Source organism: Scyliorhinus torazame, chromosome 9 (genome assembly GCF_047496885.1).
Source record: "Scyliorhinus torazame isolate Kashiwa2021f chromosome 9, sScyTor2.1, whole genome shotgun sequence".
NCBI lineage: Eukaryota > Metazoa > Chordata > Chondrichthyes > Carcharhiniformes > Scyliorhinidae > Scyliorhinus > Scyliorhinus torazame.
Window position 1 is genome coordinate 214674559 of NC_092715.1, and position 229452 is coordinate 214904010.

Here is a 229452-nt window from a genome sequence, read left to right on the forward strand (position 1 = left end):
AAGGAACGTCCGTAAGTTAATTTTTGACATTCTTCAATTCACAGAAACAGAACGAAACCATTTCACCACTCAAGCTTGTTCCATGTTTTATTTGATCATGGTTCAGCTGTAGCCCAACTCCATTTACCCACCGTAGCTCCATATCCCTTGATAACATTTCTTAACAATTTATCAAACCCAGCCTGAAAATGTTAATTGAACAAGCATCCATAGCTTTTTGTGGGAGAGAGTACAACATTGCGGATAAGCATTGGATGGAAACGTACTTATTGATTTCATTCCCAAATGTCCTAGACCTAATTTTAAGAATGCAACTCCTTTTTCTGGGCTGCCAAGTTTGAAGTGGGCATAGACCTAAAGTGTAATTTGCCATTAATTAGCAATGTTATCCACATAGACCCGTGGGCAACCAGTATGGGAAAATAAAAGAACATGAGAGATGTGTAGGGGGAGTGAACATTGAAGAATTGTATGATGATGCCAGAATGTAGAGAAAGCTTTTCTCTGTCCAGTAGGCCTACTCTCGGAGTGATGGTGGTTACTGCACTAAGGACATCACGTTAGGAAAACAAACGAAATCCCTCAGATTGATGAGCACAGAAATCATCTTAAATACTTTATGATGGTTTAAGTAGAGCACAGCTTGGCTGATAAAAGCTGGGAGACCTGGCTCGCAACGCCTCCCGAGATCTAACCCGATCTCGCGAAATGTTGCAAATTAAATCCTGGCCTTTGTCGGCGGGGTCACCTTTTGGCAAATTTGCACATTAAAGCAAGACAGCTACTCTCACACTAATGTGTAGATTTCCGAGGTATCTGAGGCTTTGGGACTTATCGCCTTCGCCTCGGGGGTGAGCACCATTTGGTACTGGTCTCCACAAATGGGGACCAGACAGAATGGCACTCGTGGGGGTCTCCCAGGGAATCGGAGGCCACCAGCTGCATGCCCTTTGGGCAGGGTGGTGTCCTGATACTGCTGGTGCCACCTGGGTAACCAGGCAGTGCTAGCGTGGCATTCTGGCAGTACCACCTGGGTGCCAGCCTGGCACTCCCATGGTGCCCAGGTGGCACTGCCAGTAGGCAGGGGCATTGCCAGGTTGGTGGTGCCAAGCTCCATTTGTTGCACGCGTGCGATCGGGCCGGGGCTGCCTTGTGTGCATTCCCTGCTGAGGTCCCTTATACAACGTGAGTTGTGCTGTATAGCCATGTGTTTCTTGGCGCTGCGAGCGCTGGGAAACACACAGCTAAACGCGCTCACTATGGGACTTTTTTCCCAATTCGTTGAATCGCGCCCATAGTTTCTGCAATCCCTCTGAGATTTCCACGAAATAGACAATCTTGTTCAACAAGACCCTAAAGGTAACGGGAATGATAACGGGTCTTGGAAGGATAAATGATGAGGATAGACGTGGCTTGCATTCCCGTGAATATCGAAGGTTCAGGGAGTGATCTAATTGAGTTGCTGGAGACATTAAGAGGATTTGATATGAATTAATTAATTGCTCAGGTGAACTAAACAGATATGGCTGATCTTTTCTCATTAATCAGTTCCTGTGATCCTAGTTCATCAATCACAAGATGCAGTGCTAAGAGGCCTTGGTATTCTAAACTGGGATCAGCGCACAATGAGGCAGTAGTCTTCCAGGTTGGTCAAGCCAATCAAAGGGCGGCATGTGTCACAGTGGATAGCACTGGGACTGCAGTGCTGAGGACCCGGGTTCAAATCCCGGCCCTGAGTCACTGTCCGTGTGAAGTTTGCACGTTCTCCCCATGTCTGCGTGGGTTTCACCCTCACAACCCAAAGATGTGAAGGTTAGGTGGATTGGCCTCGCTAAACTGTCCCCTTAATTGGAAAAAAAATAATTGGCTACGCTAAATTTATTTTTTAAAAGGGGAAAAAAAGCCAGTGAATCAGAAATTTACGTGCAGCACGGTAGCATTGTGGATAGCACAATTGCTTCACAGCTCCAGGGTCCCAGGTTCGATTCCGGCTTGCGTCACTGTCTGTGCGGAGTCTGCACATCCTCCCCGTGTGTGCGTGGGTTTCCTCCGGGTGCTCCGGTTTCCTCCCACAGTCCAAAGATGTGCAGGTTAGGTGGATTGGCCATGCTAAATTGCCCTTAGTGTCCAAAAATTGCTCTTAGTGTTGGGTGGGGTTACTGGGGGATAGGGTGGAGGTGTTGACCTTGGGTAGGGTGCTCTTTCCAAGAGCCGGTGCAGACTCGATGGGCCGAATGGCCTCCTTCTGCACTGTAAATTCTATGATAATCTATGAAATGTTTGGCTCTGGGATGAAGATTGCTGGGAATCATAGGCCACATGTGCCGTCACTTCTGATAAACTGATATGGTGCCACTTTGTCCGCTGCTGGAAATACACTCCTCCGAAGGCGCCAAAATTAAACTTTCTTTCATGCATTCACTCCCATTTGTGCGAAAAGCTAAATCCAAATCCTGACATTACGATTCAACCTTCACCGCTGTTGTTTTTTTTTTCTCTATCTCTCCTATTTTCTTTTTTCTCTATTTCATTTTTCTCTCTCTTTGCTTTGATGATCATTTTGCTTTGCATCTCTTCTCCCTCCTGTCTTTCATGTCCCTCTGATGTTTCCGTCCGTCTCTTTTTTGTACCTCTCCTCTCGCATGTCGCCTTTGTTCCTGGAAGCCAGTTGAGCAACAAAGAATTCATGACGCAGCTTTCAGTCTCGCAGGCCATGTTGGTATTGATTCATTTGGCCCTGGAATTTGAAATGTCACAATAGGGAACAAAAATGCCCCAGAAATATTTTGTGTATGTGCAGAATTTCCTTCCCATTGAGTAAACAGTACTACCAGAAACACAAGCTATTTTGGAACATAACAGGTCTAAGAAACATCTTATAACTTGTGTGTATTTCCTTCTTATTCACATTACAGGGTGATTCAGGAGGTCCACTAGTTTGTCACAGACCTAATAAGACGTGGTTTCTGGCTGGGATTGTGAGCTTTGGTGTTAAATGTGCCACACCTAATATCCCCGGTGTCTACACTCATATTACAGCTCTGAGAGACTGGGTGCAGAAGGAAATTGGACTGTAAACAGAAATATTTTACAAGATGAGACGTCCTCCTCAGATATTTCATTCCGACTGAGTGAACAAATACTCTTTAAAAAAAAGCAGAGCTATTCTTGGTGTTACACGGAAGCTACAACGCAGTTTATCATCTCCATTCAGCTCACACGTTTCAACCTTTTCTTTCAGGGAGGGTGGATGAGGATGAGGAGAGAATGATCTTGGAACAATAACAATCAAATTCCATTATTGGTTTGTAAATATGAATGATCTAGGAGCAGAAACTCATAAGAATAACAGGAATAATGCACAGGGATAATGGAACCCTGAAATACAGAGACCCCAGATGCATATGTGGCCTCTGGTAAAACCCATCGTAAAACTGAAAGGCTCCATACAACTGTTGAATCAGTTTAATTTAAGAGTAATATATTGTGAAATGGTTTACTGGATTTTTAAGACAATATGTAAAGACCCACTTCCTGATGTGTTTGTGTTCTAATCTATTTGCGGGGTGGGGATATAAAGCAAAGATCTGGAGAGGTCCTGAATGTTCTTGATGCCATGAATCAAAGAATTCTGAATTTTAAAATGCTGGAAATAACAACTCAGGCAGCATCTCTGGAGAGGGAAACACAGTTAACACTTCAGACCAATGACAAATCTTCAGAACTGTGTCTGGAACCCAGCGGTTATATTTTCAATTCGATGGAAGGATTGCATGGGATCTTTTTGGCCCAGGGCAAAATTGAAATATCTGCTAGTTATATGAAGTGAAAAAGGATCTGTGAAGAATGGGAATCAGGAGAGGCGATTGCTCATGTGGCTAATCTCATCTCACCAATTTCCACCATCAATAAAAGTCAACAATGTTATCCTTATACGCTGCAAATGAATAAATAATAGTAAACTTCTGAAGAGATTTTTCATTGTGAAAGAACATATCATGGATAACAATCATCACGCCACACAATACTTAATTTGCTTCCTGTTGATTTGAAGTTAGAATGTATAGTGAGCAGAAATGTATATTTTTATTTAATGCCTGAACATGTCAGCAACTCAAAATACTGTCATTGCCCATTGCACAGTAAGATGTCTTACAACACCAGGTTAAAGTGAAGGAACAGTGCTCATTCACCTGAGGGAGGAGCGCTGCTCCAAAAGCTAGTGATTTGAAACAAACCTGTTGGACTTTAACCTGGTGTTGTAAGACTTCTTACTGTGCTGGAAGTCCAACGCTGGCATCTCCACATCATTGCCCATTGCATCAGAGGGGTACTGCGCAGCAGTGAGTTAAATCAATGCCTTAAGCTGTGCATCAGCAGAATAAATTTTAGCCTTTTTGAATTCGGTCATCGTGTTTACAGTGCAGGAGGAAGTCATTTGGCCCATTGAGTCTGCATCGGCCCTTGGAAAGAGAGCACCCTGCCCAAGCCCACACCTCGAGACTATCCCCTTAATCCAGTAACCCCACCTAACCTTTTGGACACGAAGGGGCAATTTAGCGAGGCCAATCCACCTAACCTGCACATCTTTGGACTGTGGGTGGAAACCGGAGCACCCGGAGGAAACCCACGCAGACACGGGGAGAAAGTGCAAACCCCACACAGACAGTCACCCGAGGCTGGAATTGAACTGGGGCCCCTGGGGCGTGAGGGAGCAGTGCCAACCACTGTGCCACCATGCCGCAGACTGCTTGCATCAAAATCCTGTCTGTCTGTTGGGAGTAAGGAACGTCCGTAAGTTAATTTTTGACATTCTTCAATTCACAGAAACAGAACGAAACCATTTCACCACTCAAGCTTGTTCCATGTTTAATTTGATCATGGTTCAGCTGTAGCCCAACTCCATTTACCCACCGTAGCTCCATATCCCTTGATAACATTTCTTAACAATTTATCAAACCCAGCCTGAAAATGTTAATTGAACAAGCATCCATAGCTTTTTGTGGGAGAGAGTACAACATTGCGGATAAGCATTGGGTGGAAACGTACTTATTGATTTCATTCCCAAATGTCCTAGACCTAATTTTAAGAATGCAACTCCTTTTTCTGGGCTGCCAAGTTTGAAGTGGGCATAGACCTAAAGTGTAATTTGCCATTAATTAGCAATGTTATCCACATAGACCCGTGGGCAACCAGTATGGGAAAATAAAAGAACATGAGAGATGTGTAGGGGGAGTGAACATTGAAGAATTGTATGATGATGCCAGAATGTAGAGAAAGCTTTTCTCTGTCCAGTAGGCCTACTCTCGGAGTGATGGTGGTTACTGCACTAAGGACATCACGTTAGGAAAACAAACGAAATCCCTCAGATTGATGAGCACAGAAATCATCTTAAATACTTTATGATGGTTTACGTAGAGCACAGCTTGGCTGATAAAAGCTGGGAGACCTGGCTCGCAACGCCTCCCGAGATCTAACCCGATCTCGCGAAATGTTGCAAATTAAATCCTGGCCTTTGTCGGCGGGGTCACTTTTTGGCAAATTTGCACATTAAAGCAAGACAGCTACTCTCACACTAATGTGTAGATTTTCGAGGTATCTGAGGCTTTGGGACTTATCGCCTTCGCCTCGGGGGTGAGCACCATTTGGTACTGGTCTCCACAAATGGGGACCAGACAGAATGGTACTCGTGGGGGTCTCCCAGGGAATCGGAGGCCCCCAGCTGCATGCCCTTTGGGCAGGGTGGTGTCCTGATACTGCTGGTGCCACCTGGGTAACCAGGCAGTGCTAGCATGGCATTCTGGCAGTACCACCTGGGTGCCAGCCTGGCACTCCCATGGTGCCCAGGTGGCACTGCCAGTAGGCAGGGGCATTGCCAGGTTGGTGGTGCCAAGCTCCATTTGTTGCACGCGTGCGATCGGGCCGGGGCTGCCTTGTGTGCATTCCCTGCTGAGGTCCCTTATACAACGTGAGTTGTGCTGTATAGCCATGTGTTTCTTGGCGCTGCGAGCGCTGGGAAACACACAGCTAAACGCGCTCACTATGGGACTTTTTTCCCAATTCGTTGAATCGCGCCCATAGTTTCTGCAATCCCTCTGAGATTTCCACGAAATAGACAATCTTGTTCAACAAGACCCTAAAGGTAACGGGAATGATAACGGGTCTTGGAAGGATAAATGATGAGGATAGACGTGGCTTGCATTCCCGTGAATATCGAAGGTTCAGGGAGTGATCTAATTGAGTTGCTGGAGACATTAAGAGGATTTGATATGAATTAATTAATTGCTCAGGTGAACTAAACAGATATGGCTGATCTTTTCTCATTAATCAGTTCCTGTGATCCTAGTTCATCAATCACAAGATGCAGTGCTAAGAGGCCTTGGTATTCTAAACTGGGATCAGCGCACAATGAGGCAGTAGTCTTCCAGGTTGGTCAAGCCAATCAAAGGGCGGCATGTGTCACAGTGGATAGCACTGGGACTGCAGTGCTGAGGACCCGGGTTCAAATCCCGGCCCTGAGTCACTGTCCGTGTGAAGTTTGCACGTTCTCCCCATGTCTGCGTGGGTTTCACCCTCACAACCCAAAGATGTGAAGGTTAGGTGGATTGGCCTCGCTAAATTGTCCCCTTAATTGGAAAAAAAATAATTGGGTACGCTAAATTTATTTTTTAAAAGGGGAAAAAAAGCCAGTGAATCAGAAATTTACGTGCAGCACGGTAGCATTGTGGATAGCACAATTGCTTCACAGCTCCAGGGTCCCAGGTTCGATTCCGGCTTGCGTCACTGTCTGTGCGGAGTCTGCACATCCTCCCCGTGTGTGCGTGGGTTTCCTCCGGGTGCTCCGGTTTCCTCCCACAGTCCAAAGATGTGCAAGTTAGGTGGATTGGCCATGATAAATTGCCCTTAGTGTCCAAAAATTGCTCTTAGTGTTGGGTGGGGTTACTGGGGGATAGGGTGGAGGTGTTGACCTTGGGTAGGGTGCTCTTTCCAAGAGCCGGTGCAGACTCGATGGGCCGAATGGCCTCCTTCTGCACTGTAAATTCTATGATAATCTATGAAATGTTTGGCTCTGGGATGAAGATTGCTGGGAATCATAGGCCACATGTGCCGTCACTTCTGATAAACTGATATGGTGCCACTTTGTCCGCTGCTTGAAATGCACTCCTCCGAAGGCGCCAAAATTAAACTTTCTTTCATGCATTCACTCCCATTTGTGCGAAAAGCTAAATCCAAATCCTGACATTACGATTCAACCTTCACCGCTGTCGTTTTTTTTCTCTCTATCTCTCCTATTTTCTTTTTTCTCTATTTCATTTTTCTCTCTCTTTGCTTTGATGATCATTTTGCTTTGCATCTCTTCTCCCTCCTGTCTTTCATGTCCCTCTGATGTTTCCGTCCGTCTCTTTTTTGTACCTCTCCTCTCGCATGTCGCCTTTGTTCCTGGAAGCCAGTTGAGCAACAAAGAATTCATGACGCAGCTTTCAGTCTTGCAGGCCATGTTGGTATTGATTCATTTGGCCCTGGAATTTGAAATGTCACAATAGGGAACAAAAATGCCCCAGAAATATTTTGTGTATGTGCAGAATTTCCTTCCCATTGAGTAAACAGTACTACCAGAAACACAAGCTATTTTGGAACATAACAGGTCTGAGAAACATCTTATAACTTGTGTGTATTTCCTTCTTATTCACATTACAGGGTGATTCAGGAGGTCCACTAGTTTGTCACAGACCTAATAAGACGTGGTTTCTGGCTGGGATTGTGAGCTTTGGTGTTAAATGTAGCCCAACTCCATTTACCCACCGTAGCTCCATATCCCTTGATAACATTTCTTAACAATTTATCAAACCCAGCCTGAAAATGTTAATTGAACAAGCATCCATAGCTTTTTGTGGGAGAGAGTACAACATTGCGGATAAGCATTGGGTAGAAACGTACTTATTGATTTCATTCCCAAATGTCCTAGACCTAATTTTAAGAATGCAACTCCTTTTTCTGGGCTGCCAAGTTTGAAGTGGGCATAGACCTAAAGTGTAATTTGCCATTAATTAGCAATGTTATCCACATAGACCCGTGGGCAACCAGTATGGGAAAATAAAAGAACATGAGAGATGTGTAGGGGGAGTGAACATTGAAGAATTGTATGATGATGCCAGAATGTAGAGAAAGCTTTTCTCTGTCCAGTAGGCCTACTCTCGGAGTGATGGTGGTTACTGCACTAAGGACATCACGTTAGGAAAACAAACGAAATCCCTCAGATTGATGAGCACAGAAATCATCTTAAATACTTTATGATGGTTTAAGTAGAGCACAGCTTGGCTGATAAAAGCTGGGAGACCTGGCTCGCAACGCCTCCCGAGATCTAACCCGATCTCGCGAAATGTTGCAAATTAAATCCTGGCCTTTGTCGGCGGGGTCACTGTTTGGCAAATTTGCTCATTAAAGCAAGACAGCTATTCTCACACTAATGTGTAGATTTCCGAGGTATCTGAGGCTTTGGGACTTATCGCCTTCGCCTCGGGGGTGAGCACCATTTGGTACTGGTCTCCACAAATGGGGACCAGACAGAATGGCACTCGTGGGGGTCTCCCAGGGAATCGGAGGCCCCCAGCTGCATGCCCTTTGGGCAGGGTGGTGTCCTGATACTGCTGGTGCCACCTGGGTAACCAGGCAGTGCTAGCGTGGCATTCTGGCAGTACCACCTGGGTGCCAGCCTGGCACTCCCATGGTGCCCAGGTGGCACTGCCAGTAGGCAGGGGCATTGCCAGGTTGGTGGTGCCAAGCTCCATTTGTTGCATGCGTGCGATCGGGCCGGGGCTGCCTTGTGTGCATTCCCTGCTGAGGTCCCTTATACAACGTGAGTTGTGCTGTATAGCCATGTGTTTCTTGGCGCTGCGAGCGCTGGGAAACACACAGCTAAACGCGCTCACTATGGGACTTTTTTCCCAATTCGTTGAATCGCGCCCATAGTTTCTGCAATCCCTCTGAGATTTCCACGAAATAGACAATCTTGTTCAACAAGACCCTAAAGGTAACGGGAATGATAACGGGTCTTGGAAGGATAAATGATGAAGATAGACGTGGCTTGCATTCCCGTGAATATCGAAGGTTCAGGGAGTGATCTAATTGAGTTGCTGGAGACATTAAGAGGATTTGATATGAATTAATTATTTCCACTGATGGGGGAATTAAGAATAAGGAGACATAATCTTAAAATTGGACCTAGACCATCAGCTCCCACTTTGTCACAAGTGTGGTCAAAATAAGGACTTCTCTCGCCCTAAAAGGCTGCGGATACTAGGTCAATGGTTTTTAAAACAGATCGGTAGATTTTTGTTTGCTTAATGTTTAAAGGACTATGGAGTAAGGCTGGCCATTGGGGTAAAGGTACAGATCAATTGTGATCTAATTGATCGAGCAGGCTTCTCACATCAAATGGCTTTTTCTTCCTAATGATCCAATGTTTTTACATTTTAAAAATCTTCTTGGTGCCTTCTGAACTACTCTTTATGAGGTTAAGATTAAGCAGAGTGTGAGAACAGAATTAACAAAGTTAACTCACATCTTGATGTTTCCAGGCTTGGTTTAGTCTGGCAGGTTACTACCAAGTACCTCTGGGAAAAGTGATTTGAATACTGACTACCCTTTCCATCAATGAAAACAGAAATTCAATGAGTTTATCATTTAAATATAGCAGTAAAAGTCCTCAGTGAAGCTGACAGTAAATTTTCCAAGCTGAAAACTTATTCTGGCTCTGTTATGTACATCATTTTTGGGATTGATTAAAAAGTTTACATGTCTAAAGCAAATAAATGTCCAATTTGCAATAAATATTTGTGATTCTGAACACTGTGAGTGTACGAATTTTATACACAAGCTTTCTTCTACAACCCTATATTTTCTTGCACTTTACCCAAATTGAACGCTGTCAAAAATGATGTTGTACATTAAATATAAAAACACATGACCTTGATTTTGGTTTTGGTTTTGTTGCATTCTTCAAAGGGACTGGGGCAGTAACAGAGACCAAGAGACAAAGATAAGCCTGGCCCTCTCTTGTTGCCCAACAGATTTTCTTGCTCCACTACTTCCTCATTCATGCTCTGTGTTTCACTTGGTATCTCCCCCACCTTTCACACATTTGTAATTCCCCTGGAATAGATGTACCATGTGATACCAAGTGGAGTGAATGATAATGTCTGCTGCATGCTGAGCATTGTCAGAAGTGCCATTTTCTGGAGGAGAAGGTTGACTGAGGCTCCTTTAGTCCTCTCAGGTCAATGTAGAAAATCACCAGTCACCAACCGAAGAAGAGCAAGGGAGTTCTTCTCGGCCATTTGAGAGTCAACCACATTGCTGTGTGCAGTCATATATAGGCTATATTTCCTTCCCCCATTAGTGAACCAGACTTTTTACAATAATCGTTTCATGGTCATCATTAGGGTTTTAATTTCAGATCCAGCTTTAAAACTGAGGAAAGAGAGCTTGAAGTTTGTGTCGAAGATCATAAGACGTAGGAGCAGAAATAGGCCATTCGGCCCATCGATTTTTGGGGGGGATTTTATTTTGTTGGTTATTGTCACGTGTCCCGAGGTACAGTGAAAAGTATTTTTCTGCGAGCAGCTCAACAGATCATTAAGTACATGAAAAGAAACAAAAATAAAAGAAAATACATAATAGGGCAACACAAGGTACACAATGTAACTACATAACACCAGCATTGGGTGAAGCATACAGGGGTGTAGTGTTAATGAGGTCAGTCCATAAGAGGTCGTTTAGGAGTCTGGTAACAGCAAGGAAGAAGCTGTTTTTGAGTCTGTTCGTGCATGTTCTCAGACTTCTGTATCTCCTGCCCGATGGAAGAAGTTGGAAGAGTGAATCGGCCAGGTGGGAGGGATCTTTGATTATGCTGCCCGCTTTCCCCAGGCAGCGGGAGGTGTAGATGGAGTCAATGGGTGGGCTGTGTTCACGACTCTCTGAAGTTTCTTGCGGTCTTGATATTTGCACCGCCATTCAGTGAGGTCATGATTGATCTGATATGAAAATCTTCAACTCCACTTTTCGACCTTATCCCCAGAACCCTTGATTCTTTTACTGATTAAAAATCAATTTCAGCCTTGAACATCCTTAGCGACCCAGCCTCTACAGCCTTCTGCAGTAAAAGAGCTCCACAGATTTACTATCCTCTGAGAGGAGACATTCCTCCTCATTTCCAGTAACAATGAGATTATGCGCGCTGCTCCTGGACTCTCCCACGGAGGAAACAACCTCTCAGCATCTACCCTGTCTCGCCCCCTGAGAATCCTAAATGTCTCAATAAGGTCCCTTCTCAGCCTTCTAAACTCCAATGAGTACAGGCCCAATCTACTCAATCCCTCCTCATAAGAAAATTCCTCCTCAAACCTAGTGAACCTTCTCTGGACTGCCTCCAATGCCAGTATATCTTTCCTTAAATAAGGCGAACAAAACTGTTCACAGTATTCCAGGTGTGGTCTAACTAGTGCCTTGTATAGTTTTAGCAAGACTTCCCTATTTTTATACTCCATTCCCTTTGAAATAAAGACCAACATTCCATTTGCCTTCCCGATTACCTGCTGAACTTGCATGCCAGCTTTTTGTGATTTATGCACCAGGATCCCCCAATCCCTCTGTGCTGCGTCTTTCTGCAGCCTTTCTCCATTTAAATAATAGTCTGCTCTTTATTCTTCCTACCAAAATGCAAAACCTCACATTTTCCTACGTTATATTCCATCTGCCAAATCTTTGCCCACTCAACCTGTCTATGTCACTTTATAAAAGCAAGAGGAGAACCGATAGTTTCAGTGTTGAAACAGTGACAAGAGAGCCGCATCTTTCAGTGTTTAAAACGGCAAGGGGAGAGTCAGGAGTTTCAGCTTAAACTGCAAGAAGAAAGCTGGGAGTTGAAGTTTGGTGACTGAGGGAGTTCAGTGAAGAGGGAAGGAGGCGATCTTTTCATTTAAAGCCTTTCCTCAGAAAGAAGAGCAGTTGCCTTGGTAAGTAGGACTTGGTGGATATTTCTACTGTCCTTAATAGAGGAAGCAAAAGTAAAGGAAGTAATTTAACTGTAAGTCACAGCAGGACAGCTGCCCAAAATGGAATGCTCCTCCTGCACAATGTGGTAAGTCAAGGACATTCACAGTGCCCAGGGAAACCACATGTGCATGAAGTAGCTCCAGCTGCAGCTACTGAAAATCTGTGTTTAGGAGCAGCACGGTAGCACAGTGGATAGCACTATTGCTTCACAGCTCCAGGGTCCCGTTCGATTCCCAACTTGGGCCTGTGTGGAGTCTGCACGTTCTCCGCGTGTTTGCATGGGTTTCCTCCGGGTGCTCTGGTTTCTTCCCACAAGTCTCGAAAGACTTAGGTAATTTGGACACTCTGAATTCTCCCTCTGTGTACCTGAACAGGTGCCGGAATGTGATGACTTTTCACAGTAACTTCATTGCAGTGTTAATGTAAGCATACTTGTGACAATAAAGATTATAAAAATAAAAAGAGATGCGGCTGGAGTCACTGTGGAGCACGTACAGTGATGTGATGCAACGCAAAGAAAGAGTGCACCGGCAGAAAGGGAATGGGTGACCACCAGACAGAGCAAAAGCACCAGGCAGGCAGTGCAGGAGTCCACTGAGTCCGCCTCCCTCTATAACAGGTTTTCTGTTTTGAATACTGCTGGGGCAGATGGTGTTGAAGGGGAGTGCAGCAATAGCCAAGTCCATGGCACCATGGGTGGCTCAGCTACATAGGGGTGGGAGAAAAAAGAGTGGGAGAGCAATAGTGATAAAGAATTCTCTCATAAGATGAACAGCTAGATGTTTCAGCGGCCACAGGCGTGACATCAGGATGGCATTGCCTTCCTAGTGCCAAGGTCAAGGATGTCACTGAGTGGGTGCAAGACAGGATATTCTGAAGGTGTGGTGGTGATGGGGGTGGGGGGGGGGGGGGGGGGGCGCTGGAGTTGGGGGGGTTAAATAGCCAGAGGTCATAATCCAACATTGGTACCAACAGCATGGGTAAAACGAGGAATGAGGTCCTGAAAGCAGAATATAGGGAGATACAAAATAAAGCAGGACCTCAAAGGCAGTAATTTCAGGATTACTCCCAGTGCCACCTGCTCAAGAGATCAGGAATGGGAGAGTGGACCAGACGAATGTGTGGCTGGAGAGATGGTGGAGGAGGGAGGGATTTAGGTTGCTAAGGCATGGGGACCGGTTTCTGGGAAGATGGAGCATGTACAAACTGCATGGTGTTTTACCCCAATTGGACTGGGACCGGTATTCACTAATGTTAGGATCCCGGACCAGACCCCAACAGTTGTTACGATACCGGGCGAGAATCTCAAACACTTATTTAACTTGTAAAACTATGCGGAAAGGATACTTCACCCCATGAGTGATCACTCTGACCAGTAAATATCTTTTATGTTAAAACAAACTTTAATTTAAGCACAGCATTAACTGTATTTTCATAAAAGAAAATAGCTTTGCAAATATCAGTTAAACAGTTCTTCAACAAAAGATGATTTAGAGGCATTAAGTTATATCGAATGATTGTATTGACCCAGTTGTACTACTCTTCCCCTATCCCCCTCTGTATCTATATATGCTGTGATGTTTTTTGCTTGCTGTGCTGTTTCATTCTTGTGGTTTTGTTGTGTTGTTTGTCAAAATGTAAAACCTCAATAAACATACTTTTAAAAAACATTTCAGCAAAGAAGGACCAAGAGATTGATTAAGAGGGTAATATAGAATAAACTTGCAAGGAACATAAAAGCGGACTGTAAAAGCTTCTATAATAATGTAAAAAGATAAAGATTTGTGAGGACAAATGTGGGTCCCTTACTGTCCAAAATGGGAGATGTTATAATAGAGAGCAAGGAAGTGACAGAGCAATTAAACAGCTGCTTTAGATCTGTCTTCATGGACTTTACAAATTAAATCTGACCAGGTACTTCCTGATCCTTTGGGAGTGTCATAATTCACCAACGGGTGCCCCAGCGGTAGAAGTAACTTCGGGTTGGCTCTCAATGGATCGACTTTCAACTTTTGAAGGTGCGTCAGTGCAAATAGAATACCTCTCCCTGCATATGCCTGAATAAACGATCATAAACCTGCTCTGAGACTCCTATGAATCGTTCATTCGTAGAGGTTAGCGATAACAGATTGACCAGCGATATCAACTACGCTCGCTCCCCCCTCACAGTCATACCTCTGTCTTCCATCTTCCCTCCCATTTTCCACTCATTCCCCACCCTGGGTCATGCCTCCATCTTCCCCCTTCGCTCCCATGTTCTTCTAGATCACCCCTAGACATGTCTCCATCTTTCCCCTCCCTGCTGGTATTGTAGTCTGTGCACCAGCCTTGGTTTCTGCCAAGCACTGAAACCTCGTAGCAGAAACAGACAGACAAACAGGCCGTTCTAATTATCCGCTGGCGGGGAGTTTAAATTTGGAGGGAGAATGTGATTCCGGCGGGTTGTATTTTTAATGAGCAAAGACCGGATGAAAATGGATGCAAATGTGATTCCCAACAACGATCAGTGAGAACATTGACCTGCCTTTAACCTATGTGAAAATCAGGAGAACAAAACTACAAACTAATTTCCCGCTGGCGGTAAACTGACTTATGCCATGACTCTGTATTCTGTACCCCAGCTCACCATGATTCGAACTGCTGGCGGGAATGGCAAATGCAGCCCCATTGTGGCGGCATTATTACAATTGTAATTTCTAGTGAATACTTGGAAGCAGCAATTGTCAATATGTTAACTATTTTACATTCATGCTCAATTTTGGCCCACTGTTTTTCGCCAGTCCATCATTATGTAATAGTGAAATTCATAAACTAAGAATAGATAAAGTGTAATGAGAGGAAAGGATCTACCAATACCTACTCTCCACCTATAAGAAATTTACAGGCTGTGATGAATGTGGGAATTTCTGATATATTGTATTCTGTGTGTTTCGTGCAGTAAGGGTTAAAGGCCCGGGTTAGTGTGTGTATGACTGCTGCAGTAGTGTTTTTTTTAAAAATCCTGGTTTGCAAGACAGCAAAGCTTTTTGGGAGCCAGAGATGTAATTAAAGCATCATAAAAGCTTGGGCTAATAGATTTTTGTTTATATATAAGAAGGGGTTCCCTGTGGCGTGGTGATTAGAGATGTATTTAGTTTAGAGCGATGATGTAGTTAATGGGAAGAGCCAGGGGTTCAAGCAGTCAGTTGGAGGTTTTTAGACGTTTAGTTTGCGGCTGGAAGGAAAGCTGAGAATTTTCTGAAGGAATGCGCCCAGAGATTCTACATTGGTCTGACAGGGTCCAGGGCCATCTTTTCAAATAGTCTCAAAAGACCTCTCTGGATGGCAAGTGCTCCTGTGTGCTAACTACACAAAGAGCAAAGAACAGTACGGCACAAGAATAGGCCCGTCGGCCCTCCACTGACCATGCTGCCTGTCTAACCTAAAGCCTTCTCCACTTCCGGAGCCCATATCTCTCTATTCCCATCCTATTCATGTATTTTCATATTTTCATTTCCATATTTGTCAAGACGCCTCTTAAACGTCACTATCGTACCTGTTTCCACCACCTCTCCGGCAGCGTGTTCCAGGCACCCACTACCCTCTGTGTAAACACACTGCCCTCACACATCTCCCCTAAATCTTGCCCCTCGCAACTTAAACCTATGCCTCCTAGTAATTGACTCTTCCACCCTGGGCAAAAAGCTTCTGACTATCCACTCTGTCCATGCCCCTCATAATTTTGTAGACTTCTATCAGGTCGCTCCTCAACCTCCGTCATTCCAGTGAGAACAAACCGAGGTTATCCAACCTCTCCTCATAGCTAAAGCCCTCCATACTAGGCAACGCACTGGTAAACCTCTTCTGTACCCTCTCCAAAGCCTCCACATCCTTCTGGTAGTGTGGCGACCAGAATTGAACACTATACTCCAAGTGTGGCGTAACTAAGGTTCTATACAGCTGCAGCATGACTTGCCAATTTTTATACTCAATGCCCCGGCCGATAAACGCGAGCATGCCGTATGCCTTCTTGACTTCCTTCTCCACCTGCATTGCCCCTTTCAGTGACCTGTGGACCTGTGCACCCAGATCCCTCTGCCTGTCAATACTCTTGAGTGTTCTGCAATTTACTGGAAATATCCCACCTGTATTAGACCTTCCAAAATGCATTACCTCACATTTGGTCGGATTAAACTCCATCTGCCATCTCTCCCCCCAAGTCTCCAACCGATCTATATCCTGCTGTATCCTCTGACAGTCCTCATCGCTATCCGCAATTCCACCAATCTTTATGCCGTACGCAAACGTACTAATCAGACCAGTTACATTTTCCTCCAAATAATACACAGAGGGTAGTGGGTGCCTGGAACTCGCTGCCGGAGGAGGTGGTGGAAGCATGGACGATAGTGACGTTTAAGGGGCATCTTGACAAATACATGAATAGGATGGGAATAGAGGGATACGGACCCCGGAAGTCTAGAAGATTTTAGTTTAGATGGGCAGCATGGTCGGCGCAGGCTTGGATGGCCGAAGGGTCTGTTCCTGTGCTGTACTTTTCTTTGATCTTTGTTCTTTGATACCTGTGGAATGCCGCTAGTCACAGCCCTCCATTCAGAAAAGCACCCTTCCAGTGCAACCGTCTGTCTTCGATGACCAAGCCAGTTCTGTATCCATCTTGCCAGCTCACCTCTGATCCCATGTGACTTTGCCTTCTGTACCAGTCTGCCATAGAACATAGAACAGTACAGCATAGAACAGGCCTTTCGGCCCTCGATGTTGTGCCGAGCATTGTCCGAAACCAAGATCAAGCTGTCCCACTCCCTGTCATTCTGATGTGCTCCATGTGCCTATCCAATAACCGCTTGAAAGTTCCTAAAGTGTCCGACTCCACTATCACAGCAGGCAGTCCAGTCCACAGCCTAACCACTCTCTGAGTAAAGAACCTACCTCGGACATCCCTCCTATATCTCCTACTCTGAACCTTATAGTTATGCCCCCTTGTAACAGCTACATCCACCTGAGGAAATAGTCTCTGAACGTCCACTCTATCTATCCCCCTCATCACCTTATAAACCTCTATTAAGTCGCCTCTCATCCTCCTCCGCTCCAAAGAGAAAAGCCCTAGCTCCCTCAACCTTTCCTTATAAGACCTATCCTGCAAACCAGGCAGCATCCTGGTAAATCTCCTTTGCGCCCTTTCCAATGCTTCCACATCCTTCCTAGAGTGAGGTGACCAGAACTGCACACAATACTCCAAATGTGGTCTCACCAGGGTCATGTACATTTGCAGCATAATCTCACGGCTCTTAAATTCAATCCCCCTGTTAATAAACGCTAACACAATATAGGCCTTCTTCACGGCTCTATCCACTTGAGTGGCAACCTTCAGAGATCTGTGGACATGAACCCCACGATCTCTCTGTTCCTCCACATTCCTCAGAACCCTGCCGTTGGCCCTGTAATCCGCATTCAACATTTTTCTACCAAAATGAATCACCTCGCACTTATCAGGGTTAAACTCCATCTGCCATTTTTCGGCCCAGCTCTGCATCCTATCAGTGTCTCTTTGCAGCCTACAACAGCCCTCCACCTCATCCACTACTTCACCAACCTTGGTGCCATCAGTAAATTTACTGACCCACCCTTCAGCCCCCTCCTCCAAGTCATTGATAAAAATCACAAATAGCAGAGGACCCAGCACTGATCCCTGTGGTACACCGCTGGTAACTGGTCTCCAATCTGAAAATTTTCCATCCACCACCACCCTCTGTCTTCTATGTGATAGCCAGTTACTTATCCAATTGGCCAAATTTCCCTCTATCCCACACCTCCTTACTTTCTTCATAAGCCGACCATGAGGAACCTTCTCAAATGACTTACTAAAATCCATGTATACGACATCAACTGCTCTACCTTCATCTACACACTTAGTTACCTCCTCAAAGAATTCAATCAAATTTGTGAGGCAAGACTTACCCTTCACGAATCCATGTTGACTATCCCGGATTAAGCTGCATCTTTCCAAATGGTCATAAATCCTATCCTTCAGGACCTTTTCCATTAACTTACCAACCACCGAAGTAAGACTAACCGGCCTATAGTTACCAGGGTCATTCCTATTCCCTTTCTTGAACAGAGGAACAACATTCGCCACTCTCTAGTCCTCTGGCACTATCCCCGTGGACAGTGAGGACCCAAAGATCAAAGCCAAAGGCTCTGCAATCTCATCCCTTGCCTCCCAAAGAATCCTTGGGTATATCCCATCTGGCCCAGGGGACTTGTCGACCCTAAGGTTTTTCAAAATTGCAAATACATCCTTCCTCAGAACATCTACCTCCTCCAGCCTACCCGCCTGTATCACACTCTCTTCCTCAAAAACATGGCCCCTCTCGTTGGTGAACACTGAAGAAAAGTATTCATTCAACGCCTCTCCTATTTCTTCTGACTCCATGCTCAAGTTCCCACGACTGTCCTTGACCGGCCCTACCCTCACCCTGGTCATTCTTTTATTTCTCACATAAGAGGAAAAAGCCTTGGGGTTTTCCTTGATCCCACCCACCAAGGACTTCTCATGCCCCTTCCTAGCTCTCCTAACCCCTTTTTTTAGCTCATTCCTTGCTGCCTTGTAACCCTCAAGCGACCCAACTGAACCTTGTTTTCTCATCCCTACATATGCTTCCTTTTTCCTCTTGACAAGAAATCAACCTCTTTTGTGAACCATGGTTCCCTCACACGGAGATTTCCTCCCTGCCTGACAGGGGCATACCTATCAAGGACACGCAATATTTGTCCCTTGAACAAGCTCCACTTTTCATTTGTGCCTTTCCCAGACAGTTTCTGTTCCCATCTTATGCTCCCTAATTCTTGCCTAATCGCATCATAATTCCCCCTCCCCCAATTTTAAACCTTGCCCTGCCGTATGGTCCTATCCCTCTCCATTGCAATAGTGAAAGACACCGAATTGTGGTCACTATCTCCAAAGTGCTCTCCCACAAACAAATCTAACATTTGGCCCAGTTCATTACCCAGTACCAAATCCAATATGCCCCCCCCCCCCCCCCCTCTTGTCGGCCTATCCATACATTGTGTCAGGAAACCCTCCTGCACACAGTGTACAAAACTGCCCCATCCGAACTGTTCGACCTGAAGAGGTTCCAATCAATATTTGGAAAGTTAAAGTCACCCATGCCAACTACCCTGAGACCTCCACACCTATCCATAATCTGTTTTGCAATTTCTTCCTCTACATGTCTATTACTATTTGGGGGCCTATAGAAAACCCCTAACAACGTGACCTCTCCTTTCCTATTTAAACTCCGGCCCATATTACCTCAGTAGGCAGATCCCCTTCGAACTGCCTTTCTGCAACCGTTAAACTATCCTTGATTAACAATGCTACTCCTCCACCTCTTTGACCACCTTCCCTACTCTTATTTAAACATCTATACCCCGGAACTTCCAACAACTATTCCTGTCCCTGTTCTAACCATGTCTCCGTAATGAAATGAAAATCGCTTATTGTCATGAGTAGGCTTCAATGAAGTTACTGTGAAAAGCCCCTAGTCGCCACATTCCGGCGCCTGTTCAGGGAGGCTGGTACGGGAATTGAACCGTGCTGCTGGCCTGCCTTGGTCTGCTTTAAAAGCCAGCGATTAGCCCAGTGAGCTAAACCAGCCCCACAACATCGTAGTCCCAAGTATCAATCCACGCTCCAAGTTCACCTACCTTATTCTGGATGCTCCTTGCACTGAAGTAGACACACTTCAACCCATCTTTCTGTCTGCCGGTACACTCCTGCGACCTTGATACCCTCTTCAGTACCTCACTAATCTCAACACTGGCTTCTGGACTACAGCTCGTTTTCCCAGCCCCCTGACAAATTAGTTTAAACCCCCCCGAAGAGCCGGAGCAAATTTCCCTCCCAGGATATTGGTGCCCCTCTGGTTCAGGTGCAAACCGTCCTGTCTGTACATGTCCCACCTTCCCCAGAATGTGCTCCAATTATCCACATAACTGAAACCCTCCCTCCTACACCATCCCTGCAGCCACATGTTTATCTGCACTCTCTCCCTGTTCCTCACCTCGCCATCACGTGGCACCGGCAACAAACCAGAGAAGACAACATGGTTTGGCCTGGCTCTCAGCTTCCACCCTAACGCCCTAAATTCCTGTTTTAAATCCCCATTCCTTCTCTTACCTATGTCGTTGGTACCGATGTGTACCACGACTTGTGACTGTTCCCCCTCCCCCTTAAGGATTCTGAAAACACGGTCCGAGACGTCACGAACCCCGGCACCCGGGAGGCAACATACCATCCGTGAGTCTCTTTTGTTGCCACAGAACCGTCTGTCTGTCCCTCTAACTATCGAGTCCCCAATAACTATTGCTCTCCTGCTCTCCCTCCTTCCCTTCTGAGCCATAGGGACGGACTCAGTGCTGGAGATCCGTTCACCGTGGCTTACCCCTGGTAGGTCGCCCCCTCAACAGTATCCAAAGTGGTAAACTTGTTACTGAGGGGAACGACCACAGAGGTTCCCTGCACTGACTGCTTCCTCCCAGCCCCTCTCACCGTCACCCATCTATCTTTATTCTTCGGAGTAACTACATCCCTGAAGTTACTATCTATGACCACCTCTGCCTCCCGAATGATCCGAAGTTCATCCAGTTCCAGCTCCAGTTCCCTAACGCGGTTTCTGAGGAGCTGGAGATGGGTGCACTTCCCACAGGTGAAATCAGCAGGGACACTGACGGCGTCCCTCACCTCAAACATCCTGCAGGAGGAACATTGCACTGCCTTCCCTGCCATCCCCTCTAGATAAAACAAGAAAAAGAAAGAAAGAGCTTACCTGTTATTCACTCTACCCCTTAGGTTAAAGGAGGTGGAAGGGTGGGGGGCACGACAAGTGTAGTGTCTCGGGTTTAGAAACTGCCCAACTTAAATACAGGTAAAAATAAAACACTTAACCAGCAACCACTGCGCCCCGCACGAGAACAGCAATCAGCTGTTATGGGCCCGCGCAAACAATTTCAATCTTTACTACTTTCCCAGCAGTTACTCTGTCCTCACTCCGACCGGATTAAGCTGGAAACTCCCAACAGTAAGTTTTTTAAAAATTTACTCCCCTTCTCAGCAAGCACTCACTCAGCAACCACTGCGCCCCGCACGAGAACAGCAATCAGCAATCATGATGGACCTTGTCAAAGACCTCACTGAAGTCAATGTAGACAACATCCACTGCCCTATCTTCATCAATCATTTTCGGCACTTCCTCAAGAAACTCTATCAAGTTAGTGAGACACGACCTCCTCTTCACAAAACCATGCTGCCTCTCACTAATACGTCCACTAGTTTCCAAATGGGAGTAAATCCTGCCTTGAATAAGCCTCTGCAATACTTTCCCTACCACTGACGTAAAGTTCACTACCCTGTAATTTCCTGGATTATCCTTTCTAACCTTCTGAAACAAAGGAATAACATTAACTATTCTCCAGTTCTTCTGGTGACGGGGATGTGCTGAGAAGTCGCACATCAGGTGGCTCTCCTCCCACAAACCCGACAAATGCCCGCTAACACCAAAAGACATCCCCACACCACTACCACAATGCGACGAGGAGGGAAAAGTGCCAAACAGCAGCCACTCCAGAGGACAGGTGGAAAGCAGGTGCTCGAGTGTCGCTGTATGCGGATGACCTGCTCCTCTACATCTCAGACCCACGAAGCAGCATGGAGGGAATCATGGAGCTCTTGAAAGAGTTTGGAGCCTTCTCAGGCTACAAACTTAACCTGAGCAAAAGCAGGATCTTCCCGGTGAACCTGCAAAGGGGAAGGGCAGAGCTGGAGGGGTTGCCTTTTATACAGGCCCAACACAAATTCTGCTACCTGGGGATCTAAATCGCTCATAACTGGACAGGGATCCACAAGTGCATCCTGACCAGCCTGGCGGAGGAAGTAAAAAAGGACCTCAGAAATGGAATACACTCCCACTCTCCCTGGCAGGGAGAGTGCAGATGATCAAAATGAACGTACTGTCCATCCAGGTTCCTCTTCCTGTTTACTTCCATCCCGATCTACATCATTCCACTAGACAAACTGATAATGGCGTTTGCGTAGGGAAGGAACAACGCAAGGATCCCAAAGAGAGTACTGCAGAGAATTGCCCTCCTAAACCTGCAATATTACCACTGGGCAGCAACCGTGGAGAGGGTAAAGGGGTGGATAAAAGAGCCAGAAGCCGAGTGGGTGTTTATGAAGGGGGCTCCTGCAGAGGGACCTCTCTCCGGGCACTTCCATCCCCATCTAATAAATATTCAATGATCCCAGTGGCAATAGCAACACTCCAGTCATGGAACCAACTGTAATAGCATTTTGGGATAACCAAAATGTCCGACAAGGCCCCCATCTGCAACAACCACAGGTTCACGCCGGCGACTATGGACACTACCTTCAAAATGTGGAGACAGGACGAGGGGACGCTGACAGTTGGGCACTTTTACACCAACAACAGGTTAACAACGCTCAAGGAACTGACAGAAAGATTCCAGCTGATGAGAGAGAACAAAGTAAGGCACCTACAGATCAAAAATGTCCTACTCAGGGAAACAAGGACGTATCCACAACCACCATGACAATCACTGCTCGAGGACCTGCTGGACGCGGACATCCTAGGGAAAGGGAACTGTGGTGATATGTATGGGTGACTACTAAGGGGGCCAACACCCAACTGGACGAGATGAGGGAGACGTGGGAGGAGGATGTGGGGTTTGAAATAGGGTGGGGGCTCTGGAGCGAAGCACTGCACAGGGTCAATTCCACCTCCACATGCGCAAGGCTAAGCCTAAAGCAGCTAAAAGCGGTACGCAGAGCCCATTTAACCAGAACCCGAATGAGCAGGTTTCTCCTGGGAGTGGAGGACAGATGTGAATGGTGCCAAGGAGGCCCGGCCAATTGCACCCACATGTTCTGGTCTTGTCCCAGACTTGCTGGGTTTTGGACAGCCTTCATCAAGGCAATGTCCAAGGTGGTGGGGGTGAGGGTGGAGTCTTGCCGAAGAGCAGCAATCTTCGGGGCATCAGAACAGCCAGATCTCTTCATGCGGAGGAGGGCTGATGCCCTTACTTTTGCCTCCCTGATCACCAGCTGGAGAATCCTGCTCGGCTGGCGATCAGCAGCGCCAGTCAAAGCTGCAAACTGGCTGTCCAACCTATCGAACTTTCTCCAAATGGAGAAAATTAAATTCGCCACCCGAGGATCGGAAGATGATTCCACAAAATGTGAGAGCCACTCACTCAGTTGTTGCAAGACCTGTTTGTAGCCAACAACTAAGAAGTCAAAGAACAGGAGAGGGTAGTCATGACACAGCAAGGAAGGGGCGGGGCGGGGAGGGTAAGTGGGAGGGGGACAGGGGGACATGGAACCCAACCATGCCCAGCAAAAGCAGTATGAAAAGTGTTATCACACCAACATAACAGGAGTACAAGTACAGATGAGGGAAGGAGGCAAGATAAATAACCAAGGGTGGTGGCGGAGGGGGGGGGGGGGGGGGGGGGGAGGGGAGGATAAGAGGAGGTGGAGCAGGAGAAACAGCCAGAGCCAAAAACCAAGATGGAACAAAAAACAGGAAATCACAACCACCGCTGTAAATAAAGCAAGAAAAAGAACGATGATGTATGCATGTAAATAACTGAAACCAACTGACGTACATGTAAATATTTTTATTTATTCTCTATCTCCTACTGTTTGCCCACACCTATCCTTGTTTTGTGTACCACAAAAAACTCAATAAAAACATTTAAAAAAAATATTCTCCAGTCCTCTGGGACCTCATCTGCAGGCAGTGAGGATGCAAAGATTTCTGTCAAGCCCCAGCAATTTCCTCCCTTGCCTCCGGCAGTATTTTGGGGTAGATCCCATCAGGCCCTGGGGACTTATCTACCTTAATATTTTTCAAGATGCTCAACACCTCCTCCCATTTGATTTATGTATTTAAAAGTGGATTGGGATCTGAGATGGTTTTGTTGTTTGATTGGAAATAAAGATAGCAGTTAAGGGTTAGTGTGTCACTGTATTGATTAGCATTGTTTAAGGGGTAATTTTAAGTATTTTCTTGTGTGATGTTAAATATATATATATTTTTTTAAAATTTGTTTTTATTCAAAATGTTTCAATCATTTTTACAAACCACTACAAAAAGAAAACAACAAAAAGCACAGTAATAATTAAGAAAACAACTTAACAAATTAGCAAAACAAGGTGGGTATCTGCCCTTTACAAATAAAATCTATCCACCACCAGCACCCCCCCCCCCCCCCGTCCTCTGGATTGTTGCTGCTGCTGACCTCCACTTAACGTTCCGTGAGAAAGTCAAGAAACAGTTGCCACCGCCTGGAGAACCCCTGCAAGGAGCCTCGCAAGGCAAACTGTATCCTCTCCAACCTGAGAAATCCAGCCATGCCACTGACCCAAGCCTCTACACTTGGGGGTTTCGCGTTCCTCCACATTAACAAGAGCCGCCTCCAGGCTACCAAGGAGGCAAAGGCCAGTACTCCGGCCTCTTTCGACTCCTGCACTCCCGGATCGTCTAACACCCCAAATATCGGTATCCCCAGCTCGGTTTTACCCGAGTGTCCAAGACCTTGGACATAGCCTTTGCAAAGCCTTTCCAAAATCCTGTAAGAGCCGGGCATGCCCAAAACATATGGACATGGTTTGCTGGGCCCGCTGAACACCTCACACACCTGTCCTCCACCCCAAAGAACTTACTCATTCTCACCACTGTCATGTGTGCCCGGTGCACCACCTTAAACTGAATCAGGCTCAGCCTGGCGCAAGATGAGGATGAATTGACCCTGCCCAGGGCGTCAGCCCACAGGCCCTCATCTAGCTCCTGACCCAGCTCCTCCTACCACTTGCCCTTCAGCTCTACTACCGAGGCCTGCTCCGCCTCCTGCAGCTCCTGGTATATGTCCGATACCTTGCCATCCCCTACCCACACGCCCGAGACCACCCTGTCCTGTATCCTCCGGGCAGGTAACAATGGAAATTTCCCCACCTGCATTTCACGAACGCCCGAACCTGCATGCACCAAAATGTATTCCCTGGGGGCAACGCAAATTTCTCCTTCAGCGCCCTCAGACTAGCAAAAGTCCCATCAATAAACAATAAATTAGGGCAGCACGGTAGCATTGTGGAGAGCACAATTGATCCAGGGTCCCAGGTTTGATTCTGGCTGGGGTCACTGTCTGTGCGGAGTCTGCACATCCTCCCCGTGTGTGCGTGGGTTTCCTCCGGGTGCTCCGGTTTCCTCCCACAGTCCAAAGATGTGCAGGTTAGGTGGATTGACCATGATAAATTGCCCTTAGTGTCCAAAATTGCCCTTCATGTTGGGTGGGGTTACTGGGTTATGGGGATAGGGTGGAGGTGTTCACCTTGGGTAGGGTGCGCTTTCCAAGAGCCGGTGCAGACTCGATGGGCCAAATGGCCTCCTTCTGCACTGTAAATTCTATGAATAGTAAATTCTATGAATAAAAAGTCCCCCATCCTTTTGATACCTGCTCTGTGCCAGCTTAGGAACCCACCATCTATTCTACCTGAAACAAACCTGTGATTGTTCCATATCGGGGTCCAGACTGAAACCCTTGCCTCCCCCCTGTGCCGTCTCCACTGACCCCAGATCCTCAATGTCGCTGCCACCACCGGTGTACCATGGTGCACCGTGTCAGCGGGAGCGGCAGCGGAGCCGTTATCAATGCCCCCAGGCTAGTATCCCTGCAAGACGCCACCTCCAACCGCTTCTACGCCGGCCCCCCCCCCCCATCCTCTACTACCCACTTCCGAATCATGGATATCTTCGCTGCCCAATAATAACTGCAAATGTTCAGCAGCGCCAGCCCACCCCCACCCCGACTGTGCTCTAAGAACAGTCTCTAAACACGCGGGGTCTTGTTTGCCCACACAAATCCCATAATAATCCTGTTTACCCGCTTTAAAAAGGACTTGGGGATGAGAATGGGAAGGCACTGGAAGACGAACAAGAACTTGGGGAGGACCGTCATCTTTACAGACTGCACCCTGCCCGCCAGGGAAAGCGGCAGCATGTCCCACCTCTTAAAGTCCTCCTCCATCTGATCCACCAGCCGCGCTAAATTGAGCTTGTGCAGGGCATCCCAACTCTTAGCCACCTGAAGGCCCAAGTAGCGAAAGCTCCTCTCCACCATCTTAAGCGGTAGCTCTCCCTGTCTCTTTTCCTGGCCCCTCGCATGCACCACAAAAAGCTCGCTTTTCCCAACATTCAGCTTATACCCTGAAAAGTCCCCAAAATCTCTAAGGATCTGCATGACCTCCCCCATCCCCTCCACCGGATCTGCAATGTACAGGAGCAGGTCATCCACATACAGTGAAATCCGATGCTCCTCCCCCTCCCCCTCCCCCCGAACCAGCCCCCTCCAGTTTCTGGACTCCCTCAACGCCATGGCCAGTGACTCGATTGCCAGGGCAAACAGCAGGGTGGACAGGGGGCACCCCTGACTCGTTCCTCGATGTAACCTAAAGTACTCCGACCGCAGCCGGTTCGTCGACACACTCGCTACTGTAGCCACCTAAAATGGCTGGTTCCCGATTAATTTGGCCAAAACCCGATGTAAAATGGCTAACCGAAAAGGCTGATGGGAAAAGCAGCCAATAGGGCACAAACGGACAGCTGCAGACAGAATAGCGTATTCGGCTCTGGGGAAGTCGGCCCAGATCGATACCTGCGACCATTAGCAGCACATCAACACAGACATCTGCAGTTTAATCGGCTATCCCCGGGAACAATTGCAACATATTAGCAATTGAATGCCGATCCAGACCTCTCGGCGCCAGCAGTGGCCGAGACAAAGACAGGTGAACGACCACCCCCCGATCCAGGAATCGCCCCATTATTGGAGCATATCGAACCCAGTGATTGGGAACAAGTCCAATCACTTGGGACTCAGAGTCAAGGTCCGCCCCGAGAGGCGGGAAGCCCCTGGGCCCTATAAAGTGAGGAGCCAAGTTCAGATCGACCCTTCTCTCCCTTCTTCTCCTGCTCGCAACCTTCGCAAGAACCATCGACCAGCAACCGTAGGTTTGACTCCAGCGATCGCTACCCGATAGAGACTCCTAGCCATCGACCCGTATCAGCCTTTTGAATTCCGCAGGCCAGACTCAATTCGATAAGTCATTCGTTTCCCTGACCTGGCGGGCCATTCCCAAAAGTTAAGTATTGGCCAGTAGTGGTAGGTAGTGATATAGAAAGTAGGATTATTGTGTAAGTATTTATTGCTGTACATAATAAATGACCGTTGATTTCAATCTTACTAAGCGGTGTGCTGGCTTATTAATCATAACTAGAGCTTGAACCACGTGGCGGTATCAGAAAGATACCTGGCGACTCGTGAGCAAAGGTGACATAATTAGAGCTAATAAAACTAAGGCTAATAAAAGCAACACTACCGGGGCCTGATACAATAATTTAACCCACCCTATAAATTCCTCTCCAAACCCAAATCTGCCTAGCACTTCCCACAGGTACTCCCACTCCACCCTTCCTAGGGCATCATGATCACATTCAGGAGCCTCCGCACATTCGTGTTCAACTGCCTGCCCTTCACAAACCCCATCTGATCCTCATTGATCACTCCCGGGACACAGTCCTCAATCCTAGTGGCCAAGATCTTGACCAACAGTTTGGCATCTACATTAAGGAGCGAAATCGGTCTATAGGAACCACATTGCAACGGGTCCTTATCTCGCTTAAGGATAAGCGTGATCAGAGCCTGCGACATCGTCGGGGGAAGGATTCCCTTTTCCTTAGCCTCGTTAAAAGTTCTCAACAATAGCGGACCCAACAGCTCTGAAAATTTCCTGTAAAATTCTACGGGATACCCATCCGGTCCTGCGGCCTTGCCCGACTGCATACCCTCCAACCCCTTAACCAATTCCTCCATCTGAATCAGGGCCCCCAATCCCTCTACCCGCCCCTCCTCCACCTTAGGGAACCTCAGTTGGTCCAGGAATTGCTTCATCCCTTCCCCCCCCCTCCAGGGGTCCTGACCCATACAATTTGCCATAAAAGTCCTTGAAGACCTCGGTTATCCTTGCCGAGCTCAGCACCGTGTTACCACCCCATCTCTAATTCCCCCAATCTCCCTGGCCACCTCTCTCTTCCACAGCTGATGCACCAGCATCCTACTTGCCTTCTCCCCATACTCATACACCACTCCTTGTACCTTCCTCAACTGAGCCTCAGCCTTCCCCGTGGTAAACAGGTCAAACTCCGCCTGCAGACTCCGGCGCTCCTTTAACAACCCCTCCTCGGGGGATTCCGCATAACTCCTGTCCACCCTAAGTATCTCCCCCACCAACCTCTCCCTCTCCATCCTGTCCCTCTTCTCCCTGTGGGCCCTGACTGAAATTAGCTCCCCCCCTGATAACTGCCTTCAGCGCCTCCCAGACCACACTCACTGAAACCTCCCCGGTATCATTGGTCTCCACATAGCTTTGGATACACCGCCGAATCCGCCCACAGACCTCCTCATCCGCCAATAGTCCCACGTCCAGTCTCCACAGAGGGCGTTGGCCTCTTTCCTCCCCCAGCCCCAACTCCACCCAGTGCAGTGCATGGTCCGAGATCGCAATGGCCGACTACTCCACCCACTCCATTCTCGGGATTAGCGCCCTGCTTACCACAAAAAAATCAATCCGGGAGTACGCCTTGTGCACATGGAAGAAAAAAGAAAACTCCTTCGCCCTTGGCCTGGCAAATCTCCATGGGTCCACTCCCCCCATCTGGTCCATGAACCCCCTCAGGACCTTGGCAGCTGCCGGCCTCTTACCTGATCTCGACCTAGACCGGTCCAGCACCGGGTCCAGGACTGTATTGAAGTCCCCCCCCGTTACCAAACTGCTTGACTCCAAATCCGGAATCCTACTTTTTATAAGGGCCACGAAGAATCCAGCACGAGTTTTAAGGATACAAAGTAAAAACATTTATTTACTATAACATATATACATAACAGTAGCAGTAACTTCCCTTGCTACATACTCCTTCCTGCTGGTTCCTGAACTGGCCAGCTTTATTTATACTTGGAGTTTACTAGTGGTTTCTCCGCCCCCCTCATTGGGGAATCTCATACTCCCACAGGATTGTGGGATAGTCCCCAGCCAATGGTAAGTAGGCAGGTTATAACATCCCTCCCCCCCAAAGTCCAAGGAATCCACCGAAGACCCTGGCGAAGGAGGGCGTCGGACTCGTTTGGCCGCAGGCCGGACACCATTTGCGCGCGGCGTTGGATCAGGCGGCGTGTAACGAGACGGAGACCGGCGCTTCCGTGATGAACGGCGCAACGGTTGTACATCCACGGCCCGTGGACCCGAGGATTCCCCCTCTGATGCATCCTGTGTCTCCATCTCGGAGTCAGAGTCTGCTGCCTCCGTCATGTCAGCGTCTCTATCTCCATTCGGTCCCGTAACGACCTGCGCAGGCTTCGAGTGAGGCACCAGTGGAAGATTGTGAGGACTACCTTCCCTTGTCTCTGGTCTCTGCGGCTGTTGAAATGAGCTCCGGGGGCGGGGAATCTTTTGAGGGGATAGTCTTCTGGACCGAACGTGGTCTACATGTTTTCGCTGGAGACGACCCTGGGCTTGCACTTGGTAAGATATAGGGCCCGTTTGGCGAAAGATTACACCAGGAACCCATTGGGCACCACCAGCAAAATTCCGAACGAACACTGGGTCACCGGGCGCAAACTGCCGAATCGGCCGATGCCGAGAAAATTCCTGTCCCTACCGTTCTTGTGTGCGGCGTACTTTTGCGCCAATGTCCGGGAAAACCATACTAAGGCGGGTGCGAAGTCTCCGGCCCATTAGGAGTTCTGCGGGAGCTACCCCAGTCACTGCATGCGGGGTGGTCCTGTACGTAAACAAAAAGCGAGCCAGTCTCGTGTCCATTGATCCGGAAGACTGCTTCTTTAGGCCTCTTTTGAATGTCTGCACTGCGCGCTCTGCCAACCCATTTGAAGCCGGGTGGTAAGGGGCAGTGCGGATATGGCGGATGCCGTTCATCTTCGTGAACCTCGCAAACTCCTCACTCGTGAATGGAGTGCCGTTATCCGTGACCAGCACCTCGGGGAGGCCATACGTACTAAACGATAAACGCATCTTTTCAATTGTTGCGCAGGACGTTGTCCCCTGCATCTTATGCACCTCTAGCCACTTGGACTGGGCGTCAATTAGTAGAAGGAACATGGATCCTTGTAAAGGGCCTGCAAAATCTGCATGCAAGCGTGCCCAAGGCCGCCCTGGCCATTCCCAGTGATGTAGGGGCGCGGCCGGCGGAAGCTTCTGATGCTCCTGGCAAATGGAGCAGTTTTGGGCCACTTTCTCAATGTCGGTGTCGAGGCCTGGCCACCAGACATAACTCCGGGCCAACATTTTCATCTTGGTCTGGAGTTATGTTTGGTGGCCAGGCCTCGACACCGACAATGAGAAGGTGGCCCAAAACTGCTCCATTTGCCAGGAGCATCAGAAGCTTCCGGCGGCCGCACCCCTACATCACTGGGAATGGCCAGGGCGGCCTTGGGCACGCTTGCATGCAGATTTTGCAGGCCCTTTTCAAGGATCCATGTTCCTTCTACTAATTGACGCCCAGTCCAAATGGATAGAGGTGCATAAGATTCAGGGGACAACGTCCTGCGCAACAATTGAAAAGATGCGTTTAACTTTTAGTAATCATGGCCTCCCCGAGGTGCTGGTCACGGATAACGGCACTCCATTCACGAGTGAGGAGTTTGCGAGGTTCACGAAAATGAACGGCATCCGCCATATCCGCACTGCCCCTTACCACCCGGCTTCAAATGGGTTGGCGGAGCGCGCAGTGCAGACATTCAAAAGAGGCCTAAAGAAGCAGTCTTCCGGATCAATGGACACGAGACTGGCTCGTTTTATTTATACTAGGAGTTTACTAGTGGTTTCTCCGCCCCCCTCATTGGGGAAGCTCATACTCCCACAGGATTGTGGGATAGTCATTAGTCCCCAGCCAATGGTAAGTAGGCAGGTTATAACACTACTCATCATCCCCTTCATGAACCCTGCATCGTCCCAGTTCAGAGCATACACATTCACTAGCACAACCCGGGCCCCCTGCAGCCTGCCACTCATCATAATATATCTACCCCCTTTATCCGCCACAATACCTGCCGCCTCAAATGCCACCCGCTTGCTCACCAAAATTGCGACCCCCCCTGGTCTTCGCATCCAGCCCTGAGTGGAAAACTTGCCCCACCATCCCTTCCTCAGCCTGGTTTGATCCGCAATCTTCAGATGCGTTTCTTGTAACATGGCTACGCCTGCCTTCAGCCCCCTTAAGTGCGAAAACACACGGGCCCTCTTGACCGGCCCATTCGGGCCTCTCATGTTCCACGTGATCAGCCTGGTCGGGGGGCTAATTACCCCCCGTTTGCCGACTAGCCATCTCCTTTGTTAGGCCAGCCACATGCCCGCGCCTCCCGCACACTCCAGCCCCCCAGCTGGAGGCTCCCCATCCCGACTCTCCCCTTTAAAATAAATTCTCCTTCAGTCAGCAAAGCAGCATCCCAGCCCCCCCCCCCTCAAACCGCCCCACCCCAGTCAAGCATCCGCTTAACCCCCCTAACCCCCCCCCCCCCATTGCACTCCCGCAAGTCAGCTGACTCATGCTCACCCCGGATGCTCCCGCCTCCACCTCCAATCCCACTGTCGGCTCCCCTTACGAGTCTCCAAACCCCCCCCCCCACCTAAGTGAGGTAAAGTCCCCCCCCTCCACGCTGCACCCCGTGTGTACAGGGAAAGAAGAAAAAAAACAAGGCACAATACTCTCAAACCCCCTAGCTTCGGGTACTACCCCCACCATTGAGCGGATAAACCGCTCTCCCTGTCTGGGCCAACCCCACCACCTGTGACGCAACTCTTCCCAACTGCTTCCTCGCCCAAAGCCTCGAGGGCCCAGGGCAAAGGGGGCAACAAAAACACAAGAGAACACGGAGACAACCCCAGCATAACACCAGAATCTTCGGATTCTGGGTCTCCCTGAAGGGGTGGAGGGGGCCGATGCCGGGGCATATGTGAGCACGATGCTCCATTCGCTGATGGGTGCGGAGGCCTCTCCGAGTCCCCTGGAACTAGATGGGGCTCATCGGGTCCTGGCGAGGAGACCAAAGGCCAACGAGCCGCCAAGGGCGGTAGTGGTGAGGTTTCATTGTTTCGTGGACAGAGAGTGTGTCCTGAGATGGGCCAAGAAGGAACGGAGCAGCAGGTGGGAGAATGCGGTGATCTGAATCTATCAGGACTGGAGTGCAGAGGTGGCTAAAAAGAGAGCTGGTTTTAATCGGGCCAAGGTGGTGCTGGATAGGAAGGGGGTGAGATTCGGAATGCTGCAGCCAGCGCGATTGTGGGTCACATTTCAGGATCGACACCACTACTTTGAAACGTCTGAAGAGGCTTGGACCTTTATACAAACTGAAAAGTTGGACTCAAACTGAGGGTCAATGATTGTGGGGGGGGATGTCAGTTGTATACAGGGTTTTAAATATGCGTACGGAATGTTCCACGGGTGGGACGATGGATGGGGATGGGAGAAGAGATTTGATGGGGAGACTGTGGGGAATGTGGGCGCCGGTGCTGTAGGGAGGGGAGGCCCGGAGATGGGGGAATTGGGATAAGGCCGCAACAGGAGCTGCGCCAGAGGGGGCGGGGCCGGCTCAGGAAAGCGCGTGCTTTTTCCCGCGTTAGGGAAGGACGGAGGGAGGGGATGGAGGAGCGCACACCGATTGCTGGGGAGGAGGAGGGGGGATTTCCACACGGGTAGGGTCAACGGGAAGGCGGGGGAAGCCAGGGTCAGCAGGTGTCAGCTGAATTACGGGCTTGTTATGGGGGGAGCAAAAGAGCTAGATACGGATCTAGCGGGGGGAGGAGGAAGGGGGGAGAGGGGTGGGAATAAAGTTGCTGCTGCATTGGCCGAGGGGGAACTGAAAACAGAAGAGGTGGTCGGGGTGGGGGTCCCCCGTCTGGGGGACTGGAGGGTGCGGGAGGTGCGGGCACGGGACTGGCCTAAAACAGGAGATGGCTAGTCGGCAGGGGGGTTGGGGGGGTGGGAAGCCCCCCAATCCGGCTGATAACGTGGAATGTGAGGGGCCTGAATGGGCCGGTTAAGAGGGCCAGAGTGTTCGCGCACTTAAAGGGACTGAAGCAGACGTGGTCATGCTTCAGGAGACACATTTGAAGGTGGCAGACCAGGTCAGGTTAAGAAAGGGATGGGTAGGACTGGTATTCCATTCGGGGCTGGATGCAAAGAACAGAGGGGTGGCAATACTGGTGGGGAAGCGGGTGTCGTTTGAGGCCAAGAAGATTGTAGTGGACAATGGAGGTCGATACGTGATGGTGAGCGGTAGGCTGCAGGGGGCGTGGGTGGTATTGGTAAACGTATACGCCCCGAACTGGGATGATGCTGGATTTATGAAGCGTATGTCGGGGTGCATTCCGGACCTGGAGGTAGGAAGCTTGATAATGGGGGGGGGGGGTTTAACACGGTGTTGGACCCACCAGCATTAGATCGTTCTAGATCTAGGACGGGGAAGAGGCCGGCTGCGGCCAAGGTGGCAGACCAGGGGGGTTTATGGACCAGATGGGGGGAGTGGATCCGTGGAGATTTGCCAGGCCCCTGGCCAGGGAATTTTCTTTTTTCTCCCACGTACACAAAGCCTACTCCCGGATAGATTTTTTTGTTCTGAGCAGGGCGCTGATCCCGAAGGTGGAGGGAACGGAGTATTTGACCATAGCCATCTCAGACCACGCCCCGCACTGGGTGGAACTGGAGTTGGGAGAGGAGAGGGACCAACGCCCGCTGTGGCGTTTGGATGTGGGATTACTGGCAAATGAGGAGGTGTGCGGGAGGGTACGGAGGTGCATTGAAAGGTATTTGGAGGCCAACGACAACGGGGAGGTGCAGGTGGGGGTAGTATGGAGGTGCTGAAGGCAGTGGTCAGGGGAGAGTTAATCTCCATCAGGGCTCACAGGGAGAGGGCAGGGAACGGGAGAGGTTAGTGGGGGAGATTTTACGGGTGGACAGGAGATATGCAGAGGCCCCTGAAGAGGGACTACTCAGGGAGAGGCGAAGTCTCCAGACGGAATTCGACCTGTTGCCCACAGGGAAGGCAGAGGCACAGTGGAGGAAAGCACAGGGGGCGACGTATGAGTATGGGGAGAAGGCGAGCCGGATGCTGGCACATTAGCTCCGTAAGAGGATGGCAGCGAGGGAGATAGGTGGAATCAAGGATGGCAGGGGAACTACGGTGTGGAGTGCGGTGAAAGTAAATGAGGCATTCAAGGCCTTCTATGAGGAGCTGTACAGATCTCAGCCCCCAGCGGTAGAAGAGGGGATGCGACGATTTCTGGACCAACTGAGGTTCCCGAGGGTGGAGGAGCAGGAGGTGGCTGGTTTGGGGGCGCCAATTGGGTTGGAGGAGCTGAATTAAAGGACTGGGGAGCATGCAAGCGGGGAAGGCCCCAGGACCAGATGGGTTCCCGGTTGAGTTTTACAGGAAGTACACGGACCTGTTAGCCCCGTTGCTGGTGAGGACTTTCAATGAGGCAAGGGAGGGGGGGACCCTGCCTCCGACAATGTCCGGGGCGATGATCTCTTTGATTCTGAAGCGGGATAAGGACCCACTGCAATGTGGGTCGTATAGGCCGATTTCGCTCCTTAATGTGGATGCTAAGTTGCTGGCAAAAGTGCTGGCTACGAGGATTGAGGACTGTGTCCCCAGGGTGATTCACGGGGACCAGACGGGATTTGTAAAGGGCAGGCAGCTAAACACCAATGTGCGGAGGCTCCTAAACGTGATTATGATGCCATCGGTGGAGGGAGAGGCGGAGATAGTGGCAGCTATGGACGCGGAGAAGGCCTTTGACCGAGTAGAGTGGGAGTATCTCTGGGAAGTGTTGCGGAGGTTTGGGTTTGGGGAGGGGTTTATCAGTTGGGTTAAGCTCCTATATAGAGCCCCGATGGCGAGTGTGGTTACGAATCGGCAGAGGTCGGAGTATTTTCGGCTGTATCGAGGGACGAGGCAGGGGTGCCCCCTGTCCCCCCTGTTGTTTGCATTAGCAATTGAACCTTTGGCCATACATTAAGGGAGTCTACGAAATGGAGGGGGGTGGTCCGAGGGGGAGAGGAGCATCGAGTGTCGCTGTATGCAGACGACCTCTTGCTGCATGTGGTGGATCCAGTGGAGGGGATGGTGGAGGTCATGCAGATCCTCAGGGAGTTTGGGGACTTCTCGGGCTATAAGCTCAATGTAGGGAAAAGTGAGGTCTTTATGGTGCATCCAGAGGACCAGGGAAGAGGGATAGACGACCTACCGTTGAGGAGGGCGGAAAGGAGCTTTCGGTACTTGGGGATCCAAGTAGCTAGGAGTTGGGGGGCCCTGCATAAACTTAATTTGACGCGGCTGGTGGAGCAGATGGAGGAGGACTTCAAACGATGGGATATGTTGCCACTCTCGCTAGCGGGCAGGGTACAGTCAATTAAAATGATGGTCCTCCCGAGGTTTCTTTTTGTGTTCCAGTGCCTTCCTATTATGATCACCAAGGCCTTTTTTAAGAGGGTAGGCAGGAGCATCTTGGATTTTGTGTGGGCAAACAAGACCCCGAGGTTAAGGAGGGGGTTTCTGGAGCGCAGTAGGGACAGAGGAGGGCTGGCGTTGCCGAATCTGGGTGGCTACTATTGGGCAGCCAACGTGGCGATGATCCGTAAGTGGGTGATGGAGGGAGAGGGGGCGGCATGGAAGAGGTTGGAGATGGCGTCCTGCAAAGGAACGAGACTGGGGGTGCTGGTGACGGCACCGCTGCCGCTCTCGCCGACAAGGTACACCACGAGTCCGGTGGTGGCGGCAACGCTAAAGATCTGGGGGCAGTGGGGTGCGATGGGAGCCTCGGTGTGGTCCCCGATCAGAGGTAACCATCGGTTTGTCCCAGGAAGGATGGACAGGGGGTTTCAGAGCTGGTATCGGGCAGGGATTAGAAGAATGGGGGATCTGTTTATCGATGGGACGTTTGCAAGCCTAGGGGCGCTGGAGGAGAAGTTTGGGCTACCCCCAGGAAACGCTTTCAGGTACATGCAAGTGAGGGCGTTTGTGAGGTGACAGGTGAGGGAATTCCCGTTGCTCCCGGCACAGGGGATTCAGGACAGGGTGATTTCGGGAGTATGGGTCGGAGAGGGCAAGGTGTCGGCGATATATCAGGAGATGAAAGAAGAGGAGAAGGCTTTGGTAGAGGAGCTAAAGGGCAAATGGGAGGAGGAGTTGGGGGAGGAGATTGAAGTGGGGCTGTGGGCTGATGCCCTAAGTAGGGTTAATTCCTCTTCTTCGTGTGTCAGGCTTAACCTGATACAGTTTAAGGTTATTCACAGAGCGCATATGACAGGGGCGAGGCTGAGTAGGTTCTTTGGGGTGGAGGACAGATGTGGGAGGTGCTCAGGAATCACGCCCATATGTTCTGGTCGTGCCCGGCACTCAATGGGTTCTGGAGGGGAGTTGCGAGAACGGTATCCAAGGTGGTGAAAGTCCAGGTCAAGCCAAGTTGGGGGCTAGCACTATTTGGAGTGATGGACGAGCCAGGAGTGCAGGAGGCGAAAGAGGCGGCATCCTGGCCTTTGCGTCCCTGGTAGCCCGGCGGAGGATTTTGCTGTTGTGGAAAGACGCGAAGCCCCCCAGCGTGGAGGCCTGGATAAATGACATGGCAGGGTTCATCAAGCTGGAGAGGATAAAGTTTGCCTTGAGAGGTTCTGCGCAGGGGTTCTTCAGGCGGTGGCAACCGTTCCTAGACTATCTCGCGGAGCGTTAGATGGAGGTCGGTCAGCAGCAGCAGCAACCCAGGAAGGGGAGGGGGGGAGGGGGGGGGGTATCTCTTTCGGGAAGGGGGTATATGGGTGGGCGGGGAAGGGGGTTTTCCTAGGGGCACTTGAAAAAGGAAAAACATAAACATATGGGAAAGTCAATATGTGCGGGAGGAACCCATTGTACAAGTTCTGTATTATGTTGGATTGATATGTTTATGTCCTGTTCGGTTACTTTTCTTTTCTTTTTTTTTTTACGGGGCGGGGGGGGGGGGGTTTGAATGGTTGAAAATGTTTGTTGAAAAATTCTGAATAAACATATTTTTTAAAAAACTCCTGCAGCTCCCGGGAGCACTGGGCCCACGCTACCTGATCCCCGCCAGCCGCCATCTTGTTTTTTCACGCCCGTTCTCTCTTCTCTAAAGCCACTTTTTTGACCGCTCCACTCCTGGTCCACTCCACACAGTGCTGGGGGACCCTCACTGTTTCCTTCCCACACCGGGAATCATTGTCAAAGTGCCGCTGGAGCTCCCTAAAAGGGCCTAAAAGTCCGTTATCGGCGGGAGCTGCCGACCGTGTGACCTATGCTGTGTTAGTAATAAAGTTAGTTTTAATATACCATATCTCTATTTTGAGTGAAATCACTCCTGGAGTGAGGTATCCTTTCTTCACAGTTTTACTAAATTAAAACAATATATTGGGGTTTCTGTCCAGTATCCTATCCACTGTTGGGTCTGGTCTGGGATCGTTATAACACAAAATAGAACAATGCTACCTGTGCTATGGAACTTGGCTGTTTGGTTTCTTTTGCTGATCACAATGTGGACAGAGCTAAAAATAGAGCTCAACAGTCAGGTGATTATCTTTCGGAATTTATATCATTTTGTTTTTATCTTGGAGCTTGCAACTTGATTGTTTGGATGGCGGATGTTATTCTGATTCACCCTGAAGCTTTCTAATGCGCTGGATTCTATGCTCGCTATGGGCAGCGGAACCAAATTGTCGAAAATTGTCTATAAACAAGAAGAATCGCAGCTTTTAACTTAAAATGTCAACAATAACTTAAACGGCTCCAGATAGAAAAGACTTCCTTATATTTGCATATTTCCTCGCTATGACTTGTCAGTCAGAATCATTCAGATTTTGCAGAACAGGTGTAACTTGTTCTTTATCGTAGGATCATTTGCTCACTCTTAAATTCCTTGCAGCACCGAAAAGGAAGCACTGATTAATTGGCTTCATGCTTCACACACCATCTCTATCCAAAGCTCAACGTGGTCAAAGGTAAGAGTATCTTATTATGCTTTCTAATAGTTCCTCAACATCTTTTCAAAAGTCTTCATTGCATTAGCAATATTAATGCTTATAAAGAAAATATACTGAACAAATAATGCTGAAGGGGTGAGAATGAGTATATAGAAATAAGCTATTTGAAGAGTCTCGAACAAGAGCATCAATGTAAGGTTCAACGTAACAATTTAAGATCCAGAGTAAACATTTTATTTTTGCCAACACAAGATGGTTCAGGTTGTGAATGAATCGTTTCTGAGCAATTAAAACAGATTGTTTAAATAATCTTGCTAAGTTCATCATATCTTACTGCCTGTATTATTACTCAGTCACATGAGGTTTCTCTGCGGACAGAGTTTCAATTCACCCTTGAGTTTCTGTTATTGATTTTCCTATTGCTGTTTGATACACCTCATGTGTCTCTCTTTTATCTTTACTCCCCACTTGGATTTCAACCATTCAGGTGTCAGTGGGGATCATTTTAAACTGAGCAATTGGCATTGTGACAACAGATTAGAGGTCTCGGTCGGGTGGTTGAAAGATTGTGATGAATGGAGAAAATGTTTCTACATACATATCTTGTAATATGTGTCTGTTGCAGTCATGTTATTAAAAGAATTTAGGTAGAGGTATCCAGATTATGGGCGCAATTCAACCTCCCAATTGCGCCCGGTGTAGATCCAGGCGCAGCGGGTGAATGGTACGTGAGCCCCAAATTGGGCTCAGTACCGGGAGCCAGCAGCAAGGGCTCCTTGCAGATCAGATCATTTAAATACACGGAAGCTGGCGCCCGTGACTCAGCCGCCTTGTCTTGGAGACTTCGCCAGGGCGCCGTTTAGTACTGGTCCACACAAACATGGACCAGGCACAAGGGCACCAAGTGGGGGGGGAGATCTCCCAGGCTATTGGAGACCCCCGGATGGCCGGGTAGAGGGCAGGGTGGCACCATAGCACTCCCCAAGCACCCAGGAATGCTGGCATGCCAGTCTGGCCAGGGTGGTACTGCCAGGGTGCCAGGAGCACTGCCAAGGTTCCCAGCTGGCACTGCTAGGGTGCCCTGATGCTAGGTTTGGTGATGAAGGATGGGGGCCGGTGGACAAAGCCTGAAAGATGGGGGAAAGGGAAAGACTGGAGCTGGTGGACAAAATGGAGCCCCGATCTGTGAGGCGCCTTTCCAGCTGGTGAACTGAAGTTTGGCCTCACTAAGAAGGGCCTCGGTAGGGAAAAACTCCCTGAGGCCAAATAAACTAAGTGCTGTTGGATAACGGGATGTTTCTCGGCACTGCAGCCAAGAGAACACCTCAGAGGAGAGCTCCGAGGAGACCACCATCGAGGCGTCACAGCTATCACCCCCACCTTCCACCAGCGCAGAGACACACACCTCAGTGGGCAACGTTAGTGGACAGGCTTCTGGGGCACAATCTGGTGAGCACCCACAGTTGTTGATGCACTTCAGGTGGAGGCAGGAACATTCAAGGGAGGCAGCAGTCAGAGGTCTCCTGGATCCCTGGACTCAACTGGGTCCCAGTCGGATGCCGAGCCTCTGGCAAGGTTCTCCCAGAGCTGATGCAGATGATATGCCAGAGCTGTGACATTCAGTAGGTGTTTGAAAGAGTCCCAAAGAATTGGTGTGAGCGAGCTGTTAGCAGAGAGACAGACATACGGGGCACCTATGACTTCCTAGATGCTCCTGTGGGCTGTATATTGGGATGTGCCGCACAGGTCCCCACTCAAGCCTTGGAATGAACTGATAGCATGAATGTTGAGGGCTATAGTAACTTTCATGAACTCCGGGATGGGATATCCTCCTCCTCCACGGGGTGCCACGTCCGCGAGGACGTGGCACAGGTGCCGCAGTGCCTCTCTCTCCTAAGATGGAGTCTTCTGTGGCACACGCTGTCTGCTATCTCATTGAAAGACCAGCTATGTCTGTACACCTTGGGCCATCGTTGTCGTCCTCCTCTGGGTTCCTCCTGAGACTGATGGGTGGCTGGGTCTACAGGGTGTGCAGCCGCCTGCTGCACATGGGGTGGCACCTCCAGCCTGTATCATCACTGCAGCCTCCTCTGGTGACTGGCCACCTGAGCCGCCACCAGCAACGCAAGGGCAGCCGCTGCGTGACTGACACCAACAATCATTTTGGTATCTGGAAGGAAATGGAGGATGAGATAGACCAACAATCAGTTAGGCCTTCCACCCTGGGACCCTCAAATCTCGCAAGCCTCACCCACCCTTACATGGCCCATCTTCTCTCAGAGTGCCATCCAGTGAGCCAGTTGTGCTGCAAACCTTGGTCAGCACACTCACCCTCAGCCACACCACGAGCCCCTAGACCCCACACTTGTGTCAGGAACATTAGGGAGACCGTGCTCAGGTGCCCTCCCTTAACCCACCCACTTACCCTTTGGTCACTTCTCAAGTAAATAAAATTGCTTTAAAAATGCTTCAAAAGTTTGCCAGTACTTGTTTTTGGTACTTTGTTCAAGTAGCTCCTTTAATTGGTCTAAATGCCCAGTAATGAGCGGTACTTACACACAGACCAAAGCTGCAAATACTCATCCAAAATTCTTTGGTAAGTTCTGCAGGAAACATGCTTCAAAAGATGAAATGTGTGGTATATAAAGTAGTGAATAGCTGTAAAACAAAACATTTAAAATTGTCCTGCCACTCCTAACCAATCTGAAATGCTGTTTCCAGCATAAAACGGTCTTAACAAAGATGCTTACAGCGCACAAACCCTGTATCTACAACTACTTTCACTGGCAAATATTCAGCATGAGGACATGTTTTATATTTGTAATAAATCTGGATTTAAATAGGCGATATAAAAATGTATTGGAATACACAGCATGATCTCTCTTCAGATTGCCTTTTCTTGACCCCCTCCTATTCATTAACACTCTACAATTCTACAATATGTTGCTCTTTTTAACCTTAGTCTATTTGCTCTGATTACGTCACCTTTGCTCATGAGTCGCCAGGTATCTTTATGATACCGCCACGTGGTTCAACTTCAGGTTATGATTAATAACACAGCACACCGCTTAGTACGGATTAAAACAACGGTCATTTATTATATACAACAAGCAATATTAATACCCTAATACTACTTTCTATATAATAAACCTATCACTACTGGCCAATACTTAACTTAGGAAGAGCCCACCAGGTCAGGGAAACGAATGGCTTGTCCAATCAGATCTGGCCCGCGGGATTCAAAAGGCTGCTACAGGTCGGTGGCTAGGTGTCTCTACCGGATAGCGATCGCTGGATTCAAACTTACTGTTGCCGGTTGCTGTTCTTGCAAAGGTCTCGAGCAGGTGAAGAGGAGAGCGAGAGAGATCTGAACTTGGCCCCTCACTTTTATAGGGCCCAGGGGCTTCCCGCCTCCCGGGGCGGCCCTTGACCCTGAGTCCCAAGTGATTGGATTTGTCCCCAATCCCTGGGGTCAATATGTCCAATGGTGAGGCGATTCCTCGATCGGGGGGTGGTCGTTCACCTGTCTTTGTTTCGGCCACTGCAGGCGCCAACAGGTCGGGCCCGGTATTCAATTGCTAATATGTTGCAATTGTTCCCGGGGATAGCCGATTTAACTGCAGATGTCTGGATAGATGGGCTGCAAACAGTCCTGAATGTAACTGCAAATACCTGGGTTGATGGGCTGTTGATAGCCCTGAGTATCGATCTGGGCTAACTTCCCCAGAGCCGAATATGCAAAACTGTCTGCAGCTGCCTGCTTGTGTCTTGTTAGCTGCTTTTCCCAGCAGTCTTTCGGGTTAGCCATTTCAAACTGGGTTTTGGCCAGATTAATCGGAACGCAGCCATTTTACATGGCTACAAATATGAAATGAAATGAAAATCGCTTATTGTCACAAGTAGGCTTCAAATGAAGTTACTGTGAAAAGTCTCTAGTCGCCACATTCTGGCGCATGTTCGGGGAGGCTGTGACGGGAATTGAACCGGGCTGCTGGCCTGCCTTGGTCTGCTTTCAAAGCCAGCGATTTACCCCTGTGCTAAACAGCCCCTACAAGAGAAAGTCTCAAAAACAACTTCAACAGAGATGGATCTCTATTGAAATGTAACTACTAATGGATGTTACTGTACATTCTTCAATTGCTGCCATTTATTCTAATAGGCTGCCATGATTATTTTCTGTAATGTCATTCGATCCTTTAATTTTGAGACAAAGTTGTGTGGCACACTTCAAACCTGTTACCTAGGAAAAAGTGTTTTCAAGAACAGCTTCAAATAAAGGTGCCAGCCTGATATGTCCACTATCTCGTTTTGACATTGTATTCACATTACTTTTGGTCAGTGAAAACTGAAAAAGGTAATTGTTTCAAAAGAAGTTATCTAAAGTCCAGAGCTGGAAAAGCATTAAAGTTTAACATTATGGTTGGTCCTTTATTTTATCTAGATAACCCTTAATAACCTTCCAAACACCATCCATGAGTTAAACCCTTTAAAAAAAAAAATTTAGAGTATCCAATTATTTTTTTTCCAATTAAGGGGCAATTTAGCGTGGCCAATCCACCTAACCTGCACATCTTTGGGTTGTGGGGTTGAAACCCATGCAAACACGCGGAGAATGTGCAAACTCCACGTGGACAGTGACCCAGGGCCGGGATACGAAATTAAACCTTTTTATTTAACAAAGACAGCAGGTTTAAATTCTCTACAGAAACAGGTATAACTTTGAAATCATCAAGTGATCTGGAGACATTCTTTAGCGAGAGAGAGATATACAGCTTCTTGTTTGAATGCAGCTCTCCAACTCTGAAAATGAAACCAAAAACAAAGCCACAAAGCTGCTTTGCAGCTCAAACCGAAAGTAAAAAGACAGACAGACAGCCCAGCTCCACCCACACACTGACATCACTGCAGCTATTTGATAAACACCCATTTCCTAAAGGTACATCCACCTGACAGAAGACAGATTGAACAATAAAGGCCGATACTCTCTCGAGTTTAGAAGAATGGGATCTCACTGGAACCAAATCCTGGCATCCACATATTCCACTGGCACTCAAGGTGCAGTTGAACATCCTTGACTTCCAGTGTGTTTAACCCATGGTGATGTGTCAATTACATGCAGCACTCACACCAGCAACAAAAGCATCAGCAATCTGCAAAAGCATTCCTTCAACGGCATCATCAGGTGGCCCATTGGGATCAATGTTGAGCACCAGGTCCTGCAGCGTCTTCTAGCTTCAAAACTGAGTGGCTTCTGGACTCATACGTCTCCATGTTCCAGGTACCTTAGCAAAAATTGTCCTTCTTTACGGCTAAAGAAAAAGAAGGAAACGGCAACAGCAGCCTCCAGGCATTTGCAACCACCAGCAGGAGCAAGCAGCAAACACAAGCTGCATCTGTGAAGTGCCCTTTAAACTAGCAAGGGTAATTTATAATTTGAAATAGCCTTTAGCTGTGAAGCTAGAGGCTGCTCATGGTCAAAGGGGGTGAAATTGAATTTCAGGAGAGAAGCTGCAGCAGGGCTCTGTACTGGAGGTGTTTGGTGGGACAGACAGGATGTGAATAACAGAAAAGACCAAAATCGAGATTCGCGGCAGGCGCAAACAAGTTTGCGATTCATCCGGCCCGCCCAAAACTGGCGAGAATATCGTTAACGCAAGCATCATTTAGTGCTCCTATTAAAAAAGTGACGCTGCTGCAATCGCTGCTGACGAGAACTGAGGAGGTGAGTAGCCATTTTTATTTTCTGTCAAGCAGCTCAAAGGCACCAGAGCTGTTGGCCCAGTGTTTGGGAGGAGGAGGGGGGGTGGGGGGGTTCCTGCTATGGGTCTCCACAATATTTAAAGATGGCATGAAAGTCTCACGGACGCAAAGCACCTCAACCCACGGCCCAGGGGTGGCCCGCAAGCCCATAACCTGGAACGCTTCAGACCCCTGACCAAAAAGGAGTACCAAATGATGCCTGCGTTAACGATATTCTCACCATTTTGGGGCGAGATCCGGAACTTGCCCTTCGGAGCAGGCCGGGCAAATCGCAAACTTGTTCGCGCCCACAGCAAATCCCAATTTTGGTCTTTCCTGTTATTCACCTGGTGCAAATCTCAATTTTGGCCTTTCCCCTAATTACCCGGCGAGCCCAGAGCCACGGCCGGCACAATGCAGTGGTTAAATCGTGCACTCTGGGCGGAATTCGCTGCCGGCGGGGAGACGTGGGGCTGCCCCACAACGGCCAGCGTAACGGAGAATCCCGCCGGTGGGTCGGGGCAGAAATGTGGCGTGGCGGGACGGAGAATCCCGCCCTATATATCTGCTAAAGCTGTGATTAAGAGGTTAACAGGTAGGCAGGCTGTAATGTGACTCGTTGGAAGGGCTGGGTCTATTTTTCGTCCTGTTTTCAGTCCTGCCCTGTAGCTGTTATTTTTAGTTTCATTTTAAGGGCTCTGCTCTGCATTCTCAGACTGTCTTCTGAAGGCTTTTCACCCAGGTACTTTGCAAAGAAATCTATAACTGAGTGTTAACTGTATTACTAAATGGCATTTGACATGTTTGCATTGGTTTTGCCTCATTGAAAGTTTAGAAGAAGATTGGAAAGTAGCTCAAAGACCTTTCCTTATTTATGAAAGATCCTTAGTTGTCGGTGGATTCACTCCTGGAGCAAAGTACCCTTTCCTCACTGTTTACAAATTGAAAAATTGTTGGGGTCTCGTTCAGTTTTCTAAAACAAATTGGGGTCTGGTCCGGGTCCGTAACAAGATTGATAAGGGAGGTGGAAGTTTCAATTCATGGTACACTGGCATCTTATCTTGCTTGATCGAATAACTAAGATGGTAGATTAGGCATTAAATTAAAGAAGTGAAGGAGGGTTCAGAAATGGGTAAATCTTTAACCCTTAAGAGAAATGTCAAGACTGTAGTACAGCAAAGTGATTTTTGTCAAACCAAACACATTGCGTCAGGAAGAGACAGGCAGATTAGCGATGATGATATCACAGAATTGTTAAGGTGCTGAAGGAGGTCATTCAGCCCATCGTGTCTGCACCAGCTCTCCAGACGAGAATCATGCCAATCCCTGCCTTTTCCCCAAGCCTTTGCGCATTGGTTCTATTCAAGTAATCATCTATCTAATGTACTCTTGAATGTCTTGAAATGATGTTATGAACTAAAATATCCAGGAAAAATAGTAAAAAGTTACAGTTCGGAATGTTATATATGAATGCTTAAGGCATTTGTTACAATATAGATGAATTAATGGCACAAGTTGAGGGCATAAGTGGGTTCGATGTAATAGTTATTACTGAAATGTGGTTGCAGGATGATCAAAGTTGGGAACTAAATTTTGTGGGATGCCTAACTTTTAGAAACGATAGACAAAATGGAAAAGTAGGCAGGGAAGCTCCAATAATAAAGGATGACAGAAAGACAATCGCAAGAAAGGACCTCAGCTCAGAAAGCCAGGTAGTAGAATTGGTATGGGTGGAGCTAAGAAGTAATAAAGGATGGAAAAGTCTGCTAGGAGTAGTTTACTGGGCCCTTTACAGTTGTGTTGGACTAAGTATAAATTAGCAAATAGTGGAGAATGTAAGATGGGTAATGCAATAATTGTTGGGGATTTTAATCTTCATATAGACTGGGCAAATCAAATGTAGCTTGGAAGAATAAGTTAATGGAATGCATTTGAGCCGTGATTCTATAACAATATGTTTAGTAATCAAGTAAGGGAACAGATTATTTTAGATCTATTATTGTGTAGTAAGAAAGGTTTCATATGTTGCATTGTCAGTTTTCACAATAGATGACACAAAGAACATACGAGAAATTGTGGGGAACCTAGGATCTAATGGGAGTGAGGAACTTAAGATAATTCATATTAGTAAAAAAAAAGTACAGGGGATCTTGCGATACAATGTGACCTGGATCCCGCCCATTGTGGGCAGGATCAGTATTTGGCAAATCTGCATATTGGAATGAACAGCTAGTTTCACTCCAATATGCAGCTCGCCTGATCTACCCAAGGCTTTAGGATCTAACTCCTTTTCCTCAGAGGCCTCAGGTGAGCACCATTCAGTACTGGCCCCTACCAATAGGGACCGGGCAGGATGACACTTAGTGGGGTCTCCCAGGGGGTTGGAGGCCCTTGGGTGGTTGGCTTCTGGGCAGTATAGCACCATGGCACTGCTGGTGCCACCTTGGCACTGGCACCCATGTCATGGGGTTAAGAAATTGGGGTGCCATTTATAAAGGATGTCCCGATCTCCTGCACTGAGGAGTTCCGGCGAGCAGAACTCCTCAGCACACGAAATACAACTGAGTGTGGCGTTTGGGGTGGGTGGAGTATTCCCTACTGGGCCATTCCCCACTGGGCCATGGGGGAGCGTTCCCCACTGGGTCACTAAAAATAAAACAGAGCGCCGTTAGATAGTGTGGTCATTCCCGCTGCTTATAGCCCCAGGAACGACCCCTCGATTCTGGTCTAGAATGCACTTGTTTATTTTTGGTTAGATCACACCCAAGATGTTTAATTGTGACCCCATCTATCCCTTCAGGTAGAATAAAAGATTTCATGGCACTCGTTCAAAGAAGAGAAATAGAATTTTCCCATGTACAAAAGGAAAGGTAGGTATGCATTTCTAGAGCATCTTCCATGGCCCGCCAGATCGTTACAGCCATGGAGGTATTTTTTGACATGTATTTTGTGACATGACTGTTGTCATGTGGGAAATATGGCAGCCAATTTGCACACAGTAAGCTTGACAAACAGTAACATGATAATGACCAGCCAATCTGTGATGTCAATTGAAGAATAAGTACAAGTGAAGACACCTGGCATAATTCCCCTACTCTTTGACGTAGTACCATAGGGTATACCACACCCACCTGAGAAGGAAAATAACTTTAATATCTCCAAAGCAACTGCACCTCTTACAACACAGAACACACTGAAGTATCAACCTTGATTGGTGAATCTACAATCTTGAGGCTCACAGACGAGAGTGCTTCCAACTGAACTATGGCTGACACCAACATTTTGTGCTGACCACCATTTATTTATCCCTTGACCACATCACCAAATCAGGTTATCTTCCCATTACAGGCCATTTTCCCATTACAGTTTTGTGCAAATTGGCTGCTATGTTTCCTATATCCATCACAGTGATTGCACTTTAAATGCAGTTAACTGGTTGTAAAGCACTTTGGAACATCATCAGGTTGTGAAAGGTGCTATATGCATGTAACTTTCTTTATCCCAGCCCTTAAAGCAACTTTAAAATACCTTGACTTGTTTTCTCTTGTTTTATTTTCTAGTTCCCAATAAAATCTTCCTAAAGTTTACTTTTCTATGGTTATAGAACATAGAACATAGAACAGTACAGCACAGTACAGGCCCTTCAACCCACAATGTTGTGCCGACCATTTATCCTAATCTAAGATCAACCTAACCTACACCCCTTCAATTTACTGCTGTCCATGTTCCTGTCCAAGAGTCGCTTAAATGTTCCTAATGACTCTGACTCCACCACCTCTGTTGGTAGTGAATTCAACACACCCACCACTCTCTGTGCAAAGAACCTACCTCTGACATCTCCCCTATACCTTCCTCCAATCACCTTAAAATTATGTCCCCTCGTGACAGCCATTTCCACCCTGGGGAAAAGTCTCTGGCTATCCACTCTATCCATGCCTCTCATCACCTTGTACACCTCTATAAAGTCACCTCTCTGCCTTCTTCGCTCCAGTGAGATAAGCCCTAGCTTCCTCAACCTTTCTTCATAAGACATGCCCTCCAGTCGAGGCAGCATCCTGGTAAATCTCCTCTGTACCCTCTCCAAAGCATCCACATCCTTCCTATAATGAGGCGACCAGAACTGACACAATATTCCTCGTGTGGTCTAACTAGAGTTTTATAAAGCTGCAGCAAAACCTCGTGGCTCTTAAACTCAATCCCCCTGTTAATGAAATCCAACACACCATACGCCTTCTTAACAACCCTATCAACCTGGGTGGCAACCTTGAGGGATCTATGTACATGGACCCTAAGATCCCTCTGATCCTCCACACTTCCAAGAATCCTGCCTTTAACCCTGTATTAAACATTCAAATTCGACCTTCCAAAATGAATCACTTCACATTTATCAAGGTTGAACTCCATCTACCACTTCTCAGCCCAGCTCTGCATCCTGTCAATGTCCTGCTGTAACCTGCAACAACCCTCAGCACTATCTACTCCCCCAACCTTCGTGTCATCGGCAAACTTACTAACCCACCCTTCCACTTCCTCATCCAAGTCATTTATGAAAACCACAAAGAGCAGAGGTCCCAGAACAGATCCTTGCGAGACACCACTGGTCACCGACCTCCAGGCGGAATATTTTCCATCCACTACCACTCGCTGACTTCTTTCGGCCAGCCAATTCTGTATCCAGGCAGCCAAATATCCCTGTATCCCATGTCCCCTAACTTTCTGAATGAGCCTACCATAGGGAACCTTATCAAATGCTTACTGAAATCCACATATACCACATCCACTGCCCGACCTTCATCAAGGTGTCACGTCTCATCCTCAAATAATTCAATGAAGCTTATGAGGTTTGACATGCCCCTCACAAAGCCTTGCTATCTTTAATCAAACTATGTTTTCCTAAGTAATCATAAATCCTATCTCTCAGAATCCTTTCCAACATTTTGCTCACCACAGACGTAAGACTGATGGATCTGTAATTCCCAGGGATTTCCCTATTCCCTTCCTTGAACAGTGGAACAACATTCACCGCTCTCCAATCATCTGGTACTACTCCGGTGGAGAGTGAGGACTCAAAGATCATCGCCAACGGCGCAGCAATCCCCCTCCCTCGCTTCCTGTAGTAACCTTGGGTATATCCCGTCAGGCCCAGGGGACTTCTCTATCCTGATGCTTTTCAAAATTTCCAACACATTCTCCTTCTTTATATCAACCTGTTTGAGTCTATTAACCTGGTTCACACTGTTCTCATGATCAACAGGGTCCCTCTCTCCAGTGAATACTGAAGCAAAGTATTCATTTAGGGCCTCCCCCATCTCCTCAGACTCTAGGCACAAGTTCTCTCCACTGTCCCTGATCGGCCCTACTCTCACTCTGATCATCCTCTTATTTAGAACATAAGAACATAAAAACTAGGAGCAGGAGTAGGCCATCTAGCCCCTCGAGCCTGCTACACCATTCAATGATCATGGCTGATCTTTTGTGGACTCAGCTCCACTTTCCGGCCCGAACACCATAACCCCTAATCCCTTTATTCTTCAAAAAACTATCTATCTTTATCTTAAAAACATTTAATGAAGGAGCCTCTACTGCTTCACTGGGCAAGGAATTCCATAGATTCACAACCCTTTGGGTGAGGAAGTTCCTCCTAAACTCAGTCTTAAATCTACTTCCCCTTATTTTGAGGCTATGCGGCCTAGTTCTGCTTTCACCCGCCAGTGGAAACAACCTGCCCGCATCTATCCTATCTATTCCCTTTTTAATTTTATATGTTTCTATAAGATCCCCCCTCATCCTTCTAAATTCCAACAAGTACAGTCCCAGTCTACTCAACCTCTCCTCGTAATCCAACCCCATCAGCTCTGGGATTAACCTAGTGAATCTCCTCTGCACACCCTCCAGTGCCAGTACGTCCTTTTCAAGTAAGGAGACCAAAACTGAACACAATACTCCAGGTGTGGCCTCACTAACACCTTATACAATTGCAGCAGAACCTCCTAGTCTTAAGCTCCATCCCTCTAGCAATGAAGGACAAAATTCCATTTGCCTTCTTAATCACCTGTTGCACCTGAAAACCAACTTTCTGCGACTCATGCACTAGCACACCCAGGTCTCTCTGCACATCAGCATGTTTTAATATTTTATCATTTAAATAATAATCCCTTTTGCTGTTATTCCTACCAAAATGGATAACCTCACATTTGTCAACATTGTATTCCATCTGCCAGACCCTAGCCCATTCACTTAGCCTATCCAAATCCCTCTGCAGACTTCCAGTATCCTCTGCACTTTTTGCTTTACCACTTATCTTAGTGTCGTCTGCAAACTTGGACACATTGCCCTTGGTCCCCAACTCCAAATCATCTATGTAAATTGTGAACAGTTGTGGGCCCAACACTGATCCCTGAGGGACACCACTAGCTACTGATTGCCAACCAGAGAAACACCCATTAATCCCCACTCTTTGCTTTCTATTAATTAACCAATCCTCTTTCCATGCTACTACTGTCCCTTAATGCCATTCATCTTTATCTTATGCAACAACCTTTTGTGTGGCACCTTGTCAAAGGCTTTCTGGAAATCCAGATATACCACATCCATTGGCTCCCCGTTATCTACCGCACTGTTAATGTCCTCAAAACATTCCACTAAATTAGTTAGGCACGACCTGCCCTTTATGAACCCATGCTGCGTCTGCCCAATGGGACAATTTCCATCCAGATGCCTCGTTATTTCTTCCTTGATGATAGATTCCAGCATTTTCCCTACTACCGAAGTTAAGCTCACTGGCCTATAATTACCCGCTTTCTGCCTACCTCCTTTTTTAAACAGTGGTGTCACGTTTGCTAATTTCCAATCCGCCAGGACCACCCCAGAGTCTAGTGAATTTTGGTAAATTATCACTAGTGCATTTGCAATTTCCCTAGCCATCTCTTTTAGCACTCTGGGATGCATTCCATCAGGGCCAGGAGACTTGTCTACCTTTAGCCCCATTAGCCTGCCCATCACTACCTCCTTGGTGATAACAATCCTCTCAAGGTCCTCACCTGTCATAGCCTCATTTCCATCAGTCACTGGCATGTTATTTGTGTCTTCCACTGTGAAGACCGACCCAAAAAACCTGTTCAGTTCCTCAGCCATTTCCTCATCTCCCATTATTAAATCTCCCTTCTCACCCACTGGGCATAACAGGAGAAGAACCCCAGGCATCGTTTCTGGGCCTTGGGACAGTGGGGGAGGGGGAGTTCTATGAGGGGGCGTATGCGGTTGGGGACGGGCCCTAGAACTCCATTTTCCACAACATAACCAAGGATGGCTAAGCAGTTGGTGTGGAACACACACTTCTCCTTATTGTACGTGAGATTAAGGAGTTTGGCGGTGTGGAGAAATTTGAGAAGGTTAGCATCGTGGTCCTGCTGGTCGTGGCCACAGATGGCGACGTCATCTAGGTATGGGAAGGTGGCTCGCAGCCCACGCCGCTCAACCATTCGGTCCATCTCACGTTGGAAGACCGAGACCCCGTTAATGACGCCGAAAGGAACCCTAAGGAAATGGTAAAGGCGGCCGTCTGCTTCGAACGGGGTGTATTGGCGGTCCACCTTGCGGATGGGGAGCTGGTGGTAGGCAGATTTCAGGTCCACTGTGGAAAAGACCCGGAACTGTACAATCTGATTGATCATATCAGATATGCGTGGGAGGGGGTATGCGTCGAGCTGCGTGTACCGACTGATGGTCTGACTGTAGTCAATGACCATCCTGTGTTTCTCCCCAGTCTGTACTACTACCACTTGGCCTCTCCAGGGGCTGTTGCTGGCCTCGATGATGCCTTCACGCAGCAGCCGCTGGACCTCCGACCTGATGAAGGTCCTGTCCTGGGCACTGTACCATCCTCCTGCTGGCGACGGGTTTTCAATCCGGGGTGAGGTTTGCAAACAGGGAAGGTGGGTCAACCTTAAGGGCCACGAGGCCGCATACGGTGAGGGGTGGTAGGGGTCCGCCGAATTTTTGAGTTAGGCTTTGCAGGGTGCACTGGAAGTCCAGGCCGAGTAACAGGGCAGCGCAGAGGCTGGGGAGGATGTAGAGTCGGAAGTTGCTGAACTCTACGCCCTGGACGGTGAGGGTGGCGATGCAGTACCCCTGGATTTCCACGGAATGGGTTCCGGAGGCCAGGGAGATTTTCTGGGTAACGGGGTGTACCGCAAGGGAGCAGCGCCTTACCGTAGAGGGGTGGATGAAGCTTTTCGTGCTCCCGGAGTCAAGAAGGCAGGAGGTCTTGTGCCCATCGACTTTCATCGTCGTCGTCACGGTTGCGAGGTTGTGAGGCCGGGACTGGTCGAGCGTGATGGAGGCGAGCTGCGGCTGGTGTTGGTAGGTCCCGGTCTGGTCGGCGGTGGTGGCAGGCGATGAGCGGCCAGATGAAGTCCCCAACGGGCAGGGGTCCTGAGGCGCCGTCCAAAATGGCGCCGAAGATGGCGGCGCCCACGGGCCGCACGTGGTCTGCGGGGACGGAAATGGCGGCGCCCATGGGTTGCACATGGGGGGTGTAGGAACGCTGGGCCTAGAAACTGCAGCGATCGACCGGGCCTGGCACACAGCAGCAAAATGTCCCTTCTTTCCGCAGGTCTTGCAGATTGCGCTCCGCACCAGGCAACGCTGCCGGGGGTGTTTGGTCTGCCCGCAGAAATAGCATTTGGGCCCCCCGGGGTTGGCTGGCTGCCGCGCGGCGCAGGCTTGGGGTGGGCTGGGGGCGGCAGCTGGTGGGGCCACTATGTCCATGAGGGCGCCGTGCAGTCGGGGGCGTACGACTATACGTTACGGGAGGCTACCGTTAGCGAGTTTGCGAGCTGTCTGGTCACCGCGAGGTCGAGTGTACCCCCTTCTAATAGGCGCTGGCGGATGTACGCCGACCCCATGCCCGTAACAAAAGCGTCCATGATTAAGAGTTCCGTATGTTCGACAGCTGAAACTCTCTGGCAATCACAGTTCCTCGCCAGGATGTGCAGGTCACGCCAGAAATCGTCTAATGACTCACCGGGGAGTTGCTACCTTGTGGACAGGAGGTGCCTGGCGTAGAGTTTGTTGATCGGCCGTATATAATGTCCTTTCAGGAGCTCCATTGCTTCAGTGTAAGTGGGTGCATCCCGGATAAGGGGAAAAATCTCGGAGCTCACCTGTGAGTATAGGATCTGGAGTTTCTGTGCGTCCGAGGGTTGTTCAGTCGATGATCCGAGGTAGCTTTTGAACCAAGCTAGCCAGTGGTCGAAGGCCGATGTGGCGTTGGCTGATTGCGGGTGCATCTGTAAGCGATCAGGCTTGATACGAAGTTCCATCGCTGTAATATCTTTGCTTAATAAATTGATGCACTATCAATTACGACGAGACGAGAGTAGAGAGTAATCGAGGCTTTAATAAGCAGAAAGGTATGGCTTCCTGCAGCTGCTACCAGAATGGAAGCAGCTCGGGTGTGCGCACACATTTATTCTCCACCTACTGGGCCAAGCCAACAGGCAGGGATTTATCCTTGTACCTATAGTACAGGAGCCTTACTGTATTACCTCTAATAATCATCATTACAACTATTATACAATCAGTGGTGACTACCACACATATTGAGTCAGGAATCCTTCCTGTACACACCTGACAAAATCTGCTCCATCCAAACCATTTGCACTAATGAGGTTCCAGTCAATATTAGGGAAGTTTAAGTCACCCATGACAACAACTCTTACTTCTGCACTTTTCGAAGATCTGCCGCCCAATCTGTTCCTCTATCTCTCTGCTGCTATTGGTGGGTCTATAGAAAACTCCCAATAAAGTGACTGCTCCTTTCTTGTTTCTGACTTCCACTCATACTGACTCAGTAGACAAACCCTTCTCAACTACCTCCTTTTCTGCAGCTGTGGTGCACTCCCTAATTAACAGTGCCACTCCCCCTCCTCTTTTACCTCCATCCCTATTCTTCTGAAAACATCAAAACCCCGGAACATCTAACAACCATTCCTGCCCCTGTGAAATCCATGTCTCCGTAATGGCCACAACATCGTTGTTCCAAGTACTGATCCATGCTCTAAGTTCATTTCCCTTATTCCTGACACTCCTTGCATTGAAACAGACACACTTTAACCCATTCCACTGAGTGCAACTTTGCCCTATCAACTGTCTATCCCTCCTCACAGACTTGCTGCGTACTATTTCTGCCTGTTCAACAGCTACCCTATCCTCTGATCCATAGCTCTGGTTCCCATCCCCCTGCCAAACTAGTTTAAACTGTCCCGAAGAGCTCTAGCAAACCTCCCACCCAGGATATTGGTGCCCCTCCAGTTTAGGTGCAATCCGTCCTTCATGTACAGGTCCCACCTTCCCCAGAAGATATCCCAATGAACCACATATCTGAAGCCTTGCCTCCTGCACCAACCCTGTAGCCACGTGTTCAGCTGCACTCGCTCTCTGTTCCTTGCCTCCCTTGCATGTGGCACTGGTAGCAATCCTGAGATCACTACTCTGCTTGTCCTTTAGCCTCCAAGCTAACTCCCTAAAATCACTTTTTAGACTCTCATCCCTTTTCTTAGCTATGTCGTTGGTGCCTATGTGCACCACAACTTCTGGCTGCTCCCCCACCCCCTTAAGAATCCTGTAGACTCGATCCAAGGCATCGCTGGCCCTGGCACCCAGGAGGCAACATACCTTCCGGGAGTCTCGCTCACGACCACAGAATCTCCTATCCATTCCCCTAACCATTGAGGCTCCTATCACTATTGCTTTTCGATTCTCCCCTCTTCCCTTCTGAGCCACAGAGCCAGACTCAGTGCCAGAGACCTGGTTTTCAGTATTATCAGCTTTAATAACATGTTTCACAAGCTACAAAGCAATCCCGTAAGTCCAAATATTTAACAAATATTTACCCTTTTCCAGGTACTAATGAGCTCTGGTGGACAACTGAATATTAAGTTTAATTTTGCTTGCACTGTGCTGCCACTTACTGGAGTGTGGAATATCCCATTCCTCTCATCTTTCTGCTTTAAACATTCCTCACTGTCACCTTTAAACTGTCCTCAATATGTCCCAACAGACCAAAGGTTTAAGGCCTTAATCGGGGCTGACATGGGAGCCCCGTAAATATGGCAGGCAGAACCCGGTTCAGGGATTCTGGCCTCCATTCCTGTTTCTGGCTATTTTCTCCCGCAAATGCCAAGGGTGCAGGCAGCCAACCTGCATGCAACACTCCTACCCTTGCCAACTCTATTGCAGGGGTAGGAAGTCTAACCAACCCAGCACCCGCCTCCCTCCTCCACCACAACCCCCCCCCCACCCCCACCCCCCCCCCCCCCCCCCCACAACCCTGCAATGCTCGTGGAGTTGGGCCCCTTCAGTAAGAATAAGTGGTGAATCATGGCGGGGACTTAATCCCAAGTAGGGAACCGAAAGAAAATAATTACTTCCTCTTGGAATTTTTCCACTGTCAGGCTTTGAAATATAAACAATAAAGATTTGTTCTCTCTGTTTCAATAGTTAGATGTCATATTACAAGATAGAAATGTTTTCACTTCTTATGATTGATTAAAGGGCTGTGACCTGCAATGCTAAATTGACCATTATATTTGATTAACGTTTTACAAGTGTTAACATGTATTTTTTCCATTGGGAAAAGTTCTCTTAAGCATTCGAAACTGAAACAAAATACTGATTGGAAATTGAAGTGTAATGATTTGAAGTGATTTACATGCACAGAGCCCTTTCAAAGTGACAACGAAAAACCCTTCAGGAGCTGTCAGAGGAAAAACATACAGTGCTGTTGGAGTGCAGTGATTGATAGATCATCTGGTGTAGCCTAAAACAACTTAACCATCTGTTTCTTCTATTGTAATAGGTTCCACTGTCTCTTGGCTGGAATGGTTTTATTGAGACAGGTGAGCCCATTATTAATGCTTGGCTGAGTTTCAAAAGGTCCAAAACCACTTATCTAAGCAGGCAACTATATAGACATGTTGATTGACAGTTCTCAGAGGTCATTTAAGGACTATCTATCATTTATGTGGTTAGTGAAATAGATTTTATTTTTTACAACAGATTGACCACTTTTGATGGTTTAATCTTTTGGAATTGTTTTATTGAAGGAGCATTTTCTCTGTATGGTTTGTTTGAATGACAGTAAATTATTCAAAGTTTATTTTTTAATGTCCATTTCAAAGACATCTTGATGTCTACTGGTGAATGGCTGTGGATGATACATGGGCGGCATGGTAGCACAGCGGTTAGCACTGTTGCTTCATAGCGCCAGTGTCCTGGGTTTGATTCCTGGCTTGGGTCACTGTCTGCGCGGAGTCTGCATGTTTTCCCCGTGTCTGCGTGGGTTTCCTCCGGGTGCTCCGGTTTCCTCCCACAGATTCTGAAAGACTTGCTGTTAGGTAAATTGGGCATTCTGAATTCTCCCTCTGTGTACCCGAACAGGCGCTGGAGTGTGGCGACTAGGGGATTTTCACAGTGACTTCATTGCAACATTAATGTAAGCCTACCTGTGGTCATAAGAAAAGATTAGATGAGGGGCGTGGAGGGAACATATGGGGTCTGCCAGTCAAGGAAGAGGTACGGATGATTTGGGGGAACGGATGGGGAATGAAGGTATGATGGGGCATAGGGGATATGTGAGGGATGAAATGCCATGGAGACGATGAGGGGGCATGGAGGAGGAATGGAACTGGGTGAGCGGTAAGAATTTAAGCTCCTGGCATTCATCTTTAACACTGGGGACATGTCTCTATAACAAAGGCAAGTGTTTTATCCGACTATCCTGGCTAACTATCTACCTCAGTTGCTACCATGGCCTGCCTCCAGAAGCAGCAGGCCCAAACCCATCCTGCCCTGGCTCCCTGGAACAAAACTATGGTGGGCAGAGGCCTTTTTAAAGGAAATATTTCTGCCAAGTTGGGAGATTTTCCATCTTGACCTTCCCGCCTTCTCCACGAAAATCCAGCCCGGTATCACTCAGAAGTGTGATGGAATACCTCCCACTTGCCTGGATGAGTGCAGCTCCAGCAACACTCAAGAAACAACAGGGCAAAGCTAATTGGAATCCCAACCACCATTTGAAATATTCACTCTCTGTATCACTGGCAGACATTGCCAGCTATATGTACCTCCTACAAAATGCCTCCTTCAACAACACATTCCAACCCCATGGCCTTGATCACCTGGAAGGACAGGGGCAGCAGATGCATGGGAGCACCACTATCTACAAGCTCCTCTTCAAACCACGCACAATCCTAAATTAACTATGTAACTGTTCCTTCACTGTCGCTGTCGCAAAATCTTGGAAGTCCCTTCCAAATCTATGGATGTAGCTACAACAGATGGACTGCAGCGGGTCAAGAAGGAGGTTATCCAGGGCAATTAGAGATGGCCAGACAAATGCTGAGATTGCCTGCAACAGCTGTAAATACTGTATGTTTTTTTGTTAACCTGACAAAACGCGAAGCAAGCTACTTTTTTTTATCTTCACAGAAAAACTGAAGATTGAAGATATTTTAAAACTTCAGTAATTCAAAATGAAATTATTTAAAAATTTTTGGATCATCATTGTGGTCGTTTGTTCTACTGTTTTGATTCTTGGAGCAGTTGCAGCAATTCTCGGAGTATTTCTGACACTAGGTAATTCACCAGTCAGTGATCGGTAAATGTATTATTCAATTGGTAATTTGAATCGCTTGACATAATGGGATGAATTCGCCATTGCTCGGCGACAGTAGTGGGTTTCCAATGCTCCAGTCCCCCTGCTGGCACGGGCAGCAAACTACACTCCCCGTGCTGGCGGGAGGGCGCAAATGGGTGATTTGCACCCATTTGCATCCAATTAAAAGGCTAGAAGCCCGAGCCTCCACTCCCCCCGTTTTATGTACCGACCCCCACAGTGGGAATTCCACACCATGCACCTTTCCTAAGCCCTGATGCAGTGGACGCCACAGTGGTTCAAGGGGGCCAGTGTATAACTAAGGTGTCTCCCTAAAATCCATTGGAAGGCCCCCCTACCCCACACAACCCAAAACCTGCCCAACCCACCCACCTAACCCCTTCCCCACCTCCCCATCAGATCTCCCATCAGAACCCCCAATAAGACCCCCCCCCCCCCCCAATCAGACCCCACCATCAGATTCCCCCATCAGACCCCTCCCACCAGCTTTCTCCTGTGAAAATTGTAGAAACATAGAATTTAGAGTGCAGAAGGATGCCATTCGACCCATCGAGTCTGCACTGGCCCTTGGAAAGAGCATCCCACTTAAAAAGAGGAAGTGAAAGCACTTAGCTGCTTTTGTTCTGGTGTGGAACTGTCAATCATAGCAAGAGTGTTCATAAACAATGTGATTAGCATCAAAGCAGGGCATTTAAGCATCAAAGGAAATATAGATCAACAATCCACCAAGCATCTCTTTCTGGAGTAATAAAACTGTCAATCACAGGCTAATGCAATGTATTTCTGTGTGAAATTGAATAGAAGATTTGCATTTCAAATGCTGTCTGGGGATTTCAAGCCATTTGCAGTGTACTGGACTTTCCAGGAAACCTCTGACACTTGTAACAGCTGTTGCTTTAAATACATGGAGGCGACAAATGTAAGGGAAGGGTAAGTGAAAATGCAGTGATCTTTCACTGTACTGCCTGGACTGCTCTTCAGCTTTCTAGCCGGAGTGACTGATGGGGATCTCTGATGAAGGCTCTTTAAGGGGGGGACAGGGGGGTCTTATGGGGGTTGGGGTTTTGGTGCTGGGTTAGGGTTAGGGTTAGGGTTAGCCTAATTTGGGTTAACCTCATGCATACTGTGGGGGTGGGGGGGAGGTGACCCGTTATTCCCGTGGTTGGTGGGGGGGGGAGATGCCGCTACTTGTCAGCAGAGAGGGCAGCATGATTTGCGTTGTAGGGATTTGGGGGGCCCTTGCTATCTGGCTGCCTGTTCAAAATGGCGGCCTGATACTGAGATTCCGATGGAATCTGACGAGCTCTCCTCCATGCATACATTAGCAAGGTAAAGGTGAGGGAATCACAGCTGCGCACTACTCCTAGTGCCAGCAGAGACCAGGAGCGAGTCTCCACTGGCGGGAGCACTTAGTCTTCAGAACGGAGAATCCAACCCAATAAACATTTCCTTAATTCAAATCCCAATAGGTAGAGATAGATAGATAGATCGATAGATATAGATGGATGCGTTGATAGACAGAAGTTAGACAGAATAAGAAACTTTTTTAATCATCTGGTTCTCAATTTGAATCCTTCCCTTGGGCCCTTAGAGAGAAAATTGTACTGCCAGGCGTCTGTATATTGCTGATCTTTGGCTCAGATTCAGAGTACTATATAACAACAGCAATAACTTATGTTTCTTTTCTTTAAGCTTCAACTGCCGGGTCAAAGGATGTTTTCTTCCTCGTAGATTTCAAACTATTAGATGCTGTTTACACTGATACCTTGGCAATACCCGGTTCAGCTAAGTTCTCTCAATTAGAGAATGAAATTCAGACACAAGTAAGAGGTCATTTGTTTCCTAACGAGCCATGTTGGTCCAAACATGACATTGTTTTGTTGGAAATGGTAGATTCGGAATTAGCCTTTGAATTGCTTCACTCTCAAATTCCAACAAAATGATTCAAAGCAATCACCCTTATTGGTGACGGTGGTTATATTTTATTCAGTATATGTAAAACCTGACACATACTAACTTCTGAGCACCAGTATCAAAGTGTAACGTTGCTGTTACACTTTGGGTAAAAGCAGGTAAAAGCACAATGTCCATGTGACAACAGCAAATGGCGATGTCCCGGGTATTGTCATCATAGAATTTACAGTGCAGAAGGAGGCCATTCGGCCCATCGAGTCTGCACCAGCTCTTTGAAAGAGCACTCTACCAAGCTCACACCTCCACCCTATCCCCATAACCCAGTAACCCCACCCAACACTAAGGGCAATTTTGGACACTAAGGGCAATTTAGCATGGCCAATCCACCTAACCTGCACATCTTTGGACTGTGGGAGGAAACCGGAGCACCCGGAGGAAACCCACGCACACGGGGAGAACGTGAAGACTCCGCACAGACACTGACCCAAGCCGTGAATTGAACCTGGGACTCTGGAGCTGTGACACAATTGTGCTAACCACTATGCTACCGTGCTGCGCCAGTTAATATAGCAAGTGCACATATAATCCCTCCACCAACCGGTTCATCTGTGGCATGGTCTCCAACCTCCCCTGGGTGAATATCTCTACTCTGCTCAAGGAATCCCTCCTTATAATTTCCTTAGACGGCCAAACCCATGAAGACCAGTTTGACCCAATCATTACCTCACTATTTTTCGTACAACCCTATAACAAAGGATGTAATGTAGGCATCTGCTCGCCTAAATCAGGCCAGAAGTTCAGGATCTCTGACTTCCAGAATTCATCAAGCTATCAGTATGTATCGGTTCAAATGCCAAAGCAAGAGAAATATAGTTGATTGATTCGATTTATTGTCATGTGTACCGAGGTACAGCAAAAAGTATTGCTCTCCGTATAGTCCAGACAGATCGTTCCATACATGAAAAAAAAACCATAGGACATACGATAGATACACAATGTAAATACATAGACACAGGCAATGTGAGAAGCATACAGAGTGTAGTACTACTCAGCAGAGAAGATGTGTGGTTTTGGCTGTTCTGCTTACATCCGAGCCTGGGATTCCACTAACGTGTCAATCCTTTAGTTCTAACACAGAATATCATCTGTTTTCACACTTTGCTATGTTTTGACCATATAGTCCCTTTCAAAGTCTTGGGGACCAGTAAATACTTGGTCAATGAAGGTCCAAACCCGGGTTTCCAACCCATCAACTGCTTTTACCCAGGGCATAGAAACATAGAAAATAGGAAAATGAGGAGGTCATTCAGCCCTTCGAGCCTGCTCTGCCATTCATTATGATCATGGCTGATTATACAATTCAATAGCCTAATCCTGCTTTCACCCCATATCCTTTGATCCCCTTTGCGTTATATCCTATACCGAACTGCTTCTTGAAAACATGCAAGGTTTGGGCCTTAACTACCTCCTGCGGTAACGAATTCCACAGGCCGACCACTCACTGAGTGAAGAAATTATGGGGGAAGGAGGGAATTGGTGGGGAGGTGGGTTTGGGGGTAGGAGAGAAATGGGAGGGATTGGGGGAAAGAGGGAAATGGAGGTAAGGGGAAACTGGGGGAGAACGAGGGAAATGGGGGGAAGCATAGATTGGGGTGAAAGGAGAGAAATGGTGGTGCAGGAGGGGAGGAGGGAAGTGGGGTGGGGGGTGAGCAGACGGATATAGCCTCGTCCTATAATAAGCTGGTTAGGAGGAGGGCCTTCCTTGTCCCCTGGCCGTGTTGGACCCTCGCCACTGCCTGTGCTGCATCCTCTGGCTACTCCTGCGGCTCCAGCCCCTCCTTGTCCGCCTGCTCCTCCGATGAGGCCACATGTCCCTCCTCACCCTGCTGCTGTACCAGGTCGTGGAGGGCATAGCAGATCACCACAAAGCAGAGACCCTCTGTGGGGTGTACTGCAATGCACCCCCAGAGTGGTCTAGGCATCGGAACCACATTTTGATCAGTCCGATACACCGCTCAGTGACAGCACGGGTGGTAACATGGGCCTCATTGTATCAGGTCTCCACATGGTCTCAGGTCTCCACACCAGCGTCATCAGTCAGGACCTCAGCGGGCTTGTCCCCCAAGAGCCAACCCGTCATCCTGGGGTGGTCCTCGAAGATGGCGGCGATCTCCAAGTATCCCAGGATGTAGATGTCATGCACGCTCCCTGGGTAGAGGGCACACATGTGCAGGATTCTGAGGTGGTGGTCGCACACAATCTGAATATTCAGAGAGTGGAATCCCTTCCTGTTAAAAAAGGGCACTCCTTGATGCCCCGGTGGGCACAAGGTTACATGTATGCCATCTATTGCCCCCTGGACCTAGGGCATCCTGGCAATGGTGGAGAATCCTGCAGTCCGGGCATCTTAGTGGGTCTGGTCCAGCTCAAAGATGATGTAGTTGGCTGCCTGGGCATACAGGGCATCTGTAACCCCCCGTAACAGCTCACATATCACACTAACTTTAAACAAGGAAACCTCACCCTTCCATATTGGTACCAATACAAAGCTGCATCAGCTTATTTTCACACAAAGAACGCACGGTATCACCCCTTGCAGGTTCCTCAATAGAAATAGAGGATGCCTGAGAATGTGTTATCATGTCCAGAATTTTGGAAATGATCTGCCCATCGAGGCGTTATTTGTTCCATGTATCAGTGCCCTTCTCCATCCAGGAGCCACAGCTGTGTAGGCCCTCGCACACGGCCCAATCTCACCGGAATCAAATCCTGGCATCCACCTGTTCCACTGGCATTCAAGGTGCAGTTAAACATCCTTGATTTCCAGCGTGTTTAACCCACGGTGATGTGCCAGTTACATGCAGCACTCACCACACCAGCAACAAAAACATCAGCAACCTGAGAAAGCATTTCGTCAACAGCGTCCCCGGGTGGCCCATTTGGATCAATTGTCGCGCAGCAGATCCCACAGCGTCTTCTTGCTTCAAACCGGATTGTCTTCTGGACTCATATGTCCCACTGAGCCCAGGTGTCTTAGAAAAAATTTGTCCTTCTTTCCGGCGACAGAAAAGGAAGGAAACAGCACCAGCAGCCTCCAGGCATCTGCAGCCATCAGCAGGAGCAAGCAGCAAACACAAGCTGCAGCTGTGAAGTGCTCTACAACTAACAAGGCTAATTTGTCAATTGCAATTGCCTTCAGCTGCAAAGCTAGAGGCTGCTCACAGTCAAAGGGAGTAAAATTCACATTCAGCATTGAAGCCACACCAAGACTGTGCCCTGGAAGTGTTTGGTGGGACAGACAGGCTGCAACTTACCCCTGTTATGGGTCTCCACAATATTTGAAGATGGCTTGAAGGCCGCACAGACACAAAGCCACTCGCTCCCCCGGCACAGGAGCGATTTGCGACCTGGAATGCTTCAGCCCCCCGACCAAGCCCAAGCCCCGTGAGAGGTTCCCCAAGCCCCCGAGCACTGGGCCAGCATTACGTCTTTAAAAAGGAGTACTAAACAACATCCACGTGATTTCGTGCTGGGGAGTCGGGTAATTCCCGTGAGGCTGCTGCACTCTCACTAATGAGATTGAAATGAATGCAAATGAGGGTTATTGATAATCTCGCCATCTCTGGGTGAGATTTGGAACTTGCCATCGGGAGTGGGCTGGGTAAATTGACAATTACAAGGGGGCACAAGTTCAAGATGAGGGGGGAAAGGTTCAGTGGAGACGTGCGGGGAAAGCTTTTTACACAGAGGTTAGTGGTGGTGGCCTGGAATGCACTGAGGTGGTTGAGACAGATAAGTTGGCGACCTTTGAGACTTATCTGGATAGGCACATAAACAGACGGGTATAGAAGGATACATGATTATATTACCACTACAGTACATGGCCAAAGGATGTAGAAAAAAATCTGGGCCTCTGCTCGAAGAGTAGTGCAGTTTGGTTTAATTTGTATTTCATTTAACCAGCTGCACCATGCTCCGATGCAGTCAGGAGCAGGTAAGACAAAGACATGAAAAGATTACCCGCCGACCTTTTCTCTACATTACTGTGGCGAACATATTGCTGCTACAATTCACCACTGTGTTCACCACCCCTACACGGCCTGCACCCCCCTCCCCCCATCACCGACCCACCGTGATGAAGCTCCAGACGACACGCTCCCGGAGTCAACGAGCCCAACACCCGTGCCCGCAGCGAAGCCGGAGCTGAGGCGATCTCAGAGAACGACCAAGGCGCCGGACAGACTCGATCTGTGAGCCCACTTCACCCCCGCTGGACTTCAATTTTTTAACAGGGGGTGAATGTGGTGAACATATTGCTGCTACAATTCACCACTGTATTGTATTGTATTATGTTGATGCCCTTGTGGGCTCCGCCTGTGGCTCCGCCCCCTCGGGGGTGGTATATAGATCTGCAGCCTGTAGGCGGCACTCAGTACAGAACAGTCACAGGCAGGCACAGATCTAGCTTATTAAAACCACTGTTCACTTCTACTAGTCGCCTTGTGTGAATTGATGGTCGCATCAATTTAATAAGCTAAGATATCGCAATGGAAGCCGCCCTCAAACCTAATCGACTGGAACTCGACCCACAGGCAGCTGAAGCGAAAGGAATCTTTTTGCACTGGCTCCGCTGCTTTGTGGCCTACCTCGCCGCCTCCTCCTCGCCTGCCATCACCGAGGCACAGAAGCTGAGTCTCCTCCACGCCCGGGTGAGCCACAGAATCTCTGTACTAATCGAAGACCCGACCACGTACGCAGACACGGTCGCGATCCTGAAAAGACATTACGTGAGGCTGCTGAACGAAGTGTTCGCGTGGCATCTCCTCACCACACGTCGTCAACGCCCCGGGGAATCGCTGGAGGAATATCGACGCGACCTGAGGGAACTCGCTCGAAACTGCAACTACAAGGACATCAAGGCCTAGCAGCACGTGGAACTCGCCATCCAGGACACCTATGTAGCTGGAGTCCGGTCCAACTATGTCAGACAGCGCCTGCTCGAAAAGGGCGCCCTCGACCTAGAAGAGACGGTAAAACTATCCACCTCGTTAGAGATAGCCTTCCAGAGCCTAAATGCTTTCCCCTCTGACCACGCAATTTCCTCGTGGGCGCCGGAGGCGCGACCATCACACAACCCGAGGGTGTCCCAGGCCTGTACCAACCCAACCCGGGGGTAGGCCTTGCTATTTCTGTGGTCAGAACCAGCATCCCAGGCAGCGTTGCCCAGCTCGGAACGCGACCTGCAGCGACTGCGGCAAGAAAGGACATTTTGCCAAAGTCTGCTTGGCCCGACCCAAAGTTCCAAAATCGCAGGCCCGATTCACAGACTCACAGGCCCGCAGACCCCACAGTGTGGCTGTGTGCCTGCCGGTAACGCCCCCTTCTGACGCGTCATCCGCCTCATGCTATCCGTGGGGGCCGCCATCTTTAACCCTACCCGACACGTGCGACTCATGGGGCCCGCCATCTTGGCCGCCATCTGCAACGCCACCCGACACGTGCGACCGACGGGGGCCGCCATCTTCATCGCCGCCCGACACGTGCGACCGATGGGGGCCGCCATCTTGGGACTACCCCGTTCCAACCGACCATGCCGGCTACCCGCAGCTTGGCGCTGCCACTCTCGACCAGTCACGGCCCAAGCACCTAATAACTCCATGATGACCATCCGGGTGAATGGGCACGAAACGCCCTGTCTGTTTGACTCTGGGAGCACGGAGAACTTCAACCATCTGGACACTGTAGGGCGCTGTTCCCTCCAGATTTCCCCCACATCCCAAACAATCTCCCTTGCTTCCGGATCACATTCAGTGCAGATCCGGGGGTACTGTGTCGCGAACCTCGCGATACAGTGCGCCGAGTTCGCCGATTTTAAACTCTATGTCCTCCCCCATCTCTGCGCTCCTCTCCTGTTAGGACTGGATTTCCAGTGCATCCTCAGAAGCCTGACCCTGAAGTTCGGCAGGCCCCTACCCCCTCTCACCGTATGTAGCCTCGCGACCCTTAAGGTTGCCCCTCCCTCGCTCTTCGCGAACCTCACCTCCGACTGTAAACCCGTCACCACCAGGAGCAGGTGGTACAGTGCCCAGGACAGGACTCTTATCAAGTCGGAGGTCCAGCGGCTCTTGAGGGAGGGGATCATCGAGGCCAGTAATAGCCCCTGGAGAGCCCAAGTGGTGGTCGTCAGGACCGGGGAAAAGAAACGGATGGTTGTAGACTACAGCCAGACCATAAATCGTTACACGCAACTCGATGTGTATCCCCTTCCCCGCATAGCAGACATCGTTAATCAGATTCCACACTATCCGGTTTTCTCCACGGTAGATCGGAGGTCCGCATACCACCAGCTTCCGATCCGCCCGGAAGACCGCCACTACACTGCCTTTGAGGCAGACAGCCGCCTCTTCCACTTCCTCAGGGTCCCCTTCGGCGTCACCTATGGGGTCTCGGTATTCCAAAGAACGATGGACCGAATGGTTAACCAGTACGGGCTGTGGGCCACGTTCCCGTACTTGGATACCGTCACCATCTGCGGCCATGATCAGCAGGACCACGAAGCTAACCTTCAGAAGTTCCTCCAAACCGCCCAAGCCCTCAATCTCACCTGCAACAAGGAGAAATGCGCTTTCTGCACAACCCGACTAGCCATCCTCGGCTATGTCGTAGAAAAGGGAGTCCTCGGACCCGACACCGACCTCATATGCCCCCTCCTGCAACTTCCCCTTCCCCACTGCCCCAAGCCCTGAAAAGATGCCTGGGGTTCTTCTCATATTGTGCCCAGTGGGTCCCCAACTATGCGGACAAAGCCCGCCCACTTATCAAAGCCACCATCTTTCCCCTGACAACTGAGGCCCGCCTGGCCTTCAGCCGCATCAAGACAGACATTACCAAGGCCGTGATGCACGCGGTGGCCGAGTCCATCCCCTTCCAGGTGGAGAGCGACGCGTCGGGTGTCGCCCTGGCTGCTACCCTTAACCAGGCAGGCCCGTGTCCTTCTTTTCCCGTACCCTCAACGCCTCTGAGGTTCAACACTCCTCTGTCGAAAAAGAAGCTCAAGCCATTGTGGAAGCTGTGCGACATTGGAGGCCGGTAGGAGGTTCACCCTCGTCACCGACCAACGGTCGGTAACCTTTATGTTCAACAACACACAGCGGGGCAAGATCAAAAATGATAAAATCTTGAGATGGAGAATCGAACTCTCCACCTATAATTACGATATCGTGTATCGTCCTGGGAAGCTCAATGAGCCCCCAGATGTCCTGTCCCGTGGTTCGATTCCGGCTTGGGCACTGTCTGTGCGGAGTCTGCACATCCTCCCCGTGTGTGCGTGGGCTTCCTCCGGGTGCTCCGGTTTCCTCCCACAGCCCAAAGATGTGCAGGCTCGGTGGATTGGCCATGATAAATTGCCCTTAGTGTCCAAAATTGTCCTTAGTGTTGGGTGGGGTTACTGGGTTATGGGGATAGGGTGGAGGTGTTGACCTTGGGTAGGGTGCTCTTTCCAAGAGTCGGTGCAGACTCAATGGGCCGAATGGCCTACTTCTGCACTGTAAATTCTATGATAATGATAATCTATGACATGCGCCAGCACGCAAGATGACCGATTTCGGGCCATCCACAATGACCTCTGTCACCCTGGGGTCACCCGGCTTCTCCACTTCATCAAGGCCCGCAACCTGCCCTACTCCACCGAGGAGGTCAGGGCCATGGCCAGGGACTGCCAAGTCTGCGCGGAGTGCAAGCCACACTTCTATCGTCCAGACAAGGCCCGCCTGGTGAAGGCCTCCCGCTCCTTTGAGCGCCTCAGCATCGATTTCAAAGGGCCCCTCCCCTCCACTGACTGCAATGTGTATTTTCTCAACGTCGTTGACGAGTACTCCCGCTTCCCCTTTACAATCCCTTGCCCCGACACGACCGCTGCCAATGTCATTAAGGCCCTACATAGTATCTTCACCCTGTTCGGTTTCCCCACTTACGTCCACAGTGGCTGGGGCTCCTCGTTTATGAGCGATGAGCTGCGTCAGTACCTGCTCGGTAAGGGCATTGCCTCGAGCAGGACTTCCAGCTATAACCCCCGGGGAAACGGACAGATGGAGAGGGAGAACGCGACGGTATGGAAGGCCGTCCTTCTGGCCCTACGGTCTAGAAGTCTCCCGGTTTCCCGCCGGCAGGAGGTCTTCCCTGACGCGCTCCACTCCATTCGGTCGCTCCTCTGCACAGCCACGAACGAGACCCCTCACGACCGTCTATTTGTCTTCCCTGGAAAATCCACCACCGGGGTCTCGCTTCCATCCTGGCTGACAACACCGGGGCCTGTCCTCCTCCGGAAGCACGTGAGGAGCCATACGCCCGACCCCCTGGTCGAGAGGGTCCAGCTCCTACATGCCAACCCTCTGTCTGCCTACGTGGCGCACCGCGACGGCCGACAAGATAGTCTCCCTCCGGGATCTTACACCCGCCGGTTCCCTAGCGACCATCACATACGCCCCCCCCCAACCGAACACCGCCCCCACCCCTACACGGCCTACACCCCCCTCCCCCATCGCCGACCCACCGTGATGAGGCTCCAGATGACACGCTCCCGGAGTCAACAAGCCCAACACCCGTGCCCGCAGCGAAGCCGGAGCTGAGGCGAGCACAGAGAGCGATCAAGGCGCCGGACAGACTCGATCTGTGAGCCCACTTCACCCCCGCTGGACTTCAATATTTTAACAGAGGGTGAATGCGGTGAATGTACTGATGCTACAATTCACCACTGTATTGTATTGTATTATGTTGATGCCCTTGTGGACTCTGCCTGTGGCTCCGCCCCCTCGGGGGTGGTATATAGATCTGCAGCCTGTAGGCGGCACACAGTACAGAGCAGTCACAGGCAGGCACAGATCTAGCTTATTAAAACCACTGTTCACTTCTACTAATCGTCTCGTGTGAATTGATGGTCGCATCAATTACTCTGGTGCATTCGGGAACAGGGAAGAGAGAAACATGTCCTCACGTGTTGCAGTGCCAGAAGGAAAGGTCAAAGGTCACATTATTTTCTCTGTCTCTTTTTCTCTTCCCTTATTTGTCTACCTTCCTCTCCAATTATCTCTGTATTTGTTTTTGCGACCTCTCCCTCCTTTCTCTCACTTTCTTTCAATCTCTTTCTCTGTCTCTCTCTCGCTCTGTCTCTTTCTTTCAGATTATGCCGAAGTGGACAGAATTGACACACGTGAATGCTTCCATTTTACTGTTGAAATAACTTAATGCAGTTTTCATTGCCTATAAGCATTTGAAACTCCTTTTGAAACAACGATAAGATGTAAGTCCCGAAAGACGTGCTATACGTTCGGTAATTTGGACATTCTGAATTCTCCCTCCATGTACCCGAGCAGGCGCCAGAATGTGGCAATTAGGGACTTTTCACAGTAACCTTCATTGCAGTGTCAATGTAAGCCTACTTGTGACAATAAAGATTGTTAGTATTATTAAAATACGCTCTAGCCTAAGGGTATAAATGTTGAACGAATGAGGTATTTTCTGAGTACCCCAATCTCCTGTTAGTATTTGTGTGTGACAAGCCATTTTTTGCATTTACTAAGTCCTGCAGGATATGACACCCCTTCTCATTCTCATTACAGATAAAAAATGTGTATTCAACATCAATCTTGTCCTCTCAATTTGACAAATCGAGCGTTGTGGAATTCAGGTACGTCCCTTACAAATTTCCTGGCTAATACTTACAAAATAATTAAAAAGCTGAGGTTTTGACAGATTACACCATTCTAGTTTCAAAACTTGATGTAGAATCATAGAATCCCTACGATGCAGAAGGAGGCCATTCGGCCCATCGGGTCCGCACCGGCCCTTGGAAACAGCATCCTACTCAAGCCCTATCCCCCGAGTAACCCCACCTAATCTTTTGGACACTGAGGGGCAATTTGACATGGTCAATCCACCTAACCTGCACATCTTTTGGACTGTGGGAGGAAACCAGCGCACCCGGAGGAAACCTACGCAGACACGGGGAGAAAGTGCAAACTCCACACTGTCACCTGAGGCCGGAATTGAACCCGGGTCTCTTGAGCTGTGAGGCAGCAGTGCTAACCACTGTGCCATCGTGACGCCCAAGTGACCATGCAATGGTCCCTTGCTATCCCCAACCTCCGTAGTTGTTTTGCATGGTAAAGGAAGGGTATTTGACCATTCCATTCTATTATACTCACCATGTATTATGTATTGTAACCAATGTCCCTCTGTATATTATGTCTTGTGATATATGATGACATCACCAGAGGCACTTGGGAGATGTTCTCTCGCTCTTTCACCTAGGACTGGTTCAGTAACCTATGACATGGCCAACTGGTTATCCTTTGTCTCTACTGAGAAGTAAAAGCGAACCCCCTTAAAACATGGCCGTATTAAAAACAAAGCTGGTACTGGGATGTTTTTCCTGTAAAATAATCCAAAGGGCAGCACGGTGGCGCAGTGGTTAGCACTGCTGCCTCACAGCGCCAGAAACCCGGGTTCAATTCCGGCCTTGGGTAACTGTGTGGAGTTTGAACTTTCTCCCCGTGTGTGCGTGGGTTTCCTCCGTGTGCTCCGGTTTCCTGACACAGTCCAAAGATGTGCAGGTTAGGTGGGATTATGGGGATAGGATGGGGGTGGGCCGAATGTAGGGTGCTCTTTTAGAGGGTCGGTGCAGACTCGGTGGGCCGAATGACCTCCTTCTGCACTGTAGGAATTCTATGTGCTATTCTATGTTGTAAGAAACAATTGAGACCTGGGGTGTCATTCTCCGCCGGCGGGAGTCTCCGTTTTGCCGGCGCCCGGGGGTTTCCCGATGGCGTGGGGCTGCCCCACAATGGGAAACCCCATTGACCGGCCGGTGTTACGGAGACTCCCGCCGGCCGGTCGGGGCAGAAATGTGGTGGGGCGGGTAGGAGAATTTCGCCCCTGGATCGGGAGTCAAGGATTGGTTTTCAGGAGACCACTCCGCCATCGGTTGAATTGCGGTAAATCTGGCTGTTGCCAAGGGTGTGAATTAATTTTAAAATGAATAGAAAGCACTCTGGATCGTTCCTTTTTTTGGATTCAACCGTGACCTGGGTGCGCTCGGAGAGTTGGAGGCGGAAAATGAAAAATATTTCTTCAGCCAGCGTGTAATACTGTAATACTGGTCAATTAAAACAATTGGTGGGCACGAAACCTCCTGAAAAACGAGCAAAGAACTAAAGGGGTAGGCTGTAAAAAATTGAGTTATTTGTTGAAGCTGGGGAGTCTTTTCCAGCTGCGCGTCTTTGCAAGTGGCAGGCTGCAGTATGGAAACATCAGCGCTAGTATCATGCTTAAATGAGTTTTCAATCCTTTAACTTCTATAATGAAGACCAGGGGCGAAATTCTCCGGAAATGGCGTGATGTCCGCCAACTGGCGCCCAAAACGGCACCAATCAGATGGGCATCGCGCCGCCCCAAAGGTGCGGAATGCTCCGCATCTTTGGGGGCCGAGCCCCAACATTGAGGGGCTAGGCCGATGCCGGAGGAATTTCCGCCCCGCCAGCTGGCGGAAACGGCCTTTGTTGCCCCGCCAGCTGGCGCGGAAATGACATCGCCGGGCGGCGCATGCGCGGGAGCGTCAGCGGCCGCTGACAGTTTCCCACGCATGCGCAGTGGAGGGAGTCTCTTCCACCTCCGCCATGGTGGAGACCGTGGCGGAGGCGGAAGGGAAAGAGTGCCCCCCACGGCACAGGCCCGCCCGCGGATCGGTGGGCCCCGATCGCGGGCCAGGCCACCGTGGGGGCACCCCCCGGGGCCAGATCGCCCCGCGCCCCCCCAGGACCCCGGAGCCCGCCCGCGCCGCCTTGTCCCGCCGGTAAGGTAGGTGATTTAATTTAAGCCGGCGGGACAGGCAATTTATCGGCGGGACTTCGGCCCATCCGGGCCGGGGAATCGAGCGGGGGGGGGCCCGCCAACCGGCACGGCGCGATTCCCGCCCCCGCCGAATATCCGGTGCCGGAGACTTCAGCAACCGGCGGGGGCGGGATTCATGCCAGCCCCCGGCGATTCTCCGACCCGGCGGGGGGTCGGAGAATGTCGCCCCAGAAGTCTTACTGATGATCCTTTACATTTCACCAAAAATATGTGATGGCATTTGTTTGTTAATGGCCTGTTTTAGAGTGATCTTTATGCTGTAATTTTATTGTTTGATTTGTTATGTTGTAGGTGTAACATAAGCGACTTCCTTGTGGTGCACTTGACAAAGGAAGGTTCAGACGTGGAGATAACTTTAACACGTTTCTTAAACTATTTACACTTCTATTACTCGGGTTCGACACTACTGCTAATCCTACTATAGCTACCCAGACTGACTGACCAGTTGCTGCAATCCACGTGGTGGGTGTAACATTGAATCAACCCTGTGTCTGTACACACTGACTGTCTCCACTGGAAAGAGGCAGATCATGTGTATGGTGTCCTTTATATATGGGTTGGTGTAATGCCCCCCTGTGGTCGTGTCACCTCCGTGTGTATCGTGAATGTCCATTGGTCGTGTCCTATCTAACTGGTCTATTGGTTAAGTGTGTGTGTGTGTGATGTCACTGGTGCTCCCTCTAGTGTCTAGCTAGCCTACATGCATTGACATTGCTGCACATCACCACATCCCCCCTTTTTTATATGTTACATATTTTCTGCACACTTTGAGAAAATTGAACAAAGAACAGGTAGATAAGGTAAGGTATATACAAGTCATGGGAACAGTGATTAAACAATAAGTCCAAATCATTCGTGTGAGTCCAAAAACCATCAATCATCATGGTCAAATGTCTCTCTTGGTTATGAACGCCATCAACGTCCCTGTGCCACAGGAACCAAGAAGTGGTCAAATCACTTTGCTGTCTGTTTTGGAGTCCCTTTCTTTTTTCGATGTTTGTGATGGTGCTGTCAGATGGCATCTTGTAGCTGATAAGGTGTTGACGTTGAAGAGGTACCATCAACAGTATCATTCGTGTCCTATCTAACTGGTCTATAGGTTGAGTGTGTGTGATGTCACTGGTGCTCCCTCTAGTGTCTAGCTAGCCTACATGCATTTACATTGATGCACATCACCACATTGTTGTTTTCTTCGCTTAGTGGAGTTTTGTGCAGAAGCACTGCAAGTGTCCTGTCCTCCTGCATCGGAAACACTGCACCCTCAGCAAAGCAGTCTTGCAGCCTGTGCCATTTCTTTGAACCACAGCGTAAGCATTTCAAGATGCCAGCTATAGAGCTTCCCACCCTTTTAGCGGGCTTCTAAATGGGCGGGACTACTGCGTATGGACCTAAACAATTAGCGGACACCACCAGTGCCTCAGTGTGTTGGTGGATGAGAGGCTGATTTCACTGTTGCTGAATTATCAGGTTGGACATCCAACACCCAGAACTTTCCTCCACTTAAATATTGAAAAGACTCAAGCCATTGTTTTTGGTCACCGCTCCAAACTGCATTCCCGACCTACCAACTCCATCATTCTCCCTGGAAACAGACTGAGATAAAGCCTGTTTATTCACACCCTTGGTGTCACCTTTGACTTTAAGTTAAGCTAAAGAGAGGGACAACATTTCTCCCTCTCTTTAGATCTCAAGGAGAGTTATACGGACTCGAAACTTTGACTCTGTTTCTCTCTCCATAGATACTGCCAGACCAGCTGAGTTTATCCAGCATTTTCTGTCATTATGGGATTCCAGAGCATGGGATCTGAAAGTAGGGCCGACGAAGATGGGTGGAAGTGATGTTTAGTGAATAAACTCAGCAGGTCTGCCAAACTTTTTAATCAATTTGGCAAAGGGGAAGGGAATGCAATGAAGAATTGGAGAGGAGAAAACTGTGCACAGAGCACTGGGAGAGATAAACAGTATTAGAATAAAGATTCATTCAGAAATAGGAGGGACATGCAAGGGTTAGATTAGGGTGGATTTGGAATGCATAAATACAAAATATACAAAATCTGATAAATTGGTTTTGCAGATGAAAATTGCTGCCTAATATTTATCATATGACAGCAAAAAACTAGCACGTAAGGTTTGGAAACTCAATATTCCTGGTGACATGATATTCAGGAAGGATAGAGAAGGGACAAAAGATAGGAGCAGCAGCAATAAGTAAATATACTTTTACTATGATTTACTCGAGTATTCAAAGGCGTAATAATCTATTTGGTACGAATTAAGGAACAATAGGCGAGCTATTATGCTCCTGGGTGCAATTGATAGAACACCAAACAGTGGAATTCAGAACGATACTGCAGGGAGACTTCAATTGTTCTAATAAGATCGGAAAAATAACGTTAAGGGCAGAGAAATGGACAAAGTTTTGAAATGTTTTCAAAATAACTTTTTGATCACTATGTTCCCAGCCCCAACAAGGAACAAATCTGTGCTGGGTCTAGTTGTGGGCAATGAAGTGGCAAGTTGAGTATCTTTCAATGGAGGACGAACGTTGTGGGAGAAGACGGGGAAGCACTTGTGAAATAGTGATCACAATATCATCAAGTTTAGAATAGTTATGGAAAAGAAGAAGGAACATTAGCCTGTACCTTTCTGGTCCCCAGCATCGCATTTAGGAGGTACCCCAATGATAGAGGTACCTCCCCATCTTTTCTCCCCCTCAACTCAGACCCCTCCATGAAGTTCCAACCTAAGGGGAACAATTGTGCTCGGCTGGGATCCATCTAACAGAAACGATTTAAGTCACTAACTTCAGGTGGTTCGGCCAGTTTTACCCTGATAGTTACCCTGAAAGAGGAAAGGGAATAAAATCACTTCTAACTCCAGAGTAACTATTTAAAAATCCCATAATCAGTCTGGCACGGATCATCCCCCATACGCCCGACTCCCCAGGGGACCCACCACACCAACTTCATCACCAGCCCCCCCCCCACAACCTCGCCCCAATCGACCCCGCCCTACACCTCCTGAACACCCCCGAACCCCAACCTCGGCCCCCAAAGATGCGGAGCATTCCGCACCTTTGGGTCGGCGCGATGCCCATCTGATTGGCGCCGTTTTGGGCGCCAGTCGGCGGACATCGCGCTGTTTCGGGAGAATTTCGCCCTAGAGTTCAAGGGCAGGATATTCCAGTGGGCTTCAGGACCCCACCATCACGGTGGCACGGTAGCACAGTGGTTAGCACTGTTGCTTCACAGATCCAGGGTGCCAAGTTCAATTCTCGCTTGAGTCACTGTCTGTGCAGAGTCCGCACGTTCTCCCCGTGTCTGCGTGGGTTTCCTCCGGGTGCTCCGGTTTCCTCCCACAGTCCAAAGATGTGCATGTTAGGTGGATTGGCCATGATAAAATGCCCTTAATGTCCAAAAAGGTTATGTTGGGTTGCTGGGTTACGGGAAAGGATGGAGGTGTGGGCTGGGGTAGGGTGCTCTTTCCGAGCACCAGTGTAGACTCGATGGGCCGAATGGCCTCCTTCTGCACTGTAAATTCTATGATTCTGTGATCAGACTGAAATGGGGGTCAGAAGAGCACACAGTGTGGAAACAATCACTTATTTGTGATTTTCCTTGAATTGGCCCAGAGGGTGGGTTTGTTGTCCAATTAGGGTTGGTAAAGTCATTGAGATCTACAGCACAGAAAAGGCCCTTCGGCCTGTCATGGCCGTGTCAGGCAAAAACAATCACTTCAGTATTCTAATCCCATTTTCCAGCATTTAACCATTAACCTTGTATCCCTTGGCATCACCAGTACGCATCAGAATAATTTTTAAATGTGGAGTCTCTGCCTCCACCACCCATTCAGGCAGTGAGATCCAGACTCCCATCACCCTCTGGGTGAAAACGGTTTCGTCACATCCCCTCTAAACCTCCTGCCCCTTACCTTAAATCTATGTCCCCTGGTCATTGATCCCTCCACCAAGCTTCTTCCTGTCTACTCTATCTATGCCCCTCATAATTTTATACATCTCAATCATGGGTTCTCGAAAGGGTCAATAGGAGAGCTTCACTAATATGCCAATTGGATGATAAATTTCCTTTTACTTAAATTGTACAAAATATTGAATCTAATGCTGGCTTGCCTTTTTTTTTCTGACAGGGCAGGCAGTGTTTTGGTGACACTTGTCCAACAGTTCAAAGGAAATGGAGACACCTCTTTATCAGCAGGAACTGTTGAAAAGACTTTTAAGCAAAGACTGACACAAGCTACGCCTGCTTCCTTGGACAGTTTTAATATAGACTTAACGTCAATTAAGTTCTCTGGTATGTTTTCTGCTGTCTAAAATATTTATTCAAACACCTGACGTGGACAGTCTGTATTACGGAGGAATAATATATAGAATATCTTGGTGACGGTAGTAGCAGTTGAATTTTTTACATCAGTGTTCCCAAATGAAGATGACAGGCAAATCCCATACCTGGTTAAGTTAGTTTCCCCTTATTTTCTTTTACAGTTCTCTATAACACTCAAAAGTCTTTAAAATCGGTGCTCTGAAGAAATTTAAAACATCAAAGGGGAGGGCGAGTGTATATTGGGCGGCACGGTAGCACAGTGGTTAGCACTGGTGCTTCACTGCTCCAGGGTCCCACGTTCGATTCCAGGTTTAGGTCACTGTCTGCATGTTCTCCCCGTGTCTGCGTGGGTTTCCTCCGGGTGCTCCAGTTTCCTCCCACAAGTCCCGAAAGACGTGCTGTTAGGTATTTTGGACATTCTGAATTCCCCCTCTGTGAACCCGAACAGATGCCGGAATGTGGCTTTTCACAGTGACTTAATTGCAGTGTTAACGTAAGCCTACTTGTGACAATAAAAAGATTATTATTTGGAGTTTTTTGGAGAAAGTTATCCATTTTATAGAAGATAATATTAGTGCGTAGTAATTTTCTTTGATATCTTTTTTCTATTCCCTGGCTGAAATGGAAACCTTTGAGTTGACCAGGCTAACTCCATAGTCATTCCCCGAGGCTGTTACTTTGGATCAAATGAGAGTCTTTGTGGAGGTGTCTGGCCTCAGCTAAAAGTTGAGAAATTTGCACCCCTGACCTGCTACTGGTTACCCACCACTGTCATCTTAGGAATGCAGTAAGAAGTCTTACAACACCAGGTTAAAGTCCAACAGGTTTGTTTCGATATCACTAGCTTTCGGAGCGCTGCTCCTTCCTCAGGTGAATCACCTGAGGAAGGGGCAGTGCTCCAAAAGCTAGTGATATCGAAACAAACCTGTTGGACTTTAACCTGGTGTTGTAAGACTTCTTACTGTGCTCACCCCAGTCCAACGCAGGCATCTCCACATCTTAGGGATGGTTTATGCTATAAACTTAGTTCACATTGAGCCACCCTCCTTTTCCAATGATGTGTCAGCAATTGCCATCAATGGAAAAGTGGCATAAGAACTGGGCAACACAAGATGTAAAATCAGGCTCATAGCTTCAAGAATTTGTCCAAAAGCAGTTTTTGGGGCCAGGGAGGAATTTCCTCCACTGGAACGCCACATTAACACAGGACTCGGTTAAATATGGGTCCATCATGGGCTCTAAAATTGTCATTTAAAATGAGAAACTGCTATTGTCATGGCCACAGGATCAATCTTTTAAAGGCAATGACCATTAAATTACACCTTTTTATTCACGTTGTCAACACACTTAGGTGACGTTTTCTCAAGGGATGAGTCACCGAAGCAGGTTATCAAAGGAATCTTGTTAGGCACCAGAGACAAAGAACAAAGAACAAAGAACAGTACAGCACAGGAACAGGTCCTTCAGCACTCCAAGCCTGTGCCGATTATATGTCCTATCTAGATCAACCACCTATATCCTCCCATACCCGTCTGTTCATGTGTCTACCCAGACAAGTCTTAAAGGTCGCTAACGTATCTGCCTCAGCCACCTCACTAGGCAGTGCATTCCAAGCCACCACCACCCTCTGTGTAAACAACTTCCCCCGCACATCTCCACTGAACCTATGCCCCCTCACCTTGAACTTTGTGCCCCCTTGAAATTGCTTTTCCGCCCTGGGAAAAAAGCTCCAGCTGTTCACCCTGTCTATACCCCTCATAATTTTATAAATTTCTATCAGGTCGCCCCTCAGCCTCCATCTCTCTCGGGAGAACAATCCCAGTTTATTCGATCTCTCCTCATAGCTAATACCCTCCAGACCAGGCAACATCCTCGTAAACCTTTTCTGTACTCTCTCCAAAGCCTCCACGTCCTCCTGGCAGTGTGGGGACCAGAATTGGACACAGTATTCCAACTGTGGCCCAACCAAGGTTCTATATAACTGGAACATAATTTGCGAGTTTTTATACTTGATACCCCTCCGATGAAGGTAAGAATGCCACATGCTTTCTTTACCACCATTTCCACTTGTGCTGCCACTTTTAAGGAACTGTGGACTTGCACACCCAGATCTCTCTGTGTGTTTATGTTCCTGATGGTTCTGCCATTTAGTTTATAGCTCCCACCTGAATTGGACCTACCAAAATGCATCACCTCACATTTGTCGGGTTAAATTCTATCAGCCCTTTCTCCGCCCAATTCTGCAGCCTATCTATATCCTGCTGTATTCTCTGACAATCTTCATCACTATCTGCAACTCCTGCAATCTTAGTATCATCTGCAGACTTGCTAATCAGAGCAGCTACGTTTTCTTCCAAGTCATTTATATATATATTACAAACAGCAGAGGTTCCAGTACCGACCCCTGCGGAACACCACTAGTTACAGACCTCCAATCGGAAAAACACCCGTCCACTGCTACCCTCTGTCTTCTATGGCCAAGCCAGTTCTCAATCCATCCAGTTAGTTCACCCCTGACCCAATGTGATTTACTCTTTTGCACCAGCCTGCCAGGAGAAACCGTGTTAAATGCCAGCAATTTGCATATGCAGATATTTGTTAAAGGCGGCGTTGGCTAATTTATAACAAAAAAGGATTAAACTTTTGATGTACCTGACCCATAATGATTATCTTTTTTAAAAAAATGTTTCCTTCATAAATTTAGAGTACCCAATTCATTTTATCCAATTAAGGGACAATTTAGCGTGGCCAATCCACCTTTGGGTTGTGGGGGTGAAACCCACACAAACACGGGGAGAATGTGCAAGCTCTACACGGGCAGTGACCCAGAACCGGGATCGAACCTGGGACCTCGGTGCCGTGAGGCAGCAGTTATAACCACTGCACCACCATGCTGCCCTGACCCATACCCATTGTCATCCATCTCCTTTGTATTACAAATAATCAACCTTTGTGATTCCGGACAGCTTTAACACAAAGATGGAAAATGATTAATTAAATAAAGCAAGTCACTACTTTTAGCTGTCCCTGGGATTCCAGATATATGTAATTCCAGGATACAGTGGTTCTGATCTGTCATAAGCCACATAACCTGCTAAGAGGTGCTGAAACCGGTTCCATTCCTGTTCAGCAACTAATGTGGTGAAGTGAACATTCCAATTCAATTAGCTAAGGCAAAATGTTTTGTCTCTGAGGCACTTTACCATCTGGAATACTCTTGCCCAGAGAGTGGAGGCTGGGTCTTTAAATATGTTCAAAGCTGAGTGAGATTTTTTTTAAAAGTAATTTTATTGGCATTTCCATTTTTACACAGTGAAATTGGCGTCCGATATGTACAATTTATACAGTTCTTATGTACATACATTCTTTCTTGATATATCTTCTCCCACCCCCCACCCCCCCTCCCCCTCTCCCTACACCCCTTCCCTGGTGCCTCTTTGCTGATCCCCACTTCCGCTCTGGGTGTTCTATTACTGAGCTCGTTCCCCCCCCCCCGCCCTTCCTTCCTTGGTTTTTGTTGCAGGCCTTGTGGGGTTGGGGGTGGGGGGGCTACTTCCCTGTGGTAAACCACTGTAGTGTACAATATGTGTATTGTGGTAAATGGCCACTGTATTATATGTAATTTGGTAAACCACTGCCCAATGGCTCTGCTTCCCCTCGGGCCCGGTATAAAGGTGGCTGGTCTCCGCCTCTGATCCAGTTCGGGATCGGAGGCCAGGAGGCTTTCTGTTTAGTTTATTCAAGCCTCAGTTACGTTCACCACTCGTTGTGTGTTCATTGACGGCATATCAATTTAATAAACTAAACTACTAAGATGAATTCATCGCTCAAGCCTGATCGCCTGGAGCTGGGCCCACAGGCAGCCGACGCCACTGCAACATTCGAGCACTGGCTAAGCTGCTTCGAAGAATACCTTGGACCCTCCATCGAAGACTTCACCGACCTCCAAAACAAATCGGAAGCCCGAAGTGCTACTTTTGCAGCCAGGGTAATCATCCCAGACAACGCTGCCCTGCACGGAACGCGACTTGCAACGGGTGTGGGAGGAAGGGCCACTTTGCGAAAGACTGCCAGACTCGATCTCTCCCTAAAACCTCTAGGCCCAGCAGCGCTGCCTGCTGCCTGTCGGGGCTGCCCCCAGATGCCGCGCCACCCGCCATGTGCGACCTGTGGGCGCCGCCATCTTCGCCGCCATCTTCGATCTCGCCCACTCGTGCGACCCATGGGGGCCGCCATCTTTAACGCCATCTTGTACTCCACCTACCACACGTGACCCATGGGGGCCGCCATCTTTGACGCATCTCCGGTACCACCCGCCACGCGCGACCCATGGGGGCCGCCATCTTGGGACCACTCCGAAGCCTCCTGGGAGCCCTGCTCACCCGATCGTACGCTGGCCGCTGCTACCGCCGACCGGCCTACCCATCACCTTCCGAAGCTCGCCTCCATCACGCTCGACCAGTCCCGGCCTCATCACCTCACAAAATCTACGATGACTGTCCGGATCAACAGGCATGAGACGGCCTGCCTTTTCGATCCAGGAGCACAGACAGCTTCATACATCCAGATACGGTAAGGCACTGCTCCCTCCCAATTTTACCCGCGACCCAGAAAATCTCCCTGGCTTCCGGATCACATTCAGTAGAAATTCGGGGGTACTGTGTCGCGACCCTTATGGTACAAGGCGTAGTGTACACTAACTTCAAACTCTATGTCCTTCCCCATCTCTGCGCTGCCCTATTACTGGGGCTCGACTTCCAGTGCCACCTCCAAAGCCTTACTTTAAAGTTCGGTGGACCCCTGCACCCCCCTCACCGTCTGTAGCCTCGCGACCCTTAATGTCGCCCCACCCTCGCTCTTCGCTAACCTCACCCCGTCGCTACTAGGAGCAGATGATACAATGCCCGGGACAGGGCCTTTATCAGGTCGGAGGTCCAGCGACTCCTCCGAGAGGGGATCATTGAGGTTAGTACCAGCCCCTGGAGAGCCCAAGTGATGGTCGTCAAGACTGGGGAGAAGCACGAGATGGTCATTGACTACAGTCAGACCACAAACCGGTACACGCAGCTCGATGAGTAGCCCCTCCCCCGCATATCTGACATGGTTAACCAGATTGCGCAGTATCGAGTCTTCTCCACAGTTGACTTGAGGTCTGCGTACCACCAGCTCCCCATCCGCCCGGAGGACTGCCAATACACTGCCTTCGAGGCAGATGGCCGCCTCTATCACTTCCTCAGTGTTCCCTTCGGCGTCACCAATGGGGTCTCAGTCTTCCAGCGAGAAATGGACCGAATGGTTGACCAGTACAGGCTGCGGGCCACGTTCCCGGACTTGGGTAATGTCACCATCTGCGGCCATGACCAGCAGGACCATGACGAAAACCTCCGGCACTTCCTCCACACCGCTAAACTCCTGAACCTCACTTACAAGGAAAAATGCGTTTTCCGCACAACCAGCCTAGCCATCCTGGGCTATGTTGTTGAAAATGGAGTCCTGGGCCCGACCCCGAACGCATGCGCCCCCTCCTGGAACTCCCCCTCCCCCACTGCCCCAAGGCCCTGAAGAGATGCCTGGGGTTCTTCTCTTACTATGCCCAATGGGTCCCCAATTATGCGGACAAGGCCCATCCACTTATTAAATCCATCACTTTTCCCTGGCGGCTGAAGCCCGCCTGGCCTTCAACCGCATCAAGGCAGATATTGCCAAAGCCGCGATGCATGCTGTGGACGAGTGCATTCCGTTCCAGGTGGAGAGCGATGCATCGGGCTTTGCTCTGGCCGCTACCCTCAACCAGGCGGGCAAGCCCATGGCTTTCTTCTCCCGTACCCTCCATGCCTCCGAAATTCGACACTCATTCATCGAAAAGGAAGCCCAAGCCATTATAGAAGCTGTGCGACATTGGAGGCATTACCTGGCCGGCAGGTGATTTACTCTCCTCACTGACCAACAGTCGGTTGCCTTAACAATACACAGCGGGGCAAGATCAAGAACGGCAAGATTCTGAGGTGGAGGATCGAGCTCGCCACCTATAACAATGATATCTTGTATCGACCTGGGAAGCTCAATGAGCCCCCAGATGCCCTATCCCGCGGTACATGTGCCAGCACACAAGTAGACTGACTCCAGGCCCTCCAGAATGACCTCTGTCACCCGGGGGTCACCTGTGTTTTTCACTTTATGAAGGCTCGCAACCTACCTTACTCCATCAAGGAGGTCAGGACCGTGACCAGGGACTGCCAGGTCTGCGCGGAGTGCAAACCGCACTTCTATCGGCCAGACAGAGCGCACCTGGTAAAGGCCTCTCGCCCCTTTGAGCGCCTCAGCATCGACTTCAAAGGGCCGCTCCCCTCCACAGACCGTAACGTGTACTTCCTCAACATTGTTGACGAATACTCAAGATTCCCCTTTGCCATCCCATGCCCTGACATGACTGCTGCCACCGTCATCAAGGCCCTTCACAGTCTTTTCACCCTGTTCAGGTTCCCCACCTACATCCATAGCGATCGGGGTTCCTCCTTCACAAGAACATAAGAACTAGGAGCAGGAGTAGGCCATCTGGCCCCTCGAGCCTGCTCCGCCATTCAATACGATCATGGCTGATCTTTTGTGGACTCAGCTCCACTTTCCGGCCCGAACACCATAACCCTTAATCCCTTTATTCTTCAAAAAACTATCTGTCTTTATCTTAAAAACATTTAATGAAGGAGCCTCAACTGCTTCATTGGGCAAGGAATTCCATAGATTCACCCTTTGGGTGAAGAAGTTCCTCCTAAACTCAGTCCTAAATCTACTTCCCCTTATTTTGAGGCTATGCCCCCTAGTTCTGCTTTCACCCGCCAGTGGAAACAACCTGCCCACATCTTTCCTATCTATTCCCTTCATAATTTTATATGTTTCTATAAGATCCCCCTCGTCCTTCTAAATTCTAACGAGTACAGTCCCAGTCTACTCAACCTCTCCTTGTAATCTAACTCCTTCAGCTCTGGGATTAACCTAGTGAATCTCCTCTGCACACCCTCCAGCGCCAGTATGTTCTTTCTCAGGTAAGGAGACCAAAACTGAACACAATACTCCAGGTGTGGCCTCACTAACACCTTATACAATTGCAGCATAACCTCCCTAGTCTTAAACTCCATCCCTCTAGCAATGAAGGACAAAATTCCATTTGCCTTCTTAATCACCTGCTGCACCAGTAAACCAACTTTTTGTGACTCATGGACTAGCACACCCAGGTCTCTCTGCACATCAGCATGTTTTAATATTTTATCATTAAATAACAATCCCTTTTGCTGTTATTCCTACCGAAATGGATAACCTCACATTTGTCAACATTGTATTCCATCGGCCAGACCCTAGCCCATTCACTTAACCTATCCAAACCCCTCTACAGACATCCAGTATCCTCTGCACTTTTTGCTTTACCACTCATCTTAGTGTCGTCTGCAAACTTGGACACATTGCCCTGGGTCCCAATTCCAAATCATCTATGTAAATTGTGAACAGTTGTGGGCCCAACACTGATCCCTGAGGGACACCACTAGCTACTGATTGCCAACCAGAGAAACACCCATTAATTCCCACTCTTTGCTTTCTATTAATTAACCAGTCCTCTATCCATGCTACTACTTTAACCTTAATGCCATGCATCTTTATCTTATGCAGCAACCTTTTGTGTGGCACCTTGTCAAAGGCTTTCTGAAAATCCACATATGCCACATCCATTGGCTCCCCGTTATCTACCGCACTGGTAATGTCCTCAAAAAATTCCACTAAATTAGTTAGGCACAACCTGCCCTTTATGAACCCATGCTGCGTCTGTCCAATGGGACAATTTCCATCCAGATGCCTCGCTATTTCTTCCTTGATGATAGATTCCAGCATCTTCCCTACTACCAAAGTTAAGCTCACTGGCCTATAATTACCCGCTTTCTGCCTACCTCCTTTTTTAAACAGTGGTGTCATGTTTGCTAATTTCCAATCCGCCGGGACCACCCCAGAGTCTAGTGAATTTTGGTAAATTATCACTAGTGCATTTGCAATTTCCCTAGCCATCTCTTTTAGCACTCTGGGATGCATTCGATCAGGGCCAGGAGACCTGTCTACCTTTAGCCCCATTAGCTTGCCTATCACTACCTCCTTAGTGATAACAATCATCTCAAGGTCCTCACCTGTCATAGCCTCATTTCTATCAGTCACTGGCATGTTATTTGTGTCTTCCACTGTGAAGACCAACCCAAAAAATCTGTTCAGTTCCTCAGCAATTTCCTCATCTCCCATTATTAAATCTCCCTTCTCATCCTCTGAAGGACCAATATTTACCAAACCCACTCTTTTTTGTTTTATATATTTGTAGAAACTTTTACTATCTGTTTTTATATTCTGAGCAAGTTTACTCTCATAATCGATCTTACTCTTCTTTATAGCTTTTTAGTAGCTTTCTGTTGCCCCCTAAAGATTTCCCAGTCCTCTAGTCTCCCACTCATGAAAAGAAATGAAATGAAATGAAAATCACTTACTGTCAAAAGTAGGCTTCAAATGAAGTTACTGTGAAAAGCCCATAGTCGCCACATTCCGGCACCTGTTCGGGGAGACTGTTACGGGAATCGAACCGTGCTGCTGGCCTGCCTTGGTCTGCTTTCAAAGCCAGAGATTTAGCCCTGTGCTAAACAGCCCCTGTTGTCTTTGCCACTTTGTATGCTTTTTCCCTCAATTTGATACTCTCCCTTATTTCCTGAGAGATCCACGGTCGATTTTCCCTCTTTCTACCGTCCTTCCTTTTTGTTAGTATAAACCTTTGCTGAGCACTGTGAAAAATCGCTTGAAGGTTCTCCACTGTTCCTCAACTGTTTCACCTTAAAGTCTTTGCTCCCAGTCTACCTTAGCTAGTTCTTCTCTCATCCCATTGTAATCTCCTTTGTTTAAGCACAAAACACTAGTGTTTGATTTTACCTTCTCACCCTCCATCTGTATTTTAAATTGCACCATATTGTGATCGCTCGAGGGGATCCCTAACTATGAGATCATTAATCAATCCTGTCAATTAATCAAACAGGACCAGATCTAGGACCGCTTGTTCCCTCGTAGGTTCCATTACATACTGTTCTAGGAAACTATCGCGGATACATTCTATAAACTCCTCCTCAAGGCTGCCTTGACCGACCTGGTTAAACCAATCGACATGTAGATTAAAATCCCGCATGATAACTGCTGTACCATTTCTACATGTATCAGTTATTTCTTTATTTATTGCCTGCCCCACCATAATGTTACTATTTGGTGGCCTACAGACTACTCCTATCAGTGACTTTTTCACCTTACTATTCCTGATTTCCACCCAAATGGATTCAACCTTATCCTCCATAGCACCGATGTCATCCCTTACTATTGCCCGGATGTCATCCTTAAATAACAGAGTTACACCACCTCCCTTACCATCCACTCTGTCCTTCCGAATAGTTTGATACCCTTGGATATTTAACTCCCAGTCGTGACCATCCTTTAACCATGTTTTAGTAATGACCACTAAATCATAGTCATTCACGATGATTTGCGCCATCAACTCATTTACCTTATTCCGAATACTATGAGCATTCAGGTAAAGTACACTTATGCTGGCTTTTATATCTCTGTTTTGAATCTTAACACCTCAATCAGTAACGTCTCCTAAGTTATATTTCCTCTAAACTTTTCTCCTAATTTCCCTTGTCGTTGAGCCCATATCTTCATGTAACAACCTGCCGCGTCGCTTACCTTTTATGTTTTTACTTCCCATTTTATTCCTTTTAGCAATACTGGGCCTATTCACTGAGCTCCCCTCAGTCACTGTACCTTGTACTGTCACCCTTTTTGATTTTTGACTATGGCTTCTCTGCCTTACACTTTCCTCCTTACTGCCTTTTGTTTCTGTCACTGTTTTACTACCTTCCGACTTCCTGCATCGGTTACCATCCCCCTGCCACATTAGTTTAAACCCTCCCCAACAGCTCTAGCAAACATCCCCCCTCGGACATCGGTTCCAGTCCTGCCCAGGTGCAGATCGTCCGGTTTGTACTGGTCCCACCTCCCCCAGAACCGGTTCCAATGCCCCAGGGATTTGAATCCCTCCCTCTTGCACCATCTCTCGAGCCACGCATTCATCCTATCTATCCTGACATTCCTACTCTGACTAGCTCATGGCACTGGTAGCAATCCTGAGATTACTACCTTTGAGGTCCTACTTTTTAGTTTAACTCCTAACTCCCTGAATTCAGCTTGTAGGACCTCATCCCGTTTTGTACTTATATCGTTGGTGCCTATGTGCACCATGACAGCTGGCTGTTCACCCCCCCCCCCCCCCGACCCCCAGAATGTCTTGCAGCCGCTCCGAGACATCCTTGACCCTTGCACCAGGGAGGCAACATACCATCCTGGAGTCTCGATTGCGTCCGCAGAACCGCCTGTCTATTCCCCTTCATGAAGACCCCTCATGAGACCCCTCATGAACGTATGTTTGCCTTCCCCAGGAAGTCCATCTCCAGGGTCTCGCTCACGTCCTGGCTGGCAGTCCCAGGGCCCGTCCTCCTCCGGAAGCATGCGAGGAGCCATAAATCAGATCCCCTCATCGTGAAGGTCCTGCTCCTCCATGCCAATCCACAATATGCCTACGTGGCACATCATGACGGGCGACAGGACACAGTCTCCCTCCGGGATTTGGCACCTGCAGGTTCCCTAGCGACCATCACCACCACCCACGACACTGCGCCGTCTCCCCCCACATCTACCCACCTACTTCAAGAACTGTCACCCGCAGGCACACCAGCGCCATCACCACTACCCACGCCCATACACCGCCCCCCCCCCCCCCCCCCTCCACCGACTCAATAATTGGGTGAAGAAGAGGACAACACGCTCCCGGACGGGTAGGTCTTGACACCGGTGCCCACACCACAGCCGGGACTGAGGCGTTCACGGCGGAAGGTCAAACTTGATCTTTAAGTCCACTTCACCCCGCTGGACTCTTTTTTAATAGGGCGTGAATGTGGTATACCACTGTAGTGTACAATATGTGTATTGTGGTAAATGGCCTCTGTATTATATGTAGTGTGGTAAACCACTGCCCAATGGCTCGGCCTCCCCTCGGGCCCGGTATAAAGGTGGTTGGTCTCCGCCTCTGATCCAGTTCGGGATCAGAGGCGACAAGGCTTTCTGTTTAGTTTTTAAAGCCTCAGTTACGTTCACCACTCGTCGTGTGTTCATTGATGGCATATCACTCCCCTTCCTCTATGTTTATTCATGTTGTTCCCCTAAGTTTCCTCCTCATTTCTTCCCCCCTTCCCTTTTTGTACCTCTTAGTATTGTGTGTTTTTATCTGCTCTACCCTGTCTTTCCCTCTTTCCCTAGTCGCTGTTGACAGGTCTTGGAACAGGCTGACGAACTGCCCCCACGCTTTGAGGAAGCCCTCTTCCGACCTTCAGATGCTGAACTTGATCCTCTCCAGATCGAGCAATTCTACCAGGTCTGCCAGCCAGTCTGCAGCTGTGGGTAGTGCTGCTGATCGTCAGCCGAGCAGGATTCTCCGGCGTGCGATTAGGGAAGCGAAAGCAAGGGCACGGCTCTCTTCCCCATGTGTAGGTCTGGTTGCTCTGATACCCCGATGTTTGCCACTCTCGGGCACAGCGCCACCCTTACCCCCACAACCTTGGACATTGCCTCGGAGAAGGCTGTCCAGAGCCCTACAAGTCTGGGCAAGCCCAGAACATGTGGGTGTGGTTGGCTGGGCCTCCCTGGCACAGCTCACATTTGTCCTCTGGACATCAGGAGGGCATGGCACCGGTGCATGATCTCGTAGCGAGTGCGGAACCAGACGAAGGGCCCGCCGATTACGGCGGCGAGTGGAGCCATCAGGCATGCGAACCAGGAACAAGCGGGGAGTCACGTGGCGGAGAACCTCGGCGGTTGCCGACTAGCCACCCTCCGGTAGGTGTATGCGGACGTTGTCTCCAGGCACCAGGGCAGGAAGATCAGTCGCCCGAGCATCATGTGCCACCTTCTGCTGAGCACGCTGTTGTTGCATCCTTTGCAGTACTGGAGCATGGTCGGGGTCAGGAACATGAATGGATGTCACAGTGGTCCTGAGGGTGCGACCCATCAACAGCTGGGCTGGCGAGAGGCCCGTGGACAGTGGGGCCGAGCGATAGGCCAGCAGGGCTAAACAGAAGTCAGATCTGGCATCAGCAGCCTTGCAGAGGAGCCGCTTCACAATGTGGATGCCCTTTTCCACCTTGTCATTCGACTGAGGATGCAAGGGACTGGACGTCACATGTGTGAAGTTGTATGAAGTGGCAAAGGAAGACCATTCTTGGCTCGCAAAGCAAGGCCCGTTGTCAGACATGACGGTGAGGGAAATTCCATGGCGAGCAAAGGTTTCTTTGCATGCCCGGATGACAGCTGATGACGTCGTGTCGTGCAGGCGTATGACCTCCGGATAGCTTGAGAAGTAGTCAATCAGAATAATGTAGTCCCTGCCGAGGGCATGAAAGAGGTCCACGCCCACCTTCGCCCAGGGGGACATGACCAACTCATGGGGCTGAAGTGTCTCAGGGGGTTGCTAGGGTGAGGCTTTATATTTTAAGGAGCTGCTGGCGTAGGGTGTCCGAGATGACCCCAAAAACGATCTGATCCCATATCATGGAGTAGGAGGTGACCTCATAACCGCAGGACTGCGCGAGGATACGGAGGTGTGTCAAGTAAGATTGGAAAGGCTCATCCTTACCCTGCAGGCGCTGCTGGAAGAGGTACCCCTCGAAGCTCTCATTGACTTCCACGCTGAAGTGTTCCTCGAACTTCAGAAGCACCGTCTTATATTTTGTTTTGTCCTCGCCTTCCGCGAATGCCAGGGAGTTATAGATGTGGATGGCGTGTTGTCCCACCGTGGAGAGGAGGAGGGTGATCTTCCTGGTGCCCAATGCATTCTCCCTGTCTGTGGCTTCTAGGAAGAGCTGGAAGCGCTGTTTAAACAGCTTCCAGTTGACGCCAAGATTTCCAGCGATTCGGAGCGGCTGCGGCGGGCTGATGTTTTCCATGGAGCAGGATGGCGGATTTCTGAAAGGGTGCAGGTAGGTCTCACAGTCGCTGGCTAGTTTCCAGACCTGGTATCATGTCGTGTTGGGTGTCCCGATGCACAAATGATCCAACACGGCTGTAGATGGTACAACTCTGTTTTATTATCTTAACAACGACAACTACTAACTGCTGGCTTGGGCGAGTGCTTCACCAGCTAACCTGTGGACCCAGCCCTACCACTATCTCAGTGAGGCACTCAGCACACGGTCTATGTCTGAGTGGCACGCTGTGAGCTCTGTGCTCTGAGCTATCTCCTGGTAGAATGAGCGGGAACTGTGGTGTTCCCTGTTTTATAGTGCGTGTGGTCTCACTGGTGATTGGCTGCGATGTTGTGTGTGTATTGGTTGGTCCAACTACCTGTCCATCAGTGTGTGTGTGATTGCACCTTGATATGCTGATGTGGATATCATGACAGGCTGGGCCTCCCTGGCACCGCTCACATTTGTCCTCCACCTCCGGGAAGAACCTGTTTATTCGGGTTCTTGTTGGGTGCGCTCTGTGCACCACTTCAAACTGCATGAGGCTGAGCCTTGTGCAGGAGGAGGTGGAGTTTTTTTGTTTGTTTTTTATTTCTAAATTGAGAGTACCCAATTATTTTTTCCAATTAAGGGGCAATTTAGCGTGGCCAAACCACCTCTCCTGCACATCTTGGGTTGTGGGGGCGAAACACACGCAGACACAGGGAGAACGTGCAAATTCCACACGGCATTGATTGACCCAGGGCCGGGTTTCGAACTCGGTCCTCAGCACCGTGGGCCGCATTGCTAACCACTGTGCCACCGTGCTGCCCTTGGAGGGGGTGGAGTTGACTCTACTCAATGCTTTGCTCCAGAGTCCCCATCCCACTTCCATCCCCAGTTCGTCCCCCCATTTTGTTCTGACTTCGTCAGTAGCTGTCCGTAGATTTTCCCGCAGTTTCCCCCTTCCTTACTGTCCATGTTTATCAGGTCCTTTTGTAATTGGGTTCTCGGGGCTCTGAGGTATCCTACCGTCTCCTTGCGGTTGTTCCAGGTCTTCCGTCAGCTCGCTCAGTGTCGCTAGTCTGTCCCCCATGTAAAACTCCCTAACTGTTAACGTCCCCGCCCTGTCTCCATTTTTTGAATGGGGTGTTCAGCATGGCTGGTGGGAATTTGTGGTTTCCGCAGATGGGGGCCATGGGGGACATCTCGGTCAAACCAAAATGTTGCCTCATCTGGTTCCATGTCTTTAGTGTGGCTACCACCACTGGGCAGAATGTGTTTTTTGTTGGGGGGGAATGGGAGCGCTGTCGTGGCAAGGGCCCGGAGGGTCGTTCCCTTGCAGGAAGACTCCTCCATCCTCACCCTTCCATGGTGGGTCCACGTAGCCATCATCTCATTCTCTCAGCTGTTGCGTCCCAGTGGTAGTATTGTCAATTCGGTAGTGCCAGACCTCCCATGATTTTTCTCCTTTGCAGTGTTGATTTGGGGATTCTTGGATTCTTACACCCCACACAAATGGCATGATCATTTTATCTCGGCAGTGGAAGAAGCCGTTGGGGCTGAAGATCTGAACAGGATGCGGAATCTCGGGAGTATGTTCATTTTGATCATCTGCACACTCCTTGCAAGGGAGAGTGGGAGCGTGTCCCAACTCTGTAGGTCCTTTTTAACTTCCTCTGCAAGGCTGGTCAGGTTCCACTTGTGGGTCCATGTCCAGTTCACGGCTATCTGGATTCCCAGGTAGCGAAATTTGTTCTGGGCTAGTTTGAATGGGAATCCCTCCAGCTCTGTCCCTCCCCCATTAGGGTTCACCGGGAATGCCTCATTCTTGCCAAGGTTAAGTTTGTAACCCGAGAAGGCTCCGAACTCTTTCAGGAGCAGCATGATTGCTCTCGAGCATTCCTGTGGTTCCGAGACATAGAGGAGCAGGTCATCCGCATAGTGTGAAACTCTGTGCTCTCTGCCTCCCCTTTGGTTGACTTTCCAGCTTGTTGCGTCTCGCAGTGAGATCGCCAGGGGTTCAATTGCGAGGGCAAACAGGAGAGGGGACAGCGGGCATACTTGCTGTGTGCCTCTGTGCAGCTGAAAGTATTCAGAGCTGATGGTGTTGGTTCGAATGCTCGTCTTGGGGGCGTTGTACAGGGTTTTCACCAGAGGTGAACCCTGCCCCTAGCCCAAACCGCTCCAGTACTTCAAAGAGGTACTTCCACTCGACTCTGCGTCCAGGGAGACGATCACCTCTGATGTTCTCTCCCCGGGGCGGGGTCATTATTACATTCAGCAGCCGTCTGATGTCCGCAGTTAGCTGCCTACCCTTGACAAAGCCCATTCAGTCTTCTCCGACCACCTCTGCACGCAGTTCTCCAGTCTCTTTGCCAGGACCTTCACGTCTACATTTAGCAGCGAAATGGGTCTGTACAACCCCCCTTGGTCCGTGACAGGAGAGGGGACAGCGTGCATACTTGCTGTGTGCCTCTGTGCAGCTGGAAGTATCCTTGTCTCCATGAAACTTGTTTACTTGTTGATCAGTGTGGCTACTCCCCTAGACCTCATCCCTTGGCATGAATGGTGCGTCTGTCCCACCCAGCCCTTTCTTACCAGCAGTTGGTCCTTCTCCCTCAGGTGTGTCTCCTGCAGGAAGATTATGTCGGCCTTCAGGCTTCTTAAGTGGATGAAGACTCTAGATCTTTTCACTGGACCATTAAGTCCCCTTACATCCCAGATCGCTATCCTAATGGGGGGGTTTCTGACCCCCCGGTCCAAAGGGATCACCCATACTTACCTGGCGCATGTACACCTGCGCTCCGGGGTTTCTCCTTGTTTGGAGGCCGTCCAAATGGCTGCGGCCACCGTTCTCACCATGAGGTTGAGCCCCTGCGCTCCGGGGTTTCCCTTTGTCCAGGGGGCACCCGACATGGCCGCCAACTATGTGTAGGCCATGTGAGTGAGTCCCTGCACTCTGGGGGTCTCCCTTGGTCTAGGGACCCTCCAAACTGGCTGGTTGCGGAGCCATCTTGTTTCCTCGAACTGCTCCTTGCCTGCCAAAGACAATCCGAGAGGCAACTCTTTTTACCGTCCTATATCCTATGTGTTGTTTGCTTCCACCTGCCCCCCCATCCCCCCTCCCAGTGTCTGCCCCTCGCTGCCCCACCCCTGTGTTCCCCCTCTCTGTCCCTGTGTCGTTGTGTTCCCCCCCCCCCCCCCGTCCCCCCAATTAGGGGCTCCCCTCTCTGCCGAGAGTTGCACCACTGCCCCCCTTACTGCCTGTCCGCCTGTGCTAGCCCTCCCTGCTGGTACGGTGGCTCCTCTCCCAGGGCTGGTCTAGCCCTTTGTCTTTACCCGCCGAGTGCCTGTTTTCCCTGTCTGCCCCCTTACCTGCTTTACTTTGTCCTCGCTCTCTCCTGTGACCGGTCTTTCTGGTCAGAACAAGGCAGTACAGTCCCACGCAAACATATAACTATGACTTTGAGTCTCTCATCCTGTCTCTTTCAGCGGCCCTCCTCTGACATGACTTCATCGCTGCAGCACCTGTTCTTTGTCCAGGCCCTTGGCCCAAAGAAAGTTATTTGCTTCTGCTGTGGTGTTGAAATAGCACTCTACTCTGATGCGTGACCCAGGGTCTAGCCGGGAATAACATGCCGAATCGCACCCCACTCATGTAAAGCGCCGATTTTGCCTGAATGAATTTGGTCCTTTTTTTTGCCAGGTCTGCCCCAATGTCCTGATAGACCCAGACTCTCCAGCCCTCTTTAGCCTTTGTTTGTCTAGCCCACCGCAAGATCCTTTCCCAATCCTGGTATCAGTGCAGCGTCACTATAATCGCCCTTGGCTCCTTCATGGCGGCCAGCTCCTTCTTTAGGAAGGTCCTCCATCCATTTCCTGGTGGGGAGGGGGAGCCAGATGCTTGGGTCGACGATCTCCCCCTCTCTTGGGCGGCAGGGACCTCCCCGCATCGTGGGTCCACCGATCCATCCACCTGTTGCTCGTGGCCCTTTCCACCACTTCTGCCCTCTCGTTGGCCTCTTGAGCTCCCATTTACCGGCATCTTTCCTCCCATTCTGCCTTTTCCTCCTTTAGGGTTGTTTTCTGTTGGTTTTCAGGCCAAATTTGTCTAAAAGTGTGTTGTTTGGTTCTAGTTGGGAGGAGAGCCACCTAATGTGCATCCGCTCAGTACATCACTGTCACCGGATGTCAGCTGAGTTAGATTTTTGATTGACAGGGGAGTCGAGGGTTATGAGGTTGCAGGCTGGAAATTGGAGTTCGGGCTACAACCAGATCAGCCAGATCTTATTGAAGGGCGGTGCAGGCTCGAGATGCAGAATGGCCAACTCTTGCTCCTAATTCTTGTTCTTGCCTCGCTTGATGGAAAAATAAATCGAATAATCTCCCGCCAGATATGATTTCGTTGGTGTGCATTCAATATGAAAAGTTGAAATGGGACTTTTTTATTAAGTATAACCAGCCATACCTTCCAGTCTCTGAATTGACACAGGCTGGGTGTACAACCCAAGATGTGCATCGGGCCCTCATAGAATCCCTACAGTGCAGAAGGAGGCCATTTGGCGCATCGAGTCGGCACCGATCCTCTGAAAGAGAACTCCACCCAAGCTTAGTCCCCCGCCCTATCCCAATAACCCCAAACCTAACCTACACATCTTTTTTTGGACACTAAGGAGCAACTTAGTAAGGCCAATCCACCTAACGTGCTCATCTTTGGACTGTGGGAGGAAACTGACGCACCCGGAGGAAACCCATACAGACACGGGGAGAAAATGCAGATTCCACACAGTGACCCAAGACTGGAATTGAACCCGGGTCCCTGGCACTGTGAGGCAGCAGCGCTAACCACTGTGCCACCGTGCCACCCTGTGGAAGTCCTGACCTGTGGACCTACATGGGAACTATCCATGGAGTTTAGACTTCCACTGGACCATTACCCTGCTCCCATTGACCTTCTGCAAATGTCTCCAACTCTGAGTTAGAATCAGAGACTTTGGATAGTTTCAACATATTTACCCCTATGTTTCCCAGGAGACACTACACATATTAAAACCTGGTCTAACTCCTTGGTAACTCCATAAAAATAAGGTCCATTCAAAGGACTGTGCACCCTATTATAGAAAGGATATTATTAAACTAGAAAGAGTGCAGAAGAGATTTACTAGGATGTTAACGGGACTTGATGGTTTGAGTTATAAGGAGAGGCTGGATAGTCTGGGACTTTTTTCCCTGGAGCATAGAAGGCTTAGGGATGAGCTCATAGAGGTCTATAAACTAATGAGGGTCATAGATAAGGTGGATAGTCAACTTCTTTTCCCAAAGGTAGGGGAGTCTAAAACTAAAGGGCATTGGTTTGAGGTGATGGGGGGAGAGATACAAAAGGGTCCAGAAAGGCAGTTTTTTCACACAGAGGGTGGTGAGTGTGTGGAACGAGCTGCCCGAGGCAGTGGCTGAGGCGGGTACAATTTTGTCTTTTCATAGAATCATAGAATTTACAGTGCAGAAGGAGGCCATTCGGCCTATCGAGTCTGCACCGGCTCTTGGAAAGAGCACCCTACCCAAGGTCAACACCTCCACCCATTCCCCATAACCCAGTAACCCCACCCAACACTAAGGGCAATTTTGGACACTAAGAGCAATTTATCATGGCCAATCCACCTAACCTGCACATTTTGGACTGTGGGAGGAAATCGGAGCACCCGGAGGAAACCCACGCACACACGGGGAGGATGTGCAGATTCCGCACAGACAGTGACCCAAGCCGGAATCGAACCTGGGACCCTGGAGCTGTGAAGCAATTGTGCTAACCACAATGCTACCGTGCTGCCACGTGCTGCCAATGCTTTTTAAAAAGCATTCAGACAGTTATATGGGAAAGATGGGTATAGAGGGATTATGAGCCAAATGCGGGCAATTGGGACTAGCTTAGTGATTGAAAACTGGGCGGCATGGACAAGTTGGGCCGAAGGGCCTGTTTTCATGCTGTAAACATCTATGACTCAATGTAAAGTGCATTTTTCATAGGATAACGTCACCACTGAGCAGCTCTGCCAAGAACATCTCAAAACCCTCGATTCATTCTAATCAGTTGTGATCATCTTGTGTCTCTTTGTTCGTTTCAGAAATCAGTGAGGCAAATGCAAAGATTCTTCTGAACAATGGTAAGCCACGAACCTTGATTATTTCCATAAATTTCTGCATTCTTGTTTCCAAATAAAGATGCAGAATTACATGTCTCGACGCATGAAATGCCTCTTCAAGTTTCAGGTGATTTCCTTAGTCAGAATTCAATTCTGAGCTCCTGGACTCTGAGGTCCCAATAGCAAGAAATGCTGAGACATTTGTTTCTAAGTGGGACGGGTGCGAAGACCGGGGGGGCGGGGGGGGGGGGGGGGGGGGGGCGGGGGGTACATAACGGCACCGCAACCTCTGGAGATAACATTTGCACCAAAAACCAAATATTGCACTGCACCTCAATGGGCTCCAATGGAGTGTACACTAATGGTCCCACTGGGCTATTTTAGTATGGCGACAGAGGCACATCCTTCACCAATTTGGGATGATTGTCCATTCAGATGTATCTAGAGTTGGGCTCTGTAGGTGCACAGCCTGCATGCGAACGCATTCATATATGTAAACACTATTGAAAGGAATATACGTCTTCCATTTATTAATTACTTCGCACCTTTGCTTCAGTCATCCTCTTCACGTTGTATGTTGGATATGCAAGATTTTTTTTAAAAAATCCTTCAAAACGAACTAGAAACGGGTACAAAAAAGGGAGAATGAAAATAAAGCCTGAGGGAGGTTGGGTAATGTTTTGGGAATGGGAGTTGTGAAGAACATTGAATTATTTTGGCAAGCTTTAGCCATACTACCATGAGATATGAATTAGCATCAAAATCGACAGAATTTCGTGACTGACGCTCATTGATATCTGTCTCTCTGAAAAACTGTTAAAATGATTGCTGGCCAGGCGGCGCAGTGGCGCAGTGGTTAGCACTGCTGCCTTACGGCACCGAGGACCCGAGTTCGAACCCAGCCCCGGGTCACTGTCCGTGTGGAGTTTGCACATTCTCCCCGTGTCTGGGTGGGTCTCACCCCCACAACCCAAAGATGTGCAGCGTGGATTTGCCACACTGAATTGTCCATTAATTGGAAAAAGGAGATTGGGTAGTGTTATAACCTGCCTGCTTACCATTGGCTGGGGACTAATGACAATCCCACAATCCTGTGGGAGTATGAGCCATATCCAGCACATCCTCCAAACAGTTTCTGAAGGGTTGACTGAGGTGCTAGGACGATACCCAGATGTATTCCAGCCCGGTTTGGGGAAAATAAAAGGGGCCGTAGCCCGTATCCAAGTCGAACCAGGAGCCACGCCGCGCTATTTCCGGGCGCGCCTTACGTCTTGCTCAAGAAGATAGAAGGGAAGCTCACTCGTTTGGAATCTTTGGGTATTATCAGGCCCGTACGTTTCGCTAACTGGGCAGCACCAATTTTACCTGTAATGAAGCCAGATGCCACAGTTCGCGTGTGCGGCGACTATAAACTTACAGTGAATACGGCTTCCCGACTCGGCCGATATCCAATGCCTCGCATAGAGGATCTCTACGCGAAGCTTGCAGGTGGACTCTAGTTCACAAAATTAGATATGAGTCACGCCTACCTTCAGTTGGAGCTGAACCCTGCCTCTCGACCATATGTAACGATTAATACACACCGGGGCCTGTATGAATATACACGTTTGCCCTTTGGAGTATCCTCTGCCTGCGCTATTTTTCAACCCGTTATGGAGGGCATTTTGAGAGGTTTACCGCGTGTCGCTATCTACTTAGATTACCTTTTGATCACAGGGACGTCGGAGCAGGAACATTTGGAAAATCTGGAGGCTGTCCTTAGACACTTTTCGGAGGCTGGAGTCCGTTTACGTCGCACAAAGTGTGTTTTTCAGGCGAAGGAAGTAGTCTACCTGGGTTATCGGGTGGACCGTGAAGGTTTGCACCCCTTCGCATAGAAGGTGCGCGCGATTCAATAGGCCCCCGCCCTGACTGACACTTCGCATCTTCGTTCTTTTCTCGGCCTCGTAAACTATTACAGGAAGTTCCTCCCCAATCTGGCAACTACGCTGGCCCCGTTGCATCTTCTGCTAAAGAAAAATCACACCTGGGTTTGGGGTCAGCCGCAAGAAACCGCTTTCCGGCCGGTAAAACAACAATTGTCGTTGTCTGGGTTACTAACCCACTATGATCCGGGAAAGCCTTTGCTCGTCACATGTGATGCATCCCCGTATGGTATTGGGGCCGTCCTGTCCCACAAGATGGAGAACGGGGCTGAGCGACCGATAGCTTTCGCCTCCCGCACATTGACTGCGGCGGAAAATAAGTACGCGCAGATCGAGGAGGGGGGCCTGGCAGTGGTCTTTGTGGTGAAACGTTTCCACCAGTACGTCTACGGCTGCCATTTCACTGTCATGGCTGATCATAAGCCTCTGCTGGGACTTTTCAGAGAGGATAAGCCAATACCGCCCATTGCTTCCGCACGGATCCAGCGCTGGGTTTTGTTGCTCGCTGCATATGAGTATTCCCTGGAGCACAAACCAGGAACGCAGATAGGGAATGCCGACGCACTGAGCCGATTGCCTTTATCGACCGGCCCCATGTCGACCCCCACGACCGGTGAGGTGGTTGCAACCCTAAATTTTATGGACACTTTGCCTGTCATGGCATCACAGATCCGTGAGTGGACCCAGACGGAGCCAGTCCTGTCAAAGGTTCGACACATAGTCCTGTATGTGTCCAGCATAGACAGCTCCCAGGTGAGTTGCGAGCATTTTCCTTCAAGCTGTCAGAATTCAGCGTGGAAGACGGCATCCTCTTGTGGGGGACGCGTGTGATTGTCCCGGAAAAAAGACAGGAGCTGATACTAAGAGACTTGCACAATGGGCATCCAGGCGTGACCAAAATGAAAATGTTGGCCCGGAGTTATGTCTGGTGGCCAGGCCTCGGCGCCGACATTGAGAAGGTGGCCCAAATCTGCTCCATTTGCCAGGAGCATCAGAAGCTTCCGCCGGCCCGCACCCCTACATCACTGGGAATGGCCAGGGCGGCCTTGGGCGCGCTTACATGCGGATTTCGCTGGCCCTTTTCACGGATCCATGTTCATTTTATTAATCGACGCCCAGTCTAAATGGCTAGAGGTGCATAAGATGCTAGGCACAACGTCCTGTGCAACAATTGAGAAGATGCGTTTGTCTTTTAGAACGCATGGCCTCCCCGAGGTGCTGGTCATGGGTAACGGCACTCCATTCACCAGTGAGGAGTTTGCGAGGTTCATGAAGATGAACGGCATACGCCATATCCGCACTGCCCCTTACCACCCGGCTTCAAATGGGTTGGTGGAGCGCGCAGCATCCAATTATTAATAGTCAACATAATTTCTAGGCAACTTCCCCGCTGCCTGTTAAACATTGCTGCTTGATCTTTTAATGAAAAGGTTGTTGTCAGTGTCATAATATCCACTCATGTATATAATGATTCGTGGACATTCAAACGAGGCCTAAAGAAGCAGTCTTCCGTGTCAATGGAGCTCGCTTTTTGTTTTCGTATAGGATCACCCCCCATGCGGTGACTGGGGTAGCTCCCGCAGAACCCCTAATGGGCCGGAGACTTTGCACCCGCCTTAGTATCGTTTTCCCAGACTTTGGAGCAAACGTACGCCGCACACAAGAACGGCAGGGACAGGGATTTTCTCGGCATCGCCCGATTCGGCAGTTTGCGCCCGGTGACCCAGTGTTCGTTCGCAATTTTGCTGGTGGTGCCCAATCGGTTCCTGGTGTAATCTTTCGCCAAACGGGCCCTATATCTTACCAAGTGCAAGCCCAGGGTCGTCTCCAGCGCAAACATGTAGACCACGTTCGGTCCAGAAGACTATCCCTTCCAAAGATTCCCCGCCCCCGGAGCTCATTTCTACAGCCACAGAAACCAGAGACAATGGAAAGTAGTCCTCACAATCTTCCTCTGGTGCCTCACTCAAAGCCTGCGCAGGTCGTTACAGAACCGCGTGGAGATAGAGACGCCAAGATGACAGAGGCAGCAGACTCTGACTCCGAGATGGAGACACAGGACGCATCAGAGGGGGAATCCTCGGGGCCGCGGGCCGTGGATGTACAACCGTTACGCCGTTCATCACGGAAGCGCCGGTCTCCGTCTCGTTACACGCCGCCCGATCCAGCGCTTCGTGCAAATGGTGTCTGGCCTGCGGCAAAACGAGTCCGACGCCCTCCTTCGCCAGGGTCTTCAGTGGATTCCTTGGACTTTGGGGGGGGAGGGATGTTATAACCTGCCTGCTTACCATTGGCTGGGGACTAATGACAATCCCACAATCCTGAGCTTCCCCAATGAGGGGGGCGGAGAAATCATTAGCAGACTCCCTGTATAAATAAAGCTGGCCAGTTTGGAACCAGCAGGAGGCAGTAAGCAGCAAGGGAAGTTGCTGTTGCTCCTGTTGTATATATATATATATATGTATATATATATATATATGTTATTGTAAATAAATGTTATTTCTTTGTATCCTTGAAACTCGTGCTGGATTCTTCGTGGCCCTCACAAAAGGTAGTCTCCATTTTTTTAAACGATTGCTGACTGGAGGGCAAAGCATTTCCATATCAGTGCTGATGCGTTTATTAAAATGTCAATGCTCCAGCTTGTCATGCTTCCTCAGCAGCCAAATATCTGAAACGTATGCAAATTATGGAAATTGTACCTGGGTGTCGCCAAAGACTGTTAAGAATTACCGCAGCGTCCAATTATTAATAGTCAACATAATTTCTAGGCAACTTCCCCGCTGCCTGTTAAACATTGCTGCTTGATCTTTTAATGAAAAGGTTGTTGTCAGTGTCATAATATCCACTCATGTATATAATGAGATGCAGACAGGCAGTGATTGACACATAGGATGGCCAGTAAGCATGCAACACAGCACAGCCAATCACGAGACAGGACACTACCACTATAAAGCCAGAGGGCACTAGGTTTCCCGCTCTCTCGGGACCCAGCTACTGAGACAGTCAGAGTCCACGGGCTAGCAAGCACAAACACCATGCGGTAGCTAGTAAGTCTGGTCAGGCTACTACAAGGTTACTAGTCAGATCAGTATAGTGTCGACCCACAGCTGAATATGTACAGCAGTTCATCTAGTTGAATAAAACAGTGTTGGATCTTCTCCTGTGTTAGACGTCTGTTTCTAACTTCCCTGCATCGAGTGCAGTCCACATCGAACCAACCTGCCTAACACATCATGGTACCAGAGTGATATTGATCTTGACGGACCTACCTCGAGTGAATCAGCTTCGACCAGCAAGCAGCCATCCGGTGAAATGGAAAACATCCAGCCTCCTCCGCAACTCCGCATCTCCGGCAACCTCGGCGCCAACTGGAAAATCTTCAAGCAAAAGTTCCTCTTGTACATCGAGGCCTCCTACCTCGAGGCAGCATCGGAGCCAGGAAGATTGCGTTATTTCTCTCCACTGCGGGGGACCACGCCATCCACATCTACAATTCACTTACGTTCGGCGACGGCGAAGACAAAACGAAATTCAAAACAGTCCTGCTGAAGTTCGACAGCCACTACGACATTGAGGTGAATGAAAGCTTTGAACGGTACATCTTCCAGCAGAGGCTTCAGGGTAAGGATGAACCTTTTCAGTCCTTCTTTACCCATCTCCGCATCCTAGCGCAGTCATGTAACTATGACTCGATGGCTGATTCCATGATCCGGGATCAGATCGTTTTTGGGGTCCACTCCGACTCCCTGCAGCAGCAGCTCCTTAAAATCAAACAGTTGACCCTCTCTGTCGCTATTGAGACGAGCATTGTCCATGAGCATGCTAAGAATCGTTACTCCCACATCAGGGCGATAGAAACTGCAAGCTGACCTCCCACGAGGCAGAAAGGGTGCAGGCCATTGCACAGAGGCAGGGCCTGAGCATCGAGGAGAGTAGCCGTTTCACGCGCATTTCTCGAATCCCTGCGCATGCGCACCACGACCAAGTGGACGACGAGACCGAAAACCCGACTGTGCAGGTTCATACGTCGGCCGACCACACTGCGCATGCGCGATGGCGCATGGACCGCGCTGACGTCAGCGTCATGACATGTCAGAATTGTGGCTCCGCCCACTTAAAGCAGCAATGTCCGACAAGAGGACGCCGATGTCTCCAATGTGGCAAGTTTGGCCACTACGCAGCCCTCTGCAGATCCGCTCCACCGCTCAGCAGCCAGCGATCCCAGCTGCGGCGCAGAAGTGTCCGCTCAATACAACAAGGCATGCCAGATTCTGATCCCGACAGCCCAACGGACCCTGATGCTGACCGCCTCACGTCTCCATATCGGGTGGGCACTCATGAGCTGGCCTCCACCACGCCTGCGCAACGCCTCTCGATCCTCAGTGTGGATCCTGACGACGAGATGTCCTCACAGTTAGCAAGGCTCGCATCCGATTTAAACTGGACACCTGCGCGTCTGCGAACCTCATCTCACAATCCGACCTCGACACCATCCGGGCCCGACCAAGCATTCTTCCACCAGCCTGCCAGCTCCTTGACTACAATGGCAATGCCATAGCTGCCAGTGGCTCGTGTCAACTAGGGGTTTCCAACAAGGCGATCAAGGCAACGTTACGATTTGAAATCGTCCGGCGTGACAGGGCGTCCCTGCTCGGTGCTCGCGCCTTCAAGCTCCTGAACCTGGTTCAGCGAGTCCACACCATGTCATCGTCACCGGCGACGGCCTCGCCCGATAGAAATTTGCAATCCGACATAGACGACATTATCACACAGTACCACAGTGTATTCGATTGGAATGGGCACGCTCCCGTACCGATACAAAATACTGCTCAAGCCGAACGCCACCCCTGTAATCCATGCACCAAGCCGGGTGCCGGCGCCCCTCAATGATCATCTGAAAAAACTACAGGACCTCCAAGGCTATATACAGCTGGACGTGTCCAGTCGCAAGCTGTGCACGTTCAACACCCCGTTCAGCCGCTACTGTTGCAACCGCATGCCTTTCGGTATCATATCTGCCTCCGAAGTGTTTCATCGCATCATGGAGCAGATGATGGAGGGCATCGAGAGGGTACGGGTATACGTGGACGACGTGATCATCTCGTCCACAATGCCCCAGGAACACATCGCTCACCTCAAGCAGGTCTTCCAGCGAATAAATGAACATGGTCTCCAGCTCAACAGGGCCAAGTGCTCATTTGGTCAATCTGATATAAAATTTGTAGGCGACCACACCTTGCAGCAGGGTGTGCAGCCAGACGCCAACAAGGTCTTGGCGATCAACGCCATGAAGACCCCGGAGGACAAGAAGGCGGCCCTCCGCTTCCTCGGGATGGTCAACTTTCTCGGGAAATTCATTCCCAATATGGCATCCCACACCACGGCCCTCCGCCATCTCGTCAAGAAGTCAACGGAATTCCAATTCATTCCCAATATGGCTGCCCACACATGAAGCGGAATGGCGTGAGCTGAAGGCAAAGCTCACCACAGCCCCAGTCCTAGCGTTCTTCGACCCAACCAAGGAAACCAAGATATCAACTGATGCAAGCCAGGGCGGCATTGGGGCGGTGCTCCTCCAGCGAGATGACTCCTCGTCCTGGGCTCCAGTGGCATATGCCTCCAGAGCCATGATGCCCACTGAGCAATGGTATACCCAGATCAAAAAGGAGTGTCTGGGTCTCCTGACAGGAATAGTCAAGTTTCATGATTACGTTTACGGCCTGCCGAAATTCATGGTGGAAATGGACCACAGGCCTCTAGTCCACATAATCCAGAAGGATTTAAATGACACAACACCTCGGTCACAGCGAATTCTTCTTCAACTCCGCCGCTATGACTTCGAACTTGTCTACACGCCAGGCAAAGAGCTGATCATTGCAGATGCCCTATTCCGGTCCATCACCACACTGTGAACAAGGTGACTTTATCTGCCACATAGAAACGCAAGTGCAATTGTGTGCCACCAACCTCCCAGCCTCTGACGAACGGGGGTCCAAATTCGTGAGGAAACGGCCAAGGATCCTTTACTGCAGCGTGTGATGCAGCACCTTACCCATGGCTGGCAGAAGGGACAATGTCCCCAATTCTTTAATGTTAAAGACGAGCTGACGGTTGTGGAGGGAATCCTGAAACTCGACAGGATCGTTATTTCTCAAAGCATGCAGGCTATGGTGCTGGGTCAACTCCATGAGCGTCGCCTTGGAATCGAGAAATGCCGACGCAGAGCTCGGGAGGCGGTTTACTGGCCGGGCATTAACTAGGATATTGACAACACAGTCCTCAACTGCACCACCTGTCAGAAGTTTCAACCGGCTCAACCCAAGGAAACACTGCAACAGCACGAGATCGTGACCTCTCCGTGGTCCAAAGTAGGTGTAGACCTTTTTCATGCCAAGGGGCGTGACTACGTACTCCTGGTCGACTACTTCTCCAGTTCCCCAGAAGTGGTGAAACTGTCCGACCTCACGTCAAAGGCGGTCATCAAAGCCTGCAAAGAAACGTTCGCCAGGCACGGGATACCGCTCACGGTAATGAGCGACAACGGTCCATGCTTTTACAGCCAAGAATGGTCTGATTTTGCACAGTCCTACAATGTCCGTCACGTTACCTCCAGTCCCCACTACCCGCAATCAAACGGGAAGGCCGAGAAAGGGGTCCATATTGTCAAGCGGTTGCTGTGCAAAGCTGCAGACTCAGGCTCCGACTTCAACCTGGCAATGCTGGCATACAGGGCAACCCCACTGTCCACTGGGTTGTCTCCAGCGCAGATGCTCATGAATCGCACTCTGAGGACCACAGTTCCAGCCATCCATGTTCCAGACCTTAACCACCTCACGGTTCTACAAAAAGTGCAACAGTCCCGGGCCCAACAGAAGGCCACATATGATGCTCATGCCACGGATTTACCTGAGCTGGCTCCAGCCGATCATGTTCGCGTCCAGTTGCCTGAGGGCGATTGGTCAGCCACAGCTGTTGTTGTCAAACAAGTTGCCCCGAGGTCTTTCATTGTTTGGATGGCTGATGGCTCCCTGCTACGGCGCAACAGAAGGGCATTGCGAAGAGTTCCACGCCCACCACCTGACCACAGTGCTCCGCCGGCTATCATGCTTCCTCCAGCCATACCCTGCCACGAGGCCACCGATCTGCCAGCGATCCTGCCGGCCCACGCGACCACCGCAATGGCAGCGATCCCACCTCTCCACGTGCAGGCGGCTCCTGATCCACCTCTGCAGCGATCGACAAGAATTCATCGCCCACCACAAAGACTGAATCTGTAGACTTAACTTTTGTAAATTTTATGACTGAATCCATCAACTTAACTCTTGTAAATATTGCTTAGTTTGCCATGTATCTGCATTATCGACACCGTCCCATGTATATACGTTTGTTAAATCACCGTTTGTATATAGTCAGACATATATATATATATATATATATATATACATACCTCAGTATTTATTTAACTCAAAAAAAAAGGGAGATGTCATAATAGCCACTCATGTATATAATGAGATGCAGACAGGCAGTGATTGACACATAGGATGACCAGTAAGCAGACAACACAGCACAGCCAATCACACTACCACTATAAAGCCAGAGGGTACTAGCTTTACCGCTCTCTCGGGACCCAGCTACTGAGAGAGTCCGAGTCCACGAGTTAGCAAGCGCAAACACCATGCGGTAGCTAGTAAGTCTGGTCAGGCTACTACAAGGTCACTCGTCAGATCAGTATAGTGTTGACCCACCGCTGAACATGTACAGCAGTTCATCTCGTTGAATAAAACAGTGTTGGATCTTCTCCTGTGTTAGACGTCTGTTTCTAACTTCCCTGCATCGAGTGCAGTCCACATCGAACCTACCTGCCTAACACATCAGTCGGGTGGATTTTGTTCTCGTCTTATTGCTGTAATTTGTTAAGAGTTTTGCATTAAAGTAATCATCTGTTCAAATTTGATGATTGCTTTTCAGGGCATCTGTGTGTTTATCAGAGCAATAACGATTGAAGTAGGGGTCGGTTTAGCTTAGTTGGCTAGACAGCTGGTTCATGATGCAGAGCAAAGCCAGCAACATGTGTTCAATTCCTGTATCGGCTGAGGTTATTCATGAAGGCCCCCCTTTCTTGACCTTTCAAACTTTCTTTGATCCCCTCACCAAAGACCCTCAATGTGATTTTTGATATGAAATTGGTGCCTCCAACGCTTTGCCCAAAACCAAAGGGAGCTGTAATAAAATAATTAATCAGATAATTAGTATTTGTTAGAATATAGTAACATAGGTTCCTAATGTATGACTTCCTGTAAGTTTAGTTCCTCTGTAGAGATTTCCTAACATTATCTTCCCATGCATTTTCTGCTGACTTGTTACAGTTTTTAAAATATCTGCTGATTCTTTAAATTCAACATATTAACAACTAGCTTGCTTATTTAATTTGAGAAGATTTGGATGTGCTTTGAGGAATCTGCTGAGGATTTGTGAAATGATTTGCCTGTGAAATTACCAAAAGGTCTATTCTGAACTAATAGCCTTGGGGATTTCATATAAACATATTACTGCATTAATACTGAGCAGCAACTTTCTTGTACAGTTTTCAATAAAGAAAGATGAGAAAATACCCATTTTTTTTAGTTGGGGGGGGGTTAGATAATTTTATACTGAAAAGAGGCATCCCTTAGTACAATGTCAAGAAAGTACATTTTTACCCCAAACCATTATTCACTGCCTAAAAGAGTAGTGGAAAGAGTTTCAATCGTAACTTTCAAAGGGGAATTGGGTAAATATTCGCAAAGGAAAAATTTGCAGGACTATGGGGAAAGGACATGCCTCCGATGAATAGTTCCTTCATAGAGTCATGACGCGCTTATACAACCTCTGTGTGTTGTATGATTTTATAATTGATCCATTGTTCTGCCATTTTTCCCTGTTAACGGTCTGTGTGTGTGCATGTGCTTGCGTGTTTGTGTATGTGTCTTTTGTCCTGTTTACTTGTTTAGTTTCCACAACTGTATTGGTCACGTCGAATCCAAGTGCTACGACTGCCATAGACATTCCTACCATGGTTAGCTCAACTGGGAAACCAACACGTAAGCTATTTCTTTCTGACTTGTGATATTTCAGCAAGGCGAGCTGTTAAAAGAAACCAGTATTTATTTAGCAGTGTCTTGATACAAATGAATGACCATGGAAGTGGAATCACTGTTACACAGTAGAATGCAGCAGCTAATTTACACAGGGCACCACAAAGATCAATGAGTTAATGACCAGCTAAAAAGTTACAGAGGGATACTGGAGAGGGTGCAGAGAAGATGTACAAGGATGACACCAGCAATGTTTGCGTTTGCATATCAGGAAAGAACATAGAGGGAGGGTCTCTCCTCTCTTGAAGAAGGTTGAGGGGTGACCTAACAGAGGCCTTTAAAAAATTGAAAGGTTTTGATTGAGTGGATATGAGGAGAATAAGTGGCTACAATGGTAGATTTAGATGAGAAAAATGGAGGGAGGTTTGATGGAGTATACAAACTGGCATGGACTGTTTTTGTGCCATATATCCAATGTAATCCTAAACTAATAGGTCATGATAGTCAAGGGGTGGGTGCTAGTCACACTATAAAGGCAGCCATTCTGCCAAACCCTTGTTAACAGTTGTGTGTTTTGTACTGTGTCTTTAGTTGCTGCAACCAAATCGGTCATGTCAAATACAAAGGCTACTGCTGCCATGGACGGCACACTTGACTCAAATGGGAAGTCTACAAGTAAGATAATGCTTTCTTAGTTATGATATGTCAGCTATTCTTCAAATAAGTGCCTTGGGATTCAAACATTCAAAAGAGAACATAGAACATAGAACATTACAGCGCAGTACAGGCCCTTCGGCCCTCGATGTTGCGCCAACCTGTGAAACCACTCTAAAGCTCACCGACACTATTCCCTTATCGTCCATATGTCTATCCAATGACCATTTGAATGCCCTTAGTGTTGGGGAGTCCACTACTGTTGCAGCCAGGGCATTCCACGCCCTTACTACTCTCTGAGTAAAGAACCTACCTCTGACATCTGTCCTATATCTATCTCCCCTCAATTTAAAACTATGTCCCCTCGTGCTAGACATCACCATCCGAGGAAGAAGTCTCTCACTGTCCACCCTATCCAATCCTCTGATCATCTTGTATGCCTCAATTAAGTCACCTCTTAACCTTCTTCTCTCTAACGAAAACAGCCTCAAGTCCCTCAGCCTTTCCTCATAAGATCTTCTCTCCATACCAGGCAACATTCTGGTAAATCTCCTCTGCACCCTTTCCAATACTTCCACATCCTTCCTATAATGCGGCGACCAGAATTGCACGCAATACTCCAAATTTGGCCGCACCAGAGTTTTGTACAGCTGCAACATGACCTCATGGCTCCGAAACTCAATCCCTCTTCCAATAAAAGCTAACACACCGTACGCCTTCTTAACAATCCTCTCAACCTAGTGGCAACTTTCAGGGATCTATGTACATGGACACCGAGACCTCTCTGCTCATCCACACTGCCAAGAATCTTACCATTAACCCAGTACTCTATCTTCCTGTTATTCCTTCCAAAATGAATCACCTCACACTTTTCTGCATTAAACTCGATTTGCCACCTCTCAGCCCAGTGCTGCAGCTTATCTATGTCCCTCTTTAACTTGTAACATCCGTCCGCACTGTCCACAACTCCACCAACTTTAGTGTCATCTGCAAATTTACTCACACATCTTTCTACGCCCTCCTCCAGGTCATTTATAAAAATGACAAACAGCAGTGGCCCCAAAACAGATCCTTGTGGTACACCACTAGTAACTTGACTCCAGTCTGAACATTTCCCATCAACCACCACCCTTTGTCTTATTGCCAATTTATGATCCAAACTGCTAAATCACCATGAATCCCATGCCTCCGTATTTTCTGCAGTAGCCTACCGTGGGGAACCTTATCAAACGCTTTACTGAAATCCATATACACCACATCAACTTCTTTACCCTCATCCACCTGTTTGGTCACCTTCTCAAAGAACTCTATAAGGTTTGTGAGGCACGACCTACCCTTCACAAAACCGTGTTGACTATCTCTAATCAAATTATTCCTTTCCAGATGATTATACATCCTATCTCTTATAAACCTTTCCAAGATTTGCCAATAACAGAAGTAAGGCTCACTGGTCTATAGTTACCGGGGTTGTCTCTACTCCCCTTCTTGACCAAGGGGACAACATTTGCTATCTTCCAGTCTTCTGGCACTTTTCCTGTAGACAAAGATGACTTAAAGATCAAAGCCAAAGGCTCAGCAATCTCCTCCCTTGCTTCCCAGAGAATCCTAGGATAAATCCCATCTGGCCCAAGGGACTTATCTATTTTCACACTTTCCAGAATTGCTAACAGCTCCTCCTTATGAACCTCAAGCCCTTCTAGTCTAGTAGCCTGAATCTCAGTATTGTCCTCAACAACATTGTCTTTTTCCTGTGTGAATACTGACGAAAAATATTAATTTAGCACCTCTTCTATCTCCTCGGACTCCAAGCACAACTTCCCACCACTGTCCTTGACTGACCCTACTCTTATATTGGATATATACTTGAGCCGCCAGGTATCTTTATGGTACCGCCACGTGGTTCAAGTCCGAGTAATGATCAATAATCCAATACACCGCTTAGTAAGATTTAAATCAAAGCACATTTATTATACACAGTAATCACTACTCATGTATAAATTCTACGTCTAAGCTACTTCTACGACTAACAGGCCAAAACTTAACTTAGAACTGGCCCACCAGGTCAGGGAAACGAATGGCCTTTCGTTCGGGTTCTGAGCCTGCGGGATTCGAAGTTGGTACAGATTGGTAGCTCGGAGCGCCTATCTCGTAGCGAGCGTTGAAGTAAGACTTACTGGATATCAGCGGCGGCTGGACCGGTCACTGTCAAGGTTTGGTTCGCGTTGCTGAGTGACCCGGTCAAGAAGAGAAGGACGATTTGAACTTGGGCTTGATTCTTATAGTCCCCAGGGGCTTCCCGCCTTTCCGGGCGGACCCTGTACCTGGTTCCAAGCGATTGGACTTTGTCCCAATCACTTGGTTCGATTTTCTCCAATGCTGGAGCGGTTCCCTGATCGATGGGCGGTCCTGAGGTGGTCGTTCACCTCCCTTTGTGTAGGCTTCTGCTGGCGCCAAAGAGTCTGGTTTGGCTTTATGTGTCTAAATGTTGCTCATTGTTCCCGGGGATTGCTCATTAATATGCAGATGGCTGGTGTTTTGTTATGCTGATGGTTGCCGGTATCGATCTTGTCTGGCCTTTCCAGAGGTAAATACACACTCAACCTGCAGCTATTCGTTTGTGTCCTGTTGGCTGACTTTCCCATCAGCCTTTGCAATTCACCATTTTAAATCGGGAGTTAGCCTTTCTAAATCGGGAGTTAGCCAATTTAACTGGCTACAACCTCCAGTACCCTGCCATTTCGCCAGCTGCAGCAGGAGGCCACGCATCTGACTGTAACAAAGCCACAGTAGTACACAACTTTAGTCTTTGTGCAATTGATCGTGCATCAATTTATTACAGTCAGATTTTCCACAGAATGGATATCCGAATTAAGCCCGATCGCCTGCAGCTGGATCCACACTCGCCCAACGCCAGGACTTTACTCACTGGCTAGCATGTTTCGAGGCTTACATCAAAGCGGCGGACCCCGCGCCAATGGAGGCTCAGAAGATCAATATCCTGTACTCCAGACTGAGCTCCAGCGTGTTCCCGTTGATCCAAAATGCCACGGCTTACACAAAAGCAATGGAACTCCTCAAAGAACACTACGCGCAGAAGACGAACACGCTCTTCGCCAGGCATGTACTTGCCACCCGCTCGCAACTACCTGGTGAATCCATCAACAACTTCTGGCGCGCCCTAATTCCACTCGTCCGGGACTGTGACTGTCAGGCCGTTACGGCGCACCCCGGGGGTCTCCGCTGCTACTTCTGTGGTCAGTAGAAGCATCCCCGTCATCACTGCACAGCCCGCACTGCAGTTTGTAAAGCCTGCAGTAAAAAGGGCCACTTCGCGGCTGTGTGCCAGACCCGCGCAGTTGCTGAGATCGCGCCCGCTATCGCCCCCTCCCCCACTCCAGACGCACAATGGGAGCCGCCATCTTCTCCTCCCGGGTCCATGTGCGACCAATGGGCGCCGCCATCTTGTCCCCCTTCGGCCATGGGCGCCGCCATCTTGTCCCGACCCCGCAATGTGCGCACCATGGTGCCGCCATCTTGTCCCGACCCCGCAATGTGTACACCATGGTGCCGCCATCTTGTTCCCCATAGGGTCCCCGGACGTCCCGACATCGGAACCGCACACGCTCGCCACCCGAAGCATCCGATGGCTACCCGCAGCTCGCTTCAATGGCGCTGGGCCAATCTCACCCGCACAACCAGGCCACCACGTCGACGACGGTTAAAATCAACAGCCACGCGACCTCGTGCTTGCTGGACTCAGGGAGCACTGAAAGCTTCGTTCACCCAGATACGGTAAGGCGCTGCGCCCTCGCGGTCCACCCTGCCAATCAAAGGATCTCCCTAGCCTCCGGATCCCACTCCGTCCCGATCTGAGGCATTTGTACAGTCACCCTCACGGTCCAGGGCATAGAATTTAGTAACTTCCGCCTCTATGTCCTTCCTAATCTCTGCGCTGCACTCCTGTTGGGCCTGGACTTCCAGTGCAACCTCCAGAGCCTCACCCTCAAATTCGGCAGGCCCTTACCCCCCCTTACCATTAGCGGCCTCGCGACCCTCAAGGTCGATCCCCCATCCCTTTTTGCCAATCTAACTGCGGATTCCAAGCCCGTTGCCACTGGGAGCAGACGGTACAGCACCCAGGACAAGACCTTCATCAGGTCCGAAGTCCAGCGGCTGCTTAAGGAGGGTATTATCGAGGCCAGCAACAGCCCCTGAGAGCCCAAGTGGTAGTGGTTAAAACTGGGGAGAAACACACGATGGTCGTGGACTACAGCCAGACCATCAATCGGTACACGCAGTTCGACGCGTACCCCCTCCCACGCATATCTGATATGGTCAATCAGATTGCGCAGTACCGGGTCTTCTCAACAATTGACCTGAAATCCGCCTACCACCAGCTCCCCATCCGGAAGTCGGACCGGCCATACACTGCCTTTGAGGCGGACGGTCGCCTCTATCACTTCCTTAGGGTCCCTTTCGGTGTCACAAATGGGGTCTCGGTCTTCCAAAGAGAGATGGACCGAATGGTTGACCATTATGGTTTGCAGGCCACCTTTCCGTATTTAGATAATGTCACCATCTGCGGCCATGACCAGCAGAACCACGATGCCAACCTCGATAAATTCCTCCACACTGCCACTCTTCTCAACCTGACCTACAACAAAGAGAAGTATGTGTTCAGCACGACCCGGTTAGCCATTCTCGGCTATATAGTCCAAAACGGACTTCTCGGGCCCGACCCCGACCGCATGCGCCCCTGATGGAACTTCCCCTCCCCCATTGCCCCAAGGCCCTCAAACGCTGCCTGGGATTCTTTTCCTACTACGCTCAGTGGGTCCCAAACTAAGCGGACAAGGCCCGCCCACTCATCCATTCCACCCAATTCCCCCTCGTGGCCGAGGTACAACATGCTTTCGCCCGCATCAGAGCAGACATCGCCAAGGCCGGGATGCGCGCAGTGGACGAGTCACTGCCTTTCCAAGTAGAAAGCGACACTTCAGACGTCACCCTTGCCGCCACTCTAAACCAGGCAGGCAGACCCGTGGCATTCTTTTCCCGCACCCATCATGCCTCTGAAATTCGACACTCATCCGTCGAAAAGGAGGCCCAAGCTATCGTTGAAGCTGTGCGGCATTGGAGGCATTACCTGGCCGGTAAGAGATTCACTCTCCTTACGGACCTACGGTCGGTAGCCTTCATGTTCAATAACACACAGCAGGGCAAGATCAAAAACGATAAAATCTTGCGGTGGAGAATCGCGCTCTCCACCTATAATTACAAGATCTTGTATCGCCCCGGTAAATTCAATGAGCCCCCAGACGCCCTCTCCCGAGGTACATGTGTGTGGTGGTATGTATTAGGGGTAATGTGGGACTGTGAAGCCGTGATGCTATTGGCTGACAGATCCCGGGTCCTGGTTGGCTGTTGACTCCTGGCTCCGCCCTGAAGGCGGAGTATAAGAACCCGAGCTTCTCCCCGCCGCTTCATTCTGTTGCTGAACTGCTGGGAACAAGTCTCGCTTAATAAAGCCTCATCGACTTCATCACTACTCGTCTCTCTCGTAAGTCATTGTGCGCTACAATTTATTAAGCGAGCTTAAAGGACTATGGAGCTCCGGATCGCCACGGAATGCCTGTGAATCAGCCCCCACGCAGCGAACTCGGCAGCAGTATTTAAACACTGGCAAGCATGTTTTGAAGGCTACCTCCGAACGGCCCCCGGCCGGATCACAGAAGACCAGAAAATGCAGGTCCTGCATTCGAGGGTAAGCCCGGAACTTTACCCTCTCATAGAAGACGCAGAGGATTTCCCGACGGCGCTCGCAGCACTGAAGAGCATCTACGTTCGCCCCGTGAACCAGGTCTACGCGCGCTACCAACTCGCAACGAGACGGCAAAGTCCCGGAGAATCGCTAGAAGAATTCTACGCCGCGCTGCTAATTTTGGGACGGGGCTGCAGCTGCCTGCCGGTGAACGCGATCGAACACACGGACATGCTAATTTGCGATGCGTTTGTGGCAGGTATGAACTCTCCCCAAATCCGCCAAAGACTTTTAGAAAGAGAGTCACTAGGACTCTCAGAGGCACGGGCCATTGCAGCTTCCCTAGATGTGGCCTCGCAAAACGCCCGCGCCTATGGCCCCGACCGCGCGGCAGCCCCTTGGGCTCCGTGGACCCCCGTCGCGACAACCCCCCCCCCCCCTCCTTCACAGGCTTGCACGGTTAAAGCGCCAGACCATCCCGGGGGGGCCCGCTGCTATTTCTGCGGGCAAGCGAAACACCCCCGGCAGCGCTGCCCGGCCCGCACAGCTATTTGTAAAAGCTGCGACAAGAAGGGCCATTACGCGGCTGTGTGCCGGTCCCGGGGGGTCGCCGCAATCCCCGGAGAAGAACGAGCCCAGCATAGCCCAAACGCTCCCCAACCCCCCCAGCGCCCCACGTGCGACCCACGGGCGCCGCCATTTTGGGTCCCGGACTCCACGAGGGGAGGATGGGCGCCGCCATCTGGTGACCCCCCAGCCACGTGCGATTCATGGGGGTGGCCATTTTGTCCACCCCCGACCACGTGCGATCCATGGGGGCGGCCATTTTGTCCACCCCCGGCCGCGTGCGATTCATGGACGCCGCCATCTTGGATGACAACAAAGTACCCCAGCATCGACAGCTCCATGGGGTCCGAAGAAGACGCCGCGACACTACGACCACGACTGGCTTCGGTGACTCTGGATCAATCACGGCCCCGGACGCTCCAGACGACGACAACAACGGTGCTGATCAACGGACACGAGACATCATGCTTGATCGACTCCGGGAGCACAGAAAGTTTCATTCACCCCGACACGGTAAGACGCTGTTTTCTGACCATCCATCCAAGTACGCAAAAGATTTCCCTAGCTGCAGGATCCCACTCCGTAGAGATCAAAGGGTTCTGCATCGCGAACCTAACGGAGCAAGGGAGGGAGTTTAAAAACTACAGGCTCTACGTCCGTCCCCAACTCTGCGCGCCCACATTACTGGGATTAGATTTCCAGTGTAACCTGCAGAGCCTAACATTTCAATTCGGCGGCCCAATACCCCCACTCACTACCTGCGGCCTCGCAACTCTCAAGGTTGAACCGCCGTCCTTGTCTGCAAACGTCACCCCGGATTGCAAACCCGTCGCCACTAGGAGCAGACGGTACAGCGCCCAGGACCGGATATTTATTCGGTCTGAAGTCCAGCGGTTGCTGAAGGAAGGCATAATCCAGGCCAGCAATAGTCCCTGGAGAGCTCAGGTGGTAGTAGTAAAGACCGGGGAGAAGCAAAGGATGGTCATAGACTATAGCCAGACCATCAACAGGTACACACAGCTAGATGCGTACCCTCTCCCCCGCATATCCAACATGGTAAATCGGATTGCCCAGTATAAGGTTTTCTCCACCGTGGACCTCAAGTCCGCCTACCACCAACTCCCCAACCGCCCAGGTGACCGCAAGTACACAGCCTTCGAGGCAGACGGGCATCTATACCACTTCCTAAGGGTCCCATTTGGTGTCACGAACGGGGTCTCGGTCTTCCAACAGGAGATGGACCGAATGGTTGACCAGCACGGGTTGCAGGCCACGTTCCCGTATCTCGACAACGTAACCATCTGCGGCCACGATCAGCAGGACCACGACGCCAACCTCCAAAAATTCCTCCAGACCGCTAACGCCTTGAACCTCGCATACAACGAGGAAAAGTGCGTTTTTAGCACAAACCGGTTGGCCATCCTGGGATACGTAGTGCGCAATGGGATAATAGGCCCCGACCCCGAACGCATGCGCTCCCTTATGGAATTTCCCCTCCCCCACTGCTCCAAAGCCCTGAAACGTTGCCTGGGGTTCTTTTCATATTACGCCCAGTGGGTCCCCCAGTATGCAGACAAGGCCCGCCCGCTAATACAGACCACTACCTTCCCCCTGTCGACAGAGGCTCGCCAGGCCTTCAGCCGCATCAAAGCGGATATCGCAAAGGCCACGATGCGCGCCATCGACGAGTCCCTCCCCTTCCAGGTCGAGAGCGACGTATCCGACGCAGCTCTGGCGGCCACCCTTAACCAAGCGGGCAGACCCGTGGCCTTTTTCTCCCGAACCCTCCACGCCTCAGAAATCCGCCACTCCTCAGTGGAAAAGGAAGCCTAAGCCATAGTGGAAGCTGTGCGACATTGGAGGCATTACCTGGCCGGCAGGAGATTCACTCTCTTCACCGACCAACGGTCGGTAGCCTTCATGTTCGATAATGCACAGCGGGGCAAAATTTAAAATGACAAGATCTTAAGGTGGAGGATCGAGCTCTCCACCTTCAACTACGAGGTCTTGTACCGTCCCGGAAAGCTGGACGAGCCGTCCGATACCCTATCCCGCGGCACATGTGCCAACGCACAAATAGACCGTCTCCAAGCCCTCCACGAGGACCTCTGCCACCCGGGGGTCACTCGGTTCTACCATTTCATAAAGTCCCTCAACCTCCCCTACTCTGTGGAGGAGGTCCGTACAGTCACCAGGAACTGCCACATCTGCGCGGAGTGCAAACCGCACTTTTTCAGGCCGGATAGAGCACACCTGATCAAGGCTTCCCGCCCCTTTGAACGCCTCAGTCTGGATTTCAAAGGGCCCCTCCCCTCCACTGACCGCAACACAAACTTCCTGAACGTGGTGGACGAGTACTCCCGTTTCCCCTTCGCCATCCCCTGCCCCGACATGACAGCGGCCACAGTCATTAAAGCCCTTGGCACCATATTCACACTGTTCGGTTGCCCCGCATATATCCATAGCGACAGGGGGTCCTCCTTCATGAGTGACGAGCTGTGCCAGTTCCTGCTCAGCAAGGGCATAGCCTCGAGCAGGACGACCAGCTGCAACCCCCGGGGGAACGGGCAAGTAGAGAGGGAGAACGGCACGGTCTGGAAGACTGTCCTACTGGCCCTACGGTCCAGGGATCTCCCAGTTTCCCGCTGGCAGGAGGTCCTCCCGGACGCTCTCCACTCCATCCGGTCGCTGCTGTGTACCACCACTAACCAAACGCCTCATGAGCGCCTCCTTGTCTTCCCCAGGAAGTCCTCCTCCGGAACATCGCTGCCAACCTGGCTGGCGGCCCCAGGACCCATCTTGCTCCGGAAACATGTGCGGGCGCACAAATCGGACCCGTTGGTCGAGAGGGTTCACCTTCTCCACGCGAACCCGCAGTACGCCTATGTACTGCGTACCCCAACGGCCGACAGGACACGGTCTCCCTGCGGGACCTGGCGCCCGCCGGCAACACACACACACCCCCGACACCGATCATCCCCTCCCTACCACCGGCGCACCCCGCGACCGCCCCCTTCCCGGGAGGATCGGTCCTCCTCCCGTGCCCTCCCGGGAGTGAAACAGGAACGAACACCGAAACGCTCCCGGAGACGACAACGCCTGAACAAGCACCTGCACCACCACCGGGGCTGAGGCGATCGACGAGGAAGACCAGACCGCCCGCTCGACTCATGGCATCGGCGTCACACCAAGAATGTTGTTGGATTGTAACAAAAAATAAATAAAAAAATTTTCTCTTACTAATATTGTAAATAGTTTCACAAACCTTGTACATAGCCCAGTGTAGGGCTAAAACTGTAATAACATGCCCGTAATTTTCCTCCCAGGACCAGCCTTGTAAACCTCTACCACCATGCGAACCACCACCCCGCCGGGTTCCTTTTTAACAAGGGGTGAATGTGGTGGTATGTATTAGGGGTCATGTGGGACTGTGAAGCCGTGATGCTATTGGCTGATAGATCCCGGGTCCTGGTTGGCTGTTGACTCCTGGCTCCGCCCTGAAGGCGGAGTATAAGAACCCGAGCTTCTCCCCGCCGCTTCATTCTGTTGCTGAACTGCTGGGGACAAGTCTCGCTTAATAAAGCCTCATCGACTTCATCACTACCCGTCTCTCTCGTAAGTCATTGTGCGCTACAATGTGCCAGCGCACAAGTGGACCAACTCTGGGCCCTACACGACAGCCTTTGTCACCCAGGGGTCACTCGATTGTACCATTTGGTCAAAGCTCGCAATCTGCCTTACTCCGTCGAGGAAGCAGGGACTGCCAGGTCTGTGCGGAGTGCGAGCCGCACTTCTACTGGCCGGACTGTGCGCGCCTGGTGAAGGCTTCCCACCCCTTTGAACGCCTCAGCGTGGATTTCAAAGGGCCCCTCCCCTCCACCGACCATAACACGTACATTCTCAGTGTGGTCGACGAGTACTCCAAATTTCCCTTCGCCATCCCATGCCCCGATATGACGTCTGCCACTGTCATCAAGGCCCTCAGCACCATCTTCGCCCTGTTCGGTTTCCCCGCCTGCATCCACAGTGACAGGGGATCCTCATTCATGAGCGATGAGCTGCGTCAGTTCCTGCTCAGCAGGGGTATCGCCTCGAGCAGGACGACCAGCTATAACCCCCGGGGAAATGGGCAAGTAGAACGGGAGAATGGGACGGTTTGGAGGGCCGTCCAGCTGGCTCTAAGGTCCAGGAACCTCCCAGCCTCTCGCTGGCAGGAGGTCCTCCCTGACGCTCTGCACTCCATCCGGTCACTATTGTGCACCGCCACTAATAACACATTCCATAAACGTGTTTTTACCTTCCCCCGGAAATCCACATCTGGGGTGGCACTCCCGACTTGGCTCGCAGCTCCAGAACCAGTCCTTCTCCGTAGGCACATCCGACTCCACAAGGCGGACTCCTTGGTGGACAGGGTTCACCTGCTCCACGCCAACCCTCAATATGCCTACGTTGAGTTCCCCGACGGCCGCCAAGATACTGTCTCACTCAGGGACCTGACACCGTCAGGTTCCACCCCAACACACGTCCCCACCAATGCGCCCCCCCCCCCCACCTCCCACCGCGCCGCCAATATTGACCCCACCAGACCACCCCCCCCTCCCCTTTTCCGCAGAAGAGGACGAAGAGGACTTCTGCACACTCCCGGAATTCCCCGATGACTGGCCAGCATCAGCACCGCCACCACCGCCATCGGTGCCACCTCCATCACCGCCAGCACTGGCCTCGCCGCCACCGTTACGTCGCTCCCAACGAAGTACCAAAGCACCGGACCGGCTGAACCTTTGACGGACTCCGGACCGTCAACATGGACTTTTCTTTCCCTACCACTGTACATAATTGCTCTAATTGTATATAGTTTCACGTCACCCCCGCCGGACTCATTTTTAACAGGGAGTGAATGTGGTGATCCACTGTAATAGGAGGTGTAAGGTAGGACCTGCACTACAGGTTCGCCGGTAGCCCCTGCCGGCTGGCTCCGCCCAGGGAGAACTGTATAAATATGCACGACCTCCGGTGCCCTGCCATTTCGCCAGCTGTAGCAGGAGGACACGTATCTGACTGTAATAAATCCACAGTTGTACCCAACTTTAGTCTTTGTGCAATTGATCGTGCATCAATCTATAAATTAGCGCTCGTTGTTTTTACATTTCTGTCAACACTGTCTCTCCTGCCACCACACCGCAACAAGATGTCAGTGTCACTAAAATCATCATTGTGCGCTTGCAGATGTCGGCTCACCTTCTACTGTTAGGCACATGCACGGTGCTGCTGAAATGATCGTGTGAGCCCATTGAAGGTGCATCACCCATTTGCTCACTTCACTCCCTGCCCTGTTTGCCACTTGATCACCACGCTCGCACCTCACTCACTGCTTTGTCCCAGCCCCAATCACTACCCCACTCACACAATGATCACTGCTTTGCCCCCCATCCTGCTCACTGCTTTGTCCCAGCTCTGCTCAATACCCCATTCACACCCTGCTTACTGCTTTGATTCCGACCCTGCTCACACTCCATTTGCTGCTTTGTTCCCACTACCCACTTTCTTAAGGGCAAGTAGAGGTGGGCAGCAACTGGTATCATTTCCAGCAACATGGACATCCCATGAAAGAATGCAAAAAAAGCTCTTGATCCAAGGTCCTGTTGATTACGGCACATCAAATATTTCAAGTGTCCAAGTACTCTTGAGATGCAATAAAGGTTTCCACCTTTAACATCCTTTCCGGTAGTTAGTTCCAGACAATGATTACACCTCATCATTCCCTGAGGCTGGTACATCATTTATGCAGGCACGTCAGGTATTGCAAAGAATCTCCCCACTTGCCTGGATGACTGCAGCTCCAATGGCACTCAAGAAACTTGGCAGCATCCAGGACAAAGCTTAATCGGCATTCCATCCAGCACCTTAAACATTCATTCCCTCCATCACCGCACACAGTGGAAACAGTATGCACCATCGACAAGATGCACTTGCAGCAACTGGCCAAGCCTCTTTCAACAGCACCTTCCGAACCTGTGACTTTACCACCTAGAAGGAATATAGCAGCAAGTTCCCCTCCAAGTCATTCACCGTTCCCATTTCACTGGATAAAAGCAAATTACTGCTGATGCTGGAATCTGAAACCAAAAGAGAAAATGCTGGAAAATCACACCAGGTCTGGCAGCTTCTGTAGGGAGAGAAAAGAAGGTGATCGCTTTGCTGAGCACCTTCGGTCTGTGCACATTCAGGACCCTGACCTTCCCGTTGCTTGCCATTTTAACACAAAACCTTGCTCCCATGACCACATGTCTGTCCTTGGCCTGCTGCAATGTTCCAATGAAGCAAACTGGAGGAACCGCATGTCATCTATTTGCCTTCCGGTCTCAACATCGAATTCAACAACTTCAGATGATTAGCTCGATCCCACCTCGACCCCTTGTTTTTATCCCATTTCATTTTAATTGTCTTTTACCTTTTATTTCTTTCTTGTCTTTTTTTATATATATTCCTCCCCGCATTCTTTCCCCCTATTTCCTCCGGGTGCTCCGGTTTCCTCCCACAAGTCCCGAAAGACGTGCTGTTCGGTGAATTGGATATTCTGAATTCGCCCTCTGTGTACCCGAACAGGCGCCGGAATGTGGCAACTAGGGGCTTTTCACAGTAACTTCATTGCAGTGTTAATGTAAGCCTACTTGTGACAATACAGATTATTATATTATATTATTACATTATATTATTATTTTGTCCCCCTGTTCCTTACCTTCCCCTTCTCCCTTTTTCTCTTTTTACCTCTCTCCCATCCATGTACCCCCTACCTCCCACATCTACATCTGTCACAGCTTACCCTCTGGTTTTAGTTTCTCTGCTGTATGGCCTTTCACACCTTTTATACTCTCTGGGGACTGCTATTAGCACTCTTTTCCCTTGGTTTCTGTAGCAATGACTCACCTTTCATTCCCTCACCCTACAGTATAAATATCTCCCACTTTCTATGCCTTTTAGCTTTGACAAAGGGTCATCTGGACTCGAAACGTTAGCTCTTTTCTCTCCCTACAGATGCTGCCAGACCTGCTGAGATTTTCCAGCATTTTCTCTTTTGGCTCCCATATCACTGTTCTTTCACTGTTGTAGGGTTCAAATTCTGGAACTCACTCCCTAACAGCACTGTGGGTGTACCTACACCATATGGACTGCAGCAATTCAAGAATGTGGCTCACCACCACCTTCTCAAGGGAAATTTGGGATAGACAATAAATGCCGGCCTTGTTACTATTGCTCCGCTCACAAGGACAAATAAATAACAAAGGAAACCCTCTAGGTGAAACAATTTCTTAACACCTTCTGCCAATTACGTTATTGACCTGGTTATTGACTACTCTACTAAGGGATATAGGTCCTCTCTATTTATTCTCTCTAGTTTCATTTCATTTCATTTCATTTTCATTTCATTTCATTTCATTTTCATTTCATTTCCCCACATAATTCCATACCCCTTAATTAAATCTTCCCTCAGCGTCCTCTGTTCCAAATAAGCCACCCCTGCTTTACAGCTTATCAAATCTTTCCTCATAACTAGAATTCACCTACCTGGCAATATTCTGATAAAACTCCTCTGTATCTTTCCAGTGTGATCATGGGCGAAATTCTCCCCAAACAGCGCGATGTCCGCCGACTGTTTCCCGCGCATGCGCAGTGGAGGGAGTCTCTTCCGCCTCTGCCATGGTGGAGACCGTGGCGGAGGCGGAAGGGAAAGAGTGCCCCCACGGCACAGGCCCGCCCGCGGATCGGTGGGCCCCGATCGCGGGCCAGGCCACCGTGGGGGCACCCCCCGGGGCCAGATCGCCCCTCACCCCTCCCAGGACCCCGGAGCCCGCCCACGCCGCCTTGTCCCGCCGGTAAATACCAGGTTTGATTTACGCCGGCGGGACAGGCAATTTCTGGGCGGGACTTCGGCCCATCCGGGCCGGAGAATCCAGCGGGGGGTCCCGCCAACCGGCGCGGCCCGATTCCCGCCCCCGCCCAATCTCCGGTACCGGAGACTTCGGCGGGGGCGGGGGCGGGATTCATGGCGGCCTACGGTCATTCTCCGACCCGGCGGGGGGTCGGAGAATGACGCCCCTGGAGTGCAGGATGGGATTCCCTCTCCTTTACCCTCTGCCGCCACTCTGCCCCATCATTGTGGCGTTGGGACTCAAAGCATTGACGCAACTTGATGGATAAATTATTGCCATTCTGAACAATTGGTAATATGCTTTTCCCAATCATGATGGCACTGCACTTCAAGTAGAACTGCAGAGTGTCTTTGAAGTGTTTCCTTTGTCCTCCTCTGGAACCTGGGCTGTTTGAAAGTGGAGAAAACAGGACCTGGTGGGAGACGGTTTTCAGTCATCAGAAGTTGAATTTGCTGGAGTTTTGTCTGAATGCTTGTGGACCTGCTTCAAGAAGGTTCTATTGGTTCAGCAGGATATTGGATCAGCAGGATAATGCAAACACATTACGCTCCTATGTGTCACGGATGCATAGTCCAGGTCTCACTGCAGTACAGGAGTGTGGTGACAAGTGCTTTGTACATGAGGACATTTATTGACTTCATAGATTTCATAGAATTTATAGAATTTACAGTGCAGAAGGAGGCCATTCAGCCCATCGAGTCTGCACCGGCTCTTGGAAAGAGCACCCTACCCAAGGTCAACACCTCCACTTATCCCCATAACCCAATAACCCCACCCAACACTAAGGGCAATTTTGGACACTAAGGGCAATTTATCATGGCCAATCCACCTAACCTGCACATCTTTGGACTGTGGGAGGAAACCGGAGCACCCGGAGGAAACCCACGCACACACGGGGAGGACGTGCAGACTCCGCACAGACAGTGACCCAAGCCGGAATCGAACCTGAGACCCTGGAGCTGTGAAGCAATTGTGCTATCCACAATGCTACCGTGCTGCCCGAAGGTCTTTGCTGCTCTTCCAGAGGTCTTTGCTGTTAAATACTTGCTGCTGCAGTTTGTAGTAGCCTGAACTGGAACAGTTGATCCAGTGTTGACTCTTGTTTAACCAGGACACAAACGTTAGCAGCCCTCCAGTCTTCTTTCACGAACACCTGTAACTATGGACAATTGGAAAATGATGGTCGGAACATTCACTATTTCCTCCCTTGCTTCTTGCAACAGCCTCAAATGCATTCCATCTGGGTCTGGAGACCAGAGATACCAAACTCCTTAATGGCATGGTGGCACAGTGGTTAGCACTGTTGCCTCACAGCGCCAGGGCCCCAGATTTGATTTTGGCCTTGGGTGACAACTGTGGAGTTTTGTCCATTCTCTGTGCTTGCGTGGGTTTCATAGAACATACAGTGCAGAAGGAGGCCATTCGGCCCATCGAGTCTGCACCGACCCACTTAAGCCCACTTAAGACTTCCACCCTATCCCCATAACCCAATAACCCCATCTAGCCTTTTTTGGTCACTAAGGGCAATTTATCATGGCCAGTCCACCTAACCTGCACGTCTTTGGACTGTGGGAGGAAACCGGAGCACCCGGAGGAAACCCACGCAGACACGGGGAGAATGTGCAGACTCTGCACAGACGATGACCCATCGGGGAATCGAACCTGGGACCCTGGCACTGTGAAGCCACAGTGCTAGCCACGTGTGCTACCATGCTGCCAGGTGCTGCGATTTCCTCCCACAGTCCAAACATGCATAAGCTAGGTGGATTGGCCATGCTAAAATTGCCCCTTAGTGTCCAAAGATATGTCAACGAGGTGGAATTAAGGGAATAGGGTAGGGGGGTGGACCATTGGAGGGTGGTCTTTCAGAGGGTTAGTGCAGACTTGATGGGTTGAATAACTTCCTTCTGCACTTTAGGAAGTCTATGGATTGAGTCTATGGATTTCCTTCACTAAGTTTAGATCATCCAATATTGCACACACTTGCTTCTTAGCTACAACAAATAAATGTACAGAACAAAGAAATGTGCAGCATAGGAACAGGCCCTTGGGCCCTCCAAGCCCGTGCAATACGTCTGTAATGCTACCCCTCTTTTTTGAAGGCAGACACAAGGAACGGGATTCTCTGACCCCCCGCCAGGTCGGAGAATCGCCGGGGCTGGCGTGAATCCCGCCCCCGCCGGTTGCCAAATTCTCCGGCACCGGATATTCGGCGGGGGCGGGAATTGCTCTGTGCCGGTTGGCGGGGCCCCCCGGCGATTCTCCGGCCCGCGATGGGCCGAAGTCCCGCCGCTGTCAACCCACGCCAGCCGGCCTGGATTGAACCACCTTTGAGACGGCGGGACACGGCGGTGCGGGCGGGCTCCGGGGTCCTGGGGGGGGGGGCGCGGGGCGATCTGGCCCCGTGGGGTGCCCCCACGGTGGCCTGGCCCGCGATCGGGGCCCACCGATCCGCGGGCGGGCCTGTGCCGTGGGGGCACTCTTTTCCTTCCGCTGCGCATGCCCGGGGATGCCGTGAGCGGCCGCTGACGCTCCCGCGCATGCGCCGCCCGGCAAAGTCAGTTTTGCGCCAGCTGGCGGTGCACCAAAGACCTTTCCCGCCAGCTGGCGGGGCGGAAATCAGTCCGGCGCGGGCCTAGCCCCTCAAGGTGAGGGCTCGGCCGCTCAAGATGCGGAGACTTCCGCATCTTTGGGACGGCGCGATTCCGGACTGATTTGTGCCGTTTTTGGCGCCGGTCGGCGGACATCGCGCCGATATCGGAGAATCCCACCCCAGGTATTCATTAAGGACCATGTACATGCCTTCTGCTTACACACACAAGTTAGCTTCTTGAATTGGAGATTCACAGTAGGTGTGAATTTGTTTGGCTAATTGTTGTTATTTCCCTGCTTTCAACAGTTTGGAACTGATTTCATACTTGATGATATTACAGCTAGCCGAGGAGAAGCAAACTGACTCCTCTCGTTTCCCAATCCCCGGTTGGTTCTAATGAAGGTTTGAATTTAAAAAGGGCATGATATTGCCAATTCAGTGTATGTGCTCAATTGTCAATGTGCTGATTGTAAAGAACTCAGTCAGACTGGCTTTCTTGAGTTTAAACGCATCAGCGTTTTATTGTGCTAAGAACCCACCCAGGTAAAGATAGTTAAAATATTATAAAAGGTAAACACACATCCCTTTTGTTGCAACACACACACACACATGCAAAAATACAATTGCAAGATAGGTGGGGTAAACATTTGGCCAAATTAAGATTCAATGATAAAAGGCAAAAGCATAAATAGTCCTTTGCTGATTTTTGTGGCTGAGGCAGTTCCCAAAGTGGTAATCTTTGGGGGGTTTTCCTGGAAATGTTGCTTTGTAATTTGATGCCTTCTTTCGAATTTGTCTGTCTGCTGTCCAATATGAACAGGCAGGGTCTAACTCAGTCAAAAATGAGAGGCAAACAGCTTTTTGCTGCCTTCGGATGTTCCTCTAACAAACAGGGTTTTCGAAGAAAAGACATTTCAAAATGGTGATTCTGATCACATGACCTCTCTCTCCCTAATGATTCCTCAGAAAGGAGTTGATTAGCTCATATCTGGACAGACCTTGGCTACTGTGTTATGGTCTAAGTATCTAAGCCATCACTTCTGGGACTGGATTCTCACTTTGGGAAACTATGACCTGGATTCGCCGATTCTGCGGCTATGTACACAGGATCCATCTGGCCTTACGACCAAAAAGTCAGCGCTGCCCCCGCACCAATGCTCCGTCCGGTGGTGGGCTAGCAGCCGTGTCCCCGGCTTTACTTGCCGATGCCAATGCAGAATGGCCGAGACCATGGCCGCGCATGCACACGCGGAGGCCTGTGTGGCCGCGCCGTACAACATGGCGATCCGGCCTGCCAAAAACTGCCCCACTGTAGCCCCATTTACCATACCTGGACCACTCCCCACCAGTCCCCCTAGCCCCCGCCAAAGCCCCCCCCCCCCACCCCCCCAGCGGAACGGCTCCCCCCTGACTGTGACAGCAGTCTGCAGCCGTCACGCGAGGTCCTTGAAAAGTGAGAGGTCACGTGCCCCGCGCCGTCGGGGACTCAGCCCATCGGGGGCAGAGCATCGGAAAAGGGCCTCAGGTGAGGTCCTGAGGCTGTCCCGACAGTGTGCGGCATACTCTTTGAGTGCACTGTTCTTGAAGCGGCGGAGAATCGGAAAAACGGCACTGCCGCCGATTCCGGCGTAAAAATGGATTCTCCGGCCGATCGCCGAAAGCGATTTTGGATTCTGCGATCGGAGAATCCAGCCCCATGTTCTCCCACTGGAGGTGAATCGCCTCTGATTTGTGCTTATGCTGGGAGCAGCGCCCAGAGACGATTGAACATGCTTTGCCATGCAAATCTATGTATGGCAGGGATTGCAAGGGATTCCCTCGTGAACCCAGCTATCGGTCCACCACTTTGGGTGCACAGCATTGATAGCAAGTGACTGGCCCCACTCCCCCCTGCAATGCAATTCCGCCCCCCCCCACCATGGAATTTTCTGTGTCACCCCTCCCCACAATTTGAGGGTATCCTGAACCCCCCACCAAACCCCACCAGAGACCCCGCTTAACAGAGACCCCCATCAGAGACCCCCCATAACAAAGCCTCCAGCAGAGACCTCCATAACAGAGCCTTCCCCAGAGGCCCTCATTACAGAGACCTCCACGAGACCCTCATAACAGAGCATCCATCAGACACCCCCTATAACAGAGCCCCCACTAGAGACCCCTATAACTGAGCCCTCCCAACAGAGACCCCCCATAACAGATCGCCCCCAATATAGAGACCCCTGCCTGGAAATCAGAGAGCAGTCCAGACAGGCAGTGAAAAGAATCACTGCTATAAAACTCACCTGTCCTCTACACCTGCTGCTTCAGGCAGACAACTCAGCAGCTGTAAATTCTTAGAAAGCAAAAATCACATCTCCAGGGTTTAAATCCCTCAGATCTTTGATCTGCAAGGCTTTCAATCGCATCAATGAGAAATTACTTATACTCGGCTGTTATTGACAACTTCTAGACAGCCAGCTGTCTGGATTGTTTAATTTCATTTCCCTTGAGGCTTGAATGGATCTCATGTAGCCTGCTGTGAAACTAAGCACAATGTTTATAAACATTGTCTATGACTGACAGCTCTTGACCACATCAAAAGCAGTTAAGTGCTCTCACTTCCTCTTTTTCTAGCAGAAAGCCCATTGTATTGTAAAGATGTCAAGAGACCTGTGACAACCATCTTAAAACAATGCTTTTGTTTTAACAGTTGAAATTGCATTATTAAAATAGAGTCTTGCAGTTGAAATTGAAATTTAATGTTTGACATCAATACAACTCCATAACAATGACAAGAACCTTTTGTAAACTTGGATTTGGATTTATTGTCACGTGTACCGAGGTACAGTGAAAAGTATTGTTCTGCGTACAGTCCAGACAGATAGTCCCATACATGAAAAAAAATAAAACATGCAATAGATATACAATGTAAATACATAGACATACACATCGGGGGAAACATACAGAATGTACCACTACTCAATAGAGAAGGTGCATGGAGAGATCAATTCATTCCATAAGAGGGTCATCCATGAGTCTGGTAACTGTTTTTGAATCTGTTAGTGCGTGTTCTCAAACTTTTGTATCACCTGCCCGATGGAAGAGGTTGGAAGAGTGAGTAAGCTGAGTGGGAGGCATTTTTGATTATGCTGCCCGCTTTCCAAGGCAGTGGGAGGTGTCGACAACATTTTTAAAAGTGGGGCAGGGCAAGACATTCGGTCTTCATATGGGCCTCCCTATGATTCCCACCCAGATCCTGGGGACAAGGTTGTTTAAATTATTGCGGAATTTGCGAGAAAGTTAACAGTTGAAGGTGACTGGGCCCTCTGGCATCATTATCCTTTAGAGCCACACTATTGGGTCTTACAGGAGACACACTATGGACACCGACCTCCTCACAGATGACAGGTGATCAGTCGGGCCTTTCTGAGATGAGCTGCCTGAAATCCCTAAGGGCAGTTTGGAAATGATTCTGAAAATCCTCATCAATGTAAGGGAAGTCGGCCTAACAATTGCACATCACATTTGCACAAAGAATACAATTAAAATCGTTGCACAATTCCATACAGCCACCATGCTCAGAATTACCAGGCTGCCGCTGCAGAACCTGGCGAGACCTGAGAAATGTGGAGGGGTCAGGTGAGTACACCTGTCAGCTAAGGGACAGAGTAATTCCCTCAGCTCTTTGTAGAAAAATGTAATTTGTGTTTTGAAATAGCACTGCTGCCTACGGCACTGAGGACCCGGGTTTGAATCCCGGCCCTGGGTCACTGTCTGTGTGGAGTTTGCACATTCTCCCCGTGCCTGCGTGGGTTTCCCCCCCCCCCACAACCCAAAGATGTGCAGGTTAGGTGGATTGGCCACGCTAAATTGCCCCTTAATTGGAAAAAAAATAATTGGGTATTCTAAATTTATTTAAAAAAAAGAAATAACACATTTACACTTCTATCTCCTTCTGCTTAGTGTTTCAATAAAACTGTCAAGCTATTGCTCCAATTTTAACTTGATTTAAAATTGGTCGAAACATGATACAGGCCAACAGTAGTTAATTAAATATAACACATTTGAATATTTATCTGACAAATTTGTATATGTTTAATTATAGCTGCCCTGATGGCTCAGAATGCTGCAGATGTTTCTAGCATCTGAATCTCAATTTCATATTAATGTCTTGAAATCATTTGTATTAGTTTCATTGTATGTTGTGGTTTGGGTGTTTGTTTTTTAAAGTCGAATAGTGGAACCTCCCAAGCAAACAAGCAAGAAAACAGCAACTGGCTTCCAGTCCAGCTGCGTGACTCTTTTAAAACAAATCAAAACGACTTAAGCAAATCAAACAACAAAGAAAGGAAGTAGACACTTATAGGGGTATCATAACTAAAAAGAGCAAACATCTCAAAGGGCACTTACCAATTTAAAACAAAGTGTTGTTCTGGGGATGGTGTAGTCGTATTTTAGGGTGTTTTTGGACTGATCGATGGGCACGGTGGCACCATGAGCTGAAAGGCCTCCTTCTACACTGTAGGGATTCTCTGGTCATTCTAATGTGTCTCAATGATTGAATGATTCAGTATTGTGATACAATCGTTGCAAGTTATTGAGAGATAATCAACAACTGGTTAAACTAATGGTAGCCAATAATACGGAATGTACTGCCTGAAAGGGAGGAGGATGTCCAGTCAATGGTAATTTTCACAAGGGAATTGGATATATAGTTAATCAGGCAAGATTTGCAGGACTATGGGGAAAGAGCAGATTCGCCTGAATTGTAAGGTTCTATCAAAGAGCTAGCACAAGCACAATGGACCGAATGGACACCTTGTGGGCTATAAGATTCTATTATTGTGGTAGTCACGACTGTTGTATTATATTGTATATACTGCACTGCATACGAGGGTATTACGGTAAGGCCCCTGTACTACAGGTACGGGGGTAGATCCCTGCCTGCTGGCTCCGCCCAGTAGGTGGAGTATAAATGTGTGTGCTCACCGAACTGCAGCCATTTCGGCAGCAGCTGTAGGAGGCCACACATCTCTGTGTAATAAATCCTCGATTACTCTCTACTCTCGTCTCGTCGTAATTGATAGTGCATCAATTTATTATACAGAGATTTTACAAAGGTGGATCTCCGCATCAAGCCGGATCGCCTGCAGCTGGATCCTCAAGCGTATAAATGTGTGTGCTCGCCAAACTGCAGCCATTTCAGCAGCAGCTGTAGGAGGCCACACATCTCTGTGTAATGAAGCTTCGATTACCCTCTACTCTCATCTCGACGTAATTGATAATGCATCAATTATTTTGTGAGTTCATGGGCGTCATTGGCCCCCAGTGGGTCGGAGAATGGCCGTTGGCCGCCGTGAATCCCGCCCCTGCCGGTTGCCGAAGTCTCCGGCACCGGATATTCGGCGGGGGCGGGAATCGGGCCGCGCCGGTTGGCGGGCCCCCCCGCTGGATTCTCCGGCCAGGATGGGCCGAAGTCCCGCCAATAAATTGCCTGTCCCGCCGGCGTGGATTAAACCACCTTTTCAAGGGGTCCTGGGGGGGTGCGGGGCGATCTGGCCCTGGGGGGTGCCCCCACGGTGGCCTGGCCCGCGATCGGGGCCCACCGATCCGCGGGCGGGCCTGTGCCGTGGGGGCACTCTTTCCCTTCCGCCTCCGCCACGGTCTCCACCATGGCGGAGGCGGAAGAGACTCCCTCCACTGCGCATGCGCGGGAAACTTTCAGCGGCCGCTGACGTTCCCGCGCATGCGCCGCCCCGAGGTGTCATTTCCGCGCCAGCTGGCGGGGCAACAAAGGCCGTTTCCGCCAGCTGGCGGGGCGGAAATCCCTCCGGCGTCGGCCTAGCCCCTCAATGTTGGGGCTCGGCCCCCAAAGAAGCGGAGTATTCCACACCTTTGGGGCGGCGCGATGCCCATCTGATTGGCACCGTTTTGGGTGCCATTCGGCGGACATCGCGCCGTTTCGGGAGAATTTCGCCCGATTTGTTATTCCTCTTTGAAATGGCTTCTTTCCAGCTTAAATTTTGCTTGCAAACAAAATGTGCTTTTAGACAGATCATAGTTCATCTTTAAAATAGTCAGCATAAAGTAAAAAGTTACAGGGCGGGATTCTCCACTCCCACGCCGAAGTGGCCGCGCCGTCTTGAACGCCCTCAGGTTCACGACGTCACGACGGCACGGAACGGCCCCGGTCCCGACCGATTCAGGCCCTGACAATGGGCCAGGATCGGGGCCGCGTCATCTACACGCGCCAGGCCTTGTCGCCCGTGTAAAAGCGGCGCCGCATAGATGACGCGGCCGGTGCCGCATAACGGGCATCACCCGCGCATGCGTGGTTGCCGTCCTCTCTAAATCCGCCCCGCAAGAAGATGTGGGACGGATCTTGCGGGGCCGCGGAAGGAAGGAGGTCCTCCTTCAGAGAGGACGGCCCGACGATCGGTGGGCACCGATCGCAGGCCACCACACATTCCAGGTGAAGATCGGTGCAGGATCCCCCCTCGCCCCCCCACAAGCCGCCCCCCCAGCGTTCAGGCACCGCCCACGACTGTAGCGACCAGGTGTGGACGGCGCCGGGGGGGAACCCGCCGTTTTGGCCTGGCCGCTCGGCCCATCCGGGCCTCAGAATAGCGAGGGTGCCGGAGAATCGCCATTTTGGGTGTCTCCGGCGATTCTCCGGCCTGCGGCCCGCGAAACTCGACCAGGCCATTCCCGCCGCTTGGGAAAATCACGGGAGGGCGTCGGACCGGCGTCCCCGGAAATTTTGACGGCCCAGGCGATTCTCCCAACCAGCGTGGGAGTGGAGAATCGCGCCCACAATCTGAAAGTCCAACATTCAAGGCTTGGTTTTAAGATGATTGGACTGCAAAATCTCAGTTATAACTGGCAAATGAAAACAAAATGGTTTCCATGGGGTTTATTCTCTTGAAATGTTTATGTGCTGCGTTTTATTTGGTCTACCCATCAATCATAAACAATTTCTAAAGTGTTTCTCCTTCTCTTAGATGCTGTCACAACAGCCGCCACTGTCACAACTTCTACAACCCAAATTATCAGCTCAGGTAAATTATCCTTTATTGTACATTTACATTAATTGGCAATTTTGAGTCATTTCCACAGATGTTAGCAAACATGAGGGGCGGGATTCTCCCCTACCCGGCGGGGCGGGGGATCACGGCGGGATGGAGTGGCATGAACCACTCTGGCGTCGGGCCGCCTCAAAGGTGCGGATTTCACCTTTAGGGGCTAAGCCCGCCCCGGAGTGGTTGGCGCCACGCTAGCTGGTGTGGAAGGCCTTTGGCGCCACGCCAGCCGGAGCCGAAGGGACACCGCCGGCTGGCGGGAGTCTGCGCGGGAGCGTCAGCGGCTGCTGACGTCATCCCCACGCATGCGCAGGGGGGGGGGGTCACCTACAAATTGGCCATCACGGAGACCTAGACGGCCGACGCGTAGTAAAAGAGTGCCCCCACGACACAGGCCCGCCAGCGGATCGGTGGGCCCCGATCGCGGGCCTGGCTACCGTGGGGGCACCCCCGGTGCCAGATCGCCCCGCGCACCCCCCCAGGACCCCGGAGCCCGCTCGCGCCGCCTGGTCCCGCCGGTAAGGGAGGTGGTTGAATTCATGGCGGCGGGACCGGCATAGCAGCAGCGGGACTTCGGCCCATCGCGGGCTGGAGAATCGCCAGGGGGGGGCCCGCCGGCCGGCGCGGCGCGATTCCCGTCCCCACCGAATCACCTGTGCCGGAGAATTCGGCGGCCGGCCGCCCCCCAGTGATTCTCCGACCCGGCGGGGGGTCGGAGAATCCCACCCGAGTTTCGTTAATGTGATAGGTAAAGAAATTTCTTGAAATTCACACTTTGTTAACACCTTCATATATCCTACCAAGTACCTCGTGCCATTCCATTTTCACCCCATCCACCATCCCATTGTGGGCAGGGTCCAGATCGAGACATCTCATGAGATCCCGTTAGATCTTATCAGGCCGGGTGAGCCATTGCACTCCTGGAAGAGGCCTCCCCCGGGATCTACTGGCCGGGTCCCGTCCCGATTCCGCGCGGGACGCGGCCAATAGATCGCGTCCAAAATACTCATTAAATATTCTACCTCTAAGCATATATCACTCTTTTTGTCCCTAATAGGATCTATTCCATTCCACCTCTTACTATTTGCATGCCAGTAGAAGATTTTTGCGTTCCCTTTTTATGTTAACTGCTCATTTTTCTATTCTCTCCTAGCCAGTCTGATTTTTCTCCTCACTTCTCCTCTCAACTTATTCCATTTGACCCAGTTCTCACCTGGAAAAATTTATCTGACATCCCTCAATATCTGGGGCATCATTCTCTGACCCCCCCAGCGGGTCGGAGAATGGCCGTTGGCCGCCGTGAATCCCGCCCCCGCCGGTTGCCGAAGTCTCCGAAGGGAGAAAAGTTGGCGGGGCGTTAATGTCGCCGCTGCCGCGGAGAATGGCACGGGTGGGCGCAAGGCAGCCGATTTTGGGCCTGCCGATGTTCTCCCGTCCGGATGGGCCGAAGTCCCGTCAACATGATGACGGGTCACGTCGCCGTCAATCAAACCTCCTTTTAATCGGCGTCAACCTGTGCTCCAGGTTCACGCCGACCAGCGTGGAGGTGAGTGACGGCCTGGGGGGTTGGCCACTGGGCAGGCGATGGCGTGGCCGCAGTCTGAATGTGTCGGGAGAGGTGTGTCTCGGGTTGTGTGTGTGTGTGCGGCGGGGGGGTGGTTAGAGTGGGCTGGGCTCCGGGGGAGTGCCGGGAAGGGGTTCAGTGCCAGGGAGGAGGATGGGGGGCCCGTGCCGGGGAGGAGGATGGGGTCCGTGCCGGGGAGGGGGATGGGGGTGGGGGGTCCGTGCCGGGGAGGGGGATGGGGTCCGTGCCGGGGAGGAGGATGGGGTCCGTGCCGGGGAGGAGGATGGGGGGGTCCGTGCCGGGGAGGAGGATGGGGGGCCCATGCCGGCGAGGGGGATGGGGGGGGCCGTGCCGGGGAGGAGGATGGGGTCCGTGCCGGGGAGGGGGGTGGGGGGGGGGGTCCGTGCCGGGGAGGGGGATGGGGAGGGGTCCGTGCCGGGGAGGGGGATGGGGTCCGTGCTGGGGAGGAGGATGGGGGGCGTGCCGGGGAGGAGGATGGGGTCCGTGCCGGGGAGGGGGATGGGAGGCCCGTGCCGGGGAGGGGGATGGGGGGGGTCTGTGCCGGGGAGGAGGATGTGGTCCGTGCCGGGGAGGAGGATGGGGGCCCGTGCCGGGGAGGAGGATGGGGTCCGTGCCGGGGAGGGGGATGGGGTCCGTGTCGGGGAGAGGGATGGGGGGGTCCTTGCCGGGGAGGAGGATGGGGAACCCGTGCCGGGGAGGGGGATGGGGGTGGGGGCCATGCCGGGGAGGAGGATGGGGTCCGTGCCGGGAGGGGGATGGGGATGGGTGGGGGTCCGTGCCGGGGAGGAGGATGGGGTCCGTGCCGGGGAGGAGGATGGGGGGCTCGTGCCGGGGAGGGGGATGGGGGGCCCGTGCCGGGGAGGAGGATGGGGTCCGTGCCGGGGAGGGGGATGGGGTCCGTGCCGGGGAGGGGGATGGGGTCCGTGCCGGGGAGAGGGATGGGGGGGTCCGTGCCGGGAGGAGGATGGGGAGCCCGTGCCGGGGAGGGGGATGGGGGTGGGGGCCGTGCCGGGGAGGAGGATGGGGTCCGTGCCGGGAGGGGGATGGGGATGGGGGGGGGGGTCCGTGCCGGGGAGGAGGATGGGGTCCGTGCCGGGGAGGAGGATGGGGGGCTCGTGCCGGGGAGGGGGATGGGGGGGGGTCCGTGCCGGGGAGGAGGATGGGGTTCGTGCCGGGGAGGGGGATGGGGTGCCCGTGCCGGGGAGGAGGATGGGGTCCGTGCCGGGGAGGGGGATGGGGTCCGTGCCGGGGAGAGGGATGGGGGGGTCCGTGCCGGGGAGGAGGATGGGGAACCCGTGCCGGGGAGGGGGATGGGGGTGGGGGCCGTGCCGGGGAGGAGGATGGGGTCCGTGCCGGGAGGGGGATGGGGATGGGTGGGGGTCCGTGCCGGGGAGGAGGATGGGGGGCTCGTGCCGGGGAGGAGGATGGGGGGCCCGTGCCGGGGAGGAGGATGGGGTCCGTGCCGGGGAGGGGGATGGGGTCCGTGCCGGGGAGAGGGATGGGGGGGTCCGTGCCGGGGAGGAGGATGGGGAGCCCGTGCCGGGGAGGGGGATGGGGGTGGGGGCCGTGCCGGGGAGGAGGATGGGGTCCGTGCCGGGAGGGGGATGGGGATGGGGGGGGGGTCCGTGCCGGGGAGGAGGATGGGGGGCTCGTGCCGGGGAGGGAGATGGGGGGGGTCCGTGCCGGGGAGGAGGATGGGGTCCGTGCCGGGGAGGGGGATGGGAGGCCCGTGCCGGGGAGGGGGATGGGGGGGGTCTGTGCCGGGGAGGAGGATGTGGTCCGTGCCGGGGAGGAGGATGGGGGGCCCGTGCCGGGGAGGAGGATGGGGTCCGTGCCGTGGAGGGGGATGGGGTCCGTGCCGGGGAGAGGGATGGGGGGGTTCGTGCCGGGGAGGAGGAAGGGGAACCCGTGCCGGGGAGGGGGATGGGGGTGGGGGCCGTGCCGGGGAGGAGGATGGGGTCCGTGCCGGGAGGGGGATGGGGATGGGTGGGGGTCCGTGCCGGGGAGGAGGATGGGGTCCGTGCCGGGGAGGAGGATGGGGGGCTCGTGCCGGGGAGGGGATGGGGGGCCCGTGCCGGTGAGGAGGATGGTGTCCGTGCCGGGGAGGGGGATGGGGTCCGTGCCGGGGAGAGGGATGGGGGGGTCCGTGCCGGGGAGGAGGATGGGGAGCCCGTGCCGGGGAGGGGGATGGGGGTGGGGGCCGTGCCGGGGAGGAGGATGGGGTCCGTGCCGGGAGGGGGATGGGGATGGGGGGGGGGGTCCGTGCCGGGGAGGAGGATGGGGTCCGTGCCGGGGAGGAGGATGGGGGGCTCGTGCCGGGGAGGGGGATGGGGGGGGGGGGTCCGTGCCGGGGAGGAGGATGGGGTCCGTGCCGGGGAGGGGGGTGGGGGGGGGGGGCTGTACCGGGGAGGAGGATGGGGGGGGGGCCGTGCCGGGGAGGAGGATGGGGGGCCCGTGCCGGGCAGGGGGATGTGGGGGGGTCCGTGCCGGGGAGGAGGATGGGGGGCCCATGCCGGGGAGGAGGATGGGGGGCCCGTGCCGGGCAGGGGGATGGGGGGGGGTCTGTGCCGGGGAGGGGGATGGGGGGGGGGTCCGTGCCGGGGAGGAGGATGGGGGGCCCATGCCGGGGAGGGGGATGGGGGGGGCCGTGCCGGGCAGGAGGATGGGGTCCCTGCCGGGGAGGGGGATGGGGGGCCCGTGCCGGGGAGGAGGATGGGGGCCCGTGCCGGGGAAGGGGATGCGAGGGCAAGTGAGTTGGTCCATCAGGCCAGGTGCCCCGCCTCCAACAGTTGGACCCATGCGGTCCATGCCACCTGGCTGGGGGGAGGAGGGGATATGGGCAACGATGACATGTCGTCGTTGGCCCCCCCCCCCCAGGCCGTCATGTTTTCCGATCATTCAGCGATGTTGGCCACCGTGGCGGCAGCCGCTAATGTCTCTGTTGCCCTGGATGAGGAGGAGGAGGAGGAGCGTGCCAGAGAGGCGGCGCAGGCTGCCGCAGAGGGGCAGGCGGCAGCCGCCCAGGCTGGAGGGACACCCGACCGACAGGACGAGGAGGGGGAGGAGGACGTCGCGGCCCCACGGCAACGGAGACACCCGAGGGCGCCCCGTGTGTACCGGCCCCGGCAGTCATACCAGGACCTCATGGACCGGGAATGCAGGAGGAGACTCCGGATGAGCCGGGAAACCGTGGCACACATCTGCCACCTGCTGGCACACCTGTCACCGCGTGGCACTGGCAGGGTCACCATCTCCCTGTGTCCGTCAAGGTTACGGTGGCCCTGAACTTTTATGCAACGGGGTCATTCCAGGCACCGAGTGGGGACCTGTCCGGCATATCGCAGACATCGGCGCATCGGTGCATCCGGGCAATGACAGATGCCCTATATGCCATGGCGCACCGCTACATCCGCTTCCCTGTGGACCGGGCCAGCCAAGATGCCCGGGCCGTGGGCTTCTCTGCCATGGCCGGGTTCCCCATGGTCCAGGGCGCGATTGATGGGATGCACGTCGCCGTGCGGCCACCTGCAGATAACAGGGCCGTGTTCACCAATAGGAAGGGGACCTATTCGATGAACATACAGGTGGTCTGCGACCACCGCATGATGATCCTGCACGTCTGCGCCCGTTACCCAGGCAGTGTACACGACTCATACGTGTTGGCGCGGTCATCCATCACCGGCATGTACGAGGGACGCCATCCCCGGCTGAAGGGCTGGTTGCTGGGCGACAGGGGCTACCCATTGCGATCGTGGCTGATGACGCCTATACGGAGGCCACGCAATGAGGCGGAGAACCGCTACAATGATGCCCATGTAGCGACAAGGGGAGTGATAGAGAGGTGCTTCGGCGTGCTGAAGATGCGTTTCAGGTGCCTGGACCTCTCTGGGGGCACCCTCCAGTATCGGTCAGATAGGGTCGGCCGCATCATTGTGGTGTGCTGCGTCCTGCACAACATAGCCCAGCAGAGGGGCGATGTGCCGCAGGCAGAGGAGGGCGGAGTGGAGGAGCAGCAGGAAGAGGCACAGTCCTCCCCAGATGAGGGGGATGGGGGCAATGGTCAGGGCAGACGGGGTAGACACAGGCGGGTGGCTGTCCACCCTTACCGGCTGGCCCAGCGGGCACGGGACAGACTGATAGCCGCCCGCTTCACTGACTAGATGGACGTGGGAATCGGGTAGTATGGCCACAGACCGCACACCATGGCAACAGCCGACCACCCACACCTCCCACCCATCCACCCACCCAGCGCCCTCACCCCCCTCCCCAACCCCACCCACCCCACCCGCATGCACACCACCCCCCCCCCATTGCCGATCCACCTGCGGCACAACAGCCGGGCTCACACAGTTGCCGGTGGATGCGTGTCTATTGCAGGCCATGGAGGATGATGACAACCCGCCCTGCGATGAGCTCCTGGCTCCACATCATTGGGCTATGTCTGACCCATGGCCACAGTACTACCATCCACCCGGAGCATCCCAGCATGCGGCTGTGACACTGCAGCGCACGGTCCCGTCCTCTGCCCGGGGGATGTTGAAGGCGGCCCAGGGGGAAGGGGCAGACTCACCTGGGGCTGAGGTAAGACCACCCCTCACACACACACACTTGCGCTCAACGTACATGACACCCCCGCACGCTTTGGACAGAGCACAAAGGCAGCTTCTGTAGGTGTAACATTGACTTTAATAACCAAAGGAGTTCATGCACGTGCCCTAGCCCCTAAAACTCATCTGTGCCCTGCATCCGTGCCAACTTACTCAGTGTCTAATTGTTTGGCCTTACGGGCCCTTTGACTACGTCTACGTGGTTCCCCAGACGGTACAGCGGAACTGGAGGTGGACTCCTGTGATTCCTGCCCTCTGACACGGGATCCCTTTGGCGGCCTAGATGGGCCAGGCTGCGGCCCAGGTGACTGGGATGGCGAGCTGCCAGCCTGTCCTGCCCGTTGACCACCCGATGCACCTGGGACGGAAGGGGGGGAGTCCGAGGTGTCGCGGTGTTCCGGGACCTCCCCTACAGGGGGACCCGGGACGGACCACACCACCTCCTCCTCCCTCAGGGTGCCCGATGGCCCCCAGGCCCCTACATGGGTGGGGGATGCGAACGGACTGGCCATTCGACGCCCCCCCGACATCTGGCGCTGCCAGTCCTGGAGGCCCGTGCTGGTATCGACAGGGGTCTGCAGGTTTGCAGCCATGGAGCCCAGGGAATTGGCAAACCCTGTCTGTGACAGTGCGACGCCGGCTCGCACATGGGCAATGGCGCCGATGCCATCAGCGATGGCCTGCAGAGACTGGGCCATGGCCTGCAGAGACTGGGCCAAGGCCTGCTGAGACTGGGCCATGGCCTGCAGAGACTGGGCCATGGCGTTGAGCGCCTCTGCCATCTGGCGCTGGCACTGGCTCATGACCTCCTGTGAGAGGGCAGCCATGTCCTGGGCCACAGATGCCACCTGTACGGAAAGCCCCAGGCCTCGCAAACCGTTCCCCATGTCTGACACCGTCGCACCCAGGGGGATATGGGGGAGGGGGTATATGGGGAGGGGGGATGTGGGGGAGGGGGGATATGGGGGAGGGGGGATATGGGGATGGGGGGATATGGGGGAGGGGGGATATGGGGAGGGGAATATGGGGAGGGGGATATGGGGGATATGGGGAGGGGGGTATGGGGTACATGGGGGAGGGGGATATGGGGAGGGGGGATATGGGGAGGGGGGATATGGGGATGGGGATATAGGGGATATGGGGGAGGGGGTATATGGGGGTATGGGGGAGGGGGATATGGGGGAGGGGGGATATGGGGGATATGGGGAGGGGGATATGGAGGAGGGGGGATATGGGGGAGGGGGGATATGGGGGATATGGGGGATGGGGGATATGGATATCGGGCAGGGGGGGAGGCTCACCCTGCCTGATCTGACGAGGTCGTTCACCTTCTTGTGGCACTGGGTGCCTGTCCGTGGTGTCAGGGCCGCAGCGGTGACGGCCTCTGCCACCTCCCTCCACAGACGCCGGCTGTGGCGTGGGGCAACTCTGCGGCCGTGCCTGGGATACAGGGCCTCCCTCCTCTGCTCCACTGCGTCCAGGAGCGCCTCCACATCCCGTGACTGGAACCTCAGGGCTGAGCGGCGGCCGGCCATCCGGTCGGGTGTTCCGGTCGGGTGGGGGGGAGCATCGCATCCTTATGAGCCGTCACGCCGTGCGGCATGTATGACGCTGCACGGCGTGAACCACGTGAGCAAGCGCGGTCCCGTTACATCGCTGCTAGCCCATTTCGGGCCGGAGACATCGCGACGAATTTTGCGGCGTGACGCAAGTCGGATTTGCGCCGTTTTCTGTGCCGATCGGCGGACTTTGCGCCGATAACGGAGAATTTCGCCCCTTGGGTGGGATTCTCCGCCAGTGGAATTCTCCGTTTCGCCGGCACCCATGCCTGCAAGTTTCCCGGCGGCATGGGGCGGCTGCAATGGGAAATCCCATTGGCAGGTGGCGGGAACGGAGAATCCCGCTGATGGTGAGGGCGCGCTGCCGAGGAACACACGGCTGGTTGACTGGAGAATCCGCCCCTTCCCTTTTCGTTTCAACATATTCTCCATCTGGCTCGCCATCCAGGGAGCCCTCGTTTTGCTTATCCTGCCTTTCACTCTGCCCTGTACCTGAAGAATGTCGGGCGGAATTCTCCGCAATCGGCGCGATTTCCGCCGACCGGCGCCAAAAACGGCGCGAATCAGTCCGGCATCGCGCCGCCCCAAAGGTGCGGAATCCTCCTCATCTTGAGCGGCCGTGCCCTAACCTTGAGGGGCTAGTGCCCAGCTGGCGGGAAAGGACTTTAGTGCCCCGCCAGCTGGAGCGAAACTGACTTTGCCGGGCGGCTCATGTGCGGGAGCGTCAGCGGCCACTCACGGCATCCCCGTGCATGCGCAATGGAGGGGGTCTCTTCCGCCTCCGCCATGGTGGAGACCGTGGTGAAGGCGGAAGGAAAAGAGTGCCCCCTCGGCACAGGCTCGCCCGCAGATCGGTGGGCCCCGATCGCGGGCCAGGCCACCGTGGGGGCACCCCCTGGACCGCCAGGACCCCGGAGCCCGCCCGCGCCGCCTTGTCTCGCCGGTAAGAGAGGTGGTTTAATCCACGACGGCGGGACAGGCAGTCCAGCAGCGGGACTTCAGCCCATCCGGGCCGGAGAATCGCAGGGGGGGGCCCGCCAACCGGCGCGCGCGATTCCCGCCCCCGCCGAATGACGCCCCATGAAAGACAATTCTAGGGTTAAAGGTTACAAGGATAGGAAAGGAAAAGAATGGAAGTAAACTCTCAGAAGCTAATAAATCACTTTGGATTGGGTCTGGGAAAATTGAATGTCTACTTAAGGGACAGGGTGACAGGCATGGGATTTTAGATTGTGGTAAAAGTTAATGGGGAAAGTTATTTTCTGCTGCTTAAAGCATAAGTTGCCTCCAAGATAATGTTTAGCCAATGTTGTTTTTAGTTTGTTTGTTGCCGAATGTCTTAAAAACTTGAATATCTTGTGCAATTCCTTTTTATTGATCACAGGGAATTAGTCTCAATGGAGAGTGTGATACTTGTTAGTTTAACCTTTCTCCATTCATATGCAGAACTGCATTCTTACAGAAGATGGGAAATATTCCAATGTGATTTTTCTTTTGAATTATTGGCCAAAATGTTCTGGCCCTTCCCGCTGGGAGGATCTTCCAATCCAAATGGTGCGACCCCTCCCCGTGGCACGTTCCTCAGTGGCGGAGGGTGCGGGGCACACAAAGCCCCATAGATACCAGTAGGATCGGAAGGTCTTGCCGCTCAGAAATGGTGGGCCACCTCAGCCATTGGAAAATATGCTCCGGGGTGGGCTGGAAAACGCCACCCATTGTTTTGGGATCAAAGTGCCAGATTTTAAACATACCTATCTTTTATACAGCTTGTGGCTCCACATCTGCATTCTCCAGTAAAATTGTTGGTGGCACAGACTCGGTAGATGGTGAATGGCCTTGGCAGGTTAGCCTCCAGATCGGACGACATATCTGTGGTGCTTCCATCATCTCTAACAGATGGCTCGTCTCTGCAGCCCACTGTTTTCGGTGAGTACCCGGGTTCCTGGTCCTTCATTTGCCTGGCTGACTAAAACAAGTGGCACATTAAATTCTATCAATCGAACTTCAGTTATCATTTTTTGTTATATTTTGAACTTCCAACAAGAATTTGACAAATATTTGTGTGAAAAGCTGAAGGTTAAGCTTTAAGGTTTGGGTATTGAAGGTAAAAAAGGGGGAATGGACACAAGAAATTCTAAAGGATTGGAAGTGGTTGGCACTTGTCAGAAGAGTTGGATTTGAGTGAGAATAAAGGGATAAGTAGGGTAGTTCAGAGAGATAATTGTGTCTTCAGAGGCTGCTTAGGTACTAGAAATCGAATTACCACAAAATACGTAAATGACAGAACAACGCTTAATTAAAATTAACTGAAATGTACAGGAGAATACATAGCATGTGTACTCCTTGCAAGGCATTGATGAGGCTCGGGATGAGCTGGAAATAGTCCTACAGAGTTTTCATAGACTCAGGGCACGATCCAATGTCTGCGTCTCGCCTGGCGCGGATCCTTGCAAGCCGGTTAGGTCGTGGGATAAGCAAAAATCAGGAACCACGCCAGTCGGCGATCTGTTTCCAACTTAACCAGTCCTCTCCCTTATGCGGGATCCTGATCCCGTCTAGACATGGTGAGACCCCAATTGAGACCAATTAAGGACATTTCATTAATGGGATGGACGTCCTATCTAATGGCCTCCCGAGATCGAACCAGCTCCCCAGCAGGAGGATATGTGGGCGCTCTTTAGCACAGGAACCAAGCACAATGGCTGCTGAGGGGATCGGAGGAGGTGAGTAGCTATCTTCAAAATCGGGCATGGAACCCGGGAGCACTGGAGCTGCTGCACCGTTGCTCGAGGGAGGGGGGGCGCGTGGAGAGATCTCGGGGGTTGGGGAGCTGGGTTCCATCAGTGTGGAGATGCCGCTAGGCTGGGGTTTTCTTGAGGTGCTCCCGTGGGTCCCACTTGCCACCCTCTCGGATTGTGTACAACCACAGCAGGGGCGACTTCAGCTGCTGCCTCCCACCAAACAGCCCAGGTCAGAGTCCTGTCCGTGGTAATATGCTGAAGGTCACTTTTACTCCCTCTGACTGTCAGCAGCCTCTGGCTGCACAGCTGAAAGCTATTGCTAATAGGGAATTGCCGATGTTAGTTATATGAGCACTTCACAGCTCTCGAGTGGAATCTCGTGGGTACACGTGCCATGACAGAGGCAACTGTTATTGCCTATGGTGTGTGTGTGTGTTTGTGTGTCTTTGGTGAGTGTTTATGTGTCTATGGTGAGTGTTTATGTGTCTAGGGTGAGTGTTTATGTGTCTATGGTGAGTGTTTGTGTGTCTATGGTGAGTGTTTATGTGTCTATGGTGAGTGTTTGTGTGACTATGGTGAGTGTTTGTGTGTGTATGGTGTGTGTGTGTATGGTGAGTGTTCATGTGTCCATGGTGAGTGTTTATGTGTGTGTATATATGGTGAGTGTTTATGTGTGTATGGTGAGTGTGTGTGTGTGTCTGGTGAGTGATTATGTGTGTATGGTGAGTGTTTGTATGTATATGGTGAGTGTTTGTGTGTGTATATGGTAAGTGTTTGTGTGTATATGGTGAGTGTGTGTGTATGGTGAGTGTACGTGTGTGTATGGTGAATGTTTGTGTGTCTCTGGTGTGTATGTGCATATATATGGTAAGTGTTTGTGCGCGTATGGTGAGTGTGTGTGTGTATGTGTGTGTATATGGTGAGTGTATATGGTGAGTGCGTGTGTGTATATGGTGAGTGTTTGTGTGTGGCTGGTGTATGTGTGTGTTTGGTGAGTGTTTGTGTGTGTATGGTGAGTGTGTGTATGGTGAGTGTGTGTGTGTGTGTGGTGAATGTGTGTGGTGAGTGTGTGTGGTGAGTGTGTGTGTATCTAGGGTGAGTGTTTGTGTGTGTATAGTGAGTGTGTTTGTGTGTGTATGGTGTGTCTATGTGTGTATGGTGAGTGTGTGTGGTGAATGTGTGTGGTGAGTGTGTGTGGTGAGTGTGTATATCTAGGGTGAGTGTTTGTGTGTGTATAGTGAGTGTGTTTGTGTGTGTATGGTGTGTCTATGTGTGTATGGTGAGTGTGTGTGCATGGTGAGTGTGTGTCTGTGGTGAGTGCCCGTGTGTGTGTGTATGGTAAGTGTGTGTGTCTATGGTGAGTGTGTGTGTGTGTATAGTGAATGTGTGTGTGTGTATATGGTAAGTGTTTGTGAGTATGTGTGTGTATGGTGTGTCTGTGTGTGTGTGTATGGTGAGTGTGCATGTGTGTCTGGTGTGTGTGTGTGTATCTGTGTATATGGTGAGTCTTTGTATGTGCCTGGTGTGTGTGTGTGTATCTGTGTATATGGTAAGTGTTTGTGTGTGTATGGTGAGTGTATGTATATGGTAAGTGTTTGTGTGTGTATGGTGAGTGTGTGTGTGTATGGTGAGTGTATATATGGTGAGTGTTTTTGTGACTACGGTGATTGTTTAAGTGTGTATGGTGAGTGTTTATGTGTGTATAGTGTGTCTATGGTGTGTGTGTCTATGGTGAGTGTTTATGTGTGTATGGTGAGTGTTTGTGTGTGTATGGTGAGTGTGTGTGTGTATATAGTGAGTGTTTGTGTGTATATGTGTAATTGGTGAGTGTGTATATGGTGAGTGTGTGTGTGTATACAGTGAGTGTTTATGTGTGCCTGGTGTATGTGTGTGTATGGCGAGTGTTTGTGTGTATGATGAGTGTGTGTTTGGTAAGTGTGTGTATGGCGAGTGTGTATATGTGTATGGTCAGTGTGTGTGTGTGTATGGTGAGCGTGTTTGTGTGTGTATGGTGTGTATGATGAGTGTATGTGTATATAGTGTGTGTTTGTGTGTATAGGGTGAGTGTGTGTATGATGTGTCTGTGTATGTATGGTGAGTGTGTGTGTGTATATGATGAGTCTGTGTGTATGGTGAGTGTCTGTGTGTGTGTGTATGGTGAGTGTGTGTGTCTATGGTGAGTGTTTATGTGTCTATGGTGAGTGTTTGTGTGTGTATGGTGAGTGTGTGTATAGTGAATGTGTGTGTGTATGGTGAGTGTGTGTGCGTATAGTGAATGTGTGTGTCTGTGGTGAGTGTTTAAGTGCGTATGGTGAGTGTGTGTGTGTATTGATGAGAGCTTGTGTGTATGGTGATTGTGTGCGTATATGGTACGTGTCTGTGTTCATGGTGAGTGTTTATGTGTGTATGGTAAGTGTTTGTGTGTATATGGTGAGTGTGCGTGTGTGTATGGTGAGTCTTTGTGTGTGTCTGGTGTGTGTGTGTGTGTATATGGTGAGTGTTTGTGTGTATGGTGTGTCTGTGTGTGTGTCCATGGTGAGTGTTTGTGTGTCTGGTGAGTGTTTATGTGTGTATGGTGAGTGTTTGTGTGTCGCTAGTGTGTGAGTGTATGTGTATGGTAAGTGTTTGTGTGTGTATAGTGAGTGTTTGTGTGTATACGGTGAGTGTGTGTATGGTGAGTGTGTGTGTATATGGTGAGTGTTTGTTTGTGTCTGGTGTATGTGTGTGCGTATGGTGAGTGTGTGTGTGTGTACAGTGAGCGTGTGTATAGAACATAGAACATTACAGCGCAGTACAGGCCCTTCGGCCCTCGATGTTGCACCGACCTGTGAAACCACTCTAAAGCCCATCTACACTATTCCCTTATCATCCATATGTTTATCCAATGACCATTTAAATGCCCTTAATGTTGGCGAGTCCACTACTGTTACAGGCAGGGCATTCCACACCCTTACTACTCTCTGAGTAAACAACCTACCTCTGACATCTGTCCTATATCTATCTCCCCTCAATTTAAAGCTATGTCCCCTCGTGCTCGACATCACCATCCGAGGAAAAAGGCTCTCACTGTCCACCCTATCTGATCCTCTGATCATCTTGTGTGCCTCAATTCAGTCACCTCTTAACCTTCTTCTTTCTAAAGAAAATAACCTCAAGTCCCTCAGCCTTCCCTCATAAGGGGCGAGATTCTCCGACCCCCCGCCGGGTCGGAGAATCGCCGGGGGCTGGCGTGAATCCCGCCCCCGCCAGTTGCTGAATTCTCCGGCACCGGATATTGGCTTGGCGGGCCCCCCCCCCGGTGATTCTCCGGCCCGGATAGGCCGAAGTCCCGCTGCTGGAATGCCTGTCCCGCCGGCGTGGATTAAACCACCTCTCTTACCAGCGGGACAAGGTGGCACGGGCGGGCTCCGGGGTCCTGGGGGGGGCGCGGTGCGATCTGGCCCCGGGGGGTGCCCCCACGGTGGCCTGGCCCGCAATAAGGGCCCACCGATCCGCGGGGCGCGCCTGTGCCGAGGGGGCACTCTTTTCCTTCCGCCTTCGCCATGGTCTCCACCATGGCGGAGGTGGAAGAGACCCCCTCCACTGCGCATGCGCGGGGATGCCGTGAGCGGCCGCTGACGCTCCCGCGCATGCGCCGCCCGGCAAAGTCAGTTTCGCGCCAGCTGGCGGGGCACCAAAGGCCTTTCCCGCCAGCTGGCGGGGCGTAAATCAGTCCGGCGCGGGCGTAGCCCCTCAAAGCTAGGGCTCGGCCGCTCAAGATGCGGAGACGTCCGCACCTTTGCGGCAGCGCGATGCCGGACTGATTTGCGCCGTTTCTGGCGCCGGTCGGCGGACATCGCGCCAATTGCGGAGAAATCCACCCCTGATCTTCCTTCCAGACCAGGCAACATCCTGGTAAATCTCCTCTGCACCCTTTCCAATGCTTCCACATCCTTCCTATAATGTGGCGACCAGAACTGCACGTAATAGTCCAAATGCGGCCGCAACAGAGTTTTGTACAGCTGCAACATGACCTCATGTCTCCGAAACTCAATCCCTCTACCAATAATAGCTAACACGCCGTACGCCTTCTTAACAACCCTCTCAACCTGGGTGGCAACTTTCAGGGATCTATGTACATGGACACCGAGATCTCTCTGCTCATCCTCACTACCAAAAATCTTACCATTAGCCCAGTACTCTGTCTTCCTGTTATTCCTTCCAAAATGAATTACCTCACATTTTTCTGCATTAAACTTCATTTGCCACCTCTCAGCCCAGCTCTGCAGCTTATCTATGTCCCTCTGTAATGTGTTACATTCTTCCGCATTGTCCACAACTCCACCGACATTAGTGTCACCGGCAAATTTACTCTCCCATCCTTCTACGCCATCCTCCAGGTCATTTATAAAAATGACAAACAGCAGTGGCCCCAAAACAGATCCTTGTGGTACACTACTAGTAACTGGACTCCAGGCTGAACATTTCCCATCAACCACCACCCTTTCAGCTAGCCAATTTCTGATCCAAACTCTTAAATCACCCTGAATTCCATGCCTCTGTATTTTCTGCAATAGCCTACCGTGGGGAACCTTATCAAACGCTTTACTGAAATCCATATACACCACATCAACTGCTTTACCCTCATCCACCTGTTTGGTCACCTTCTCAAAGAACTCAATAAGGTTTGTGAGGCATGACCTACCCTTCACAAAACCTTGTTGACTATCTCTAATTAAATTATTCCTTTCCAGATGTTTGTACATCCTATTCTTATCAACCTTTCCAAGACATTGCCCACAACAGAAGTAAGGCTCACTGGTCTATAGTTACCGGGGTTGTCTCTACTCCCCTTCTTGAACAAGGGGATAACATTTGCTATCCTCCAGTCTTCTGGCACTAATCCTGTAGACAATGATGACATAAAGATCAAAGCCAAAGGCTCAGCAATCTCCTCCCTAGCTTCCCATAGAATCCTAGGATAAATCCCATCCGACCCAGGGGACTTACCTATTTTCACACTTTGCAGAATTGCTGACACCTCCTCCTCAAGCCCTTCTCGTCTAGTAGCCTGTATCTCAGTATTCTCCTCGACAACATTGTTTTTTTCCTGTGTGAATACTGACGAAAAATATTCATTTAGCACCTCTCCTATCTCCTAGGACTCCACGCACAACTTCCCACTACTGTCTTTGACTGGCCCCACTCTTACCCTAGTCATTCTTTCATTCCTGACATATCTATAGAAAGCTTTAGGGTTATCCTTGATCCTACCTGCCAAAGACTTCTCATGTCCCCTCCTGGCTCTTCTTAGCTCTCTCCTTAGGTCCTTCCTAGCTAACTTGTAACTCTTGAGCGCCTTAACTGAACCTTCACGTCTCATCTTTACATAAGCCTCCTTCTTCCTCTTGACAAGTGATTCAACTACTTTAGTAAACCATCGTTCCCTCGCTCGACCACTTCCACCCTGCCTGACAGGGACATATGGGGCGTCATTCTCCGACCCCCCGCCGGGTCGGAGAATGGCCGTTGGCCGCCGTGAATCCCGCCCCCGCCCCCGCCGAAGTCTCCGAAGGGAGAAAAGTCGGCGGGGCGTTAATGGCGCCGCTGCCGCGGAGAATGTCACGGGTCTGCGCAAGGCAGCCGATTTTCGGCCTGCCGATATTCTCCCTTCCGGATGGGCCGAAGTCCCGTCGACGTGATGACCGTTCACGTCGACGTGAATCAAACCTCCTTTTCATCGGCGTGACCCGGTGCCCCAGGCTCACGCCGACCAGCGAGGAGGTGAGTGACGGCCTGGGGGGTTGGCTCTGGGCAGGAAATGGCGTGGCCGCAGACTGATTGCCTGAGGAGAGGTGTGTCTCGGCTTGTGTGTGTGTGCGGCGGGGGGGGGGGGGGGTGGTTAGAGTAGGCTGGGCTCCGGGGGAGTGCCGGGAGGGGGTCCGTGCCGGGGTGGAGGTTGGGGGTTGTGGAGGGGGTCCGTGCCGGGGTGGAGGTTGGGGGGGGGTCCGTGCTGGGGTGGAGGTTGGGGGTTGTGGAGGGGGTCCGTGCCGGGGTGGAGGTTGGGGGGGGGGTCCGTGCTGGGGTGGAGGTTGGGGGTTGGGGAGGGGGTCCGTGCCGGTGTGGAGGTTGGGGAGGGGGTCCGTGCCGGGGTGGAGGTTGGGGAGGGGGTCCGTGTCGGGGTGGAGGTTGGGGGGGGGTCCGTGCCGGGGTGGAGGTTGGGGAGGAGGTCCGTGCCGGGGTGGAGGTTGGGGGGGGGGGTCCGTGCCGGGGTGGAGGTTGGGGGGGGTCCGTGCTGGGGTGGAGGTTGGGGGTTGTGGAGGGGGTCCGTGCCGGGGTGGAGGTTGGGGGGGGGTCCGTGCTGGGGTGGAGGTTGGGGGTTGTGGAGGGGGTCCGTGCCGGGGTGGAGGTTGGGGGGGGTCCGTGCTGGGGTGGAGGTTGGGGGTTGGGGAGGGGGTCCGTGCCGGTGTGGAGGTTGGGGAGGGGGTCCGTGCCGGGGTGGAGGTTGGGGAGGGGGTCCGTGTCGGGGTGGAGGTTGGGGGGGGGTCCGTGCCGGGGTGGAGGTTGGGGAGGGGGTCCGTGCCGGGGTGGAGGTTGGGGGGGGTCCGTGCCGGGGTGGAGGTTGGGGGGGGGTCCGTGCTGGGGTGGAGGTTGGGGGTTGGGGAGGGGGTCCGTGCCGGGGTGGAGGTTGGGGGGGTCCGTGCTGGGATGGAGGTTGGGGGTTGGGGAGGGGGCCGTGCCGGGGTGGAGGTTGGGGGGGGTCCGTGCTGGGGTGGAGGTTCGGGGTTGGGGAGGGGGTCCGTGCCGGGGTGGAGGTTGGGGGGGGTCCGTGCTGGGGTGGAGGTTGGGGGTTGGGGAGGGGGCCGTGCCGGGGTGGAGGTTGGGGGGGGTCCGTGCTGGGGTGGAGGTTGGGGGTTGGGGAGGGGGCCGTGCCGGGGTGGAGGTTGGGGGGGGTCCGTGCTGGGGTGGAGGTTGGGGGTTGGGGAGGGGGCCGTGCCGGGGTGGAGGTTGGGGGGGTCCGTGCTGGGGTGGAGGTTTGGGGTTGGGGAGGGGGGTCCGTGCCTGGGTGGAGGTTGGGGAGGGGGTCCGTGCCGGGGTGGAGGTTGGGGGGGGGGGTCCGTGTCGGGGTGGGTGATGGGAGGGCAAATGAGTTGGTCCACCTGGCCAGGTGCCAGCCTCCAACAGTTGGACCCATGCGGTCCATGCCACCTGGCTGGGGGGAGGAGGGGATATGGGCAATGATGACATGTCGTCGTTCCCCTCCCCCCCACCAGGCCGTCATGTTTTCAGACCATCCAGCGATGTTGGCCGCCGTGGTGGCAGCCGCTCATGTCTATGTTGCCCTGGATGAGGAGGAGGAGGAGGAGGAGGAGTAGGAGCGTGCCAGAGAGGCGGCGCAGGCTGCCGCAGAGGGGCAGGCGGCAGCCGCCCAGGCTGGAGGGACACCTGACCGACAGGATGAGGAGGGGGAGGAGGACGTCGCGGCCCCACGGCAACGGAGGCACCCGAGGGCGCCCCGTGTGTACCGGCCCCGGCAGTCATACCAGGACCTCACGGACCGGGAATGCAGGAGGAGACTCCGGATGAGCCGGGAAACCGTGGCACACATCTGCCACCTGCTGGCACACCTGTCACCGCGTGGCACTGGCGGGGGACACCCTCTCCCCGTGTCCGTCAAGGTTACGGTGGCCCTGAACTTTTATGCAACGGGGTCATTCCAGGCACCGAGTGGGGACCTGTCCGGCATATCGCAGACATCGGTGCATCGGTGCATCCGGGCAGTGACAGATGCCCTTTATGCCATGGCGCACCGCTACATCCGCTTCCCCGTGGACCGGGCCAGCCAAGATGCCCGGGCCGTGGGCTTCTCTGCCATTGCCGGGTTCCCCATGGTCCAGGGCGCGATCGATGGGATGCACGTCGCCGTTCGGCCACCTGCAGATAACAGGGCCGTGTTCACTAATAGGAAGGGGACCTATTCGATGAACGTACAGGTGGTCTGCGACCACCGCATGATGATCCTGCACGTCTGCGCCCGTCACCCAGGCAGTGTACACGACTCATTCGTGTTGTCGCGGTCATCCATCCCCGGCATGTACGAGGGACGCCATCCCCGGCTGAGGGGCTGGTTGCTGGGCGACAGGGGCTACCCATTGCGATCGTGGCTGATGACGCCTATACGGAGGCCACGCAATGAGGCGGAGAACCGCTACAATGATGCCCATGTAGCGACAAGGGGAGTGATCGAGAGGTGCTTTGGCGTGCTGAAGATGCGTTTCAGGTGCCTGGACCTCTCTGGGGGCGCCCTCCAGTATCGGTCAGATAGGGTCGGCCGCATCATTGTGGTGTGCTGCGTCCTGCACAACATAGCCCAGCAGAGGGGCGATGTGCCGCAGGCAGAGGAGGGCGGAGTGGAGGAGCAGCAGGAAGAGGCCCAGTCCTCCCCAGATGAGGGGGATGGGGCAATGGTCAGGGCAGACGGGGTAGACACAGACGGGTGGCTGTCCACCGTTACCGGCTGGCCCAGCGGGCACGGGACAGACTGATAGACGCCCGCTTCACTGACTAGATGGGCGTGGGAATCGGGTAGTATGGCCACAGACCGCACACCATGACAACAGCCGACCACCCACACCCCCCACCCATCCACCCACCCAGCACCCTCACCCCCCTCCCCAACCCCACACACCCCACCCGCATGCACACCACCCCCCCACCCCCAATTGCCGATCCACCGGCGGCACAACGGGCCGGGCTCACCCAGTTGCGGGTGGACGCGTGTCTATCGCAGGCCATGGAGAATGATAACAACCCGCCTCCGATGAGCTCCTGGCTCTACATCGTTGGACTATGTCTGACCCATGGCCACAGTACCACCATCCACCCGGACCATCCCTGCATGCGGCTGTGACACTGCAGCGCACGGTCCCGTCCTCTGCCCGGGGGATGTTGATGGCGGCCCAGGGGGAAGGGGGCAGACTCACCTGGGGCTGAGGTAAGACCACCCCTCACACACACACTTGCGCTCAACGTACATGACACCCCCGCACACTTTGGACAGAGCACAAAGGCAGCTTCGGTAGGTGTAACATTGACTTTAATAACCAAAGGAGTTCATGCACGTGCCCTAGCGCCTAAAACTCATCTGTGCCCTGCACCCGTGCCAACTTATTCAGTGTCTAATTGTTTGGCCTTACGGGCCCTTTGACTACGTCTACGTGGTTCCCCAGACGGTACAGCAGAACTGGAGGTGGACTCCTGTGATTCCTGCCCTCTGACACTGGATCCCTTTGGCGGCCGTTTCCTGGGGCGTCCTGGCCTAGATGGGCCAGGCTGCGGCCCGGGCGACTGGGATGGCGAGCTGCCAGCCTGTCCTGCCCGTTGACCACCCGATGCACCTGGGACGGAAGGGGGGGAGTCCGAGGTGTCGCGGTGTACCGGGACCTCCCCTACAGAGGGAGCCGGGACGGACCACACCACCTCCTCCTCCCTCGGGGTGCCCGATGGCCCCCAGGCCTCTACATGGGTGGGGGATGCGAACGGACTGGCCATCCGACGCGCCCCCGACATCTGGCGCTGCCAGTCCTGGAGGCCCGTGCTGGTATCGACAGGGGTCTGCAGGTTTGCAGCCATGGAGCCCAGGGGGTTGTCGAACCCTGTCTGCGACAGTGCGACGCCAGCTCGCACATGGCCACTGGCGCCGATGCCCTCAGCGATGGCCTGCTGAGACTGGGCCATGGCCTGCAGAGACTGGGCCATGGCCTGCAGAGACTGGGCCATGGCCTGCAGAGACTGGGCTATGGCCTGCTGAGACTGGGCCATGGCCTGCTGAGACTGGGCCATGGCCTGCTGAGACTGGGCTATGGCGTTGAGCGCCTCTGCCATCTGGCGCTGGCACTGGCTCATGGCCTCCTGTGAGAGGGCAGCCATTTCCTGGGCCACAGACGCCGCCTGCACGGAAGGCCCCAGGCCTCGCAAACCGTTCCCCATGTCTGACACCGTCGCACCCATTGCCTCCACCGCGGACGCCATCCGTGCGGTGTCAGCCTGGGTGGCACGCATGACCGGGACCACTCCCAGCTCCTGGACGCGGGTGGACTCCTCCACCTGCGACCGCAGCCGCCGCAAGCCACCCGTAACCCTATTCGCTTGTCTCCGTGTCGGTGGTTGCATCGGATCTATGTGTGGGTGTGGTAACTGCAGGAACCCGGGATCCATCTGGGCGGCAGATGTTCGCTTGGCCTGGGCTGCCCTCCGACCGCCCGGTCCCTCTGCTGCTCCTACCTCCACCTGCTGTACCGGGACGGCTGTGTTGTGCGCACCAGTGAGTGTACCAGACGCCTCATCACTAAAGTGCCCAACCGTGGTGAGTGTTTCTGCGATGGTGGAGGGTGTTGGTGACAACAGTGGCGTTGTGTCGTGCTCTTCGTCCTACTCTGAGTCCATGGCACTTTGGGGTGGGGGTTCGTCTCCACCCATCCACTCTGAGTCACTGTCCAGTATTTCGTCTTCCCGGGTAGGGGTGTCCTGGGTAGTGCTGTCCCGGGTAGTGCTGTCCCGGGTAGTGCTGTCCCGGGTAGGGGTGTCCTGGGCAGTGCTGTCCCGGGTAGGGGTGTCCTGGGTAGTGGTGTCCCGGGTAGGGGTGTCCTGGATAGTGGTGTCCTGGGTAGTGGTGTCCTGGCTCGGATGTGACGGGGGCCTGTGGCTGCCCCCCTCATCGCTGGGTGGTCGCTCCCGCATGTGACGGGGGTGTCGTCTCCCTGTTGCTCCAGGTCTCTCCGTCTCCCGTGGTGTGCGAGGGGCATCCTGCGGGCGTCGCATGCTGGAGGGTCCGGGTCTCTCCGTCTCCCGTGGTCTCCGAGGGGCATCCTGCGGGCGTCGCATGCTGGAGGGTCCGGGTCTCTCCGTCTCCCGTGGTCTCCGAGGGGCATCCTGCGGGCGTCGCATGCTGGAGGGTCCGGGTCTCTCCGCCTCCCGTGGTCTCCGAGGGGCATCCTGCGGGCGTCGCATGCTGGAGGGTGCGGGTCTCTCCGTCTCCCGTGGTCTCCGAGGGGCATCCTGCGGGCGTCGCATGCTGGAGGGTGCGGGTCTCTCCGTCTCCCGTGGTCTCCGAGGGGCATCCTGCGGGCGGTCTGCATCTGCGGGGATGGGTGCCTGGACGTTTGGTCCTGCGATACACAATGAAGCATGCATGGTTAGACATCAGGCAGTGATCAGGTGATACGGGAGAGGGGGATATAGGGGAGGGGGGATATGGGGACGGGCTGTTGGTGGCTCACTTGCTCGTGGGGCCCCGACCTCTGCATCAGCAACCTCCCGGTCCTCAGGTCCGCCAGCCAGTTCCAGGGCCCTTTCCTCGTGTACGGTCAGTGGCCTCTCATCAGCGGGCCCTCCTCCAGTCCTCACATGCTCCCTATTGTTGTGTGCGCGCTTCTCCTGGGGGGGGGGGGGGGGGGGGGAGGGGGTGGTGGCAGGGGTAAAAGGCAACAGTGTTAGGCAGGTATGTGAATGCACGCCATCGGTTGCGCGTGCATTGCAGAGGTTAAGGTTAGGGCTGGATTCACTTGGGGATATGGGGGATATGGGGGAGGGGGGATATGGGGGATATGGGGGATATGGGGGAGGGGGGATATGGGAGAGGGGGGATATGGGGGATATGGGGGAGGGGGGAATATGGGGGATATGGGGGAGGGGGGATATGGGGGAGGGGGGATATGGGGGATATGGGGGAGGGGGGAATATGGGGGATATGGGGGAGGGGGGATATGGGGGAGGGGGGATATGGGGGATATGGGGGAGGGGGGAATATGGGGGATATGGTGGAGGGGGGATATGGGGGATATGGGGGAGGGGGGATATGGGGGAGGGGGGATATGGGGGAGGGGGGATATGGGGGATATGGGGGAGGGGGGATATGGGGGAGGGGGGAATATGGGGGATATGGGGGAGGGGGGATATGGGGGATATGGGGGAGGGGGAACATGGGGGATATGGGGGAGGGGGGAATATGGGGGATATGGTAGAGGGGGGATATGGGGGATATGGGGGAGGGGGGATATGGGGGGGGATATGGGGGATATGGGGGAGGGGGGATATGGGGGAGGGGGGAATATGGGGGATATGGGGAGGGGGGATATGGGGGATATGGGGGATATGGGGAGGGGGGATATGGGGGAGGGGGGATATGGGGGATATGGGGGATATGGGGGAGGGGGGATATGGGGGAGGGGGGATATGGGGAGGGGGGATTTGGGGGATATGGGGGAGGGGGGAATATGGGGGATATGGTGGAGGGGGATATGGGGGATATGGGGGAGGGGGGATATGGGGGATATGGGGGAGGGGGATATGGGGGAGGGGGGATATGGGGGATATGGGGGAGGGGGGATATGGGGGAGGGGGGAATATGGGGGATATGGGGAGGGGGATATGGGGGATATGGGGGAGGGGGGATATGGGGGATATGGGGGAGGGGGGAATATGGGGGATATGGTAGAGGGGGGATATGGGGGATATGGGGGAGGGGGGATATGGGGGAGGGGGGATATGGGGGATATGGGGGAGGGGGGATATGGGGGAGGGGGGAATATGGGGTATATGGGGGAGGGGGGATATGGGGGATATGGGGGATATGGGGGAGGGGGGATATGGGGGAGGGGGGATATGGGGGATATGGGGGAGGGGGGGATATGGGGGAGGGGGGGATTTGGGGGAGAGGGGATATGGGGGATATGGGGGAGGCTCACCCTGCCTGCTCTGACGAGGTCGTTCACCTTCTTGTGGCACTGGGTGCCTGTCCGTGGTGTTAGGGCCACAGCGGTGACGGCCTCTGCCACCTCCCTCCACAGACGCCGGCTGTGGCGTGGGGCAACTCTGCGGCCGTGCCCGGGATACAGGGCGTCCCTCCTCTGCTCCACCGCATCCAGGAGCGCCTCCACATCGCGTGACTCGAACCTCGGGGCTGAGCGACGGCCAGCCATCAAGTCGGGTGTTGCGGTCGGCTGTTCCGGTCGGGTGGGGGGGAGCTGCGCGGCCTTATGAGCCGTCACGCCGTGCAGCGCGTATGACGCTGCACGGCGTGAACCACTGCGCAAGCGCGGATCCCGTTACGTCGCTGCTAGCCCATTTCGGGCCGCAGACTATCGGCCCATTTTTATGACGTGACGCAAGTGGGATTTGCGCCGTTTTTTGCGCCGATCGGCGGAGTTTCTGCCGATAACGGAGAATTTCGCCCATGGTGTCCCATATGGTGAGTATGTGTGTATGGCGAATGTCTGAAATGAGAATCCATCTCTTCAGCAGCACTTCCAGTTTTAAATGAATTTGTTAACTGAAGTTTTGCATCACTTCTCCCATTAAAATGATAAAAGTAAGCAGTATTTGTTGAATAACAGAACATTGTAATGATAATAACTGTATACATACAAGTTACAGAAACATATTTTACATTTGTTTTTGAAGGGGGCTACACGGTAGCACATTGGTTAGCACAGTTGCTTCACAGCTCCAGGGTCCCAGGTTCCCGGCTTGGGTCACTGTCTGTACGCAGTCTGCATGTTCTCCCCATGTCTGCGTGGGTTTCCTCCGGGTGCTCCGGTTTCCTCCCACAGTCCAAAGATGTGCATTAAGGTGGATTGGCCATGATAAATTGCCCTCAGTGTCCAAAAAGGTTAGATGGTGTTACTGGGATGTGGAGGCGTGGCCTTAAGTGAGTGCTCTTTCCAAGGGCCGGTGCAGACACGCTGGGCCGAGTGGCCTCCTTCTGCACTGTAAATTCTATGATCTATGATCTTGAATGTTTATACGTACCTATTGCAGAATAATAATCATTTTTTGTGATTCAATTCTTCAACATAACATAACATAATATTCCACCTAATCCTTTGGTTTGTTATTTCATTAACAGACCATTGGTGAATATGAGGCAAAACTGGGATGAATTGGCATAAGAGATGGGCATGTTTCCTCTCTGTTTTGCTGGGTCTACAACAGAGCCACTCAGATAACTGCATCAAGCAACAGTGCAGGGCAATAATGGGCAAGACATGGGGCGTCATTCTCCGACCCCCCGCCGGGTCGGAGAATGGCCGTAGGCCACCGTGAATCCCGCCCCCGCCCCCGCCGAAGTCTCCGGTACCGGAGATTGGGCGGGGGCGGGAATCGGGCCGCGCCGGTTGGCGGGACCCCCGCTGGATTCTCCGGCCCGTATGGGCCGAAGTCCCGCCTAGAAATTCCCTGTCCCGCCGGCGTAAATCAAACCTGGTATTTACCGGCGGGACCAGGCGGCGTGGGTGGGCTCTGGGGTCCTGGGGGGGGGCGCGGGGCGATCTGACCCCGGGGGGTGCCCCCACGGTGGCCTGGCCCGCGATCGGTGCCCACCGATCCGCGGGCGGGCCTGTGCCGTGGGGGCACTCTTTCCCTTCCGCCTCCGCTACGGCCTCCACCATGGCGGAGGTGGAAGAGAGACTCCCCATTGCGCATGCGCGGGAAACTGACAGCGGCCGCTGACAGTGGCCGCTGACGCTCCCGCGCATGCGCCGCATTTCCGCGCCAGTTGGCGGGGCAACAAACGCCATTTCCGCCAGCTGACGGGGCGGAAATCCCTCCGGCATCGGCCTAGCCCCTCAATGTTGGGGCTAGGCCGCCAAAGATGCGGAGCATTCCGCACCTTTGGGCCGGCGCGATGCCCGTCTGATTGGTGCCGTGTTTGGCGCCAGTCGGCGGACATCGCGCCGTTGGGGGAGAATTTCGCCCATGATTTCACCTGCTTATGGCCTCATGCACTTGACATGTCATTGCAGCGTCTGAAATCAATGGTACATCACAAGCGTAGTGCAAGACTTTGAGACAACGCTACACGCGATGATCCCAAAAATAAAGATTTATTTGACAGTCACAGATATTCAAAAGGGAATTGATATATACTTGAGAAGGAAACAGGTGTAGGGCTTTGGGAAATGGAGAGACAATATAAAATAATGAGTTCAACTCCAAACAGAGTGCAGGAGCAGAGGGATCTGGTTGTATATTGTAGCCATCTGGGATGGTCACTTACAACCAGGAACAGAGAAGCTCGCAAAGCATAGTGGGTAAAATGGACAGAGCAAGATTCAGGCAGGCTCAGAGCCTGAAATGTATATTTGCAAGTGAGGAATCCAGACGGTATCGAAACTCCGACCAATTAGCATTTTGATGGGCCGATTAGCATTTGATGGCCCATCTCCACCAAGACAAAGGACTGGTACTTGAGCAACGGGTACAGTCCCAGACATTTCGACGCCACATCCTGTTCCAGGGAAGCGTAAACAACAGGGTCCGTGACCGCTTGGGACACGCCCAGCCATCCAGGCACCCGCCCATTTATTGGTTCGAAATCGAATATAGTGATCAGGGATCACCTAATTAATGGGGTCAAAACTGAAGGACTGCCCGAAAGAGCGCGAAAAACCCCCAGTATAAGAAGAGAGTCCACCATGCATTCGTCCTTGTTTGGACCTGGCCCCCCGGCACCGACCATCTCCAATCGCAGCACCACCAGAAGCAAGTCCAAGTTCAACTCCTGCTACCAGGCGGATGAGCCCAGCTGAGCAACAGTTACGTCTCCAGACTCAATAGATCCAGAATCGAAAAACGGCCACTGTTCCTCTGACCTATGCCGGATGCCTGAAGTTAAGTACAGGTTGCCTTAGTCGATAGGTGTAGTTAACTAGTAGTGTTTATGTTGCCTGACGAATTGTGAGTGTAAATAAAGTACCCTTGACCTTGAACTAACTAACTGGTGTTTGGCTCTTGGATCGATAGCCGGTTGAACCTTGTGGTGGTATCACTTGATACCTGGCGACTCTGAGCATTAGAATATAGATATCCAAAGAAAGGAGGGAAACCTCACTGACTGCCATAGTTATAGCAGAGCCACAGAAAAGGCAACAATATGTGCATCATTAAAGGCGGCAGGACAGGTTGCGGGAGCAGTTAATAAAAGCAAGCAGTATCCTAAGCTGTATTATTAGCGGCATAGAGGGCTCGGAGGTTATGCTGAACTTATGGAGTATAGCGTCCAGTCGGGGCACCGCACTTTACAAAGGATGTAAAGGCATTTGCGAGGGCGCAGAAAATAATTCCAAGCATGTTTCCAGGGATGAGAAACTAAAGTTATGAAGATAGATTGGAGAAGTTAGGATATTTTCCTTGGAGCAGAGGAGGCCGAGAGGAGATTTGATAGAACTAATCAAAATCAAGAAGGCTGAGCACAGAGTTGATAAGGAGAAACTGCCTCCGCCTATTAAAGGATCGAAAATGAGAGGGCACAGATTTAAAGTAACTGGCGAAAGAAGCAAAAGTGATATGAAAAAAATGCCTTTTCACACAGCGAGCGGCTCAGGTCTGGAACGCTCTGCCTGAGAGTGTGGTGGAGGCAGGTTCAATCGAGGTACTCAAAAGGGGATTAGACCGTTAGCTGAAGAGGAAGACTGTGCAGGGTTACGGGGAAAAGGCAGGGGAATGACACAAAGTGAATTGCTCATTCTGACGACTGGTGCGAATACGAGAGGTCACAGATATAGGTTGAGATTTAGAACTGAGATGAGGAGGAACTATTTCTCACAGAGGGTAGAGAATTTGTGGAACTCGCTGCCCTTTAGTGCTGTGGAATTTAAGTCATTAAATGGTTTTTTAAAAAGGCGATAGATACATTTCTGATTTTAAAAATGGGTTGAAGGGATATGGGGAACAGGTGGGGAGGTGGATTTGAGACCAGGAAGAGATCAGACATGACCTGATTGAATGGCGGAGCAAGCTCAAAGGGTTGAAATACCAAATTACCCTAATCTCTTTTTTTGATAAACCTCACTTTTTACGCAAACAATATAGAAACACGGAGGATGTTAATACTCAAGCCATGTCCTGTTTGGTCCAAACATGAATCACTTCAACATCAGTCTCTGATCTAAAATCTGAGCAAGACATGATGGTATAGTATAGAGTTGTGAATGATAGAAGCTTATAAAACTGAATTTTGTAATGCACCTTTTATAAAGGCTGATAGAATTTAAGTTAATGCTTGTCACAATGTCATTCATATTTTATTGTCCCTGTTTATTTAAAGAACAAACAGCAATCCATCAATTTGGACAGCTTACATGGGCTCAGTTAATGTACGAATGGGCATTGCCCGAAACATCAAAACAATCATCAGCCATCCAAGGTACCGTCCAGATGAGAATGATTTTGACATCGCAGTTCTGGAGCTTTCCTCCCCTCTCGACTTCACAGATGTCATCCGGCCAGTTTGCCTCCCATCGGGTAACCAGGTCTTTCCTGTTGGGAAAAGCTGCTCAATCACAGGATGGGGGACTCTTTCTTACCGAGGTCAGTTGACAAATGATTTGACTTGTTGCGAAGTTATAAAGTGAAACTAAAGCTGTGGTATTTGAATATGCGTGTTGGTGATCTGGAGGGGTGAATGTGAGATACGAGGGGCTGGATTCTCCGATTGCCGAACCCGAAATCGCGTTTGGCGATTTGCCGGGGAATCCGTTTTCACACTGAAATCGGAGCAGCGCTGTTTATCAGATGCTCTGCCCCCTCAAAAACAGCGTCATCGCTGAGTACACCGCACGTCATTGGGACGGCCTCAGGACATCACCTGAGGCTCTCCCCGATGCTCTGTTCCCCTGATGGCGTGGGACGACTGGTACCATGTTGTGTTATGCTTCTTCATGTAGCATAAGCTGCTTCCTTGATGTATGCTCTGACAAAGGAAGGTTCAGACTTGGAGACAGGTTTAACACATTTATTGAACAGTTAACAATTCTCCTACTTGAGTTCGACTCTCCTGCTAATCTTGATATAGTAACTCAATCTTATTAACCAGTCTGCTCTAATCCATGCGGTGGGTGTGATGCTTCCTGATCTGCCCCTGTTTCTCTGAGTGTCGCCTGTGGAAAGAGAAAGAGCATGTGTGCCCTGTCCTTTTATATGGGTTGCCCCCTTGTGGTAGTGTCACCTGTGGGTGTGTCTTGACTGCCCATTGGTCGTGTCCTATCTTACTGACCTATTGGTTGAATGTCTGTGTGTCATGATGTCTCCGGTGCTCCCTCTAGTGTTTATTTAGTCTTAGTGTATTTGCTTTAACCCCTTGTGTATTTACAGTAATACATATCACCACAGTCGCGTGGCGGCTGCGGACTGTGTCCAGCGTCACCACAGTTGGGAGGGGAAGCTGTTCCGCTGACCAGGGGGACTTCGGCAAGGGCTGGGGTGACTGGTGGGGGGGTGGTTGGGGAGTGGCGAGGGGGGTTGCAGGGGGGCACTATCTGGCAGGCTGGGTCCACATGCGGCTGGCGCCATGTTGTACGGCGAAACCGCTGCAGGTTGCCGCCGTGCGCATGCGCGGCTATGGACCCGGCAATTCTCCAGGCCATATCGGCAGCGATAGCAGGGTGGTCTACGCTCCGGCATGTTAGTTCCCAGCAAAATGGGGTATCGTCACCGTTCCCACACCGGCATGGGGATGCAGGGAGGGGTTCTCCTTTCCGGGGTCTAAGACCCCACACCTGCGGGAGAACCGGCGCCAACCACTCCGGCATCAATAGCCCCAAAAGTGCGGAATTCTCCGCACTTTTGGTGGCTAGGTGGACGGCGGAGGGGTTGGCACCACTCCAGCCGGTGCTGAATGGACTGTGCGAGTTCGTGCATGCACCGAAGGCCAGCGTGATCTCGCGCATGCGTGGAACTGCTGGCGTGGTTCTGCGCATGCGCAGACCGGCCGGCGTATTGTGGCGCATGCGCAGGGGGTTGTCTTCTCCGCGCCAGCAATGGTGAAACCCTACAGGGACTGGCGCGGAAGGAAGGAGTGCACCCACGGCACAGGCCTGCCCACAGATCAGTGGGTCCCAATTGCGTGCCAGGCCACCGTGGGGGCACCCCAGGGTCGGATCCTCCCGCGCACCCCCGAGGACCACTCCCGCCGACTTACCTGCCAGGTCCCGCCGTGTGGGACCATGCGTAACCCATGCCAGCAGGACTGGGCAAAAACAGACACCCGCTCAGCCCATCGGGGCCCGGAGAATTGCCGGGGGGGGCCGCTACCAACGGCCCCCGACCGGCATGGCGTGAACCCCGCCCCCGCTCGAAAACTGGCGCCAGAGAATATGGCAGCCGGCATCGGGGCGGTGGGTCAGGATTCACGCTGCCCCCCCCCCCCCCTCCGGGATTCTGCGACCCGGCGGGGGTTCGGAGAATCCCGGAGAGCCTCAGAATCGGAGAATCCAGGCCCCTTTCTTCATTCTGAAGGGGAAGGGGAGAATTAGCAGCAGGCGATACATATTGAAATTTTGGGCGAGATTCTCCGACCCCCCGCCGGGTCGGAGAATCGCCGGGGGCCGGGCATGAATCCCGCCCCTGCCGGTTGCCGAATTTTCTGGCACTGGAGATTCGGCAGGGGTAGGAATCGCGGCGCACCGGTTGGCGGGCCCCCCCCCCGTGATTCTCCGGCCCGGATGGGCCGAAGTCCCGCTGCTAGAATGCCTGTCCCGCCGGCGTTGATTAAACTCTCTTACCGGTGGGACAAGGCGGCGCGGGCGGACTCCGGGGTCCTGGGGGGGGGGGGGCGCGGGGCGGTCTGGCCCCGGGGGGTGCCCCCACGGTGGCGTGGCCCGCGATCGGAGCCCACCCATCCGCGGGCGGGCCTGTGCCGTGGGGGCACTCTTTTCCTTCCGCCTTCGCCACGGTCTCCACCATGGCGGAGGCGGAAGAGACTCCCTCCACAGCGCATGCGCGGGGATGCCGTGAGCGGCCGCTAACGCTCCCGCGCATGCGCCGCCCGGCAATGTCATTTCCGCACCAGCTGGCGGGGCACCAAAGGTCTTTTCCGCCAGCTGGCGGGGCAGAAATCAGTCCGGCGTGGGCCTAGCCCCTGAAGATGAGGGTTCGGCCGGTCAAGGGGCGGAGGATTCCGCACATTTGGGGCGGCGCGATGCCGGTCTGATTTGCGCCGTTTTTGGCGCCAGTCGGCGGACATAGAATCATAGAATTTACAGTGCAGAAGGAGGCCATTCGGCCCATCGAGTCTACACCAGCTCTTGGAAAGAGCACCCTACCCAAGCCCACACTTCCACCCTATCCCCATAAGCCAGTAACCCCACCCAGCACCAAGGGCAATTTTGAACACTAAGGGCAATTTAGCATGGCCAATCCACCTCACCTGCACATCTTTGGACTGTGGGAGGAAACCGGAGCAACCGGAGGAAACCCACGCACACACGGGGAGAATGTGCAGACTCCGCACAGACAGTGACCCAAGCCGGAATCGAACTTGGGACCCTGGAGCTGTGAAGCAATTGTGCTATCCACAATGCTACCGTGCTGCCCTCACCGCTGCTGAAATCACACCGATACCGGAGAATTTCGCGAACTATTTAAGTTGATTTGCTAAATGACAGTGTGAATAAATCTGTCTTCTCATTTTGCTGCCTAAACCTTTTGCAGTTCAGGGGCGAAATTCTCCCGAAACGGCGCGATGTCCGCCGACTGGCGCCCAAAACGGCGCCAATCAGACGGGCATCGAGCCGCCCCAAAGGTGCGGAATGCTCCGCATCTTTGGGGGCCGGGCCCCAACATTGAGGGGCTAGGCCGACGCCGGAGGAATTTCTGCCCCGCCAGCTGGAGGAAACGGCCTTTGTTGCCCCGCCAGCTGGCGCGGAAATGACATCCCCGGGTGGCGCATGCGCGGGAGCGTCAGCGGCCGCTGACAGTTTCCCGCGCATGTGCAGTGGAGGGAGTCTCTTCCGCCTCCGCCATGGTGGAGACCGTGGCGGAGGCGGAAGGGAAAGAGTGCCCCCACGGCACAGGCCCACCCACGGATCGGTGGGCCCCGATCGCGGGCCAGGCCACCGTGGGGGCACCCCCCGGGGCCAGATCGCCCCGCGCGCCCCCCAGGACCCCGGAGCCCGCCCGCGCCACCTTGTCCCGCCGTTCAAAAGGTGGTTTAATCCACGCCGGCGGGACAGGCAATTTATCGGCGGGACTTCGGCCCATCCGGGCCAGAGAATCCAGCAGGGGGGGCCCGCCAACCGGCGCGGCGCGATTCCCGCCCCCGCCGAATCTCCGGTGCCGGAGGCTTCAGCAACCAGCGGGGGCGGGATTCACGCCAGCCCCCGGCGATTCTCCGCCCGGGATGGGCTGAGCGGACGTAAAAAAACAAACAAGTCCCACCGGTGCCGTTCTAACCAGGTTTTACCCAGCTGGACCTCAGCGTGGAAGGGTCCGGAGGCGGCCTGTTGTGGGGGCTCCTCTGTGGCCTCACAGCCTCACAGGCTGGGGGCCTCCTTTCTTCCGCGCTGGCCTCTGTCGCCCTACGCAATGTTGCGCCGGGGCCGGCGCGAAGAAGGGAGCCACTGCGCATGCACAGACTCTGCGGCACACAGTTGACGCTGGGAACGGCAGCTGGAGCGATCAGAATTGCTGATCCTGAGGCCATGTTGACGCCGTTAGGAAACGCGACGGCGTTTACGATGGCGTCAACACTTAGCCTCAGGATCAGAGAATCTCGCCATATATCCCCACACGGCCATCAAAATTGTGGAGAAGTTAGAACATAGAACATAGAACATTACAGCGCAGTACAGGCCCTTCGGCCCTCGATGTTGCGCCGACCTGTGAAACCACTCTAAAGCCCATCTACACTATTCCCTTATCGTCCATATGTCTATCCAATGACCATTTGAATGCCCTTAGTGTTAGCGAGTCCACTACTGTTGCAGGCAGGGCATTCCACGCCCTTACTACTCTCTGAGTAAAGAACCTACCTCTGACATCTGTCCAATATCTATCTCCTGTCAATTTAAAGCTATGTCCCCTCGTGCTAGACATCACCATCCGAGGAAAAAGGCTCTCACTGTCCACCCTATCCAATCCTCTGATCATCTTGTATGCCTCAATTAAGTCACCTCTTAACCTTCTTCTCTCTAACGAAAATAGCCTCAAGTCCCTCAGCCTTTCCTCATAAGATCTTCCCTCCATACCAGGCAACATTCTGGTAAATCTCCTCTGCACCTTTTCCAATGCTTCCACATCCTTCCTATAATGCGGCGACCAGAATTGCACGCAATACTCCAAATGCGGCCGCACCAGAGTTTTGTACAGCTGCAACATGACCTCATGGCTCCGAAACTCAATCCCTCTACTAATAAAAGCTAACACACCGTACGCCTTCTTAACAACCCTCTCAACCTGGGTGGCAACTTTCAGGGATCTATGTACATGGACACCGAGATCTCTCTGCTCATCCTCACTGCCAAGAATCTTACCATTAGCCCAGTACTCTGTCTTCCTGGTATTCCTTCCAAAATGAATCACCGCACACTTTTCTGCATTAAACTCCATTTGCCACCTCTCAACACAGCGCTGCAGCTTATCTATGTCCCCCTGTAACTCTATCCCTCCTTCCATACTGTGCACAACTCCACCGACTTTAGTGTCATCTGCACATTTACTCACCCATCCTTATACGCCATCCTCCAGGTCATTTATAAAAATTACAAACAGCAGTGGCCCCAAAACAGATCCTTGTGGTACACCACTAGTAACTGGACTCCAGTCTGAACATTTCCCATCAACCACCTCCCTTTGTCTTCTTCCAGCTAGCCAATTTCTGATCCAAACTGCTAAATCACCCTGAATTCCATGCCTCCGTATTTTCTGCAGTAGCCTACCGCGGGGAACCTTATCAAATGCTTTACTGAAATCCATATACACCACATCAACTGCTTTACCCTCATCCACCTGTTTGGTCACCTTCTCAAAGAACTCAATAAGGTTTGTGAGGCACGACCTACCCTTCACAAAACCGTGTTGGCTATCTCTAATCAAATTATTCCTTTCCAGATGATTATACATCCTATCTCTGATAAACCTTTCCAAGATTTTGCTCACAACAGAAGTAAGGCTCACTGGTCTACAGTTACCGGGGTTGTCTCTACTCCCCTTCTTGTACAAGGGGACAACATTTGCTATCCTCCAGTCTTCTGGCACTACTCCTGTAGACAAAGATGACTTAAAGATCAAAGCCAAAGGCTCAGCAATCTCCTCCCTAGCTTTCCAGAGAATCCTAGGATAAATCCTATCCGGCCCAGGGAACTTATTTATTTTCAAATTTTGCAGAATTGCTAACACTTCCTCCTTATGAACCTCAAGCCCTTCTAGTCTAGTAGTAGCCTGAATCTTAGTATTCTCTTCAACAACATTATCTTTTTCCTGTGTGAATACTGACGAAAAATATTCATTTAGCACCTCTCCTATCTCCTCGGACTCCACGCACAACTTTGCGCTACTGTCCTTGCCTGGCCCTACTCTTACCTTTGTCATTCGTTTATTCCTGACATATCTATAGAAAGCTTTAGGGTTATCCTTGATCCTACCTGCCAAAGACTTCTCATGTCCCCTCCTGGCTCTTCTTAGCTCTCTCTTTAGGTCCTTCCTAGCTAACTTGTAACTCTCTAGCGCCCTAACTGAACCTTCATGTCTCATCTTTACATAAGCCTCCTTCTTCCTCTTGACAAGTGTTTCGACTGCTTTAGTAAACCACGGTTCCCTTGCTCGACCACTTTCTCCGTGCCTGACAGGTACATACTTATCAAGGACACGCAGTAGCTGTTCCTTGAACAAGCTCCACATTTCCATTGTGCCCACCCTCTGCAGTTTTCCTCTCCATCCGATGCATCCTAAGTCTTGCCTCATCGCATCATAATTGCCTTTCCCCCAGATATAACTCTTGCCCTGCGGTATATACCTATCCCTTTCCATCACTGAAGTAAACGTAATCGAATTATGGTCACTATCACCAAAGTGCTCACCTTGGGGTTGGGATGTACAGGTAATTCCTTCTCTCTGGGCCACAAATTCCTAGCCCTGCAGGAGACTAGCAGGGACCCGTGGCGAATCTAGCAGCTGTTGCTGCAGATACGGGCCCCAACACGTCCGGGTCGGCGGTCACGCATGCTGATGACGCCGGCCTCCAGCGGCTGCGCCGTGCTCCATGGCGGACTCGGACTCCATGGTGGAGCTGGCCCCAAAAAAGAAACCTCCCAGATCGGCCGCACGCCCGACTCTCAACCCCCGTACAAACATTCCCCGGCCACCTATACGGCCCTCCCCCTGGCCTCCAATCGGCCCGCCTCCAGCCAGGGCAGCCGCCACGTGAGAATCCCGACCGGCTGGACCATATTAGATCCATGCTGTCGGGACTTTGGCCGATCGGGGCGGAGAATGGCGAAGCGGGCCTCTGGCAACGGCCCCAGGTAGGTCCTAGGGGCCCGCAGAATCGGGGTGCTTTTTCCAAGGGCTGGTGTCGACTAGATGGGCCGAATGGCCATCTTCTGCACTGTAAATTCTGTGATTCTATTGTATGACATCCGGTGGCTGTGAAAGGCAAAATACAAATGTGCAGTCTTTCTTCCTATCCTACTGCAAGGTTTGTGAGCTTAATGTGTTTCATAGAACATACAGTGCAGAAGGAGGCCATTCGGCCCATCGAGTCTGCACTGACCCACTTAAGCCCTCACTTCTACCCTATCCCCTTAACCCAATAACCCCTCCTAACCTTTTTGGAGACTAAGGGCAATTTAGCATGGCCAATCCACCTAACCTGCACGTCTTTGGACTGTGGGAGGAAACCGGAGCACCCGGAGGAACCCACGCAGACACAGGGAGAACGTGCAGACTCCGCACAGACAGTGACCCAGCGGGGAATTAAACCTGGGGCCCTGGTGATGTGAAGCCACAGTGCTAACCGCTATGCTACCTTGCTTTCCTCAAGATGTAATGCTTTTTTGGGAGGAGATAGCACAGAACGTGAAAGACTGAGCAGAGATTTGATTTATTTTCTCTAGGTCCACTGCCAACAATCCTTCAAAAAGCTGTTGTGGACATCATCGCTGGGAACATTTGCAATGTTAGCTATGGAAATGCTATCACTGACAGGATGCTGTGTGCTGGCTTCTTAGAAGGGGGAGTCGATTCCTGTCAGGTAGCTTTTAAACCAATATTTTTCAACCTATTTAGCAAATGGCTACTAAAAAGAATCATACACGATCGATGGGTTTATAAATGGAGGAATTATAAAAGTGAGGAAGTTATGCTAATTCTTGAAACCATTTGCTAGAAATCAGCTACAGCATTGGGTTCAATTTTACATGGGGAACTGGGGCTCTGACATCGGAATAAGAAGCAGATTCTGACCCTGGAGCTCACTGAAGCAAGTGTCTTTTCCACTTCTGGTCCCACATTGGTAACATGCTCTGAAGGAAGGATTCCAATAGTACTAAAGACTTGTACTCCAGAACTTGCTGCACCCTGTGTGGGTTTCCTCCGGGTGCTCCGGTTTCCTCCCACAGTCCAAGATGTGTACGTTAGCTGGATTGGCTGTGCTAAATTGCGCCTTAGTGTCTTAAAGGTTACTTAGGGTTATGGGGTTACGGAGATAGGGAGGGGGTGTGGGCCTAGGGGAGGGTGCTCTTTTGGTGCGTCAGTGCAGACTCGAAGGGCTGAATGGCCTCCTTCTGCACTGTAGGGATTCTATGACATGGTCAGCAACGGTTCAACAAGGAATAAAAAAAGGTTATACTTCAGTTATACAGGGCAATAGTGCAACTAAATGAATACTGTGGACTGTATTGGTCTCCTTATTTAAGAAAGGCTGTACATGCATTGGAAGCAGGTCAGAGAAAGTTTACTAGACTCTTACTATGGGCAGATTGTCTTACGAGGAAAGGATGTATCCGCTGGCATTTAGAAGAGTAAGAGGCAACTTGATTGGAGCATGTGAGATCCTGACAGGTCTTGACAGGGTGGATCTGGAAGGTCTGTTTGATCTTGTGGTAGAATAAGAACATAAGCACATAAGAACATAAGAACAAGGAGCAGGAGTAGGCCATCTGGCTCCTCGAGCCTGCTCCGCCATTCAATGAGATCATGGCTGATCTTTTGTGGACTCAGCTCCACTTTCCGGCCCGAACACCATAACCCTTAATCCCTTTATTCTTCAAAAAATGATCTATTTTTATCTTTAAAACATTTAATGAAGGAACCTCAACTGTTTCACTGGGCAAGGAATTCCATAGATTCACAACCCTTGGGGTGAAGAAGTTCCTCCTAAACTCAGTCCTAAATCTACTTCCCCTTATTTTGAGGCTATGCCCCCTAGTTCTGCTTTCACCCGCCAGTGGAAACAACCTGTCCGCATCTACCCTATCTATTCCCTTCATAATTTTATATGTTTCTATAAGATCCCCCCTCATCCTTCTAAATTCCAACGAGTACAGACCCAGTCTACTCAAGCTCTCCTCGTAATCCAACCCCTTCAGCTCTGGGATTAACCTAGTGAATCTCCTCTGCACACCCTCCAGTGCCAGAACGTCCTTTCTCAAGTAAGGAGACCAAATCTGAACACAATACTCCAGGTGTGGCCTCACTAACACCTTATACAATTGCAGCACAACCTCCCTAGTCTTAAACTCCATCCCTCTAGCAATGAAGGACAAAATTCCATTTGCCTTCTTAATCACCTGTTGCACCTGTAAACCAAGTTTTGGCGACTCATGCATTACCACACCCAGGTCTCTCTGCACAAGCAGCATGTTTTAATATTTTATCATTTAAATAATAATCCCTTTTGCTGTTATTCCTACCAAAATGGATAACCTCACATTTGTCAACATTGTATTCCATCTGCCAGACCCTAGCCCATTCATTTAACCTATCCAAATCCCTCTGCAGACTTCCAGTATCCTCTGCACTTTTTGCTTTACCACTCATCTTAGTGTCGTCTGCAAACTTGGACACATTGCCCTTGGTCCCAACTCCAAATCATCTATGTGAATTGTGAACAATTGTGGGCCCAACACTGATCCCTGAGGGACACCACTAGCTATTGATTGCCAAACAGAGAAACACCCATTAATCACCACTCTTTGCTTTCTATTAATTAACCAATCCTCTATCCATGCTACTACTTTACCCTTAATGCCATGCATCTTTATCTTATGCAGCAACCTTTTGTGTGGCACCTTGTCAAAGGCTTTCTGGAAATCCAGATATACCACATCCATTGGCTCCCCGTTATCTACCGCACTGGTAATGTCCTCAAAAAATTCCACTAAATTAGTTAGGCACGACCTGCCCTTTATGAACCCATGCTGCGTCTGCCCAATGGGACAATTTCCATCCAGATGCCTCGTTATTTCTTCCTTGATGATAGATTCCAGCATCTTCCCTACTACCGAAGTTAAGCTCACTGGCCTATAATTACCCTCTTTCTGCCTACCTCCTTTTTTAAACAGTGGTGTCACGTTTGCTAATTTCCAATCCGCCGGGACCACCCCAGAGTCTAGTGAATTTTGGTAAATTATCACTAGTGCATTTGCAATTTCCCTAGCCATCTCTTTTAGCACTCTGGGATGCATTCGATCAGGGCCAGGAGACTTGTCTAACTTTAGCCCCATTAGTTTGCCCATCACTACCTCATTAGTGATAACAATCATCAAAGGTCCTCACCTGTCATAGCCTAATTTCTATCAGTCACTGGCATGTTATTTGTGTCTTCCACTATGAAGACCGACCCAAAAAACCTGTTCAGTTCCTCAGCCATTTCCTCATCTCCCATTATTAAATCTCCCTTCTCATCCTCTAAAGGACCAATATTTACCTTAGCCACTCTTTTTTGTTTTATATATTTGTAGAAACTTTTACTATCTGTTTTTATATTCTGAGCAAGTTTACTCTCATAATCTATCTTACTCTTTTTTATAGCTTTTTTAGTAGCTTTCTGTTGCCCCCTAAAGATTTCCCAGTCCTCTAGTCTCCCACTAATTTTGCCACTTTGTATGCTTTTTCCTTCAATTTGATACTCTCCCTTATTTCCTTCGATATCCACGGTCGATTTTCCCTCTTTCTACTGTCCTTCCTTTTTGTTGGTATAAACCTTTGCTGAGCACTGTGAAAAATCACTTGGAATATTCTCCACTGTTCCTCAACTGTTTCACCATAAATTCTTTGCTCCCAGTCTACCTTAGCTAGCTTTTCTCTCATCCCATTATAATCTCCTTTGTTTAAGCACAAAACACTAGTGTTTGATTTTACCTTCTCACCCTCCATCTGTATTTTAAATTCCACCATATTGTGATCGCTCCTTCCGAGAGGATCCCTAACTATGAGATCATTAATCAATCCTGTCTCATTACACAGGACCAGATCTAGGACCGCTTGTTCCCTCGTAGGTTCCATTACATACTATTCTAGGAAACTATCGCGGATACATTCTGTAAACTCCTCCTCAAGGCTGCCTTGACCGACCTGGTTAGACCAATCGACATGTAGATTAAAATCCACCATGATAACTGCTGTACCATTTCTACATGCATCAGTTATTTCTTTGTTTATTGCTTGCCCCACCATAATGTTACTATTTGGTGGCCTATAGACTATTCCTATCAGTGACTTTTTCGCCTTACTATTCCTGATTTCCACCCAAATGGATTCAACCTTATCCACCATAGCACCGATGTCATCCCTTACTATTGCCCGGATGTCATCCTTAAATAACAGAGCTACACCACCTCCCTTACCATCCACTCTGTCCTTCCGAATAGTTTGATATCCTCGGATATTTAACTCCCAGTCTTGACCATGCTTTAACCATATTTCAGTAATGGCCACTAAATCATTGATGTTTTTACTTCCCGTTTTATTCCTTTTAGTATTACTGGGCCTATTCACTGAGCTCCCCTCAGTCACTGTACCTTGTACTGTCGCCCTTTTTGAATTTTGACTCTGGCTTCTCTGCCTTACACTTTCCCCCTTACTGCCTTTTGTTTCTGTCCCTGTTTTACTACTTCTGACTTCCTGCATCGGTTCCCATTCCCCTGCCACATTAGTTTAAACCCTCCCCAACAGCTCTAGCAACCCCCCCCCCCCCGCCCCCAGGACATCGGTTCCAGTCCTGCCCAGGTGCAGACCGTCCGGTTTGTACTGGTCCCACCTCCCCCAGAACCGGTTCCAATGCCCCAGGAATTTGAATCCCTCCCTCTTGCACCATCTCTCGAGCCAGGCATTCATCCTATCTATCCTGACATTCCTACTCTGACTAGTTCATGGCGCTGGTAGCAATCCTGAGATTACTACCTTTAAGGCCCTACTTATTAGGTTAACTCCTAACTCCCTGAATTCAGCTTGTAGGACCTCGTCCCGTTTTTTTACCTGTATCGTTGGTGCACCACGACAGCTGGCTGTTCACCCTCCCCCCCGCAGAATGTCCTGCAGCTGCTACGAAACATCCTTGACCCTTGCACCAGGGAGGCAACATACGATCCTGGAGTCTCGATTGCGTCTGCAGAACTGCCTGTATATTCCCCTTACGATTGAGTCCCCTATCTCTATAGCCCTGCCATTCTTCTTCCTGCCCAGCTGCGCAGCAGAGCTAGCCACGGTGCCATGAACCTGGCTGCTGCTGCTTTCCCCTGTTGAGCCATCTCCCTCAACAGTATCCAAAGCAGTATATCTGTTTTGCAGGGAGATGACCGCAGGGGACACCTGCACTGCCTTCCTACTCTTGCTCTGTCTTTTGGCCACCCATTTTCTATCTCCCTCAGTAACTTTCATCTGCGGTGTGACCAACTCACTAAACGTGCTACCCACTACATCCTCAGCATCGCGGGATGCTCTAAAGTGAGTCCATCCGCAGCTCCAGAGCCGTCAAGCGGTCTAACGGGAGCTGTAACTGGACACACTGCTTGCACGTGAAGGAGCCCGGGACAGTGGACGTGTCCCTGAGCTCCCACATAGCACACGAGGAGCATGACATGGGTCCGGGATCTCCTGCCATGTCTTAAACCTTCGGTTAGCTTATACAACTACAATTTCAAAAAAAAAGGAAGAAAAAATAAATATATTAGACAATGAAAGGAAAAACTACTGACCATTCACTTACCAGGGTTAAAAAGCACCTCCTCCCCACACAGCTTTGAATTCCCACCTGGCTTCAAATTCCCAAATTCACTCTTTGCTGTCTCACTCTGGCTGTGTCTTCTCTGGCTCAATGGGAGAACTCACTGGGAGTGAGTTACAAGTTGCTCTTTTAAATTGGCCTGAGTTGACTTCCCCCCCCCCCCCGCCCCCCCCACCTGCTTTTAGATCAAAGTAGATTAAGGTGACTGACACTTAACTGCCAACTAGTTATGTGAGTGGGTGGGGCAGCCCTTGTTAACCTTCACTGCACAATTCTAGATTAATTTAAACTCCTGAAATTTAAAAAGGAACAGTCTTACCAATTGGATTCAATTCCCACCTAGCTTCAAATTCCCAAACTCACTCTTTGCTGTCTCACTCTGGCTGTGTCTTCTCTGGCTCACTAGGAGAATCTAGAACCAGGGGTCACTGTTTAAAAATAAGAGGTTGCTCATTTGAGAGGATTGAGTCTTTGGAACTCTCTTACCCTAACAGTGGAAGCAGAGACTTTGAATATTTTTAAGGCAGAGGTAGCTAGACTCTTGATAAGCAAGGGGGTGACATGATATTGGAGTTGGGTGAGAATGTGGAGTTGAAGTTACAATCAGATCAGCTCCGAATATATTAGCAACATTTAAGAGGCATCTTGATGGGTACATGAATAGGGAGGAAATAGGGGTATACGCACCAAGTAAGGGCAGAAGGTTTTTCTTAAGGGCATCATGATCGGCACAGGATTGTAGGGCCGAAGGGCCTGTGCTGTGCTGTACCTTTATTTGTTCTTTATGCTTTGAAGCTAACCACTACCTTCTCAGGGGCAATTTCAAATGGGCAATAAATGCTGGCCTAGCCAGCAATGCCCATCCCATGAATGAAAACAAAAACAGAAAGCCAAACCAATACAGCTCCCCACAATTCTACTGCCTTCCTGGTGCTAGTAAAATCCTGGCCATTTTGTCTAATTAGAACCACATCGGGGATGTGGGGGGGGGGGGGGGGGGGGGTGGTAGGATGTGGGGTGGGGGTGTTAATAAGGCCTTGAGGAGAGCACAGAGGAGATTTCCTAGAATGTACCGGGGTCAAGGAGATTAGTGATATGAAGAGACTAGAAAGTTTAAAATTCTCCTCCGTGGAAAGAAAAAGTTAAAGGGAGATTTAATAGTGGTGTTCAACTTACAAATAGTTTGGTAGAGTAAGGGTAAGATTGAGGATTATCTATTCCTGGATACCAGATGTTCAGGAAAGATAGGAAAGGGGAGTGGTGGCAGTATTGGTTAAGTAGAACATTGTAATCCAAGAAAGAGAGGATGTCCCAAAGGGGTTAAGGACAGAATTTGTCTTGCTAAAGTGAAGAAATATCAAAAGGTGCTATTGCATGTTTCAATAGAGCCTATCGGCCACCAACTAGTGGAGATGATGTAGAAGAAGAACAAGTTGGCAAGGAAATTACAGATAGATGAAAGAATAATGGAATAATTATAATAGAAGATGGTAATTATGCAAATATCGACTGGGATTGCAGTAGTTTGCAGGGCAGCAAGTGGCAAGGGATTCTCAAGCGTGTACAGCAGAATTTTTTTACAGCAGTATGCTTCCAGTCCAACAAGAAAGGAGGCAGCATGCTAGACCTGATTCATGAGAATGGTGGGCCAAAATGGATCAAATGTCCTTAGGGGAACATTCATGGGACAAGACAGTGATTATTAGGTTGGCTTTGGAAAAGGACAAGGAACAATCCAGAATAGGAATAATTAATCTCTGGGGAGAAAGTCAACTTCACCAGGGTGAGAATGGATCTGACCCAGATGAATTAGAATCAGAAGTTGGCACACAAGACTGTAATTGAACAATGTATGGCCTTTAAAAAGAGAGTTTGGGCACAGTCAAGGTATATTCCCTCAAAGGGAAAGTTGGAGCAAACAAATCCAGAGCTCCCTGGATGATAAACAGACTCAAAAACAACTTCTTCCCCGCAGTTACCAGACTCCTCTTATGGACTTACCTGATTAACACTACACCCCTGTATGCTTCACCCGATGCCGGTGTCTATGTATTTACATTGCGTACCTTGTGTTGCCCTATTATGTATTTTCTTTTATTTTCTTTTATTTTCATGTACTTAATGATCTGTTGAGCTGCTCGCAGAAAAATACTTTTCACTGTACCTCGGTACACGTGACAATAAACAAATTTGGGGCAGCACAGTAGCATTGTGGATAGCACAATTGCTTCACAGCTCCAGGGTCCCAGGTTCGATTCTGGCTTGGGTCACTGTCTGTGCGGAGTCTGCACGTTCTCCCCGTGTGTGCGTGGGTTTCCTCTGGGTGCTCCGGTTTCCTCCCACAGTCCAAAGATGTGCAGGTTAGGTGGATTGGCCATGATAAATTGCCCTTAGTGTCCACAATTGCCCTTAGTGTTGGGTGGGGTTACTGGGTTATAGGGATAGGGTGGAGGTGTTGACCTAGAGTAGGGCGCTCTTTCCAAGAGCCGGTGCAGACTCGATGGGCCGAATGGCCTCCTTCTGCACTGTAAATTCTATGAAATCCGATCCAATCCAATCCAATAAGTGAGATAGAGAGTAAGATGAAGAAGTAAGTTTTTAAGTTTTTAAATATTCACCAAAGAGAAGGAATTGGTGGATGTTGAGTCTGGAGAAGGGTGTGTAGATAGCCTGGGTCACATTGAGATCCAAAAATACGAGGTGTTGGGCGTCTTGAAAAATATAAAGATGGATAAGTCCCCGGGCCTGATGGGATCTACCCAGAATACTGAAGGAGGCAAGAGAGGAAATTGCTGAGGCCTTGACAGAAATCTTTGGATCCTCACTGTCTTCAGGTGATGTCCCGGAGGACTGGAGAATAGCCAATGTTGTTCCTTTGTTTAAGAAGGATACCAAGGATAATTGAGGGAACTACAGGCCGGTGAGCCTTACGTCAGTGGTAGGGAAATTACTGGAGAGAATTCTTCGAGACAGGATCTACTCCCATTTGGAAGCAAGTGGACGTATTAGTGAGAGGCAGCACGGTTTTGTGAAGGGGAGGTCGTGTCTCACTAACTTGATAAAGTTTTTCGAGGAGGTCACAAAAATGATTGATGCAGGTAGGGCAGTGGATGTTGCCTATATGGACTTCAGTAAGGTCTTTGACAAGGTCCCTCATGGCAGACTGGTACTAAAGCTGAAGTCACACGGGATCAGAGGTGAGCTGGCAAGGTGGATACAGAATTGGCTAGGTCATAGGAGACAGAGAGTAGCAATGGAAGGGTGCTTTTCTGATTGGAGGGCCGTGACTAGTGGTGTTCCGCAGGGATCAGTGCTGGGACCTTTATTGTTCATAGTACACATAAATGATTTGGATGAAAATGTAACTGGTCTGATTAGTAAGTTTGCGGACGACACAAAGGTTGGTGGAATTGCGGATAGCGATGAGGACTGTCAGAGAAAACAGCAGGATTTAGATCTTCTGGAGACTTGGGCGGAGAGATGGCAGATGGAGTTTAATCCGGACAAATGTGAGGTAATGCATTTTGGAAGGTCTAATACAGGTAGGGAATATACAGTGAATGGTAGAACTCTCAAGAGTATTGACAGTCAGAGAGATCGAGGTGTGTAGGCAGAAAGCGGGTAATTATAGGCCAGTGAGCTTAACTTCGGTAGTAGGGAAGATGCTGGAATCTGTCATCAAGGAATAAATAGCGAGGCATCTGGATGGAAATTGTCCCACTGGGCAGACGCAGCATGGGTTCATAAAGGGCAGGTCGTGCCTAACTAATTTAGTGGAATTTTTTGAGGATATTACCAGTGCGGTAGATAACGGGGAGCCAATGGATGTGGTATATCTGGATTTCCAGAAAGCCTTTGACAAGGTGCCACAAAAAAGGTTGCTGCATAAGATAAAGATGCATGGCATTAAGGGTAAAGTAGTATCAGGGATAGAGGATTGGTTAATTAATAGAAAGCAAAGAGTGGGGATTAATGGGTGTTTCACGGGTTGGCAATCAATAGCTAGTGGTGTCCCTCAGGGATCAGTGTTGGGCCCACAATTGTTCACAATTTACATAGATGATTTGGAGTTGGGGACCAAGGGCAATGTCTCCAAGTATGCAGACAAAACTAAGATGAGTGATAAAGCAAAAAGTGCAGAGGATACCGGAAGTCTGCAGAGGGATTTGGATAGGTTAAGTGAATGGGCTAGGGTCTGGCAGATGGAATACAATGTTGACAAATGTGAGGTTATGCATTTTGGTAGGAATAACAGCAAAAGGGATTATTATTTAAATGATAAAATATTAAAACATGCTGCTGTGCAGGGAGACCTGGGTGTGCTAGTGCATGAGTCGCAAAAAGTTGGTTTACAGGTGCAACAGGTGATTAAGAAGGCAAATGGAATTTTGTCCTTCATTGCTAGAGGGATGGAGTTTAAGACTAGGGAGGTTATGCTGCAATTGTATAAGGTGTTAGTGAGGCCACACCTGGAGTATTATGTTCAATTTTGGTCTCCTTACTTGAGAAAGGACGTGCTGGCACTGGAGGGTGTGCAGAGGAGATTCACCAGGTTAATCCCAGAGCTGAAGTGGTTGAATTACGAGGAGAGGTTGAGTAGACTGGGACTGTACTCATTGGAATTTAGAAGGCTGAGGGGGTAATCTTATAGAAACATATAAAATTATGAAGGGAATAGATAGGATAGATGCGGGCAGGTTGTTTCCACTGGCGGGTGAAAGCAGAACTAGGGGGCATAGCCTCAAAATAAGGGGAAGTAGATTTAAGACTGAGTTTAGGAGGAACCTCCTCACCCAAAGGGTTATGAATCTATGGAATTCCTTGCCCAGTGAAGCAGTAGAGGCTCCTTCATTAAATGTTTTTAAGATAAAGATAGATAGTTTTTTGAAGAATAAAGGGAGTAAGGGTTATGGTGTTCGGGCCGGAAAGTGGAGCTGAGTCCACAAAGGATCAGCCATGATCTCATTGAATGGCGGAGCAGGCTCGAGAGACCAGATGGCCTACTCCTGCTCCTAGTTCTTATGTTCTTATAGGTCCACAGGTCACTGAAAGGGGCAACACAGGCGGAGAAGGTAATCAAGAAGGCATATGGCATGCTTGCCTTCATTGGCTGGGGTATTGAGTATAAATATTGGCAAGTCATGTTGCAGCTGTATAGAACCTTAGTTATGCCACACTTGGAGTATAGTGTTCAATTCTGGTCGCTACACTACCAGAAGGATGTGGAGGCTTTAGCGAGGGTGCAGAAGAGAATTACCAGGATGTTGCCTGGTATGGAGGGCATTAGCTATGAGGAGCGGTTGAATAAACTTGGTTTGTTCTCACTGGAACGACGGAGGTTGAGGGGCGACCTGATAGAGGTCTACAAAATTATGAGGGGCATAGACAGGGTGGATAATCAGAGACTTTTTCCCAGGGTAGAGGGGTCAATTACTAGGGGGCATAGGTTTAAGGTGCAAGGGGCAAGGTTTAGAGTAGATGTACGAGGCAAGTTGTTTACACAGAGGGTACTGGGTGCCTGGAACTCGCTACCGGAGGAGGTGGTGGAAGTAGGGGCGATAGTGACGTTTAAGGGGCATCTTGACAAATACATGAATAGGATGGGAATAGGGGAATACGGACCCCGGAAGCCTAGAAGATTTTAGTTTAGTCGGGCAGCATGGTCGGCGCAGGCTTGGAGGGCCGAAGGGCCTGTTCCTGTGCTGTACCTTTCTTTGTTCTTTGTTCTATGACGGGTGGATAATACAATAGAGAACAAGGATGAATATAAAAGGTTCAGAGGGGAATTAAAAAAGCAAATAAGAGAAACAAAGAAAGTTTTTAAGAAGAGACTGGTAGCTAACATGAAATGGAGTCCCAAAATCTTTTATAGGCTTATAGATTGTAAAACTCTGGTAAAATGAGGAGTGGGGCTGTTTCGGGACCAAAAAGGGAAATTATGCATAGAGACATAAGCTTTCGGCCGATGCATCAAATGAATAGTTTGCATCCCTCTTTACCAAGGAAGAAGATGCTGCTCAGGTCATGGTGAAAGAGGTGGTAGTTCAGATACTTGAAGAGTTTAAAATTGATAAGGAAGAGGTACTGGGTATGGTGACTAAAGTTGATCAAGGTTCAGGACCAAATGAGATACATCCAAGGATACTATGAGAAGCTAGAGTGGAAAAGACAATGGCTCTGGCTATAATTTTCCAGTCTTCCGGAGACTCAGGAATGTTGCACCCTTGTTTAAAAAAGGGTGTAGATATAAACTTAACAACTACAAGCCAGTCAGTTTAATCTCGGTGGTGGGGAAGCTTCTAGGAATGATAAATTTAGGACAAAATGAATAGCCACTTGGGCAAATGCAGGTCAATTAAGGAAATCCAGCTTGGATTTACTGGGTAAAAGTTGTTTATTGCTAACTTTCTTGAGTTTCTAGAGAAGGTGACAGAGACGGTTGATGAGGACAATACTGTTGATGTGATGTAAATGGACTTCCAAAAGGCATTTCATAAAGTTCCACACAACAGGCTTGTGAGCTGAGTTAGAGTTTGTGGAAGAGAAGGGACAGTAGCAACATGGAGGCAAAATTGGCTGAGTGACAGAACATGAGGCTGTTAAGCAATGGGTTAAGAGACATTGCAATTAGTTGTCTCGTTTATGTTAAGTATCCATTAATTGACACTGATATGTAAAGGGGCTTCAGGTGGCCTCTGTCAGGTGATGTATAGTGAGAGTTTTGTGCAAAGCTGTTGGAATGAAATAAATGTGTGTTTGTGAAAAAGGAACCGAACTTTAGACTCTTCACATCACAGCAGCTAAAACGTCTAACAAAGGCTCGGGTTAGCAATTGTTTTTCAGACTAGAGGAATGTTTATATTGGGGTTCCCCCAGAGGTTGAAGTTAGGACCTGTGTGCTTCCTAATATACATTAATGACCTAGACCTTGGTGTACAAGACATATTTCAATGAAATAATTTGATGAAAATACTAATTTAGATTTGTCACATGTATGGAGGTACAATGAAAAGTACTGTTCTGCGTATAGTCCAGGCAGATCGTTCCATACATGAAAGCATAGATCACACAATACGTACATGAGGATATATCATGAAAATACATGAAAATACATATACATAGACAGCGGGTGAAGTATATGGTATATCTTGCTACAACTGTAGAGAAGATGCGTAGAAAGATCAGTTCAGACCAGAAGATCAGTTCAGCCCGTAAGAGGTTCATTCAAGATGGACGGCACGGTAGTACAGTGGTTAGCACTGTTGCTTCACAGCGCCAGGGCCCGGCTTCGATTCTTGCTTGGGTCACTGTCTGTGTGGAGTCTGCACGTTCTCCCCGTGTCTGCGTGGGTTTCCTCCAGGTGCTCCAGTTTCCTCCCACAAGTCCTGAAAAACGTGCTTGAATTGGACATTCTGAATTCTCCCTCTGTGTACCCGAACAGGCGCCGGAGTGTGGCGACTCGGGGGTTTTCACAGTAACTTCATTGCAGTGTTAATGTAAGCCTACTTGTGACAATAATTAAGATTATAAAGGAGTCTGGTAACAGCGAGGCAGAAGCTGTATTTGAATCTATTGGTGCATGTTCTCAAACTTTTGTATCTTCTGCCCAAAGGAAGCAGTTGGAAAAGAGAATAAGCCGGGTGGGAGGGGTCTTTGATTATGGTGCCCACTTTCCCCAGGCAGCGGGAGGTGTAGATGGAGTCAATGGATGGGAGGCAGGTCCGTGTGGTGGATTGGGCGGCCTACAAAGAATTTTATGAAAACTACGAATCTACAAAGTATTCGTTTTTAAAACTAATTTGTGCAATTGTTTACAAATCGGTTGTTTAGAGACTGAACTCTAAAGTCAAACATTGGAAGGATAAATTAAGGGCTGAATCAGACAGCTCTAAGTTGTTAACTTAAATGTCCATCTTTGTCAGGAAGGGCTGCAAGATTTAGGCCAGAATTTTCCAGCCCCTGCCATCTGAAGGATCTTCCAGTCCTGCCGAAGTGAATGGCTCACACGTCTTCTGGCCCCACTCCTGCTGCCAATAGAGCTGGAACATTCTGTCCTTAGTCTCAGCAAAGGATTCTGAAAACCTTCCAGTGAAAGGGACTTAAATTCACATGGTTCAGCAAAAAGGAACCTAACAAGAGATGGGACAGAGAACACCCCCAAAAAAAACCAGGGCGTGTTTGCATCATGGGCAATAGCACCAATAACAGTAGGGACACTTCACAGCGATTTTTACATGTATTCGCTTCAAGTGTTTTCACAGAGATATAGGGCGGACTTCTCCCCCCCCCACGCCGGGTGGGAGAATCGCCAGGGCTCCGCGCAAGACCCGCCATGTCGCCCCGGCACCCGCACGCGATTCTCCCACCCCCAAACCGGCGCGGCAGGAATCACGGCTGGCCGCTCGGAGTATCGCCGCTCGCCATTTGTAACGGGCGAGCGGCGATTCTCCGGCCCGGATAGGCTGAGCGGCCTGTCCAACACGATGGGTTCCCACCGGCGCCGTCCACACATGGTCGCTGCCGGCGGGAACAGTGCGGGAACGCTGGGGGGCGGCCTGTGGGGGGGGGGAGGGGGGGGGGGGGGTTCTTTCACCGGGGTAGGACTCAAAAGGGGTCTGGCCCGCGATCGGTGCCCACCGATCGGCGGGCCAGCCTCTCTGAAGGAGGACCTCCTTTACTCCGCCGCCCCGCAAGATCCATCCGACATCTTCTTACGGGGCGGCAGCTGGGAGGACGGCAACCGCGCATGCACGGGTTGGCGCCGGTCAACCTGCGCATGCGCGTATGATGTCATTCATGCGGCGCCTGCCGCGTCATTTACACGCCGTGCTTTTACACGGCGGCAAGGCCCGGCACGCGTAAATGACGTGGCGCCGCTCCTAGCACCCCGGGGACAGATGAATAGGAGGCTGGGAGCAGCCTCCGACGCCGGAGTGAAACACTCCGGTGGGAGAATTGCGCCCATAAGGTTTAATTAATAAAGGGACATTGCTTTGTAAAGTTAGAATGGAACCATATTTGAGTTCTTTCTCCCCCAATAATTACTGTGTAATATTTATTGTGCTTTTTTTTTTAATTCCAGGGTGACTCTGGAGGCCCACTAGTCTGCCTGGAGCCTGGTGGAACCTGGTCTCTTGTTGGAATCGTGAGCTTTGGTATCAAATGCGCGGAAGCTAATTTTCCAGGAGTCTATGCTCGTGTGACAGCTTTCCGAGACTGGGTGAAGGAGCAGACTGGAGTATAACTGATTCTAATATGTAACGGTCCAATTTGCTCTGTTCCTCAAACTGATTAGCTTTCGATTTACCATGAACAAATCCCAACTTGATTCTTATCAAGAACCTTTTGGGGGGGGGGGGGGGGTGAGGGGGGGGAGGGTGCAGTGAATCTACCTGCTGCACAATTTCAGAAATCAATGCAATTATATTTTCTTGATGCTGCATTTTCCTATTTTGGGTGGGATTTTCCAGTATGGGCTGGAGAAAGTTGTGAGGAGTGCATCTGGACCATCAAGGGGTAGCACGGTAGCACAGTGGTTAGTACAGTTGCTTCACAGCTTGAGGCACGATCAATTTGACTGGAGACAAAGTTGAATCCAAATTGAGGCTTTATTAGTATCAGATGTGTGGCCTCCCACAGCAGCTGGCGAAATGGCTGCAGGAGCCACAGGTGAACCTGTAGTGCAGGTTCTACCGTACAACCTCTAATATCAGAACACAGTGGTTTACCACATTCACCCCCTGTTAAAGTTGAGTCCGGCGGGGGTGGTGGATAACTTTGTTCAATTAGAAATTTTAATATTTACAGAGCAGCAAAATAAAATGTCTCTTGGCATCCGTCGGGCCGGTCAGAGGTTCAGCCGGTCCGGTGCCTTGATGGTTCTTTGAGATCGACGAAGTGGTGACGGCGATGTGGGCGCTGTCGTGGTTGAAGTTGACTCCAGGAGCGTGCCGAAATCCTCTTCATCGACAGGCGTGGGCGTGGGGGAGGACGGACGGTCCTAGGGGGGGTGATAGGAGCGGCGCGGGAGGGGAAGGTGGCGCCGGGCGCGACGGGGGTGGTATGAGGGTGGAACCTGCTGGTGCCAGGTCCCTGAGGTCCGCTCATGTTTATGGAGAAGCACGGTTCCCGGAGCTGTAAGCCAAGTTGGGAGCGATACCCCAGTTGTGGACTTCCTGGGAAGGCAAAAAGACGTTCATGTGGTGTACTGTTAGTGGCAGTGCAGAGTAGTGAGCGAATGGAATGTAGCGCATCAGGGAGGACCTCTTGCCAGCGGGAGGCCGGGGGATTCCTGGACTGCAGGGCCAGCTGGACGGCCCTCCATACCATCCCATTCTCCCTTTCTACCTGTCCGTTTCCCCGGGGGTTGTAGCTCGTCGTTCTGCTGGAGGCGATACCCCTGCTGAGCAGGAACTGACGTAGCTTATCATTCATGAATGAGGATCCCCTGTCACTGTGGATGTAGGCGGGGAAGCCGAACAGAGTGATGATAGAATTAAGGGCTTTAATGACGGTGGCAGACATCATGTCGGGGCATGGGATGGCGAAGGGAAACCGGGAGTATTCATCGATCACACTGAGGAAATATGTGTGTCGATCGGAGGAGGGGAGGGGGCCTTTGAAATCCACGCTGAGGCGTTCAAAGGGGCGGGAGGCCTTCACCAGGCGCGCGCAGTCCGGCCGGTAGAAGTGCGGCTTGCACTCCGCACAGACCTGGCAGTCCCTGGTGATTGTCCTTACTTCCTCAGCCTGGCACACCGCAGCGAAGTGGCCCTTTTTCCCACCGGCCTTACAAAGGGCAGCGCGGGCCGGGCAGCGTTGGCAGGGGTGTTTTTGCTGGCCGCAAAAGTAGCATCGGGGCCCCCCGGGGATCGCTGGCTGCCGCGTAGCGCAGGTGTATTGGGTGGGTAGCTGGGGCGGCTGCGTGTGGGGCCCATGAAGCGTAAGAGGAGTGGGCCGAGCGGTTGGGGGCGTAGGACTGGACATTGCGCAGGATGACCGTCATGGAGAGCGCTCGTGTTTTAGTCTCTATGAGGTCGCGCGTGGCCCCTTCTAGGAGCTGCTGCCTGATAATATCAGACCCAATCCCAGTCGCAAAAGCGTCCCGCATAAGGAGATCTGAGTGCTTCTTAGCTGTAACATCTCGGCAGTCACAGTCCTGAACTAATGGTATCAGGGCCCTCCAGAAGTCCTCGTTTGACTCACCAGGTAGTTGAGTACGCGTTGCGAGCGTGTGTCTGGCAAAGAGCGTGTTCGTCTTCTGTTCATAATTTTCTTTGAGTCCAGTCATGGCATCAGCGTAATTTGGCGCATCCTGGATCAGCGGGAAGACTTTGGAGCTGAGTCTGGAGTACAATATCTGGATCTTCTGAGCCTCTGGAGCAGGGGTCGGCACCGCATTGATATACTCTTCAAAACAAGCTAGCCAGTGCTGGAAGTCCTTTCTGGCATCGCTTGAGTGTGGATCCAGCTGCAGGTGATCTGGTTTAATCCGGAGGTCCATCTTCTGAATCTGATACGAATAAATTGAGGCACGATCAATTTGACTGGAGACGAAGTTGAATCCAAACTGAGGCTTTATTAGTATCAGATGTGTGGCCTCCCACAGCAGCTGCCGAAATGGCAGCGAGCTGGAGGCCACGCATATTTGTACCCACCTCCTGGGCGGAGCTAGCATGCAGGGGCCACAGGTGAACCTGTAATGCAGGTTCTACTGTACAACCTCTAATATCAGAACACACTGGTTTACCACACAACTCCAGGCTCCCAGGTTCGATTCCCACTTGGGTCAATTTCTGATCGGAGTCTGCACGTTCTCCCCGTGTCTGCGTGGGTTTCCTACGGGTTCTCCGGTTTCCACCCACAGTCCAAAGATGTGCAGGTTAGGGGGATCGGCTATGTGTCAAAGTTTAACCTGATTAATCCTGTGCACAGGTTGCCATTTCTTCACCCTGTTGTAATACCTGCACTTTTAAAATATGAAATAGAAGTATTGTTGTGAAGCACTTTTATCATTAACCTCTGGGCAAAAATGCATAAAAAATAAAAATGGCAATTAATAAAAAGATAGTGAAAACAAGCAAATAAATTATTACTGTTATTCCTCGTGGTGTTAATAAGTTGACTGATCTTTACGAAGAAGACACAAGTTTGCAGAGATGTGTCAGAGCTGTTTGTCAGTTGAATAACAATAGCATCAACTAGTTTAGTATTGTGACTAAAGTGCCATTTCTCACGTAGATTTTAAACCATACTTGAACTTAGCCCCCTACTCTACTCCCTGTACACACACGACTGCGTGGCAAAACTTGGTTCCAACTCCATCTACAAGTTTGCTGACGATACGACGATAGTAGGCCGGATCTCGAATAACGACGAGTCCGAATACAGGAGGGAGATAGAGAATCTAGTGGAGTGGTGCAGCGACAACAATCTCTCCCTCAATGCCAGCAAAGCTAAAGAGCTGGTAATTGACTTCAGGAAACAAAGTACTGTACACACCCCTGTCAGCATCAACGGGGCTGAGGTGGAGATGGTTAGCAGTTTCAAATTCCTAGGGGTGCACATCTCCAAAAATCTGTCCTGGTCCACCCACGTCAACGCTACCACCAAGAAAGCACAACAGCGCCTATACTTCCTCAGGAAACTAAGGAAATTTGGCATGTCCACATTAACCCTTACCAACTTTTACATTGCACCATAGAAAGCATCCTATCGGGCTGCATCACAGCCTGGTATGGCAACTGCTCGGCCCAGGACCGCAAGAAACTTCAGGGAGTCGTGAACACCGCCCAGTCCATCACACGACCCTGCCTCCCATCCATTGACTCCATCTACACCTCCCGCTGCCTGGGGAAAGCGGGCAGCATAATCAAAGATCCCTCCCACCCGGCTTACTCACTCTTCCAACTTCTTCCATCGGGCAGGAGATATAGAAGTCTGAGAACACGCACGAACAGACTCAAAAAAAGCTTCTTCCCCACTGTCACCAGACTCCTAAATGACCCTCTTATGGACTGACCTCGTTAACACTCTGTATGCTTCATCCGATGCCAGTGCTTATGTAGTTACATTGCATATGTTGTGTTGCCCTATTATGTATTTTCTTTTAGTCCCTTTTCTTCTCATGTACTTAATGATCTGTTGAGCTGCTCGCAGAAAAATACTTTTCACTGTACCTTGGTACACATGACAATAAACAAATCCAATCCAACTTAACTTAAACCTAGCTTTTCTTCTTGGAGCCGATCATTTAATCAAACCCTGTCTAGGTCCACTACCCTAAACCAGGACAGGCCATCAGTACTTCTTTACCTTCATGGACCTGGCCAGCCAATTCCCCTTCAGAAAGATCACAACCAAAGCCATGATCGAGGGACTGACTCAGTTCCTTACATGGAACGGCCTGCCAAAATAAATCTAATTAGGTCAAGGGAGAAATATCATCCCATGTTTTTCAGGAGGTTGTCCCCAGCCTTATAACCCAGTAGAAATCTTCAGCTACCACCCTCGAACACAACAGGAGCTAGAGCGACATCACCAAAACCTAAAAACCATGATACGGAATTCCTGCCTAGAACATTCTCAAAGCTGAGATAAGGGGTTAGGCGTCCTGCTGTTTGCCACCAGGGCTTCCCCTGAACCAGTCCACAGGTTTCAGTCCATTTGAATTAATTTACAGACATGAGGTGGGAGACCCCTCAAAACTAATAAAATAAATGTTTCGGAAGCCCAGGGGAGAGTACCTCACCGGTGCAGTATGTGTCCATGTGCCAGAAATAACTGCCTGTGCTGTGGCTAAGGAACATGCCTCCCAGCCAGTACACAGACACGATGAGACTTGAACACTTCATCCGGGAGAACCGGTCCAGGCGCTGCTGCTGCACTGCCAAATGACCCTTTCAGAATTAAATTGAATCGTCCATACCACTTGTCCAAAAGGATCCGTTGTTGCACCTTAACATATTAAAGAAATGTCACAGCTGAGAGCATAGTTAACGAATAAGTGTTTGCCAGAGGATAGAGATAGTAGACTGATGCACGATCAATTGCACAAAGACTAAAGTTGGGTACAACTGTGGCTTTATTACAGTCAGATGCGTGGGCTCCTGCTGCAGCTGGCGAAATGGCAGGGCACTGGAGGTCATGCATATTTATACAGTTCTCCGGCGGAGCCAGCCGGCGGGGGCTACCGGCGAACCTGTAGTGCAGGTCCTACGTTACATCTTCTATTACAGTGGTTCACCACATTCATCCTGTTGCTAATTTTTGGTTGGCTCTTAATTCGTTGCCCGTTGGGTCTTTACTGAATTTGCTCTGTTTCTATAACCTTTGCTCTAGAGTCGCCAGGTATCGTTATGATACCGCCACGAGGTTCAAGTTCAAGTACTGATCAATAACTCAACACACCAATTAGTAAGATTCAAATCAAAACACATTTATTATACATAGTAAATCACTACTCATGCATAAACTCAACTTTCTACTCTATTCTCTATCACTAAAAGGCCTGTACTTAGCTTCAGAATTGGCCCACCAGGTCAGGGGAACAAATGGCCTTTCGTTCGATCTGAGTCTGCAGGATTCAAAAGCTGGTATGGACTGGTAGCTAGGAGCGCCTACCTCGTAGCGTGCGTTGACTGGAGACTTACTTGGTTGATGCGGCAGCTTGGGCAGTTCACTCTCAAGGGTTGATTCGCTGCTGAGTGACCCTGCCAAGAAGACCAATTTGAACTTGGGGGCTCTACTTTATAGTCTCCCGGGGGTCCCCACCCTTCGGGGCGGACACCGTACCTGGTTCCAAGTGATTGGACTGCGTTCCGATCACTTGGATCGATTTCTCCAATACTGGAGTTGTTCCCTGATAGCTGGGCGGTCCCTGAGTGTCCGTTGGCCTTCCTTTGTCTTGGCTCCTGCTGGCGCCGAGGAGTCTGGCTTGGCCTTATTCACCTTAAATGTTTCCATTGTACCCGGGGATCGCTCATTAGTATGCAGTTGGCTGTGAGTTTCAGTGCTGTCTGGGCTTTTGCAAGTTCTAATACACAGGATTTTTGCACTTGCTAGTTTTTGCCTGTGCTGGCTGAATTTCCCTTTAGTCTTTGCGGATCTCCATTTTAAGTCGGGAAGTGGCCAACCCAGGTGGCTACAGTGGCCATTTTGATGAGTAAGAGAATGCAATTTATGAGAGCTAGGGAGGTAAGCGATGCAGGAGGGAGATATACAATAGTGAGTGGAGTGCTGGAGGGGACGTCAGTGGTGCTAGTCAACGTATATGCACCAAACTGTGATGATGTGGGGTTTATTAGGAGTGTGCTGGGAGTGCTCCCGAACCTAGATACTCACCAGTTGATTATGGGCGGGGATTTCAATTGTGTGACGGAGTCAAAGGTGGACAGGCCATGCCTCAAATCAATGGAAGGCTGAAGATGGCAAAGGAGCTGGGAGGGTTTATAGAACGAATGGGAATGGTTGACCCGTGGAGGTTTAGGAATCTGGGGAAAAAGAAGTGTTCCTTCTTCTCACATGTACATAAGTCATACTCGAGGATTGATTTCTTTGTGGTGAGCTGGACGATGTTGTTGGGGATGGTTGCAGGGGCAGTTTGGTAGGCTGACAATGGGGGAGGCAGTAGGGCAGTTAAGAAGAGCACAAAGGTGCAATATGAGTTCAGGGAGATGGCGAGCCATATGCTGGCCCACCTGCTAAGAAAGCAGGATCCGTCCAGAGAAATTTTGAAAGTAAGACCGGAAGGCGAGAGGTAATATCAGAACCAGGAAAAATAAATGATGCATTTCGGATATACTTTGTGAAGTTATTTAGGTCAGCATCAGATGGAATGGGAGGGGACATGGGAAGGTTCCCGAGGCTGGAGGAGGAGAAGAGGAAGACATTGGACGAACCATTGAGCCTGAGAGTATTAGAGGAATAAAGTCAGGAAAAGCACCAGAGCCCAATGGCGTTCCGACAGAGTTCTACCAGGCGATTGCAACAGAATTGGCTCCACACTCGTTGGGGATGTTTAACGAAGCTGTGGAGAAGGGAGAGTTACCAGAGACATTAATGCAGGCACTAATTACATTAATCCCAAAAAGTGGCAAAGATCCGTTAGAGTGTGGGCCATATAGGCCCATTTCATTGTTAAATACTGACGTGAAGGTGCTGGCCAAGGTGTTGGCGGGAAGGATGGAGGGATGTGTACGAGAGCTAATTGTGGAAGACCAAACAGAATTTGTAAAATGCAGACAGCTCTCCAGAAATATTAGGAGGGTTTTGAACGTGATAATGGTACTATTGAGGGGGCAGGTGCCAGAGGCTGTTGTCTCCATGGAAGCCGACAAAGCCTTTAACCGAGTGGAGTGGAGGTATTTAATTGAAACTTTGGACAGGTTTGGATTTGGACCGGAATTTGTGGCATGGATGTGCTTACATAAGAACATAAGAACTAGGAGCAGGAGTAGGCCATCTGGCCCCTCGAGCCTGCTCCACCATTCAAGGAGATCATGGCTGATCTTTTGTGGACTCAGCTCCACTTTCCGGCCCGAACATCATAACCCTTAATCCCTTTATTCTTCAAAAAACTATCTATCTTTATCTTTAAAACATTTAATGAAGGACCCTGTACTGCTTCACTGGGCAAGGAATTCCATAGATTCACAACCCTTTGGGTGAAGAAGTTCCACCTAAACTCAGTCCTAAATCTACTTCTCCTTATTTTGAGGCTATGCCCCCTAGTTCTGCTTTCACCCGCCAGTGGAAGCAACCTGCCCGCATCTATCCAATCTAATCCCTCCTTAATCTTATATGTTTCTATAAGATCCCCCCTCATCCTTCTAAATTCCAACGAGTACAGTCCCAGTCTACTCAACCTCTCCTCATAATCCAACCCCTTCAGCTCTGGGATTAACCTAGTGAATCTCCTCTGCACACCCTCCAGCGCCAGTACGTCCTTTCTCAGGTAAGGAGACCAAAACGGAACACAATACTCCAGGTGTGGCCTCACTAACACCTTATACAATTGCAGCATAACCTCCCTAGTCTTAAACTCCATCCCTCTAGCAATGAAGGACAACATTCCATTTGCCTTCTTAATCACCTGTTGCACCTGTAAACCAACTTTTTGCGACTCATGCACTAGCACACCCAGGTCTCTCTGCACAGCAGCATGTTTTAATATTTTATCATTTAAATAATAATCCCTTTTGCTGTTATTCCTACCAAAATGGATAACCTCACATTTGTCAACATTGTATTCCATCTGCCAGACCCTAGCCCATTCACTTAGCCTATCCAAATCCCTCTGCAGACTTCCAGTATCCTCTGCACTTTTTGCTTTACCACTTATCTTAGTGTCGTCTGCAAACTGGGACACACTGCCCTTGGTCCCCACCTCCAAATCATCTATGTAAATTGTGAACAGTTGTGGGCCCAATACTGATCCCTGATTGCCAACCAGAGAAACACCCATTAATCCCCACTCTTTGCTTTCTATTAATTAACCAATCCTCTATCCATGCTACTATATTCCCCTTAATGCCATGCATCTTTATCTTATGCAGCAACCTTTTGTGTGGCACCTTGTCAAAGGCTTTCTGGAAATCCAGATATACCACATCCATTGGCTCCCCGTTATCTACCGCACTGGTAATGTCCTCAAAAAATTCCACTAAATTAGTTAGGCACGACCTGCCCTTTATGAACCCATGCTGCGTCTGCCCAATGGGACAATTTCCATCCAGATGCCTCGCTATTTCTTCCTTGATGATAGATTCCAGCATCTTCCCTACTACCGAAGTTAAGCTCACTGACCTATAATTACCCGCTTTCTGCCTACCTCCTTTTTTAAACAGTGGTGTCATGTTTGCTAATTTCCAATCCGCTGGGACCACCCCAGAGTCTAGTGAATTTTGGTAAATTATCACTAGTGCATTTGCAATTTCCCAGCCATCTCTTTTAGCACTCTGGGATGCATTCCATCAGGTCCAGGAGGCTTGTCTACCTTTAGCCCCATTAGCCTGCCCATCACTACCTCCTTGGTGATAACAATCCTCTCAAGGTCCTCACCTGTCGTAGCCTCATTTCCAGCAGTCACTGGCATGTTATTTGTGTCTTCCACTGTGAAGACCGACCCAAAAAACCTGTTCAGTTCCTCAGCCATTTCCTCATCTCCCATTATTAAATCTCCCTTCTCATCCTCTAAAGGACCAATATTTACCATAGCCACTCTTTTTTGTTTTATACATTTGTAGAAACTTTTACTATCTGTTTTTATAATCTGAGCAAGTTTACTCTCATAATCTATCTTACTCTTCTTTGTAGCTTTCTGTTGCCCCCTAAAGATTTCCCAGTCCTCTAGTCTCCCACTGATCTTTGCTACTTTGTATGTTTTTCCTTCAATTTGATACTCTCACCTGGGTACTCTCAGTCCTGTTCACCGCCCCCCCCCCCCCACCCACCCACCCAGAATGTCCTGCAGCCGTTCCGAGACATCTTTGACCCTTCCACCAGGGAGGCAACATACCATCCTGGAGTCCCGATTGCGTCCGCAGAACCGCCTGTCTATTCCCCTTACAATTGAGTCCCCTATCACTATAGCCCTGCCATTCTTCTTCCTGCCCAGCTGCGCAGCAGAGCCAGCCACGGTGCCATGAACCTGGCTGCTGCTGCCTTCCCCTGGTGAGCCATCTCCCTCAACAGTATCCAAAGCGGTATATCTGTTTTGCAGGGAGATGACCACAGAGGACACCTGCACTGCCTTCCTACTCTTCTTGCTCTGTCTTTTCGTCACCCATTTTCTATCTCCCTCAGTACCTTTCACCTGCGGTGTGACCAACTCGCTAAACGTGCAATCCACGATGTCCTCAGCATCGCGGATGCTCCAAAGTGAGTCCATCCGCAGCTCCAGAGCCGTCAAACGGTCTAACAGGAGCTGCAACTGGACACATTTCTTGCACGTGAAGGAGCCAGGGACAGTGGACGTGTCCCTGAGCTCCCACATCGCACACGAGGAGCATGACACGGGTCTGAGATCTACTGCCATGTCTTAAGCCTTCGGTTAACTTCAACAATTACAATTTCCCCCCAAAATTAAATAAACAACGAAGAAAAAAATAAATAAATATACCAATGAAAAGAAACAGAAAAACAGAAACACTTCTTACCAGTCACTTACCAGGGATAAAAAGCACTTCCTCCCCACCCAGCTTTGAATTCCCACCTAGATTCAAATTCCCAAACTCACTCTTGGTTCTGTCTCACTCTGGCTGTGTCTTCTCTGGCTCACTGGGAGAACTCACTGGGAGTGAGTTTACAAGTTGCTCGTTTTAAACTGTCCTGAATTGACTCCCCTCCCCCACCTGCTTTTAGATCAAGGGAAATTTAAGTGACTGACACTTAACTGCCAACCAGTTATGTGAGTGGGTGGGGCAGCCCTTGTTAACCTACACTGCACAATTCTAGCTTAATTTAAATTAATTTAAACTCCTGAAATTTAAAAGGAGCTGCCTTACTGATTTGATTCAATTCCCACCTAGATTCAAATTCCCAAACTCACTCTTGGTTCTGTCTCACTCTGGCTGTGTCTTCTCTGGCTCACTGGGAGAACTCACTGTGCTAGAACTGCTTGTTCTATACAGCCCCAGTGGCACGTGTTGCCACGTACAGAATGAGTTCACAAAATCTTGGGCTATATAGAGGTACGAGACATGGATGTCCACTGTCGCTGCTGCTATTTGCATTGGTGATTGAACCCTTGGCGATGGCCCTTAGTGGGTCTATGGAGTGGTGGGGGATTGTGTGTGGGAATAGAGAACATCGAGGATTGCTGTACGCGAATGACCTGTTGTTGTTTGTGTCAGATCCACTTGAGAGCATGGGCAGGATCATGGGAATACTGGAGAGGTTTGGAGCCTTCTCAGGATATAGATTAAATGTAGGGAAGAGCGAGATATTCCCAGTGAACGAGGTGGGGCTGAAGATCAATTTAAAGACGCTACCATTTAAAGTGGCTAGGGACGGGTTTAGATACCTGGGGATACGGATGACAAGAGACTGGGCCAAGATGCATAAGTGGAATTTGACAACACTGGTGGAAAAGATTAAGGGGGACCTTAAGAGATGGGATACATTGCATTTGACGTTAGCGGGGAGAGAGCAGGTCATAAAAGTGAACGTGTTACCAAGGTTCTTATTTGTCTTCCAGGCCATCCCGATCTTTCTCCCGTAGTCTTTCTTTCAGAAATTAGCGGCAGTAATCTCAGAGTTTGTATGGGCGGGAAAGGTGCCAAGGGTAAAGAAGGCCCTCTTACAGAGGCGGAGACAGAAAGGGGGTGTTGGCATTCCCGACCCTGTTAGACTATTACTGGGCAGTTAATGTGGAGAAGGTAAGGTGGGGAGATTAGGGTGCAGAGTGGGTTAGGGTGGAAGAGGAGTCCTGCAGGGAATCCAACCTGAGAGCCTTGGTGACCGCCCCTCTGCCATTTGCCCCAGGGAGCCCAGTGGTGCAATCGATGGTTAAGATATGGAACCAACTAAGGAGGCACTATAAGTTGGGGGGGGATATCGATATTGACACTACTGTGTGAAATCCAGAGGTTTAAGCCTGGGAGACAGATGGAATGTATAGGAGATGGAAAGAGGTGGGACTGGCGAAGGTGAGAGACCTGCACCTGGAAGGACAATTTTCAAGTCTGGATGAGCTAGGAGAAAGGTTTGAGTTGGAAGAGGGAGTGAGTTTAGGTACCTGCAGGTATGGGACTTTGTAAAAAAAGAGTGGAGGATATTTCCTATGGTGCCTGGGTGTACTCTGCTGGAGCAATTGATGCTCCCAGACTAGCCTGGAAAGGGCAAGATTATGAGTTGCTCGGGGAGCTAGGGGGAGCGCAAATGGCGAAGATTAAATGTAACTGGCAGGAGGAGCTGGGGGAGGAAAAAGATTGGGATTTGTGGTGAGAAGCTATGCGTAGGGTGAACGTCACATCTTCTTGTTTGTGGATGAGCCTGATCCAGTTTAAGACTGCGCACAGGGTGCATATGGCTTGTGCACGACTGAGCGAGTTCTTTTGTGGGGTGATTGAGATGTGCGAAAAATGTGGGCATTGGTCGGCGAACCATGTGCAAATGTTCTGGGGGGTGTGAGAAGCTGGCAAGGTACAGGGAAGCGGTGTTTAGGACATTGTCCAAGATTATAGGGGTCGAGGTCGGGCCGGACCAAATGGTGGCGATTTTTGGGGTCTAGGAGCTGCCGGAGCTGATGGAAAGGAAAAAGGCCTATATTATTGCTTTTTCATCCCTAATTGCCCGGCAGAGGATTTTGTTAATTTGGGAGGCAGACATGCCACCAGGAATGGCGGCCTGATTGGGGGACCTGTATGACTTGCTATTTTTGGAAAAGATCAAATTTGAGTTAAGGGGGTCGAAGGAAGGATTCGAGACACGGTAGGGGTTGTTCATCATGGGGAAAGAGCCGTAAGAAAGGTGGGGAAGGGCATGAGATAAAATTGTACAAACTAAATATTGTTGATTGTTTTGTTGGTTTATTAATGTTCTTGTTTATACATGTTTGGAATAAAATAATTTTTTTAAAAAAGATAAGCTAAAGGTTTGATTCCTGTTTTATCCCTTTGTTTGAATCTGAATAATTTAAAATTTGAATCTGAAAAAAGAAACCCATACAGGGACCGATGTGGCCCTGTTGGTCGTCAGGTTAGCGCAGAGTGAGTGAAGAGACAAGAACAGGATGGGCGCTGGTTGAAGATGCGAGACAAAATTAAAAATGGAATCTATTTGGTGTTCTGCTACCACCTCTGGTACGCAGCCCTCCAGCCTCTTAGCTAGAATCTTGGCCACTATTTACACACCTGCGTTTAGCGGCGAGGTGGGCCAGTAGGACCCGCATTCTGTTCGGTCTTTGTCTCTCTTTGGGTATTAGCGAGATTGAGGCTTGTGCTAGCATAAGCAGCAGGCTGCCCCTCACCAGTGAATCTATGAACACCTCCTGCAGGTGTGAGACATGTGCTGTCGCAACATTTTTGAAGATGTCCGCCGGGAAGCCGTTGGGTTCCACAGCCTTCCCCGCCTGCATGGAGTTAATACTCTCCATGACTATTCCCAGTTCTATCGGTGCTCCTAGCCTCCCCCACGACTGGCATGTTCAGTCCATCGTGGACCTGCTTCATCCTCAAGTCCCTGCTGGGGGCGCGGAGGTGTACAGCCCCCGGTAGAAGTCTCGAATGTTTCGTTGACCTTTTCCTGCTCCGCTACTAGTTTGTCTCGGCTATCTCTAATCTGAGCTATTTCCCTTGTGGCAGCCTACTTTCTCAGCTGGTGAGCCAGCAGGCTGCTGGGCTTGTCTCCATGCTCGCACAGGGTCCCCAGTGCCTGGCGGAGTTGGTGCACTGCTTTCCTCATGGTGAGCCAGTCGAAGTCCATTTGTAGCTTTTTCCTCTCCGCCAGGAGTCTACGGTCAGGACCTCGGAGTATCACCGGTGTGCATCCAGTATGGAGTCAACTAGCAGTTGCCTAGCCACCCACTCTATCCTATCACTTCATGCTTTGTAAGCGATAATTTCACCCTTTGTTGGAGGTCTTTCCTGTTTTGGGATTCGACCTGTCTGTCCGAGGGTCCTGTACTTAGTTAAAGTCCTCCCCATGATTAGTCAGTGCGTATCTATGTCGTGGATTTCCGCCATGATCTTTTTCATAAACTCCGTGTCGTCCCAGTTGGGAGCGTACACGTTAACAAGGACTACCGGTGCCTCATCCAGGACACCACTGACTGTGACGTACCATCCCCCTGGGTCCGTAACCATCCTTGACGTTTAAACACCATCCTCTTATTTAACAGTATGGCTAACCCCGGCCCTAGTCCCATAGCAAGAATGATAGGTCTGTCCCACCCAGCCCTTCCTTACCCGCAGTTGGTCCTTCTCTCTCAGGTGCGTCTCTTGGAGGAAGACTATGTCGGTTTTCAAACTTTTCAGGTGGGCGAAGACTCTGGATCTTTTCACTGGGCCGTTAAGTCCTCTGATGTTCCAGGTGACTATCCTGGTCAGGGGTTTTTGTCCCCCCAATCCTGCAGGATAAACCATACTTACCTGGTGGACGCGCCTCTGCGCTCCGGGGTTTCCCTTTGTTAGGGGGCCGTCCAAGATGGTCACGGTCACTGTTCCCCCCATGAGGTCGGGCCCCTGCGCTCCAGAGTTTCCCTTTGTCCAGAGGGTACCCAACATGGCCTCCAACTGCATGTACGCCATGTGGGTGAGCCCCTGCACTCCGGTGATTTCCTTTGTTCAGGGACCGTCCAAAGTGATTGCTTGTGGTGCCATCTTGTTCCGTGTGGCCTGTAATAGCCAGCCTAATGCCCTTGCTCTCTCTGTTGCTGTTTTCCATTTGTGGTGTTTTCTCCCCCTCCTGTCTTCCTCCCCGTCCCTCCCTATCGCTGTCCTTCCCCCTCGCCCTTTCCTCTGTTTCTTCCCCTAGTCGTCCCCCTGTTACTGATATCTGCCCCCCACCCCTTGCCAGGCGCTTTACCCCTTGGGGGAGATGCGCCACTGCCTCTCTTTCCTGCCTGCTTCCTGGTGCTAGCTTCCCCACTAGTGGGGTGGCCCCCCTCCCGGGGTTAGATGTGCGTCCTCCCTTCGGCCGTTCCCTGAGCTCCCCATTTGCTATTCCCCTCACCTTTTCCTTGACTCTGCTACCCTTGTTCCTTCCTTCCTCTCTTTCTTCCCTCGCCCCCAGAACGAGGCAGTACAATCCCACATAAAGTGTTCAACATGTTGGTTCACAGTCAGCAACTCAAAAAGTAAAAGTCTCTTCCAATAGACCTTTCATTGCTGTCCCTGCTGCCACTTCTCAAATCCGTTCTCCAGGGCAAACTGGGCCGCGTCGCAGGGTGTGTGAAATAGTGCTCCAGACAGGTAACATTGAACATCAGGCGCCTGCTAAATGTGATCATGACCCCATCCGGGGAGAGAACACCTGAGGTAATTGTCCCTCTGGACGCAGAAAAGGCCTTCGACAGAGCCAAATGGAAGTACCTCATAGAGGTACTGGAGCAGTTTGGACTTGGAGCGGGGTTCACCGCCTGGGTGAAACTCTTGTATAGAGATCCCACGGCAAGTGTATGGACAAATACCACCAGCTCCAAGTACTTCCAGCTGCACAGAGGCACAAGGCGTTGTCCCCTCTGTTGTTCGTCCTGGCAATCGAACCACTGGCGAACGCACTTTGAGCGGCAAAGAATTGGAAATGGATCCGGAGAGGGAGCAGAGAACATAGAGTCTCACTCTATGCGGACAATCTTCTCCTCTACATCTCAGACCCGCAAAGCAGCATGGAGAGAATCAAACGCAAACTGGGCAAAAGTGCGGTCCTCCCGGTGAACTTGCAAGGAGGAGGGGCAGTGCTGGAGGGAATGCCATTCAAACAAGCCCGACACAAATTCTGCTACCTGGGGATCCAAATCGCTCATGACTGGACAGGGATCCACAAAAGGACCTGCAGAAATGGAACACACTCCCACTCTCCCTGGCAGGGAGAGTGCAGGCGATCCAGATGAACGCATTTGCCAGGTTCTTCTTCCTGCTCAGATCCATCCGGATCTACAGCCCCAAGGCCCTCTTCCACTCATTAGAAAAACTGATTACGGCATTTCTGTGTGTGGGGAGGGTGGGGGGAGAATGCAAGGATCCCAAAAAGGGTGCTGCAGAGATCGAGAACTATGGGGGGCCTAGCCCTCCCGCACCTGCAATATTACCACTGGGCGGCAACCCCGGAGAGAGTAAAGGGGTGGATAAAAGAGCCAGAAACCGAGTGGGTGCTTATGGGAGAGGGCTGCTGCAGAGGGACCTCCCTCTGGACCCACCGAATAAAACTCAACGAACCGAGTGGTGATAGCAACACTCCGGACATGGAACCAGCTGCGACCGCACTTCTGGCTAACTGAAATGTCCGACAAAGCCCCACCTGCAACAACCACAGGTTCGCGCCGGCGACATTGAGTGCCATCTTCAAAAGGTGGAGACAGGGCGTACCCACGACAATCGCAATCGCTGTTAGAGGACCTACTGCATGCGGACATCCTAGGGAAGGGGAATTGCAGTGACATGTGTCATAATGTACACCAGTATATCATGGTGCAGACACACACCAGTATATCATGGTGCAGATACACACACAGTGGGACCAATCAACACACACAAAACCGCAGCCAATCACCAGTTAGAGCACACACACTATAAAGACAGGGGGCATCAGAGTTCCCGCTCATTCGAGCTGCAGCTAGCTAGTAGGACAGAGCTCACAGCCTGCAGCACAGACATTCACCATGTGCTGAGTGCATCGACTGGTTAGGACAAGGCAAAGGTCTTTAGTTAAAGCTAGTATCGTGTTAACCCACAGTGAGAGTATGTTAAACAGTTAATGATTCAATAAAATAGTGTTGCACTATTTCAAGTGTTGGTGACCTGCATGTGTTCCATGGATCCAGAGCACCCAACACAACATGATACCATGAGTTGAGGGATATTAGCACTTCTTCGACCTACCTGCAAGTGATCTGCCTTCCGCCAGCATTCCGTCATCCTGCAACATGGACAACATCAGCCCGCCGCCGCCGCTCCGCATCGCCGGCAACCTCGGGGCCAACTGGAAGATTTTCAAACAGCGCTTCCAGCTCTTCCTCAAAGCCACGGACAGGGAGGGCGCCTCGAACACCAGAAAGATTGCTCTTCTCCTCTCCATGGCCGGGGACCATGCCATCCACATTTTCAATTCTCTCACCTTTGCGGATGATGAAGATAAAACAAAGTTCAAGACGGTCCTCCTCAAGTTTGACACTCACTGCAGCGTGGAGGTGAATGAAAGTTTTGAACGCTACGTGTTCCAACAGCGTTTGCAGGGTAAGGATGAACCTTTCCAATCCTTTCTCATGCACCTCCGCATCCTTGCGCAGTCTTGCAGCTACGGGCCCACCTCCGACTCCATGATACGCGACAAGATCGCTTTCGGTGTTCAGTCAGACCCCCTACGACAGCAGCTCCTCAAAGAAAAGCAGCTCACCCTAGCGACTGCCATTGAGCCCTGTGTCCTACACAAAATCACCACAAGTCGGTATTCCCACATCCAAGCGGCTGAAACGGCGCAGCAAGGTCCCCATGAGGTGGAATGGGTCCAAGCAATTCAGCAACTCCAGGGCCTCAGCCTGGATGAGGGTGGCCATTTTGCATGCTTTTCGCAGACTCCCGCGCTTGTGCGCACCAAACGAGGGGACGGCGACGTCGAAGAGCGTAATGCACAGGCGCGCACCATGCATGACCGCACTGCGCATGCGCGGTAGTGCAGCGAACGTGCTGACGCTACGGCGTGCGGCAACTGTGGCTCCGCCCATTTAAAATGGCAATGCCCTGCAAAATCTCGACGATGCCTGAGATGTGGCAGACTTGGCCACTATGCTGCCTTCTGCCGAGCAGCTCAGCCTGCCAATTCATATCGCTTCAGCCAGCCTCGCAGGAATGTTCGGGCAATTCAACCCACGGTCACCGAGTCCGTTGCGGACCTCCCAAACAGCAGTGACACCGAGGACCCGAAGGCGCCTTTTCGAGTCGGTATCGTGACAAAAAACAGGGTGTCCCCGAAGCAAAGACACCAGCCGCTGTCGGTATACAGCATCGATCCAGACGATGAGTGGTGTGCCACCCTGACGGTCAACCGGTCCCAAATACGATTCCGCCTGGACACTGGTGCCTCCGCCAATCTCATTGTGCGATCTGACTTCCAAAGCCTTCGTGTCAAACCAGTCATCCTTCCATCAGCCTGCCAGCTATTGGATTATAATGGCAATGCCATTGATGCCAGCGGCTCGTGTCAACTTGAAGTGACGCACAGGTCATGCAAAGCCATCCTTCCTTTTGAAATCGTGGGCTCCTCGAAAGCCTCCCTGCTTGGCACGCAGGCATGCAAGCTGTTGAACCTAGTTCAAAGAGTTTACTCTCTCTCTCCTGATGACACGCCTGCCTTCCAGGACGCTGACTTCAGGACGCAACTTGACGCCATCATCAACCAGCACCACGACGTCTTCGAAGACATGGGCACGCTCCCATATACCTACAAGATCTTATTGAAACAGAATGCCACGCCTGTGGTGCACGCACCTCGCAGGGTCCCAGCACCCCTTAAGGACCACCTCAAGCAGCAGCTGCAGGGCCTCCAGGACCAAGGAGTGCTTTCCAGAGTCACGGAACCAACCGACTGGGTCAGTTCCATGGTATGTGTAAAAATGCCTTCCGGCAAATTGAGAATTTGCATTGACCCCAAGGATCTAAATCCCAATATCATGAGGGAGCATTATCCAATTCCCAAGTGCGAAGAGATCACATGTGAGATGGCTCGCGCCAAGCTCTTCACCAAACTCGACGCCTCAAAAGGATTCTGGCAAATCCAGCTCGACAAATCCAGCAGGAAACTGTGTACATTCAATACCCCCTTTGGCAGATATTGTTACAACAGGATGCCGTTTGGGATCATGGGCGTCATTCTCCGACCCCCCGCCGGGTCGGAGAATGGCCGTTGGCCGCCTTGAATCCCGCCCCCGCCCCCGCCGAAGTCTCCGGTACCGGAGATTGGGCGGGGGCGGGAATCGGGCCGCGCCGGTTGGCGGGACCCCCCGTTCAATTCTCCGGCCCGGATGGGCCGAAGTCCCGCCCAGAAATTGCCTGTCCCGCCGGCGTAAATCAAACCTGGTATTTACCGGCGGGACAAGGCGGCGTGGGCGGACTCCGGGGTCCTGGGGGGGGGCGCGGGGCGATCTGACCCCGGGGGTGCCCCCACGTGGCCTGGCCCGCGATCGGGGCCCACCGATCCGCGGGCGGGCCTGTGCCGTGGGGGCACTCTTTCCCTTCCGCCTCCGCTACGGCCTCCACCATGGCGGAGGCGGAAGAGGCTCTCCCCACTGCGCATGCGCGGGAAAACTTCAGCGGCCGCTGACGCTCCCGCGCATGCGCCGGGAAACTGTCAGCGGCCGCTGACGCTCCCGCGCATGCGCCGGGAAACTGTCAGCGGCCGCTGACGCTCCCGCGCATGCGCCGCATTTCCGCGCCAGCTGGCGGGGAAATAAACGCCATTTCCGCCAGCTGGCGGGGCGGAAATCCCTCCGGCGTCGGCCTAGCCCCTCAATGTTGGGGCTAGGCCGCCAAAGATGTGGAGCATTCCGCAGCTTTGGGCCGGCGCGATGCCCGTCTGATTGGCGCCATGTTTGGCGCCAGTCGGCGGACATCGCGCCGTTGGGGGAGAATTTCGCCCCCTATCTGCTTCAGAAGTGTTCCACCGGATTATGGAACAAATGATGGAAGGCATTGAAGGTGTTTGAGTCTATGTCGACGACACAATCATTTGGTCCACCACCCCGCAGGAGCATGTCAGTCGCCTCCAGCGCGTATTCAAACGCATACGTGAGCAGGGCCTACGCCTCAACAGGGCCAAATGCTCTTTTGGTCAGACGGAACTCAAGTTCCTCGGGGACCACATCTCCCAGTTGGGTGTGCGGCCGTATGCGGACAAGGTGGCTGCTATCACAGCCATGAAAACGCCAGAGGACAAGAATGCGGTCCTCCAATTTCTGGGCACAGTCAACTTTTTGGGGAAGTTCATCCCTAACCTCGCCTCTCATACCACGGCTCTCAGCAACCTGGTCAGGAAGACGACAGACTTCCAATGGCTCCCTGCCCACGAGTGTGAATGGAGAGAACTCAAAACAAAACTGACCACGGCCCCGGTCTTAGCTTTCTTTGATCCAGCAAAAGAGACCGAAATTTTGCTCGATGCCAGCCAATCCGGCATTGGGGCAGTGCTCCTGCAACACAATGAGACCTCATCATGGGCCCCCATTGCATATGCGTCGCGTGCGATGACCCCCATGGAACAGCACTACGCGCAGATAGAAAAGGAGTGCCTGGGCCTTCTGACCGGTGTGGGTAAGTTTCACGATTATGTGTACGGACTTCCTCAATTCACCATCGAGACCGGCCATTGCCCGCTGGTCAATATAATACAGAAAGACTTGAACGACATGACGCCTCGCCTCCAGCGTATTCTTCTCAAGCTCCGGCAATATGACTTCCAGCTGGTATACACCCCAGGCAAAGACCTCATCATTGCTGATGCTCTCTCCAGGGCAGTCAACACTCCATGTGACCCAGCGGGATTTGTCTGCCAGGTTGACGTCCAAGTGGCCTTCGTGGCCTCCAATCTACCTGCCACGAATGAACGCCTCATCCAAATTTGCCGCGAGACGGCGGCTGACCCTTTGCTACAGCGTGTCATGCACCACCTAACAGACGGGTGGCTCAAGGGCCAATGCCCTCAGTTCTATAAAGCCAGAGATGATCTGGCGGTAGTAGACGGGGTTCTTCTGAAACTGGACCGCATTGTCATCCCGCATAGCATGCGCCAGCTCGTCCTGGAACAGCTACACGAGGGCCATCTTGGCATGGAAAAGTGCCGCTGACGGGCCCGAGAGGCAGTGTACTGGCCCAGCCTTAATGAAGACATAGCCAACACAGTGCTCAACTGCCCCACTCGTCAGCACTTCCAGCCGGCCCAACCACGTGAGACCCTGCAGCCCCATGAGTTGGTCACGTCACCTTGGACCAAGGTGGGCATCGACATGTTCTACGCGCTGGGTAGAGACTATGTCCTGATTGTGGACTACTTTTCAAATTACACGGATGTGATACGGTTGCACGATATCACATCGTCTGCAGTCATCCGTGCCTGTAAGGACACCTTTGCTCGACACGGCATCCCACTCACGGTGATGTCGGACAATGGCCCCTGCTTCGCAAGCCAGGAATGGTCCAACTTTGCCAGGAGATACAACTTTGTGCATGTGACATCCAGTCCCCTGTGCCCCCAATCCAATGGCAAAGCGGAGAAGGGCGTCCACATAATCAAACGGCTCCTCTGCAAGGCTGCCGATGCTAGGTTCAATTTCTACCTTGTCTTGCTGGCCTATCGCTCCGCCCCACTGTCCACTGGCCTGTCGCCAGCCCAATTGCTCATGGGTCGTACCCTGAGGACGACGGTGCCATCCATTCATGTTCCAGACCTCGACCACGTTCCGGTCCTTCGACAGATGCAGCTGTCTCGTGCACAGCACAAGGCGGCTCATGACTCCCGTGCAGCTGATTTCCCTGCTCTGGCTCCAGATGACAACGTCCGTATCCATCTTCCGGATGGTGGCTGGTCTGCAACCGCTGTGGTCCTTCGGCAGATGGTCCCCCGCTCGTTCCTGGTTCGTCTACCGGATGGCTCCATTCTGCGCCGCAATCGACGTGCCCTTTGTCTCATTCCACGCTCGCTACGTGATCCTCCACTGTTGCCTCGCCCTCCTGCTGACCCTGCCACGGACTATGCAGAGATCCCGGTCACTCTGCATCCTCCTCACTCTGACGCAGTCCAGCCCGCTCCTCAGCCGGCGGCTCCCAACCCACCCTTGAGGTGGTCATAAGGAGGAGGTGTTGGCAATTCTGGAAAGTGTGAAAATAGATAAGTCCCCTGGGCCGGATGGGATTTATCCTAGGATTCTCTGGGAAACTAGGGAGGAGATTGCTGAGCCTTTGGCTTTGATCTTTAAGTCACCTTTGTATACAGGAATAGTGCCAGAAGACTGGAGGATAACAAATGTTGTCCCCTTGTTCAAGAAGGGGAGTAGAGACAACCCCGGTAACTATAGACCAGTGAGCCTTACTTCTGTTGTGGGCAAAATCTTGGAAAGATTTATAAGAGATAGGATGTATAATCATCTGGAAAGGAATAATTTGATTAGAGATAGTCAACACGGTTTTGTGAAGGGTCGGCCGTGCCTCACAAACCTTATTGAGTTCTTTGAGAAGGTGGCCAAACAGGTGGATGAGGGTAAAGCAGTTGATGTGGTGTATAGGGGCAGCACAGTAGCATTGTGGATAGCACAAATGCTTCACAGCTCCAGGGTCCCAGGTTCGATTCCGGCTTGGGTCACTGTCTGTGCGGAGTCTGCACATCCTCCCCGTGTGTGCGTGGGTTTCCTCCGGGTGCTCCGGTTTCCTCCCACATTCCAAAGATGTGCGGGTTAGGTGGATTGGCCATGCTAAATTGCCCATAGTGTCCAAAATTGCCCTTAGTGTAGGGTGGGGTTACTGGGTTATGGGGATAGGGTGGAGGTGTGGACTTTGGGTAGGGTGCTCTTTCCAAGAGCCGGTGCAGACTCGATGGGCCGAATGGCCTCCTTCTGCACTGTAAATTCTATTCTATGATATGGATTTCAGTAAAGCGTTGATAAGGTTCCCCACGGTAGGCTACTGCAGAAAATACGGAGGCATGGGATTCAGGGTGATTTAGCAGTTTGGATCAGTAATTGGCTAGCTGGAAGAAGACAAAGGGTGGTGGTTGATGGGAAATGTTCAGACTGGAGTCCAGTTACTAGTGGTGTACCACAAGGATCTGTTTTGGGGCCACTGCTGTTTGTCATTTTTATAAATGTCCTGGAGGAGGGCGTAGAAGGATGGGTAAGTAAATTTGCAGATGACACTAAAGTCAGTGGAGTTGTGGACAGTGCGGAAGGATGTTACAAGTTACAGAGGGACATTGATGAGCTGCAGTGCTGGGCTGAGAGGTGGCAAATGGAGTTTAATGTAGAAAAGTGTGAGGTGATTCATTTTGGAAGGAATAACAGGAAGACAGAGTACTGGGCTAATGGTAAGATTCTTGGCAGTGTGGATGAGCAGAGAGATCTCGGTGTCCATGTACAGAGATCCCTGAAAGTTGCCACCCAGGTTGAGAGGGTTGTTAAGAAGGCGTACGGTGTGTTAGCTTTTATTGGTAGAGGGATTGAGTTTCGGAGCCATGAGGTCATGTTGCAGCTGTACAAAACTCTGGTGCGGCCGCATTTGGAGTATTGCGTGCAATTCTGGTCACCGCATTATAAGAAGGATGTGGAAGCATTGGAAAGGGTGCAGAGGAGATTTACCAGAATGTTGCCTGGTATGGAGGGAAGATCTTATGAGGAAAGGCTGAGGGACTTGAGGCTGTTTTCGTTAGAGAGAAGAAGGTTAAGAGGTGACTTAATTGAGGCATACAAGGTGATCAGAGGATTGGATAGGGTGGACAGTGAGAGCCTTCTTCCTCGGATGGTGATGTCTAGCACGAGGGGACATAGCTTTAAATTGAGGGGAGATAGATATAAGACAGATGTCAGAGGTAGGTTCTTTACTCAGAGAGTAGTAAGGACGTGGAATGCCCTGCCTGCAACAGTAGTGGACTCGCCAACACTAAGGGCTTTCAAATGGTCATTGGATAGACATATGGACGATAAGGGAATAGTGTAGATGGGCTTTAGAGTGGTTTCACAGGTCGGCGCAACATCGAGGGCCGAAGGGCCTGAACTGCGCTGTAATGTTCTATGTTCTATGTTAATGATTCAATAAAATAGTGTTGCACTATTTCAAGTGTTGGTGACCGGCATGTGTTCCACGGATCCAGAGCGCCCAGCACTACAACATGTATGGGTGACTACTAAGGAGGACTAACACCCAACTGGACAAGACAAGAGAAAAGTGGGTGGAGGACTTGGGGTTTGAAATAGGGTGGGGATTCTGGAACGAAGCACTGAACAGGGTCAACTCCACCTCCACGTGCGCAAGGCTAAGCCTAATGCAGCGACAAGTGGTACACATCGTCCACTTAGCCAGAACCCGAATGAATAGGTTCATCCTGGAGGTGGAGGACAAATGCGAACGCTGCCAAGGAGGCCCAGCCAACCACGCCCACATGTTCCGGTGTTGCCCCAGACTTGTTGGGTTTTGGACAACCTTCTTTGAGGCAATGTCCAAGGTGGTGGGGATGAGGATGGAGCCGTGCCCAAAAGTGGCAGTCTTCGGGGTATCAGAACTGTCAGCTCCATTCATGGAGAGGAGGGCGGAGGCCCTTGCCTTTGCCTCCTTAATCGTCTGACGGAGAATCCTACTCGGCTGGTGGTCAGCAGCACCACCCAAAGCTACCGACCACTCGGAATTCCCCAAAGTGGAGAAAATTAAATTCACCATCTGGGGGTCGGAAGAGGGCTTCCACAAAATATGGGAGCCATTCACCCAGTTGTTCCAAGACCTGTTTGTAGCTAACAGCCAATTAGCCAAAGGAAGGGAGAGGGTAGCCACAGTATGGGGGGTGGAATAAGGAGGTATGTGCCCAGCAAATAACAAAATACACGGCAACATAATTGGAGCAGGACACAAGAGCAGACGAGGGAAGAAGGCAGGCCAGACGGTCAGGAAAAAAAAGGGAGGAGGAAAACGTGGGCAGGGTGGTAGAGCAGTGGTTAGCACAGTTGCTTTTCAGCTCCAGGGTCCCAGGTTCGATTCCCGGCTCGGGTCACTGTCTGTGCACGTTCTCCCTGTGTCTGTGTGAGTTTCCTCCGGGTGCTCAGGTTTCTTCCCACAGTCGAAAGATGTGCAGGTTAGGTGGATTGCCCTTGGTGTCCAAAAAGGTTAGGTTGGATTACTGGGTTATGGGGATAGGGTGGAAGTGTGGGCTTAAGTAGAGTGCTCTTTCCAAGGGCTGGAGCAGACTCGATGGGCCGAATGGTCTCCTTCAGCACTGTAGATTCTATGATTCTATGTAAATAACAGAAGCTGACCAATGGATTTCTCTTTATTTTCTTTTGTTTTCAAATGTATGTCCACACTTATCTTTGTTCTGTATATTACAAAAAACTTCAATAAAAACATGTTAAAAAAAAGTGGAATCTATTTGACAGAAAACGAGAACGACGATGATGATAAAGTATAATTGGCATTTAAAGGGATTTTAAGAAGACAGGTTTTTAAAATACTCACGGTTTAGGTGGTTTCTATGGACATAAGAACAAGTTTCTTTTGAAGTAGAGATGAACTAAACATTAATGGAAAGCTGTCAGCCCAGCAGCACTGTTTTTTGAACTTGGGACAATTCTGAAGTGTGAAAAATGCTATGTAATTTAGCAAGATACTTTTTTAAATGATATAATTTAAGATAAAGAACAAGCAATCATAACATATTAATGCCTGGAATCAAAATATTTGATTTCTGTTTTAAAGAATATTCTATTGGACTGCAAGATTTCTCAAGGGCTCATGATTGGGAAAGATAAGTAACTGGAGGGATGCATCAAACTGGATATGATTAAGTAATTGAGGGTAGAAAATAGAGGCAGGAAATCAAAACAGGGAATCGGAATTATAATAATCAATAATAATCTTGATTATTGTCACAAGTAGGTTTACATTAACAATGCAATGAAGTTACTGTGAAAAAACCCAGTTGCCACATTCCGGCAGAGTTTATTTGATTTAGCTTTGTTGGTTTGCACAAAATAGGGGACTATGGGAAAGAATTACAAACGATGCCCATGACCCTTGACAAACCAATTAGACCAATCACAGATTGATCATTTGCACCTTAAGCCAATTAAGAATTAGTCTCACCTCAGTTAGGCCAATTAGATTGCAATAACATTATTGATCACACTGTAGGGCCAGCTCACATGGAGGCCCAATTCCATTGCTGAGAGACTGGGGCAGCACAGTGGTTAGCACTGTTGCTTCACAGCTCCAGGATCCCAGGTTTGATTCCCGGCTTGGGTCACTGGCTGTGCGGAGTCTGCATGTCCTCCTCGTGTCTGTGTGGGTTTGCTCCGGTTTCCTCCCACAAGTCCCCAATGACGTACTGTTAGGTAATTTGGACGTTCTGAATTCTCCCTCTGTGTATCTGAACAGGCGCCAGAATGTGATGACTAGGGGCTTTTTACAGTAACTTAATTGCAGTGTTAATGTATGCCAACTTGTGACAATAAAGATTATTTTTTTTAAATAGGCATTTGCAAACAAGAGGGAGACCGAACAGTCTGTCATGAGGTCTGGTCTGGGGCTGGATTTAACAATTGCGTTTTCTACTTGTTTGATGGACTGCTGCTGCCATTTTGAGGGAGGAGGCGAGAAGGGTGGTGGCTGGTTCATCTGAATGACTTGTTGCAGGAGAGGGAGGAAGTCGGGTGCCCTGCTGTCGGTGTTGCCTGTGCTTTAGGAGGAAGGGTGGCAGCCCGAATCAACTACAACATGCTGGAGGTTTGGAGGACTGATTTACCATCTGATGCTGCTTTTGTTTGGACTGTTGACTGTTTACCATTTCTATGTTTGGAAGCCATATGTTGTTCCTGCCGCTCCTACTTCTGTGGTCTGGACCAGGAGCTGGCTGGAGGAGGTGACCGGATGTTGGGACTGCAGAAGGAGGGCGGGGGTGGCTCACCTCAACTGGACACCTCGGAGGCCTTGAAGGCTGTTGACTACTTTCCGTGTAATAATGACTGTTTCTGGCTCAAGTTTGGAAGGCCATGTTAATGGCTGGGTGTCCTTGTACTGTTGCATATTGTTGTTTAATGTTTGCTCATATGCTTGTTATTGTATTGGTGCTGGTTTTTTGCCTACTATTTGGGCTGGTGTCTTCGCTATGTTTCTGCCTGTTTTTTGTGTGTTCTTTCGGTGCACGCTGCTGATGCTGGTGGGGATATTCCCCCTCGTTCTTCCGTTCTACCCTGTGTCAGCGAGACCTTTTCTGCTAAGTTGGGCTGCTCGTTTTCAGACACACGTACTCTGACAGGCACGCACGTGCAGTCGTTCACGCATATGCTCTTTATGCATGCACACTCTAACGCTGATATGCATGCACTACTTTCATCGCACACTTTCCCGTACACGTACTGGGAGCCCTTCCACCGATGTGGGTCTCTGTGGTTGCGGCGGGGGGGTCACTGCCTCGGCAGCTGGTGGCGTTGTTCCTTGTCTTTTGATATGCTCTGTACGGTTTGGTTTATGATGTGCTGTGGTTATTCCGGGCTGAATGATGCACATCACCACATAAATGTAAATGCATGTAGGCTAGCTAGACACTAGAGGGAGCACCAGAGACATCTCACACACACACACACTCAACGACCACCGGTACAGGAACAGCGATTTGCGCATGCGCAAACGTTTCCTACGTATGATGTCATATGTGTCATGGCGCCAGAGGCCCCGGACCACGCTCGTTTGAAGGGGAAACGTCCCAAATCAAAGAAAAAATCCTTTAAAGCCGTAAAACAACCTTCTTTCACATGGAATAACATCATAATGCCTCAAATTGAACCAGGAAATGAAATTAACCTCCAAAGAACCCTGCAACCAGCAGTTACCTACGCCCAAACCGATGATTCCGACCTTGAATACTTCGAAACCGACCTTTACATTTTCTCTGGACCTCGTGAGCCCATTGCCAGCTCCGACGCAAACCGTGATGATATGGTCCTAGAAGACAACGACTCAGACGAACCTTTCACCTTGGGAGGCTACCCCAATATGGTCACTGGATAGAATAACAGTAGCACAGTGGTTAGCACTATGGCTTCACGGCGCCAGGATCCCAGGTTCGATCCCTGGCTTGGGTCACTGTCTGTGTGAAGTCTGCACGTTCTACCCATATCTGCGTGGGTTTCCTCCCGGGTGTTCCGGTTTCCTCCCACAAGTTCCCAAAGACGTACTATTTGGTAATTTGGACATTGTGAATTCTCCCTCTGTGTACCCAAACAGGTGCCGTAAGTGGCGACTAGGGGATTTTCATCGTAACTTTGTTGCAGTGTTAATGTAAGCCTACTTGTGACATAATAAATATTAAATTATTCAGACCGTCAAGGACCACAGACCTGTGTGTTTGCTAGTAATATAAACCATGTACACATGCTTTGTTAGTAGTTGGATATTATAATTAAGTAGATGTGCACAAATTGCTATTGGATAACTATGCATATTATGTCATCTTAATTATTAACTGTGAATGGATATAGATAATTTTTAAATTAGAGTACCCAATTAATTTTTTCCAATTAAGGAGCAATTTAGTGTGGCCAATCCACCTACTCTGCACAGCTTTGGGTTGTGGGGGTGAAGCCCACGCAGACACGGGAAGAATGTGCAAATTCCACACTGACAGTGACCCAGAGCCGGAATCAAATCTGGGACCTCAGCGCCGTGAGGCAGCAGGGTTAACCCACTGCGCCACCGTGCTGCCCTACAAATGTACAGTTTTGATTGGTATATGCAAATCACAAGATGATTTAAAGGTATAATTACTGTTGTATCCCTTTGTTTGGGGAATTTGTGGGCCACATGTTGGTAAACAAGTGCCCTGCTATACCTTGAATAAAGATTTTGAACTGGAATTCCCAAGTGTTGTGTGGTCAGTTAGGGGAGTGAGGTCGAATAGCTGTGGAACTCACTCAACACAAATAAAATTGGCCTCCCCAACCCCCAATTCAGAAGTTTTATTTCTCGTTCACCTTTGTACCTTTCCATACAACTTGAATCCTACAGAGTTATGGGCACTCGCCAAAAAGCTCCCCCATTGAAACTTCTACCAGGAGCCCGGCTTCATTCCCTAAAACTAGGTCCATCCTCTCTTGTAAGACTTTATACCGACTGGCCCAAAAAGCTCTCCTGGATGCATTTTAAAAATTCCACCCCTCTAAGCCTTTCACACTTTGAGTATCCCAGTTAATATTGGGGAAGTTCAATTCCCCTATTATTATTTCCTATTATTTTTACGTTTCCCTGAGATTTGTCCCAGACTGTTTGGGGGCCTATAGCACACCTATAGCACATAACTAGCAATGTGATTGCCCGCCTTTTGTTTCTAGGTTCATCCCCTCTGTGACTGCACGTCCTTAAGCTGAGGGGCAAATGCAGCTCAGTGCCTCCAGCTGAAGCTGATGCTCTGAAACCCAGAGCGCAAGTTGGTCAAGCTGGTTGTGCTTCCCAGACACCTGGTCATCTGGACTGTAAGGAGTGTCTATGAATTCCCACATGATGCAGGCAATGCAACGCACAGGACTGAGACCCCCCCCCCCAACCTGCCATAACTTTAGTTAAAAGTCTCTTACCTTCAATCTATACCCAGTAGAAATTATTTAAAGTTTTTTTTTAAAGCTTACCTTAATGAAGCTTTAAAATGGAGAAAACAATGTATCCAAACAATGTATCCACTGCCTAACAGTCAGCTCTCTGCCTTCTGCTGATGTCGCTTTACTGAACCGCAACAAGCTGGCTCAGCACAGAGAAAAAAATGAAATAAATGTGAGGCAATGACATAATTGTGCCCAGCCAGAGCAGCTGCAACTCCCCTAGTGCATTAGTCCCAAATCTGGATAGGTCAAAACAGCTCAACATTGACCATCGGCAGGTAAATACAGTGACTCAAACCGATTCATATCCAATCCCTCACATCAAGGATTGTACGGTTAAGGTAGGTCACACTGCCTACCTCAATAAAATTGGCCTTTTTAAAGGGTGCAGGCTGATGTGCAATCAATTACTCTCAAGACTAGGTAAGTCATAACTAATAGGCTTTAATCTGCTAGAACTATTCCCCAGCAGCTTCGATACAGAAAGTGAAGGCTGCTGGGATGGCATTGGTTCATATACTCCGCCTCTCAGGGTGGTGCTATGTACATCAGCCAATGGTAGACTCCTGGGTCGAACCAATGGTCATCCACCTCTCGGGTACCGCAATACCTGGTATCACCACATTCACCCCGTTTAAAAAAAAAAAAAACCCAGCGGGGTGATGTCCAGCGTTAATGTCACCTTTCGCATGGTATTGAGGTGCTGTGATGTCGAGGGTAATAGCAAAGTGTTCATGGTGCAGCAATCAGACGATCGGGTGGCCTGGTCGACCTTCTGGAGCGTCTGGTGATCCTGATGGGGGTCCCGGCGGTTGCGATTCGGGGAACATGGTGTCGTCCTCCCAGGCAGTTTCGCTGTTGGGGCGAAAAGTGGGCAGGACGGGGGGGGGGGGGGGTTCGGGCCGAGGCAAGGGCGGCGGGAGTACTGACCCTCCGGTCAGGTGTTGCAGGGAGGGTGGGGGTGGGGGCACTGGTGCGGGGGCGCGTGGGGCTAAACACGCATTTATCCTTATTGTAAGTCAGATTAAGGATATTCGCGGTCTGGAGACATTTTCGGAGATTGGTGTCGTGGTCCTGCTGGTCATGGCCGCAGATGGTGACGTTATCATGATACGGGAACATTGCGCGTAAGCCGTACCGGTCAACCATTCGGTCCATCTCACACTGGAAGACCGAGACCCCGTTCGTGACACCGAAGGGAACCCTTAAAAAGTGGTAGAGCCGCCCATCTGCTTCGAAGGCAGTGTATTTGCGGTCACCATGACGGAGGGGTAGCTGGTAGTAGGCAGACTTGAGATCCACCGTGGAGAAAACCTTGTATTGCGCAATCCTGTTCACCAGGTCGGCTATACGGGGGAGAGGGTACGCATCCAGCTGCGTAAACCTGTTGATGGTCTGGCTGTAGTCAATGACCATCCTGTGTTTCTCCCCGGTCTTTACCACTACTTGAGCCTTCCAGGGGCTGTTGCTAGCTTCAATGACCCCTTCCCTCAGCAGCCTTTGGACCTCTGACCTGATGAAGGTCCGGTCCTAGGCACTGTGCCATCTGCTCCTGGTGGCGATGGGTTTGCAATCCAGGGTGAGGTTCGCAAACAGGGAGGGCGGGTCGACCTTAAGGGTCACGAGTCCGCAGACAGGAAGGGGGGTAGAGGGCCACCAAATTTAAAGGTCAAGCTTTGCAGATGGCACTGGAAATCCAGCCCAAGGAGGGTGGCTGTGCAGAGGTGCGGCAGGACGTACAGGCAGAAATTGTGGAATTCCCGGCCTTGGACAGTGAGGTTCGCTAGGCAGAACCCCTTTACCTCCACCGTGTGTGACCCGGAGGCCAGGGAGATCCTCTGGTTTACGGGATGGGTGACAAGAGAAGAGCGCCTTACCGTGCTGGGGTGAACAAAGCTCTCCGTGCTCCCGGAGTCGATCAAGCACGACGTCTCATGGCCGTTGATGGAGATCGTCGTTGTAGCTTTCGCAAGCATCCGGGGCCGACTCTGGTCCAGAGTCATCGAGGCCAGCTGCAGTCATGGAGAATTCGCGTTCTGGTCGGGCAGCGTGTAGTCGACTGTGCTGGGGGCCTGAGGCCCCATCCAAGATGGCGTCAGCCATGGGTCGCACATGGAGTCCGGGGACAAAGAAGATGGCGGCGGCGAGGGACAAAATGGCAGCGCCCAGCCGTCCAGCATGGTGGCCGGGGGGGGCAAAAGAGCCGCGGCCGCAGATCGCACGTGGCCTGAGGATAGGGGGGTGGCGGTGGGCTTTGGAGGGCCGGGGCCTGAAACGGGGGCTGCCGATAGTTGTCGGGAGACCGCGACCACGGCCCGGGCCTGGCGGATCCCGACATAGTGGCCCTTCTTGCCGCACCCTTTGCAGGTGGCGGTGCGGGCCGGGCAGCGGCAGGGGATGATTCGCCTGCCCGCAGAATAAACAGCTTTGTCCGGCGGCGAGAGCAGGCCATCTCGCCGCGCAGGCTTGCGGGGTCAGGGGGAAGGTCTGAGGGGCTGCCACAGAGGGGTGCCACGCAGCCCAGGGGGCCGCCACGCGTCCGGGAGCAAAAGCCAGCACGTTTTTATACGCAACGTCCATGGACCCCGCCAGGGCCCGTGCCTCAGTCAGTCCAAGAGTGTCCATTTCTAGGAGCCTGCGGCGGATGTCGGGGGAAGTCATACCTGCCACGAAAGCATCCCTAATCAAAAGTTCCGTGTGCTCGTTCCCCGAAACTGGCGTGCAGCCACAGTTTCGGCCCAGCACCAGCAGCGCCCGGTAGAAGTCTTCCAACGTTTCCTCGGGGCTTTGCCTCCTAGTCGCCAGCAGGTGACGAGCGTAGACCTGGTTCACAGGGAGGATATAGTGTCCTTCTAGCAGCTCTATCGACGCAGCATAATTCTCCGCCTCCTCGATCAGAGGGTAGATACCAGGGCTGACCCGCGAGCGTAGAAGGTGCATTTTTTGTCTTTCTGTGGGGGCGTCGGCGGCCGTGTCGAGGTAGCCCTTAAAGCACGCCAGCCAATGTTTGAAGATAGCAGCAGAGTTGTCCGCGTGGGGGCTGAGCTGAAGGCACTCCGGTTTGATATGGAGATCCATCCCTTCACTGAAGTTCTAGCAGATTAAATTGATGCGCAATCAATTACTCTCAAGACAAGATGAGTCATAACTAATAGGCTTTAATCTGCTAGAACTAGTCCCCAGCAGCTTCAATACAGAAAGTGAAGGCTGCTGGGATGGCATCGGTTCTTAGCTCCGCCCTGAGAGGCGGAGTATATGTACATCAGCCAATGGTAGACTCCTGGGTCTAGCCAATGGTCATCCACCTCTCAGGTACCGCAATACCTGGTATCACCACACAGGCAAGCCCCCATGTCCCCCAGAGCGAGCAAAATCTCAGCTCTTGTTACCCCAGATAGAATATACCAATGTAAAGTCATATCCTTCACCCTTACAAATGAAGCAGCAATCCTTTGGAGGATGACAAACCAAGTAGTTGCTGGATTAACCAACTGTGTAGTCTACCTGGACAACCTGTTAATTTACAGTGATACCTCATTTGGACCATGGGTCTGGGAGGGCTAACCTTCCAGTGAACCTAGCTACGGAAAAAGTAACTTACCTGGGCCATATGGTAGGTCGAAGTTTAAGTTGTTACCCAGGAAATGAAAATACGTGCCATGGTCAATTTGCCCATTCTCAAAATGAAGAGAGAAATGCTTTAACTCATTGAATCGTTTCAAGAAACCATAGGCCTGCCACATGGGAAACCAGGAATCTTAACAGGAAACGAGGAATCATGAATCAGAGATTGAATTAACTAACCTGTAACTGTATCCAGTGTGTGGTGTGTGTATATGTGTGTGGGTTTGTGTGTGAATATGTGAAACCTAGTTTGTAATGTTATATTAATTTGAGGTAAGTGTGTGAGGGTTTTAAATTCATGAAAGTTTGCTGCTGAATTATTGAATTAAACATGCACAATCTGAGGTTAAAATAAGATATTCTGATTATGGAAGTAAGAGAGCAAATACTTCTGTTTGTGACCAAATCAAAACTAATCTCGAGCAGGTTTTTGCTGTATTTTACATTTGCAATGATGCACAAGATTTCATATCTGTTAATTGTTTCTTCAAACTCCACTGACAATAAAGAAAGATCTTTACGGATACCTCAAGTCTATGATATTACTATAATGCTAGTAATGTGTCACTTTGGGTGTGCCATTCCAAAATAGAATCTGTGACCTGCCTGTAGCATTCTTCAAATGACTTCCTTCCTGCTTCTGCCCTATTCAAATCTGAAATCCCAAAATATTGCTTCCCTGTATGAGAAAACATTCTTGCATCTTTCATGACCTCGGGACAGTTAAAAGCACTTTACAGACAATCATAGCATTCCTCCAGCGCAGAACGAGGCTATTGGCCCACCGAGCCTGTACTGACCCTCCAAAAAGCACCCTGCCTAGGCCCACTCCCCTGCCCAATCCCCTTAACCCTGTAACCCCACCTAACCTTTGGATACAAAGGGTGAATTTAGCATGGCCAATCCACCTAGGGGCTTTTCACAGTCACTTCATTGAAGCCTACTTGTGACAAGTGATTATTATTATACCTAACCTGCACATCTTTGGACTGTGGGAGGAAACTGGAGGAAACCCACGCAGACACGGGGAGAACATGCAAACTCCGCACAGGCAGTCATCCAAGGCCAGAATTGAACCCTGGTCTCAGACGCTGTGAGGCAGCAGTGCTAAGCATTGTGCCACCGTGCCAATGAAGTACTCTGAAGTGTTGTCACTGTCGTTATGGAGGCAACGTGGCAGTCAATTAGCACACTGACATCTTCCTCAAAGACGGGGGCTGTACTTACTTTTGAACTGCCCTTGGCTGGCTCAGAAATAATCTAGTGCAATATTACGGCAGCACTCAGACGATGAGAGGGGAGTTCTCCTGGAAGCCTGGTGCTAAAATGGATTCGTCATCTCAGTGCTATTTGCTAGCCTTGCTGTATACCGATTGGTGACCACATTTGCCACATTACAACAGTAATCTTCTATCCGGTGCTCGAAGTCCTGAGGATGTGAAAAGTGCTACACAATTGCAAGTTTCTTCTTTTGGTTAGTAAAGGGTAGCTGTGTGTGTGTGTGGGGGGGGGGGGGGGGGGTGCTGAAGAGATGGAGAACAGGTATCTTGCTTTTACTGCAGCTGGAGATCTGATGTCAACAGTCGTGATGAGTCTGTGGAGGTTCTTGTGTTGCATCATGAACCCACCGTCCAGCCGACTCAACTAACCAAACCCCTATAACAATGTAAGTTTATTGAGATGAAACAATTGGTCAGCGACTATGCAGCAGGATGCTATTTGCATACAGGAACAGATGGAAAAAAGCTTTTTATGAGGTAAACTAGTAGCATTAGCCTAGGATTCGTATCACAATTCTGCTTCTACTGTATTCCAAATATGTTCTGTTGTTTATTAAGCAACCCCCTTAGACAAAGCAAAGTCTGTTGCATCAATGAAGTGACCTTTACTTTACCTTTTGTAGGAGCCATATTGGCATTACCTCAGGCAGTTGCTTATCTTATAAATCTGATGAGATGATTCCCAACCAATGAGTGCCAATGTTCAAGGGTATGATTGAATAATTTGAAGAGTCATAGTATCTCGGTGTCGCGCAACAATTACTCACTCAAGTCGAGAAGTGATGAAGTCAATCGAGGCTTTATTAAGCAAGACTTGTTCCCCAGCAGCTCAGTTACAGAATGCGGCTGCTGGGAGAACTCGAGCTCTTATACTCCGCCTTCTGGGCGGAGCCAGCAGGCGGCAGATCCAACCAGGACCCGGGACCTGTCAGCCAATAGCCTCCCGGCTTCACAGGTACCGTACTACCCCTAATACATACCACCACATTCACCCCTTGTTAAAAAATTACCTTGCAGGGTGGTGGTTCGCATGGTGGTAGGGGTTTACAAGGCTGGTCCTGGAACAAATTTCGTACAGTGGCTATGCAATTAGCCCCACAGTTAACTATGTACAGGTTTTGTCAGAAGTATTTACAAGATTTTTTTTGTGTCACGCCGATTCCACGAGTCGAGCGGGTGCCCTGGTCGTCCTTGTCGATCGCCTCAGCCCCGGTGGTGGTGCAGGTGCTGGCTCGGGCACTGTCGTCTCTGGGAGCATTGCGCTGTTCGTCCCTGTTTCTTTACTCCTGGGCGGGCACAGGAGGAGGACCGATCCACCCGGGAAGGGAGCGGTCGTGGGGTGCGCCGGTGGCAGGGAGGGGGTGACTGGTGTTGGGAGTGTGTGTGTGTTTCCAGCAGGCGCCAGGTCTCGCAGGGAGACCATGACCTGGCGTACTGGGGGTTCGCATGGAGAAGATGAACCCTCTCGACCAACGGGTCCGATTTGTGCGCCCGCACATGCTTTCGGAGCAAGATGGGTCCTGGGGCTGCCAGCCAGGTCGGCAGCGACGTTCCGGAGGAGGACTTCCTAGGGAAGACAAGGAGGCGCTCGTGAGGCGTTTGGTTAGTGGTGGTACACAACAGCGACCGGATGGAGTGGAAGGCATCCGGGAGGACTTCCTGCCACCGGGAAACTGGGAGATTTCTGGACCATAGGGCCAGTAGGACGGTCTTCCAGACCGTACCGTTCTCCCTCTCTACCTGACCGTTCCCCCGGGGGTTGGAACTGGTCGTCCTGCTCGAGGCAATGCCCTTGCTGAGCAGGAACTGACGCAGTTCGTCGCTCATGAAGGAGGACCCCCTGTCGCTATGGATGTGTCCGGGGAAACCGAACAGTGTAAAGATGGTGCCGAGGGCTTTAATGACTGTGGCCGCTATAATGTCGGGGCAGGGGATGGCGAAGGGGAAACAGGAGTACTCGTCCACCACGTTCAGGAAGTATGCGTTGCAGTCGGTGGCGGGGAGGGGGCCATTGAAATCCAAACTGAGGCGTTCAAAGGGACGGGAAGCCTTTATCAGATGCGCTCTATCTGGCCTGAAAAATTGCGGTTTGCACTCTGCGCAGATTTGGCAGTTCCTGGTGGCTGTACGGACCTCCTCAACAGAGTAAGGGAGGTTGCGGGACTTCACAAAATGGTAGAATCGAGTGACCCCCGGGTGGCAGAGGTCCTCATGGAGGCTTGGAGGCGGTCTACTTGTGCGTTGGCACATGTGCCGTGGGATAGGGCATCGGACGGCTCGTTCAGCTTTCCGGGACGATACAAGATCTCATAGTTATAGATGGAGAGCTCAATCCTCCACCTCATGATCTTGTCATTCTAGATTTTGCCCCGCTGTGCATTATCGAACATAAAGGCTACCGACCGTTGGTCAGTGAGGAGAGTGAATCTCCTGCCTGCCAGGTAATGCCTCCAATGTCACACAGCTTCCACTATGGCTTGGGTTTCCTTTTCCACTGAGGAGTGGCGGATTTCTGAGGCGTGGAGGGTCCGGGAGAAAAAGGCCACGGGACTGCCCGCTTGAACATAGAACATAGAACAGCTTGGTTGAGAGTGGCCGCCAGAGCTACATCGGATGCGTCGCTCTCGACCTGGAAGGGGAGGGACTCGTCGATTGCGTGCATCGTGGCCTTTGCGATATCCGCTTTTATGCGGCTGAAGGCCTGGCGGGCCTCTGTCGACGGGGGGAAGGTAGTGGACTGGATTAACGGGCGGGCCTTGTCTGCGTACTGGGGAACCCACTGGGCGTAATACGAAAAGAAGCCCAGGCAGCGTTTCAGGGCTTTGGAGCAGTGGGGGAGGGGAAATTCCATAAGGGGGCGCATGCGTTCGTCGTCGGGGCCTATCACTCCATTGCGCACTACGTATCCCAGGATGGCCAGACGGTTGGTGCTAAAAACGCATTTTTCCTCGTTATAGGTGGGGTTCAGGGCTTTAGCGGTCTGGAGGAATTTTCGGAGGTTGGCGTCGTGGTCCTGCTGGTCATGGCCGCAGATGGTTACATTGTCGAGGTATGGGAACGTGGCCCGCTACCCGTGCTGGTCAACCATTCAGTCCATTTCCCGTTAGAAGACCGAGACTCCATTCGTGACGCCGAATGGGACCCTTAAAAAGTGGTAGAGCCGCCCGTCCGCCTCAAAGGCCGTGTACTTGTGGTCACTCGGGCGGATGGGGAGCTGGTGGTATGCGGACTTGAGGTCCACGGTGGAAAAGACCTTGTACTGTGCAATCCAATTTACCATGTCGGATATGCGGGGGAGAGTGTACGCATCGAGCTGCGTGTACCTATTGATGGTCTGACTATAGTCTACGACCATCCTCTGCGTCTCCTCGGTCTTCACAACTACCACCTGGGCTCTCCAGGGACTATTGCTGGCCTGGCTTCAGCAGCCGCTGGACTTCAAACCGGATAAACATCTGATCCTGGGCGCTGTATCGTCTGCTCCTAGTGGCGACAGGTTTGCAATCCAGGGTGAGGTTCGCAAACAAGGAATGCGGTTCAACCTTGAGGGTCGCGAGGCTGCAGATAGTGAGTGGGGGTATTGGGCCGCCGAATTGGAACGTTAGGCTCTGGAGGTTACACTGGAAATCTAACCCCAAGAGAGTGGGAGCGCAGAGTTGGGGAAGGACAAAGAGCCTATAATTCTTAAACTCCCTCCCTTGCACCGTTAGGTTCGCGATGCAGAACCCTTTGATCTCTATGGAATGGGATCCCGCTGCCAGGAAAATCTTTTGGGTGCTCGGACGAATAGAAAGAAAACAGCGTCTTACCGTATCCGGGTGGATAAAACTTTCCGTACTCCCAGAGTCGATTTGGCATGGCGTCTCGTACCCGTTGACCAGCACCGTTGTCGTTGCCGTTTGGAGCTTCCGGGGCCGCGATTGGTCCAGGGTCACCGAAGCCAGTCTTGGTTGCTGCACCGTGGCGCTTTCTTCCGACCCCGTGGAGCCGTCTATGCTGGGGTCCTTGGCTATCAGCCAAGATGGCGGCGTCCATGGATCGCACGCGGCCGGGGGTGGACAAAATGGCCGTCCCCATGGATCGCACGTGGCCGGGGGGGTCACAAGATGGCGGCGCCCATCCTCCCCGCGTGGTGTCCAGGACCCAAAATGGCGGCGCCCGCGGGCCGCACATGGATCGCTGGGGGGTTGAGTCTGCTGTCCCCGTTATCCCCCAGAGATTGCGGCGACCCCCCCGGGACTGGCACACCGCTGCACAATGCCCCTTTTTGCCGCAGCTTTTACAAATAGCTGAGCGGGCCGGGCAGCGCTGCCGGGGGTGTTTCGCCTGCCCGCAAAAATAGCAGCGGGGCCGACCGGGATGGTCTAGTGCTCTAGCCGCGCAGGCTTGCGAGGGGGTGGGGGGTGCGCATGCACAGATCGGTCTTCTTCCGTCTTGCTTCTTTTTCCGAAATAGGCATGTGTAGGTTTAGAACATGCGTGCGCAAGGTGGCTGCCGCCCAAAACTTCCTGAGCTGCGACACAGCCCTAATGCATTCTACCTCTAGGTTAATTTTCGCTCCCCTTTCCCAGAGGGAAAATTCATTATACTGACTTTTGGATAATTGATGCATACAGCACATTTAGATTCCGTTTTCAAGCGTGAGATCTTCCTGTCTCAGCAAACATCCCCTGAGCTTATCATTGATTTGTCCGAAAACAATTTGATCCCTGATCATTGAATCATTTAACGCAGAGAAATTACATGTTTGAGCTAACAGTTTGAGATCAGTCACAAAGCAATCAATTGATTCACCTTTATTTTGCATTCTTCTGTTGAAGACAAAACGCTCAAAAGTTTCATTAATCTGGATGTTGCAATGAAGATCAAACTTTTCTACGACTACTTCAAATTTGGTCTTATCATGACCTGCAGCAAATTGAAATGCGTTATTCAGTTCTATAGCTTGTGGACCAGCCATTGTTAGAAATAGAGCTAATTTAGGGCAGCACGGTGGCGCAGTGGGTTAGCCCTGCTGTCTCATGGCGCCGAGGTCCCAGGCTCGATCCCAGCTCTGGGTCACTGTCCGTGTGGAGTTTGCATATTCTCCCCGTGTTTGCGTGGGTTTCGCTCCCACAACCCAAAAAGATGTTCAGGGTAGGTGGATTGGCCACGCTAAATTGCCCCTTAACTAGAAAAAATAAATTGGGTACTCTAAATTTATTTTTTTAAAAGAAATAGAGCTAATTTACGATCATTACTCGCATCATTTAAATCTGAAGCAGCCAGGTACAATTGAAACTGCTGCTTGAACACTCGCCAGTTAACATCAAGTTTACTGGTGATCTGGCGTTGTCGTGGAGCGTGAGCTTTCTCCATCAATCCTGGATTCTTTGATGTCCTGCAGTTACAGGTCTGTGCTTCGAAATTAGAGTTGTGTTAGTTTTTCTGGCTAAATCCTTACTAAACTATCTAACTAGCTTCAGCAGTCACCCTGGTACCATGTTATATTATCCTTGGTGGCAAAATGTTGTGTTCTTTGCCTTTTCTTCCAGAATGATCCGATATGTTGTTGACAAAAATTACACCAATCATAAAGTAAACTAATTTATTATGAAACTATTGATTACATGACATTATCTGATGCGCACTTCACAGCTGATCTGGTACAGAAGGTGGAGGTAGGAACACCCAAGGGGGTGGACAGTCGGGCGGTGGGCCGAGCCCGCGAATTAGCTGCCGTCCAGAGGGGTTTTGGGCTTCTGGAATGGACAGTCCCATTGTTTGTGTAATGCAGTCGCAGAGCCAGGGACTACATGAGGGATTGTTGGCGTGCATCCAACACCTGCAGATGCCGTTGGAGAAATCCAACCGCATGCAGCACCATAAGGTGGTGCCGACCATGCATACCACCCAGCCAACACCGCACAGGTGGCATCCGCGGTGGAAGCATTAGGGGCAACGGTTTGGGCTCTGGATCAGCATTTCCAGGGCCAGGGAAATTCTGTACAGGCGCTGGCCGAGGCCCAGGACAAGATAGCTGCCTCACGGGCACGATGTGCGAGAGCCACCTGGAAATCACAGCGGCACTTCTGAGTGTGGCCCAGTCTCAGCAGACCATGGCTGGGAACATCGGCAGCAATTGCCTAGGCACTGGCCGACGTGGCACAGACACAAAGGGAGGTGGCCCAGTCCCAGAGAGAGATGGTGCCGTCAATGGGTGATGTGACACAAACCCAGATGGGGATGGTCCATTCCCTGTGCTCCATGGTCGTGAGCATGCAGACCCTGGTCGAGACCAGAGCGGCCTCCAGGACTGGCAGCGCAAGGTGGCGGGGGAGCCTTAGAAAGCTCCGTTTGCACCCCTGTCTCATGGAGAAGCCCAGGGGCCATTGGGCACCCCAAGGGAGGAGGTGATGGGGCCTGCATCGGTGACTTCAGCAAGGGAGGTGCCGAAACACCGCAACCAACACTCACCACCTTCCGCTGTCCCAGTATTATAACAGCTAAATTCCTTAGGACGCAGCCAGCTCAGTCTGTGGTGGTACTATCGAGCCACTCTTGATTATGGACATTGAAGTCCCTCGTCCTTGCCACCCTCAATGCTTCCTCCGAGTGCTGTTCAACATGGAGGAGTACGGGTTCATCACCTGTGGGGGGAACAGGATGTGATGATCAGCATGAGATTTCCTCACCCATGTTTTCCCTGGTGCCATGAGACTTCATGGGGTCCAGAGTTGATGTTGAGGACTCCCAGAGCAACTCCCTCCTGACTGTATACCACTGTGCCACCACCTCTGTTGGGGCTGCCCTGCTGGTGAGAGCAGAAAAGGTGATGGTAGTGCCGGGGATATTATCTGTAAGGTATGATTCTGTGAGTATGATTGCGTCAGGCTGTTGCTTAACTAGTCTGTGAGACCGCTCCCAATTTTGGCACAAGCCCATAGTTATTAGTAACGAGAATTTTTGAGGGCCGACAAGGCTGGGTTTGCTGTTGTCATTTACTAGGCCAATACTGGGTGGTCCATCCGATTTCATTTCTTTGTGTTTTCTTTGAAGTAGTTGAATACAACAGAGTTGCTTGCTAGATGATTTCAGAGCGCATTTAAGAGACACATGTAGGCCAGACCAGGTGAGGATGGCAGATTTACTTCCCTGAAGGGCATTAGTGCATCAGTTGAGTTTTTATGACAATCGACAATGGTGTCATGGTCTTCATTAGACTTCTAATCCCAGATTTTTCCAGATTCAAATTTCAACATCTGGCATGGAGAGAGAATTATCCTGGGTCTCAGAATTACTCGTCCAGCAAAAATAACACGAGGCCACCATCTCCCCCAATTTCAAGGGAAATGAAAGATGCGCAATGAATACTGGGATTTTCAGAGACATCTGCGAGCTAGCTTTTACTGCCCCCACCCCAACCCCCTCCCCAGGCAGGAGGAAAAGGAGGGGCATATCATTCAGAGATGTCCTGCACATAGAAACAAGATAACTAGGAACAGGAGCCAGCCATTCGGCCCGTCGAGCCTGCTCTGACATTCAACATGAATCATAGAATTTACAGTGCAGAAGACCATTTGGCCCATCAAGTCTGCACTGGCTCTTGGAAAAGCACCCCACTTTTTTTTTTATTTTATTAAAGTTTTTTAACACAATTTATCTCCCTTACAAACAATAACCCCCCCCCCGTAACAAAAAAAAATGAGAAATCGCGCAGAGCAAGATATATACATGGCAAAATGATATATTTACACAGCTTTGTACACTGGCCCTCACCCGTACGTGCCAGTTTCCCCAACCCTTCATGTTATCTCTTGCTCATCCACCCCCCCCCCCCCCCCCCCCCCCAAGGTTGCTGCTGCTGCTGACTGACCTTCCTCTAATGCTCCGCGAGATAGTCTAGGAACGGTTGCCACCGCCTGTAGAACCCCTGCGCAGACCCTCTCAAGGCAAACTTAATCCTCTCCAACTTTATGAACCCAGCCATATCATTTATCCAGGCCTCCAGGCTGGGGGGCTTCGCCTCCTTCCAGATTAGCAAGATCCTTCGCCGGGCTACTAGGGACGCAATGGCCAGAATGCCGGCCTCTTTCGCCTCCTGCACTCCCGGTTCGTCCACTACTCCAAATATTGCTAGCCCCCAGCTTGGCTTGACCCGGACTTTCACCACCTGAGATATTGCTCCCGCCACTCCTCTCCAGAACCCCTCCAGTGCCGGGCATGACCAAAACATATGGACATGGTTCGCCGGGCTCCCTGAGCACCTTCCACATCTGTCCTCTACCCCAAAGAACCTACTCAACCTCGCCCCCATCAAGTGCGCTCTGTGAACCACCTTAAATTGTATCAGGCTGAGCCTGGCACACGAGGAGGAGGAATTAACCCTACCTAGGGCATCAGCCCAGACCTTCCTCGATCTCCTCCCCCAGCTCATCCTCCCATTTACCCTTCAACTCTTCTACCAGCGCTTCCCCCTCTTCTTTCAACTCCTGGTGTATTTCCGACACCTTGCCCTCCCTGACCCATCCACCCGAGATCACCCTATCTTGAACTTCTTGTGCCGGGAGCAAAGGGAATTCCTTCACCTGTCGCCTCACAAAAGCCCTCACCTGCATATATCTAAAGGCATTTCCCGGGGGTAACGCAAACTTCTCCTCCAGTGCCCCTAGGCTCGCAAACGTCCCGTCGATGAACAGGTCCCCCATTCTTCCAATCCCCGCCCTATGCCAGCTCTGGAACCCCCCGTCCATCTTCCCCCCGGACAAACCGGTGGTTACCCCTGATCGGGGACCACACCGATGCTCCCATTGCACCCCGGTGCCGTCTCCACTGGCCCCAGATCCTTAGCGTTGCCGCCACCACCTGGCTCGTGGTATACTTTGTCGGCGAGAGCGGCAGCGGTGCCGTCACCAACGCTCCCAGGCTCGTTCCTTTACAGGACGCCATCTCCATCCTCTTCCATGCCGCCCCCTCTCCCTCCATAACCCACTTGCGGATCATCGCCACATTTGCTGCCCAGTAGTAGCTCCCCAGGTTTGGCAGCGCCAACCCTCCTCGGTCCCTACTGCGTTCCAGGAACCCTCTCCTTACTCTCGGGGTCTTATTCGCCCACACAAAACCCATAATACTCCTGCCTACTCTCTTAAAAAAGGCCTTAGTGATCACGATGGGAAGGCACTGAAACACAAACAGAAACCTCAGAAGGACCACCATTTTGACCGACTGCACTCTACCCGCCAGCGAGAGCGGTAACATGTCCCATCTTTTGAAATCCTCCTCCATTTGCTCCACCAACCTCGTCAGATTCAGTTTATGTAGGGTCCCCCAACTCCTGGCTATCTGGATCCCCAGATACCGAAAGCTCCCCTCCACCCTCCTCAGCGGTAGGTCCCCTATCCTTCTTTCTTGGTCCCCCGCCTGTAATACAAAGAGCTCACTCTTCCCTACATTGAGCTTATAGCCCGAAAACTCCCCAAACCCCCTTAGAGTCTGCATGACCTCCACCATCCCTTCCATTGGATCCGCCATGTACAGCAACAGGTCATCCACATGTAGCGACGCACGATGCTCTTCTCCCCCTCGGACCACCCCCCTCCATTTATTAGACTCCCTCAATGACATGGCCAATGGTTCGATCGCCAATGCGAACAACAGGGGGGACAGGGGACACCCCTGCCTCGTCCCTCGGTACAGTCGAAAGTACTCCGACCTCCGCCGGTTCGTCACTACACTCGCCATCAGGGCTCTGTAAAGGAGCTTAACCCAATTGATAAACCCTACCCCGAACCCAAACCTACGCAGCACCTCCCAGAGGTACTCCCACTCTACTCGGTCAAAGGCCTTCTCCGCGTCCATAGCTGCCACTATCTCCGCCTCTCCCTCCTCCGATGGCATCATTATCACGTTTAAGAGCCGCCGCACATTGGTGTTTAGTTGCCTGCCCTTTACAAATCCCGTCTGGTCCTCGTGGATTACCCCCGGGACACAGTCCTCGATCCTCGTGGCCAGCACTTTTGCCAGCAACTTTGCATCCACATTGAGGAGCGAGATCGGCCTGTACGATCAACATTGCAGTGGATCCTTGTCCCGCTTTAGGATCAAAGAAATTGTTGCTTCCGACATTGTCGGGGGGCAGGGTCCCCTCCTCTCTTGCCTCATTAAAGGTCCTCACCAGTAGCGGGGCCAACAGGTCTGCGTACTTCCAGTAGAACTCCACCGGTAATCCGTCCGGTCCCGGGGCCTTCCCCGCCTGCATGCTCCCCAAACCCTTGCTCAGCTCCTCCAACCCAATTGGTGCCCCCAAACCAGCCACCACTTGCTCCTCCACCCTCTGGAATCTCAGCTGATCTAGGAATCGTCTCATCCCCTCTTCCCCCGCTGGGGGCTGGGATCTGTACAGCTCTTTATAAAAGGCCTTGAATACCTTGTTTATTTTCGGTGCACTCTGAAACGTGGCTCCCCTTCCATCTTTGACTCCCCCTATTTCCCTCGCTGCCATCCTCTTACGGAGCTGGTGTGCCAGCATCCGACTAGCCTTTTCCCCATACTCGTAGGTCGCCCCCTGCGCTTTCCACCACTGTGCCTCCGCCTTCCCTGTGGTCAACAGGTCAAACTCCGTCTGGAGCCGTCGTCTTTCCCCAAGTAATCTTTCCTCCGGGGCCTCTGCGTATCTCCGGTCCACTCTCAAAATCTCCCCCACTAACCTCTCCCTTTCCATACTCTCTGTCTTCTCCCTATGAGCCCCAATGGAAATTAGCTCTCCCCTGATCACCGCCTTCAACGCCTCCCATACCACCCCCACCCGCACCTCCCCGTTGTCGTTGGCCTCCAAGTACCTTTCGATACACCCCCTCACCTTCCCACACACCACCTCGTCCGCCAGCAGTCCCACATCCAGCCGCCACAATGGGCGTTGGTCCCTCTCCTCTCCCAGCTCCAGTTCCACCCAGTGCGGGGCATGGTCCGAAACGGCTATAGCCGAATACTCCGTCCCCTCCACCCTCGGGATGAGCGCCCTACCCAGAACAAAGAAATCTATCCGGGAGTAGGCTTTGTGTACATGGGAGAAGAAAGAAAATTCCCTGGCCTGCGGCCTTGCAAACCGCCATGGGTCCACTCCTCCCATCTGATCCATAAACCCCCTAAGTACCTTGGCCACCGCCGGCCTCTTTCCAGTCCTTGATTTGGAGCGGTCCAGTGCTGGATCCAACACTGTATTGAAGTCCCCTCCCATTATCAGGCCTCCTATCTCCAGGTCCGGAATGCGCCCCAACATGCGCTTCATGAATCCTGCATCATCCCAGTTCGGGGCGTATACGTTTACCAACACCACCCACGTCCCTTGCAGCCTACCGCTCACCATTACATATCGCTCTCCATTGTCCGCTACAATAGGCTTGGCCTCAAATGACACCCGCTTTCCCACCAATATTGCCACCCCTCTATTCTTCGTGTCCAGTCCTGAGTGGAATACCTGTCCTACCCATCCCTTTCTTAGCCTGACCTGGTCCGCCACCTTCAGATGTGTCTCTTGGAGCATGGCCACGCCCGCCTTCAGTCCCTTTAAGTGCGCGAACACTCGAGCCCTCTTCACCGGCCCATTCAGGCCCCTCACATTCCAGGTTATCAGCCGGATTGGAGGGTCTCCCCCCCCCCCCCCCCCGCCCTCCCCACACGCCCCGCCGACTAGCCATCTCCTTTTCTGGGCCAGTCCCGTGTCCACACCTCTCTCACCCTCCAGTCCCCCAGAGGGGGGGCCCCCGTCCCGACCACCTCTTCTGTGTCCCATTCCCTTTCGGCCAGTGCAGCAGCAACCCTTTACCCCCCCCCCCCCCCCGCCCCGCTAGATCCCTGTCTAGCTTTTTTGCTCCCCCCCATGTCACTCCCGTAAGTCAGCTGACGCCTGCTGACCCCAGCTTCCCCCGCCGTCCCATTGACCTCCCCGCGTGGGAGTCTCCCAATCCATATGCATTCCTTCGTTCCCCTTCCCGCCTTTCTTCCCGCGCGCGGGAAAAAACCCCGCACTTTCCAAAGCCCGCTCCGCCCCCTCTGGCGCAGCTCCTGTCGCGCCTTGTCTCTCTCCCCCAGCCCATGTAACATTTCCTGCACGTGATTAACCCCCTATATACAACAACCATCACACATCAAACCCCAAAACATCCCCCCCACCCTCACAAACCCTCAGTTAGAGTCCAACTTTTCGGCTTGTACAAAGGTCCACGCCTCTTCAGGCGTTTCGAAGTAATAGTGTTGGCCCTTGTATGTGACCCACAGTCGCACTGGCTGCAGCATTCCGAATTTCACTTCTTTCCGGTACAACACCGCTTTGGGCCGGTTGAAACCCGCTCTCCGCTTTGCAACCTCCGTGCTCCAGTCCGGGTATATTCGGATCACTGCATTGTCCCACTTACTGCTCCGCTCCTTCTTGGCCCATCTCAGGACCCGCTCTCTGTCCGTGAACCGGTGGAACCTCACCACCATCGCCTTTGGCGGCTCATTTGCCTGGGGCTTCTTCGCCAGCACCCGATGTGCCCCATCCAACTCCAGCGGCCTCGAAGGGGCCTTCGTGCCCATCATCGCCTCGAGCATCGTGCTCGCATATGCCCCGGCATCAGCCCCCTCCACTCCCTCAGGGAGACCCAGGATTCGCAGATTCTTTCTCCTCGACCTGTTTTCCAGGTCTTCGAGTCTTCCCGCCCACCTCTTGTGTAGCGCCTCGTTCTGCTCCATTCTCACCGCCAGGCCCACGAGCTCGTCCTCGTTCTGACTGACTCTTTTCTGTACCTCCTGGATCTTAGCTTCGTGGGCCTTCTGCGTGATCCCGAGTCCTTCAATTGCCGAAAGCATAGGCGCCAACATCTCTTTGCACATCTCCTCGCGCTGCTCCTCGAAGCAGCGCTTGATGAACTCCTGCAGCTCCCCTTTGTCCCTGGCCGCCGCCATTTTGTTTTCTTTCCCTCGCTTCTCCCGTTGCTCCAGTGCCACTCCTTTGGCCGTTACACTTCTGGTCCGTTTCATAGAAGTTGGCAGTGTTTGCTTCACCAGTCTGCCCCAAAAAGTCTATGGAAACTCCTGAAAAAGGTCTGAGAGTCGGTTCCAGACGGGAGCTGCCGAATGCGCGACCTAATCCTCCATGGCCGCCACCAGGAGCCTCGTCCCTGCTTCTTCAGTGGCCTTGGTGAGATCTTTTCACAGTTGTTCCCTCTGCTGCTAGAATTCGCCTTTGATAGAGTCAAGTCAGATTGCAGCTTTCAGCTTGCCCTTCCCCCGCCTGCATGCTGGAAGAGGCCCTCGTCTACTGCTGCAGCTCAAGCCAAATCTTTCACTGTTTCTGCCGGGTCTGGTAGCCAAAAGACACAACACTCCTGGGGGACACTGTCAGGGGAATGCTGCAGTCTTCTTCCCACACCGGGAAATGTCAAACAAATGCCGTGGGGGGCCTGTAAAAGAGCCCAAACGTCCATTCCAAGCGGGAGCTGCCGAATATGCGACCTACCTCTGCATAGCCGCACCCGGAAGTCGAAAAGCACCCCACTTAAGCTCACACATCCCAGTAGCCCCACCTAACCTAAGGGCAATTTAGCATGGCCAGTCCACCTAACCTGCACCCGGAGGAAACTCACGCAGACACGGGGAGAAAGTGCAGACTCCACACAGACAGTGACCCAAGCAGGAATCGAACATGGGACCCTGGAGCTGTGAAGCAACTGTGCTAACCACTGTGCTACCATGCCGCCCTTATGATCGTGGCTGATCCTCAATCTCAATGCCACATTCCTGCTTTCTCCCCGTGCCCCTTACAATCTAAAAAACTATCTATCTCTTTCTTGAATACATTGAGTGAATTGGCTGCCACAGCTTCAGTGGTAGAGAATTCCACAGGTTCATTTCCATTGAGTGAAGATGTTTTTCCTCATCTCTGTCCTAAATGGTCTACCACATATATCCTGAGACCGTGTTCTCTTGTTCTAGTTTCCGAACAGGAAATTCCCCCTAGGGGCTTCTTCACCGCTCCCCCCCCCCCCCCCCCCATTGTCATCCTGCCTTCCAAAGCCCAATCCTCCACCACCCTTTCCATTCTCCCTGGGCTCTGAGATCGCTCCTTGCCCTTTAAAGCCCAGCAATGGCCTACCTCTGGCAGCCGCCGCTCGTCTCCCTGCCTGTCAGTGCAATGCCGGACGTGTCCACTATTGAGCTTTGACAATGCCAGGACTGCAAGAGTTGCTGGCCAAAGACATTCCCTTCATCAAAATTGAAGGCTAAATAATAAGCAGGCATTTAATTGGAAGTTGGTAAAAATAGAATGAGAGACCGGGGGCGAAATTCTCCAGCCCCTCGCCGGGTTGGAGAATCGCCGCGGGCTGGCGTGAATCCCGCCTCCGCCGAATCTCCGGTGCCGGAGACTTGGGCAACCGGCGGGGCGGGATTCACGCCGCGCCGGTTGGCGGGCCCCCCCGCGCGATTCTCCGGCCCGGATGGGCCGAAGTCCCGCCGCTAAAATGCCTGTACCACCGGCGTAAATTAAACCACCTACCTTACCGGCGGCACAAGGATGCGTGGGCGGGCTCCGGGGTCCTGGGGGGGGCCCGGGGCGATCTGGCCCCGAGGGGTGCCCCCACGGTGGCCTGGCCCGCGATCGGGGCCCACCGATCCGCGGGCGGGCCTGTGCCGTGGGGGCACTCTTTCCCTTCCGCCTCCACCACGGTCTCCACCATGGCGGAGGCAGAAGAGACTCCCTCCACTGCGCATGCGTGGGAAGCTGTCAGTGGCCGCTGACGCTCCAGCGCATGCGCCGCCCGGAGATGTCATTTCCGCGCCAGCTGGCGGGTCACCAAAGGCTTTTTCCTCCAGCTGGTGGGGCGGAAATTCGTCCGGCGCTGGCCTAGCCCCTTAAGGTTGGGGCTCGGCCCCCAAAGATGAGGAGCATTCCACACCTTTGGGGCGGCGCGACGCCCGTCTGATTTGCACCGTTTTGGGCGCCAGTCGGCGAACATCGCGCAGTTTCCGGAGAATTTCGCCCCTGAAGAGAATCAAGAGGTACACTAAAGAGGGGAATTAAATAGTTGGATATTTTTTCTTTAAATTATACGTCTGTTCAGCTTTTTACTTGAAACTTTATGGAATTAGTACTAAATTAACAGATAAAATGCCACAATTCTGAATAGTTATTTCTGTACTTTTTGTCCACATGAACTTGAATCCTTGAGATTTGCCTCAAATTTCTCCTTTGTCACAGGACAGAAATCTCAATGCCACATTCCTGCCATCTCGCCGTACCCCAATCTAAAAAAAATCTATCTCTTTCTTGAAAGGACAGACGAGGATTTAGTTTGGTGCCTGTATAGTAGTGGCCTTGAAATAGGCTCAGAGCAGAGCGACAAGAATCATTCCCAACTTAAATAACCGTGATTTTTTTACTCATTCAAGAAATGTGGGCCATGCTGGCTTTGCCAGTCGCCATGGTCAGTCAGCGGACATCGCGCCGTTTCCAGACGAATTTCCGCCCCGCCAGCTGGCGGAAAAGGCCTTTGGTGCCCCGCCAGTTGGCGCGGAAATGACATCTCCGGGCGGCGCATG

The 229452-nt window shown here is 51.1% G+C and overlaps 1 protein-coding gene across 6 annotated transcripts; it reads left to right on the forward strand.

The window, feature by feature from the left end:
• Window positions 1-38063: 38063 nt before the first annotated feature.
• Window positions 38064-180345, forward strand: LOC140429730 (transmembrane protease serine 11B-like). 6 transcript variants are annotated; one of them, XM_072517068.1, is made up of 15 exons: window positions 38066-38201; window positions 46723-46792; window positions 55783-55822; window positions 57414-57560; window positions 59293-59423; window positions 69132-69199; window positions 75568-75731; window positions 94945-94983; window positions 105881-105970; window positions 106556-106639; window positions 130451-130507; window positions 140046-140205; window positions 158104-158366; window positions 165887-166023; window positions 180080-180345. In XM_072517068.1, exons 4-15 carry the CDS (start codon window positions 57458-57460, stop codon window positions 180239-180241), a joined length of 1458 nt encoding a protein of 485 aa, XP_072373169.1. In that variant the 5' UTR covers window positions 38066-38201; window positions 46723-46792; window positions 55783-55822; window positions 57414-57457; the 3' UTR covers window positions 180242-180345. The 6 variants fall into 6 exon arrangements, with proteins under 6 accessions (XP_072373173.1, XP_072373169.1, XP_072373174.1 ...); XM_072517070.1 differs by lacking the exon at window positions 38066-38201 and adding an exon at window positions 44646-44664; XM_072517072.1 differs by lacking the exon at window positions 130451-130507 and having other exon boundaries at window positions 38064-38201.
• Window positions 180346-229452: the final 49107 nt, after the last annotated feature.

Bases quoted from the DNA above. Each gene is read 5' to 3' on its own strand.
- LOC140429730 (XM_072517068.1), top strand. From the start codon at position 57,458: ATGAAATTATTTAAAAATTTTTGGATCATCATTGTGGTCGTTTGTTCT. The intron at 75,732-94,944 runs GTATGTTTTCTG...TGTTCGTTTCAG, and splicing joins AACGTCAATTAAGTTCTCTG to AAATCAGTGAGGCAAATGCA. The intron at 158,367-165,886 runs GTCAGTTGACAA...TATTTTCTCTAG, and splicing joins GGGGACTCTTTCTTACCGAG to GTCCACTGCCAACAATCCTT.